The sequence below is a fragment of the Myiozetetes cayanensis genome, unplaced genomic scaffold (assembly GCF_022539395.1).
Source record: "Myiozetetes cayanensis isolate MyiCay16 unplaced genomic scaffold, myiCay2020 scf6-25, whole genome shotgun sequence".
Lineage (NCBI taxonomy): Eukaryota > Metazoa > Chordata > Aves > Passeriformes > Tyrannidae > Myiozetetes > Myiozetetes cayanensis.
In genome coordinates, this window is record NW_026087853.1 from 9,687,440 (window position 1) to 9,911,875 (window position 224,436).

At 38.5% G+C, this 224,436-nt stretch overlaps 1 protein-coding gene across 8 annotated transcripts; it reads left to right on the forward strand.

Moving 5' to 3' along the window:
* Positions 1-57,022: 57,022 nt before the first annotated feature.
* Positions 57,023-215,928, forward strand: BEGAIN (brain enriched guanylate kinase associated). Of its 8 annotated transcripts, XM_050335616.1 has the most exons (10): positions 57,023-57,399; positions 60,321-60,450; positions 102,382-102,410; positions 142,144-142,233; positions 155,691-155,852; positions 157,436-157,492; positions 162,110-162,176; positions 206,748-206,855; positions 210,511-210,594; positions 213,820-215,928. In XM_050335616.1, exons 2-10 carry the CDS (start codon positions 60,400-60,402, stop codon positions 215,191-215,193), a joined length of 2,022 nt encoding a protein of 673 aa, XP_050191573.1. In that variant the 5' UTR covers positions 57,023-57,399; positions 60,321-60,399; the 3' UTR covers positions 215,194-215,928. The 8 variants fall into 8 exon arrangements, with proteins under 8 accessions (XP_050191573.1, XP_050191578.1, XP_050191576.1 ...); XM_050335621.1 differs by lacking the exon at positions 142,144-142,233 and having other exon boundaries at positions 57,025-57,399; XM_050335619.1 differs by lacking the exon at positions 60,321-60,450 and having other exon boundaries at positions 57,025-57,399.
* Positions 215,929-224,436: the final 8,508 nt, after the last annotated feature.

Here is a 224,436-nt window from a genome sequence, read left to right on the forward strand (position 1 = left end):
ATGGCAACTCCACATTACAAATCTTACTGAATGGTAGCATCTAAAAATACTTATTTAAGAAAAAAATTTCTTTATTACTTTGAATAGAGAATTCTGGTGAAAGTTTTGCTATATTTGAACTTTTTAAAAAAATATCCGCAGGTTTAGCTATTGAATTACCATTTACACATGCTCTAAATTTTTATGAAACCTGTTATAGATTTGGGGGTTTTAAACACATCAAATACATCATATCAGCTAAACAACAGATACACATCCATTGTTATCTTCCACGAAACCTTGTTTTCTCTTGTGGATCTAGAAGAAGAATGTCTTTGACTGAAATACCCATCTTCCCCTTCCACATGAGACAATACCATGTGGTCTGTGTTGTAACAGGTAGATGTGTTTAATAGAATAGGCAAGGGTCTTTTCTGGAGAGCAGAGGCTGCGCTCCAGCTGCCAGAAATGCTAGAGCTCAGGGAGGAATTTGAGGGAGATGTGACCTGGTATTGGTGCTTTCTTCTCTCCTGGTGGCATAGCACATCATCTGCAGCCTTGTAATCACCTTTACAGCAACCTGACACTAGAGAAAGATGGCTTAGTTTAGATGAGGAATAAGCAATGTGAACAAAACACTTCCGAGCAATAAAACTGGTACGTTGCAGGTGTCTCTAATGATGAAGAATAAGTACAGCATAGTTCTTAATAGAATGGCTTTATAGGCTTTTCCATTAGATGTTGGAAGGTCTCTAATATGCACTGTTGAACATCATATTGAAATAATTTGTACACATTAGAAACACTGCTGCTGTAGCAGCTGTGTTGAGTGATCATCTTCTATAGAATAGTTTAGAGTATGAGTAACCCTATCTTTTCCTGCGGAGGCTGTCTCAATTGCTACAATTTCAATTGCTACAATTTCAATTGTGATTGTGCATCAGGAGGTACTGTGACTCAGAGGCATTTCTTACTGCCCAGTTCCCATTTTCCTTTCTTGCACCTCATGTGTTAGCACTAAGTCAGAACTACTTGGCTGCTAGGTGCATTATACTACTGACTTGGAAGGAGGAAAAGGGAATGGATATAAGAGCTAACTTGCTGCTGTTACAGGTCTGAAATCCATCAGTGCTTTGTTTGCTTCTCCAGGAAGTAAAAGGAGATGTGTAGGTTCTGCTGAAGACACAAGGATGGGGGAAGACTGAAGGAGAAGACTTCTTTTCTATTGATACTTTGCATTAGTATACATTTCATGCTATGGCCAAGCCTTTAGTCAGGGTTATGTCTTCTGAGTAGTGAATGTGAGCAGAACCTCAGTAATTACAGTCAGTCAGTGCAGCCCCCCCCTCCCCTCAAGTTGAAAAAACTCCTTTTCCTTGCTCTTACTCTGCACTTCAGGGAGATTCTGCAATTTCACTGCCTGGAGCCAAAGTCCTGCTGCACAGCTGAGAAGCTTTTAGCACCTTGTTACCCATTCCAGGCAAACAGGTTGGATTTGCAGATGGTTTCATCATGTCATGGTAAATATTTCACTAGCACTCTTTCTGTCTCTTTCTGCTTGATCACTTTCTGATCTCATTTGACTAGACCAGAGTGGCAACTTTTGCTGTGACTGCTGCAACATAACCTCATTGCTACATAGGTTGTAATGAAATGCATCTCTTTTTGCCCAACTTAGCTTAATATCCCCATAGAAACCATATTAGACCCCTGTCTTCTGTGAGCTTCTACAGTGATAACCTTCTCTCTCCCTCACTAACTGGATTTCCTTTAGATGTCTCCAGGTACCTAAAATTCAATTAAATGGCTAGGAAAATGCAAGGACTTGGTGAAGAGCACTGGAAGCTGTGGTTTCCAAACAGAATTGGAAGACAGTCTTTACCAGAGCATAACTATATATTTTTTTACTGCAAGTTCACACTTCAGTTATCTCCACAGTTAAACCACAAGAAGTCATTACATACATCACAAGACTCATGGCTGAGTACACACAAGTCCAATGCTTGTTACTAGGGAATTAAGCAGGTGTACAAATGAGTCCTATTCAGCATGTGGAAGATGAAAGTATCATCTGGCATTTTCTCTCAGTAAGATCTGAGCAACTCATGCACCAGTTATTTATATAATCCCTGCTCTTTCTAACTTCATCTCTATACTTAGACCCTACTACCCCAAATTATGGCTTCACTGCAGTAATGCATTTCATGATGACAGAAGGAATTTCAGCATTGATGCTAAAAAGCAGGGGCTCTCTTTGATCAAACCTGCACACAGAGCAGAGAATCTCTGCAAATAGCATTTTCCACATCCTGAGAGGTTTGTCATCAATCCAAAATCACAGAGCTGGGATATACACTTTAGCAGGGACACAAATGGTCTTCAGACACATTGCATTGCTTCTGCCATGTACAATATATTGATGGCATCTCATTCATCACTGGAGAACAGCATGGGAGAATAGAGTACCTTACACACAGGTAAACTTCCTTCCTTTCTGATTTGACCATAAAGGTTGAAATTCAAATGAGAACAAGAGAGCAGCTCCCAAAGAACTGTTTCAACACAAAGACGTGGAGAAGTTACATGCACTTCTCATGTTCATGCCTGGGGACAGACACCAGGCTGGAAAGTAGAAACTGTGAATCTTCCCCAAACACAGATTTTCCAGCGATCTTTCAAAAGTAACATGCTGTTTTTCAGAAATGTTCTTTGTCATGGTTTGACCCAGCAGGTAGCTAAACACTTCCACCTCCCCCATTTTTATATCAGCATTTTGTTCGCTTCAGTACTTCCAGACTGAACTCACTATGGTGTCCAAGCTGAGGAAAGGTGTAGAAGAACAGAGAGTGCTCTTTTAAATATCCTCCAAACTAGCCTGTAAGGAAGGTCCATGTGCTTTATTGAGTGCTTAGTTGTTTTTTTTTTTTTCTAAAAGCATGCCCATACTAGTAATAGCAAGATATATTCCCCTGTATAGTTTCCTATCAACAGTTTGATTCTGTCAGAAATCAGCTGGCTTGCAAAAGTCCACAATAACAGCTTCAACAAAAGCTGGCAGTTCTGACAGCCAGTCTGTCTCCCTCAGTTCTCCCACACACCTGTATACATCTATATAGACACACAGAGCAGAAGGAAGAGAAAATAAAATATCTCCTAGAATTTCTTGCCCACATCTCTTTGACAGTGGACAAATAGCTTTTTCTCTCACAGTATTTTACGTATTACCTCCTTCTCGACAAGCTTATAGAGCAATTCTGGAGAAAAATGAAATATTGAAGGGCTAATCCTTTATTTAAAAAGCCACCAGATATGAATGGTTGGCTCTGACAATTTATTATCAGTTCTGGGAAGATTGTGAAAATAAATGTTTCATATCTCTTTGCAAGTGACAGATGAAAGGAAGAAGATACTCATCAGCTCTGGAGAGCTGCAACTTTTCACTTCACGAAAGAAAATTTTTAAAATATCAGAAATACAGGTATTTTCTTCCTTAAAGCTCATTGCTGATATCTTTCCAGGAGAACTTTTATCTATTCTTTCTGTTTTCCATCCATAGTGGAGCATTAGGATGTAGATTAGCTATTAAATTAAAAGGTCAGCATAATTACAGGTTTGGAGTCTCAGGTCAAGAGACAGTCTTCTGAAGGAATATAACATCTCTTTTTTTTTTTTCTGCTTGCTTGGAAATTTTTTTAGATCTTGAACTATTCCTTAACCTGATTTCCAGAACAGCAAGTGAAGTGGTAGCACATTCTCTCTCTTTACATTTCTATTACTTTATCAGATATTATTCCTCATTATATCCACTATTTTCCTCTCTCCCTTTCCTTTTTTCAAACAAAACTGTTATTCACACTCAGACAAACAAATCATAAAACATTGTACTTTGCATTTGTAGGACAGTGTTCTAGCTGAACCCATGAAAAGGCCTAAAAGACCCCAAATGAGTAAATGACACTCCTGAAAGATGATACAATCAACTGGCACTTCTGTATCCAAGACCAGACCTGTAACCATACTTTTCACACTGAAACTAGCCTAAGAGAAATAATTAGCTTGTAGGGGGTATTTGGAGAAATTGTTTCTGAGCGCCTGCCCTGTGAAGCTGTTCCACACTTCCTCGCTGCAGATGGGCCTCTGAGGAATGGTTGAGAAAAGCCATTGTTTCAGTGTCAATCGATTGGCCTGCTTTCATGGCTCTGAGTGGCTCAGCTTTCAACAGGCAAGGCAGAAGGTCCCCTCAAAACAGCTACAGAGCAGGTCTGAACACAGATAATATATTGCTTCATATATGAACTCCTTCATTATTATCCCTAAGGAATACCTGACTGTATTTTGGCAGAGACAAGTAACTTCCTGTGACACCACAAATGGTGCAAACATTATTTGGATATCAGTGAAGTTTGCATTGTCATTTCCCTTTTCTATGCCTACCTACCAAAATGAATATGTAAAAGACAATGGTTTCTTAAAATCTATTATTCCTCTAGCAATGGGTTTTAATTTTAAGATGACTTGGCTTTTGTGCTGTCATTGGTATGCATCAGTTTGAAGGCAATCCACTGTCATGATCCTGCCTTGTGGCTTATGGTGCCTCTTTACAGCAAAGAGAAATAAAATCCTTGTTCTATTTTTATATCTCTTCCTTGTTTTGAGCCTCCTCTGGTGTTCAAATGCACATTCAAACCTGCTCAGGTCTCTTCTTTGGCAGTCATACTGATTTTCACAGAAAAGGCAAGCAGGTGTGTATGGGTCCATAGATACCACTTTTCTGCATCTGCTGTCCTTGTGTTATCCCAGAAATAAAGTGATCTGGATTTAAAACATGAAAAACTCTCAGTTCTGTTAAGGAGAGTCTATACACTCTCATGCATCCTTCAGAAGAGAAACCCTGAGCAGACTGGCATAATGATACCAGTGAAGTCCCACAGAAGATTTTTTAACCTCTTCCTCAAACCCCAGGGGCTTTACAAGGAATGGGGTAGGTTTTTGGACTTTTATATGAGTGCTAAGCTAGTTTCAAGGCTAGGAAGCTTAGTCAGCCTTCACAGGTAGACTATTCTCAGCAACGCTCTTTTCACCATCTTCTTAGCAGCCTGAAAACCTCATTGGTAGGTTATATTTTAGGTAGAAATCAGTAGGTGTTTGTGAAAGTAAATTAACAATAAACTATGCTGGTCCTCAATAAAGATGTTGCAAACCAAAACTAGACCTCCTGTTGAAAGTTATGACCCCTTTCCCTCTCTGAAGCCAGAGAAGGCTTTTTCCTCAGTAACTCTGCTTAGAGACACATTTATGAAGCTTGAAGACAGAAGCCATTGTCCCTCACACAGAGGTGGTGACATTAGGCAGACAGACCAGTACCAGGCGAGTTACACCTCAGATAGTTCCCAGATGTCCTGATAAGCAAAGCTGTTATCGAATTAAGTTCCATCCCTGCATCCAGGACCACACTCAGTTGTCACAATGGCCCTTGCAGGGATGCTGCAGTATGGGAACTCCACAGCTGCTTTGGTTTCTTACTTTTCTCTTGCAGTTCTAAAGCCTGTGAGAGTCTGACACAGAGCCTTGCAGAAGACACCAACTTAATTAAAAGGAAATTGGTCCTGTAGAGCAATGATAGATTATTATCCTTCTTGTATGGCTGAAAGTAGGCACCATAGCCAAGAGACAGTATAGGACATTGATCTCTTTTCAGCTGAAGTTTCTAGATCATGACTATTTGTGCATTCAATATAGAATACAGTAAAAAGACATGGTTCTAGTGAATTACACCAAAATTAAATTCTCACTGTAACTGAACTAAGGTGAAGTGTGTTGGACTGATACTCCTGAAGTAAGAAGATGAAAACAAACAGTATTTGTATATGCATGTGCGTTATGATTCCAGGGCAAATTTAATGCTGTTGTGATCAAGGCCAAAAAATTAGTTTTACTAATAAGATTTTCAGTGTTTCTATGCTCTGAATCCATCATGAATTGTTAGGTGCTTCTTTCCATTCTCAGCATCAGGATTTGGACTTAGTCTATTTACCACTGAACAATGGTAGCTGGTTTTTAATTCCTAAAATAATTTTCAGTCCACACTTGCTGGGATTTTTGTGTGTCTCACCAACAGTCAAACTAAGGGGCTCAAACTGTGATAGAAAAATGAATACAGAAAGTATCATGAAAACTGCCAAATGAAAATTCAATCTTCAGTGACTACTGGCAGAAATACAGCGTTTGTCATTATAAAGAGGTACTGTGAAAGCTGGTTTTGCCATAAAAGTTTTCTAATTTAACAAAAATAAAACCCACAGCAAAGGCCCTTTAACTCCTCCAGACGATGATATATGACATGCTACAGAGATACCAAACAGAGGAAAAAACCAGAAGAAATTTCCAAATACATCTAAAAGTCCCTATTGAAAACTAAGAGAAGAGTCAGATAATCCAAACAAAAAAGTTGGAAGGTATTCACAGTCTCTGGAGATAAGACAAGGTATAATTAATTAATTTTTACAAATATTAATGTTATAGAGCCCTTTTTGTTTCACTACTGGTAAAATAATGAGAAATAAGTTTATTAGAAAGCACGTACTAAAAATATGAAAAGGATGCAAAGAGACCTTTGTTTTTCTGCACAAACCTGGGTGTAATATCCATAGTTTGTGCCATCAACCTGCTCAGAATAGATAGCAGATGTTAAATTTCTGAAAGACACTGACAGACTCCCCTCACTGGCATTTTCAGAGTCAGTAAAACAATTGAAAGACACTGGAAAGGGAATTCAAGCATGCAGGAGGCCTCATAGACCTGGGATATTAGTTATATTTCCTTCTTCAACACCACATGTCAGATTGATCCAAATGTTTATCTTGCAGAAATTGACTTTGGTTTGCATTGCTTCCTCTTTAGCTCTGTTCGCAGATATCACAGAATCACAAAATATACCAAACTGGAAGGGACTCACAATGATCGTTGGGTGCAACCCTTAGTCCCACACAGGACCATCTCCAAGAGTCACACCATGTGTATTGTCCAAGCACTCTTTGAACTCTGTCAGGCTTGGCACTGTGACCAGTTTCCTGGGGAGCCTGTTCTTGTGCCCAGTCACCCTCTGGGGGAAGAACCTTTTTTAATATCCAACTTAAACCTCACCTGACACAACTTCAGGCCATTCCCTCAGGTCACTGGTCACCACAGGGAAGAGATCAGTGCCTGCCCCTCCTCTTTCCCTCACAAGGAAATTGTAGACTGCAATGAGGTTTCACCTCAGTCTCTTCTTCTTCAGACTGAACAGACCAAGTGCCCTCAGCCACTCCCCATACGGCTTCCCCTCACGGCCCTTCAGCATCTTTGTTGCCCTCCTTTGCACACTCTCTAATAGTTTAATATCTTTCTTATATTGTGGTGCCCAAAACTGCACACAATATTCAAGGTGGGGTCGCAGCAGTGCAGAGCAGAGAGGGACAATCACCCACTAGTGACAGGTCACCAGTCTGATGTTACCTGATTCACTATTACCTTCTCTCCAAGGTCCATGAGCCAATTTCTCACCCACCACATGATGTATTTACCCAGCTGTGGGCTGGGCATTTTGTCCAAAGGATCCTGTGAGAGATAGTATTGAAAGCTTTACTGAAATCCAAAAGGTTACATCAACTGGCTTCTCCTGATCAGCTAGGTAGGTTACCTTGTTATAAAAGGAAATCAGGTTTGATAAGCAGGACTTACCTCTCATGAAGCTGTGCTGGCTGTGACCGATGACAGTGTTACCTTTCAGATGTTTTTCAATGCTTTCTAGAATAATCTTCTCTGCAACTTTACCAGACACTGAAGTGAGACTGACAGGCCTGTAGTGTCCTGTGGCTCTTCTGTTTCGAGTGGGGAGTGCCAAAACATAAATTTTGAGTTTATCCCCTTGAGCAATTTGTAGGTAAACTCAGCTTTCTGTTTCTACCTTTTGGCTTTAGTATCTTGAGAATTAGAGTGTAAAAAAACTTCTGTGCCAGCACACCAGGGATAAAATCTCAATATGAGCTGGCAAGAGTATCAGGAAACTATTATAAATATCTAAGCACTTTTCTGTTCAATTCTGTGCATTTATAGCTAAGCTGAGTAGAACAAATACAAAATGAACATAGATAAGGAAAGGACCATACCTGTATTCTGTATTAAAAGTCCCCCGAATTGTTTTGAGTTACTCATAAACCTGTTCTATAGAAACTTGAGTATATGTAAATCATTACTGAATCAAACCTCATATGAAGGTAAGCCAGTCCTTAAATCCATGTTTATATATCAGGAAAGAAATGAAATTGTATTAGCAAAGTCTTTAGTTATTGACGCAGTCACAGGAAGCACTGCACCAAACAGTAAAATATTATTCAACTCTGTAGGAAAGTCTATCATTTCTTTACTCAGGCATAATTTCAGTTCACAAGGTAACTCCTGATGACTTAATCACTGGATCAATGTTGAAGGATATGTTGGAAGCAATGTTAATAATTCACTGTTGTTGATTGAGGTAGGTAGAACAATCTCACAATAGTTTGCTGCACACACACAGTTCATCAAGACTCAAGAAAGTTAATGAAAGTTAGTTGGAGGAATATTAAAAGAAATTTGGATTTCTTAATGAACAAATTTTATTAGGGACAGTTAAATAGCTACAGCTCAGTGAATGAATGAAGGCAGCAATTACCATTGATGGAAAATGACAGAAAGGAAATCAGGAGAAAGAGATATCAGTGTAAATTACAATTTCTAAAATATAGAGAACTGATGAGAAAATCTAAAGGCAGAAGGGAAAAAATCAATGTCTGACAAGAAAAACAATGTTATGAAATTTATGGAAATATAGCTTCCAAATTTTTATATACATATATAAGATACATTATTTGGTAGCAATAGAACACACACATTACTTGATAGACATGATAAAATTTTAAGTGATACTGAAAAGGCAAAACTACTTGAAAATATTTATAAGCAAATGGTAAGCATAGTCAGACAACAATTTTTAGTTCACTAGCAGATAAAGGGGCTGTTAAGTACCCTATATCAGTGCCTAATTTTTTTTTTGAAAGCAGGCAGTTCTGGAACATTTGCATCCAAAAACACTGCAAATTCTCCATGGTAAGTCCTAGGCACTAACATTCCCATCTTAGAAAAAAAAAAACCAACTGTAGAATAAGTAGGAAATAGACAAGAAGGATCTTAATACTGATGAGCACTTCACAAGAATAAACAAGATGACCAAAGCAATTATAGGCTAGTGAGTCTAATGTCAGTCAGATCAAAATAATGGAAAATTCATGTAGCTAATAACAGACAGTAATACAATTAGTGCCAATCAACATCTTTTAATAGAAAATAGTATTTGTTAATTTTTTAGGAGAAATTTTTGATGTACATAATACGACAAATACGTGTACTACAAAGTAGGCCTGACTTAAGATGCTTTTCTACATTACTGCATTCTTGACAGAAAAAAAAGCTTTCCACTATATTGCTAAAGTGAACAAAGGCCGTGGAAGTGGCGAACTGCAGAAGTGGCAAACTGCAAAAAGTAGCTCTCAAAGAAGAATGAAATGGAAATACCTTTAATGAGGTCCATCACTATACATTTCCTCCCATTAGTTTTTGAGCCTAGCAAACCTACACAAAAGAAATGTTTGCAAAACATAAATGATAGCAATTAGAGAGCACTATGGGTGACTTTACCTACATCTAAGTTCTACCCATTAAAGCAAATCAAAACAAATACTGCCTCCAAATGGAAAATTTTTTTGCCAAAGAAGGGAAAGGTAGAGTGAAATATATTTACTTGTGTTATAAAGAAAACCAATGCAATATGGTCTAATGATGTCTTGGGTCCCTAAACTTGAGGAAAATCAGTCTGGTTTCCATTCTTCTCAATTACAATCCATTCTTGCAAGGTAAGGCTTCCTCTCACAGTTGCTCTTCTCGGTGATTTTTTTTCCAAAATCTTGAAGATTTTCCCAAGAAATATGTCCTTTGTTTTCAGTGACAAATGGTTTATGCTGTGAATTCCACTTCAAATTCAAACGTAGTAGTGAGTAGAAGTGATTAAGCTGTTTTACCTTCTCCTCAGTACACTGACGAGCAACAGGCACCTTACAAACTAGAAGAAAGCCATGGAAATGGATAAAACTGAGGTTACCCACAGGAGGATGGATGTGGGGCAAGGGGTTGAGGCACAATAAAGGCCCTCTCACCAAAATGCCATGCATTTGAATTTTTGCTTTTATTGGATCCAGAACAGGAACTCCCCTTCTCTAGCTGAACTGGTGGTCTATGACACCCAATGCTGAGCATTAATTCTTTCTTCCACATTTTTTCTGTTGTTTTTTGCAAATTAGAGTCTGAAACAACTAGGCTGCATATCTGAAACGCATGTTGCACATTGTCCAGGGCCATTTTCAGAAATGGCAATTTATAAGTACAAATCCTCCATTGCAAATTAACAGGACGGGCAGGTATGCCTGAGGTGCTGAATATACAGCCAGTAATATGAGCAAACATCTGAGAGGCACATTAATTTCTGAAGCTTGAATTCAATTATGTACTACTATTTTGACACTAAGACGTCAGTGCAAAATATCAATGCTATTATTTGCCCTGTGCCATTGTTACATAAATATTTCTGCCAAACAAATCCTCCTTTATTCAAGTCTTATCTCTCTCACTCCTAGGTAGGGGTACAGTGCAGATCTAACTCTATTTACATGATTGTTTACCCCTATAACTAGGCAAAGCACCCCATTATTCATGGTATCAAACTACCATGAGTCATCTGCTTGAAATAAGAGAGGCTTGATAGGTCATAGAATCATAGAATCATAGAATTAACTGGGTTGGGAGAGGCCTTCGACGTCATCAAGTCCAACCCTTGATCCAACCCCACTGTGATTATTAGATCATGGCACTCAGTGCCACATCCAGCCTCAGCTTAAAAACCTCCAGGGATGGTGAATCCACCACCTCTCTGGGCAGGCCATTCCAAGGGCTGATCACTCTCTCTGTAAAGAACTTCTTTTTAATATCCAACCTAAACCTCCCCTGGCAGAGCTTAAGCCTGTGCCCTCTTGTCCTGTTGCTGGTTGCCTGGGAGAAGAGACCAATCCACAGTTGGCTACAACCTCCTTTCAGGTAGTTGTAGAGAGAGATGAGGTCACCCCTGAGCCTCCTCCAGACTAAACAACCCCAGCTCCCTTGGCCTTTCCTCACAGGACTTGGGCTCAAGTCCCTTCTCTGGACCCGCTCCAACACCTCAACGTCTTTCCTGAACTGAGGGGCCCAGAACTGAACACAATACTCAAGGTGTGGCCTCACCAGCGCTGAGTACAGGGGAAGGATCACTTCCCTGCTCCTGCTGGCCACACTGTTCTTGATGCAGGCCAGGATGCCATTGGCCTTCTTGGCCACCTGGGCACACTGCTGGCTCATGTTCAGCTTCCTGTCAATCCAAACTCCCAGGTCCCTTTCCACCTGGTTGCTCTCCAGCCACTCTGTGCCCAGCCTGTAGCGCTGCAGGGGGTTGTTGTGGCCAAAGTGCAGGACCCTGCACTTGGTATTTTTGAACTTCATCCCAGGTGTGAGCATTCCACAGAATGCTGTAATCACAAATTTCCTTTGCAAGTGTTCTCAGGAGCACACGAGTTACCCTTTACATTAGAGATGGGAAAATATGCTTGGATAAAATCAGGGTGGAGATGCATGCTCTCACTTGAGCCACAGACCAAACTCAACATAAACCTTTATACTAATTATAAAAAAATTCAGTGCATTATTCCTCCTAAGCAAGAATATTTAAGTATCTGCAGCTCTTGTCTGGGAATAAACAGTATTTAGAAACTTGCCCCAAATCAGACAGCCCTGGCAAGCTCCTAAGCTAAGCTCAGATAATTTACAAGCATCTCAAATCCAGTGAGACTTTAGATGTCTAAACAAATGGAAACAAATCTCTATATGCTTTGCTGTGAATATTTCATCTGAAAGGATCCCACATGTTTGCCAAGTAAAGCTGTCTTCCTTGTTCCCTTTAACATTAATTCTTAGATAAATAAGGACATGCTGCCATGTTGAAGAAAAAACGCAGAACCTGTACACATTTACTACACATGTAAATGTCTATTAAGAGCTCATGAGAACACACATTATTAATGAAGTTAACAACAAGTGAAATAAGGAGTATGAGATCAAGCATCTTATCTATATGCAGAATGTCCAAAAGAACTCCACCAATATGAAGCCAAGCTATACTCCCTTGAGGCTAAATACTACATGCCTAAAATATGCCCTCTGAGCTGGCAAATCTGAATGGCTATCTTGCTGATTACAAACAGGAACAGCCCTGTACCCATAGCACTGTCTTGCTGGGGAGACTATTTTACAACAGAGACCTAGTCATGCACAGTCCTGAAAATTCCACAGGCAAATACCATTGTTCCTGCAGCAAAGGTGATTGAAATGTGGCAGATCACTGTTAGGCACCTATGGTAAGCAATTGCAAGGCACAGGCAAGCTTTCTGTAGAGTTATTGGATGAACTAAAAAATTAACTGCTCATTAACTTTTTTTTTTCACAGCTCTAATAAGCATAGTTACATCAGGCCCTCCCTTTCTCACTTTATATTACAATAGTATCAGTCTTTTCTGTTTGACTTCACAACCTTTTCCACACTTTTAAAAAATAATGCTTATGCTTACTCTTTCATAATGGATAGAGACAGCTTTCACGGCACCACTATGCTCTTTCATGTAAAAGTCACATCCTGGAAGCATCAAGTCAATATCGGCCTTTTCAAGAGCACCCAAATCCACTGCTGTCAAACATGTGGGATGTTATCACCCACTTGTTCAAGTCCAGTGACCTTTCCAGCACAGGAAAAGCTGCCAACATACTGCAGACATGGTAAAAGTATGCAAATGCCCAGTGCTGATAAATGTGCTCACTGTCTCTTGAAATACAAGTTATTGCTTTCTCTCCATCACAAGAAATTTCTTAGATCCTTGTGCAAATAAAGACAACTTGAGGTTATATTGATTTACTTTCCTTAAATTCAAATAAGCCTCAGGAATATGTTTAAAGGCAGTATGACTTCTTTAGAAGCTTGCAGAAGATATTTGAAGTGAGTACATGCTTTGTAGATCAGATGGATACTGTAGTCATTTCAAATATTAAGGCAAGGGCTTCCTAAGGGAGCTAGCTGTCCTACTCACTGCAGCTTCTGATGACAGCTGGACACCGACTCCCCTTGAGGTCTCAGAAAATCATAAAGTCCTAATAAAGACGCAATCAAAGTCTTTTAATGAGAATTTATAGCCTATTGCCTTCTTACCCATTCAGCTGACATGAAAGAATTTTAGAAAGAGAACCATGTCAACCTTTCATGCAGATGAAACTTGATCTGTTGTATCAAAGTGCTGGATAGCCTTTTAACAAGAGGAGAGGTGGAATTAAACAAGTGATTAATGCCCACTGGCTTCACAGACAGCTCTGGCATAACATATTTTGCTAGCAGGTCAGTCAAGAAGTAAGATTAGTTTTAGCTCAGAGCTCTCTGTCTCCCTCTTTATGATAAGATTTATGAATTAATTAGGGTAACAGAAAAAGTTGAGAAACAGACATTTCTAGTGTACATTTTTAATAAAGGTCTACTAATATTGCCAACTGATTCTGATGTCAGAGTTTCCTCCTTGGTCACATACTACCAAAATCTGAAGTTTTCAGTTCAATGACAAGCCACCAAGAACAAACATAATGCTGAATTAGAAAAATAAATAAATACAAACCACTTCCTCCTACAGAAAAGTGTAAGACTATTGTGACAAGCTGACTCTTGAACTAAAATATAATTGCATAAAATCCAACTTTAGAGCATTTAAACAGTATATCCCTGTCACTGGAAGATAGCAACAAAGATGAATCAAATCTTTGCTAAACTGCAATACCACAGTAAGCATAGAAATTGTACTTTCACTTACACTTCAGGCTGACTGATTTACAACTACCACATTTGGCCTAATAAATACATAGTCACAACTCAGTACTGAGACCTAGGCAGACTACAGTTTTTACAATAACTTAACTCCAACAGATCTCCAACTAGATACATCCTGAGTGAAGAGAACTGTGTGAATGATCACTGATATGAGATCTTTCATTCCTTATTTGTTTCCCTATCTCCTTTGCTTTAGATGGCATTAATGGACTCTATAGGTGTGAGAGACTGAAATGTTAAGGGTTAATGGCTCAAAAAATTGGCCATTTGCAAAAGCAGCAGGTGCTTTGCTGAGTCCAGGTTTGCACCCCACAGCCAAAGTGGAGGAGGAGAGCGTTTTGTGTGTGGTGTGAAACCTCTGATTTGCACAACACAGAGGGGGTGCACACCCACCACCAGAGGTTGACCATGGCAAACCAATCTTTGTTTAGGAACAAACATGGTTATGAGTCAGATAAGGGAGAAGGCTGATAAGAAGCAGACCCTTTGGAGGTGGGATCCTGCTTTTTTATCATGCCAATTTCCTCCCATATACAACTGGCTCAGGTGTAAAACTCCTCCCACCCCTCCAGGGGAGATACTGAGACATTCACATGTAGTCTGAAGGTATGCATCCCTTCTGACGGGGCATAACTGGCTCAACTATCCTGATGGAGGTAGCTGTCATATCTTAGAAGGTGTCATAAACCATCAAAGTCCCTGACCTGACCTCAAACTCATTTCTGGTGCCTTCCACCAGAGGACTTCACATGATCCAGAGTTGCAACAGGTTCCCAGTGTTGCCTCAGACAGTCCAAAATGCCACCTCCCCCTTCCTTCCTTCCTCCCTTCCTCTCTCCCTTCCTTCCTTCTTTCCTTCCTTCCTTCCCCTCGTATATTTTCTTAAGTGATATCTTTATACTTTCATATTGTGATATTACTGTAGATAATAGCCAAAATTGCTACATCCCTCCTTTTCATTGAAACCAAATTGTTCTAAAATAAACTATATGTATATATATATTTTTATATATATATATATATATATAACCACTGATCACTCAGTGTCGTTTCACTCTAGTGCGCTCCAAGAGATCTATTAACAAGAACTTCAGTTACCCTTTTCTTCAGGACCAGGTAGTAACAGAAAGGGGAATGTGACCTTTTCTTGAGGGAGTCAAAATCTCCACAAGGACACAAACAGAATGAAATAATAAACCAAATCCACGTTTTCAGCGTTTTTCAATTAGAATTTCCATTGATATTCATTATGGTTGGACTCGATGATCTCAAGGGTCTTTTCCAATCTAAACATTTCAATAATTCTATGATTATTCAAGCTGAATGCCATTCCCCTATGGACTACTAAGCTTAATTTAGGATCCCAGCATTCACCAAAAAAACCACCAAACCAAACAACAAAAAAACAAAAACCAAAACAAAACCCCAAAAAACCAAAACCAAAACCAAAACAAAACCCAAAAAAACCCCCAAAAATCAAACCAAAACAAAAATACCCACCAACATAAAATTACAACTTTGTATTCCTGCTAGCCAGGAGGCAGTTGGGTACCTAAACACACAGGTACATCTTTAGTAGGATTTTCAAAAGTCATGTGAATTCAATGAGAAGTAGTACTGAAAATCTGACTGAGAAACCATTGAGAAGTAACACACTGTTTGAGGTTATTGAGGTCTGGTTTATGTGTTCTGAGAAGGGCAAGTTTCTTTTCTATGACAGAGAAAAAAACAAAAGAGAGAACAAAGCCTGAATACTCTAGTAAAACTATCTCTGGAATTACTTCTGCATCAATTAGAAATCAAGCTTTAGCTATTCCCTTTTAACCAGTGCTGCATATTTAATTTTTGTTTAACTTTTGTAAAGGGTTGTGCAGAACCAGAAATATCTTCGCATTTTACCTTTTCTGCCACATCAAGTAATTTGTTTCCTAAACAATCTTTTCTTCTTTGAGTTTCACAAGGTAACACAGCTGTGCATGCAGATCTACAAAGAACCACCACAACAAAAACAGCAACAACGATGACAACAACAGCAACAATAGCTGCTTTAGCAGCCTTTTTTTCTGTTCATTGCATTTCATTAATAATGGGAATCATAATTGCTCACATTTTTCCTGATTATAAAAATAAAAGAATACTTTTATTATGATGGAATATTTTAATGTAATTGTCATTTTTTGATTTTTCCCAATAATAAAAGGCAAGGAAACAATGTTGTGCCGACACCAACATCTTTATTCAGTTAAGCCTTATTGTATCAAATTGAGATAAACACTATAATAAAATAACCTATGGTGTGTTGGGTTTTGTAGTTGAATAACAGAAATACCTGCCTGTAATTTTTCAAAATGCATTTCCTCACATAAGCTTTACATATAATCAAATTATTGAACTATATCAAACTGTTGTCTTTTAAAAGGATTGTAATTGTAAATCCTAATCACAACATTCACAGGAAATACAGAAGGCAATTAATATTAGAGTGATACCAGTCCCTTGAAAAAACCCAGAGGACAAAAGGGAGCACAAGGGAGTTTTAATTTTATGCTGACACACACTGTGGTTTTTTCTTATTAAAATTTAAATTTGTTCTTCTTTTTATAGTAAGCAAGACTGTTTAAACATTGTACTTAGAAAAAAAATGTTCAAAATGCTCCTGCCAAGAGAATATTTAGCAATGAAAATGCAAATCTGAAATCTGAAAATAAGTTGCTGACCCTCTCACATTGCTTCATGAACAACAGAAAGAAAAATCAAGGGTCTTCAATATAAGTGGAGCTCATCTTGAACCCAAAAAATTTTCTCATGTTAAGGATTTTTCTGACCTTTTCTATGACTCATACTTTTTCTATTTCTCATACTGCTACTATCTGCCATAATCTGACTTCTAGCAGAAGGATTAACACTGAGAAGAGCCTTTTCTTTGTCTCCTGAATTCTATTCAAATTTGGCAGACATATAAAATTAAAAATTGTTACTTCTTAAAGAGGAAAAGGTGTAAGGGCATCATGCAAACAATTTGCAGATAAATTCGTTCCCGGAAAATTTTACTGGACAGTACAATACATTTGAAATTATGTGGCCAGATTCATGGCTGGGTATGCAACACATAATACATATATACATTTTCATTCACATTTTAAAGTGAATTATCTTTGGCAGTATTCAAATTCCTTCTGGATTTACTTTTCTAAATATTTTCATTGATGGGAATATTTTTTAAAACAGTGAATGTTGTGGAATTTTTTAATAGATAAAATCTTCTTTGAAGTATTATGTTGGAAAGTTGAATTTGAAAGTAATTGTCCTCTCTTTGGAGATGAAAAAAATTAACTTGTTCACTAAAATCATCAATGAAGACTTACAATAATTCTCCACTCTTCTTTCCATCCCAGTGTTAAATTTATGAACAAGAAGCCAGTAACCATTGTCTAATTACAAAACTGGGCAGCAGTGACCTCTAGAATAAGGTCACAAATTAGTATCTCGACTGGGAATAAATCAGACCAAATGGTCAAGTGTTCTCTCATACCTCTGCTCATGATATCACAATGGCTTGCTAATTAGTAGTATAGAAACTAAGAGCAGCATCTATATCAATTCATAAGCTGAAAACTGATCCCAGTATTGCACTTCAAGCACCGTCACAAAGAAAGTGCCATACTGATTGGCTAAATACTCTTTGAAGTTGTCCAAACATTTCTGTTTCCTATCCCAATTCTTGTCACTGTTCAGCTCAATAAGGAATACGAAAAATCAGCCCACTTGGGAATTCTAAACCGGGCATTAAATAGTGAATTAGCAAAATGCTGTTTAGTATTGTTGTGTCTTATGCTGTGATTGAATCCATTAAGAAAGTCTGCAAGTATCCTTTATGTTCACAGACTGCTCTGGATACAATGAATGTTCCTGTTAATTTATCTTTTTGGTCTAAAAAGACTTGGTCTGCAGAACAGCCAGATTTTAATCAGAGGGCTAAAGGAGAAATTGCATACCCATATGTTTAAGTGATGTTTCCATGGATACAACTGACTTGATTTGCAGTTTGCATATATACCTTCAGTAAGTGGCAAAACACATTCCACCTTCCCAAAGATTTGAGTGTCAGGATGTAGACATCACCTGTCCATGCAATAAATGTGAAGCCAAGGACTGGAGTGCAGAATCAGGGAGAAGTGCACTTACCTAGCATTGCTAATCTGACGTACTGCTGCAGTGTGCTTGGGAATCTTAATCAGGCTGTGTCATATTTCTTTTTTTTTTTTTTTTTTGTATAAGTGACCTTTAGGCTGAAATAATCAACAGCACAAATAAAGTACAGAAAACAATTGTTTGCAAAGAAGTTCTGGAGAAAAATGTATTACAGGGATATTGTGAGCCATCAACCAAACATGAGTCAACACCACCATGCTGTTTCAATGAAAAGAGAATGTTGCATTAGGCTCTAGTAACAGGAATAGCTCGCCAGACATGTGATGCAATCCTCCCATCCAAACCCTGGCTGAAACACTGACTTTTATTCAGACACCCACTCAGAGGCGTCTTGAGCCATTTCAGATGCCCATGATGGGAAAAACAAGAAGCAATGGGCATGTATTGCTGCAAGGAATATTCAAGTATGCTATTAGGAGAACTTTTAAGCAGTAAGTATAGTGCAGACATGTAATATTCTGTCAGGGGAAATTCTGAAATCTCCACAACTATGAGTCATCAAGAGTAAGAGGGACAAGTCTATCAGGAATGACAGAAGCATCAACCATGAGACTGGGATAAGCTTTTGATTCTGTGCTGCTTTGAAGTAAATGGCACTGAAACACTAGGAATCACTAAACACTACAACCAACAGGAATTTTCATCATACTAACAGACTATCTCACCACATCATGTCCCAGAGTATATTAAAATTAACAGTCTAAGCAAAGAGATATTCTAAAGGTGACCAGTTTTTTAGTCTTTTTTTATTTATACTATAATGACTTCAGTCTTTTTGACAGTTGTTATTTTGGCAAAGCCCTCAGAAATACAGGAAATTATTTAGGAGGCTAGTTTTTGACATGAAGGATATGCAGAGATCTGTGTTGAATGCTTCATTTTGCCCTAGCTTCATTCCTTTTTCTACACAATCTATCCAATGTCATCTAGGAAGTTAGGTTGGGTATACATTGGCAGGGATGAGAAGGGAAGCCCAAGGAAGCCCTAATGATGAATACTTAAACAACAGAAACAGATTTTCCTGTAAAGTTCCTATAACCAGTCAGAGATTAAAAATAAAAAAAAAATCACCCAATATTCCACATTTCCATTCATTACTCAGTTTTTGTGTAGGGTAAGTAGGGATACGATGAATTACATCACAAGCTACAAAGGGAAAAAGAACATATAATCTATTGCTATAATTAGGAGTACCTCAAGCAGAGCATCAATTGCCTGAAATTGTATCCCCACTATAGGGGGCAAAGTGTGGACTTCACTAAATTAAGCCTTATTACAAAACAGGGCATGTCACCTGATGGGGCTGGGCAACAGTGTGGGGCAGGAACAAGGGAGAAGCTTAGGATCCTGCACAGTGCTACAGGCTGTCTGTCTTCTCCACTCTGTGCATCAAATATGAGGAGCTCAAAATAAAATTGCAGCAGGCAGAGGAAGCTTACAAACTCCTAGGGTCATGGCAGAGGAGCAGAAGTCAGAAACTGGTGGTAGAGTTTATATTCTTTTCCATTCTTCCCCAGTAAATCTGCCTGTGAATGGGTTTCATCTGATGTTCACTATGAATCTGGTAAACTTCCTTGCATTCATTAAGATCTTGGCTGTTCCACCAAAAATAATTTAAAATCAAAGTAGCTGGTCTGCTGATAACAACAGCAAGTTTCTGACAGAGTTATAAAGAGATAATTTGCTGAGACAATGTTTTATTCGTTGGTGTGGTAGATGGTACTTAGCAGGTCACTTGAATAAAGCAATGATCTCTATGCTGGCAGGAGCTATTGTACACGTTGGACTGAATAATTTATTTCTGAAGATTTAGAGTTATTTTCTTTAATGTAATTGTCATACTACACCGACAATCTGAATGCCATTATCACAGTAATGACTGAAATTTAAAAGTGGAATAGTGTCATTTGAAGACGAATATAAAGAGTGTAGAAAGACTTGTGCTATTCTTCCCTCTACCTGTTATTCTGTGCGGTCATAGTCTTTTAGTTGAATTTATTCCAATATGAGCAGTATTTCTGCATTTTAACATCTCCTAATGGATTTCGTATCTCTGGGCCAAACTTGTTTCTGATATAGCATTCAAGCAATTAATGAACTCTGTTATAACAGATCTGTCTCAGAGAGTAAACCTGAATTATTCAAAGGAAAAATTATCAACCTAGGATGTAAAGGCATCCTGAACTGAACCAACAACGGGAAGTGGCAACTGTTAGGAAATGGGCTTTAAAACCACACAAGTGCTCCAAAGCAAAATGCTACTATGGATTCTGAAATTTTAAAAAACTATTATATTTCTGTCTACTCAGGGAGGATGCTCAGACTATTAGGAATTGGTATGTGAATTAGCAGACTACTGTCCCTCAATTGGAACCTCTTAAAAGCAGTTCAGGTCACCTAAATATTTAAACATTTGAATATTTAAAGGTGTTTAATAGGAGTTGAGAGCACTATTTTTTTAATTCCACTTTAGTGCTGAGAGTAGACCAAGATAATTCAGACACTTGAATGTGCTGCTTGTGACTTAGCAAAGCCAACCTAGTGCCTGGCTGCTGTGTACAGGGATGGTCTGCAGCTCCAGGCCTGAACCTACCTTAAAAAAAAAAAAAAAAAAAAAAAAAAAAAAAAAAAAAAAAAAAAAAAAGAAAAAAAAAGGCAAAAAGTGATTACCTTTCTTCTGATTCAGCTTACTTAAAATATTTCTTCAGGGATCAGATGCCTATGCCAGCAGAAATTACAGTGTTGATAATCCTATCAGAAAGAGGTGGGCAATGGCAAGATCACACCTCTTGGAGCAGCTAGCTGTAAGATGGTTTTAGTTGTATTGTAAGGCCATGCACAAAAGAAGGTGAAATGATGTAATTACTTGCCCCAGTGTGCAAAAATGGAAGGGCAGGGTAGCTCAGAAGCAGTTAAAAGTGTTATTACCAGAGAAAAATGATTATGGAAACTCTGGACAGCTTTCTCCCAATGAAATGCTACTGTCCCAGTAAAAGGTTTTTACTAATATGGATGGGAAGCAGGAGAAAGGAAAGAGTGGAAGTAAATTCTGCAGGGTTGATGTCTGCATCTCTGGCCTGCTGTGTGTGTCAGAAGCAATGGGTACAAGATGGTTACAAATGCACTCAAGATCAGAAATGACAAGGGGAAATAAAAAATTAATTTACAAATACATTTCACAGTTCATGCACAGTTAGGTGCAACTTATTTTTTAAAATTCCCTACTCTATTTGGGATTCACTTTACTTGATGTAATATGTGCTCTTTTATACTTATGGGAGTTGACTTATGAATAATACAATTAGTGAGTTTGGGCTTTCAGAAAAGGTTTACACTTACCGGAATTTATTCAATTTAAGCAAGACGTACTTTGCACTTTGTGTACTCTGCAGGGTAACTATGAAGTAGGCATAACTTCGTTGAAATAATTTTTTCCCTCTCCTTACACTATGACTAAATTAGACTCACCTCATTTAAATTCATGTTAGCATCTGAGTATAACAGAGTCATAGCGTAAGAACTCCAGCCTAGGATTCCTGGGGCTCAAGTAAATACAAGATGTAGGCTGGCATGACAAGCTGTTTGTTTCACACCACGGTAAGTACAGACATGGGAAGAACACCAGGTAACCTCACCCTCTGTGTGCTGCTCCTTGAAGACCATCAGTGTTGTCCTATACAGGTAGGCTGAAATCCATGAATCCAGAGAAGGCAATTCAAAAAGTTGTTCTGAGAGACTCAAAAGTTAGTATTATGTGTGACTGACAAAATGATAATTTTTTAAACTCACATCAGATGCTTTGCTAATGTATTTCAGCACATCTCTCAGAATATTTGCATAGTTTGAGTTGTAAGGGACTTCCAAAGATCATCTAGTCTGACACCCCTGCCATGGGGGAGGTACAGACACACTAAGGTGGGTGGGAGTGTTGATCTGCTGGAAGGTGGGAAGGATCTGTAGAGGGGTCTGGACAAGCTGGATCAATGGGTTTTCTTATAAACCCTCTTTAAGCATCAAAAGGCCATAATGAGGTCTCTCTAGAGACTTCTCTAGGCTGAACAAACCAAACCCTCTCAGCATTTCCTCATAGGAGAGCTGCTCCAGCCCTCTGGTCATTTTTGTGGCCCTCCTCTGAACGTGCTCCAACAGGTCCATGGCTTTCCTATGCTGAGAACTCCAGAGATGGATGCAGTACTCCAGGAGGTCTCCCCAAAGTAGAGTAGATAAATCAAAGGATGAACACAAAAATGTGCTTTGCAGATGATATCACAAACTTATTGTGAGTCTATTGGAAGACTGAAGTTATTAAGGTGATCTTCCTTAATGTTATTTAGCCTTTATACCATCAGTGGAAATGTTCACTTTCTTCTAACACTCACTGTTCTCCTCACTGTAGTTTCCTTGGAGCAATACCAGTGCCCACCAGTTACTGATTTGCTATCCTTGATTACAGACTAAAACCCACTGCTAGCTCCAACCCATAATATTAGAACTGACCACACATTTTTTGATTTAAGTGAAAAAAATTAAATTTTCAATTTATCTGCAGTGAGCTCACTGTCTGATTTATATTATCACAGAAGTTTCCTTTGGATGTGATCAGGAGGCTAACAGACTGGGAGTTGTTTAAAAAACCCCACGAAACAAACAGAAGCAAAAGTGGAAAAAACAGTGAAAATAAAGCACAAGTGAATATCTATCTTTTCTGAGTCAGATTAGAAGTGGCAAGAGGCCAGAACTCCTGGTCAATTCTAGATTTTTTTATTAATTGGTCTTGGCAGAAATCTTGGCAGAAATCTTTTTTTCCCGCTCTAATTCCAGCCCATTAGGAGCTATAGATTCCTAATAGATAAAAACTTATTTTTATCTATATTATGCCTAATACAGTTATTCTGTCATGGCAAAACACAAGAGAAAGATTGTGCAGGTAAGTGAAGGACAGAGTTCTGCAGTGTCAGTCAGGTGCCTGAGTTCATATTACTGCAGAGCTAAAGGACTCCTGAGTCATTATAACAAATCAGCACCAACACAAGCCACCAATGCAGAAGTCTGAATCTGTCCTTGCAAAGAGAAGGCCACAGCAAACATAACCAATTTTCTAATACATCAGCTTCTATGCTACCAGCTGCAACAGTCCCAAAGAGAAGGTAGCTTCAATTAAAGGCTAAGAACATCACCCATGTGAGTGTGGGTAATTTGATTTTGAGGTTTTGAATCTGAATGACATATTCAGAAATGCTGAAGATCTCCTTATAAAAAGTCAGTTATGTTAGAACCATCAATCTCAAGGTGGTCATCAAGGCTAGAAGTCTTCAACAATGTTAGTCATTTTGGGCAGTTTAGGAAAGAGAACATAAGTTCTTGTTTAAAGCATTTTGTTTGAGGATCTTTGGGTTTTTTCCCCCAAATTTTACCATAGGTATCCAATTATATTAGCTATTATTTCTGAAAATCTACTATTCTTTTGAATTAGTGACAGAATAGGACAAGAAAGCTTTTAAGAGGGGCAACTTGTGGCTTCAGGAACAGAATCACAGTCTAAACATCATATAAAGAAAGAGTTAAAAATAGATGTTCTCCATTCTTTGACCTGATCCTGCACTTTGTGCACACATGAGCAGATGTGCTCGTTTGTCAAGTGTTGTTGACAATGCTGTTGTACTGGTGCAGAGGGATAACATGCCCTAGAAAAGATGTCAGGTTAAAGTAGAGTTCATTGGTTAGCCTGTGTGAATAGTTAAAAAACCCCACATATGTCAACAGACATTATATGCCTCTGGTCTGAGGGTGAGCTGATCCCCACACCAGCTCAGCTGAGCCCCCTGCCCTTGGCAATGCTCCCAGTTCTACTCTCAGGGCTTCCTGTGCAGGAAGATACAGACTGAACTTTAGCCACAAACAAAAAGCACAAGCTCTCGGGTCCCATCAAACTCTTCCCCACAATTTTCCCTGATAAAAGAGAGGAAAAAATTGCATAACATTGCAGAAAGCCACAACAAAAAGGGAGGGTTGAAAGTCAATACCTGTCAGATCTGCTGCTTGAGCACATATATCGAACCTAAACATCCTTTTAGTTTTAATAGAGCAACAGAAGGAGATCTTGTACTAGAGGAAAGAGTGTAGTGCTATCTAGGCCATACATGCCTTTAAACTTTCTAACTTAAAAATGTTACAAAACTGAACTAGTTAATCACGTTATTCACATGTCAGTAAAAACCCTTGATCATGCAAAATCTCACGTACCTATCTGAATTCAGAAGGTTTCAAGAACTCACTGAAAACCCCAAAATAAAACAAAATAACCTGCCACTTTTTCCCCATCTTTTTCCTTTTATTTTCTTTTCCCCTATTGGCTTCCTAAAGTATTTACATTGCCATTTTGCAGCACTTCCAGCAAATCACTTGCCTGGTATCTCTCTGTTGCATGTATGACCTCTCTTAGCACAGTCGTGCTCTTTCTTGGCTTTGCACTATATTTACTGTAGTACTGGCAGGTCATAGTAAAACCTGGGCACATTATGCACTTGTGCATCTCTCATTTCTATGAGTCTAGTACAAATAATTCTAGGCAATTATTTTGCTGTCATAAAGCTATTAGGGACAGAGCAGGTCAGCGTTGTGATTCCATGGGTCCATGGGACTCAGACATCGCAAATTTAAAAAAATTTAAATTAACCATATGGTAAACCTTTGTCATATTTGAAACGCCACCCAATAAGTAATTTAATTAGAAGGCACTCTAGATGAAAAGTCATTCCTTCAGCTTTAGTGCCAGAATACAGATTTTCAGACAATTCTACAACAAAATTGATAATTAAATGCACTGTGCATACTCTGGGCTAATAATTTTTTCTCTCCTTCTCTCCATGAAGATTTTAAGGGCTGTATAAGGCAGAAGGCTCAAAATATGAATTTCAATTTTCAATTAAAACAAAAGAGAGAGAGAGAGAAAGATTGGGAAGCTTTCCAGTTGCTTTATGGGAAACTCATGAGCATCCTGATACAGAGAACTGTCTGAAGCCAATGCTGTTTATCTCATGCCCGAAGGGCAGACAGCAGAGAATTCACAGCAGGCACAGAGAATGTAAATCTTTGGCCCAATGCACCTTATAGGTCCCTTGATGCATCATTAAGATGATATGCCAAATCTAACCACACTGACAGATTGCATATCCCTCATGACAAAAACAAAAAAAAAAACCACAAAACCCCCCCAAAAAAAACCCCAAACAAACAAAAACAAAACAAAACAAACAAACAACAAAAAAAACAACAACAAAAAAACACCAAACCCAAAAAAAACCAAAATAGCCTTTGCAAAAATCCAAAATTCATATTTTTGGTTTGAAACGACCCATTTCTCTTCATAAAAAAATTTTAACTTCATAATCACTTGATAATCTCTAAATTTGGAGAGAAAAACAGGAAAAGTGTTATCTCTGACTAATTTTGCTGGTTGTAGAATCAGTATGGATGTGGTTTAAGCTGCTGGGTAAAATGATTTTTAAAAACTCGAATGATCTTTCTGTGTCCCAAGTAAATATTCTCTTTTCATGATCAAAAAGTAGGCCAACGTCTTGCTCCTCCGTTACTGTTAAGTCCCTTTTTTGTCTCTTTTCTCTCCAACATTTTTATACCAGTGAACTAAGAACTGTCTGGAGAAAGGCACATGGAAGTGGCAAACATCAATTCAATATTGTGGATCTTAATCAATATTCCTGCAAAACCTTAAAGGATCAGGTCTCTAAATCTATTTCTTAGCTACAATCTCATCTTTTTGGTTTTTTGTTTGTTTGGTTGGTTTTTTGTGGGTTTTTTTGTGGGGTTTTTTTGTTGGTTTGGTTTTGTTTTTGTTTTTGTTGTTGTTTGTTTGTTTTTATGATTAGGATATAATTAAATAAATATTGGATCTACCAAGCTTTCTTCGTGGATCTGTGCCCCAGTTTTGCTCTAGAGCTTTGGTCTTTTCTTTTTGAAAACTTGGATATCTCATCTTCCATTTTAAAAAAAAAAAAAGGCAGATTTATTTCTTATGGTTTCAAGGAGAAAATCTTGAAGCAAAACTTGAAGTGAACAGAAGCAACGATGTGTCTTACCACCCATGGAAGAAAAACCCAGACAGAGGATCTGCTTTTTCAACTGGCCACTGCATCACAAATGTAGCCATGGATTGCCACTGGTCAATCTTTCTGTTCTTCCTCTCGTATTCTTGTAATTTACCTGAAATTTTGAAAACCGGTTTCTCTAATAGTGCAGCTACAAGTCGGCACCTCTGAATGATGACAGGTTCAATGCAACCAGCTTACAGCACAGTCTCCATATCTGTAAATGCTCAGATATATTTTACTGTACCGAGGCCAATCTTTGCCCTCTGGTCAAGAGAGAGAGAAAAAAAGTATGCTGGATTCAGCCCTCTTTAGGCTTGTAGATGAAGCTCCTGCTTTGAATTACTCCCTTGAAGAACACCCCTCTCCAGTGCCTACAGGACTAACCTAGGAAGCTCTCTGAATAACAATAAAACAGAAAACTGATTTCTTATTTACATAAAAAACTCAAACAAAACCCCCAAACCAATCAAATACCCCCCCTCCCATAAAACCCCAATCAAAAGAAACAAACTTCAAACTTAGAAACAAGAAAAAAAAAAAACAACCCCCAAACCCTTTCAGCAAAATAAGGACAAATCAAAAACTAAGGGAACAATCTGCCCCATCCCCCAGATCTTTACCTGTGTTTGCAACATTTATTATGAGGGAATAAATAAAATAAAGACTGAGGAAATGAACAAAACTTCTGTTCTCCCTTCTAAGCACCTGTTCTCTGTGCTACTTCTTTTCACAAATAAGGTAGAATTTCCCCAGGACCAGTTAGGGCTTTTATTGGCAGAACTACAGAGCAGCACCCTTGGTAAAGTTTTCCATTTAAAATGTCTGATCTGCATGTTATCTGATTCTGAGTAACCTTCTTCTAAAGAGAATTTATGCACTCATTCTCCCTTTGAATGTCCCTTGGGACCAGAGACTATGTATAGCACTAATTCACTTAAATTTCTCATTTATTAGGAAAAAAAAACCTCACAAGTTCTTCCAAGTTGATTTCTTTGTAATGATTTTAATTGACTGTTTCACAGCAGCACAGCAATACAGTGATCAGGGGCGGAAAGAATAGCATGCTCAGACTTGACATATTAGAAAAAAATATTAGATATTTGTTTGTTTGAATAAGCAATAAAATGACCAGAGTGGAAAAGAGTCCCCAAGAAATCGCAGTGGTATGATGTTTAAAATGGCAATTAATCAAACCATCAATCAACTGGAAAACACAGAATCATCCTCCTCACTTCCCCTGCACAACAGAAACTTCTTGACATGTTTTTGGGATTTTTTTTTTTTTATTCAATTTAGATAACCAGAATTGTCTGCTTGGGTCATTTTCAGATCATCTGGCTGGTAAACATATTTCTTTTAGATATCTTTTTAAAAAAACCTGGATTTTAAGGATATAGTTATTACTTTAATAAAAGAAAGGAATGAGCAAAAAAAAGCTCTGAGAAAAACCTTAAAGAGATGTGGCCAGGATTGCTGCAGCTGGAAGCCAGGGGGTGCTTAGTTTTGTTACATTGGCCCCAGCTTTGAGTGTTGAGCACTGGAAATCTGAACCTGTGCCATTTTAGAGCTCTGGCTTTACTGGATTGGAGCCTGGAACCTTGCTTGGGAATAGTCTACATTGGATGACCTTCATAGTTCATCTTTCCCTCTCTCTCATCCACATCTGAAGCATCTGGCAGAAAGAGGAAAGATAGGAAAATCTGTTTGAATGAGTAGGTAGGAAATTTGTGACCGGTCAGCTTTGACAGATGTTTACAGATTTTATCCTGTAAAGAGAACCTAAAACTATTGAAAAACCTTTTATATGCTGTGCATCCTGCAATTTCTTTGGCTTTCTGTCACCTTTTCAAAAAACCAAGGTGCAATACATAATTTGTTCTGACCATTGAAATGAACTTTCTGCACATGGTGCCCCCATTTCAGAGTTTTCAGCACTAAACACTGTGCAAAAGATAACTGAATGTTTGATCAGATCCCTGGTGCTAAAAAAAAAAAAAAAGAAAAAAAAAAGGAGGAACTCCACTCTACTTTTGAGGAACAAATTTGACATGCAGAGATGTATTTCCATAAGGTGCTAAAAGTTGTCAAACCCCTGAATTTCTCAAATTCCCTTCTAGAACAGTTCTCATACAAAGTGTTTACTTAGAAAAAAGCACTTTAGGGATTAAAAATAAGATTTCTTTAAATTTAGTAAGAGCCACCATGAAGACAGTCTTAGGAAAAGTATTTATCAGCTGCAGCTTCAATCTTGCAGACTTAGTTTAGTTCTGATTATGGCTTGCACTCAAATTTCATGTACGGCTGAATTCTGCACATGCACCTTACACTGGAGTTAGAAATCACACAGTTTTCCAGTGCTAAAATGCCATTACCCAGACTGAGCCAGCACTACTTGATCACTTTATCAATTTCTTTCAGAATAAGCCTCAAACTGAGAAGTTTTGCATGCCTGTAGAAATGATTCTTTACTCCAGAAAACACATGTGTACAAAAACCTGAAGATTGTGACTGAAAAACTGAAAATTCTTTAAAACACATTTATAAAGGTTTGTCTGTGTTTAGTCTAGCAAGGCATACATCTGTCATGATGATGCTAGAGCATGTGTTTCCAAACACAATGTGGTCAGATTGTTTTGGCACTGCTCAGGCATCCAGCGTGGCCATTTCCACCTCATTAGGATCAAGCCTGAAGTAATTTCCTTAATAAGCTGTCCTGTGGGATAAGGAATCACCTTTCCACAGGTGAGAAAGAATTAAAGGAAAGATCATGACAGAAAAGAGATCCTGACCGGTCATGACCACATTTGGGTTAGTGATACCTTAAGCAACTGCAACATCCAGTAGGATCTCCAAGCACCACAGGAGATTCTTTGTCCCTTGGAATAATCATAGAATTAACTGGGTTGGAAGAGACCTTTGAGTCATCAAGTCCAACTCTTGATCCAACCCAACTGTGATTACTAGATCATGGCACTCATTGCCACATCCAGCCTCATTTAAAAACCTCCAGGGACGGTGAATCCACCACCTCTCTGGCCAGGCCATTCCAATGCCTGATCACTCTCTCTGTAAAGAACTTCTTTCTAATTTCCAACCTAAACCTCCCCTGGTAGAGTTTGAAACCATGCCCTCTTGTCCTACTGCTGATTGCCTGGGAGAAGAGACTGACCCCCACCTGGCTACAACCTGCTCTCAGGTAGTTGTAGAGAGTGATGAGGTCACCCCTGAGCCTCCTCTTCTCCAGACTAAACAACCCCAGCTCCCTCAGCCTCTCCTCATGTTTGTCTTTGTTGGTGATTTGACTCCATCATACTGGCTGTAATAGTCCTAAACTAGGACTAAAGTAACAAGGCCTACAGCTGACCACTGTCACTTCATAGTCATGCCACCTCATTCCCTCCTTTCACATTGCATCAGTACTTGCCAGTACTGCTGGGAAACTGCAGAGTGGCTGTCCATATGTCTTTACAAGGGGGCTACAAAGGATGCTTATCTAACACATTCACGTAACTGTTTTTGGCCTCACGCCACATGAACTGTCCTTTCATGAATTTTAATTCCACAGACCCACAGACCCTTGATTATTTTCAAGGGGAAAAATAATTTAAATGCCATTCTTCTGTTCACAGCCAAATGCTTTTCATATAATCTAAAAAGCATCTTGCAGCTCCTTCACAGCCCTGCCCCGTCCTCCTCCCCTCTTACATCTGCTGCTATAAAAACCAACCTGTTCCATATTTCTAAAAATTGAAAGCTAGATTTCTGAATCACTTCACCTTTGGTTGCCACTCCGATTATTAATCTTTATATCATAAAGAGAGGTTCAGCTGGCTCTAAGCAACTGCTATTTTAGTGTCTGACAGGCACAGGCTTCCTTCTCAGTCTGAGGACTTATTTACATTCCTTATTTACATTCCTGTATCCTGGACCACTATTGAAGATTTCCCTAGCTTTCATTCAGACAAAATTCCCACTGAGATTTTAAAGGTCCCCCTCAAACAAATCCTTAGTATCCACACATCTCTATGATGTGTGGAACTCAGGATAATGAAACCTGAATCCAAGCTGTTTGTGCTTGTCCCTCGTTTATGTCATTCTGCTACAGCTCCAATCAAGTGAAAATTTACCCTGATTGCTCTAAGAAGAAAAGGATGCTGCAAAAGTGTTCTCATAACGTTGTCTTTTTTCTCAGTGTTCTGCATTTCCTCAGTCCAAAGTAACCCAGATTTGCTTCCTGGTATTCTTCAAACCAGAGGCTTTCCAGGTATCACTGCAATAAGAACTCAATCTGACAGGAGGGGTTAGACTCTCCTGCCCCTAATGAATATCCTTCTTTGTATAACAAGATGGAGATGACAGCCATGGCCAGCAAATGAGACACAGAAGGTACCCAGCTTCTTATCGCCCAAGGGCTGCACCTCTACAATGGCACCAAGACAAGTGGCAGAACTGACCTCACAGCCCCACAATCTTTGGCCCCACTACCCCACACTTCTCACCTTGGTGAAGCTGCTCTGGCACACAGCATGTCCACAGACAAAGCCTGGCAGCTATAAGAGGTCCTCTGAGAGCAGTTGGTCTTCTAATCAAGTAGAAGTACTACTCTGACACCAGAGTAGTGCAAATCAGCGACGAAAGGTGCAATATGGGGACAGATTGCCCGTATCAAGCAGTAATTGAGGAAAAGGCACCATCACATAAAGACACCATGTTCTCCTTCTGAAGCAGTGCTCCCTGCACTTCTGTGGCACTGGGTAACAGAGCCATCCTGATGGACCTGTCTCTCTGAGAGAAGCAAGCCATCCTGTCCCACTAGCAAGGCACTTGTTCTGGCAACCCCTTGCCAGGATGATTTGATTTCCATGCATAGAGTCTATAAGTCTAATAAGAAGTGTTTACATGTGTTGTAAATGAGTGTTTTACATCACTCAAAGGATCACTGGCAAAGGTATACACAAAAGCACCTTTAATATTAAAGTGAAACCATGACAAAATTTGGTGGAAAGGTTCACTACTGCTTACCAAATAGTTAAGGCACACAGAGGAAAACCAGATTAAAATCTAAAACCAGTGAATCTAAAACTAAAATCAGCCTAAAATTATCTATGTGGAAGCTAAGCATGGAAAAAGAGTAAGGATAGGAAGGGGTAATGATAAAAAGGAATAAGGGAGACCCTACTGTTGAGTTACAAGGTTCAGAGTGCCAAACTTAGCCCAAGGCACAACCAATAGTTTAGGTCCAAAGGTTTTAACAGCACTTAACAACACTTAATCAATAAACAATTTAACAAAGGATTCTATAGAATTTACAATAAACACAACAGTAAATCACAGCCCTAACTTACTTAAGAATCTAACTTAAGAATCTAAGAGAACATTCATAGCATAGTTGTTATAGCTTATTCACACTTGCATGCACACAGGACTAAAAAAGAAAGTACAAGGTATATAGCTGAGATGATATGCAGCCCAAGAAGTAGGATATGGGGAGGGATGCACCACCACAACATGCATCTCCAGGGAAGAGAGAAGTGGAGATATCTTCTATTTCTTCAGAACCAAAACTAAGTCAGAGTTCCTCACATCTTGCCTTGGAGTACTAGCTTGAAAGTCCTTAACTATCCCACAGATATAACATTTGAATGTCATTTAGTGCTAGGCAGTAGGGTTAATTTTACTGTTCAGTGGTTCTCTCATTTTGTAAAATGTGCACAATATGCAACATCACTTATTACAAAAAACAGAGAGTGCAAGAAGATTAAAATTTTGACAGAGACGTATTAGGTTTGCTTGGCAAAAGAAAAAACTTCATATGTTTGTGAATCATTTCTGAGATAATCATATTCCCTTTAAATACCGTAAAGAAAACAACTTTCATGTTTTTTCTGGAAAGCATAATGAATATTAATACAAGACAAAGGCAATATGTCCATTTTGGGGATTAATGAGGTTTACTCCTTCAAAAGATTTTGTAAAAACAGCATATAGATTTTCAAAAGCCAAAATCACTACTAATCTGAGACAGATTTGTGTGTGAACATTTGTACCATAAATCTGGAAGATATCACACTCGGTTTTAAAAATAAAGCCCAACTGGTAGCTATTTGAGTCAGTTTGTATTCACCCCTCTTATGTGAAAAAGGTGTACTGTTTTGGAGCTTATAGCAGCACACTGCTAATGAATGCTTCGAGGAACTTAAAAGGTTTAGAAAATTCTTTTGAGGGAAGGAAGAAGGAAGAGTAGAAGGAACATCTCAATTTGTATTTAAAGTGTCTTTTTTTAACATTAGGTAAGAGTCTGAGTCACGTGTATGTAATGAATACTGTTTGAATAAAGACAGAGTCTTTCAGTTTATGACATACTCCATCAGCTACCTACAGCACAGCTCAAGCATAATGTAAAACTCCAATGTCTTATACCACTAGAGAATGTGTCATTTAATTTGTGTTACAGTTTTCTGACATCAACAGACAGTATAATGATATATTTTTCAGCTTTACAAAGGTATACAAAGAGAAAAAATATTTTTTAAGGATGGACAGAGAGTGTTTCTCTGTATGTACAGCTATCTTTAATAATAGTTGCTGAAGAGAGCTATATAACAGGACAAAACATGCAAAGGTAATTTGGAGATCCGGAATTATTCCTATCACTCACCAGAAAACTGCAGGGAAAGCTTGCAGGCAAATGGTCCAACAGTGGTAGTAAAGGCCCTAATCAGGATGCAAGAGCATCACAGTTACATATGACAAAAACAGATTGATGCTTAAGACATGGTTTATATACTTAATGACTTTAAAAATGTCAAACTTGATCTGCGAAGAGTTGAAAATAAAGTTATGGATGCTTCCCTAATAACACCAGAATATAAGTTTCTTCCCATGTCAGTCAGGTTTAATACAAAAATACATTCTGTATCTTGCTGGTGGGAATCACTGTTCCTGTTGTTAATGTAGAGAAAGTAAAATAAAACTCACAGGTACTAGTTTATTGAGATAGCAAAAACCCCCACCCAAATTAAAACAAGAAACTCTTATTTCCTTCTTATTTCCTCTTATGTAGGGGAAAAATTTCATTCTGGTTATGGAAAGATTTCTAAACCATTCAACTTCAGGAACTACACAGAAAAGGAGAAAGCAGGGAACATGGCTGATTTTCTGGCCACTGCAATCAAATACCACAACAAAATAAACTCTGATATAACAAAATCCAAATCACAGACTAGAATTAATTATAGAACTCAAAATGCAAAGGAAGAGATCAAAATAAAAAATTCTCTTTCTGTTTTTGAAAATAATATAATCTAACATTTTGCCAAAAACACACTGAGCAAGTCTGAACAGTTTCGAACTTGTTCAGCATAAGGTATGTTGATCAACAGGGCCCAGAATAGAGAAACAAAACCCAGATAAAACCAAATTAATTTCATCAATTGAAATGGCCTAGGAACCAGCAAAAAAGCCTGCAGATGATTCAGACCATAGTACAGTCTTTTGAAAGTCACATAATTTTTTTTTTTGGAGAGGGGGAAGTGTAGGGCAGAAGAACTGACATATAACAAGCCATTTTTTCTGCTACCATAATTGTAATGTTTAACTTGTTCATTGGGATTTTACAAATCCAAATGATTATGCTGGAGAAAATACTGGGCATAGAATCAGGATTTCCTTTAATTATAGGAGTTTCAAAATGATAAGAGAAAGTTTGGGAAAAAGGTGCAGGCTAAAATAATCAGTTTAACATGACCCAGAAGTGTCAATGAGAAATCTGAGATACTGAGAAAGAAACAACTAATGTTCCCAAGGATAAATGTGGTTAAAGCCTTCAGTGATTATTAGCTTTTGGAACTATGATTCTGTCCTCTTCTCAGGGAAGAATAAAAATCTTATCTGTAAGAGTCTAGATAAAAAAAAGTTATTGCAAACCAAGTGGTTTAAGTGCCCTTTGGAAATGTTAAAGATTGGAGTGAGAGACATGGAGAACTGCTACACAGGAGTAATAAGCTGATGTCATTATCTCAGATCAAATAATGAAAATCTATTCAAGGAGTTATGCTGCTAGAACAGGAGGCTGTGACAATATAATCCATTTAGCTTCACAGAACCCCAGCTTTGTTTTGATTTAAGCTCAAGAACTGGAATAAGCCTGTTTCAAAAATAGAAGCACTAACATCAAGGCTTGATTAAAAAAAGTCTCTTATCTTCTCCTCTGTGCCATGAGAGCTGTCAGGTATGCCTCACTTTTGCTCAGACAGAGTGAAAATGAGGCCCTTCTTTTTGGGGAGCTGAGCTCTGTCATCCTGTGACTCCTGCTCATGCCAGGAGGAAATTCTGTGTTTAAAGGAAGAGCCTTTCCCCTTCTGTGGATATTGCTGTGGTGGAGAAGCAGGCTTCTCCAAGAGGCACCTTGTGACAGGAGACTCAGAATTTACTTCTTTGGCTATGTATTGTGGATATAGTTCTTTTGTACAAATTTAGGAGGGAGCACAGTGGTACTTATGCAGTAGTGGAGATCATACAGTGGCCACAAAAATAGGGGAGGTTAATTCCAGCACAGCTCAGGAGCAGTCATCATGATAGATAATTTATATTCAAGTGCAGCTATACTACAAGGTAGATTAAGTTACCCACACTGGTTGTTAAAAGGTTTTGAGGCAAAGAATAAACATATTTGTACATGCCTACATGAACACCAAAACCACAAAGTCCATAAGAAAGTATTGGCAGAACTGTTTCCTGGTATAAATAAATATATATGATCACGTCATTAAAACTTGTGTCATAGCACAATCCTATGAAACATAGAACCTCTACATGCCTCATTTTCTGTGTATCCACATGGACATCATAGAGTTGGATTTACAGGTGTATTTGAATGTTGCAGATGTGGTTGAAATCAATGAAACCTAAGCCTAGAGAGCTATACAATTATAACCACGCTAAAGTTCTGTTATCTCATAGGAGACATGATAGGAGAAATAGGCACATTTCACTTTAGTATACCCCTATCTTTTATTTCAGTTTACAAAAATATTCAAAATCCTTTCTTCATGATTCTCTTCCCTACGTCAGCCTTCTTTCGCCAGCAGTTATAACATGCCCCACCAGCTCCATGTGTAAACTACACTTTCTTAGCTATCCTTAGTTTGTCTGTGTCCTTAAGTGTTTATCTCCAGTGAATCACTCCCTATCTGCTTCTTTATTTTCAGTTAATACTTTCAACTTCAATTAATTCCCATTTCGCTTCCTTCAACATCCAACTTTCAATAGAATCTTTGTCCCCATCTTTCCCAGTTTTTGCATCAGGAATTCTTCCTCCTTCCCTTTCACCATATGTGGGCTCAGATGTTATAGAAGATGAGAAAAAGATAGACAGTTTCCCTGTTTTAATGTCCATGTTTATCCTGGTTCAGAACAGGTATTGCAGATCAAGTTTACATTATTTCTGTAGCATGAGCCTGACTGAGTTCAATCATGATGGAATACTTCGACATAGCCAGTAACACTGAAGTCTCTCTTGAGCATGTACAAACTTCAATTACTTTAAGATTGCGCTTGGCTAAATTTCTGCAGTATTTCAGGTACTGAAAAAAACATATTCTGACCAAAAAGGCACTGCTACTAAATTAAAAACCACTGTTCAAAAGCTTAGAGGCACTATCAATATTTTGCAAGTTTACCAGAATTCTTTTTTAATTTAAGTTTGTTATTAGGAGTGTTTTGTTTCCTGAAATTGACTCTAATACCTAGAATTTAACATTCAGCCAAAGTCTAATCTTATCTTCTAATTACAAACAGTTGAAAGCTTGATTAACTTTCAGAAGAACCTGTGAACCAGTTCTACCCATAAAGATTTCCAGGCAAAGAATTCTAGTTTTTAAGCAGATATTGTTTAGGCTACAGTACATTAGATTAAAAACTATATTGTTCCACCACCATTTTTTCTACCTTAAAATGGCATATAAATAACCAGAATTTTTCTTCAAAATAAATACCTATATAAAACTTCTGGTTTTCATAAATTTTCTGTCACAGCACTGCAATTACAGTCAAGTTAATTCAGCTCAAAGATTCCAGACTATTAGGGCTGAGGAAAGTACATAGTGCAATTTGTTCTCTAATGATACTGTGTTAAGGCAAACCTATCACTTGCTGCTAGTGTTGAAATACATGGCCTTAAATGAATAAGGAAGCCTAAGTTAATTAAACACTAGAGTGTCAAGGTTTTAATGACCCATCTAGTGGGAAGCAGTGAATAACTGAAACCTTTAAACAACTGATTAGAATAACACTCATATACCAGTGATATTGTTTTAATTTAGTAGTTGAAGAGATACTATGTTGGAAATGTAAGAATTCAGAGCAATGGCTCTTTCACTTTGCTAGGCAGAAAAGAATATGTTGCACATATAGGGTTTATAAACAGTTGTGTGTAAACTCATATTTGCAGAAAATTCCACAGATACAGTCATGTTACAGCACCAACTACCTCCCCTCAGTTCTGAGCCAAGGGAAAGCAGCAGTGGATGAGACTATCCTGGAGCACACCAGCTGCAAACAGTAAAATCCAGACTCTTCACCCAGTCTGTAAGAAGGGTTAATTGCTCTCTTCTCAGCCAGCTGAAATGGTTGCATATCCAGGAATGCCTGGCTGGAACAGTTAGCTCATCATGAATGCCTGCAGGACAGCTTCTTCTTACAGCCTGATCCATATGTCCGTTCTGTCATACCTCTTACCTCTTTACTGAGGAGGGGATAAAGAGCAGGCATTCTTCTCCTTCCAGCATCCAACTCATGGTACAGCTCTCCTGTTGCCTAGCTGAACAAATTAGTACTCTTCCTGTCAAACATGCACTCTTGAGGACAAGTTGATAGCACTAAGATTAGCACTGTTTTCAGTCTGAGGCACTTAATGTGTTTGTTTAGGGAAAACAGAAGACTCAACTAACAATGCAGTTACCCTGGAAATATTCCAATTCAGTTTAAATTAAAAACATCAGTTCTGCTAAGAGAGCCAGCATCCCTAGAGAAAGGAAGAACAACTGTGCCCTGCAAACTTCCTTTGCAGCTCTGGTAGGGTGTGGGACACACAGTACCCTTTGGTGATATAGGGAGATGAACCCACATCTCCTGACTAATCTCCTGCCTGCCATATTTCTCTAAGTAAAATGAAGATCAGCAGTTATTTAGGGGTATGTCTGCAATCCTTCTTTCTGGTCTTTTTCCACTTCTAAAAAACATTTACTTGCTTTTGTAATCAGAAACAGAAACCAAAATCTTTTGTTCCCATAGTGAAAGCTCAAATCACTAGGCTAGAGACTCATTTTCACTTTCTTAAGAAAACCTCCGCACTACACTCGGCAACTGTAGAGCTGTCAATCCACCTCAGAACTGTGATATAGTTAACCATCAGGCTACCTACCTCAAAAGGTGGGACTGATCCTCAACCTAGAGGACATGAGAAGAATAGGAAAGATCAAAAGCAACCACATTCTGAAAAATGCTAGTGTGGTTGTTAGGCAACCTCTCTGAGAGAAGCCTGGACAGCTCAGGTAAGATGAAAGACTTGCCTCGAGTTCCCTCAAATTTTAAAACCTAGGGCAGGTAATAGGGAAAAGGTTTGATAGAGTACTTCCTCTTTTAGCATTCCTGTAAATCTGTTCCTCCACTTCCACTTCAGTGTACCTGTAAAAAATTAATTTCAACAAAACACTTGTATTAAATAAAAAACCACTATATAACTCTTAATTTTGTAAATTTTTTCAACCAACCTAAGAGGCCTTAGTGTTTTAAATTGGTACCTACACCAACCTACCAGCAAACTGCATAATCACTAGTGTCTCACTGGGGCAAACACAGGGGAAGTCTCAAGTAGCATCAATAAAGGCCAAGTTCAGATTTAAAGGTCTGCAATAAAACTTTGTCCCAAGCCCCTCAGTCAGTGAAAGGAAGTTAAACCTGGTGTTTAATGAGTCGATTTTTGTCATTTGCAAACATGAATCAATTGCCTTCACAATATCTTATTAAAGAGATAAGACAAGACAGTCCCACAAGGTGGATTAGTAGGGGAACGCTGTTCTGCAGTGTAACCAATGCTAATTACAGCCTTTACCTCTGTAAAGGCCAGCTGCTTGTGTTTAATGTTGGGTAAAGTCTACTTCATGGCTGAGGGCTGTCAGGTCTTGCCTGTCAACAAAGCTTAACTGAGGCTGTCACCGACCTTGTGGTGATCTGCCTTCATGCTGCTGGCTGCCAGGTCCCTTCTTGAGTGCTTCTGTTTCCTGCACTACCTGCTCCCAGGAGATGATCCTCCTCGCTTCAGAAAATAACAGGCACTCACTGCTTCAGCTCTGAGCCACGCACAGCAAACATATCACTAATGCAGTCCCCTAGCACAGAGCTCTGAATAGATGTCTCTTTGCAAGGCTCCTGTGGTGTGTAAATGTCTCCTACCCTTCTTATTCCCTATTGCAGGACTAAACGTTTGCATTTCAATAGCTTCTGATCTTTTGCTTAACTTGCAGTTGACCATTCAGCCCAGGCACAATAAGGCACCAATTAGTTACTCTAGAATTAGAATTTCAAGTTTTGGCCACTTGAAATGCTCTCTTTTCTCTTTAAAAAGGAAGGCCTCTCAAACCTTGCCAAAAAAACCCTCAAAACTGGAATTCAGGCCTATACAATGATCCTTTTCATTTATATCCCCTTTTGCCTCTGTAATTTTAGAAGGAAGAAGTTTGGAGGGGGTAAGGGAAAGAAAGAGTCTGGTTTTGCTGTAGGCTATAGCCACTGGCTTTATCCATGGAAGGTCCTTCTCATGAAAGTTAAAACTTGAAGTTTATACAGCTATATCACTGCATAAAATATTTCCAGACAGTATTTTTTGAATTTTATTAGTAAGAATGGGGGATTAAAATGTACCCCTACAATGTGATTTGAGCAGCTTCAATGATTGCATATCAAAGAACTGTAGGCCAATATCACAAATCAACACTACCTTTGTCAAGTACAACTAAGGCACAGTTAAGTTAAAGAAATACCTTTAAGGAGAGCATTAAATATAAGTCATTCACAGTAGTGACAAAAGCTCAACAGAGAAGGATTCTGTCTCTTCAGCACATTGTTGTTGTTTATGTAAGGATGTTTTTCCATTGTCTGAATAGGTTCTAATAGAAAAATTCCTTCCTAAGCCTCTTCGTTTCTAGTGGTCTCTGTAGCAAAGAGAGACCACAAATACCATTCTGTGTCAATCCATGCAAAGTAGAAATGGTTCTCCTTAGTGTGTACAAACTCAGTTTGTATGCTCAGAACAAAACATAACTTCCATTTTATCTCTTGGTCAACATTTTGCCCACAAGACAGCACTGCAAGTATCTTATTTCAACATTGACTTTGATACCTGAGCAGCTAGATCCACTTTTATTCTGTGTAAAGTACTACTTGTACCTTCTGATTTTAGGAGTTATGTCAAAGCTCACATTCCCATGCACTTATTTAATTTGCAAAAGTAAAGTGTGACAATTTCGAGATGCAAATGAAGAGCATGAAGGGCTGCTTTTAGCAAAAGCTTGCAATGAACTGAACAAAACCAGTGCCTGGCTAAATAATCTATCACCAGTTCCTCCTATGTTATCATTTAATATATACAATCCAAACATAACAGTTTATGTTACTGTGATGTTTAAAATTAATACCTTAGCAAACAAGACCCTAGTCTCAAATTCTTTCCATACTATCAAGCAAGAAAATCCCATGAGCTGTAGGGACAGAAGATGCAGAAAATTATCTTTTCCTTCCATTTCCATAGTTGCTTCCTCTACTATTGCTAGTCATATTAAGAAGGAAGATGTAGTAAAAATACAAGCAGTCTTGACGTGCACGTATATACGGTTTACTCAGAACTATTTTCTCTCAAACTATTTTTTGATTGGTAAAGATCCAATCTAGTCAAGTCAGATTTTTAAATGCTGTACTAATTCCAATGAATTCCAGTTCAGAAGTCAAATTCATTATACTGCAGCTTCTTATCTCCTTCAGTTGCTGCATAGACATCAGTCCCATGTCAGATTCCCTATCAGCATTTGTACGAGCAGTTCAGTGGGTATAAGAATTATCCATGTCTGAAGCTAAGTGTCAGTAATCTGTTTTTCAGAATATAGCCACTTTTGCTCATCAGCTTCGATCATATTGCCAAACACACTGAAAATTTCTTCTCAATAAATAGTGGAAGAAAGACAAGTTGTGTATTTGAAAGTGATTTTAAACACAGCAGATTCCTTTCTTTTCTTCCAAAGTCACAAAACAAAGGAGTTTTACTATACAGCTGGTACTTGGTTGTCATACAAGAAGCCATATGTAGGCCTTTTATTCTGCACCTTTATTCTGCCTGGTGTTTCAGAATAAAAAGACAGGATTGTGAAAGTCTAAGGATACTCAAATCATCTTACAGCAGCTTGCTGGCAGATCTGACATCGATAATCCTGTTTATTGCTGAATAGTATTTTGGAGCAACAAATTACAAGGCAGTGTATAAACAAGATCCAGGGATCTTGTGCCAACTGTAAAACAAAATTACTAATGATCACATGAACAGAGAGCTGACAGGTAAGGCCTTTTGTCTTAGTTTAATAGAAATGAACAATCAAAATATTCCACATCTTGGAAGGAAAAAATCTTTGAGTTCCGAGTAGTAAACTTCAGTCAAAACCTATGTCCTAGATTATGAATAACAGCATTCAATAAAATATATGTGTCTATAACAAAGAATTAGTGACTGAGTGTACATCTCCAGTGACTATACTATTCATTATATTCAGTCAACATGCTTGAGAGTCACTGGATGACACCAGCTGACTGACAGAGGTGATTTGGGGTATGAAGCCTTAGCACGTTTTAGCAATTATGTAGTGAAGTTTTGTCTGATGCAGTTTGCTCTGAGAATGCATTTGCACTCTTCTACAGAATATATTATTGTCAGGTACCATACTACCCAGGTACAAGGCTGAATAAATGACCAACTGTTCAAAACAGTATATTTTCTATGAATTGGAAGGAATGTTTCTTTCTAATCTGACTTCTTTAAAAAAAGAAATTAAAAACCAAAAAGCTCAGAAAATTGGCAGTTTCAGATGATGGTACAGCATTTTTAGCCCCCGCTATTCCTGTTTTCTAATTTTAAAATAGAATCTGTTTGGGTGCATCATACCAATCATCTGTGCAGTGTACAGGTCTATACACTGCAGCAGAACACACACCTGTGTTTGGATTTCATTCTTCTCATACTGAACAACATCTCTCAACATCCTCCTGGCTGTCTACTCTCAATGTCATAACTCTTCCAACTCATGCCTCATGGTGTCTTACAATTCCTCTGTAGTTCCTGGGCTTTCTACTATCCATGGCATGGTTTTTTCCTTGTAAGATACTTGGAAACAGATAGCAAGGTATCAAAGATAGATTAGCTTTCCCAGGCTCACACACTAGTGGAAAGTGCATATCAATTCAATAGGCCACCTTACCCACCAAGCCATCTTTAATTTACACAGTTACATCCTTTATTTCCATCTCACCCTCTCTTCCTTCTGTCTTCTAAGCCTTGAAAGGGCTTCTCATTTAATCACATGGGAAACAGTTTTTCACTCTTTCAAATCTCTTCATGGCTTATGTCATTGTCAAAAGCATCTCCACAACTGTGAGCTTGTATATAGGCCAATAATGAGCCTTAATTTTTCCCAGAATCACAAAAGATTTTCTGTAAGAACACTGAAAATAAAGTAAGTAACCACAGAGACATGCTATCTTGAGACCTGTCTTTGGTGGCAACAACATAATGTGAGCTTTCGATCATCTGCAGGGCTCTTATTCACAGATCAGTCTGACTTCTTGTCAGCAATAATGGAAGTGATGTTATTTTCTATTTTCCAATAATACTTTTATGGCATTATGTTGTTTTTTATTTTCAGATAGTACTTGCAATAATAAGACATAAATCAAGCCAAAGCCAGGAGAGGACTTGATTGAAAGACAATTTCCCTTGCAGTGAGTGAGTGACCTTTCTTGAAAGTTCAGAAGCTGTGCTGGAAAACCATTCATTCGTTTATCAAGTAACAAATAAGTACATCCAACTTTGACTTGTTGCCAGCACCTCTGTTCCTATTGCTCAATTTCAGTATAATGCATGAACTACCTATATTAACTGATTAAAACAGTTCTCTAAAAGTGATCCAAAATCAAACCCCATATTTTGATATCAGGATCAGATTATGAAAAAATTCTATATCTGAATCTTGTCAACTTCCCTCTGCACCTTGGTTTATTGATCATTAGCAGTAAAAGAGATTGAAACAAACGGGAGTTTCCACACTAGGTGAAACTGCTCTTCCACATGTAGCAGACGCTTGCAAACTCTACAGTTTCCCCTTCTCTTTCAACTTCTTGAAACCCTTACAGGATTTGGATCTTTTAGGAAGCAAGGTAAAACAGGAAATACCAATGTATCTGAGCTAAATAAAGGCAGCCTTCAAAGCACAATAGGTAGAATTCCATTGTTCCCTTCCCTTTGCTTTATCCTTTCTGCTTATTTTATCATGCACAAGTACCTTAGTCATCTCTTTCTTTAATAAAAGATAAGTCACTAGTTGTATATCTCAAGGATACATACCATGAATAATGTTTGACACATTCATTAATGACCTGGATGATTTTACTGAGTGCACCCTCAGGAAGTCCGCAGACCATACAAAACTGAGAGGGGTATTTGATACACCAGGTGGTTGTGCTGCCATTTAGGGAGACCTTGACAGGCTGAAGAAATGAACAGAGAGGAATGAAGCTCAGCACAAGGAAATGCAAAGAAATTCTTGAACCTATGGAGGAGTAACCCATGCTCTGGTAGAGGCTGGATGCCAACAAGCTGGAAAGCAGGTTTTCAGGGAAAGACCTGAGGTTCCTGGTAGAGAAGCAGCTGAACATGAGACAGCAATGTGCTTTGGTGACAAGGAAAGTCAGTAGCATCCTCAGCTGCTTTAGGATGACTATTGCCAGCAGATCAACAGAGGTGATTAGTCCCTTCTACTCAGCCCTGGTGAGACACACGTGGGTACTGAGTTCAGTGATGGATGTGGAAAGCATCAATTAAATGATCAAAGTTTTGGAGTACCTGCCAAGTGAAGACAGTCTGGGTCAGCTGGGGTTATTTACCCCAGAGAACAGGCTCAGGGTGGGGACCTTATTCATGTGCATAAAAAACAGATGGAGAGCAGTAAAGAAGATAGAGCCAGAGTCTTCTCAGTGGTATAGTGACAGAATGAGAGGCTGTGGGCACAGACTGAAAAAAAAAAAGGAAATTTTTTTTCAAATGTAAAGAAAAATCTTACTGTGAGAGTGGCTGAACGCTGGAAAAACTTGTCCCTGACGAGGTGTCAGGACATAGACTGAGCTCTACAGAGGCTTTGTACCATTTTAAGCACTTCAGGATTTTAAAATAAATATGAGGCTTCCCCTTAGAATAACTAATTCATTGATGTCAATGTTTCATCCTGCTGTGTCTAATACACCCAGCTAAATTAGAATATTTTCTGCTGTATTTTTTCTTATGCCCCTTGGTGCAATGATTTATTTATTGATTGATTGATTATTTTGTAAGCCTTAAACAGGTTATGTCTTTTCTTACAATGTTATCCAAGAATCATAAAAATTTGCTTTCTTTTTACAAATTAAAGTTTGTTTTCCACTTTAAAAAGTCTGTAAAAATAAACTGCTGAATAGAGAAAACTTGGAGTAATAACTACTGCATTCTTAAAAAAAGAAATCCAATTATTTTCAGGTTACTTATGAAAAATTACTTTAGGCATGGTGATATCGGTGGTTTTCAAGACCTGATTGGACAGGGTGCTAGATAATTTCATCTAGGCTTCCCTTGACATGAAAGATTGGACCAGATTCCCTTCCAGTCTGGGCTGTTTGATTTTGTGATACCACTTTCTCCTTCACCTTTCAAAGGCAGAAGCTGCTCCTGTAAACATTCTTTCCATTTCAATCCCCAAAACAATATTTTTGAAGTGAAAGTGAGCATCTGAGAAGAACTCAAAATACAATGTTCACTGGTGCCAAAAGCTTGTAACAAAGGAGGATTTCCAGCTGAAACTAGTTTTAATTAGCATAGTTGATGCCATGTTTTTGAAATGGCCAAAATCTCAAATTATCAATGGCTATAAATACACACTGAACACCAAATTTTTTGGTCCCTAATCTTCATAAGTTGTTATGCAAGAAAAGGTATTCTGTATGGGCTATTCACTTTGATATGTAAGGGCTTGCAAAGGTTACAGTCACAGGGTAGCTCACAGCAAACATTCTAAAGTGCTTAACTCTTAAACTACATTGTATATAAACTGATACATTTTCCCATTCAATAAGTCAAGAAAGCATTCCTGAAATTTCCAAGTAAAAATACTTGATAAACTTGATTTTTTTTTTTAATTAAGTACTCAGACTAAGTTTTGAGGGTTTTACCTACCACCAGTAATGATAAACTTGCGAATCCTAGTGCAAGCCTGTTCCCAGGCATGGTTTATATTTATATGTGGTGACACAATATTCCAGCTTAGATATCTAAAGTTAGAAATCCAAATCTATGCACTAAGGAATAAAAGAACAGCATACTGATTTTAGATTGTACTTGTTCTAAGCAATGAGCAGAACAGATGAGTGTAAAAATACAGGTGGGGAGGTGGGGAAAAGAGCAATAGAAATTGCAAAGAAATGAACTTAGTTCTATTTCTGGGAAATCAGCCTCACAGAATAGATGAATCCTGGTTAGGTAAAAGAAGCAGCTACCCAGGAAGAGTTTCTACATCGAACTCATGAAAAAAATTAGTTGAACCATTATGTTGCATTGAAGTTAAGTAACACTGGATAGGTAAAAATAAAAGAGAAACAGCCCCAAGCCACAATCTGATTGTGATTTTTGAAGAGGATGAAAAGCTCACTGGGTTATTCATGATGAAGATATAATGGCAACAGGTGCAACAGCAAAGTTCAGTGAACTAAAAGAGTGGTAATACCAGGGCTACCATCTTAGCTGAGTTTAAACAGCTGAAAATCAAAGAAACAGAAATGTAACAGAAATGAGCTCCTGCAGCTTTTTGATAAACGGTTACAAAAAGTATAACTACCCTGGTAGACCAGACCCAGGGTAGTGAATAGTATGAAAAAACATTCCTAGGCAATGAAACACAGTCATCTACATCATAGTAATGACGTTATAGCCTGACATAGCTTTGGCTCAAGATAACTAGCCCTTTCCTAAATACTGGGCACAGTCTAAGAATCAATATGGACAAGGAACATTCCAAGTTATAACCTGCAAATAACTTTTCTATTTTGAAGACTTAGATGAACAGTAGGGACAAAGTTGTTTTGTGCCAGTCAGCTTCAGTGCTAGAGATGTTAATTTACTCACATAAAGACATAACCTGTCCAACTTGCAAAAGTAGAGTATGCAGACATGATCCCAGGAGTAGTTTTGCTCATCACTTCAGTAGCACTGGGATCCAAAAACTGTTGAGCTGCAGTGGTCCAAGAAAAATTTCAAAACAAAAATTTTCTTTAGTTATATGAGAGGGATGTAAGTTATTTTATGATAACACTAATGTATAATGCACCTTTACTATGTGCTGGGAAAATGAATCTGTGATTAGTTCAGTGAATTAGGTATTTCAAAATAGAACTATTAATGGTAAAACTGCAGTTATTAAACCATATTTAACATGGAAGAGAAAAAGCTTGGCCCCAAAAGTGCTCCCTGAGGAATAGAACACTTTGCCTGATAAAGAGGATTGGTGAGCACAGAAGTGGAGTCTACATTGCACTGTACTGCCAGCCAAATGTTTTATCTGAGAAGCTGGTGGGTGAGCCATCTTAGGCAGAGCAGTAGAACAGGCATAAGTGGCAAAAGGTATGATGTGTGGCCAGTTGCTAACCCATATAAGCCCTCCACAGACAAAGTTACACCTCTTCTTTCTTTGAAACAAGGTGCATATTTAAATCAGGCTGAGCACTGTGATGACATTCAAGTAATTAATGGGAATCCATGCCATTTTATAAACTGCGATACACCTCTTCTTTTACACAGAGATAATTTCATCCATCACTGACAGTAGGCACCTCAGGAAAGTCTGTGGCAACTGCTACACTGCACAGCACTACATAAGAAATTCTAGCTAAGCAGCAGACAAAAGTGATCTCTTAACCTGGAATTAAAGAGAAAGCCTTATGAACATAAAATTAAATTTCCACAGTTGCAGTTTATCAGTAGGTCTAGTCTTAACAATTTCTGGTCAGAGAAAAACAGGAACCTCTTTTCCTGACATCATCTATTACATGTATGAAATATAGTACTTTGGTCTGATAAATAGTACTTTAGCTTTTATAGCTAGTGTATTTCTCTCTGTATTTTCACCTACAAAAAATTCATTAACTAGATATCCTGTATTCTTGTCAAATTCTGATTTGGCTGGTTCTGCATTTATTTATCCTGCATTTGACAGGTAACTGTAAATACATTATTACCACAATCCAATCCTAGCAAATATTATGGAGCATTTGGGAAAATATTTCATCTCCTTGTTTGCAGCAATTGACTTGATAAAGTACCTCATATGCAGCCCTTGTATTTTATTATTAAGTTATTAGCATGATTGGTTACTAGGATATAGGATCTGAATATCTTCAGCTGGAGAAAATATGAGACAGGAAGGAAAGTACTTTGCCTTCCTCCAGAGCAGCCTAATTTGATGTGGTACAAGATTCTATGTGAGATATATATTCCTTTCATGTGGGATATATAATTTTCAAAAAAGTTTCCTGTGGGGGCTATGTCTTTGAATAGCTCTTCACAGACCTGCTAGAGCTGAGTTTGTGCCACTCAGAGGCTTGTGGAGCATAACTCAGATCTGCAGACTTCAGGTACTCAGCAAATTTTTGCTTGTTTCTTCTCTCTGAACACATCAAATCGGAGTATTGTTGACATCTGGGAAATATGGTAATGGATTTTAGCAGAAAACTACTGACCAAATCAGATATGCAAGCAAAGGAGTGAGATAAAGGAATTTGGTGTGGACCCTGTGGCCCAAGAGTTCTCTGATAAGCAAACTGCTCCTTGAAGTCTGAGAAGGCCAAGCCCAAAGACATTGTTAAAACAAGGAGAGCTACTGCCCCCTGCGAAAACCATTGATTCCTCAGGTCAGCAAACACAATCATGAGTCAACAACCACCTTGTTCTGTGTATTAGTGGGTCTCAAAAAGTTATATTGCTGGATGCTTGAGTACTACCACATTTATTGCTCAGATATTTGATCGAATTTTCAGTGGTAGTAAGACTGAGCACTTCTGAAAATTATCACCCTCTAATGTCACAAAACTGCCTGAAATACTTAAATTTGCATCCAGATCAGCAAAACAACTTCATCCAAATTGCCCTGAAAACATCAGTATTTCTATATGGTAAGCATGCTGACTGGATGAGAATTTATCCTTTTTCTAATTCATTAGCTTCATGAATTCACCCTTCCTGCTTCCTTCTTCTTTAATACAAAATTACATCCCACATGTGATGATCACTCTAAGCAATTCCTTCTACCTACCAGATTGTCCCTCTTAGCCTGTAGTCTACTATATTACTAAGGCAATTTTTACAATGCCGAAGGTAGTTCATTTATAACAGCCATTTCTTTTCATTCTAGGATGTGATACAATGCTAATATACTTAGCTACCATATATATGTATATTATATCTCATATAACATGCTTAGAAATTCCTGGGAGCTCTGAAAATGGCTGCTCTGAACTTTGTAGACATGCTTCTATTCCTCAGCTTTCTCCTTCTCTCTCTTTAAAACTCAAGAATCACAAAATATTCTGCAGGAATAAAAGGCCCCAAAAGTGCATATCCCACAAATTCCATGTAATATATAATTTTATCCAACTTTGAAACAATAACAATAGAAGATTTGTTTTACTTTTCCTAGTAGGAATGTGGACAGAGGGTATTAGCTCTCAAAATCCTGAGGCAATATACTGTATCAAGGTACAGATCCAACTTCTCCCATAAACAAACTTTCTCCTCCAAGAAACACTTTGATTCACAATATTATTGAGCAAAATAAACATGAATACTCAAATACAATCCTTATGATTCACAAGAGGGAAGGTAAGAGAAAGCATTACATACAGCAAAAGATACAGATAATGCAATAATGACAGTTGCTGTTTTGTTGGTCCACTATCTATTCCAGAAATCTTTCATCACTATCTGAATATTTTTGCCAGACTGATTGTGATTTTCTATTCTTTGTCTTTTAATGCAGCCTACCTCATTATAATCCCCTTGACAGCACAGAAGTAAGAGATGATTTGGCAGAGTAAGCTGCCAGAAATAAAAGATATTTTAACAGAAGAAAGCCTCTTTTAACAATATATTTCTTCAGGGAAATTCATCTAGGACAGGAGCAGTAACAGAGTAATTCTTCAGCAGTTAAGACATGAAATACAGACTGTTGTGCAAAGTACAACTTTGCCAAAATCCATGTTGTGTTGAAACACAACATTATCTGGTGGATTTCTGATACAGCATCAGGGCTATCCAGCAGTGTTCTTATGTAACAATCCTAAATGGAATATCTGTCAGCTAAATGGGAATCTGTCAGTTTAATGACAAATTCACCATAATGTCTGAAGCTCCTTGAATTTTTGGGATGATCAATAATGGAAAATTAATCCAAACATTACCTTTTGGATGATGAAATTTTGAGCCTACTCATTTCCAGAAACCTGTTGCAAACTTATTAAAAGTAACTCTTGTATCTATGCACCTAGAGGGCATCACCTAGAATTTACATTTTTTAGTTCAATCATTATTCCAGCACATACTATTATTTTTCCTCAGTAGAATCAAATCAATTCAAGAGTGATTTGCTTTAGTCTGGATCTGCAGTTCCCAACACTTTTAGTCTGTTTGGAGCTGGATCATGTTTTTGAGGGGTCATGCTGGCTTACATCATATCCTGAAACACCTTTAAACTGCAAATTGCAATGTGGACAAACCATCATTACCAGCTAATGAAAACTCATTTTATGAATGAGGAATGATACAGATTAATTACACTCTAAAATAAATGTTGGGTCTTTGTTTTTGGGATTTCTTACTTCTGTGTCTTTGCAGTTGAAACATTAGCAGGTATTTTTGGTATTGCACAGCTTCCTCTTCGTATAAATAAAATCCAGGAATCACTTGATTCCATTATCTGTAATCTAAATAAATTGTTGAGTATTTAAACTATAGTACATTTTATAAGACTGAGAAATTAATAAAATGGGCTGATTTACATGATAGATGGCATAAACAGCTGAAAATGTATTTTCTCTGTAAGAATTACCTTAAGAATGCTGATCCTGTGCTGTTGCCATTCGGCCAGTGAGGAATTATGGTGTTCTTTGTTGGCAGAAACTATCCATCAGTCCCTGAAAGAGAGACACTACATTTCAGCAAAGAAAACAGCCCACATTATTACCACCCTGCAACTGCCATACTACAAGGTAGAATGGGATGTCATATCCCATTAGCAGTATGTTAATGACACCTGCCTTGAAACATAATTTTCAATTTTCAGAGTTGAAGGATATGCTTGGGTTCTGGACGAGGTTAGGGTTACATGGGGATCTTAGCAAGTTAGAAATATCTATTTGCTCTTAATATTCCCAAACAAAGCAAGTTGTTCAAAGTGAGGCTCTAAAAAAACGACCATATTATGTCATAGGATGAAACATGTACCCTAAAGCAATCAATATATCCTCAGTCATTCGAGCAAGAAAAAATGATTTTGGAACTAGTCAATCAACCCCTTCATACAAAGAAGTGACAAAATTATATCTAAATCATGAGTAATCTTTCTTACCTGTAATGCCTTATAATCCTCTATACTATTTAATTTCTATTCCTACTTTTGCTAAAGATTAAGAAAGACCAGTTAGAAAAAATGTACAATGGCAGTTCTAAGAAGTAGCTCACATTCTCTTCTCTAGAAACAAGTCAGATGTTTATTGTTTGGAAAGCCTGTTTTCTTACATTAGCTAGCATGGTATAGGGCTATAGCTGCCCCTTTGCTACCTTGAAGGGTTGGAAAAAGAGATTAATTTTCAAGTGAGTCAAATTTAACAATGTACAGCAAATATACTTAGCAAAACGCTTTCTAAATAGAGCTTAACAGACATATGGGTTTTCGCAAATCATTTTGGCATCTGGGGTCTGATTTTTCTATTTTGCCTTCCCTGCATCTTCTTGAAGCAGTTGTAGGAGAAATAACTAGAGAAGCAACACTGGTAACACATTGGAAAAATGATGATTACAGATGGTATAAAGAATACTATCCTGTTGAAAATCTATAAAAACTTAGAGCAATAGACAAAAAGAATGAGATACAAAAATACCTCATGAATTCCAAAAGCATTTTAGCTTAGCAGCTTTATTTCCAGAGTTTAAAAAAAATGCACTTGAATTTTAAAGGTAGAGACTGTAACAGGTCATGTTCTTAGCAGTGCTGACCTAAGGTTAAGTATTTTCTGCTCCAAGCTATATCGAAGTCAATACTTTCAACAGGGTGGTATTATATTTTCTACTTTTAATAATGTTCTTAGCTTGATGCCATCAACTTTTTTTTTTTGACAAAAATAAATTATATTTCTCAAAAGTCATTATATGAGACTTTTTTTTTTTTTTTTTTAAATAATAGAACAGGGGAGGGAGGTTTACTGGAATAAAAAGTATGTCTTACAAGTGTCCAGAATTTCAATCTCCCAGAAAAAGAGTGGACTCTTCGCAAACACTCTCATTAATTTTCTGTGTGTGGCATGGCTTCCATAGAGGTGTTTAGATACTGACACAAATCTGAAATGAATGAAGACTGTGGGAATCTGTGCGTAGGTGTGCAATAGCCAGGCTGCTGAAAGTTGAGCGTGACTGATGTGCAGATAGCAGGCTATGTGTGGAGAATGATAAACATGGTGGGAGAAAAGATTAGTGCACACATGAAAGGAAACTTTCTTTATATTGCCTGAATTTGCAGCAAACTCCTCTTGCAAGGTTATCCCCTCTCTTCTCTCCCCATATTTGATTACACTTGACAGTGATAAGTACTGCAGCCAGATGAGACTCATTTATTTTTCTGAACAATCCCAGAGGACTTAGAAAGACTGAATAACCTCCCAGCCAAGCTACAGCTTAGGTCTTCAGGATACAAGCTGGGCATTTTATTTTTCTTTAGAAATAAAGGTTCAGAGTGGTTGAGGTTATTTGCAGACCGAGGTAAAACTCAGCAAATATCCAGATCTTCAATTTTAAGGGATGACTTTACATTTGTCCAGAAGTCCTGCTGCATCAGTATAAGGCATTTGCTTTATAGGAGGACCAATCCTTCCTAAGTCTTCTGTTATTAACGAACCACTCCAGTCACCAACAGGGTATGACTTTCCCCAGGGGTGGCCATAGACAGACACTACAGGACAAACACAGGGCTCTAGCAGTCAAGGATCACCATCCCTGGAAGTTTTTAAAAAGAGATTGGACATGGCCCTTAGTGCCATGATATAGTAATTAGAGTTGGATCAGGGGTTGGACTTGATGATCTTGGAGGTCTTTTCCAACCCAATCTATTCTGTGATTCTATGATTCTATGATCCTGCCTCACCAGCACCTGTGGAAGCTCCTGTGGCTCTTTGCCTCTGGGAGCTCCCAGCTCTGCCTGCACCCTGACAATGTTCCTCTGTAGATTTTGAGTCAGCAAAGGAATATCAATGCCTCCTTTCTCTCTCTCTCCCTGTTAAGGTCTGGAGACTATGAAATTTTGCACAACTGTCATTTGACTGTCAGGGAAGGATTCTGGTGCCCATTCCCCAGCCCCTTTTTTTATTTTGCATCATAGCATTAGAAAATACTCCCCACAGGCAAGTACTGAGTAAGCTTTTTTCTCCAAATTCCCTGTTTACATCATTCCATGAAGGGAGTATAAGCAAGAAAAATTGAAGACCTTGAATTAGCCATAATGGTTGGTCACTTGAATGGAAACCCCTATATTCAAAGAGAAATGGCCATTCTGTTTTACTTTGTTCATGACATTTCTTCCCATGGCATAGCAGTGAGAAATTTTTAAAAGACATTTCCAAGCTCTGAACATGGGAAGCAAATATAGTGCCTGGACAGCACAAAGCAGGTTCCTTTTAAAAATATAAGATACCATTCAGACACAGTATCCATACTCTTATTGCAGCCTTGCTCTTAGCAGTAACTTGGTTGGAAGAAAGTAAATGAAAAAGGGGAGTTTTTAATTTTTTCCCATTAAAACATAAATTACTTTTCTATTCAAAATACATGTATATGCATCTGCATTTATATATGTGTGTTTATACACTTATGGCAGAGGGTAGGTTTGAATTAGATATTGGGAGGAAATTCTTTACCCAGAGAGGCTGTGGATGCACCATCCCTGGAAGTGTCCTTCGCCAGGTTGGATGGGGCTCTGAGAAACTTGTTCTAGTAGAAAGTGTCCCTGCCCATGGCAGAGGCAGTTGGAAATAGTTGATTTTTAAGGTCCTTTCCAACCCATTGCATCCTGGGATTCTGTGAAATTTAGTAAAAATTCCACATTTTCAAGAATTTATCACATTCCACAGCAATATTTTTCAGCAAAAAACACTGTCTTTGTTTAAGAGTTATGTTTTGTTTTGTATTAGGCAGTTTTCCAGCTTCTGAGTTTGGGTTTTCTATGTCTAGATTTGAGGTGATGATAGTATTTATAACAAGAATTTAATACATGATGCTGAAAGAAGGTGGCACTGAGAGAAGATAACAACAGTAGACACTAAACTTTCCAAAGCTTCCATTATTGTTAAAGTGTTTTGAATGTTTTCACATGTTTTACCTGAGATCAATATAGATGCACCCTTCACAGACACTTAGAAAATACTTGAAGTTACCCAACAGTATTTCTTTTGTTCATTCAGGTTGAGCTGGAATGCATTGGAAGACTTAATCCTTTTTCTGTTTGGTGTAATAAAAATATTGTCCATATAAAATTATCAACAAGCTAAAAAAGTTATGTTATACCATCAATTACCAACTGAACAATGGTATCAGTCTTGCCCTAGACTTTTGCTTTTACCTATCAGAACACCACTTTTACAAATATCTGATTCACTGCATTCTTTCTTTCTCCGTTCTGAGACCTGTGCCCCTCACACTGAATGAGTTTTAAAATATTCAGCTCAAATCCTATAAAAGGGCAAGACCAAAGACTCCAGTCACATTACTGCTGAAATGCAAAGTTGAGCCTTGACTGTGCTTTCTTTTCCTACTGGTGCTAGGGTTATTGTTAGCAATAATTTTACTGAGAAAAGAGGAAGGTGGAATTAAAAAGAAAAAAAAATTAAAAAGGGAAAGAATGTGTGGTTAAACAGCAGTGTTCTGCAAGATATACTTAGAATCAATCAATCATGTTACTGTTTTCTCAGCCAGCCTAGTGATCATAAATTGTGTTTCTTTCTCCAAGCTCAGTGGCTGTGCCAGTCTTTCATTCTGAGAAGCTTCACGTGTCCTATACAGGACTTCACAATAGGATTATGGATTCAGGAGAAAGCTCTGCTCAAAGAGGGAAGGGAATTGAAAGAAGACTTGTTTGGTACAGCGCTGAAGAGAATGCAAAAGGAAAAACAAGCGAAGAAGATAAAAAAATGGAAAAGGAAGCAGGAAATAAAGAGTTATTTGTTGTTCATGACAGAAGCTTGTTCAACAAAGAATTCCTCTGCCTTACCCTACTTTCATTTGGAAACTTGAACTGGAATTCCATGGGGCTAAATTGGAGCTGACCATTAACAGTTGGAAAAAACATTTTTAAACCTGCAAGATCCAAAAGGAAAAAAGTTATGCACAAAGGGGTGACCAATATTTTGGCTCTTTAAACTCCCAGCTGTAGGTATGCCAGTAGCTAAGGCAAATAAAGTCATTTCCTTTCCTCTCATGTCAACTCACTGGGAAAAAAAAGCCATTTCTCTGAAGAAATACCATGGTCTTTCTCCTTTCCTCATACATGGAGGTCTTGGTATATAATGACTGCTCGTTTGCATTTGGCTTGAACACACCAGTCTGCTTCTCAGATTATCAACCTGAACCTCAGGAAGTCTTCCACCATCTCCATATCACCATTGGTGAAACAGAGCTTAAATCAGTTCAGCAATTTAATTACCTGGGAAGCATCATCTCCTCGGACAGTAAGATTGATGCAGAAATAAACAACAGGTTAGCAAAGGCATACAGAGCTTTTGGTAAACTCCATAAAAGAGTGTTTGGTAAACTCCATAAAAGGCGAAACAAACACCTGAAGAGAAGTACAAAGATCAGCGTTTACAGAGCCATTGTACCGTTTACTCTTTTATATGGGTCTGAATCATGAGTAATTTACCGGCACCACTTGCGTCTCTTAGAACGCTTCCATCAGCGCTGCCTCCATACAATCCTAAACACCTACTGGATGGATTATGTGACCAACACGTCTGTCCTTGAACAGGCAGCAGTCACGAGCACTGAGGCCATGCTGCTGAGAACACAGCTGCGCTGGGCAGGGCACGTCTCCAGGATGCAGGACTACCGCCTCCCTAAGATCGTGCTCTATGGGGAACTTGCCACTGGCTGCTGCAAGAGAGGAGCCCCAAAGAGGAGATACAAGGACTGCCTGAAACAATCCCTCAGCCTTGGCCATATTGATCACCACCATTGGTCTACCCTGGCCTCCAATCGGGAGGCCTGGAGACACACCATCTATAACGCTGCTGCTGCTTTTGAGAACACAGGCAGGATCACTCTCGAGGAGAAAAGACAACGCAGAAAGAATCGCGTCTTGTCAATATCTCCCGGGGAGTCTTTCCTCTGTGCCTTCTGCAACCGGACTTGTCTATCTCACGTTGGCCTTTTTAGCCATCAGCACGCTTGTAGCAAGCGTGGGTAGAGCCCTTCTCAAATCTTCGTTCACGAAGCCTAGCCATGATGCTTCTCAGATATAACAGAGCTTGAGGAGAAGAATTTGCTAGTCAAGAGATCTTATAGTGGAAAAACTAGTTACAGAGCCATGCAGCGGTCTTGCTGCTTTGAAAGAAAAAAACTAAACCAGAAAAGAAACCAACCAAACTACTGCCACCCACCACCACCTTCTTCTCCCCCCCAAAAAAAATCACAAAGCCAAACAAAATAAAGAGCAGCCAAATATTTTCCATATCACTGTCAGTTAAAGCAAATGGGAACACAAGTAGGGATGCAGTTACAAGATGCTATGGTTACAGGAGTTCAACTCATGAAGACACCAGGAGTCATGAGTTGCTCTATGTCCCTACCTTGCAGCTGTTAGAAGCAATGAGTTATGGGTTCCAGGACTTTCTACTGAGTTTTGAATTCAGTGTCAGTCCAGAGGCATTAATCATTGTCTTTCAAGAAGCAAGATCTGGTTTTTCTAGTGAAAGAAAGGTGCTGCTGTTAAATTTGCCCCTGGGATGCTGTGAAGATCTACCTCCTTGAACAGCCAAGTTCTTGCACATTGTTCAATGATCAAAACTTAGTGGGAATAAACCCAAATCTTCTGACAGCTGACAAGAAGCAACTGTAAGGGGAAGTTCCTCAGCAAGCCCACTCAGACTGGGATGCATATGAGAACTCAACAGCAGCAGTGCAGTAATTTACTGTAACCAGTTCTCCTTCCCTGTCCCCTGATACCTCTTTTTTTTCCAAGTCAAGGTGTTGGGGTGTGGCTACCCCTGGCCATTCCCCACCTCAGGCTGGCAAGGTAATGATGCAGAGCATGAGTGATAGCACAGTTCACCTCTGTCTCCACATTAGAGATGAAAGATCCAGTCTTTTGGGCAAACCAAATCAGGATAAGCCAAAACCTGACTACTCAGAGTAATTTCTAATTGACAAACAGATCAGAAATCTCTTTCTACCTGAAAGCATCCTTGGGCAAAAGACAAAATAGAATGTTCCAAAATGCAGGGCTAAATTTACATATGCAGTGCAATATTGTAGATATCATTCACTATTGGGCCATGATGAACATATTTGTGTTGGGCTTTCCGTAGGCACACAAAACCATTTAAATACTTAAAATGGTAACATCATTTAAACCCCAAAACTATGTATGGTTCTATATGTTAAATATACAGATACATGTGGATCATTTTATAACCATAATTACATGTCTTTATAATTGCAGTGTTTCAGCATCACTAAAACCCCAAAACTGTGTGGTTTTATACAGTAAATATATAGATACATTTGGATGATTTTATAACCATAATTACATGTCTTTATATTTGCAATGGTTTGTGTACACACAAAAAATGTGATGTCCAATACTTTTTCTCACAAAATATGAAAGGCAAAACAAAATACATCATTTTTCACATCTGTGTGATCCCTTGGGTGCAGTTCCTACACTCTTCTCTCCGTGTTGGAGCTCTAGACATAACATACAAACACCAGAGCATAGGAGAGTAGCAGGTACTACAGATTGACTGTAATCAGAGCCTTGTCTCCTCTTAAGAGAATTCAGTGGGTGTTCCAAATTGAAAGATTTTGGCTTTACCCAGTTTTCTGTTTATATTCACAAACAATACTGACTCAATCACTTTCAATCTCAAGTGAGCATGACTAACCAGTAATCTCCTGCATTTGTGACATACCATGATCTTCCCTGATGCCGTTAAAGTTTGTGTCTACATGGAAAAGCAGTGCCAAGTTGATAGTGAATGACCCTTGATAAGTTATTCTGAAATTGCTTGACTTTACTCTGCAAGTTTAGTCTCTCATAGCAACATGGACAGCATATCATTCTATGCTGGTTTCATTAAAAGAAAACGATTCCATCTTTCAGTTAAAAAAAAAGAAAAGCTGTAACTGTTGAAGCAGCATGCACCTAATAAGCTACTTCTAAATCTGGCTCCATCATTTCAGTCTGTGGACTAGCAGAACAGAGCCTGCAGAATCCTTCTCAAGTAAGTATTGCTTTCTCTTAACAGCATGTTCGTTTTTTTCATTTAAAATGCATACTAGGTAGTAAAGAAGTCTTCAGCATTGAATTAGTGGTGCTGCAATATGACAACTGTATGCCTGCTTTAAACATGAATTAAAATGCTCTGTTGTTTCATTTGGCAGACATTACTGCCTTTGAAAGGAGTTAATACATTAAGGTACAAGACAGTAAATTATATGGATGAAGCTTCCCAAAGCTGCAGTGCTGAAAAGCTAACGAAATGATTTATAATTGACTGTCATTATAGGGTTTTTTTAAATGAGTTATGCATCTTTTATTTGCATAATGCTCATCATGGAACATGTCTATTTGATCTCATCAGAACTGGAATATATATTCTGAATATGCTACTGGTCATTAAGTATGAAATTAGCAGAATCATTTATATCTTCAAGAAAGGAAAAATTCAGATAGTGGCATTAATATTAATAAAGCTAATATGCACACTTTAAGCCTACCTCATGTTTGCATTAAATGATAGGGAAAGTATATATAGTGGATGACTTCGCCTAATTATACAAAGTATTAGTCAAACATTGCTAAACATAACATAGATGAAATAATTGTTTGTAAAAAAACAACATGAATGCATGACATTTTCCAAAACAAACATCACAGACTGTAGCATGCTTCTGCAAGAGCATTTAAACAGCTCTGATGGACATGTCTCTTTAATATAATGAAATGATGTGGGACTATGGGTGTGGAAGTAAAATAAATAACAATATTTTTCTTCATGCTGAAATTGCAATTGTAATAGAAAGGAGTTAGGAACTGGCAATGCACAGGGCTACCTTTACATTTGCAAACACACATATCCAAATGCAAACAAACATTTTTTTTTCTCTCTCATTTAGTCGTAGCTGCTTAGCATCAATTCCCGTGACATGCAACTCATTGCAAACATGCAGGTTTGCAGGACTCAGCAGAACTGTATTGTAGCTGTGTCTGAGACATTACAGCTCCAGTACTAATATCCTGGAAACATCTAGCACAAACGTATCCTATACCTCCAAAAATATTATTTATCTTATTTTTATGTGGGAGAAAATATGCTGAAAAAAAATCAGACTGTTTAGTTAACTTCCACAGAAAACTACATAAATACATCTCTCCTGCTCAAGTTATCCACCTCCCAGAAACCCATGACAACAGCAGTCAAGAAATTACCATGTATTTCTCTCAGTTATTTTCAAATTACCCATAACAATAAATTTTAAAACATACTGCCAACCCAACTCATTTATACACAGGCAAGCTTTTTTTAAGCAAACTTTTCCAGGACATATTGAAGCATGGAACTGGAACAACCATTTCCTTATTTACTGTGTAATAGAAATAGAAAGTTTTTGGCAGACTATGCATGTGGAGAGATAAACAATGGAAACAGAGATAATAAAATTAACATGTTACAGTTATTGTGAACAATAATAAATCCTTTTGCAAGCAACATTAGCTTCCCAAGGGCCAGCTCTGAAGAGCCTAATAAATTAGAAGCCAGTAAAGGAGAGGTTTAGGCTGACATCCCACAGCCCTTCCCAAAATCTCAGGAAAACTTATGGTACCATCCCTACCAGACTAAAGGAGACATCAGTGAGTAGTAATCACACTAACAAGCTTAGATCATTTCCACAGCTATTACTATTTATCAGCTAGAGGAAGCAATCATTGGTAACTATTTCTGAGACAGACTGCAAGGGTGAGAAAGAGGAAGAGAACTGCATTTGAGAGGCCTTCAAGAGGAAATGGTGACTTCCTGATTAAGGAGATAGCATTGCCTAGGTGAAAAGCTCATTCCTTCCTTACACTTTGTGATTTCCTAATCTTGCAAAAGAATGATCCTAATGAAATCCCATGAACCTACTACAGGTCAATTGTTTTTATGAAAGTCAAAGCACCTAGGGATTTGACCTGCTACAAAGAACTGTGAATTTTTGTATTATGCTCTTGAACATCTTAGTCTAAGACATAATTCACTAATTTGAATAAACTCACTGGACAGGGAGAAAAAAAAAAAAGAGATTATCGTAGCAACATCTTATTCCTTTGTGGTTTATACATTTAACAAAGACTTACTTTCCAGACTTACACTTTCCTCTATGTTTAACATTTAATTAGCAGAATTACATATTCCTGCAGATATAAAAAAAGATGACAAGAAAAACACTGCTGTACTGAAAGATCTCTTCAATACTCCTGGAAGCATCAATGGGAAGGTCTTTGAGTAGCCTTAATTCACCAGTGAGGTGATATCACATCAGAAAGGGACATTATATGGCTCCAGAGACAGCAAGACATTGCAGACTGTGGCATCCAGCATCAATTTAGCAATGGATTAAAGTAAAATAAACTGGTATATCAAATATCATTCATTTTAAAGTATAGCGTAATTAATGGGTGGGAAATATTTTCATTCTCCCTGAAGAAAAAGGAAGTGTATTTTTATTCCAAATTTGATTTTGCATGAGAAACTAATTCCATTCTTCCACTCACTTTTCCTCTCTACTGTCTTTAAATTGCTTATACTTTTTCATCCTATTTTAATAATAATAATAATAATAATAATAATAATAAGGCTGGTTAAGTAAGAAGATAAAAGAGAGAGGAAAATGAGGAAAATGGTACAACAAATTTAGAAAGACACATAACACATCCTACTTCAAAGAAGGACAGGTTTAAAGACTAGACTCAAAGGATTTGACACTTCCCTAAAAATACACATTTTCAAGGAGCAGTGGAAGAAACTAAGACTCTTCATCTGTGTATTCTCAGAAGGATCAATTATTTTACTGTCTTTTCACCAAACAACTACAAAGTGAACTGGAGACACAGAATCAAATGCTAGTGTAATGCAGATGACCTACAGCTCTACCCATCCTACAGCACGGCTACAAAAACGGTACAGCGTGTGAAGAAGAGCTCATGGAGCAGCTGGCTAAAGCAGAAACTGAGCAAGAAAAAGATGATGTTGGCAGAGGATAGGAAGCATTTTGAGGACTCATTCACAGTCCAGGTACGCAGCCGCGGTTGGTCACTAAACACAAATCTGATAAAGAAACTGTTATTCACAGATGCTATTACTTGTTAGCTAGGAAGCTCTATCTCTCTTGAATGGGGACAAAAATTTCTCAGGTAGGTGATATCACAAGCTTTAAGTGCTAAGAATTTCCAACTTGAAGAAAAAGCTTTAGTGTATATGGTTTGAATCTTGGTCTAACTCTACAGCTTCATTTCTCTGGCTTTTTTCAACAATAGTAAAATTTCTCTTCATGGGAAAATGAAGGGGAAAAAGTCCTTTGGTAATTAAGGGTAACCAAATATCATTATATAAAGCTAAAAGTATCTTTTATATTTCTTTGAAATACTTAAAAAATATAGGCAGCAACGTGTGTCCAGAGTGCAATTTTCTACTGGTAGGGAGCACAACAGCCAACAGATTACAACCAGTACTAATTTGACTTAGTAACTCATTTACACAGTAATGGAAGTCCATTACACAGTAATGGAAGGTCCTCTGACAATATGATACTGAATGCAGTAAGGACGTGTGTCAAATGGACTGGGGTACTGTTTTTAAAAAAAGTTTAAAATTGGTATATAAAACCACTTTGTGCTTACATTTTTCTCTTCTTTAATTTTTAATTTATTTTTAAATCTATAAGTATAGCTTACATTTTAATTGGGTGGCTGTCTTTAATTTTACTGCAGCTGTAGCATTTGTCAGAAAGCAGTAGCTTTGTTTTCAGGGTGCTGCAGGATTTATATTAGAAAACGTCTCTAATGCTCAACACTTCTTACAGGCCTATCACAGCTCTGTGTAGTATACAGCTGTAAATTAAACGAATCAGACTTATGTCTGTTGACAAGAAAGATGGCACAGCAATTTGTTGCATTGTGTTTGGTCATTGTAATTGTAAAATGAATAAATGTTTTCCTCATCATCGTGGAAAAGTAGATGAATGTGAATTTAGAGGAATTTAAGTGCAAGATTGGATGCAGACACTGTCCACCATGCAGATTCCTGCATAGAAGCATGAGTTTCTTAAATGTCTTTGATCTGTAAGACACCACAGTACCTTTTCAACTCCTTTTCATGCTAATAAAACCCACCATCTTTTTAGAATCCAGACTGATTTAATGGTGGCAGGACAGGTCCAATGTTTGCTTTGTCATTACATGATACAGAACTACCAACAACTGAGAGAGGAAGAACTGATTTTAAGATTTTAACTTGTTCCCATTAGCAGTAACACATTAAAATAAAAGAACTGATCTTTCTTTATACTGGTCGTGAAGAGAGCTGCATTTGCTACTAAGTTAGAGGAAATGTCTACTGACATTTTCCTTAGGACTGAAACCTTTCAAGTGGAATCTGATGAGGCAAAATGAATACAGACAACACTGACTGCATCTCTGCTCCATTAGAAAATGTTTGTTCTGAAAGGAAACAAAAAGGGTGAAAGTAATATTTAGCATCCTAGAAATAGACATTATTCCTATTAATTTGGAAATGTGATAGAGACTAGCTAAATAGAACAACTCTGAAAAGAATTTAAGCCAACACTGTCTTGCTGATAACACTGGACTAGACAACCTTGTATGAAAAATAAATTTGTATTTGGCAACCATTACAGAAAAAAAAGTGTAACCATCTGCTAAAAGAAACACAGAGGGGAACACTTGTATTATTTAAAGAGATAAACTGAAGTGCAAAACTGAAAGGTCCCATAAAACATTTCAAAATTAACTGTATTAAGTGTAAAGAGGAGTGGATGAGATAAAATTTTCATTAAAGACAAGAGGAAAGAGTATATCTGAACAAGCATGGGCATTGGGAGAGTTGGGATATAGCTATTTTAAGAGTGGAGTATCTGCTGATGGACATACACATCTATAGGGCAAACTGAGAACTTTGAAATGAATCACTATTCCTACAAATTCTAGAATCCAAAATCTTGGATTCTGCTCACTGGCTATAAAAGGCTCTGGAAACCAGTCTTAACTGCAATTAAAATATCCCTCAATATTGTTTAAAAATCAGATTTACTTTTTTGCATTAATAACTTAAAGCTTTCTTACTAATCACAAAATGTGGGAAACCTTTATACTTGTTTGATTTTTCTAGTGTAGATAATCTGCTGAAGATATTATTGTTAATGTATCAAAAGGCATAATTTTAGATATACAGAAACTTTGCACGTGTCTTTAGTATTAAAACTGTTGAAAAATGTTGTCTGCTTTGTCCCAAAAGTGATCATCTCTTCCAGATCTCTACACAAAGAAACTTCCAGTTGTCATAACAACATCCTTCCACAAATACAAGATAGCTTGTACTTGCTTTTAATACAATCAGCAAAAGTTAAAAACTCCTGAAGATTAAAACTCAAGGATTTTATTTAAAAGGGAGGGTGGAATTAATACATAGACTTTAAAAAAAAATTCCCACGAAATTCAACTTTTAATTTAAAATCTTCAGACTGTAGAAAAATTCCATTGCATCAAGTCATATATGCAGGTAACCCCGTTATGCTCCATTTTTATACAAAGGTTTCTAATAATGTCTTTGTAAAATGACACTCAGAATATAAATAAACCTAAATGAACCTTCAGGAAAATCTTTGTGTGTTTTCCTATGTAACAAGTTTACTGGACAAATCCCCTAATGCTTCAATCTTGTTAAAGGAAATACTGAACCATTATGAAAGTCTCATTTAAGCTGTGATCTTATCAATCATTCTGTTATAAATGTCCCAGATTCAACACTCAGTTTATCAGGAATGAATCAGTATTGCTCTGTTTATATTCTCATATTAACACTAAAACAGAATAGAGCATCTTAGCTCTTACTCCACACAAAATTGCAAACAGTATCCACTTGAGTCCCTAGAAATGGTTCACTTATGAGCAAGTCTTGACAGTATCTAAAAATGTCAGCTCGATCAGGGTTTCATTATTCAAGATTGTGTATTAATGCATAGAAAAAGTCAGTCCTTTCCTAATTTCTTCAGTTAACGGTAGCTACAGATGAAAGTTCAGGTGTTGATCAAAGGTCAATGAACTAGGTAATGGCAGAGCTGCTGACTTATTTACAGTAAAGTCTGTCACTTGGATCAGACAGTTTTCAGTTGATTTGCACAGACATATTATTCCAACAACTGTGCCCACAATTTCTAAAGTAGGGCAAAATTAATCTAGAAGTTTTTCTCTTAAGGTTATTTTAATGTTAATATGACTGGTTTAGAAGAAGTTAGAAATCTGGCAAGCATCCACCTAGCAGGATGGCATATTGTAGCAATAAATAACAGAAGAATTTGAGCTCTCTGAAGGTATTTATTCCAAGAGTGCCTTCCAGATTGTTGCAGCAAAGTATTGCCATTCACAGACGTACCTGTTTGCACTGGAACAAGAAATACCCTATATCAGCAATGTCTCCAAAGATATTTAAATATAGAAGGTAAAGTAATTTGAACTCTTCAAAAATCAAGTTGCTTAACATATGGAAAACAAATCATGAACATCAAATCATTATAAAAAGGTTTAAAATATCAAACATTCAGATTTTTAAACATATTTTAATATTCAGCTTCTCCGTTCATGCCTGTGACTAGTGGTAATAATTTCTCTGATTCAGGTAGTCTCTAGAGAATATTTTGGTGTATTTATTTTAGAGAGAACACTGAATAGTTACTATTACTATAAACTTTGATAACATCTATTCCAACCAAGAGTCACAATAAGTGGGGGGAAAAGATTTATATCATTTAAGTAAGAATTATTTTTCATTTTACAGCTGTTGATAAGTTTTTTCTTAATAACTTAATATGTATGTGTCGTATGTCTCGAGTCATCAAGCAGAAACCATCTGAAGAAACAAAAACTGCAGTATAAGCAGTATATGACACCCACAAGTATTATGTACCTTACCTGTGTTACCTAAAACCCACAACCTGGTATTTTTTCTATTTATACATTTTTATATAATATATAAGAATATATTTATATATTTATACACATATATATATTACTACTATACAAGTGAAATATTTCAGAACAAGTGGGTTCATTCCTGACAATAGAAAAGAATTATGTGATCCATTTTTTTTGGCTGTACCACAGTCTTCTGATTCATACCTTAAAATTTGCACATATGCAATGGAGAGCTGAATTTATGTTGGTAGTTTACATAGCTTCGTTCATGTACAAATGAGCCCCATCTCTCATGAATAAAAAAGCTGTTCTCCAAATATGTACAAGTCTTTACAGGTTCTGGCTCAACAATGAGGCTTGCTCTGTTTCTGAAACAGGCATTATTAATAAAGTCCATTAAAACTGCAGAACTCACACTTTGCCAAGCTCTAATGGATCTAGAAAGCAGAAGAGCTAAGATACATTAGAACAGACCCGATGTGTTTCTGAATCCTGTTTGCTTCAATGAGTAACCTTAAGTTTGTAAAAGTCTGTATCAGGTGAAAATTCCCTAAATTCTGGCTTTGCAAGAGTGGAGTAGTGCTGTATTGTTCCCTGACTGCATTGAAAAGGTCATGAAAATCTTTATGTTGACAATTGAAGGCATTTTGCAGCCCTTTAAGCTGTCAACATTCACATTGAAGTGAGAGAGGAATAAATTCATCTAAAACAAGACAATGTGAATAGGATTTATGCTTTTTAATCCACATTATCTCTGTGATCAGGATAATGTTTGCAGTGTACAATAGAATGGCACAGTCCCATAGAAAATATGGAAGCATTTCAGAAAGTAATTCCAGTAAAAGCAATTGATTTCTGATGTGTTGAAAGGATCTTCATGTCCCCCTGTTATTTGCAAAATTAATGTACTTACTATGTTAATTTGAGAGATTTGCAACACTCCAGCAGCTTTTATGAACTATGATTTAAATAAGTGTTGGAATTACCAACATGGAGACAATAAATTCTATTATGCAGTGGGTAAAGTACCTTGTAATGAGGGACCTAAATGTCTGCTTTAAAAGTTCATGGAACTATATTTCAGCTCAAGCTGCTGTTGACCTGTGATCTATACATGATACTTTTAAATGTGCTCTTTACTGACATTTTACCCTCTTCTTTGCCACTGTTTTCTAATCCTCAGTCCCTTCTAGAGATTCTCCCCATGTCCACCTGTCCCAGTGTTTAAGGGAGCTCACTCAATTTTCTACTCGTGATTCTCTTCTCTTTTCTTTCTGCATTTGCTGCCTTTCATCAGTCAGAAAGCCATGGTGATGGCAATGACAAGTGATGTAAGCAGAGTCTGAATCCCACCAGACAAAAAGAGTTACATCACTTGCTTTCACCCTTGTGCTCAAGTAAGGAGATTCAAAAACAGCCAGAAAAATCCTTTTGAATTTATCAGTCAGTTCATTCTCTGGTCAGTTCCAGTGGCAGCACATCACTGGGACACTACAAATATGCACACTGATTATACAGTCAGATTATAGACTTAGCCTCACCTAAACAAGCCCTTAGATTCCTGCATATACAAACCAAAAAGAGAAATTCTGCACTCTACAGTTCAAACTTGCCTGTCTATGAAGATAGTCAATAATGAGAAGAACTTCACATACAAGGTACTGAAAGAACCTATCATTACTATTCCAAACTCATTTACAATGCTGAAATATTTCAGCCTGCTTTGGATTCTAACCTTTAAAAATTACTTTAGAATAAAAATTATGGCAAGAAAAAGCAGGCAGAAATGAGAATCATGTTTTCTTTGCTTTTCTGGGTCTAGCAGATTTGTCACTATTCTAAGAGAAGAGCAAACACTAGTAGCATTAGGACAGTATAGCATGACCTTCTCTACTATTGGATTTTAAAAAGCCCTGAAACAGAACCACCCCAGACTTTACTTAGTGAGAATTGATCCACATCATGGTAGTTCGGTTTCCAGTTCAACAGACAGGAATATATCATATGTTGCTTTGGATCAATGAAAGCCCATGCTCATCCACTAAGCACTCAATACACTGGAAAATTTGCATGTCCTATAGATTCTGTTCATTAGTATGTCTAATTAAAATGATGAGAGTGTGCTATTGATCTAATTATGAAACATATACATAATTTGGGATTCATATGGGAGAAAATGTGGTAGCTGCACTGTTATGCCTTCCAAAGGCATACCTGTTGTCTTACAAGATAGAGAAGGATTTATAGGAATCCCTTGCACTGACACCAGCTGACACATAGACACAAAAATAAATGGGGTCACTGTCAAAGGGCTCCATTTCCCCAACTAAGCCAGAGGGTGCTGTGCCTGGAAGACCAGCCAAGCAAGAGAGGGTTGGCAGGGTGAATGAAGAAAGAGCATGCAATGCATCCACCGCCGCATGTGCACCAGAAGTAGGAACTGATGCAGAGAGGAAACTCTCTGGAGATTTGACGATGAACAGTTACTCAAAACGCTGCAGCTCCAGTGAGGACAGCTTTGAGTTACAGGGTAGCACAAGGTCAGAAGCTAAAAGCTTTGTTAAAAGCAAAAATAAGGATGAAGGCTATCGACCCCATCGATCAAAGCACTGCCAGAAAGGGGGTGAAAAAACTCACGGACTGCAACACTCTTCTCTATATCCAGCAGAAGTGGGAAACACAAACCAAAAGCTCCAGAGGCAGAAGAAGACTCACAAGAAAAGCAGTTCCTCTGCATCTGACTTGAGCTTAGTGAGCCAAGGATCATCAAGTTCATTGTCTGTTGTGGAAGAAAAAATAGAAGCTAAACTCAAATTCTCTCAATTTATTAATGAAGTTACTTTCAGAGTGCTTGATCCCATGAGCCTGAAGGCATACCGAGCTGCTAAACAGAAAAATACCTTTCCATCTGGTGTGAGAAGTCTAGATGATTTTCATATTAGGAGAAAGTCTCCTGAAAGCTGGAAAGAGAACATTCTAGATGGAAAAAACCATGAAGAAGTAGACTTTGAGACTCTGAGAAGTGACGACATCGTGGCTGGAGCACGAACACACAGATTAGAGAAATCATTGTCCCTCGATACAACTCCTTCTCTTAGGTCATTTGATAATGGTGTCTCATGCAGAACAAGATCTGGCTTGCCTGTCGAAATTATGATTTCTAAAAGCAAAGAAATGCCAGCCACAAAATCTGCATCTCTTCCTAGAAGTACAAGCATGGTGAGCTCTCTCTCAAATAATTTCTTTGGGTGGTATGTGACAAGTACTTTTGCATTAATGTGACTATTTGAAAAATGTTTCTGTCTTTCTGGGTGGGCTTTTACCATGTACACAAAGTTTTCTCTGGGGTGGGAACAAACATGGGAGTGTTTATTTGTAGTGCCTTAAGAAACCAACTCTAGAAGGTATGGGAGGAAGGGAAGACAGGATACAATTCCCCAGTCCTTTTAGTTTGGTGACTTAGGAGATGACTTTACAAAATCAAACAAGAAAAATATTACTGCACTGCAATGAACCATATATATAACCAGGTCAGCTTGATACGAACAGTCAAGGAATTCTCAGAAAAGGGTGAAGAGAGCACTGTGAGAGACTACTCAGGTATTCAAGCTCACTAGTTTAGAACTTGCCCTGGTATCTTTATGCTAAAGAAGAATGCTCTGCTAGTGTGTTTAAGTACTAGTGAGATCTTTGACATCCTGAAAACGTTGCTAATGTTTGTGTATCTGGAATTAGTACGTACTAATTGATAACTTTTTCACTGATGTGCTGGGAAAAAAAAACAAAAAACAAACAATCAACCAAACAAAGTAAAAAAACCCCAAACCAAAGAACTTTAGAACTGAAAAAGAAAGATGAAACAGACTGAAGCTTTTTACCAGACTGGTCTGGTAAAAAATATTTATGTTTTTAATTTTTTCTTATGAGATTCTTCTTATGGTTGAGGAAGAGGTATTTATGCCTATGAAGGAGGGCAAAGGGAAATTGTCGTTCTTTGGGAGCACAGTATGGTCTGAAACCCTGAACTGGCAAACCTTGAACCGATACATTATGTCAGTGTGTCTCCAGAGCAGTAGTTGCTGTTGTGCTAAAACAATAAAGGTCAGGCAACTATTACTTAAAACTATACACATATACACAGATGCTGCTAAAATGGGAGCTGTAGCAACTGCATTATTTTAAAAGTTTATTCAAATTTTAAAACAAAGAAGGAAAAAGTTGTCTCATTTCACTGAGGACTGTAGCAAGCAGGAGAACACCCCAGTGTTAATTTCATTCAAACTTCAGCAACCTGAGCTTAGGATTTTATAGGATGTCCTTGCATGTTTTAATTGTCACCTATCACAGATGTCTGGAGGGAGAAGAGGTGCAAGGTAATTGAACACAGAGAGAATTTGCACACTGTGTCGTGTCACAGCTCCACAAGGAGAGCTGTCCTGCAGAGGGGTCAGGAGGCTCCAGTCTGAGCCCATGGCAGGATAGGCTTTTTTTGCATTTCAATTAGGCATCTGTCAGAGCATCTTTTCCAGTGGACTTGCTTATGAAGCAAGATTGAATTGCACAGATTGAAACTTCCAACCGATCGAGTACTAACTGAGTAAACACTGCCGAGTGCTCTGTACTTCTGCTCTTCTAATGGAGACATCAGTCTACTCCAGTTTAAGCATCAACCTATTCTGAAACTAGTCATTTAAATTAAACACAGGAGTTACCAAAAATTCTACCTCAACAAACAATGCCTCAGATTGCAGAGCTCAACATGAGAAAAGAAAGGAGTAGCAGGGCAAAACACAAGAGCAAAACACAGGTTCATGTCTCCTACATGCAAAAATTTTTACTTCAATGCAATTTATTTAGTGCCTGTCCTCACTTGAAGCATGTTAGCAAGAACCAAAAGGATAACTGTACATTCTTGGGTGACATTATTGTAAAGATATTTAAAAAGTACTTGGTTATATAATATTCATTTGAATACGCATACAGAACATTGCTTAAAACTGCTTCATGTTTTAGTTGCAAAGTTGTTGTTATTAATGTACAGGAGATAATCCTCAAGAGAAACAAATAGATTTGGTTACATTGACTTAAATATTGAAACCAGATAGCAATGGAAAGTTTCTCAGAACTGGAAAGATATGCTTGTCAGAGTCTGTCAAAGAACAGATCAATACAGGGAGAAATGTGGGTGGGTCCAAAAAATATATATTTTTCTCAGATGCTGGGTATGTTTCAGAGAAAGACAAATATGAAAAGAGATTGGTCTGTGCATTTAAATACATATTTTATCTTAAGTTCATATGTTCCAGGTAACCAATGCCTCCAGGAGAGTTTTGGATACCACTACTACTTATCCAGGAAGAAAACATATGTAAAAATTTAATTCTTAGATAAATAACAGGAGTCTGACTTCAAACCTGAGTAAGTCTGCAGCACATTGAGGTTTGAATCAACCTGAATATTATATTTCAGTTAATTTTAGTCATACATGAATGAGGATAAATTTTCCAGCTGGATCTCATCTTTACTTACTTGCTTTTAGCTGCTCAAGGAACCATATAACACAGCATTAGGCATTGACTTTCCTTGATCACAAGTAATCAATTCCTGTCTTAGAAGAGCTGTATCTTTCCACCTTACAAAGTAACTATTAGTAGTACACATTCTGTATACAAGAGGTCTTAGAAACAATTATTGACCTTATCATTGCAACTATATGCATACATATCATAAGGAATTGTGCACTTGTCACCTAAGGCCATGACATTATCAGACAAAATAAATATGGTCAAGCCTGATCAATAAATATGGTCAAGACTGATCAACATACTAAGCTGTAATATCCCCTGTGAGCTGCTAGAAATACAGTGTTCCGATTTGGTGCAGAGTCTGTCTTAAAAAACAAACTTGGGTTGGTATAATGTCACTTCTACATTTTGGAAGTTAAACTTCAGATACTATAAATTAAGCCTGAATCAGGCAGATGGTGAGAGGGCAGAAACTTGGCCTTGCTCCATAGGAAGTAGCCATGCTTATGGAGCCACAGAATCATGGAATGTTAAGGGTTGGGAAGGACTCTAAAGATCATCAAGTCCCAGTCCCACCTGCCATGGGCAGGGACATCTCCCACTAGGTCACGTTGCTCAAGGCCTTACCCAACCCAGCCTTGAATATTGACAGGGTTGAGGCACCCACAGCCTTCCTGGGCTCAGTACCTCACCATGCTCATAGTGAAGAATTTCTTTCTAATAGCTAGCCTAAATTTCCTCTCTTTCAGTTTGTACCCATTATTCCTTGCCCTATCACTACATTTCTGAAAAGGAGTCTCTCTCCAACTTCCCTCTAGGCCCCCTTCAGATACTGGGAAGTTGCTATGAAGTCTCCACACAACTTTCCTTCTCAGCACTGAACAGCCCCAACTTTCTCAGCCTGTCTTAATAGACAAAGTGCTCCAGTCCTCTGATTATCTTTGTGGCCCCCTCTGGACTTGCTCCAACAGTTCCATGTTCTTCTCATGTTGGGGACACCAGAACTGTATGCAGTATTCCAGGTAAGGCCCCACAAGACCCACAGAGTAGAGAGGGAGAATCATCTCCTTTGACCTGCTGGCCACTCTCCTTTTGATGCAGCTCAGGATTTCATTGGTTTTCTGGACTCCAAGCACACACTGATGGCTCATTTTGAGTTTTTCATCAACCATCACCCCAAGTCTTTCTCTGTAGGGCTACTCTCAATCGCTTCTCCACCCAACCTGTAGGTGTGCCTGGGACTGCTGTGCCCAGGTGCAGGGCCTTGCACTTTGCTTTGTTGAACTCCGTGTCTGAGAATAATTTAGCCAAACCTGCCACCAGCTCTGGGGTTCCTTCTGTATTCTAGCTGCTGAAATTACCGCATTAGCCATATCCCTGCTTGTCTCACATCTCCATCTGTCCTCAATATCTCCAAAGAATTGCACTAGTCTCATCACCTAGCTCAGGCTGATGCTTCAGTTCCCTGTAAGGACAAGGTGCCTGGAGATCCACCATGCAGTCATGCTCCATCCTCAAGGGAGGCTCCTCAAGGGCCAAAACCTTGTAAGCAATTCAATTCCCTCCTGTAGCCTTTAGCAAAACTATTTGTAAATGAAGTATTCATTCTTGCTCTGATTTTAGTCAGTGCTCTTAAAAGATTTAATTTCTATAGCCCTTGAAACAGAAGGAGATAAATGCCTGCTACAAAGCCTTGTGTCCTTATAAAACGTAGCTGAGTGAAGCACAAGCTGGAATAACACCTCTTTTCATTCCCTTCACAAGAAATTATTACTACAATAACTATTGTAAAGAAATATGACCAAAGTAGACATTTATATAGGATGTTGAGAAGATTCAAAGATTCCTGTATATCTCTAGTCCAGGTAGGCTGTTTAATTCCAGGTAGGCTTAGGCTGTTTATTTCTTTGGGAAACCTATAGGTAGCCTACTGAAGTACAGTGTCACAGACATCAACACAAACAAGGAAAGTGATACCAGTTTCTGCTCTTTCTCCTGCTTCTTATCTATGAGGATTCCTGCTGTTCACTACAAGTTCTCTTGCAAAACAAATGCCTTAGCACGGGGATGGCTCTCTGAAGGTGCAGAAGAATCTTGAGAAATTACAGCCTCACACAACTGAACTTCACAGGCATGAAGGGGTTTGATCCCATATGATCCACTCACTTAAGAGTGATCCACTCAATCCTTGTGGGTCCCTTCTGATGCAGAATATTCTGTGAAATCTGTGTGAGTTCAGTACAACTGTCATACAAAGGCTGTGGTAGAATGCCACAGTAGAAAGTGTAACCAGTCTTCCATTTCTAAATGGAAGTTTCTAGGGCAGTTTCTAGGTTCTCAGTTTCTAGGGCACCTGGATACCAGTGGAATCTCACTGAAAGAGCAGACAATTTTTGTTGCTCTAGGTCAAAGCTCTTTTATACAAGAAAGTTTTCAATCCTCCTTCAGCCCTTCCAGCCTGCCACCATGATGTGAAAATAGGCATTTGTTTTCTTCTTGGATGAATACTAAATCTTTAATTTCTATTTACAGTACAGTGATGTTTACAAGTAAGATTTGGGTTCAAATACATTATAATTGAAGGTATATATTATTTCACTGACTCATGCAATGTGCTAAAAGAGAAATAGTAAGACATGGCAGCAGAAATGAAGGATAATGAAGTGATTTGCCCAGGTTAGTGATCAAGCCAGCAGCCAAATACAGGTCTGAAAAGGCTTCTAGTGTCCTATTTTCTGGTCTGTTTCTGCTCTTTCAGACAGGCAGGGCAATGTAGAACTACCCTTAATAGCCTAAATAATGAAGATCTGATCCACAGCTATGGCACCTCAAGGTAACCAGAAGAATGTAAAATAAGAGAACTACATCAGATGCTTCAGTTCTTTAGCACTTGACATCCACATGACAGATGATATCATTAGGGCCTTATATGAGTCTCATATGGCAATGAAAAATGCCACATGGCCACCTTTCCTGACATTCTGGCCTCTGTCTTGCCATGCTATTCCACATGACACTGCTTAGAAGTTTTTTCCCCTCTGCTTTGCAAATTGGAGGTGACCATTAAAATAGATGATTTGGCTGCTGTCCAATAAACTTGATTAACAGAAGATAATGTTTTCATTCTTTTTACCATTCAAAGGTATCAGGAAAATACAGCAATTTTAAGACTTATTAGCTTTAAACTTGTTATCATGTGAAGTGAGCATAGCCACTGAACTAAAAGCAACATAAACTATAACAAATTCACACTATTATTTTTCCTTCATCTGCAGATTGCTAAAAACAGTCTCTGTGGTAACACTGTATAAGAATCCCAGGTCATAACAATTGAATTTGGGTGTGGAAAGCATTTACTTGGTACTTCAAGGATTTCTATTGAGCCATTATAACGTCTCTCCTTCAGATACCAACAATGACTATTTTTGTATACACCACTATTATGAAATTATCACTCTGGGTGTAGTAATAATGAGTAGTACTGCAAATGTATGCCAATGTGTATGCTTGGAGCTTCCAGGATAGGTGAATTAGATTTATAACACCTCATAGGTGTTAGGCAACCAAATACTCTAAGCAATAAAATCTGATGGCCAAATGAAATGGCAGTACTTTCTGAGCTCATTCCATTTGAAATCAAAGATAAATCTCATATTCTACCAATCAAGCTATCTCAAAAATCCTCCCAATCTCTGAGAGACTTAGCCATGTTAGGTTTGAAACAGGTACCAGCAGCAGCCAATCTGGGGCAAGATGTGGCTCAGCAAAGACTAACAGTCCAAGTATTTACCCAGCTTCACCAGTTACCTTTAATGCTGAATCCTCTCCTTCATTTTCCTTTCATTTTTTTGGTGACATTTATGGTACAGTCACAAGATACAGGAAGCCAAGCAGGCCACATCCAATTTCATCTGTAGTTAACACCTCTTGTCCCAGTACTGTGGCACTGACTCCTTTTTCCACTGCTAAGAGGAGAGCAGCAGCCGTGTACTTGAGGAGAGACCAGCATAATGTTTTTAGAGCAGCAGATGTGACATCGTTTTACAAGCAACAGTACGAGCAGATGGTGTTTAGAGAGTGCTCCTTGCCTGCCCTAAAACACCTCCATTGGGTCACTAATGGATCCTTCATCTAGTCCAACACTGCATAAAGCTACAGTGTTCCCAAGATGACACATATGGTCATTTACAGCTTCCCAGCTCATTAAATACAAATTAGATCAAAATCTTCTTCACAGAGCATGGACATCTATAAGACAGTACTCAAAAGAGTAAGCTATTTGTTTGACATAGGCTAAGATAGATAGCCTGAGCTTCTTCCCAATAAAAAGAATGTGTTTTCAATGAAATTCATTTTACTGTAAAGCCTGCATTTTTAAAGTTAGGGTTTGCAATTGAGTTGTCCTCCCTTTCTGCCCTTCACCCCTTTTTTCAGAGAAGGGGAGCAGCAAGTGAGTCAGGAGGGAGATGTTTGGATAGAGGACAAAATATTATTAAAATGGTGAATTTCTGTACAGGATTCAGGGTTCCAACCAGAACATAAAACGATTTTACAGTCAAATTTACTATTCACATTCACAGGGGCAGCTACTCAGCCAGAGAAAAATCTTGAGCACATGCAGTTCACACTGATTTCAGTATCTCTTGGCACTTGCCACAGGAAAGCAAAATTGGCAATCAGAAATGTTTAGTATTCCTTTCCCAGTGATTTCTGTTAACATGACTTTTCTCCTTCCTTTGAGTTTGAAAATCACTTCTCAATTGCACTCTTTATCTTTGGGTGCCTTTAGAAAGAAATGGTACTTTCAGAGTAATGGAAGCTACAACAGGCTTAGAACAATTACCATCAGCAGAAATGCCTGAAAACTGCAGAGCCAGGGAAGAGAAGGTGAAAGAGCAAGAGGTAGAAAAGACTAATAGATCTCTCTTCAATGGTCAAGGTTTGGTTTAAAAGTGTTATTTATGACAAAGATTTTAAAGGTTCTTCAACTAATTTTTCATTTCTTTCTTCAGCCAGCAGCCTGCATTTGTCATGTTTGCAAAATGTGAGGGTTTTGCCCTGCCATAGCATGGCTGTGGTATATCAGAAAAGCAAAGACCTCAGTATGCAGTGGCTCTCTCACAGGCACATGCAATACTTAAGTATTTTGCCTGGTCAACATAGTGAAAATTTCTGAATTCTTCCAAGAGAAGACACAAGTGCAAGTTACTGCCCAGAGTCAGAAGTTGCTCTGATTTATTTTTCAGTTTTGAGCGACTGATATTTTTTCCCCACTCGTTCTAAGGTTTTCAGCTCTATTAAAATTCTGCTCAGTGATCTACTGCATGCAATTAACAGAAAGATAGATATAACTTTGCTCCCCCCTCCCACTGTGTTTTAACATCTAACTTGAGTAAAACAAAAGTTCACTTATTAATATGAACCCACCACAGCAAGAATTTTGGGGACAGATAAGAGGGAATAAGTATTACATTACTCTGTCAAAGCTGCATTTCTATTACTCTGTTTTCTCTGTAAGTTTGGTGATCCATGGGTTTTAGTCTCACATCAGAAACTGTAGCATTAAAACTTTGATATCATCAAATTTAAAGAGCAGAAACTTTTATGAATTATGGGATGGTTTAGAGGGTTTTATACTAAATGTGGGCATCAGAAATGAAGCCTACATGCCCAAACAGCATGACTCATGGCTCAGAATGTCAGGAACTGTTGGTTTTGACCTCAGGTATGATAAGGAGAAACAGGACCCCATTTGTGAATCTGGTTTATATTTATGAAATACATAATTTTAATTTTTTTTTAGCTCAAAAACAAGATGGTATTTTCACAGACTACTTCAGACATTTGTTTCAACAACTTCCTCTTTGCAAAGGGGCTTACGCTTGACCTTCTCAGATGAAACTCTTCAGTGCCAGTAGTTTTAGATGACAGAAAAAGACATCTTGTGGACAAAGAAGCAGCATCAGATGCCATAAATCTTGGCTTTAAAAGAGTTTCCCATGATATTCTCATAAACAAGCCAGGAAAATAGCGGGGGGGGGGGTGTGGAATATTAAATGTTTGAGGCAAAACTGAATGGGTAATCCTATCGAGAGGATAGTTCATAATACTTAGTTGTGACCAGGGTCTAGGGGATCAAAACTATTTGCTAGTAGCAAAGAAGATGCATTTGTTTTGAGACACCACTGCTTTCTATCTACAGAAAGTAAATAAAACATGCAATTCTGTAGCTGAAAACTACAGTAGTGCATTTATATCCCTGTGTAATACCCTTGAGAGGATGCTTTTGAAATTTCCCTAATGCTGATTTCCCCAAAATAAGCAGGCACTTACTAAATTTAAAGGAACCTTTCTCATATTGAAAATCAGTCTCAGTTGAAAACCCTTCAAGTCTTTTTATTCTATGTTTTACTTACTCAGTACCTAGAATGGTTGTTTAAAGATGCCCCTGTTGTCTCCATGCCTCAATTCAGCACTGTATCTGCATCTTTCCTTTTTCACTTCCTTAAGGATATTCCAAAACTTGTTTGGAACTTAATGTTGGAACAATCCAAGGGAGCTGGATACAACAGCCTTGGAGTACCTATTGCTGAACAGCGATCTCCTGTACTGTAGTTTGCAAAGCCCTCTGTTGTGACACTGTTGGCCAATAGCTCTCAATTTCTGACTGTAAATTCAATACCTACAAAGATAAACTAAAATTATTCAAATGGACATCTGTATCTGTCGAGCTTATGAGCTGTTTGAATTAATATTTGGTGCTAGTTTGGCAACAATGATCAGTGATATGGTAAACTCTTCCTTCTACTCCCTGCTTGAATGGTGAGAGCATTTTAAACCAAAGAGAAAGAGGGATAAATATCAGGCCTGTTCATACAGCTACACTAGTTCTCTTAAAAAGGAAGAGGCATTTCCCCCAAAGAACAGCTATTCGCTGGATAACAGTAGTAACAAAAACCTGCTGCGTGAACAGGGCTAAAATGAGCAGCTATTGAGGATTCAAAAATTGGTTCACAACCACTTATTTTTCCATCAGCCAGCCAGACCTTTGCTCCACTTGCGATGTTGCACGGTGCTGCGAGCTCACAGAAAGCACCAGACGTGTCCTATTTCTGGATACCCAGAGCTGAATCATAGTCTTGCAACAGGAAAACTGGGAGTGCTGGTAAGCCAGCAGGATTCAATGGAGCAACAACAGTGAGCATCAGGGATCAGAGAGCACCAGCAGGCCATAATGATCTGGGGAGGGGCACAGGGCACGGGGCTGGGTCTTCCCCCAGAGCTCTCTGACTGCCCTGACAGACCCCAGCAGAGTCCCCAGCCCCGCAGTGGGGAATGCAAACACAGCAGTGATGGAGGCAGTGAGGTGCCAGGCACTCACTTCTCACCACTCCAGCTTAGCTGATCCCCAAATAGCAGCAGAAGATAAAATATTTCCCAGCTATCATAAGGAGAAAACAGAGCCACCATATTGCAAACCATGCAAAGCTGGAGTTACTCATTCATCATAAGGAATTTACACGGAGTAACAAATTGCTGACAAAAACATGCTAAAATTGTTTTCATAAGTGCCCATATTCACCATTAAAGTTCAGGAAAGGTCTTTCATTTGCCCTGGATACACCTGTCTTCTTTCAGTATTTTGAGGCTTCCTCTTGCTTCCTTTTTTTCAGGTTTCTAGTAGAGCAAAATGGAAGCTAAACCAGTCAGGAGTTACAGGACTGAAGTGTACAGTCCATTGCAATCAATCCTGTTAATTAAAAATACAATTAGAACAGAATCAGTAATGGGACTTGGAACACAATAAATAATTAAAACAAAATTAGTTTGGCTCTTTTGTTGAGCCAGTCACTCCCCACTTAAAAGTAAATGGCTTTTTACTTCACTGATAGCTACAAGAGCAGCCCTAAGTTCTTTTTTCAGTGTTAGGGTGTAACTACATAAGCTCCTCCTTTCCCACCTTTTCCCTTCTCTACCCACCTTCCACAACCAATCTGCCATTCAACTCCCAGTGCCGCAAAACTGGAGCTGGTCTGAGAAGTTGCAAATGCAGAGCAGGGAAGCAGCATATGGTGGCAGAAAATAACAAAAAGCCTGTTAATTATTCCAACAAAACATGAAACATTTCCCTACAGCAGGAGGGAGGCTGTTGGCAAATTACTATTTATCTGTTTATTTTTGTTGGAAATAGGCAAGGGCAGAAAGAAGTAAGACTGTTCCGCTCACAAGCTACTGGCAGCTTTTTTGTACCTTGCTCATAACCATTTTGGAGTACAGAAACTAACATTGCAGGAAGCAACCTGGGAAGGAAAGAGGCTTTGTTCTTCAACCACCAGGCCTTCAGAACTAATGCTGGGCACTAACATAGCTAATGGCTTCATTTCTGAGCTCAGGTCTGCAGGAATCCTTTTTTACAGTTTATTGTGTCTCTGACTGATATTACCACAGCAGTGTTACAGCTCTATAAATTGTGTGTTGACAGCTGTGCTCAGTTTCCTCCTTTTCGTATATTCATCCACATCCTAGGTGTTCCTTTCTTCCTTGAGGGAAATACATCTCACCCCCACGTTGGGAAATGTGAGTGACAAAGAAAGGGGTGCTGAGAAGAAAGTTTCAGCTTTCACTTTCTCATTGCACAACCTTTCCAGTTCCAGTTGAGAGGCAAGAAACAAATGAACCCTTCTAACTGAGTCACTATTTAATAACGCAATAATTAGCTAAACATCATGACAACCAGGGATTAAGTATTTTTCTTTCTCATTGGACTTCTATCATCAGCAGGAAAACAACAGGTAACTCTTCTAGTAACTCAGTTATTTTAATACCTCAGATCAATAGCTTGATTTCTGCATTTCTCAAAACTATGAAGCCTTATAGCTATAATAAATATTAGCATGTGTCCTCTAAGCTGTAATGGAATTTTATGAAGGTACATGTGCACTGATGTAATTTGTCAGGAAGAACTGGCTTACAAATGTCTTTTAAATCATTAATTTCTGCGAAATGACAATTGTTACCACCACAGTGCTGATTGTTATTTCTTGTACAGACAACTATTTTCCAGATAAGTATTGCTGCAAAATGCAGGTAAAGTTAGATATAGAGGTATAGGAAATAATACAGGCTTTTCATACAGTTGCCTCCACTGGTTTATTATGTAACTTTGGGTAAGGGTTGAACTTGGCAATTCCTCAGTTTCTCCAGCTGTAAAATAAGAATAATTATTAAGAAAATCTCTTAAGTTTTGTTTAGTGTTTCAAGATCCTCTCATAAAATGAATGTGTTACAAAAACCTACCTTAGAAAGATGAAGAAATTCATTCGTAGAATAATCCATTATTCCTTTATTTATATAGTTTAAGGAATCCTTATGCTAATCCATACTGGAAATTTCTCCTATCCCTTGCAGTGCTTACCAAATCTCTGCTACTTAGGAGCATTACTGTCCTTGCTATTCTGAAGTGTTTATGCCTTGCTTTGGTTTTTGTTAAAAGCTTTTAAGACGTAGCCAGCTACTGAAAACACAGTGTCTTTTCCTGAAATAAATAATTAAATATATATTTAAATTATCATGAGTGTTAGAATATAATATAATCTTTATATCTGAGAAAAAATAAGTTTTAGAACTGAAAGAGGCTCCCCAGGAAAGTGTCAGGAAGCCTCTGTCAGAGCTCAAGGAGCGTTCAGACAATGCCATCAGGCACATGGTGTGATCCTTGGAGTTGTTCTGTGCTGGGCCAGGAGCTGGACTCAATGACCCTTGTGAATACCCTCCAACTCAGCATGTTCTGAGACCATTGTGTGCAGTCTGGTAAGCAAAGTAAAGGTATAGCACTGCTTGAGTCCCTCACGAGGCACCAAGGAGAAACTGAGTCCTGTGCCTACAATACCTCAAGACATGAACATCTGTCTATTTCACTCCTCAGTTTCCTAAAATTATTTAAAGTGAGCAGTCATTTTTCAATGGGCATGTGTCATTCCCAGGTCCTTCTTTAAGCAACTAAATTAGACACATATTCACCCAAAGAATCACCTGTTTTCACAAACATCTGTACACCTTTCTATTTTTAACGGAGCAGACAGGTTGACACTAATACCTTTTATTATTTCACACTTAATATAGCTTATGAACCTCCTAGTCATAACAGAATTTTGCAAAATAAGAGATATATCCCTCTAGGATAACGGAGAAAAAAGTGGGGGGTTACGAGCTTCTTGATTGCTTCAATTTGTTGAAAGGAAAATTTCTGTATGGCAGTGAATGGTTTTTGGCTCCAGACCAGTAAGACTGGTTCTTTCCAAAGTTACTTATACCCCATTATCACATTAACTCTTTATTTTTCTTCCAGAACAGAGCATCATCTCTGTAAGGCTTAGTAATGGCTTGAATGTTGTATTTTCTGGGGAGATTTCTTGGGTGTCGAATATAACAGCATTTTCCAGCAAAAGTATTGGATGTGCAAAAACATATCTGCGATGCTGTCTTCATTGGCCTATATAAGGGCATTTAAATCTATGAACATGTTAACCCCCATATATGTCATCTAAATTCCTCTCCCTGAAGAAATTATTTTTTGTACTTTTGTGATTCCAGTTGGGCTGTATATAACAAAAAAAAAAAACCCAGAACAACCAAAACCAAATAAAACAAACAAACAAATCTCAAAAAATCCCAAAACCAAACAAACCCAGAATCACAGAATTATCAAGGTTGGAAGAGACCTTTAGGATCATCCAGTCCAATTGTCAACCCAACACCACCGCTGTAACCCCTAAACCTCTAATCCATATCACCCAGCACCAGATTCAGACTCCTCCTAAACACCTCCAGGGATGTCGACTCCACCACTTCCCCAGGCAACTTATTCTTATAAATAAATTAAATTAAGTCTGTCTATAATATCAGTGCACTGTCAACCCCAGAATACTCTGATCCACATAGACTGACTGGATGTCGTGGTAGATTTAACTGTCTTGTCTCAGGTTTGTCCTGAGTCTTCTAGCAGTCAGTGCATTTTTTGCCAGACACAGCCCAGGACTTGCAGCCTGCAAAGCTGTTGCGTTCAGACTTAGTTCAGTCACAGACTTTCTATATTTGCACTTTCCTTTTATAGCTCAAAGTTAAAAATATCTTAAGTTTCTATGTCAAGTACAGCACTCAAACCCCTGTAATGCAGTTTTGCAATTAAATTACCGTGTCTGGACTAACTGCAAAGTATTATCATCAGTAAAAGTGCAGGAGAACTTGTTACTGTGAGAAATGTATCTACCCTTTCATTATCTTACTTTCCATTGTCATACATTACTTTCACAGATTGTGGGTGCACCATTAAATTTTTTTCCAGTTGTGGTTGGTATTTCCAAAATACCTGATCTAGCAGACCTTTGCACAGCTCTGCTTCTTTTTATTCATTCTGCATTTTTTATTTGCCACTGGTGCAATGGGGTGTTTTGTGTTCAGCTTGAGCCTACAGTACTTCAAATAAATTCTCTTTATTCAGTGATGTATCCCTACCTCTCTCCACTTAACAGAACACATTAAAAGTTAACTGACATCCATGCTACTTTTTTATCCTTTTTTATTCTTTACCTCTCAAAATATTAAAGCAGAAAACAAAAAAGAGAACTGGGCGGGGAAAGCATTCAAAGCACTATAGCTTTTTGTGCACTTCTGACATAAAGCCTGAAATTATCTATCACTGGGTTTTATTTATTTGTGGAAAAATATGATTTAAGAATTATGACAAATGCAGTAAGTAGGAAGTCTAATGATACATGTGCTGTTATTATCAATGTATAATACATTATGTCTACTGGGGAACTACTCATTACAGAGAAGTGAAGTCAAAGGTAAAGCAGTAGGGCTTGAGAACCTAATCTTGCCAGCACTCATGGTGAGGGAGTATGCTTCCTGATGTGTTAAGCAATGAGATAAAAATAGGTAGAAAAATACTTGCATGTGCTTGGAGTCACCATTCATCCTCATTCTTTGGATTGTATACCAAAACTGGATATGCATGTGACAGGTACTGCATGGAGGTAAGAGAGAGTATCTTTGGGATTGATTCCCAGGACATCGATGGTGATGGTTTCCCTGGGATCTCATCACGTGTCAGCTGGTGAGTCTGGCAGCCAAGTAAGCTTGTAGCATCCCTCACAAACTTGTCTCTCCCTTGGAGGCAGATTCAGATCACCTGCCGGACACCCTCCTCCTCATCTCATCATCATGAGCACTGCACCTGAGCTTCTCAGTCCTGGAATGCCTTGACTGTCAACACCCAGCTGTAACTTGTCTGGTTACAGCTCCTGTTGGGACATGGAGAAAGTTTATACAGGAATCAGGGAGCAGTGCACATGCTGTGGAGGCCACATTTATCTGAGCCTTTAATTTCCTAATGGAAAAGGATGATGTAACTTTTCCATTCTGGAGCCAAGGGAGAAAATGTGGCACTGCTAACAACTTTGAAGGCAACATGATTTGCATGATTTCACCAAGAATTAGATGCTTTAATTTTTGATGATAATGTTGAGTTCCCTTTTGTTAAATATAGCTTTCTCCTATGACTTTGGTTCTTAATAGTTTACTCAGTATTGATTTGCAATATATTGATAAATGTTCAGAACTTTACAGCCTTATATTTGATCATTTATTTAGCTGTTTAATATAGAGGTAAGAATGTCTTCAAGCAACAGCTTGTTTAAAACTCTACCTGCAAAAGTTATTATTTAGAAGAGACTTGTAATCTTTTGCCACAGTCAGTTTAAAAAAGCCCTTAAAAAAAAAAGAAAAAAAACCAAACTTGTTGCTTCTACTATATTTTCCCTTTAATTACAACAATAATAATAATGTAATTTATTTTTGCATTTCCTTCCTCAACCTCCTTTTCCTTCTGAATGAGTGACATTTTTAAGTAGAAAATGTTATGTCTGGTGTTAATTTCAGGCAACTTTCCATTCTTCTATACTCACAAGTCCCCTGAATCTTTGAATTTCACTCTCTCTCCTACCATTGTCCTGTCATGATTTTTATGGGAAGGGAAACTCAGCTGTCCATTGCAGAAGGAAATACATTCTGCTTCAGTCAGGTCCCCAATCTTAACTAGGATTCATGATCAGAGAACACCCCCAAAAAGAGGGATTGGATAGTCCTCTTAGAACCTGTCTCAGTTTATGATGCTAAATTATTATAAAAACTGATTTCTCAGTTTGAGTTTTGCATAATCACAGCAGGTTGGAAGGAAATAATTAGACTGCAGTCTTTTTTAAAGTTCTCTAAAATGTCATCAATCTAATAAGAAGCACTGTGAAGTTTCTAACCCTATAGACAATGTCAGCTTCACACTCTGGCCAACATTGCCTGAAGGACTAATGAATTTAAAAGAGCAGCTGTAATAGTCTGTTAGGGATATTTTATTTAATATGACATGATGCTTTCCTTTTAAAAAAATGTATGGAGCTATACAATAGCAATAAAACACTTTTGCAGTGAATACAGAACAGCTAACAACTCTCTAAAGAGTTGTTTCAAAGGAAATCACCTTGCAAGGATCTCAGAAATCAGGTCCAAGAATTATAAGCCTTTTCATTGGTGATTGCAAGGAAAACTTTCTATGATTAATTCGTGGGCAATGAAAACATTCATAGTGTGACAAATAAGAATAAGACCAGGACAGAGTGATCTCACTTCTAATTTACTGAAAGAACATTTAAACAGTCAATGATAAAATTATACATCCAGGACTAGGAAGGTAGGGTCGTACATTTAGACTAGGAGACTGTAAGACAGAGTCTGCTGTGGGTCAAGGAGTTCTGCCTGTTTAGCTGAAAAGTACCTAATCCAACCTGGACTGAAAACTAAAGAGATGTCAATGTTAAAGAAGTATATTCACCTCTTTGCACAGAGTAAAGCAAGATTAGTGTTAGAAAGACTGAGAAAAATTTGAGGCTGCCACTAAAGAGAGACACAAGAATTATCCTGTGACAGAAAAAGTTCATGTATGTGGAAATGGATTCAAAGAGTAAAATTTTGTTGTCATTCAAAACAAACTAAGAAATAGAAATTGTAAACTGAATATTCCAAAAGGCTAATAAAAGTTAAAGGCTAAAGTTAGGTTAACACAGAGACTACTGAGTCATACTTCAGCAATAACTGAAGGGAAAAACCCTTAAAGATGCACAAACTTATTCAGAAAAATCAGTAGATAATAGATTTTAAGAAGAACACAGCTGCATGAAGATATAGCACATGGGAAAGTAAAGTTTAGTGCTGACAAAGACAAGAACAAAACAAAAAAAACTCATGGAAAACCCAGTAGGAAGATTTTCTAAACACTGCTGCAGTCAAAAAAAAATTAGGTAGGAGAGAATGTAATTTTCTGACCATATAACCCCAATCTAGAATACAGAAAAGAATCTTCATCTTGACAACACCAATCAGAAAAAGAAAGTTTTTTAAAAAGAGGAACTAAAAGTAGTTAAAAAACTTCTTTTGGAAGAGTCAGCAAAAAGAGTGCATTATGTTTAGGAGAAACATATACAAAACTATGGGTAGAAAAATGATTGTCAGGTGCTCCAGTTTCTACTTTCATAATGCAAGAATGAAAGACTTAAATGACACAGAAAGGCAATAAGATCAAAACTGATCAAAAGTGATTTTTAAATAGAGTAAGTTGCATATGGAGCTCATTGTCACAAAACAATCTGAAGATCTAAAAGATCAGTAGGAATCAGAGTGAAGTTAGACATTTATCTGAAGGTATATAAATCCCCAGGCAGCAAGGTATAATCCAATTTCTACCTGGCAGGAATTAGAAAGCTAGTTCCTACTTATGAGTTATTCCACAGTCACTCACTTTGTCACTTTATACGTTTTCTTGTGGAACATTAAGGATAATATTTTTAGTTTAGATGCTACAACACAAGGAGCATTGAATTTCAAAATGCACCTCTGGTGACCATTGATGTGGAAAAATAGTAAGGAGGAGAGTGTGTAGGTCATCACCAAGCTCAGGACAACTGGATAGAGTGGTAGTCAAAAAGGTAAGGATACACAACATCCTTGCCATACATTTTTGCAGGGCTATTCTAGTTTTGAAAATATAAGGATATAAACAGGCAATGTTTGCAGGAAAAGAGAAAATCTGTTGGGCTAGTGATATAGCAGGGGAAAGAAAACAAAAACAAAAAAGACTCTTTGCGTTTAAACCTTTGTTTCTTCCCAATAAAGTTTCAAGGATGTCAAGGCTTTTCTGTTTGCTTTTCAGAAATGTACCAACTGGTGTAATAAAATGTATGAGTTCTCCCTGTAAAACTCCACTAGCTCATTTAATATGTGTCAGTTACTGGCCTAAAGAGAAAAAAGCAGTTTTTCTTTTTGAAAGAATGACCTGGCAGCATGAAATATTTCTTTCTGAGGGTTCATTTGGCTCTGTAGTCAAAGCCAGGCTGCTAGACTGGCTCACTGGAGCCTTAAAGAGAAGTAATCCCAACAGCCCTTTCCTAGTGATGTCTGAACAGTACAGGCTTACAGGCTTACAGGCAAACCCTAGCTATTCCCTTTGGTTTAAGAGAGAGAAGAGTGATGTCATCCTCTCACTGATAAATACTAATACCAAACTGGAAGTTAAAGTAAATTCTCTACCCCAGAGGATGTTGGATGAAATTCTGAAAACAATTGAATCACATAGCAAAAACCCCACAGAGATCAATAGAGACAGAATTTCAGTCTATAAATTTAGATCCTTCCCCAGCTGTAAAAGGACATCATAGAATGAGCTTTCTCTGACTGGCTCTGATATTTTCCTACAGTGTTTGTGAAAAAAGGCTCTCGGTATGTTGACTGCAATAATATCATTATATTTATATTGTAAACACAAATTTCTATCTTGTCTGCTTAGCCTTATATTTTTCTTTTACTCCTAGATATGGCCTTTTTAACCCTTCCCCGTTTTAGTTATCTCGCTCCCTTTTATTTTATGCTTCATACAATTTTTTTGCTTAAATGGATTCTCTGCTCTGCCACACTGGTGATAATTCTCCTTTCTTTGGTTCTCTTCCCTCAGTTCCTCATGTTTACATTGTTCAAAGAAGAAATGTAAGACTGTATGAGATGGCAATACTCTACCTTGAAGTTCTCACTGCGATTCTTCTTATTTCGGCCATCCAGAAAGCTGTTTATCCCTACATACCTTGTAGTTGCTTATATGCTTTACCGTTTTTCGGTGTGCCTGTCCCCAGTTTATCAGTCTGATTAATGTCTCAAGAAGATTTTCAGCACTAAAATACCTTCTACTTTGCTACAAAGCATTTGGCAGATGCATAGGCTCCCTTTGTTTATTTCTGCACAAGAGCTGTTATTTTACTGCTCGATATTCACAACTGTATTGTCATGCCAAAGACCACTATCCAATACAAATTTACCTTCACTTTAATTCATACTTAATTCAGTGCTCCATTTCCTTGCTTTAGTCAGGCATAAGTGTTTTACAAATATGACACTGCCTGTGGGTTTTTTACGGAGTCCAGCTCCTTTTGCCTCTGAAGATTTCACAGTCATTGGTTCTTCTCTCTGCATATTTTGATATTGTGGAGTTCTGTTTACAACCTTTATCTTACAGGTATCAATACAAAGACACTAAGACACAAATCCATCTCCTGACTAGTCATTGTCACTCAAAAAATGAGTTGAAAAGCAAGATTTGTGAAGCTAGATGAAATGAAGTCTTGAACCACAACAACTCTTCCCTCTTTGAAACAAAAATTCAATTTTATTGGAAAACAAAACCTATGGCATATACCAAATATGTTTCACTTTATAAAGCTTATCAAGTTAAATCTTTATTAGCAGTATTTTTCTTGTCTTTTTTCATGAAAACAGTGCAGTAATCATACAGCTTTCCTAACTGAAATAGAATTATGATTGCAATTGTCATTGCATGATTGTGACATAAATATACAAGTAGAAATAGTGACTTTTGTAGTGCAAGTACACTGTATGTTGAAAGATAGATGGGGGTTTAGACCTTTAACCTCCACATGTGAATGCAGTTAATTATCCTTGCAATAATAGGGTTCAAGGGGCTTACTGAAAAGGAAATATTAAGTAGTTGAAGGAATTGAACCAAGATTTCTAACATCCCCTTTACTGTTTGAGACACTAACTCCCTTTTTAATCAACTTCTTAAAAAAAGTCACTATGTCTTAATGGGACCTTGACTGGAAACTATTTATAAAGCATTGTTCATTAATTTATTAGGGTCTCAGATAGTCTTTGTTTCTTCAAGCCTGTGCAATATCCTTGAGTCTCTGCAAGTGACTGTCCTTGTTCATTTCCATGCAATTGTCTTTCTGATGCCCAAAGCTACCATTCTCCTAAAGCAGTGATGGGCATAACGCAGTTCAGAAAGTGCTCACCCCGTTTGAAATATTAACAACTAAAGAGAACCCACCCTCAAAACATTACTTCTGGTGGCAGTGGAGCAAATTCCTTGACTCCTGCTTTCTTTCTACTTGTATGTATCCAGATAGATAGTTCTTTTGCAGTAATTAATAAGGACACTCTGGCTGAAGTCACTCTGATGTGGCCTGTGCAGTCTCTTTCATTGCCACTCGGCAAGGGAGAACTTTCCATGGCCCACATTAAAAGCATTTCTTCTACAAGCACTCAGAATTCATTGACTTTCTGTTGACCTCTTGTGAAAGAGAGCAGTTCTGTAATGTCTCTGCAGTTTGGGAAAAGACAGAACCTCTCTGTTCCACAACTCTGTCAGGTATTCATCAGAAAACCATTAGCCTAGCAAAGCACCGGAAGACACATTTTTAAGGCAACAATACTGATCTTACAAATTTATTTGTACAACATGACATGTTTGCAGGTATAGGCTGTCATTATTTGATACCTCCCCATTCTTCTTCTCTTTATAGCCTTTTCATAGGCTCTTCTTATGTTTCAATCCCTTTTTCTTGTCTGAACAGCAGCCACCTGGGATGTGAATAGAAGACTGACCGACCTTGGTCAATAGCACTGCTTCACATATGGTCTGTGACTCAGAAATCATATGGGGTCACAAAAGAGGACAGTCTGTATAACATGTCTGCCATATTGCAAGAAATCAAACTTCCCTGATGTGGGGGCAAATTGTGCTGTTGTGCTAAATAATGATGCAGACATTAAGAAAGAAGATCTTGTTGAATAGAGAAAAAAGATATTCCTTTACAGTCACGAAATTCTACCATCATTTTTTGCTAGTTGAGGGGTAGGATGAAAATAGAGAAATATTTTAGGCCTGTTTATGATCTTGGTTGTTCACTTATAATCTCACTTATAAATAAATAAAGTTTGTAAAAAGCTTTCCTTTTAGAACACTGCAATAATCGTCTGCGTGGCTGTATCTACAGACAGCACACATCAGAGAATTAACAGAATGAAATTTCCTTGCCTTTGCAGTAACTTTTAAAAAGATTCTAAATGTCAGAGCTCCATACGAGACCACAATCAGATGTCTGCAATATTTCTTAGCAGTTACAGAAGTCTAGAAGATCTAGAAGTACCTGTTTATAATTACTCAAAAGAAAGCAATAGTCCTCAGTTACAGAGGACTTCGTTACCTGGAGAATCCCTCTCCATTTTACTGCAGCTTTGCTTACTGATTACATGAATAGAAATTAGTGGCAGCTCTTTTCAATATACTACAAATAGAAATGCTTTAAATAGAAGGAAAGTTCCCTTCTTCTGCCACTCAAGAGCTCAGGCTCTGCTTCTCTGGAGGAGATAGACATGACACTGCCTCTCATGTGCTTCACTTCTGTTCTATCAACTCTTTTTTCACTCTCAAATAAGCCAATCAGATATTCTGACCACAAATGGCCAGTTGTCTTTTGCCTATAAAAGGAATATGGGGAAGCCTTTTTCGTCTAAGTGAAGCCTCTTTAACAAATGTAATAAAGACTAAACTAATGAGATTCTATAGCACTTAGACAATAATCAGTAGAAATGGATGAGAAATGCTACTCTTTTTCTATCTCAACTGCCCTTCAGAGGCTTAGCATGCATGTGTTCATTATAGCACAGCTCCATATGGGAAGATCCATTTTTGCTAATTCCAAGATTCCTGACAACCTATTTAATACAATTTTATCTTCTTTCAATTCTCTGTCTCTTCAGAAAGATGTAGTTGAGGGGGGACAATCCCTTTCAAAAAACATTAGTGAACTCTCCTCCCTATTTTTTAGAAATCTGGAATTTCACTCCTTTCCAAAAAGTTCTGCCTGGCACTACAGTCCTTCGTGCTTCATTCATTAAAAATAGCAATGCAGCAGCATGAATAAATCCTTTGGGATTCCACATTAAATGCAGAGTCTTGCATCCTGGGCTGGCTTACATCTGTGTAGCCCTTTTGATGTCTCTTGGCACACCACTGCAGCTGTCCCTTGTAGTAGGCATTTGAATTGATTAACATGCCTGCTCCTATTTTATTTCCCTCCTGCTCTCAGGGTTTCACCCTTAACAATTTACTGCACTTTGGAGGGGTGACGCACTCTGTAGATGCTCTGAGGACAACATAATTGTTGAATCAAAACCTCCCATGAGAATGTGAGCTTTGAACTTTGCTTTCAAGATTTAAATTCTCTATTTCACAGCATATGTATAACAGATTGTCAGAGAATAATCTCCTAATAAGATGCCTGTAGATAACCAGGGGAAGAGAGAGGAGCAGTCCTTTAAAATATTGCCCACTGAAATTCAGACCGTAAATCTTCAGTTCAGCAAATAATTAAACACATAAATAGTCACATGAAGTTCACTGGGCCTACTCGTATACCCATTTATGTGTATAAGCATTTGCACTATTGGGATTTAGTAATAAGAATCTAATTAAACAAAAACAAAACAAAAATGGTTAGCAGCCCAAACTGGATTGAGTCACTGTCAGAACTGTGCTACGGTTGTCGACTACTGCATTGTTATTCTGGACTGAAGATATAAATCAGAATTCCTCTTTTCATTAGCTGTGGATTCCAGTGTTTTATTTTGCAATATCTAGTGACATTAACATATTTTAAGAACTATCAAAGAGAAGATTCTTAGAGGATCTATGGTTGCTAGGAGACTGATACTTCGTCCTGCAAATCTTCCACACTGCAAAGAGCAAACTGGCAATAATCAGGTTTTCCTGCCAGACAGCACTCAAACAACTGAAGTTTATGGCTTATTTTTTTAAAATTGTGATTTGAGCTTCAGTTTGTAGAACAGGAAAATTTAAGAGTTGCTGGATTTCTCCAAGTAGGTTTTTTATCTTGTATCTATAATATACCACCCTTAAATCCTTTTTAAATCAATAATACCTTGGGTGTTTGATATATAAAAACTTGTTTTCATTGTGCTGACAAGTTTCTGCCAGCACAGAAAGAGCTCGTTAAAGACAGTTCCAAGGGAGAGTTTTGCCATACTCACCCTTGCCATTTCTATTCCCTTAGACAATCTGCACCCAGAGCAACCTCAAACTAGCACCTTTACCACCTGCATCTTTGGGACGTCCCATCTTACAGCTGTGGCAACAGCAAGTGCATTGATCTCCCCAGCACCTAAACATCTCAGAATACATGCACTCAATGAGAGAAGTGCCACAGCGGAGTTTTTGCCACACTGATTGCATCTCCTAATTTTAACTTAATTAAAGGAAATATCCCATATCTGCTAAATCAGAGCGACTTTATTACAGTGACTGAGAGGGTATAGTAAGAATCTTGGAAATCACTGAGGTTTATAATTTGGTGATCTTTGAAATTCTGTATTCTTTATGACCCAGGAGCTCTGCTAAGCACAAGAGCACACTGTTTTCAATGAAATAACACTTGTGATGAGAACTGTATATGGGTTTTATGTTCTACTGCATCATTGCCTTTAGTACTGTTTAAATAGGTATACATTACAAAGGTATTCACCTATGAAGAATAATGTCTATTTTCTCATTCATGGCTTTTCAGTTATTCCATGTAACATCAGAATATTAAACCCCAATTTGTAGCCCACTGGAGCCAGGGTTTTCATGGATTTCAGTCCTGGTTCTGTTTAACTGCAAATGCCTTCATTTCTTAACATATACCAGGTCAGAACAGAGTTCTGGTTTGATCCTTCACTGTCCTCATCTAACACTACAGCCAAACTCTTTTCTCCTTCCTTTAACTTTAAGGGTATCTTAAAAAAACTTCCTGTGGGGACAAAATGGTCAGGAGAGAGGAAAAAAGGGCAAAATTCTAGCTGAAATCACAGTGTAAGTGACTGTCACTCTTCAGAAAAACTGCAGTTTCCCCCACCTTCTACTTATTCTGTAATGATTCAAACCCAGTCTGTAATTATATTTAAGCACTTTATAATTTCAATCTAAAACCTGACAGTTCCATGCAATTAAATGTCCTGAATGTGGTATTTGTCCCTCACTATGGTAAGACTATATAGTAATAGTAGCAATGAACATGGCTGAATCATTGACAAATTCAGCCTTAACTATCTTCTCTTGCTTGCCTTGACAACTAGACTATTGAATTCCAACAGTATGAAAATCTAAAAATAGCACTGCGTGAAGAAAGACTGCAAGCAAAGCCCCTAGATAATACAGGCTCAATGCTCCCGTGAAATGTGACACGTGCAAAAGCCAGATGTAATTTTAACAATACAGCTTCCTTTTCGACAAAGGAATCTCCAGAGTCTGATTTAATGTCTCCACAGTAAAGCCTAACAATTCCACGTTTTGTGTAGGAGTAAGAACAGACTTCTTTAAACTCACAGAAAAGAACCCATGAGAAGAATATTAATGCACAGTGCAGTGAAAATAAAAAGACCTCTTACGACCCTGTAGCAATTAAGACACCATCCAAGTACAGCATAGAAGTCACCTTACACTTAAAATTATTATAATTACATCAGTGGACTCAGCAGTGCTGACACACACCAGTAATATCATGGCTTTGCAGAAACAAAAATCACTACACCTTAGGAAATACCTTACCTTACTTACTAGACAATACCAGAGTGTCTGGCTGGTTCTTAGGCAGGAGTGCAGAGAGGAGCTGGCAAAAGGAGCTTTTCTTACTTTCATACCTGCCTAAAAAGTAGTGAAGAAAGAGACAGATTAAGTAGTTAGCAAATTAGCTGAAGACTTGGGAGAGTAAAGTTCCAGTCTGTTCTACCTCTTGACATCACTCTCTGGCCTTAGGACTGCCTTAAGGAGCTCAAGCTTTCTGTAAAATAGATACTTGTATCTCATCTAGCAGATTATTTTATGGCAATAAATATTCACCATCTTAAAGTTCTTCATGAGTTATCCATATAAATACATCTACATATTATGTATATGTATAATTATGAATATATAATGATACCTCATCATCTCTTCACCTCTAGGTAGATAGCAGAATGCACTATAATTTAACAGAAGGACTGAGACACGCTTGTTTTACAAGATGCATAATTTGCCTGTACCCTAAGACAACTGAGGGCAAAAATGTACCAAGCAGGTTTTTCACTGGTGTAAAAAGAAAACCAGCATCAACCAACAGCACTTCTAGGAACAGGAGCTCCCATATTTATACTTTCCTGGCACATAAGCCAAAGTGGTGATTAGTTCATTTGATTCAAGCAACATCCTAATTCCCTTCTAGTCTGCCGTGGGTTTGGGGAGATTTTTTTGTCTCATACATAATATTATTAGGAAGATCCTATTTCTTTGGTAAAGAGAGAGACTGGTTTGAAGGAGTAAGATCAAAGATCTCCTTAATATTATTCTCTGGCCTCATTCTTTTATTGCTTAAGTAAAGTTCTCTTAAACAATTACAGGCAAAAATCCAAGTGATTTATCATAGGCCATGGCTTTTTTATTCACTGGAATAACTGTTGTTCCAGAAATAGATGTAGCACCACTGGTATGACTTTGAAGCCACACACACGTTGGTTGGAAGCAGGATGAAAAATAAGGGGAATCAATAAACAGATACTGTTTTCCACCAGTGCTGTGACAGGAGAAGTGAAAGCTTTGAAGTTCGCCTTTCTTTTGAAGGAAATATCTGTGATATTGTCTGGGTTTATAGCTGCACCTTGTTTATTTTACTCTTCCCTGTCCACGGACAAGTTCATAAGTGACAAAAGTCATGAACACAAATGTCCTACTTTTAGAAGAATTACTCAACTCCCCAGCGTATGGGTACCAGGAATCAATGGTGCCTTAGGAACTGACTCATGTTGAAGGCAGTAAAGCGTAGGGAAAATTCTGTTTGTGGAAGAAATATTTACACTGATTTATGTTGTCCTTTCTTCGTGGACTCAGAAGACTCAGAAGGGACACATGAAAGGTGTCTAGGCTGTCCTCCTGCCACAAGAAAGGGAAGTTGCATGTAGATTCTTCCAATCTTTATGGGACATCTCACAGCTATTATGGGAAAAACTATCTCTGTGATTAAAATTATCCCCCAACATTTTCTCCATGTTTTTGTCTTCACTTTGAATCCATTATTTCCTTTCTAATCCACTTTGAACAAGAAAAATGGTTAATTTCCTTTCTCCTTACAGCCATTCTTGCCCTGTTTGAAAAAAAAAATCTTTACTCATTGCATTCTGAGTTTTGCTAGGAAGTTTTTTAGCTGTCTTAGCATTCCTTGCCTTCCTCTGAACCTTTCCTTTAGGGATGGTGCTGAACACAGGGCACCATGATAAGAAGAATAAAAAGGGAAGTTTTATTTAACAGGACTCCATATGATTTATCACCTAGATAGATATAGATGTAGTTAGAACATAAAATACATGTTTTGTAACAAACAGAGTTCTACAAGTGTAGGATGTATGAATTTTGCAGCTTTGCTCCCCCCCCCATCTCTCTCTCCCACCTTCCGTCGTCAACATTCATGAACAAAACATCTTCATTATGTAGGGACATATGTAGAGGTATAAAGATGCAATCACAGAAATTCATAGGAGCAGCTATGTTGGAATTCATATGCCATCCTGGGTCATAACAACCCAAGCTTTGATCCCACTCAGTAGGAAGCCATCCTTAACCAGTCAGGAGTCAGTGCACCAGGATATTGCAGTTACTCCTGACTGTCTCAGATATCACTTTATACTGTCTATTGGAAAACAGGAGCTTTTTTAATGACAAGTCCTGTAGCTAAATGCTTTAATATCATGTCTGTAATTGCAGTTACCAACTTCTGTATTATAGTCGCCCATATATGTATACTGACAATGTCCAGTCAGTAGTCTTATATATTAGTTTAAGAGACATACAACCTGTTTAGTCAACAAGATTGCATTTTCCTCTGGCTCCTCAGTCTCCACTCACAGTATTTACAATTGTACTGTAGCTGGTGGGGTCACACTAGAGTCATGCTAGCTGGAACTGAAGTGTGCAGAGGGTCAGCTAGACAAGCAGTGTGGCTTCACCTCACTATTTTGCCCTTTTGTAATGTGGTGGCATCATATGATGCTGAACAACTGTAAAGAAAACAGTTCACCAATCCATTCTCACGAGCGCTGCTGTGTCTCTGCATTATAAGGGAAACAAAAATACTGTACAAATCTGTCTCTATTTTAGTTTATCAGACTGCCTGGGAACAGCTTTCCTCTTCATATGAGAAGTTCGCACAGCTCCTAGCACTGTGGATCCTCATCTTTGCTGATGACAACAAGGGTTATTTTAATAAAAACCAAGCTTTTAACCATGTTAGTTACATGCATAGGTTCAAATAATCTGATTGAGAAGAAATATACTAAACAATCCAAGTGAAGTCTGAACTGTCATTTTAAGGCAGGAAGCCTCCTGTTTTCAATAGTCTTTTTCAGGTTTCACTGGATGGTGTGCCAAGTGACATGGAGAAGAGGTGTAGATTCTTTTGGGACCATTTTTTGAGAGGGACTATGGCACTGCATGCTACTTGAGGATACTGGGTATGACAGAAATCAGCTTGACTCATGGAAACAGCCCCTTAAAAGCAGAACATCTAGTGGTATAAATCAGCAAGACTTGATTTCACTGGAGTTCTGCTAATTCACTCCTGTTGTGATTCTGGCTCTGAGACTTTACAGAGTGAAAATGAAGCTAAGAAACCAAAAAAAGGTTCTAAAATATTGGGAAATAAAACAGTTTGAGAATACTATGTTTTCTCAGCCACGCAAAAGGGAAGCAGGTTACAGTTTCAATTTGATTTGTGGTTATTTGACACATGTTCACACATGCAGTATGTGTCACGGAGGATTTAAATGTCTATTCTGAGAAAAATTTGCCATATTTCTTTTTATCTCATTTCTGTTGTGATTATTCCCCAGTCTCTTTCAGCCAAAATTTCAATGAAGTTGGAAATTACAAATGATTTTTAATACATTAGTTCTGAAAAGGTCTTCAACCATTAAGACAGAAAAATAAAAAAATGGGAGACAGTGTATGGTGAAGGTCAGACAGAAGTTCAGAATAACCTAGATGTTGTCCAGTTATTAAAGCGATTCTGCCTCATCCTTCAGTAAGAATGATAGTGAACAGGGAATAATTGGAGGATATCTGAGTAAGGATGAGGAGGGTTTAACAGAAATCTTCTGTTAACAGAAACCATAATTAAGGCAGATTCAAACTAAGACTGTTCACTCTGGTGATATCAAGAATCCTGTGGTAATCCCCAGCCAAAAATCCTGATCAATTGACACAAGGAACAGCAATCTCAGAAGCAAAGCTTTTCACTGTGTGAGATGGTACAAATATATTCTAAGTGGTTAGGAGAAAATGTAACATGAAGTGGAGTGAAGGTTTCATGGTCAAGCTGAACAATCGAGGATGAAGAGAAATGGCATAAAACACAAAAGATTTACCACAAGTAATAACTTTTTATTAAGAGAAGCAATTTCACACTCAACAGATGAGTTCTGATCCATCTAGATTTGCATGAAGCAGTTCATAAAATGCTCAGTTGAGAATTACTGTCTAAAATTTATAAAATGAAGAGTAATTCAAGATTATTAACCTGAATGAAAACTGTATGTAAAACAAAAAAATAATATGTTAAAAAGGAAGTCTGTCAGGTTGGGAAAGGGTTATTGGAACTTAGCAAGAAGGTTTTAGACACAGGCTGTTGCAGATTCTTGCTAATGACTTTGAGCCAATAAAGAGGTTTGCATAAATAATAAAGGTATTCCATGGTATTGTCAACAACTTGGAAGCTCATGTAAGAACTGCTGTATTTATAAGCAGAATAATGGAAACTGATTTTTAATTTAAAACAAAGCCATCCACATAAAGATTTCATGTTGTGAAGATCATCACTTGGCAGCAGCAGAGAAACAGAGATCTAGTTGTACTATTAGACTGTAAAACAGTTATGAGCCTGCAGTGTGAGAGAACCACAAGGAATCTGAGACAAGACTAAGAGGTACTGCAGATTATTCTCTTTAGAGTCGCTGAAGCATTCACATTATTATACAAGGTACTGCCAAGGTGCTTTGTACATGATATAGACTCTGATCACCCACTTTCAAATCAGATTTAAGGTAATTTGGAACAGATCCAGAGAAAGGATACTGAAATGACTGGGGAAAAGGAGTATGATCTTCTGAGAGCAGTTGAAGAATCACATTTGTTTTCCTTCTCAAATAAAACATCTCTTCATAAATACATATGGGAATGTAAAATAAGGTGGGAGTGATAAGCTTTAAACATAAAATTGGTACAACATCAAACAGACAACTGGTCATGCAAAATTTAACATGGTTAAAATCACTCTCTGATTTCAATCAGTTTAGTAGTGTTCAGAAAAACATAGGGGAAAAACAAATCCAGCTGTTTCAAGATGGATCCCAGCAGCCTTATGGACACTGCATGACAAAGTTGGGATGCTCTGGTACAGTGGTAAAATTTTGGGTGTTGAACTTAGGACTCTACTCTAAGAATTAAAAAGACAATTTATATATTTCTTTACCGAGGTAGGCCCATTTATGCCGTATCTTTGCTGTATGCAATTGGTCCCAAACATCTGAGTTTTTATTTATAATTTAATTTTGTTGTGGAGAATTTATTCTTTCACCCTAAGAAACATCAGAAGCTGGTCCCAGATAGGGAGGGAATGCTGGGAAGGTGCAATGCTCCTCTTGGTGGTGTTGAGAGATTTGGGATGACCTACGTGTCATTACTTATGCCTAAACTGGTTGACTAATGCTTTTCCTCATGTCAGACATACAAAACCCACACAGCTGAATGGAACCTTCCCATTCTTTCCGATATGTGTGATGTTCCTCTTCCCACAAGAAAATGTCCAGTGGTCCCAACCAGCTGCAGGGGTATAGGCTGTTAGCCTGAGAATCTTCTGCCTTCTTCTCTCAGTGTTAAACCTCTTCATCTTTAATATATTGACTGTCTTAAGACAGTCTGAGAATAGTGGATGTGTTTTATGGCCTATGGTGTGGAGATATGCTTGGAGGACATGCTTTCTGAAAAAAATATCTACTACAATAAATATCTATGAGAGTTGGGCTCAATTTTCTGTGTGTCTCCATGACAATATCAGGCAAGAGTTTTACAGAAAGATTTGTCTTTTTTCGTAAACATCTATCAGATACACTCAATACACGAAGCCAAATCAAATGCAGAAGGATATTTCCTCCAGCTCTATTAAAGGTTTCTATGGATAAAGTTTTAGTCCTTCTTCACTCAGTGCTTGTGGTACATTAAAGCCTATAAAAGAAATCTCTGAAAATTGATTAAGAGTCTAATTAAAGATTGATCCTATCAAATTATGTAGTCTGTAATTTTTGTTAAATCTTTAACTCTTGCACTCTATAGGAAATAAAAGGAAAAGGGCCACAGCAGTTCCTATCAATAAAAGTTTCATACAACTGTGAGCATAAAAAAAATGTTGAAGTAATACAGTTGGATTGGAAACATGTGGCAGTTTATAAATATGCCAGAAGTCCAGATGACTTTAGTTGTGAGTGAACTCTAATTTACAGCTTTCCCTACCACAGAAATAAAAGTAACTTCCACAATAATAAACAAGTCTGAGTAAAAACAGTCAGACTAAATGAGTAACTTCCTGCTACTCTTTCTTTTCTTGTACATTTGGTAGCAACAAGCCAATATCCCAATCACACTGACCACCATGGGAAGAACTGGTGAGCACTTAGCCAGGCTCTGGGTCCTGCCCTCTTCTCTACTTTCCGAAAAGTAATAATAAAAAAATCACCTCCAGAGTACCCCTCTTTTTTAACACATACATTAGGAAGATGCAGAGGGATGAAAATTAACCTCAAGATCTTAGGGGAAGGAAATTTCATTAGACATCTGGAAGATCTGAAATCTCATGATTGCTTGTCCCTCAGAAAATGATCATACAGGAGAGGAAGTAAAACATAAACACAATTTCAGCTGAATAGAATGATACATAGACCATCAACATGACTTTTTATTTTATTTAAAAGGTTTTTTTCAATACCAAATACTATAGACATTGATCATAGAACGAAAATATCAAAGAATTGGATTGCTATATAAAATTTTATGTCAGTGACTAAGAACATTCTGCCATCATCTTGAGGTTGCTTGGCTCATTAATAAAACATGGAAAGAAAAAATTAGGAGATCATAATATTCTTCATCCACTCTGTTGACTTGAAAACAACTCAGAGGTTGTCATGCTGTTTGAAAAGCAATAACCATATTCTAAAGGGGGAAAAACACAGATTTCCAGGGGTTTCCATTAACAGCATCCATGCTTTCATCCAAGCCAGCAAATGACTTTGTTCTCAAAGAATATAAAAAAATATCAACTGAGTAAGTTGAAATCTAGAATAAGTGAGGGATGGGGGATTGTATTTAAAAAAAAAAAAAAAAAAAAAAAGTAGCTGATTTGGTTTTTTTAAAATCTGCTCAAAAGTGGACTTTTAAATGTTCAGCAGCACCAGAAAAGCAGAGACTTGACAGTTCAGTTGTTTTACACTTCCCTCCTTCAAATACTTGGAAAAAAATCAGGTCTCTACCAGTACTTTTAAGTATTGCCCGAAAGCCCTTCGAGGCAAAGTTGCCCCACCAAGTATTTCTGTAAAAAGTAAAATGTTCAAACCAGTCTCAGTATTTTAGGAGACTGTATATGAAAATGTAGGTTATTGAAATACTGAGGCCAAACTTTTTGTTAAAAGCAAAAATTGTTATTTTTAGACTGATTAAATGAATTCTTTAGTCACACTGCATTGATATTGTTTAAAAAAAAAAAAAAAGCAGGCAAATAAGTCACACCTGATATTTTTGTAATTAAGGGTAATTACTGATTTAATTTTAAATATTTCATTAAAAAAAGCACACAGCTTCAATCACTGCTCAGTTTAGGCATCAAGAATTACTTGAAATGAATTAACACACTATCAAGCAGCAATTTATGAATGACATAACACTAAGGACATTCTTACACTAACCTTTACTTCACTCTTTCTGGTTGAAATATGTCTCACAAGACTTTCAGGAAAAGATTGGTCCTAAAAGTGGCATTTCAGAGCTGTTTAGAATATATTTTAAAATCAATTTAGTAGGATATTTCAGACTTCATAGAGAGCAGTGGGAGGATGATGTAACCTCTAAACTTCCACAGGCTAAATCAATGGCAGGGATCTGGCTAGGAAAAGCAATTTTGCCTTAGTAAAAATGTCACCTTGTGGCAACAGAGCTGTTTTAGAAAACCACAGACTTTTAAAATAGTTGTGAGTTGCTAAGGCTTTTTTTTGGGGGGGGTGGGGAAGAAATAAAATAAAAATGAAAAAGGGAGAAGAGGAAGAAAAGGAAGAAGAAGAAGAAGAAGAAGGAAAGATGAAAAAAAAGGGATGAAAAAAAGGACCTTGCTAAGGAACACAACTGTCTGAGAAAATAAACTGCTTGGGATTAAAGCTATATTTCTACAGATGCTGCTATCTTTGTTTCACAGTTTCTAGTTTCTCTATGCTCTCTATGTGGCTCTCTAGCCTGAGAGCTAGGGCATTCCCCTGAAGAACACACAGACTCTAGTCCTCATGTGCTTTTATTTATTTACTAGAAGTGGATCCCCATCAAAAGATGTAATAGAGCATTGCAGTGCTGTAGCACAGAAAGGCCTCTGACCTAAGTCAGAGCATTCTCCTTGAGGAGGATTGATATGAACCCATTGCTCCCACATCAGAGAGAAGCCATCTCTTTACTGCGCAGACCGTCAGGGAAAGGCTGAGGAGAACATCCTTGCTGGTCCAAAGGAAAATTGACCTTGTTACATGAAACAAGCAGCTTTTACTGTGAGGAGGCAAAAAAACAACCCTACCAGGAAAAGAAAAACAGCTCTACCAGGAAAAAAAAAAATTAATTGCAGCTTGGTTTAGGTTTCTTGTTTGTTTTGGTGTTAGACATTTGCTGTGCTTTTTCTCCCCCACTAATTTCCTGTCAGGATTGGCAGCCAATGACTCACCTGCATTCACAGATGAGTATCACCAGAACATCAGTCTGCAGCTCCTCTTCTCCATCTTTTGCTTTAATCACACAAAGCAACCCCCCCACTGACTCCATGAGTGCAGCAATATTCAAAGCACTAGACAAAAACAAGGCCCAAGTCTGGGTAGCTTCCCCTCATGTCTGCAGATATTGCCATAATAGAAGTTCTGAAATCAGATGCTCTAAGTATCCCATCTTCTTGGGTGACTCCCAGAGTTCAAGGCAAAGCAATAGTAAGTAGCCCTGAAGAAAATTATGTCCAATCTCTCCAAAATGTCAGCAACATGATGATTAGGACAGTTTATGAAAGTCCATCTCTGGAGAGCCAAACTGGCAAGTTCACTGGGTCTGCCAATAGCTTCTCACACCTGGGGAGAAAGCCCCAGTGGTTCATTTTCTGATAAGTAACGTTGAAACTATTTCCTGCATACCACAGAATATGCATGGATTCAATGGGTAGATATAAATTAGAGAAGGAAAGTATGGGTGCCTAGGTTAGATTTTTAATCTCAAAATCTGAGAGTTATCACAGGCAACCTTGTGATTCCAACAGACATTGCAAGGACCATGTAAACATGTATTACATGTGTTACTAGAAACTGAGGATGGGTTTTCCTGCAGCTGGCTTCCTATGTATCAAGTTATGGTGAATGCCTAAAATCCTTAATGTTTGTCATCAGAAATTACCAGGCAAACACCAGTCTGACTGACAACTTATCTGGTGAGCAAATCAAAAGTAAATGAGGAAAAGGGAAGACAAGTGACCCAATGAAGTACCAACAATTTGTCACTTGGGATCTTTTATTAGGCAGTTTGACAAATTTCCTGCTGGTTAACTGATTAAATTTACATTTCTCTATTTTTAATCTTCAATTTATTTCATACTCAGATATGATTGTTAGCCATTAATCAATAAGGTTTAAAGTGTTCATGATTAATGGCTAATGCTTTCAGTATAAATAAGAGATTCTGTGATGCTGGGATTTATCTGGCTCTAGAGACTGCAGGATTGCTCCGAGTGCTCATTCCTTAGTTACAATGAAGCGGGACCGGGAGGATTGATGAGATTCTGTGCCAGTGCTGTGCTAAAATGAAATGGGAGCAGCTATTAAGGATCTGTGCAAGATAATGATGAAAAAGAAGCCAAAGGGTTAACAAGACTATGCTTCTGATATAAGTAATGTCAGAGAGATTAATGTGTCTCCGTGCCATAGATAAGTAGGGATTTACAGCATCTATACGGTAAAAAGAAACCAGGCGGATTAATGAAATGACCACCCACGGCTGTGCCGGGTCTGTGAAGGTGCAAGGAGAGCCTCTGTCTCTATGGGAGAGCCGAGCCGTGGGCAAAGGGTTAACGGGAGCCTGGAGCGGCGGGGCAGGGACCGGAGGAGGTACCGGGGCTGGGATCTCCAGCCCGGGTCAGCAGCAGCGAAAGGGTTAACGAAACGCTTCCATGCATTGAGATTCTAATTGTCAAGATAGTGCATTACTTGGAGAAAGTAATTTGATTACTCGAAACTCCCACTAAGGAGGCAAGCTTGCGTCCTTCCATCTGTCGGGCTCCGTGAGAGATGATGAATTGAGCTCCAAATTCACGTGTGATGAAGTCACTGTCATTCCCCGCCAGCCCAGCCCGCTGCCATGCCCACCGCGCAGAGGGTAGCACCGCATTTCAACTTTCCCTCGGAAACCCAGGAGGCACAGTAACCTGTTACTTGCTGCCGCTTGCTTTTTTTTTTTTTTTTTTTTTTCTTTCCCTCCCCATTTTCTGCCTCAGCGCTACAACTGAGTCATTCTGGTGCCCATGGCTCGTGGGTACACAGGGCTCCCACCGCGCGCAGCTTTATTCCCCACTTCAGCTGTCAGTGTTATTTTCGGCTAATGCAGATGTGGGGTTCGCTTGCCGGTGCTTTGTAGCCACTTGTCGGGAACCATTCGGAAAGCCTTAACTATGCATAAATCTGCAGAGTGAATGTTTGCTTTCATTCACTTGCTCCTATTATTTGATTTCTTGTAGGCCTCTGCAGCAGAAATGGAGAAAATAAGGTAAGTGAGACAGTTTATTTACATCTCATTATAGCGAAGAAATGTTCTGTTGCACAACGCATGATACAGGCTCTTGGAAAATATTTTGCTTAATATGATCAGAGTAAAATACTGGATTGCATGATGATGCAAGGCAAGCTGTGCTTTAGAGACAAAAGAAAAGGAATGTGGTTGTTCTAGTAAATCTGTTTCGCAGGGATGTCAATTCAGAAAGAATGTTTTACTCACAAACATGTTTTATTGCCAGATGCAGAGCATATTGGATTATATAAATGTTGTAGCCACTTGTCCATTTACTGCAAGAGCTTGCCATTCTATTTAAGGAGAAAAGTGGATCAATAATTCATGAAAAAGCTGAAGAAAATATAGGCTTGACTTCAAAGCATCTAATTACTGTGGTTTGTTTCAATATAGCACTGTAACACTGGTGTTCGATTTTTGTTTTATACTGTATACCAGCCAGATAAATCTTGTCTCCTCTGTGTTTAAAATGTTGTCATACTGTACCAGTTTCTCTGCACATCTCTCTGCTTTAAGCAAAAGGAGATGGGTTTTATAACATAAGTTTTCCATCTCATGTCCTAGTGCAAGTCTGCTTTGGGGGATATTGTTTTTGTGTATGTTTTTGAGAAAGAAAAAGAAAGAAGAAAGCATTCTAGCCCTTTTTAATAAATAAATTAAAAATTAGTAAAATCTTATCTATTAACACATTATCAAACTGCTAGGTAAGAGCTGAACTTTTTACTACCCTTTCAATACTTTATGGAACTTGTTTTCTTAACCTAAACCAGTGGCTATAATCTTATTTGATTTTATTGAGCAAACACAAATTCCTTCTCTGAACCTGGTAACTCTCTGGTTAGTGTCAACTGTTGTCCAAGAACAACTTTTTAGACTCCTTCAGTTTGGAATGTCTATCCTGAGCTATTAGAAATGCAGAAAAGTTCTAGAATTCTAGAAATACCTGGGGAAGAAATGGCAACTGCAAAAGGACAGAAGTTTGACCAAGTGTTCAATGAATTCTGGGCTGGAAACAGAATCCTGTCTTTATTTTGAGGAAAAGGTGGTTAAGTCTCTTACAGTGGACTTGAAGACATCCAAAAGTTTCTAATAGAATATATATTTTAAAGCACTTCAGCTGAACATTTTTTGTAGTGTCTCATGGCAATGAAAGTACTATAACTTTTGGGCTGAAGGAAAAACACTGTCCAATGTATTATGGATTTGCATGTATATAAGCACTACAATGTTAAAGCTGTGAGTTTTTCCTGAGTAACACCTGAAAAAGTGCCTCAGTGCATGGACCTCTGTTTAGTAAAAATTCCAAACAAAATCACCTGTGGTATATGCTCACTCATATCATGAATAACTCTCTTAGAAGATGCAAACAAATACATATTTACAGGTTTACCTGATAAGTACATGTGGACAAATGCAATGCAATACTTGTAATACTTTCCTGAGCATACCTTGGCCTCTGCTTTGAATAGACAGGCTCTTGCCACATTTGCAATAATGGGCTGCAAAGCCCAGGAGAACAAGTGGAATGTACTGAAAAAAAAAATAATAAACATCCATGAAATTCCATTTTCCTAGCATTGTAATTTTGCAGCTGTCAGGCACACAGCAGTCCTTACCTCAGTACTCCTTGAGTCCTGCATAGATGGAAAAGCCTGTACTGCCCCACTGAAGGAAGCAGGAGCTTAGCTTGTAACTCCAAAAAGAGAGGGGTCAGGCTCTCTCAGGAGTTTGTTAAAGAAATTTTCTGTTAACAGTTCTTGTGTGCAGAAGTTGATTCTGACAGATGTTTGTCCCCGCCACCAAAGCAGGTGGAAGACCAGTGCAAGGGTTCCCTGTGCTCCTGGGTAGAACAGCAAGCTGAGCTGGAAGAGACCTGGCAGGACCCAGGGCAGAAGCTGCACTGCTCCATCCCAAACTTTTCCAGGCTCTCTGTCTGTAGTCATTCTCCTGGATGCAAACTGAAAGAATCCTCAGCAGTTTAAGGAAACTATCTGGAGTAATTATTTTAAATAGCTGGCTAACTCACAGCTGTGAGAGAATTAGATTTTTTTCTAAATTTACTGAAGTCTGGCACCCAGGTAAAAACAAAATTACCCTGTGTTTTAAGCACGGGTCATGAAGAGAGGTAATCTAAAGCTAGGAAAAGAATGAAAGAAAAAAGGGGAAAATGGCAGGCTGGGAGGAAAGAGGTATATTTTTGCTACATGTAGAAAGCAGTGTAACATCACTGGAAAAGCCATTCCTACACTATACTTGAATTTGTTCTGCCCTATCTCCTGTGCCCAGCTCTTTCCCCACTCTGTTTTTGCTAACAGCTGAGGATATGCCATCCCATATCACCTGGGATGGTGTTGGCCCAAGGACTAGAGGGTGAGCCCACGTCAGCTGTGGACCTGGGGGTGCTCAGAGGGTACAAGGCTCATGTGAAAGAGGGAGGAGAAAGGAGTTCTGGAATGAGCAAAAAGGAAACAAACCAAAGCCTTGTTACAGAAACAGGAGAAGAGGAGCAAGGTGGATAACCACAGGACAATGCAGCCAAGTTGACAAACCTCAGGGTTAGAGAAATATAGGTTTGCATTCCGCAGTGCAGTTCAAGAGAAGAAAGTCTTTTAAATATGAAGAATAGGTACATAGAATCACACTTTTCAGAGATGCTGCTGACTGTCCATGGGAGGCCACAGAGCCAAATATTTTAAGAAGGCAGCTCTGGAAGACTTTGGGTCCTTTACAACCCAGGAGAATGGGGATGCATCTGAGACATCCCCAAGGGTTGGTGGCCAGGCCCATTCAGAGAGAGGGGCAAATGCAGGAGCCTGAAAAATTGATCCACTAGTGACCCATGCTTTATTCAGCCATAAAATTCACTGAGTCAGGGCAGCACAAGCAATAGTGCAGCAAACTAATACACCCTTTAGTGTGACATTCCTTCACTGAGAATCCAGCCAGAAAGATGCAATTCGTCTCACATAACGCAGTAATAATTCCCCTTGCAGACCAAGGAGCTGCTGTGACCTGCAATGTCACATGCTGTCCTTTTCAGCAGGGGTTTGCTGTGGCACTGTTGTGTGTGGAAGGACCAGTAGGAAACAGAGGTGGGAGGTTATCAATACTTAGCCCGACAGAGGAACAACTTCCTCTAGGAGTGGAAACATGCTATTTTGTGCTAAACTTTTGACTAGAAGAATCAGTTACTGCAATGAAGTCTTCTCAGTGTGGATGACTCTTAGCAGTACATAGTGTTTATTACATCTCAAGGTACCAATACATTAGGCACAAGTAAGGCTAACCACTAATCACAAACCTCTTGAGGATCTGCACTTATGTAGGTTGGCTGTATATGGTTATACAGTCACTTTAAACATTAATTACTTCTGACTCCAACCTTTTAAATACAGGGTTTTTTGGATCTGGTTCTTTTTTCATGCCTATAAATAAGGACTGAAAATCTTGGTTAATTAAAGTGAATTTCAAATATACCTATACTATCTTATTTTGACTCAGTAATGTGTTATCTTTGGTGCATATATGCAAGAGAAGCACATACCTTCCGAGTCTGAGGCTTTGTAGATCTGTGTAGCTGGCATACAAAATTGTGGGTCCTCTGCAAACTGCTCCTTTAAATCAGATTGAATCCATGGCATGGCTACATGTGCAAATGAAAGACCAGTTCCACTGCTACTCCAGTACAAACTCCTGGCAGCTTTTTCTTTGCTTCCATTTAATCCTGCTTGAAATACAGGTTATAATATCCAACCTTTCAAGTGAAGATGATGTAAGGTTTGGCAGAAGAGACCTCTACATATATTTTGTACACAAATATTGACCAGATTTTAAGGGTTCCTTACACTGGAGAGTATTTCACTCCACAGGAAATACTACTTAAGGAGACACATATGGTTCAATAAAGCTTTTTCTTTTTTTAAAGACACTCCTAAAATTTCAGTGACAATTCAGAAACTCTATAAATCAATATTCTTAGTTCTAAGCTTTCAAAATCCACAATAGGCTGAACTGTACTCAAAACAGGACACATCATCACCATCAATTGCCAGGCTCATAGAGCCTGTAAGAACACCGGCTTTCTACTTTGCAATGTAATCATGGTATTTTCCAACTGAGGATTGCTTTATTTTGGTAGCATCAGTAGGGGCACTTTACTAATCATCCAGGGATCTCTGATAAAAGTGACCTATGTCTCAAGGAACCTGCAAGGCAACATCTTCATTTCACTGTAGTCCTTATCCCAGAACATATGAAAGCAAAGCGCTTTGTTTCGCACACACAGCTGGTAGTAAGTCAGTAGCTTGATCCAAGTCTCTTGAATTCTCAGACTTGGACTTTTCTCAAGAGTGTTTGAGTTCATCTGTGGTAAGAAAAGAATATAGATTTCTTCAAAAGGAACATCAGAGGCACATGCAGTTCTAGCCATAGTTTACTGATAATTTGAATACCTTCCTAAATGCCCACCTGATCATGCTGCCTTCCTTGTACTTGGTATAAATATAGCCCTCTTCATATGCTAATGAACACACTGCAATTTCCTGCCATCCCCACCTTGTCCTTATTCCTGTCTCAGCCTGTATCTACATTAATTTTACCATATACTTGAACACAAGGGGAGGATTTTTTTCCCCAGAAAGTTAACCAACAAACGTGGTTTACTTTACCCTAGGTCTGGTCTTCACATCCACAGCTGATACGCTGGGAGCCACTGCCTTGTACAGAAGCAAAATGCCACAGGACAGCAGCAGGGCTGCTCAAGAAGTAGCTCCACCATCTGCTCAGCAGTGTCTTCAGGCTCTAGTTGATGCTGGGATGTGAAATCCCAGCTGAGGACACAAGCAAGGAGGTGGAACAGGGCAAGCTCAGAAGCAATGGAGCATAGGGAAAGGCTAGTGTAAAAGGGCAATGAGCTTGGGGTCATTGGAGGTTGCAGTGAAACGCCACCGAGCTGGGAGAACTTGGGGTCCATTTTGAAAGAGGGAGAAGAAAAGGAAAAATATAAGAGAGCTGTCTAACGTATATTCAAACAGGTAAAACAGGTTTTCATTTTTGCTCTGTTTTGCAAGCTGTTTTCATCTGCCAGGCGGTCCCAGCAGCAGTGACAGCCCTGCAGTGCTGTTTTCAGCACATCTGGTTTGTTCATGCTGCCATCCAAAGTGTGACTGCAGCTAAATCACACATCTCTCTCTCCCCCGGAGTCTACAGTCAGCTTTAAGTTTGGTGATTGTCGAACGTAGCAGTGGGAGCAATGGATACATATGGATATATTCACAGCCCCCAGGGGATCTATATCCCCAGAACCAGGATCAGTTGAGGCACAGAGCCATGCCTGATGTACCTACACTAGCACCTCTGGGAATTTTTTTAAGGCTGTCAGGGGCACGGTATGCTTCTGCAGCCCACCAGACTTGATTTCCACTATTATTACTGTTGTGCTGGTCAGTCCATCCAGCACTACTGCCGCTGAGGCTGAGGGTTACTGCTGTATTGGCCTACAATGCTGTGTCCTGAGCTGCTGTCTGCTGCTTGGAAGAATGGTCTAAAAGGTAGTGATGTCAGCATGGAAGGAACCATTTCCAGTCACCTGATGTAACAAGTGTTGTGTTACCTTTTAGTTCTGGATAGATATTGAAAGGAGCAAAAGCATCCAGCAAACAAGAGGCATGACAGGAACAGAGGGCAGAACAGATTCAAGTTGAATGAAACCAGGTATAGCTGTGTAAAGTGGCCTGCAGGGACAAGTGGGAGATGAGCAAACAGCTGAAGACACCAAGGAAGCAGGTAGGAGGAGATGAGCCATGCCATCAACCAGGAGCTGCAGTGAGTCATGGGGAAGAGGCTGGACCTAAGCAATACCAAGCTTACAAATAATGTTCTGCCTACCCCTTTCTTGCAAGGCAAAAAGCATCACTGAGCAATACCATGAGCTTCTCATGAAAAAAAACAGTGAGGGAAAAAGAAAAAAAGAGAAAGAGAAAAAAGAGGCATTTTGGACAAATAATTAGGAAAAAAAAGTCAGAAAGTCCATTTCTTATAGTGTTTGGATTAGCTCAAAACTTTGTACATAGGGAGTAGAGCTTACAGAACAGTTTCTTTTTTTATTCTTTGGTTCTCCCCCTCCCACCCCCAAAGACACAGTGATCCATGATGCTAAGAAAATTCAAAGGTGGGAAAATTGGATGCATCCCCTTTATTGCTAGCAGTGAGTAGGCTTCAGTTTATGTAAGCACTTTGACCAGAGCTATTGGGGAATTTGTGCCAAACACTGAAAGCAGCAACTTACAAAGCAGTGGCAGCAACTGCAGCAGTAACAAAAAACCATATAAACTGAAGAGCATAAGAAGTGCCACACTACAAACCCCAGACGGTTCAAGGGCAGTACAGTTTGTGAACCACACTTGGGTGTGTTCTGTGGTGAAATAAAATAGAATTTGAATGCTTGCTCCTGCTACAGCTCACAGGCTGATGAAAGAAGGAGATACCTTGTCTGCAACATTTTATTACAGGCTTTTGCAATTTCCAGCTCTACTGCTGCTGCTGGCATGGCTTAGGCAATTTAATTTACCAATCAATTCTTGATTTACACACAAGTGACTTTAGAATGCATTCAAATAAAAACTCTTTTATCGCCACATTTGATTCAGTGTTCTTTAAAAATCAAAAGCATCCAAAGTATTTCAAAACTATTAAGCTTTTCACACTAAAAATATTGAAAAGGCTGAATTGTCTTAATGTTTTAGTGATGACCTAAAGCCATATTAGCATGAAGTACAATGTGCTGAAAAATAAGCAGTAGACAGTGAACTATAAACATGCTTTTTGGAATTCATGAGTATGAGGGTTGTATAATTTACAGAGCCCTCCGGCAGGAGAGCAGGATTATAAGTGCCTATATCACAAAATATTCTAAGTTGGAAGGGACATACAAGGATCTGCAAGTCCACCTCCTAAGTGAATGGCCCCTCCAGGGACTGAACCCACATCCTTGGCATTATTAGCACTAGGCTGTAACCAGCTGTGCTATGTGCTGGGACCTCTGTAGTGCCTTGATATATTTCTGTCATATGTGTGACCATCCTACTGCTCATGTGAACTGCACAACTCTTGTTATTCAACTCTTCCTGGAGCAGCAAGATCTATCTCACTAGACAGTACATAGTCACTGCTCGTTTCTTGGTGCATAGCAATGTTTGTACTGGGATAAAAGGAAGAGCCTGCATGTCACATGCAGTTATATTCCCTCTTAAAGCATGACTTTCTTTACATACACATTTGCTAATCTCTGAAAATCACTGACAAATCTAGTTGTCATCCTAGACTTGCCCAACTGTCACCGTGTCAGCAAAACCATAACTGAGAACTTGTATGCAAGTTGGCATACACACACCTCACACAGCAGACTTGCATCTAGGTGGGCAAACAGTGTTTGAGAAGAATGTTGTTGGCAAAGCAGCATTTAACTGACTCACATGACATACTAGAACTGTACTCACATGACCACACAAATGCTATTGCAGCTGCTCAGAGCAAAACACAAATTTCCACCACCTCACCTTGATTTTTCCCATCTTTAAAAAAAAGGAGGAGAAAGAGGAGGCTGTCCTAGAAGAAAAGAGGAGCTTCGAACTTTTTCTGAAAACCACTGAGCTCTGTAGAGAGTCCCTGTTCTACAAAGATCCTCATGTTCACAAGGAACTCTCATGTCTCAACACCTCCAAATTGCTGCTCTCTGTTCAACAAGACCAGTTTCATATCCCTATCAGAGCAAAGGGCCTTAACTTTGAAGTTTCCACACAAATGAGGTCAAGAAAATGAGCTCATTTTATGTGTCTGTTAGCTGTAGGTACCATTTAGACAAAAGGGTTGGTTTAAGGAACTACTCTATTTTTAAGGCATTCCAAGAGCTATACTGGACTTCCCAGCAATGAATGGCAACTTAATCTTTTCTCTTGACATCCCACAAGAACCCATTCTTGCAACAGACAATTTGAAGAGATAAGCAATCAACACTCCTCTTTTCTGTGCTTTTCTGTTTAAAAAGTGTTAAATCTTTCTGTTGTTATTTAACTCAGGGATGCTGGCTTAACAAAGATATTGCACAAATTAACACAGTATTCAATACTTCGCCTGTACAGAGTAGTCTACAGATAAAAAAAGAAATTGTCTTTATATCTGTGTAATTGATCTTACTGCTAAGAAGTCCTACAGATGTAGGTGCTTGAAATTACATTTAAGCAGCATTAAATGATACTTAAAATCATGGCACATGACTTTAGCCAAGTTTGTAACTGCTGGGTCACTTGCCATTTGAGATATTATTTCCTCATGTTATGAATCCTATCTCTGTCCTGTAACAAGGAAATAGCATTTCCAGGGAGTTAATCAGAAATAGTCCAGATCAAAGTGTACCCAGTACATTCCAAGATTTAAAGCAGATCCACGAGTAGCTGAAAAATAAATGTTTTGCAGCTCTGCCCAATACTCTTAACAATTCAGTGGGGAATTCATAACAAGGTACATTCACAGAGTTACATCCTTAATGATGAGACAAGTGCTGCTTTCTATAGGGAAATAGAGATTTTGTAGACTGCATGCAAACTATCTACAGCACTGGAGCAGTTCTGTTTGAATTCAAAATAAATGGTATACTTATTTTTGACTCTCAGCTTGTGAATAGAAATGATGCTTTTATTTGTATTTGCATTCTGAATTAGGTTGATAAGAGACCAACAAATAAAGAGGGAAAGATTGAGTCAAATACTCTGAAGACTGGATAAAAATGAGAAACACAGTAAACTAGCCCAAAGCAATGCAAGTAGAGTGATGAAAGAGAGAACAGCAATAATATTTAAGCAATTACTTGGAAAGCAATAGCATAGCTCAACACACAGAAAATTTTGATTGTCCAAGTCACAAAAACACAGCAAGAAGTTTTTATACAAGCCCGAACGGGCCTTCAGTCCTACTCCTTTCAGTGCTGAATTCATAGACAGGCTTTTGCTAAAAGTGGTGCATGACTAGCCTGGCTTATTTTTGTCCAAATTTGCACAGCAGCTGGTCCTAGTACCCCCATTTTGCCATTTTCTTGCAGCCTTGCAAACACAGTGTCGGGCAGAGCCACGTGGGGAAGGAAACACCTGGTTTCTGAACACACATCAGCAGCATGATCCTGCCAAGTCTGAGCCTCAGCAGTTCCACTTCATTTCTGAGCCTTCACAAGCCTTTAGCAAAAGCAAAAATTTCCTGGCTTATCCCTGTCCTTATGGCACCAATGTCACCAAGCACGATGGGCATGAGAGGCAGGCTTCTAAGTAGATTTCCAGCCCACACTTCAAAATGTAGTGTAAAATACCCCAGTTATCTTTTCTTTGGAGCCCCCAGATAACTGATAAGTTTTCAGAGGTGCCCAAGTAAAGTGGGCTGGTGGAAATAATGTGAATGATGAAATTTTCTATTTTCTAACTTGTGGAAGGCAAAGCAGCACCCTTGTTCTGCAGCTGGAACTGCTGAGATAGTGCTGGAGACCCCTTGCTAAAATGACATTCCCAGTTGTAGAGTCTTCTAAAGCATTTTTTCTTGTTTCTTTCATCCTGTTTCATGTCTTCACAAGATGATGACAATGCCTTTACATCAAGTGTTCTTTATCAAACTCTTTCACTACTGAAGGAACCAAGAGCAGGAAGCCTTTAGGAGATACACAGTCATCCCCAACTCCATGTGAAGGAAGGACCAAATTCAAGAGTTGGCTTTTCCACAAAGAAGGTTAATTAGCCCTTTGTATAACAAAAGGGGTAGCTCTGGCAACAGACCATATGGGCAGGAGAGGGAAGAAATGAGTCATAGATAGAGACTGACGTGAGTTTCTTTGGGCCGAATTTAGCTGACCTATACTGTTTGGTAACAAAACAACCTCCCTCCCTCCCTGCCCCACTTCCCTCCTTCTCAATCTACAAGGAAATCACAGCCTAAAAGTAATGTGTTTTTTTTTTTTCTGAGAAATTAAAAATACATTAAATTATAGCACTAAACATGTACTTTGCTAACAAATGTCAATTTAGAGAAGTAAAGCTGTCTTGTCTATTGCATATGATGAAAAAAGTTCTAGATAATGGGTAACTTCTGACAAGAACACTTTTTTCCTCCACCTTGGGAAAGCTGCTGATGCAGATTTTTACAGTAACTCTAGAATTCAACTTCCTTTCCTTTAACTGTGTTATGCTTTCTAAACTGACAAAACCTCAGCAGATTCAGTTACTAGAACTGATGGGTTTCACTTGCTGTGAGCTTCTGTAGGGTTTTCTTTACAAGCCAGGACTGAATAACATCTAAATGTAAAAGAAAAACCTTCCAAGAGAAATGTCCTGTTAATTCCAGCACACAGTGCACTTGGTACCATTTATGAAAAACAGGTAATCTAGAAAATGCTAATCTAGCCAATTTTACTTAATATACTTTGCTTTTAAGAATATTAATTTTCATCTAAAAGCATTCTTTTTCAATGCAGTGATAACTCTCCCATGGTCCACTGTGGAAAACAACTTTTATTATAACCTAAGAATGTGTAGCAAATAAGCCTCAGCAGCTACATTTTACTTGGACTCAAGAAATGTGGAAGGTTTGAGTTACACTTCCAATGGTAAAATTTTAATGAATGCTTTTCAGCAGCACAGTGTGGACTGGACTTCTCAATTGTGGCTTTGCTGTCGCTTTGCATTCTCATCTCCATCCCTCGAAGAGAACTCCAAATCCTATTGCACAGTAAAACCAAAGTTTACTAGGATTTTCATCTCAAGGTTCCTATAGCACTGAACTACTAATTATCATGGCAGGCAGAGCAGACAGTTCTGATTAAATTGCCAGCCTGGATTTGTAGACCATCCCATCTCCTTATTCATCATCTCTATATGCACAATATTGGGAAACATCTTAAGATATAAATAGGCATAGATATGGTTGCATGCTGAATTCTAAGTAACTGAATGAATCCATTACTGCATCCTTGGAGGACTCCAATTTTTTCCCAGAACTACAGCTCCTTTTTGAGTGTTATCTACCTCATTATGCATAGATTAGTTACATTACATATTGGTTTGCACAGACCACACAGAAGCTGAAAACAGTTTGCAGAGAGATTAATGTAATTGGAGGCTCAAGAAAACAACATATTCTTTTATCTAAAAGGCAATGTTATTTATACTTTTTTACATTCATCTGAAGAACAAAGCACTCAGATAATACTCCTGTCACTCATATCTAAAATGTTGCCTCCTACAAGTCTGCATTCATTGGACTCATAGCTGGCGTACACTATGGATTCATGGCACAAATTATTTCCTTATACCTTTGTTATGAGCCACTGAACTGGAGACTACTTAACTGCAACTTTCACAATGGCATAAGGCATTGTCATTAACAGCAGAATCAATAAAATTAACAGAAACTGTTATCCCTTTACTAGTGGTAGCTCTTTTCTAGAAAACCATTAGTTGCATTTTCTGTTCTTACCCTGACTATTTTCTTCTGCACTAGAAATTAGGGCATTGGCTTGCAGAGTCATTGCCAAATTTAAGGGCAATTATGCAATGGAAAGAGGAAGAATGAAAGGTCAGAGATTGTACCTCTACTTGAAATGCAAGTGATGAAGGTGCTGCCATGACTGAGTTGAAAATATGGACCGCAGTCCAAAGCTTTGAAGCCTCTGATGGTTCTTGCTCTGCAGACACATGTTGCAGACACAGTTATTAGGATGCTCTCTGAAGCACTGTCAAAGTTCAAAGGATTTCCTTTCTTTTTTTTTTTTTTTTTGAGCACTAAGTCACAAATTTCTGTCTCCTCAGGGAACACTCATCACCCTTTCTAGAGTAATGAAGAGTTTCAGTTAGAAGCTGGCAATCTTTCATGGGCAATGTGTCAGACTGTATTTTTTGTTCCTAATTTAGTTTAAAGATGTTAGCAGACAACATTAAGAGCCTGGGAGTCACTAACTCTCACAGATGCTTCTATTAAGATGCTGTGGATCCCGAATCCTAGCCCTGTGCTGACCCTGTCAGATTAGCAGAAATCCCATGATGTCTGCAGACCACTGGGAGCCCTTCAGAAGGAGAATTTTATAAATGTGCAGAATATTGTTTCTATTTCTTTTTTTCCCCTGACTCACTCATCCTGCATCACTTGACATTTTAACATATTGCCATATTAACCACCAAAAGTCTGATCTATGAGCATGACTTCAAATGTGTATTTACGAGAGTAGAGATGCAGCGGCATATGGACCTCCAGCTGGTGAGAAGTAGAAATGATACTTTGTGGAGTTTGAGTCACTAAGTAAAATTTAAAAAAAAAAAAAAAAAAGACCATCTCTACAGTTAAAAAGTTAAAGAGAAAAGCTTGGCTTCTTAGAGCTAGAGTAGTTTGAAAGGACAACTGCAACAAGGCCAGTACTGAGAAAGCACAAAATCTGAAGGCATTAAATAAACTAAAGCTATGTTGTTTATTATAAGAGGTATATGCAAACAAGATGTTTCCTGCTAAGGCTGTAAGAAATAGTACCACAGGGGGAGTGATGTGAGACAGAGGAGTGAAGACAGTCTGTTCCTCTTGAACAGGAGGACTAAAAATCACTTTGAGAGTGAGGGTGACACTGGAGGAAGTGTCTTTTTTATTGAGGTCATAACCACCTACAATCAAATGCAAAAGCCTCCAGCCTTTCTCCCCACCTCTTTCTAGCCTTGTGTGTTTTTCTCAGGTGTTTGCCACCCATTTGCCTTCTGGAGAGATTCTCCTCATCAACAGTTTCACCCCTTCCCTCTCCAAACGGTGACTTGGGTCTGCAGAATATCAGCTCCCAATATTCCCACCCCAGCAGATTTTGAAAGATTAATCTCTTATTTAAGCCACCAAAGCTTGAGTACTCCTGGGAAGTAGTTCGTTCCTTAGCATCCTGATTTCTACCCTCAGATTGTTATTTTCCCCCGCTGTTACTCTGGGAACAGTTGAAAACTCTTTGCCTAAGGATATGTAAGAAAGATCAATTTTCATCTAACTTCAGAGAATGAGGTTCACTCTTATGCTCTAATACCAGTCTAGTTCATCAGCCTTTTCACTTCACCTATTTCCCTTAGAAGTCCAGGTGAGAAGAAACCCCAGTTTCATAGGACAGTTCTGCAGTCTTTGTCCTCAGTGCTGCTGATTGCTGCTCTCTCCTTACCTGCTACTCCCTCTCCAGCCCCGCTCATCCGGGAGTGGTTCCTGTGGCTTTCTCAGAGAGAGACAATAAAAGGAAGTCTCCTGCAGCTCCATCAGTGCAGCTGCTAAGCAGAAGCTGTCTTTCAGCTTTCAATAACTGGGACCTTTCTGGAGAATATAGTAAACAGAAAGAAAAAAAAAAAAAGGTGATTTGGCAAGGAGAAAGATTAATAGATAAACATTTTTTGTAATGGGGGAGGAGGATATAGAAGGAAAGGCATGTTCCTTCAAAAAAATAGAATATTGTCTGGGGACTGTTAAATAACAATATAACTAATTACCAAGATAATTATCTTCATGCTGGAGCACCAAACAGCTGAAATACAGAAGCTGCTGAAAGCACTTACTATAGTAAATGACTTAAATGGCTCTCATGGTTTATTCTGCTGAATTAGGGTACTAAAAGAAGTGTGTTACATTATTTCTCTATTGACTCTTCCACACATGATTATTTATTATTAGATTCATAAGTACAAATCAGACAGGAAGGTCAAATTACTAATGGTTCTCGTCAGCTTTACCACGTTATTGGCACTGAAAAGGTAGATACATTGTTTACCTGCATAATAAGAGTGATGTGAGTGATCATTAGAGTACTTGAATATCAGTCAGATAAAAAACCCCTCTAGATCAGCGTGCAAAGCACTCACATTGTAAATGTCGTATTGGAGTTGTGATGTAAAGGAAATAAAAAGGCATGCCTTTTTTGCCTACCCTTCCCTGAACAAAGATCAGAAACTCAGGAGAGAGAAAGAGAAATGAGAAATCATTGCTTGCACTGTGTAGGTTTGTTTGACCAAGGAAGGAACATTTGCACTTCTAGATGTCAGCCATGCCTCAGAAACCCTCTGTGGCTCCTGCAAGTATTGCTGCGCTCTTAAAGGCAAGGCTGAGAATGGCTAAGTGACTTCTCCAAGTTCTTTGAGGGGTTTCTGCCAAAGCCAAGAGATCACATGCACAGTTTTTTACAATAAGACAAAGAGGGCAGAGAACACAGAGCAAGAGAATAATCCGCCAAGGTGCAGGGACAAGTTGCAAAGCAGAACATCCCTCAGTCAAGTTAAAATGCTCATGGGTACTGCTTACTTCTTTCCTGTCACACAGATTATTTCAAAATTAATTTGTGACTGGTTTTCTCCTGATTTCCTCTCTATAGCGTAGCAAGGGGAAGGATCCAGATACAAAGACTTGTTCTTGACTTGTTCCTAAACAAATAATCCCCACAAAATCAGTGCTACTCATTGCACAGATATAGGCTCTTAACATCACTTAGGGATACTGGATAAGCATTGCTGCATATATTCTTGCAAGGAAAGCACTACTAGCAGTATATTTAAGACCTAAATTCACCGCCAGTGGGAGCAGACTCAACTGCATTCAAATCAAAATAGTTTCTGCAGTTTCTACAAGTAATGTCTTTCATTTATTCTAATGTTTTCCCGTACATTAAAAAAGGTCAACCAATGAGGAATAAAACACGGTGTGAGATGAAGGCAATTAACACGACTTCAGTTTCAATAGTGGGTTTCCTCCCCCCACTTCCTGACATCTCTCAGCTTCAGAGAGAGAAGCCCAATTGTAGCTACCATTTCTCTGCCCTTTTCAGGTTATGGTAATTGCCATTGTGTAGCATCACAGTATTGGGGCCTCTGCTCTGTCCTTCTCCTCGTTTTGTGCAGGCAGCAGCAGGAAAATTTTCTTTTGATTTATTCTTCTAATAGCTTCAGCGATGTCAGAATATTAGAACTGCCTATTATCTAAAGGTTGCTTTGCAAATTCGCTTTAAATGAAAATGTAACTTTTCAGTCATTAATGCCCTGAAAGAAGTTGTGGTTAAAGGAGGAGATGGATGGTTTGGAAGCTTATCCATTACATTCAAAAGCAAATTATCAGTGACAGAATCCAGGTGAAACAGGCAGTAGGAGAAATGAAAAGATAGATTGAGGTATCAGTCAAAGAGACTTTCAGATCCTTTTCTTCTTGCAAGGACCACTAAAGTTGGCATTTAGAGGGATGTAACAGAGCAGAGAAAGTCTTCTGCCATGTGGGAAAACCTGAGGCATTTTTGCTGTTCAGGCACTGGGTGCAATGCATCCTGTGCCCCAGGCAGGTGGGGCAGGAAAGCAGCAGCAGAGAGTAGCAGAAACTTTTAGCTGCCATAGGGTACAACACACAGACTCCTTAGAGGTCCAAAAGGCAGTGGTTAAAGAAACCAAGAGGGTTGTTTGGTAGGAGGGAACTTTGTATTCAAGCTGGAAGCATCTTTGCAGGAAAATTCTTGAAACAGACAAGTTTAGGAAATTTACTTTATTTCTCAAAACAAACAAACAACAAAAAAATGCAAATAGATACTGCAAATATCTCAGAGGTGATTTAAGATTCCAAAGACTGTATGGATCTGACCTTTAATGTTTTCAGGCCTCAGTTTTCCTCTGTAAAGTGGGGATGGTAGATAGCTCTTTTCCAGCCTAAAAGGACAAAATGAATCAAGAATATAGAAAGCTATGAGGCATCTTTGTGAAGTGGTTATCTAATTCAAATAAGGCAGTTGCAGGTAGGACAAGAAAGTTTATTGATTAGGACAACACTGGAGGAAGATTCAAATCTGCAGATGAGTAATAGCATAATGAGTTAATATTTGCTATTTGATTCTACGTCATTAAAAGCTCATGAGTTACTTCAGTCTTCATTAGATAAATAAGGTATTGCAGTAGTTTCTGTGTAGTTCTTCACATTTGACTTGGAAAGAAAGAATGTCTTTGCTTTTTTTGACCCTTGTATCTTTTAGTTCCATTCTCAAAAGTACTGTTTGGACTCTAAGTTCAGCATTATAAACTACATTCTTGATATGGATCTCCCATATTTAGGTGCTCTGATTGTTCAAAGGACTCTCCAGCTGGGTAGCAAGACTATTTGAGTGCTAATATAGTGATTGTAAAGAATGGGACATCAATTCCCATTTTAGAACATAAATCTTGGCAAGTTTGAATGGAATGTATTCAAATGGGAACAAATGGACATTTTAAGCATGTAATTTAAAACAAAACATTCAGCACTTCCATGAACAAGCTCAGCAACTGCAGCTCCCCTAGCCCAGCATCTAAGAGCCTGTGGATGACAGTTCCAAGCCCACAGCCAACAAGCAGCACATGAGAGCACCTGGCCACAGTTTTCAGCAACAGGAACCCTCCCTCCAGGCCCCTTTTCTGTAATTGCAGCTTTCAGCTAGGGCACTCACCTTCCTTCCTTATCTGTGGCTCCCAGAGAGACAGCCCCACCCAGCTCCTTACAGTTTCCAAAAGGGAAAAAGTCCCAGCTCTGGGGACGTATCATCTGATCATCCAGAAAGTTAAGTCAAACATCCTAGGAAAAAAGCATAGAGGCAAATGTATTAGGCTTGGCTACATCGTACATGTGTCCATGTGCTTATAGACACATCCATTTCTAACTGCCATGGAGTCTCTCTAAAATGCACTTTGAAAAGTTCTTCCTAAAAATCATGCTAAGGCGGAGAGCTGCTTACGCTCTGCAATACTAGCAGTAAGCCTTATCTTTGCAACTGAGAGAATAAAAAAAAGGTCGAAAAAAGAAAAAATCTATGTGGGGTTGAAAAAAGTGACTTGCAGATCAGGCTGCTTTTCCTCAGAAGCGAGCACCTTGTCTGCTTGTGGCATTTTGCTCTAGCAGAGAAGGTGTCGTGCATCAAATTAAAAAGATATCGAAGGAGACAAGACTGGAATGAGAATGAATAAATGCTGCAGCTGTGCTGGGAAGAGCTATAAAGCACAGAACTGGGAGAATTACTGTCTTCTGACCATTCCTGCACCACATCAGTGATGATACTAAAGCACAAGAACAAAACTGGGTTGTCTACTGCTTGCTAGAGATATGCCTCCTCCTTAATCCTGTGTAGTTATTTTGAGTTCAGTGAATAAATTTTATTTTAACCGAAAAAGTATGCCCAACCTTTCACTATGCAGCAACTATTAAAAGCACTGAAAAGACAAGCACACAGTGATTTTTTTTTTCTGATTCCCATTCCAGCAGTGCTACCATCAATGTCTGGATAGTCACATCCCAGCAACCACCTGTTACACACTGGAAGGACTAGATGACCTTTAAAGGTCCCTTCACGCCCAAACTTTTCTAAGATTCTAGATCTACACATAAGGTGAAGCAAAAATTAGTCAGCTAAAGCTTTCCACTTCAAATTGCAAGGCAGCCCTGAAAGTCTGAAATTCTCTAACACATTCAGTGCTTTGCTACCAAATCCTCTCTTCCCTTCACTAGTTTTCATTCATGATTTTCCTAACAGTTGAAAATTTTTTGGGACCAATGGTTTTGGTTTTCTTTAAATAGAATATTTTTTCTTGATCTGCATTTTGGTCAGGTTTAATTCTACTTTTGGCAATGGCCTGAGACCAGACCATACAGGAGAGGAAGGGTAATAGACAATGGTTAGAGAGGTTATGAAATTTCCATCCTCAAAAATATTTGGAATTTGACTGGACAAGGCCCCAGGCATCCTGATCTGACTGAATATGCTTTGAACAAGAGGTTTGACCACATGACCTTCAGAAGCACATTCCTGCCTAATTTCTTCTATGATTTTCTATCTACTCCCAGTCTGGGTCCTTTATACACTGGAATTCCCATTGGAGGGAATCGGAGTTTAGAGGGCAACATCTTTATCAACTGTAGATGCATTTAATTTCAGTATTTTTTTTTACTTTTACATGGTTCAATTTAAGGACAGAAGTATTTACTTTTTCACCCCTCTGACAGATACCATCCAGCAGTGTAATTTCTAATAAACATTGAGCTCAAGCAGTTATAATTATATGGCTTTGCAACTCTGTTTCATTTAAAGAAAAGCATTTACCAGAAAGAGACAAAGTGTTTCTATGCAGAAATGACTGTGGCAAGTTCCTAATTTTCCTTTAGGAATTTTGAAGTTGTGGGCAGAGGTAGGCAAACGTGAATGTACACACACACACACACACACACACACACACTCACTTCTTATGTGTAGTTATACACACCATATTTGTGCTTGTAGCCATAGTCAGTTAGGAGACTGATTCTATGTCTGCATATACCAGTATTAGATTTCTGTGTATCCTTATGGTCATGCATGAAACATGGTGTGCTGTTTTACTTGATGAAGTTTCTCTTCATCAGTGTAGAGATGTAGAGCCACAAATCTGACACTGGTAATGTAATTAGAGCCCTATTGATATTAATGCATTGTAAGAATATGGCTGACAGTCAGAGTACAAACCTGGTAAATAAATAGCAAAACACTTGTGGAAAAGTTTTAATTACTCAAACATCAGAACATTGTTGCTTAACAAAAGGAATTATATAAAGTAGTAACACAATTGAAGGTAGTCTGTTTGGATGTATTCTGGAAGGACTCAATACTTGGATTGCACTCTACACTGAGTATCACAGTAACTGAAGAGATTTGCAGGGAGAGCAGACCACTTTTTGGCCAATGGTTTGTTGGCCAAAACCACTGCCCAGCTGTTGTTCAGAGGAGAGTCAAAGCAAAAAGTAGTGGGAAGGTCAGACAAATACTGAGGATGTGGCAGCATTCTCCCATAGCAGAGGGTCTCGGCAAACAAAGAACTTGTCTGGCTCCAAGAAAGTGTTCATAACTGGGATGAACTGAATGAAGGAAATGAATGGCCTCAGAGAGCACATAAAAATCTCTTCCAGGATTGTAGGAAACCAAAGGGAGGTAGGTGAACGCACGCAGAAGTTCTTTTCATAGAATTATTTAGGTTGGAAAAGACCCGTAAGGTTGAGGTCAATCATAAACCCAATACTGCCAAGTCTACCACTAAACCATGTCCCTAAGCACCACCATCTAACCTCTTCTAATAATCTCCAGAGGATGGTGACTCAACCAATTCTCTGGGCAGCCTGTTCCAGTGCTTGGCACACCTTTCATCCATCTTACACTAAATAATTAAAGGGTAATATATTTAGAAATATTTAGAAAAATATTTATGAATATTCTCTGGATCCAATACCTGATCCTTGAGGAAAGATGTGAAGAGACTTCCCCTACAACTGTAGCTGTGGGAAAGAAGGTGCTTGAGATAACTAGAAGGAATATGGGGGGCCACATTTGTCCAGGATAATGGCATATATTATCTGACCCAATTTGAGGGCTCCTTTCTTATCCGGAGACTAGATCTGATGGGATTTGCAGAAAACAGCAAGGAACAGAGCAGAGAACATATGACAGGAACAAACTCAGAGCCTCAGAGGGAAAGCAGTCAGACAATTTGGAGAGCAACCTACTCCCTGTCCCTCTATGCCAACCAAGGATAGGAAATGGTCACAATGGTAAATGTCCAAGAAGCTTCTGAAAGTTAGAAGTTCCCCTAGCTCCTGCTTACCACAGTGCCTCACAGGAACCCTCCTTTGCCATCACAAACACTACCATCTCTCCCAGTCCACTTCCATAATGCTTCCCAGTCCTTAAGCAAACCTCCTCACAATGCACTTACATGGGAAAAGAAAAAAACACCTCCTTTGAGAGCCACCGCCCAAGGGAAAGCAATTTTCCAGCTGCAAGGAAAGCATAACTGCTGTTCCCAAATAGGCAGGTAAACCAGGCCCCACATTTCCTGTGAACATACAGAAGACCTTTCTCAGAGACTAAATGGGACAGAGTTGTGGAAGTCACTTGTATAAAACACATCAGGATGTGCAGCTCAGCCCATTACATACCACTACAGGCTCACTGAAATGACAGCTTGTACTGACTTGTGTGGAACAATTTTTCTTGAACACAATTACTCAACAGGAAGCACAGAGTATAATTAATGTTCGCCTGGAACTCCATCTTATCTTAGGTGATCTAGTACTTTCGAATAACGTGGTTACTGTTTGATTAATTTTTGCTCTTTCATTTATGAGAGTGGATAGTCTGGATTTTCTCCAATTAGTTAAATAAACATCAAACACTTCTAAATAGCAAACCTGAAAATGTCTAAATGGTGCAGTAATAGGTGTGCTGCAAATACATAGATTAGCTACAGCACAGAGCAAGGGAGAAAATTAACTGATGTGTGACATGCCATTGTATAAAATTGTTTTTTGCTTGAAACTGAACAGTGGCATTTATCATATTAACACAGACACCTTTTCCAATCATCTCTGCTAGCGCTGCTGAGGCACTGCCATTACTACTGGTAAATAGATGACAGTCATGTTTTATGAAAAGATGTGAAAGGTGTGGTTTCAGGCACAGTTTTTAAGTTTCTGACACTGAAAAATAAAATAACTATTGAAAACAAATAAACAAAACCACTACCAAGCTGTACACACCCAGCCAGTACAGAACAGAATATTACTTGTAGTACATGGTGTTTCTTTGAGTTCAAGCATCCCTCAGAACCCATTGCTTGTATTCCAACACCCTGGTGTACAGGTAAGAACTGTACCAACTCAGGGCAATAAAGCAGCCTGTGCAGAGTGAAAAATGATTAAACATTATGAACCGGATGCACTGCCTTATCAATAGGTCTTCCAAAATAGTGTAATCAGCTTGTCCCTCACTGTGCCTTCTTACCCTCTCCTCACTGTAAGTTTTTCATGTGAATTTCAGTTCTTCAGAAGCAACTATATTGAAAACCAGAGGGTAAACTCTCTTCCTAGAAAGATCTGTATTGATTCAGTATTGTGAGGAAATCTTAAAAATCCCAGCTCAAGATCCCATAAGCCCAGATAGCATATTTCAGGCTGATTTGGAGGAGACAAAGCTTTAGTCTGAATTTTGTTTAATGAAGATTCTTTTTCACATTTTGACCTCACAAAAATACTTTTTCCCCAACATGCAAAGCTGAACATTATCAGTCTGTGAACACCTCAGTACTGGGCTCAGCCTACAGGAGGAAAAAAGGTTACTTGGCTGTAACACTATAAAAACACCTGCCAGAGGACAAGTGGGCTGTCAAAAACAAACCTTAATGGAGATCAGAGAGCAGACTGAAAAAGAAAAGCAACCCACTGGCACCAATGGGAAGGAGAGTAGTGTAACTGGGCCTGTTTGGAGCAGTCAAGTACAGCTATCCACTGTCAGAAGTTCGAATCTACCCTTGAGGACTTCACTTGACCAGCAAAGGCAAAGAACTTAACACTAGCAAAGAAGGTCACAACACCAAAAGTCTATTTGAGATTATTTTGTGCAGCTCATGAGAATACATGAGAAGATCAAAGCTTTTCCTTAGAACTGGAAGGGATTAAGTCACACAGAAATTATCTGCAAGGTAGAAAAAAAAAGATAACTAAATCTCAGAGACTCCTTATCAGCTTCCCAGCCAAGATGTATTACTTGAATGAAAAATGCTACAAATTGCCATCAAAATACAAATCTTGCAGTGATTTGGCATTTACAACACCTGTGTTTCTGCCACAGAGCAGGCTTCTTCCACGGAACCACCTTAGCTTAAGTCAAGGGATGGAATCTTCTCTTCTGGGGGAGCATGCAGACTTTTTATGCAGGAAACGTTATTGTTTCAGAGACACAATTTCTCCTGAAACCCTTTTAATTTCACATCTACCTTCCTAGGCCTTGCCTGCAAAGCATGACAAAACCATGGACATCTGGGACAAGGGACACTCCATCATTGCATGGAGTTCAGGGACAAGAATATCTTAGCTCTGACAGTAGGCTTTGAGCCTGGCTCTCTTTGGCTCAGTACTCTCATCTTTACTGTGAGAAATGATGGATTTAAAAACCTCATTGCATTGTTGCTGTGGTGATAAAGGTGCTCCAGCAAATGAACACACTGTTCTTTTGGAGAACTCAGGGAGCAGGGTGCCAACAGCAGCAATCAGCAAGTCGTGTTTAAAAACAAACCAAAATAACTGTCCAATCTTTACTGAAATTATGAAAGTACTTTAATGACAAGATCGAAAGCATCAGGAGTTAAAAGAGAAGAGACTGGTCTACCAGATAGAAACAAAGCAAAAGTGGTCTCTCTTCACCTCAAGTAGGTATTGGTCAGGCCCTTCCACCAGTGCCCTGTCCTGAATTCAAGTCCCCTCTAATCTCACCCCTGAGGTGTTAGGGTGCTCTTGCATGTTTTCCTTACATTTTCCTCAGTTGGATTTCTACAGTTCCTTTTTCTTGGAGCCAAATCTCACAAATCAGTATACATAACTGACTTAAGCCAACGCTAGCAGGAGGACAAAGGAGAAGAAAACGCAAAACTCCAAATTCACCAAACATCTCAACCAGCAGGAGATTCCTTCTTAAACTCCACTTATTCCCAAGTAATTTTTCTGACTACCTCCTCTTCCCCCCCAACCCCTAGTCCTGTTCTTCATTAGTAGGTAAAAGGTATGAGTGAGCAGAGAGGTAGATAAATGCTTTAAGCTATAGGGCAGCACAGGTATAAAAACAAATGAGCACAAACTGTGGAATACATTTAGTCTTGCAGTTGAAAGACTATTTGTAATCATAAAAATGGAGCTAAAGACTAAAACTAAATTAATTTAAAGAAAAATCCTGATCAGTTGATTAAATGGATTATAGAACACAATAGGGAGCACATTTCTGTGGCCCAGAGTACTTATTTCAGTCTTGCATTACCATAAAATTTGTGATACCTTCTTTAACTGTTTCTTTGGGCCTTGTTTGCTGTTTAGATTTTCTGTGAGATTTGATTAGGTGAGAAGCTGAAGGAAGAGAAACAGGGATATAAAATGCAGTGACCCAAAAGCATTGGCAGGCAGATAATCTAGCCCAGAGGGAGATAAAACGTATAGCCCACAGTCTATTCACACTACACTATAAAAGACAGATCTGATATACCTTCAAGCACGATGATTCTTTACTCATGAACAATAATGGAGAGGGAGATTAAGGCAATAAGCCATTTGCCTTTAGCACTGACAGCAGTACCCAAGCAATTCACTATGGAGTCTCATTTCTATAAAACAACAGATCAGAAAGTGCTCATAATTTAGGGTCCAAACATTTGCCTTCCTTGCACTAGTGAGACTGGAAAACTTAAGCACCCCTCTTGCATTCTGCACCTCCTACCTATGACAGTGTACAGCATTGGTGAAGTCCAAGAATGAGGCATTCTGCTACGCTATTATACAGAAATGGCTATAATCTGCCCCTGAGTGAATATAAAATTCTCCTATGGTTGAAAAATGGGTAAACACACTGTACTGCATTTGTCTTTAATTGCAGCAGTGTATTCATTCACTAGCCAACACGGCAGTGCTAATTTGGCCCAGAGACCATGTTTGCAGCCTGTTCGCTATAGTGCATATTTGAAAGTGTTTCATGTGGCTCATTTGGCATTTGCATACACCCAAAGTGCTTCAGGGCCACAGGAGAGAATCAGCAACACTGCATCAATCTTGTTAAATACAGAGGTTTTCTCGCCAACTGCATGACACAAACATAGCTTCCAAGAAGAGTAAAAAAAGCACATAAATTGGAAAAATAAAAGGTCCAAAGTACATTACTTAATTAAAACCTTCATGTCTGACATTTACAAGAGAAGTATTTTCAGTCTGCCACCAACACTTCAGTATCAAATGCATAGATTTCACCAAGGTCCTGCACATCACCCTAACCTTAAGCACCCAAATTCTAACACAGCTTTACATCTAAATTAACATTCTGGAGTATATCAAACTGATGATGCTTCACTGTAGAGTTATTGTTCCAAGACTGCAGATACTTAAAATACCTCTCTATCTCAGATTTTTCTCAGTGCTTGCAGTCACACTAAACAAATGGAATGAGGGAGAAAACCTGAAGTCATAACATAATCCTTAAAGACAGCATGAAATTCCATTCGCCAAGAGTTTACCTGGAACAAGTTACTGAGTGTTCAATAATGTCAGTCCTGTGAGTTGAGGGTTCATCCTGAAGTTTCTCTGCAGCTGACCTTGGGTTTAGGTTTTACTGACTGTGTCAGGCTCATTGAAGGTAGAGGTCTCTGTTTTAAGAGGGATGGAGTGACTGACAGAGCTCACTGACTGCTCCTTTCCCAGGCTGTAAATGGCAGATGAGGATACAACTGCCCCAGGCAAGAAACACCTCAGCTGTAATGTCCAAGGAGGCACAAATACCTAGCAGGTTGTTGGAGACAGGAGCGTGTACTTTGTTTCTGTCTCTGTAACCTACCTTCCATCCTTTAACCTTTCTGCTTCCAACCAGGCTCTCCAAATTAGAATTCCTCAGACCTTTCCCCATGCCAATTCATCTGGAGCAGCACAGATGTAGGCTGCCAATAGCTTGGTCAGGAGCTCTGTGTCAGGCACCTCTTTCTGCAGCCTTTCCAAATCCTAGGGGTACCTCCCAGGAACTTTTCAGACAGTCCTCAGCAAATGCCAGAGGGAGCCAATGCTGGGAGTGAGCCTCCTTTCCTTGGGGTCAGTCCCCATAGCCCACCTGTACCAGATAACCTGAAAGTCAAAGCTTCCAAGAAAAGCACTGCTATGGCCCATTGTCACCACCACAGTCTGATGATTTGATTGCTTGGGGAGCAACAAAACACCCCAAGAAGGACACTTGGACTGTGTTCAACCTCCCCAGAACTTGGGGTGCTGATTTACTAGCTCCTTTTTGTCTTTAGTGGGGCTACCCATGTGTTTCCATCTTCTAAATTAACGGAACTGTCCCTTTTAATTAAAGGCTGCTATATTTTATATTGATAGTTAAATTCAATTTACATAAAAGTGAACAAATTGTTCTCTATTTATTACTCTGTGCTGCTGTAGAGTACATAATTTCCATTGGCACATAAGGTTTATTGCTTTATTCATTTAAGAATAAGACAAGTTTGTTTCTTTATTCCTTTATGTTGTGTTTGACGTGCACTACCAGGCCTGAACATAATGAATTACTATACGAATAAGAAAAAATAATTTCAACACCATCAAGTGGGCTCAATAAATCCAGACAACTGCATTTGCTTTGCATCCACCTTTCCTTTTTCACTTTTATTACTCGTTTACCTTGTCAGGTCCAAATGAACAGTAAAGTATTGGGATACATACAAAAAATTGCTGCCTACCATAAAAGAATGAATCTTGCATTTATAGAAATCTAGAGAGACCTCAGCTTATTTTAAAACCTTTTTCTGACTTGTACTGCCATCATTCAGCTTCATTTGAAAGTGGGAAATGGAAATGGAATGTATTGTTAATTGTAATCAGATTGACATCAACTTGCTAAGAATGCTTTCAGCAAATTATTGTCCTCTAAAAAAGCACAGAGTTGGAAAGAACCTGTGATTGAACATCAGTGAGGTAAAGATAGAAAAATCTATTCATACTTTTGCCCTACCCATGGGATTTAATCAGAAAGCAAGACTTCTCTGAAATAAAAGGCCTTTTCACACCAGGGTGTGAAACCCTTACAAGAGGAAATTATTTATTTTCCATAACACTTAATGAAGCATTTAGCAAAGGTTGAAATGGACTCACAACATTCCACAAGGTGCATAAACCCCACATTTGTTTTAGTGCACTATTCCCACATTTACTACTGATACTCAATGTACTAACGCTTTATAACCCATGCTATAAATCAGAAATGTGCGCATCTAACTGAACACATTACTAGCTAACCTTAAATTTTTCCTTTTTCTTCCACATTTTCCCAGTTTTGTAGCCTTATCTCGGTCCGATTGTCCAAGAAAAATGGTTTGGTTGCAGTGTTTCTGAAATATGTTGAGAAAGAAAAACAATAAAAAGGGGCTAAGTATCAGAACTTTCTAATATGTGGGAGGTTTTGCCAACTCAGGTCTCAGATTATTTTAAGTGGTAGAGCTGATCATCTTCCTGGGCTGTTCTTCAGGATTCAGAAGGTAGCAGCTCATGGCTCTTCTTCAGGTTATAAATACATAATCTATCACTAAGCTGTCACCTAAGAGCATAAAGATCCTGTCATATCATGAGATGCAGGCACCAAATGTTAAATTTGACCACACCCTGATCTGGTGAGAGAATTCACGTGAAACCAAAGCAAAAACTCAACCCCAAATTTCCTCCGGGTTCTCAACATTAAATTCACCAGAGCAAAAATTAATTCTGAAGTATCAAAATGTGCCTTTGAAATAAATCCTATGAAAGAGAAATTGTGGAGTTTTATTGCTAGACCCCTATGGATTTCTCCTAGATGTTAGCCAGTGTCCACACAGGACACTACTGGGCCCATACTCTTCCACCCTCTTGCTATTCGAACAGTTTAGCTTGTCTGTATTCCCCAGAGTGCAGGAACTGCCATTCCTGTGTCACTTTAACACAGTAAGGAAGAAAGAGAATAAGATTTTGAATTCCCCTTCCATGCTCTTTCAAGGGCCCGTAGGGAGCAGAACAAGTCTGTCTTATCAGAAAAAGGCCAAGGAATACAGCTAGTGAGTATGCTTTGGCCCTCCTGCCAAGATGTCTGGAGCTGTTAAAAGTAGATTACATGTAAACAAGACAGGAACAAGATACTGGGTATTAGACCATGAAAGTATGTCACTTCTCAGCAAAGAGGTAGTTGCCAGTAGGAAGTTCAGAGATGATGCTGAAATACACTTTGGAAAGGAGGAAGAAAGTGAGGAAAGAAAGATTCTATTAGAACAAGCTATAACTGGATACTCCTTTAAATATTCAAGATTGGTCATCTAAACATGTAAAGCAGATACCAGGGTCAAGAATAAGCCTTCCAATAGCAATGGAAGAGTGCAGCTTCTTTCTAAAAGACAGTTAATGGATTAATGCTGAAAGCAACCAGCAGCTGTTGAATTAAGTAATAAGACACACTGTTTAACTATGCAGAGAACTAGAAAAAAATATATTGTAAAAAATTTCTGAATTTTAATACCAAGAGCTCAGATGCTGACTAGTTGTAGTAGTGGAGTGGCTAGCAGTGAGTCAGAGCTGGCTCTGCTGATAGCCAAGGTTGTCAGCCTTCTGGCAGAATAGTTACTGCTCAGGCAGTACAGATATTCCAGTGCTTTCTGTGATCTTGTGCTGCACATATGCAATACAAGGACCTGAGAAAGTTAAGCCTCTTAATTTTATACTCTCAGTTCTCATTATGCAGGGAACGTCACAGGAGTGTTAGGAATGAGCAATGTACTAGCAAGACCAATGAAGTTGAGGGGAGGTAGCCCTTCAGCTCCTAAGGCTCTCTTTCTGTAAAGCAAGGAGAACATGTCAGGGTAAAAAAACCCACAGACTGTTCTGAAAAAACTACCTTGATAATTGAGGATTTACTTTTTTCTCACCTGAGCTACCTTAAACATTGCCGTAGCATCATTCACTTATTTAGTGCTTCTTTCTCCCACAAACACTTCCTCTCTTATCACACATTTCCAGAGGTCCCTTACAGACTGTAACATTATTAAGTAGTCACCACCTTCTGCAAATACCACCCAGCTGATGGGGTTTGGGGAGCACTGCTCACCTGCTCATCAAGTGCTACCAGTTTCTGGCATTTGCATTAGCTGAGCTGTGGTGTCTGTTTATCAGGCTTAATGCTTTCCCCAGTTCAGAAATCAAGCAAGAGACAGTCCTTTTATCTACCTTGCTCTAATCCACTAACTTCTTCACTTGTAGGAGCCAAGAGGCTTCAGCTCTGGTCTGGAGCTGGCAGGATCCTGAAGCTGTTATTTTGCAAAAAGACAAAACCCATTACTCAGCTACTAAGCAGTAGCACATTTCTGGCAAAGGAGACGATGATACCTTTTAGTAGGGACCAGGGGAAAGTTAGAGGATCCAAAATTACATGAGAGTGAAATGAGTACAATCTGCTATTAACACACTCACTTAACATCTGCAGCCCTGAAGGATTTGGCTTTATGGGTCACATGATATTCTTCCAATTCCTTCAGGACTGGCCCAGAGTTTCAGTATACACTGGGGAGGTATTAGAATGTTATCCTTTGACTGAGTTGGTAATTTGATTCTAGTTGCTTATGACCAGTAAGGCTTGCACAAGTAGGAAACAGATTTCCATGTGTCTTGGCCCCACTATCAGACTGGAAATTCTGCCTGCCTTGGCTTCCTGTGCACATTTTTGTTTTGTTTGAGGGGATCAGCTACGAGATCAGACCCTCTGGTTTCCATGTGTGTACCATAACAAGTTAACACTGTTACAAACCTCAGGCCCAATTAGCCATCAGTTGCACTTGGTAGGCAAATCCAAAGGAATGTGTTAATATTTAAATTATTTGCACAGCATAGTTAGCATTAGTGTACTGCACCTAAAGTCACACATGCACTTTCTGATGTCTGAGCCAAATCATATTCTGGGCACAAAATACAGGCACAGCACTGCTTCAAGGGCTGATCCCTGCAATTCAGGGGGGACTTCCAGACCTTCTGAAAAAGGAACCCCAAATCCTTAAACAGCTGAAGAGAGAAATACTGTATAGTTAGGGAAATAGGAGATATAGAATCTGGTTATCCAGTGTCAAGTCTCAGCATGGAAATCCATGCTGATAAACACCTAGCAAGGGTATATCCCAAGAAAAAGTCTGAGGTCTCTCAAATTGAAATAAAACAGTGCTCTCTGCTCAAATCACTGGAAGTGTGGGTTATTTATATGCTTCCACTGGGTTTTTAAAAAAAGAGATCACAGCTGCTGGGCTCTGTGCTAAATCTGTACTGCTCATCCCTACAGGTTAGGGGGATTTCAGGTACTGTGAATGGGTTCAGTTCTGCCAAGGAACTGTACCTCCTGCCTTTCAGAGGAATCCCAGTAATGCTGTCAATCCTGGCTACCCAGCATCAGGAAGATCAGTGTCTGTCCAACCTCCCAGGGCATTCCAGAATCCCAAATATAGGTGTCTGTGAGTCTCATTAGATAGAATAATTTTTCTGTAGTCATGCCTTGAAAACAGGAACTGCGCTTCATTGAAGTATTGCTTCAGAACCTGTCTCACCTTTAATTCTCAATGCCCTCCCTTTGAGAGGTGTATTTCATGTCACTGGATTCTCACCATTATACATTCTGCACCTATGTTTCTCTGGTTTTAAAAGTATCCATTAGTTTGCTGTTATCATAGATAGACATTGTCTGTACTGAATAAAGCAGTCTCATGCCCATGACTCACTGATGTACATCTGGATGAAAACTAAGTCTGTTTTCTGCCACACAGGCAGTTCTGGCAAAATAAAGTATGAAGATGCACATGACAGGAGTTAACCAAGCAGTAATAAGACTCACCTGAACGTATACATCTCTTAATTTTTAAGTGAAACATGTTCCAAAACAGCTAATATTTTTTTAAGGAGATAATTCATTCCATTCATAGTAGATTTAATTGTGCTCTGATTGCTCACACCTGGCACTTTTGTTTTGCAGCACTTTTTTTTCCCCAAAGCCCTTTCAAAGCATAGAATGGGCCTTGTGCCAAGTATAGTATATGTTTGAAGCCCTGAAATAAACGGAATGGGATTTGCAGAGCCAGCTCTAGACATAGATAAAGTATGCAGTTGCTGGGGTAGCTGCCTGCTTTGCCTCTGCCAGAGACCTGCCTCTGCTACTACCAAAGGAAAGGATGCTCTGAGTAGACTAAAAACTCTTGTCCATCCCTCTTGCAAGAAGCAGTGGTCACAGCCCCTTGTTCTGGCACAAGCAGGAGCACCATGCCTGCTACTTCATCACAGTGCTGCCGTCTGCCCTGACAGCACTCACTCAGGGGGAGTAGAATTCTACATCTGCTTTACCTCTGAGCCAGCTCTGTTTCCTGCATTACTCTGGATTCAGTCTTTTCATTGATATTTGTCTGGTTAAAATTGGTATGCAGGATAATGAAATAATTTTGAAGTCTTTCCATTAGCCATTTGGAAATATAACCCCAAAAAATCTAAGACTATTGGGATTTTTTAATACATCATAAGGCTTCCATCCATCAGATATTGTTCTTTCTAGTCTTTGTCTTGATTTTTCAAAAGACCCTCCACTCAAGTGACCCCATCAGAATCTCCCTCTCAGTTTCTCTTTACCTTTGAGGTCCCATCCTGAGACCAAGATTCATTATGCTGCCTTCTGTTCTCCCATAATCCTAAGAGATTTCCTCTTCTTCAATGAACTTATACTTTCAATGGACAAGAAGGGAAAAGGGTATGAGAGCAAGTCAAGCGACAGAAAAGTGAGTTCATTTTCTCTGCATTGGGAGCCATATTATTTGTTTGACACACCCAAGAGTCCAATGTAACAGTGCCTGGCAAAGAGAAGAGCCTGCAAAATGAATGTAATGTACCCTAAGACAACAGAAAATCTGTCCTTTATAATGGAAGGCACATAAAACTAGAAAGAATCAATTCAAATAGCCCCACAGAGTGCAAGATGGACTGAAAGAACCTTCATGGATATACAAGGGATAAACTTCATGCCAGCCAGCCCAGGCAATTACACTGAATTATTTCATCAGAGGTATAGTCATTGCTGAATAAATTCTTCACTAAAATCATAATTTAGAAAAAATAATCGAAATCTGTGGTGGCAGGCAGGAGAGGAGGCCTTTACTGGGTTTTTGAACAGGCAGAAAAAGAAAAACAATTTCTGAACTGAAGTCTAGTCTCTTGTTTTAATTAATTCCTTCTTCTAACCTACCAAACTGTAACACGAAAATAGCTCTGATTATACTCTAGGGCAGTTGTTTACATGCATATTTACCAATTCTCCAGTGAGCAGATTTCTGAAGCAGATCACTCACTGCTTAATTTTCTCAGCAAAAGGAATGTAGAAATCTATCCACAGTGAAAGCACCCATGCTCTTCAGGGGTAAAAGATAAGGGTTGTATAGTCAAACCAGAAGCAAAATCTGAAGAGATGTAAAATACTCATCATGTCTATTGATTTTAAGCTGCCTGGAAGCATCTCCTGGGAATGTTTCTCTAGATATTATCTCTGTAATCATAGTATTCTCAATTGTAAATTCAACTGCTCTGTAGCAGTGCATTTGTATTTCAAACACATGAAAGCGTTGGACTGATAAATGCATTTCTAGCAGAGATCAAATGACAAATTCATTAGCTGCGTCAGGTTCATCAAGGCAGCACTGATCTTCTCAATGACATTTCTTCCATTTCTGACTCCAGTCATTGGCAGTACTGAGCTGGTGCCTGGTTCTCTTCTCCCACAAGTAACAAATACTAAAGCAAGTAAGAATTTGAAGGACTGAGATCCATTGTTTGAAAATATCTATTGACAACAGCCTTTTTGTGAAAAAGCAATTTGGGAAAACAAGACATTTAGGAACCTGGACATTTTGGGACAGTGATCTGCACTTACAGGCAACCAGATACTCCACCTTTGATTGAAAGGCTATTCCAGAATCATGTTGTTTTGTTATTAGATATCTTCCAATTTCCAGCAGAAAATGTAATCATGATCAGTTCTGTTCACTTTCTTCTTAAACCATTTTCTTGAGAGGAAATAATTTTTGTCCCTCCCTGTCATGCTTAAAATGTCAGCCACATCCCCACTCAGTTTTTCTTTTTTTGGACTGACCTAGACAAACCATACTTCTGAATTTGTTTTCTAAGATGCCTCAAGTCTTAGGAAAAAAAATGGTTCTGTTCATTTCTTCAAAACTGAATCCATTTCCTGAAAAGGGGTGACTGAGATTCTGCATACCATTCCCAGAGACATCACTGCCCTTTCCCTAGCACACCAGCGTTTCCCCCTCTTGCAGAAACACCTCATACTGTAGTTTACTGGAGTTGCTTAGAAAACAGATCTTTAGCCTATGTATTCAGTGAATAAATGAAAGTTACTGAGCCACTAGACATAATTTAGGATATCTCTTTAGGGTTAAAGGAGTGTATTTCAGTTTTAAGTGTTAACATTATTCTACTTACCATGTAAAACATGTGCCATTTTAAAGAGATGTCTTGTAATTATTAGATTCTCTGGAGGCACCAGGCATGGATTGCTGAAACTGTGCGAGCCCAGACCAGTCTTTGCACAAAAGAGCTGCTATTCTCAGTAAAGTTAATCCTACTCTGTATTCAGTATGATTTTATTCACACATTCACATCCCCCTACTTAAAATCATCACAGCAGATTTTGGAAAAGGTATGAAATATGAATACAAGCACAGTTGATGTATGCAGTAAATACATCCATATATTTAGAAAAGACCTCTTACGTAGTCCATTCCTAGATGACAAAATGAGTCAGTGATTATCTAAAGCTCTCAAACTTAGAGGCTCCAAGGAAGACTGTTGAAAAATGGGGAAAACAGAGAATTACATTGGCATTAAAGGACTTAGAAGGTAGCTTTCAATGTATTACTAATTTATGCAGCTGATACTTTAAGCATCCTAATATTCCAAATTAGGAAACCTAAACATAGTTCCAAATTTGTCTCCATAAGACTGATAAAAATTCACTTCTAGACACAGAAGTCTTCTCAGCCAGATACTTACTGCCAGCTACCCCATAATGTTCTCCACATTGAAACAAAGCTGTAACTGTACTCAAAGAGGACAGTTGAAGTGGTATAAAGATTGCCTGAAGTAAAACCATTAAAAAAAGGGTGAAAAAGTGGATCTGCTGCTGGGACACTGGAACAAAGCATTTATGATAGAGAAAAAGTAGGGGTAAATGATTCATGATGGCCTAATTACATTTGAAACAACACTTCTTCAACTAGTTGAAGAAAAGAACCAAGTGGAAATAGAGGAAAGGACAGCACTTAGGTTGGTCTGGTATTTGTTTTCCTGCATGTGGAAAACTGTTTCTTGTGAAAACAGTTTTTTGCCATTATGCAAAAACTCATCATAAAAATAAGTGCCTCAGAGAAGCTGTTGTGTGTTATCATTGACAGCACTGGAGACCCACTGCTAATACTGACTCTACAGGAGACATAGAAGCAACTACAGGTCCAAGGGGAAATGTCCACAGACATCAGGTGTATTTTGGCACCTACACAATGCATTTATGGCTATTGCTTCCCACAAGAAACAACAAAATGCATTTAAGCAGTATACAAACTATCAGCTGTCACTAAATTATATTGCAAAGTTGATCTCTAACCCTTAAAAGAGAGACTGTTTTTATTCTATAGCAATAGTTTATAAATTGTAAGATGGTAAAGCTAACTTTACTGGTTTTCACAATATGCAGATGATCAGCTTCCTAAGTAGGAGACTCAAAATGAAATACTATTAACAATTTATGATTATTGCCATGCAGATACTGAATGACTAATTCCTATCATATTTTTCCCCAGTTGCAGGAGGGAGTGTTTCTGCACCTGCCTCTCTTCCTGCAAATCTAATCATCAGTAAAATTGTACTCAGCCAGCTATTAAATTCCAGATCAGTTAATATATTTCATGCATTTAAATACAGACAAAATATGAAGTCATATAGCCCCAATAAAATGCCACAGTGATACCAAGAGAAGTGATCACAAGCTTGCAAAGCTTCACAGTTTTGGATTTTTTGCAATAACCCACTGGATCAAAACCAATGCTGGATATTCATACGCAAACTAGAGTACCCCATTACTGGAATAAAGCAAAAGTTTGGGAAAATGGGATCTGTTTCTACAGATATCTTTGAGAGCTCAGACTTGTTGTTAATTATTAGAAATGTATGCAAAACTGATTAGCTTATGTCATCATACAGAGTAAGGCATCGTAACATTTTGAGAACAGAAAGTTCATCAATTCATTAGTCATAAATCCTTACATTTTGTTGATACACCTGTATTGAACTGACTGTCTTGTGTCAGAATGAGACATCATTTGTGTTTTGGCAATACAAGTATTTAAAGGCATCAACAAACAAAACCAAACATTGCAAGTAGCTCCAATTCTACAAAAGCTGCTCTGTCAAACTGCCTAATACGGTGATAATTATTCATTCATGTATTTATAGGCAGAGCATGACAATTTAACTCTGGAGCATTTATGTACTGTTTTCCTCATATATTTTCTGAAAATAGTGGATTGAAGGTATATACCTACATATACATATGTGTATGCATATTCATACACATTTACTTCACAAAAGGCCACCCACATGGTTTGATAAATATAGATGGATAAATAGGTAGGTACAGTATATTTTCCACTGACAGATTGCTTAATGCTTTGTAAATTTTAACTATATCAATTGGAGTATTGTATGCCATATTTTTATGTTAAAATGCCTTCGATGTTCCTGAAAATATAACAAAGGAAAAAAATGTGGGTTTACTCAAAGCAAAAAAATAACAAATTATATTTTTCCTTAAGAAGATCTCAACCTATCTGTTTTGGAACTGGGACCTAAAATATTCCAAGGAGCCTTCCAGAATGTCAATTTGTGCTGTAACTAGCATTGGCTTGCCAAGTTGTTTAAAAAGGCTTTAAACTAAAGCTGTGAAGGAAAGAAAACCTCAGTCCATCCCAGTCCTACCAGTTTTATGTTAGTGCCATTAGTAGATTTCCAGAACCTGAAGAGGTCCTTTCCAACCAAAACCATTCTATGACTCTGTGATTTTTATAAACTTTCATAATTGTACACTGCAAAAGCATTAATTTGGCAGCTAAGTCTCACATAGGTTCAATCTCAGTCAAGTGTTCCTGATTCTAGAGTGTTAAGACTGAATAAGACTTCCTCCCTAACTCTTTCTGGCATGTGAAACTTGTTGTAGTGTCTGGCTTCCCAAGAGGGGACATGGAAATGGTCTTTCACCTTCAGCGTTGCAGCAGGTCATGCACTAAGAGGAGCCAGTGATACAAGGAATATTAGTTGGGGACTGAACTGACAGGCAAATCTGGAGAAGAAGAGCAGCCATGGCAGGAGCTTGTTAGAAGAATGGGGCAAAAAAAAAGGACAAGAAATGGAATGAGGAAAAAAAGTTGGGGTTTGTACCTGGTCAGAAAGACACTGAGAGGTAGGAAAGCCAGCAGGCCTTTTGCTGACACCCTCTATCCTAAAATGTGTTAAATTAAGCTGGTAAAGCAACATCTTTGTATTTCTATAGTGTTCTAAAACAGGCATTAACTTCACTGATTTTACATGTCCTTATCTTGCTTCATGGACATTCCCAGATTCATTACATTCTCATGTACTCTGTTAGCATCTGTGTCTGCACTGCAGAGCTACTGGTCCAGTCCTGGCAGATTACCCCAACTGGAGGGATGCATTGTTCCACAGGACCCTGGTTTTTGATTAGGGAATTATATTTCACATATTCATTAAGGTATATTGTTCCAATCCCTGAAACAGTTTTACGTTATTTAATACTGTGGTCATGGATAGTTCTGGTAACTCCAGGAATAGAACTGCCACCCCCTCACAGAAAATGGATTATTTGACATTTTTTATTACTCCAGCCTTTGTTCTGTGGAGATGACAGCCAGTTACCCATTGGCATGACTGGTAGGAAAGTAGGTAGCAAGTGCAGCTGACAGCATCTTGCAAGTCTGGGATGCTAAATCAGCACCACTGCCATGTGCCTTCTCAGTGAGGACGGGATGTAGAGGTAGAGTCGTGACAGTGTGTTCCAAGGTGTCCCCATGGTTATTCCAGCTTGCTCTGCCAATGTTTCCTCTCAGGTTATTAGTATTTATAAAAGCAGGTCCTTAAAATAGCTTTATGCTGTTAATAGAAGCAAAAATAGCAATTCTTAACTCATTCATACTGGGGTAAAATAGGGCTAAATTGGGCAAGTACAGAAATCATAATAGCACAACCTAGTTTAAGGGTGACTTTCAAATCCCTTTCAGGTTTTAAGAAGCACAGATTTTAAGCTAAAATCAGACCAGGACACATTCCTTCCTGATTTACAGAAAATCCTTCTCCCTTTAACAGATGTAAGATTTGGGGTGACTTTTGCTTAAAGGCTAAAATCTATTCACTGAGTCTTCCACTCACAAGTGGAGCAACCACATAGTTCTCCAACTTCTGAAAAACACATTATTTGGGAAAAACCATTCAGATTTGCAACTGACATTTGTGAAATGGACATGTGTATGCTACTGCTGTGGGTTAACTCTGACTGGACACCAGGTGCCCACCAAAGCCATCCTGTCACTTCCCTTCTCAGCTGGACAGGAAGGGGAGATAAAATATAATGAAAGGCTCATGGGTGGAGATAAGAGCAGGGAGAGATCACTCACCAATTACCATACATGGGGTCCTCCATGGGCTGAAGGCCACAGCTGCCTAACCATGGTCTGCACCACAGACTGTAGGGGATTCTCTGCTCCCACTCCTGGAACACTTCCTCCCTTCCTTCTGCACCGACCTGGGTGTCTGTAGAGTGGTTTCTCTCACAGATTCCCACTCTTCAGCTGTAAAAAAAAATTTATTCACCTATAAAATATGGAGAGGAGAGCATAAGGGGCTTTGCATTTACTTTTTTTACCAAAGTAAGAATTTATTTCTTAAATAGGCATAGCAGTCTGCATGAGTCTACTCTAGGCTCAGTGGGTCAATGACCATCTGTCACCAAAACTGATGAATGCCACCAAAAATATGAATTATATTAGCTGTTCTTCCTAGACAGTGGAATAAAGTGTTGATAATGTTTCACTGAGAAATACTGAGAAATCTTTTTTTTTTTTTCCAAATTGGCTATAGGTCTGTAAGTATCCTCTGTGATTATTTTCAGAAGAGCCACAGACAACATTTGAAGTAACATACTGCATATTCTAGGACAAGACAAGGAAACACAGACTGTTACAACAGTATGTCCAAATTTGAACCTCACTTGACACAGGAGTCAGTCTCAATCACATCAGTGAAGTGTAAGGGAAGCTCTGGAGAAAGAAAAGGAAAATGAGTTACTTTATCATGCTATGGCTTAAATAAGAAGTTTTAAAATTTGATAATCTGAAATACTTTATCATCAGGGGTTTGGGACTGATGTTTTTGCTGTAGTAAACTACTAATTTTCGGAAGTGACTATATGATATTCTTTTTAAATAGGCTGATTTCTTATTTTCACTACTTATAAATTTCTTACAACTGTTTTCCTTTCAAGAAAGGAAACAACACAGTAACGGAACTGGGAGCTTTTCTCATCTTGTTTTCTTTTAAATTTGCAGTTGCTTTAGACAAACATTTTTGTCTGTTTTGTTGATTTCTGATTTGCCAATGCTAAAACAACATCCCATGTAAACTGCAGAGGCTGGTAAATTAATTTTTGTGTTTTAATATCAGGCAAATAAATCTTACCTTTACTAATTATTTTTCAACCTTGCATATGAGAATAGGATTAGACTGACTACAACTGACACTGATTATCTGAGACAGGATGTTATTAAATCCCTTTGGGGAGCTTTTGAAAGATCCACAACATTTAGAGCAGAGAGCTTTTCTCTGTATTAGCTCATTTATGGAGCAATTACATGGGACTTACTACCAATAAGATGTCAGAAAGAACACTGAAAAAACAGCTAAAGTGGAATTTACACTCCTCCCATCTCTGTCAGAATATCTCACAGCCTCACAGCCTTAAAGTATTTTGTCAAGATTATCTATAGCAAATCTATTTGTTATATATCAGTTAAAGTTATGAGATAGATTAGATTAAGACTACATGGAGAAGACCTGGTAATGGATCTGAAGGCAGCAGATATTTATCCCTGTTCAAATGGCTTCTTTGTACCAAGAACCCAAATTTAATTAATTTTACAGGCTTGAAAAGTCTAATGTTTTCATTTAAGCCACCTCAGAATTTGCAAGTTTAGTTGTTTCACCATAAGACTGCCATGGAGGGTTTCTCAGTGAAGTGCAGAGAAATATGCAAAATGCACTGGTTTGAAAAATCTCCACCCATTCTGGAAAGACCTGTCGCTGAATTCCTGGATTTATTTTTTTTTTTAATTAAGATTTCACAGATGACTTTTAGGAGCAGTTTACAATTTTTTACCTAAAAGTATGCAGATACAAAATGAAGAGCCAGGCAAAGACCATTTCAAAACCACTGTTCCTACAATGGACTGTTTTCCTCACACCCTAGCTGAGAATGAAAATACATAGTTAAGTACTGCAGAACTGTGTGTAATAAATATGTACACACCTATTGATTATGAGATTTGCAGTTTGAGAACATCAGAAAAGCTGTGAGAGATGCATAATCTAAAGTAATACTGACTGTCCAGTGAAGAACTGACAACACTGAGGTGTTAGAATCCAGAGATTTATTCTCACCTCCCACTTTGGTTTTAAAGCTGATATTCATGTAAATTCATGTGATGGCAACACTTAAAACTTGGGGCCTCGCATTTTTTGTCTTCGCTGGGTGTCTTCACATATTAATCCAAGTCCAGTATGAAAGAAGTTAAAAGATACTTAAGTGATCCTTACGTAAGAACAACTCAGTGGTACAACTAAAGTAGCATGCAGGGTTATCCTTTCCAATAAACACTGCTCTGCTGCTCTCTGTAGCACAGTTATTGTTCCTGAAATGTGTCCTATATGTAAAGATCTGTTCATGGACCAGAAGGTCCCTACTTTGCAGTACCCACTGGTAATTGCTGGTGAACACTAGAAGGTAGAATCTTCTGCCTGTGTAGTGATCACTGACCACAGGAAAAGTTGATGCAAAAATTCTGGTTCATAAATATGGATGTGCCTGAGTGAGGAAAAGATGATTTTTTTTTTCAATTGAGTTTGTCCTTCCAGGCAGGTTATGTTGCATTTCTGATATTGCAAAGGAGACAGCAATACTGTATGAGGCATTCTGTATGTCCAAATATTGTAGTCCTTACTCAGATTTTACTCAGGAAAAACCACCTTTGACTTCAGTGAGAATTTGCTTCACTAAGGATTGAACAGACTGTTTTGAATCTTACCAGTATTGCTTGACGCTAATGTTGGACAACAGTTCTCATTGCTAATTTGCCTGCCTCACTGGCCTTCTCCTGGGCTCAGAATCTGCTTTTGCTGTGTGTTATTCATAGCTTCTTTTCCTAGTTCAGATTGTTTCTCTTTGTGCTTTTCATTCCCAGCAAACATTTTGCAGCTATTGTTCTGCTGATGGTAGATGAGCATGGAACCTGGTATGCAGAACTTGAACCTCAGCCCAGATTCAATTAACACTGTTAAACATATTCTCACTATGGTGCTCAGAAGGAATTTTGATGACCCTCTTTCAAGGAAGCATAAATTTGTTTAAGCTGATGTTTTTACAGTGTAAAAATATAAGAGCTTGATTCACAAATCTGAAGGCCAAATGCTTCTCCAGTAAAATAGATGGAGTAGCATTCATTTACAGCCATCATAAGGTCAATTGTAAATGCTTATTCTGACCTACAGTAGTCATACAAGAAAGTTACTAAATGTGGGTGCTGTAGCATCACTTTGTTTTGTAGTTTTAATACTGCTTTAAAGTAAGATATCCTGAATAATAATTAGTTCCAAATTATGCCATAGCCTACTAATATGCAGCAAATCTAGCTAGGTTATCACTCGTATGTCTTGTGAGCCATACCTAGCCATGGTTTATCCTCTATTCATGCTACAGGGTACGAAATTCCTGGGTGCCAACCTGCCTATGGCAACCTAGAATTCTCCAGGGCAGGCTCGCAAAATCTTCACCTACTCTTTGGGACAGGTAACTAAAAAATGATGTTTTGTGAAGTTATGCTTTCTTTCTAACTTTCTGATGTCGATAACAATGTTTCATTTCTTCATGTCAGTCTGTAGTCTCTCATTGTTCAGTTCCACTATGTTTTCTGAACTAGGGGATTAACAGCAGATATGTTTACTATAGTATTCTAGATGCTTGCCTCATCCAAGCCTGTAATAATTGTAATAACTTGCATAATTGTAATAACGTGCATAAAAACTGAAAGTTGTTTAAGAAGCTGCAAAATCCACAGCTGCCTTCTACCAGTTAATGTTTTTTTTCTGATGGAGTAGTTCTGACAATACTGATGCATTACATTTCACTGTTGATACCACAGTTATCTGGGCAGCTCACCGACCTTTCTTAATTGCTGGTACGTATTTATTCTCTCTCCTTTATCAGGTTTTCATTAATCTTAGGTGTCCTGAAGTAAGGATTTTCTCAGTGCCATGGGTACAGAATATTGAAAGGATGGGGGAGTTATTACTGATTCTAGTTTACACTTCTATGCAGCATGTAGTATAAGTAATGACTCATTTTTCCATGTTTTGTTAGATTCTCTTCTACTTTTCTCCTGAATATACTCTCTGTTCTTTTTTCCTTGACTTTATTTCAAGTGGCAGGTATGTAGAAGAAATGTCATTCATTGATCCTAAGGCTTTCAGTAACATATGAAATATTGTAATATATTTCAAAGTAAGAAAGTAATTAGGTGAAAAAATAAAGACAGACTAAGCTTTAGATTGGTTCTTGCAGTCTATTGATTTTCTCTGAATAATGTGCGTGAATTTTCATCTTAAGAGTGCTGCTAGTGTAGGAAAGACATAAACGAGATTCTTTTAGTGTTTTTTTCACACAGTCTGTGAATGAAAAAAGTAGCAACATTGGAAAAATGGTTTGAATTCCTCTTTTGAGTCCCTCAGGGTTCTGCACATGCTCTCTACTCTTACCTAGGTTTAGATGAGCCTGATGCAAAAATAGCTTTGCTCTGCTGTTTGTCCTGGCTAAAATCAAGAGATGACCAGTGAAGCGAATATAATCCAGGTATATAAAACTCTTTTACAAAATATTTGACCCTGATTCCAACTTGATTGAATATTTGGAAGTCTTTTAAAATCAGAACAAATTCACACAGCCACAGTGTAATCACTGAGTTTGATCTTACGTGTTGTTTTTAAATGGATGCCCACAGCAAAGTTCAGAGTCTTGGAATGATGTTTAGTCATCTTTTTGTAGGGCTTGCCAAAAAAATACCCTCATTTCCTACACCTGTAGTTCTTACTTCCAAAATAAAAAAAAGCTTACTCTTGTGGAGCACAATACCACAGTTTATCTCCAAGGATACTAAAGCTCAAAATGCACAAATCCAGGATTTTAGCTCAGGCTATTTAGCCATTTTATAAAAAAACAAAAATAAACAGCCATTGAAAGATAGTTTTCATTTCCCTCCTTACTTTCTAAAAAGAACAAAAGGATCCAAATTTTTAGAGAAATTTTAGTATTTCCTGAAAGCTTGCTTCTTTCTTTCCTGTTGATTAACTCAGACCTTAATCACACTGTTTCAACATATCTAGACTTCAAAAATTATCCAGAAACTTGCTTTCCAATTATATGGAAAAATACCACCTTGCTGAAGGAATTAAAAGATCCTCCAAACATTTGTTTATAAAAATGAAAGATAGTGAGCATGACAACTGTTAGCATTTAAAAAATGAGGATAGGTTCTATTTTATGCTACCTGGTGCACCTTAACCTTTAAAAAACTAATGATAAAGTAGTAACAGTATCAGCAAGGGAGTTAAAATAAAAACCCAAGTTTTGATTAACCCAGAACACTCAAGTAGTTCAGTTTTAATGGGGGGAAAAAAAAAAAAAAAAGGTGGCTTGTGTTTAGGTAATCCACATCTCAAGGCACAAGAGTAATTTTTGGGAAAGTCTGGGGTAATGAAGCTGATTCCTCGCTCTGTGTGGTTCTTTGGGGTGTGATGCCCACAGGGTAGGTGGAACCAGAGAGCTCCTGGGTCCCCTCTGAAGAAACACGTTGTGTATTGCTTCTCACAAGAGCAGAGCGAACAGCTTTTCTGATGAATACCCTGCTGCCTGATAGGGTCCCTCCACATTTGCAGAGAGCATCTTTATTTGCTGGCTGACTCAAAAAACTACAGAAGATCCAGCATCGAGGTGTTGGACCGCTAACAAGAGTTTGGAGGAATGCAGTCCTGTTCCCTGTCCTTTCCCACTGACCCACAAAAAAAAGGTCACAAAATAGAGTCTTACACAGGAAAGCCAGTGCAGCCAGGAGAGCAGGATAAAATCCTCAATTAATTAATTATGTCATTTGGTTGGGAGAAAGGTTGTACGAAGTGACTGCACAAGTGGGCTGAGCGGTGGGGAACTTGCTAAAGGTGAACTCATTTATACTCTTGCAGAGTAGAAGACTTTTCAGTTAACAAGTCCCAAAATAGTGTGCTGCAGTGTACAAAATAAGGTAGGGCTTGAAATAATTAGCCAGAGATGACAGATGGTAACTCTTTTCTCTTTTTTTCCTTCTCTTCTGTTGCTGTAAGATCAAGGTGATCAAAGAGCTGAGGATCATTTGTTATTGTAGGAAAGCTAAAAATATCTTGAAATATTCAGGCAAAATAAGTTCATTCAGGTACCAGCAGTATATCTCATTGTTCCTGTTCAACACCTTACACGTGAGTCTGTGTGTAGTAAGTTTCCCTCAGAATCAGAATCACATGTGCACAGATGAGAATCTGGGTGCGCTCAGGCTTAGCAGTATTATTGAGTCAATTTATTAAATAAAACTATTAATTTATTTAATTTAATGGTTTGCTTGTGCTAACAAACCAGTGATTTATTCTATGCCATAAAACCTTCAGAAAAGTCCCCAGAGTTCACCTCTCTGCCATGTTCCTTGAGTAATGTCATACAACTGTGTGTGAGGGGAACCAAATGATAAAGAACAGAGACTGCAGTAAAACTGACTGCACCAATAACTGCTGAAGGTGTCTGAAGGGTCAGTGCTGCATCTCACTCTGGGAAAGAACATTATTATTTCCTATGCTTTTTAGGAATAATATCTGGCAAGCATGGGCATTTTTAAAGGCAAGCACTTATGGACTCAAAGATACAACAGGAGCTTCTGTCTTGTAGGACTTCTGTCACAAAAGAGGATTAGAACACAACTGTGACCAGATGTAATTAAAATGAAAATTCAGTAATTTACTCAAATAACATAATATACAATGCTTATAAAGGAATTATAAAGGAAAAATACCAGTAGCATCTACAGTTCCTCTCCCAGTCCAAGTCCCAGTAGTAACTCTGTCTAACTAGTTCTAGAGCCAAAAGAGTATATTTAATTTTTTCAACTGTTAGTGTAGCCTTTCTGATGGAAGTGTTAAATGAACCCATCAAAGATGAATTTCAAATCAGAGAAAAAAGAAAAGGGTTGGAAAAGGAAGGAAATAGTTAAGGTGAGAGCAGAGATTATAACCTCTGTCCATCAACCTGTGTCTGGATGCTTTATACCAAATGAAACAGTAACAAAACTCTTTTCCTTCTGCCAAAGCACATTTCTCTAGTATTCCCCTACTGCACTTCCAACCTCAGCCCTTTAATAGAAAGAGTAAGATCAATTTCAGCTTGCTTCTGAGCAGTGGGCTTCACCCATATTCATTACATTCCTATTACAAATAAACAGCACAATTCGGGAGGAATGACATTTCTGTTCCAGCACAGCTTGATCCAGATGAATCAGGGAGGTAAACAGACAAAAACAAAAGTGAGAAAGGTTTAATAACACAATTAAAATATAACTTTATAAGCTTGTGAGCTGATGTGGTAGGCTGCTTTCTGTAATTTCCAGAGGGAGTGCTTATCCGTGACTACAAACCAAAGCAATCTAGAAACTGGCCACTCAAAGCTGTAAGGAGCGATACTGCAACCAAAAGCAGCTTGCTCAATCACCTGGAGAGCTCTCTTTGGCTTCCTAATCATAAATTGAAGTCTACCTCTAATTTTGTTCCCTCAATTTCTCAGTACTTCACTCTTTATTTTTTTCTCCTTTCTTATCACTTCTTGATAGTTTGGAATCCCTGGTGAGATGCAGTGCACACTGGTAGGATCTGTCAGACATTAAAAAGCAGTCAACAACTGTTCAGCAACTTCAAATCACTTTCTGTCTAGGGCAGCTCCCCCCCAATAGCCTGTGAATGCAAGAACATATTTGTTGCAGTCTTTTCTGTTGCTTTTCTTATCCTTTCATACCCTGCAACTTTACATTGTAACTTGCCATTTCTGCCAGCCAAATATTTTATGTAAGAGTATCAGCCTCTGGAAAGCCGAAAAATAAAGGCTGTTACGGAGACGAACCTTCTTCAAGAGTTATGTGAAGGGCAGAGTCTGGTCAGCAAGCAGAGTGAAGATCCCTTAATCCCTAGGAAGGGTAAGGGTCATTATGCCTCTGCTCTCTTGGAAGAATGCTGTCTGAAGTTTGCCATGCCAGAAGTTACCTCCCTTCTCTCCCAACTTTACCAGCTGACGTATTTCAGATGTGCTCCAGAGCAGTAGGGAGCATTTGGACAATGCAGACAATTTGGAGTAGGACATGAACATGAACAAAGTCCTTTATTGTTGTAAGAAAATAAACACGCTCTTCCTATCTCTAAAAAATGAGTCAGAAAACTCAATCCTCCAGGAATTGCATGCCCATTTTCTTCTCTAGCATACATATTTTCCTCCTGCCCATCCCTTCATTTTCTAGCAACACAGAGAAACAAATTGAACTGGAGCAGTTTCCACAGACTTTAGGGAGAGCCTAACAGAGGCACTAGGAGATAGCTTGGAAGAAGGAAGAGATTGTACTAACTACTTCTGCTGCTTCCAGTGTTTCCCTCTGCTTTAGTCACCTTTCTGAATTTGGGCACAGACTGTTTCTCTGTGCTTTGCTCTAATTTCTCACATACTCAGGTGTTTAACCTCAGAAGCGCCTTGTAAGCAAAAATGGTTATCTCATTAATAGGAAACAGAAATGTATTTTGAAGATTCCAAATCAAGTTCAGCAGAAGTATTAAATCAGTCCTCAGAGACCTGGCTCAGCCTTTCAGTCTCTGTGCAGCCCTGCACCAAGAACCGTGCTGGGGTAGCCAGAGCAACTGCTCCTGGTGAACAGGGCACATCCTGGCTTGTAAGTCCACATTCTTCCTCCTCCAAGAGCTTCTCTATGTCCTTGCTTACTTAGTGCTCTGCACATAATCTGCTCCCTGGCTGCAGGTCTGGACACTCACAGTGCATTTTCATTTGCCCTTTGCATTTTTCAGTTCACTGGGGGAATCACAATTGCCTGCTGAACAAACTTCATTTAAAATAATCAAAACACCTTTAGTATCTATTTCTGAAAGCTATAATTTAATTCATGATGTTTCTATTTAATCCATTCAGAGCCTTAGGTTATGGATAGCACCTTTAAATAAAGGAAAACTTGTACGTCTTTATTATGAGCAGACCTTAAAAATCTTGTCACGTTCCACCAACAATAATGGCATTCACTTAAGACAACTCAGTGCTGACAGATGGTCCTCTAAGGGATTTTTGCATGTCAACATGTAACTGAATTTTTATATCTTAATCACCTCATATTACAGATAATACTGAATACTCTTGTTGCACAGATGTGTCTGTGGACTTCCACTATTTGTTGTAGAAGTAACCCCTTCTGCAATGAAAGGCTGACAGGTCAATATACCCAAAATATAATTAAGTTTTATTTTTAAGAGAGATCTCTCTGCCTCTTATTCACAAGCCCAGCATAGTTTAGACACATCTTTCATATAATATCTCTTGCTGGGGCTGAATTTTTAATTGTGCAAATTATGAAAGAGTGAGGTACTCATGTTCAAAGCGAAGGAAATCTACCTTCAAAAATCCAGTGATATACCTGTTCTAAAGCAGCTGTATCAACTCTACAGGTGCTCCAAATAGACTTTCATGCTAAGGATTTATCCCACAGCACGTCAGACTTCAACTGCTAAACATCTCTTTTTTTTCCCCTCCTCCCTTCCAAATGACTCTCTTTAATATTTCTGATAAAGGATCGCTCTTCTCTTGTTTAAATTCTGCCAGGATGTCTGGAAACTAAGAAAAAGGACTCTGTTGCTTGTTTTATGTGTCCATCAGTCGTCCAGAAACTATCTTAGCTCCAGATTTGGATCACCCACACATTTGTTCTGAAGCATATGTACAGGCCTTCCTTCTCACAATCCAAACCCAGCTTCAGGTTGTTTATTTTGAAAATGAGTATTGAAAAGAAAATTCAAATGGTTCAATACTTGCAAAAAAAAAACTCCTCCAAAAGCTAGCTATCTATATATGTGTGTATATATATCCACAGGAAGGAGAGATCTGCATGCAATTTGACAGGCAAACTGTTCATATTCCAAAGTTTCAAATGTTTAACAAACTTCTTTAAAAGTAATGGAGAAATTCTGTGGATGTTCTGTAATGAAAATTAACCAAACAGAGCTTGGTGAAAATTTGAAAAAAAATAGGTAGGCTGAATAAAGTCTGCATGAGCCTGAATTTATAGGAAAATGCATATTGTAGAACTTGGATAGGCATTTGCCAAAGCATTTCTTTAATTGCAAATGAACCTGCTAAATAAAGAGCACAAGAGCACTGGGATTTGTGGAGTGGACCCTGGGTCTGAGCTGCAGCATGTAATCTCTGCTCCCTGCAAAACTAATTTCAAGTCTCTAGTTGGAGTCTCAGACCCTGGATCTCAACTTTGTAATTTGATCCCATCCCCCTCCTAATCAGATGGAACAAGAGCAAGGTGAGACACAAAAACCGCAGACAGGCAAGATAGTTTTGGCATTACCCTTTTGAAACAGTGACCCTGAGCATGTAACACATAATCAAAACTTGATTAACATAGAAATCCAATTACCTCTTCATTAAAAATCTTTCATTAATATAAAAAACACTTGTAAAATGTTTGGGCTTCATTTCCCAACAACTACAACTTTAAAAAACATTGTTGAGGGGTCAGATTCAATGACACAACTGTCATCTCAAAGCTATTCCTCCCGAGTCGAGTTTTGGGTGCCTTTCTTTCAGCGTGTCCATCTTGGGCACCATGCAGATCTGGCATGACACATTGTATTTCAACAAAGCTGTGTTGGAATAAAAGGTCCTGGGTAATCCAGACCTCCAGACATAGATCAGCAGGAGCTGCTGAAGCCAAAATTCTTTGGTAGTCCCAAAATCAAGCTGAAAATGCAGTCCAGCTCTATTGAGTAGCAGCAGAGTAGCACTGAGGACCTGTTGGCATCTCTGTTAGCTGTGAACATCCCCAGAGACCTCTGTCCCCAGCCTGCTGCTCCCTGCAGTGTGAGCTACATTTCAGAGAGGTGTCCCTTGCCTCCTGCCCTCACCTCTGTGATGATCACCTGCATTAAAATATCAGAAACAAAACCAGGGATGTGGCTGGCTGCACTCCTTGAGCCAAACAGCCCATCTCTTTGCAGAGACCCACAGCAGACTCACACTGTTGGGAAAGTGAATCCAGAAAAGCAAGTGCATGAAGCTGCCCCAGCCCCTCTGGCTGCCTGCCATGTGTGACATCGGTGGTCCAAGTTAACCTGGCATGAGCTGGCCATTCCCAGAGAACCCTCTCCTGATCTTTATACTCCTTCATATAAAACATCTGTACAGGGCTGACTGTTTTGGACTTTTCCCTACATAAAAGGACAGAAGAAGAAAATAGTATTTTTTAAATTCTGTTCCAGAATACATTTTTAAAATTTTCCTCAGTGCACCCAAATTCCTGATCCTACGAAGTCCATTTTTAGAATGTGACACATTGCAGACACAAAACAGATCTGAAAAACACTTTAAAAGCATTGTGTAGTTTGCTTTTGTGGGCCTCCGTGCAATCTAAGCAAACAAGAAAGGCAATGCTATTACCTCATCTCACACACACAGAACTGAGTCAGGAAGAGGGGGAGTTATCTGATGAGATGTGATTGTCTACGTCTGAGACGCTTGACTAGATTCCCTTTGTAATTATCAGAAATGGGTACTTCCAGATTTGCGTCAACTCATCTATAAGTAGGCTTCTAAAATAGGTCAGATTAATTTCATCCTGATAGTGCCTGCACTTGACTAAGAACAGGAGCCAGAGCTGACCAGCAGTAGGCAAGGTCAGTCTTGCCTTAACTCTCTTGACTGGTGTAACACCAGGCACGCTGGCAAAGCCAGATTCAAGACTCAGATCCCCAATCCCCAGTTCCTATTAGTTCTTACTTTCTTTCTTCCAAGACAGGCTGTTTACCCACAAAATACAATTACTTTTTGTTAAGATTTCACAGCTGCATTAAAATGTCTGTTTCACTACCCAGAAATGAGAACATTTGTTGGGTTTTTTTCAGTATATTTGACATGGTCATCTATCTTGCCCTTATTTTGCATTCCTTTCACTGCTAATTTCTCTCCTAACACCTTTAATCATATTTTTTTCACTCACTTCAAGAGCTGGGTGAAGGAATGTAATCAGTCCATTCAGGGAGAATTCTGCTAGTTCAAAAAAATTGGTTTGCTCAGGTTTTAAGCAACACTGCAGAACCATCCACAAAACAGAGCCCTGGAGTGGGAGGCAGATGTGAAGGGGCTGCTGAAGCCGTTTGACCAGCAGGGTGGAGATGTGGGGTTTCTGGAATGCTCCACTGATGGGGCAGACCCATAGGCGGCAACTTTTATGGAGTAACAGTCCAGAGAGCACCCTCTTTGCGTAACAAAAATCTCAGGGTAACAGAAATCCTCCAGCCTCCAGGCAACTGAACAGCCCCAACTTTGCATGCCAGCACTCCTTTGTCATCAGACCATCTGTCAGGCAGATGAGCTGGCAGAAGATCAGACAGGTACAATGAAAACTTGCTTGTTTTCCAGCACACCTTCCTCAGAATAGGCTGTCACCACATGGCATCTCAGCTTTGCCTGAAATCCAGTGGAAACATGTTCACCTGGAGTTTCTCCAGCCAGCACTACAGATTAATCCTGACCAACGGCTGCAGGCTGAGATAATATTTGTGAGCACAAATTTCTGCAAATATATGTTTTCATGTCTATTTTATATATGAGAATAAACAGAGTTAATTGGTGAAAATAATTCTTTGGAAAGTTTAAAGACCTGTTTTTAATAACCTTTAAAGTCACTTCCCTTGAGAGGTTTTCTTTCACCAGTTTAAATATTTAATATTATATTTACTGTGCTGGTTTTTAAAGAAATATTTTAATGAAGCAAAGTGGGTAATGACTTGAAAACCACTGATTGTCACAGGAGCAGGACTTTAGAGAACATTGAAAGAAATAGAGAACCATTCATGCTAAAGATGGAATACTCTACAGCATTTTTGAACCTGTCCTGTAATTCCATACTCTTCCCAGCTGTCCAAATTTCATTAAGATAATGAAATGTAGGATTTGTGTTTTCTAAGACAAACACTATGAGATTTCTAGATAGTATTTTTTATTTGCTATTAAGACCTCTCCTTTCACCTGGCTGTACTTCTTTCATTCAACTATTTTCTTAGTTTTGCCATGAGGATCAACTGTGCATAGAATATAAATTATTAATTAAAATATAGTGATTTACCAGCATTAAAAAATTGCTCAATTAACTTTTCTAATTAAGTGGTATGTGACAAGCAGAAACAAAATGCAGGTAATTTGTGGAGTTAGTTGTTTTGGAGAAAAGGGGAAATGTTAAATGGTTGACTTTTTTACTCCATATTTTTACTTCCCCCCCCCTTTTCAATTCTGATTAAATTACCACTACCAAATTTACAAGGGGTACAGAGCAAAATTAAGCCCTCCTCATGAAAACCTCAGACTTCTAGAATAACAAAAAAAAAGCAAGGCATACCAAGGAATGATAATCCAAGCGTGTCATTATGTGATAGAACTGGAAGCTAATGGTAAGGAGAAGGTTTTCAGAGGAACAACATCTGTTTCATGAGAAATGCAAAAAACCACCATGAAAACAAACAATCAAATATCTTGTGAAATACCTTAGATTTGTACAAAACAAAAATTGAAGCTCTGATCCTGCTATTAGAGATACAGAATCTGATTCATTGCAAGGTCTTCTTCTTTCTACTGTTTCTCTCACTTGCTTTGCCTTTTCTTCTTAGGTGCTTGTTCATATAGAACCAAAATCAAGGGAAAACAACAGGGTTTGCCTCAAACCAGTAATGTATCTAGATAAGGCTCAATTCATGCAGAAATCAAAACCATCCTGGGAATCCTGGGAAATCTACTCTCAGTGTTACAGCTATTAGTACCCATTCAATGGTTACAGTCTAAAATTTGGGAAAATTTCCCTATTGTGCCATTCATGAGCATAAATTTCATTGTGTTATTGCTTAAAGTTAGCTATCTTTTCAGAACTCACTTGACTCAAGAAGGATATTAATTCAGATGATTTAACACTTTCCCAGTTGGGGTCTTTTCTTTCTATCTTCTTTTTTTTTTTTTTTCTTCCATAAAAGTGACAATAAGTTTTTAGCCATTCAGCATATTATTGTCAGAACATGATTTCTTTCTTTCTAAAATTTTTACCTTTCAGTCCAATAACTCATATTTTAATAATGACTTACTGTTAGGTATCTCCTATTGCATCTTAAATAATCTCATCATAAATTAGATGATATTCTTCCTATCTAAAAATTATATATCCTCTTAAAAGCAATCAGACATTTTAATGTGGATCAGATGACTCAAAGTACTCACTGAACAAGGGTTCTCCTAGGTTTGTGAGGGTTTAAGGATGCAACCCTCTTGTTCAAACTTGGGTGGAAATGAGTAGACCTTTTTCCAAATTATGGTTGGCTGGATGAGAATAACTCTGATCTTTGACGCTGCCTGAGTTATGCCTTAATCAGTGGGTTTTTTTCTTATTTTTTTATTTTGAACAAAGTTACATTATGTGGAAAAGCCCATGTGTGTAGACTGTTTCAGTAAAGCTCATTAGAATAGGCTTGATTTTAATGGAAAGAATTATTCTGAAAGCAAAGAATTCAAGAATACAAACACTTCAAAGTGAACTTCAAGAGAGACAAGACTGAGCTCGAAGTTAAGTTTATCCTTCTAGCACAAGCTTCAAGCTGCCAAAGCCTACCAAACTGTCCAGACCTCAATCCCAAAGCATACTTTGGCATCTCAGACCAGCACTGCCTAAGGATCAAGATTTACACAGAAATCACATATTTAACCCCAAAATTAAACATCCCTGGCATTCCCATCGTATTGGTATTACGATAACCCCTCTTCCTTCCAAAGGTCAAACTCCCTGTGTCCAAAACTTCCCAGTGCTGCAGGATGCTCTACCCTTCCCTGATCTGGCTTAACTAGTATTAACTGCATTTGCCCAGCATAGAGCAGCAGCCTCAGCCTGGGCATTTTTATCCAAAATCGTAGCTGGAGAACCTACAGTCTACTTTTTGTACAAATCCTAGTGATTAGATTTTTAGATCAGCAGAAGACTTGAGATCATACCTCTTTTCACTCTAAACAGTTTTGGCACTGTAACTCCCACTTCACAGAAGAAAATCCAAGTTGCCAGGCTACAGGAAGGAAAACTGACCAAGATGAGTAACAGGAGCAACAGGCCAGAAGCAGAGCAAGTGAAAAGTGGTATGATGTGGTAACATCATGAATAAGGACATGTAGAAATGAGCAGCATGGGTTCTCATTTCCCTAGATAATATTGGAGTTTAATTCACCAAGAGAAATATAAAAATCAAATTATTGCATTAACTGGAGCTGCATTAAATGTTTGAATTAGAATATATTATTTTAAGGGAATATGACTACAAGTGGTAATCTAAGTATAACTGTAACCACGCAATATGTGCAATTGAAATAGAGCACTGTGTTGGCAAAACATTAGGCTGTTTCCCAGCTCTGAGCTGCATGGATCAAGCAAGCAACAATTGTAAAGCTTTTACATTAACTCACTGAGCTCCTATCACAGCTTGTAGAGAAGAAGCCAGTCACGCTGTAGACAGCTCAGATAAGTGTTTCTTGAAGATTGGCATGTTGTTCCCAAGTCTCTTGTCTAATTAAAGACCCAAAACATTATTCTACTGAAGCTGATGGCAGTACTCACTTGACATCAAAGGGAATCAACATTCACCATTCTTTTATGAAGAATTATTTTTACCATGTGATTAAAAAAAGCAAGACAATTCATAATGCATCACATGGTAGCCCTTTGTCTCTAGGTGATGGCAGACTCCAGTTCCATAGTGCCTCAGAGGTTCCACCTGAAGCAAAGAGATCAGCTCAATACTAAGGCTGCAGTTCCTGGACCAAGTTACAGTCATCTCCAGAGATCCCAGCTCTGACAGGAGTCCCATCCTGCTGTTCAACTGGCAAACATGCTAGAAGACTGAGGAGCTTACAAACTAAATAGACAAGGACAAAAAAATCTCCACTGTGCAGATAAGAGTTGAGGCACACGCAAAACTGGCTCCCCTGAACTGGAACAGCTGAGCTCCAGTAAAGCAAGGGAAAGATCCTCAGGTTTATTGTTGCAAATCCAGGGGAACTATTTGGATGCAGATGGCACATGGGCCTTCATGACAAAAATTTTGCATAGCTCTCCTGGCTTTATGCTGTCTTATGTCATCTCTAAAATAGAGAAAACAATGAAGTGAAAAACCTCCTTTCCCCAAATTCTGTGTCTAGTGCTTTGGTTTGTCAAAGAATATAACTAAAGCTACCTTAAAATTATGGCATGAATTCTGTAGTGAAAGAACAGTGAAAAATTGGGGATTACACCTGAGTGTAGGAAGTCTTGGCTCCCAAATAAGTGGGGAAAAAGGGAAATAGTCATAACCTTAAAATTCTAATTATATTAATTACCATTTGCCAGATGAGATGCTGAACAATAATATCTCTAGCATCTCTATGGCCAGGGATTGGGGTGGAAATGGAATCAAATAGGGCAAAATTTTCCTCCTCCACAAACTTATAATTTGGATTTTAGACGAGGCTATATTTTTGCACGGTTTATTTAGAGTTGCTGCTCTATAGATATCTGCTATTTCAGTCATAGTACGGTAAGATAACTCTAAATGAAAGGTTCCTGTGTGAAACCAAACTCTAGGCCATGTTTTGTATTTTAATGAAGATTCTTTCACAAAGTATTCCATTATAGATAATGAGATAGTAGCAAAAAATGCACTAGACAGGACAGATGGGAAGATAGTCAACTGTCTGCACCAGAAGATTTTCAAAGTGCAGTAAACAAATTATTAAGCACACTTCTATGGCTTGATGCCAACCTATACTCTAGGGAACTGGTCAAAGGGTGGATCATGAAAAGCCTTTTTGGGAGCACCTAAATTTTACAGCTGTGGTCTTTGTTTTTCTAGTACCTTGCAAGAACAGAAGGGGGAATTACGAAAGCGTCTATCGTACACTACCCATAAGCTGGAAATGCTTGAAACGGAATTTGATTCTACACGTCAGTACCTTGAAATAGAATTGAGACGTGCTCAGGAGGAACTTGAAAAAGTAACTGAAAAGCTGAGAAGGTTGGTAACTAACTTTTTGAAATAAACAGAGTTATTAGGAATTTACAAGAGACTGTGTTAAAGACATTTGTAAGTAAAAACAAGCATAGTTGCAGACAAGCATAATTTATAATTTATTGATTGCATATCATGTTTTCAAATTGTACATACATATTTCACTTATCTGAATATATTTTACTTGCTGCATGTAGTTATTTACATGTGATATGTAAGATGTGTCTGTACTAAAAGCAAATATGCAAATAAAAATACACCTATATAGGTACATATATGGCATTGTTTATGTGTAAACCTATGTGTAGATTAGTGCCACATTGTGTTGCAAATACAAAGGTTATAAATACACTACATATATATGTATTTATACTGCATATATACAGATAAACCTTTTTTCAATGACTTTGCACATTTTCTGTTGCTCTTTGTTACTCTTCATTGCACAGAGCAGAATTTGGCTCTTCATCATTCAAAGCTGAGACTATGTTCAATTCAAATAATATTAAGATATTTCACATTATGCTACAGCAAATAATTTCCTTTTTAGTCTCAAGTAGAATTAAATGATACTAAAAAGCTATTATTTGAAACTGTTGTAACTGTGGTACAGTGCTGTTGCAAATTGGGCACCCAGTCAATAGTAATAATAAATTATGTTAAGCATGCACTCCTGACATTCCTGACAGTGATTAAAATTGTCTGTAGTCTAGCTTTTAATTTTTTAGTGATTTTTCATATCCATTTTTCATTTGTTTGCAAAACTTCTGATACTAGAACTATCCATTTTTTCAGGAATGTTTTTGCATGTCTTGTGAGACTTTCCTATACTGATGTTATAATGGAACTGTTTGATTTAGTTCATTGGATAAGTCAAAATTAATTTCAGATCAAATCATTCCAGGGCTATACCCAAAGAAATATTTTTCATTTCTTGCAGAAGGCAAAAGCCAAACCAAAACAAAGCCAGAAAACCCCAATAAACTGAGTCAACCAAACCATTTAATGCAAATTTTAAACAGAATGAATCTGTAAGATCCAAATTTAGGAAACATCCTAGTGTGGTCTTATAACTGAAATTCTTCCCTAACTGAGGATGCTTCTTAAAAAGAGACTAAAATATGCAGGTGACACAGTGATTTTGAAATCTACACACGTCTCTCAAGAGCAGTTTGGAGATTCTCCATAACAGTTTTCTTGTTAACAATACTTTTCCTATCATTTCACTTAGAGCAGAGCTGTTTAAAGTAACTTCATTCTTGATCTAATTTTGCTCTGATACATTTCAGGACAGGGAACACTGGTACTCTTGGTTTTCGAAGCATTAATTCAGACATCTGTCATAAAGCAGCAGAGGGGCTGACCATCCCACTTCTGTTAAAACAAAGGGCTTCCTAGTCAGTAGGAATCTCTTATCAACTTCATTGGGCTCTGATGAGTTAAGCACCTTTTGAAACTCAGGCCAAGTACTCACATCAAAGTGTAGCAGTCATACCCAAACATCACATTAGCAGAACTGACTTTCCAATATTCTAATGGAACATTGTACCATATTATGAAGAAAACTTATATTAAAAATTATGTTTCAGGCAGGTGATTACTCCCCTGAAGACATATCATAATGGAAGCCAAAAATATGTTACGAGGTGAGCTTTAAAAACGTTTCTATTGAGAATAGCAAGGCATACTGCAAGTTGAACAACTAGATTTCTCAACCCGGAGAAGGATAATGTCTGAAAAAAACCCTGTCATCCAAAAGCGTGTCAGCAACATGTCACAGAGGAAAACCAATATGAGAAAAACAAAGAACTAGAATTAGTTTTAATAATGTGTCTCTTCCTTCATTCACTGCACAGGGAGAGAAATTCAACCCCCTCTTGATAAATAAGCCCTGTGTAACAAGATCCCACTTGCATACTAGAGAACATTTGTGTTATTAAATTTCCATTACTGTAAAGTGCAAAATATTTCAAAGAGGCTCAATGGCCATCCTTTTCTAACCCTTTCTGGAAGTCTTTGTCTTAATTTATCCAGAATTACCTGTGTTGCTGCTAGACTTCCTCTCTCATACCCAAGTGAGAAGGTGACCCATGTGGCTCAATGGTCAAGTTTTCAACCCCACTACAAACATTTAGAAATGACCTCTTTCTTTTTTTCCCTGGGTGAGCAAAAGCAGGACAGTGCTGAGTAGATTTGAAAATATTAATTGTAAAGCATAAGTTCAGGTTTGAAAAGTAACTGAAAAGAGATTGGGGTTTTCATATACCTCACAGTGGTCCCTTATCTGTCAGGATCATCATGACTTTTATGAATTAAAATTTTTTAAAAAATCAGAAACCAATCTTGGAACTAAATCTTGGCTCCAAAGGTCACACTGTGTTTCCTTCTTGAGACCCTACTCTGGGTAACAACTTGTTGAGGTTTCCACCCTATCTTTTACCAGAAAATGGGGTTATTTTAAAGCATGAGAGGTAAACCCATACAAGCATTGAGCACTGAGATTAACCCCCACACATAACTGTTTCACCAAAAGCAAGACATTTCACAGACTGAAGGGGTCACAGAAATCCTGGGGGGGAAACTCTCTTTTTCTCATATGGAAGTTGGTGTAGCTTGTGACAACAGAGAGACAAAAGTTTTCTTGAACAAGAAGCTGCTACTTTAACAGTCACTCTTCAAAAGTAACCACACTCTGGGAGAAATTTGCTTCTGTAAAGAAAGTCAACCCAAGCCTGAGTTTTACTTTAGATATATGTCATGGCCTTAAGAGAGCTTGAGACTCAGGAGAAGCAAAGAAACAGAGGCTTTCACAGACTTCCTCTTCAGTGGTGATCTGCAGTCTTAGGGAGGAGTGTGTTTGCTGGCTTAGAGCACAGACACTTAATGTTCAACACAGTCAGAATATTTTTCATTAGGCCCTAATTTGATCAAGAGTCTAAACATTCATTTAATGGATACAGATACATGCACCTCGAGTCACATGGGTATCATCTAATAATACAAACAACATAAAAATCCATCAAAAAATGATAAAGGTTATTGACTCACATGAGTTTATCCTTATAGCAGTTTCACAGGGTAGTGAAGCTGACCTACTCTTCACTTTATTTACAAAGCCAGATTTACAACACTGAAATATTTCACACCTCACAATGTTCAGGTTACCTGGGTGTCTGTTTTCTGCAAACAGGGTGAAGTTACCGTTTGCTTATCTGTTCATTTTCAAATTTTAATAATTTTCCCTACTCTTTATTTCTCCTTTGCTTTATTTTAGAGTTTAGCCCAAAGACTGATCTGCCTCTGTACCTCTTTGAACACTTTCTTCCCTATATTTCTGGGTCCATTTCTCTCCTTGCCACCTACATTTACTGATGCTTCTTTTGGCTCAGTGAATTTCCAATTTGGGTTTGCTTATATATGCATGTGTACGTGCTTGTGTATATGTGTATGTGTTTGTGCTTATTTTGACTGCCTTTGCATACTGTTCTCAATAGAAACACTTTTTGAAGCTTTAATTCCTACATACTGTGGATATTTTTTTTAGATTCGATTTGACTTTACTGGGAGGCAGTCAATTTTTTCAGTGCAAAATAACTGTGTTAGAGAAATAATGTTTGTGAGCTACTTTCTCCTAAACACACAACATATTTGATAGGCAAAGGCAAAAGAACAAACTTGTCTGTTACAAACAGAGAAGTAGATCATGATAATCTCTTCCAAAAACCCTCTACCACCATGGTAGGCATGGAAGTTGTCATTGAGAAACAATTATATTAATGGTAATCAACCTTTTGGTCATCCATATCAAGAGAAAAAGTGACAACAGAAGCTGAGAAGTAAACTCACTGACACATTGTCACCATCACAACTCCGATATTCAAGTAGCAATTACTATTGTTTTTATTCACCGTCTCAAAGTTGCAGAAAGGGAACCTTCAGGGTTTCCCTTGAGCTGTCCACATAGGTCAACACTGCAGAGCAGAATGGGTTAGAGAGATGCCTAAGTTAGAAAAACTCTGAACCAACTTTTTTCCTGTCTTTTCTTTTAGGAATTTACGCAGATACTTTTGAACCCATGCAATCTCTTGCAGGTGCTAACTGTTTAAATCAGTTTTTACACCAACTCTACTTAAGCCACGATCTGTCTGGGTGCAATGCAAGTTTAACCTGTTCTATTTTGGTTTACTAGACAAAAAAATGTAGCCCATGACAGAGAAGATACTGGGACACTTCCAGTCTCAGCCAGCAGGCACTGTTTTATTTTTCTAAGTCCTTGCTTCCTGCACCACAGCACTCAGCCCTACCAGCAAAACAAAATATTTGTGCTAAGTAGCTGCAGGCAAATCCATTGAAACCCTCCTTGTTTCCACTGTTTTGTCAAGATGATCTCTGCCTTCTCCTGTGCCACAAAAAGCTGGCTACAGAGCACCCTGAGATTTGTCTCTATTGTGTTGACAGCTAAATAGCTGTGAAAATCCCAAGTACACCTAGAGCTAAAAATAAATGTCTGTGGAGAGCCTTAGTGGTAAATGCTGTGAGGAGCACGGATAACATAGAGAACTGTAAACTTCAGTCAATCCTTTAAGTCACCTGGACATGAACACAGTGGCACTATGAGAATTGGTGAGCAATGACCTAGTCTCACAATACAAGTCTCATAGATTTTCAGCCCGTTTATGTCAACACCTTAGCAAACACCCTTTACCACAGATCCTCCTCACAGGGAGGAAGTCTCTGCTCAGCAGCTCTGTAAAATGCAGGCAAAATTGAAACTCCCCCCAGGTTTGCAATGAATGTTGGAAATGGCTGCCCAGAGTCTAATCTGACCCTCAGTACCCCGAGGATTTTCACCCATGGGGATGTCATTATTTATATCCAGAGAGCAGATGTCCTTGTCACAGACATCCCCTCTCAGGTCCGTGCAGCAGCTGTTATTGTATTGCTGGGAGCCCCAGCCAGAGCTCTCCATGCCTCAAGAGGGGCACTGCAAGCCACTGGGCTGCCCTGAATGGAGAATTCTGATCACTTAACTGGAAAGAAAATCTCCATGGCAACTGAAGCTGGGAGAGACCTGAAGCATCATGTACCAGGAATGGGTGGGCTGGACCCCTTGATTCACAACCATGGCATGATTCAAATACAGATCTTCGTTTCAGTTTCAACAGGCACTCTGACTAACCAAATGATAAATCCAAGAGACTTCTTTAATCCCAGTCCCTTCCTGATCACCAAGGAAACTATGCTCAGATCCAGGCTTCTCAGAGGAAGTGCCTTTCTGCTGTATATACGTCTATTACGTCTGAGTTCACTCTTACAGTGAACATACTTGCACATTACCTAAAATCAGCTCACTGTTGAAAATACTTTGAGCTATTGATCAGTATAAACATACAGATTTATTCAGACAAACTTTTCACAGCTGAGTTCCTAACATTTGCTTTACATTTGTAATATATCCTGCTGAGGTGATGGGTACTATCAAGACCAAGGAGCTATCCTCCTTACCTTCTGTGAAGAGAAAGGCACACCTACTACCAAAATAGCAATGTTTTTCCCACAGGCTGTTCAGTTTATACATTACAACACCAAGATTACCATCTAGGTAGCCTGCAGCTGCACAGGCTGAAACTTTTCTTTGGTGTATCGCCCTGGAATAAGCAGGGAAGCCTCATTTTGCGAGTCCATTCAATCACTAAGTGCTGCTAAAGAGAAATACCCATCTAAACTATCCAAATACACTTCTTGAAGAAAGATGTGTTTAGGTCTGGAGAATAGGCAATTCCTTGAACTTTGGTTGAAAGAAGGGATATTCTCTTGTAAGTCATAATGTTAATGCCTGTGTATTGCTACAGTCATTAGGATTCTGCCGCAATTGTTTTTATTAAGAGAGCTCCACAATTTTTTTTTCTGCTACCTAAGCCTACAGCTCAAGCTTCCTCTCTAACATATTATTCCTGAGCCTGATGTAAAGCTACAATTTCCTTGTGCAAGTTCCTAGGCTGCACACAAGTGCAGAATGGCCAACAAATTTTCACTTCCTGATGGAATTTGCTGCTAAATATAGCAAGCAAACATGAGACAGAAGTTTGCTTAGGAAGCAGGTGGTAATTGCATTTCAAAGGCAACCACTGACTGGCAACAGGAGTGATAAATAAATAGATTTCAAATAATACAAGCCAAAGTTTTGTACTGATGTGAAAATACAGGTAAAAAACAACGTGAAAAACAATGCATTCAATTACATGATATCATCTTTGTTTTAGGATACAAAACAATTACCTAGCCTTACAAAGAATTAATCAGGATCTGGAGGATAAACTTTACAGAATGGTAAGTTATCATAACTGGCTTTTTTTAATATATTATGGTTTTACAGTTCTTAAGTCATAGGAAAAACATATATGTAGCTGTCACAAAAAAAAAAAAACCCTCATGGTCTAAATGCAATTATGCTTAAAAAAGATTTATGACTTTATCAGTATCATGATGTAGAGCTCAAGCTGTGTATGATGACATAGCTCCATCAATTTAAATGGAGATTGCCTTGACTGATGATCTGGCTGAGTAAATTGTACCTTTAAAATAATTCTGGTTAATTTAGCTAATAACTTCATGGGTTTTAAATATTTATATTTTCATTAAGCATCACATTTAAATGAGGTAATCCAAGGTTTTCTCATGCTTCTTAGATACTTTCACTCAGCTTTTATTAAGTGATTTAATAGAGCTTGGATGGTCTGACTTTTAAATGCTGTCATAACTATCAATCTCAGTATATTAATTTCCAATCTGCATGTGTCTGTAACCACAATGTCAGTGTCACTGTCACAGGCCAATTAAAGCCGAGCGAGGAAAACACTGCACCATTTATGGGCTCCCCGTAGCCAGACCCAGCACCACTGACTCAAAATAGCTTGAAGATGTCAAAAAGAAACGGCAAGGCCCCTGGTGCCCTGGCTCATTGCTAATGCTGCTGGGACACCGCCAGTAGGAGTAAAATTGCAGAGGAATGTAAGGATAATGTTTAAAGAGGAAATAATGACAGTTTTGAACTTTCAAAGATCCTCAGGCCATGAGCACATCCTGGCCTGCTGCCTCCTCTCCTGGCTCAGTAGAATCAGTCACTCCCAGCTCCCCTTCTGTGCAGCCCCAGACCCAACGTGGCCCAGGCAAGCCCAGTGCAAACGTAACAACTGGTTTATAGGGTGTGTTCACAGATCTGTGCACAGAGATAGGGGTGCTGGGATAAGCTCACCTTTTAGATAAATCTCATGTAGCATTTGCATGGATGGGCAGCTTGGAATGGAGGGAACAGATTATTGTGGTCTTTGAGTAAATAGGGACTACAGCAACATAGAGGACAGACACTAGCCTTTAATAAGAAAGGGGAAACAAATATTTGAAAATGTCACTGTTCTTATCTCAGAAGCCCGTTTGAATAGGTAATAATGAATAGGGGACTGATGCTTTTGCAAGTGGGTAACAACTGGGCAAAGTTACACTGGATTGTAGCTGGCATTTGTCCATAAATACATATATAAACCTTGTAAAAGCATAAATAACACTTGATCTCAGGTTATTGCTTTTTTCCTCCACTCTTCTTTTGTTACATTTTTCTTTTGCACAAATCACTTCAGGATTTTATCGTCATCTGTAGCCTAACATTTATTACCTATGCTCTACAAGACATTAATACAGTAGAGTCATTCAGGCTGGTAAATGAAATAAAAATAATAGAGACACAGAAAGAAGAACTTCAGAAAATCCATGTGTTTTTATCAGGTATTTCCGATCAAAGCAAAGAATTTTTAAACTGCTCTTTCAGCATCCTCATAAATCCTTGAGAAATTATTTGAGAGCACAGCACAGAAAGAAAAAAAACTAGTCCCATGGAGCATTGTACCTTTCTTTATCCCACTAATAAGACAGTCATTGAAGATAGCTTTAGAGGCTTGAAGAAGATCAACCAGGCTCTGTACACCACTTAACTCCAGACTGCTTTGCTTTCTGAAACATTGAAACTGAAGACACAAAACAAAACCAAACAAATGCCAAATGGAAACTCTAACAAAAGGAAAGAAATAAGGAAAAAAGTACTGTATCTGCTTTAGATAAGCCAAACATTTTGATTTTTAGAGCATTCCGAAAACCTTCAATACTTCAGAGAAAGTGGAATTAAATAATGGCTGATCTGGTTAATCAACAGCTTATAGTGGACTAGACTCTTGGAAATTTCTCTCTCCTTTTCCTCATTAGAGGAACAGCTGTGTGTATATGTTTTCTCTTTCTTTTGTCTAATTTGCCAATCTAAAATCAAACACCCTTGGTTTCTCTACTTTTACACAAATCCAAATATATAAACCATGTGTTTACTTTCTCCCTCTCTCCCCTCTCCCCTTCCTTTTGTATACAGACATGTATATGTACACACACACACACACTCTTACACAAGTTTTGACTATTTCATGTGTTCAAATGCAACAAGTAGTGAAAGGAAGACCCCCAGGCAGTGGTCCCTTGCTCCTTCTGCCTGCAGATAACCTGGGATGCTCCCAGGAGACAGTTACTCCCCGTCTTAAAAAGTGATCCACAACTCCCCCTCTCCCAGTGACAGCCCCAGCTCATCACAACTTATCAAGGACTCCATCCTGACCTTCTTCTTCTAATATTTTTGGGTATCCTGAATGTTGAAGCCTTTCATGCCTGCTATTAGTATAAGGGATGTAAAAGAATAATCATTAATCTATCAGCAGTTACAAGAAAAGGAGCTGATGTAGCAGCTATTTTTCTTCAAGACTCTACTTCCTTTTGGGTGCTAATCTGTAAAATATTTAAAATTATTTGAAAGCACACTTGTGATCACAGCAAATGGTATCCAACTGAAACCTCTGTCACACCAGAACTTGAAGTATAACCATAAAATATAAACCACAGTGTCTGATTTGACCAAGGGCTAAAAAAATACAATCCTGAAATTGGGAAAGAGCTTGTTGCATTAAACTGGGCAAGACTAAACACATGGAACAGTAGAGGCGAATGTGGCACAGAACTAAAATTCTTTTGTCACTCCTCATAGAACTCCTGCTCTTACCACAGTCAGAGTCTTCAGCTGGAGAAGATTTCTGTGGTCTTGTAAGCACTGGTTAAGCAGTGGAATATACAGGCTGTCTTCATAAATATTTAATCTTTATAACTCTTTTCTCCATTATTATGTGGGACAAGGCTAAGCAGAGTCCTCTCACTGTGATTCCATTACAGGACTGTTCAAATTAAGAACTTTTTGTAATATTTAGTTCCAGTTGTGGTCAGTAATCTTCACTTTCCTTTACACTTGTTTGCTTTTTTGGAGCATGCTCTGCCATGGTCTTGCTGCTCACAAACAGCATTTGCAAGTAAATTATTCAAGTCATCCCAACCAAATGTTAAGAAATCCTTTATATGGACTCAATCCAGTTTGGTGTATGATCTTCAGTGGAATTAAGCAATGTATTTTAAAAAGGTTCTGAACTTTCAAGGCAGTTGGTTCTGTAATTTTACTCTTTAATGCCATAAGCCAGACTTTTAATGGTATCTACATTTGGGAAGAACTGTTACCTAATAATAGCTGCTTAATAAACCCAACTGCTAATGAAAATTGCACCCATGTCTCCTCCCCCACCAGCATTTTGAATGTTCTTGAAAACAGGATCTCAGAATCCAGCTGCAAAAAGCTCAGAAGACCTTATTCTCCAGAAACACCTAAAATATGTCTTTTGTAACTGGAAAATTTGAGAGACAAACTGCTGTTTCGGTATTAAGTTTTTTAGTATTAAGCTTTGTTCACCACCTCTGCAAAGCCAACACCAGCCCTCTGCATACAGTGAATTTCAAGATGAAAACTCTTACATTTTTACAATAAAAATTTACAAAATTTACAGCAAAATTTTATCATAGAACTCTTAGAATATTACATGTTAACGTTTGATTTTTCATATACATTAAGGCAGACTGGGTTTGTGACTCTGCTATAAAGTTCGAAAAAATTATTATATAAACCAGTAGTAAAGAGGGATTTGTGTTAAGGATGATCATGTCTGAAATGTTGCACTATCTGAGCACAGCACTGATTTTTATCCTGTTTCTGCCTCCTCCTATGAGCTGGAAGAGGACTAAGATGTACAGCAAGTACTTTATGCTCCATGTTAAGAGCTATTTATCCAGCTCTTGAATATCTGGGGTTTTCCGGTTTGCTGGTCATAATATATACTTAAGCATCTCCAACTGGGAAAATCCAAACATGAATTAAATATGAGCTGGGCAGTTTTGAGTGGTGCTCTGAGACTTTGTGTCAGGGGAATGTTATTTTAAAAGAACCAGATTGCTGGGTATCCAGGACAGAAAGGTAAAGAATACGGAAAGTGGTGAGGAATTTGATGAACAGGTTCAGTCAGGCATTAAAAACATCTAACTACCAGTAGCACGGCAATGGAATTTGAACCAGTCACTAAATTGCACCTGAGTTTCCTCTGACAGCTACCAATCACATTCCCAGTATGGTTTAAAATGCAAGTGAAAGATTAAAACACTGGAGAGGAATCCTGTTTCTCACACAAAGATAAGGAAAACAGAAGCCCATCATCTCCAGGTTCTTGCACGGAGCATGATGACTTTGACGGTGACTTTGAACAGTGATTTAAAGCACATCTTTTTTCATTTTCTTTCCTTTATGAAGCAGAAGTTTCTCCCCCTCCCCCATGTCCCATGAAAATCAAATAGAGATGACCTAAATATACTTAAAAGGATTTGCATCCCAAAGACAAGAAAAGTTTAGTCAGCTCAACCTGACAGGCTCATTTACTCACATTCAGTGAAGGCAGCTGTGAATTTCAAGAGAAATTTATACTGGTTGGTTAGTTAAGGCAGAAGCCAGAGAAGGTCTGTGCTTTGTGGACCAAACAACTGTGAAACAACATTTCTAAGGAAGGAAATGACCATTAAATGCCACAGAAAGAAGTAATTTATATAAATAGCAGTTGAAAAAATGTATTTCTAGGAGGAATTCAGGTTACATGTTTTTATGCTTACAGGCATTTTGTGCTAAAGATCTCCATCTCTCACTAACTCTTTTCCCACTCATTATCCAGGTCTAAAAATATTGCCAAATATGCAATAGGACCTACACACAGTAACACCTGTAGCAACTACACAGGCTCAGACTGAGTAGTTTCATTAGTTTTGCAGTCAAATAAATGAAGTCTCCTGGATAACTGGGGACATGAGCATGACCACACAGACTTTCAGACATTCTCAGTCCTTTCACTCTCTCTGAACAGAGATGCATGTCCCCCTGTTACTCCACTGTTACGTAGTTGGTAGGCGAATCCTCTTCCCAAGAGACACATAAGACAGACCAGCCACTTCCTAATTGCTCTGTATGAATGTGACATCATGAGAGACTGTTCTGGAAACTACTTTCCACTTTTTTCTGAAGGCATGGGACAGTTCTTCTGTTCTGTCTCTTCCTCTTAGTAGGACCTCTTCCACAAGTATGAGCAACCCAAGGAAGCTGTAAAGCGACAAGGGACACTTTTCACTTCCAAAATTGTTTCTGTTGCATGGTGACAGAACTCTTTCTTTCTTAACATCTGTCTTACCTCTTGGCCACTGAAACACATTTGTTATACCTCCCATTTTCCATCATTTTCTTCATCCATGGTTTGGTCTCTCAGGACAACCCCTGGGGATACCATCTTGACCAGAGGGGAATAGAAAATAGAAATAGAAAAAGCTGTTGTTTTCAAAATAGTTGAAAAAAACCCCAGAAATCTGTGTTGGATATGGGTATCTTTGACCTATGCCTTCCTTGTAAGTACTTTGTGATTATGTGCCAATTCACCACAATGAAAGGAAAAGCAAGAACAAGAATAAGCCTGAAAAGGTTCTCTGTAGCAGGCATTTCACATCTCAAACTCCTTCATTACAGCTGGTGTCATCTGTGAATGTGGAAAAAAAGGCATAAAATAGCACCTTGTCTTGGCCAAGGAGCAAATTTCAGAATAAATTCTAGGTCTTCTCTATCCAAATCCATGGTTTACAACAAATATTAATTCTACTTGAGACAACAAATATCAAAGGACTTCTTAGAGAGAGAGAAAGAGTGAGGGAAAGAGAGAGAAAGAGAGAAAGAAAGAAAGAGAGAAAGAGAGAAAGAAAGAAAGAAAGAAAGAAAGAAAGAGAGAGAGAGAAAGAAAGAGAAAGAGAGAAAGAAAGAAAGAGAGAAAGAGAGAAAGAAAGAAAGAGAGAGGGAGAAAGAAAGAAAGAAAGAAAGAAAGAAAAGAAAGCAAGAAAGAATTATTGAGGTAAAACAATCACTTTTGTGAAGTGAAAACCCAGAGAAGGCTGGAGAAAGATGAATTAGTATATTGACATGTTCTAATTACATACCTTGTGTTCACTAAAGGTATGAAGAATATTTCACATCATAAATTTTTTTTTATTATCACAAGTGGCATGTACCTTGAGCAGAATCTTCTTTGCTCACTATAGATGTAATATGTAATCATGGACTCTTTTTCTATTTCTTTTTTCCTCCAGAAACAAACATTTCTTCTTTCAACCTGCTGTCACTAACACAGCCTCAGGAGATACTATTACATTGACTTCAGGGAGTTAGTATCAGTCAACACAATCTCTATTCCCTCCAGCTATAATTTATTTAGCATTTTATTATGAGGCAGGACTCTACCCTGGCAAGGCATGGCATTGTTGTGAAATGTGGGAGATGATAGGTACATGGAAATAATATAAGCACATTTTGTCAACTTCATCTGTACTGCTAGTAGAAGGAGCACAGGCTGTGAAGCTGACTATCCAGCTTAGAAAGTCTTTTAATAAGCTTAGAGGGAAGATACCTTTTTCAAGCATAATTGCAATGCTGTAGGAGTCAAGGCAGTTGATGGCAAGTAGAACAACCCTCTGTCTTCCAACAAGTTGGTCCTGCTGTCAGTGGGATTAGGTAATGAACTGATTAAGTTCATTTATAAACAGCATATCCTCAGTGCTGCAGGTTTCCTAAATAACTTGTCCTAAATCAGCAAAATAAAACAGTTGTAAACTGGAAACAAAGTTTTTGCTACAGAGCATATCCAATGCCAGGAGCAAAGTCCTGAGCACTTGAAAAAGATGAGCAGCCAGCTAAATTCCTGCTTAGAGGAGCAATCAGCCTGTCCAGTGATACTCTATTCATCCATATTTTATATCAAAGAGTACATCTAAGCAGAACCCAGGCTGGGAATGGCAGGACCCTTCCCCAGCCTACGGCCAGGTTGGTTTGCGTTCACTGAATTTAGATAAAGTATCCCTGTTTATAACTTTAATTGGCTGCTTATATTTCCATTCCAAAAAAGTTGGGTAAGAGGTGACAGGTGCCTTTACCCTGAGTTCATGTTACACATAGGGTATGCATAGAACTGAAAATTTCAGTATTTCCAGATGGAATATTTCCAGATGACACTGTGACAAGACCTTTAGCAGAAGGTGCAAGTGTGAGCAGTTTTTATTGTAATGTCCCTTTACACAATGTATGTCATGTAGGTTGGCATTATTTCAAATTAGGAGCAAACCCCTATAGTTGTCAGTGCTAAGTTGTATGAATTGACATACCCTGCTCAGTCAATGTATGTTTGCCCCCATGAAGAAACATTAAAGCTGACACTAGTACTCATTTGTACCAGGAAGAAAAGTAATCATCCTGAATATCTTTTACAAATCACTTGCAAAGAAGGCATGCATTTACTTCACAAGCAGCACCTTGACAGCACTTCGCTAAACAGATTTCTTTCTGTGATATGTTATTAATTATACACCACTGTCAATGTTTTTTTTTTTCCTTTTACTGCTGTGGAATTACATTTCAAGCCTGTGACATGGGGTAGTCAAGGAAACAAATCTTTATAAGACCTTTGCTAGTATAAGGTTGAGAATGATATTAAGAGCAAATCATTCTTCAAGTGAAATGCCATAGAGCATAATATCAAAATCCTCAGACAAAACGCTATAGCCCCACAATGTTATCTTTAATAAAATTATACTGTTTGCAAATCAAGAAGAGAAGTCAGATTCTGCTGTAGGCCATTTTTTAGTCAGAAACAAGTTGTGTTTACTAAAAAGGATAAATTCTATAGTTTAACACTGATGGACAAATTAGATTGGGTCAGTAATTCTGACTTGAGGCAGTACATCATTTATCACATAAAAAGATGCTGCTTATTTCCATATCTCTGCTTTGCAGAATAGATCTTTTAAAGTGTTATGGGCACAGAAGATGCATTGGTAGCATATCCATTTATCCAATTCCTCTGAACTATCATAAAAAGAAGACAATGCCAAGCTTGAACATCACACTATGAATTATATTCCAGTAGTTTTATTTTATCAAAAGGTCCACAGCAAGCAGTAAAATGCATTCAATAAGTACACCTTTGTATGCTAAACTCTATCCTCCTCCTGTTACGACTCTGTTAGTAAAGGGGCAAAGTGGACTATAAAAATTCCAACTGACAGATAAATCTCTTTCCTGGAAAAATACCTTTATTGCTTTTTCTTTCCCTTGGTATGTGTTCTTGAAATCTATCCCCAACTTTAACTGATTTTTTCCCCCTCATTCAAGACAGGTTTTTTTATCCAATATATCTTGGAATACCCTTCCTTGTTTTTGGACTTGCATCTTGGAAACAGTTGACAAGGTATACACAAGGTATACACAGGCACATTGTGTCCAGTAAAATATCTTCTTATTCCTCTCCTCTTTGTTATCTCTGCCTTCCCTCTGATATCTTCATTCTCCATGAATGCATTTGAGAGCAATTTGCTGAAGTGACTTGCTGGTCATGTGTTATGAGGATTTCACTATCTGCTCTATAAATTTGATGGATTGTCTTAAAATTGTTTCCTTCCTGGCCATATTTTAAGTCTTGCTGCCTCTATATAATTCTTAATTACTGCAGAACAAATGTATGGAAAAATACTTTTTTTTTTTTGCGAAAATTGTTAATATCCTAAACTTTCACATGACTGCAGATTTTTTCAATGGTCTTATATTAACTAAATTCTCACTTTTGACTATTCTTCCCCAATGTACCATAGAATAATCTGGCATAAGAAGGATTAGAAAAGACTTGATTTAATTATGTGCTCTGTCTGAGCAAATACAATTCAATTAAGGAAGATGTGATTATTAAATCTAAAATGCATTAGTATGCATCAATCAGTTACATGAGCTTTAAATTAATAAATAGCTCTTTCACAGTTCCCCAACTACTAGACAGAGAATCAGAATTAAAACCTCTAATAAAATTAGCCCAAGTCTCTCAATGCATTTTTTAAAGCATAATTTACTGAATGGATCTTTATACACCAGCTGTAGTAATTTCAATGAAGTTTGTTCCAATATTGGGTGATGTAACATGGTAACAGATCCTGTTTTGTCACAAAATCCAGTTTTCTGTGTTTTGGGACTAATTGAAGAGAACACAGTACAGCAGTGGCATGTTCCTGTCTCAAATTACCTGATACTTTATGGCTTCTATCAAAACTTCTGGTTCTTTCCTGTTTAAATATTTTAGCTATTTTTCTTTCAAATTTCTAGTATGGATAAAGAGAGATGTCAAAGAATTCAGTGAATGCCTAGACAAAGGATGACTAATAAAGTAAAACTTTAATTTCTATAAAAGATACCAGAAAAGCAGATTAAAGGCTATCAGAAATGTTCAAGTTACCAATTATTAAATCTATCTCATTAAAATAGATTTAATTTCTTCTCATAGGGTGCAGCCATTCAATACCCAACTCAGGATGCTAACGAGGGGTGTCTCAGTGAGGAATTTAGTTTTGTTAGATCTCCAAAAACAGCCTAGTAAAAAAATGTGAAGAATTCTAAATATGGTCATGTCAGCCTGCTGTGGTAAGATTTGCCACGTATAAAGCTCAAGCAATCTAACTTTATGAGGTTGACATGAGGAGAAAGCTAAGCAAGCAACACTCTCCCCTGGAGATTCCCCAGGGACGGTGATTTCCCTCTGTCCTTGTCTGGAGTTCCGAGACAAGTCCACCCTGCAACCAGGAGAGACTCATGTCAGCATGTTGGAGAAAGCACAACTTTTACTCCTCAGGCTGCATTTCTCTGCTTGCTCAATCCTTTTTTTTTTTTTTTTCCCCAGTTATATATTCTTCCTAAAGTGCACTGGGGAGGGAAGTTGGACTGTAGGCAGGAGAGATGCCGACAGTCCCACGCAACACTCTGCACCAGGGAAAACAGCTATTCCTTCTTCCCTTCCCAGGGTAACTGGAGAATTATCTCCCCATTAGATGATTTCCCAGTATCTGTTCTGCTCCTCTGTGAAATTTCATACTGTTATATCAATGTATCTTCATCTCAGTGCTCCCAGTTACAGTGACGCAACAGCTCAGTAAATATAACATCAAGGGAAGAAATTTCATTTAAGCAAGGCTTATTTTACTCCTTAGTGACACATGTAATTGGCTTTATCTGCTGCAATGAGATTTTTCATAAACCCTTGCTACATGGTCTTGCTCAGCTTTCCACTGCTCAACTTCCAGGAATTTTTCTTTTGGCTAAATAGCCAGAGATGAAGAATAAAGATTCAGAATATATTCCATGAGGAAGAAGAAATACAGGCCAGAAGTCCTTTTGGAAGAGAGTGCTAGAGAAGCATGAATCTGCCTACTTTTTCCAACATTTAATCTACTTATACTCTTTCTTAAGCTGACTTAACAAAATTCTAAAGGCTCAAAAATTAAAATGAGGAATTTGAATGGTAATTCTCCCACAGGTGCTAATGCCAGCTACCTTTATTGTCTCTAAAAGTCTTCCCAGTAGATAGATGAAAGACAGGAGCCATTCATACAATTCCTGGTCAGAGAGCCTTCCTATACTACAAGAAAAACAGAATAGAAAGCAAGAAGAGAGCTGATAACTAGACGTGGCTTTAGGTGACAAATTTGGGCTCTGTGGAATCCTCATCCATTTGATCTGGGGAAAAGAAGCTGCTTGGTTTAGCTGTAGTCATCCAAAGCAAAGAGGAAAGTCCTGTTTGTGGAACTAGTGAGCCATATCAGCCAGGCACCAACCTAGGTAACAAAAAGGTGATTCAAAGGCAGAAATAAAGTATTCTTATTTGCCATATAATCAAGATGTCAAGGATTAAACCCATCCAGTCACCAAGATGTATGAAAAGAGACTCTCTAGCTGCCTGTATGCCAGCACTAAGAATCTACTAATAAACTGGTAGAACTGGAAGCAGTCTGTATGCCCTGGTGCCAGATAATGACTTCAGCTCATGGAAAAGACTTTTGCAACTAGGATGGTTAACTGAGCTTGTTTGGGATAGATCGAGCAGATTGCAGAGCTTGAGAACAGCACTGTATTTTGCCTGGCAACTCTAAAATAGTAGCCTTGAATATTCCTCAATTATTAATAGGCAGTAGAGGCAGATCACAAGCCAGTCTGTGCCTGCAACAGGCCACGTAACACTGCAATGAGTTGTGCAGTATCTCTATAAACAGCTATTTTTAGCACACGGGATGAAAAATTCTGTCATCTCTAGCATTAGCAAGCTATGCTGATGGTCACTTACAGCCAGTATAGAGCTCTTTAGAAGTGGTTAAAAAAATTGTAGTAACAATTTCCTGATTATAAAAATGTTGCATTAAACATGAAGGAAACCTCTCCTCACCTTCATTATGATAAATGCAGGGACTCATTTTTGAACGGAGTTGTACTTTAGGGAAAGAGATCATGGATTTATTACATTTGATATTGGTACACAGAATAAATTCTCAACCAATGATATATGCTTTCAATGTAAAAAAACTGAATCTTGCAAAACTGATAATTATTTTGAGCCAAACCATCTGGGAGAAAAGATTTTAAACACTTAACAATCACTGTTCACATTGCTTTGCCGAAAAATATCTCACATTTAGGACTAAAAGACTATAAAAATATTATTAAAAAACTTTAGGAGAAAAAGTGAAAATTGTTACATAAAATACAAGCTATACAAGTAGCAAGTAAAGAAGAACTGATAGCAGTCAATACCAGTTATAAGGTCTGTAATATAAAGAACTGTTAAAGGAAGGAAAAAGATACAGGAAAATAATTCAGAGGAATTAGGTATAATAATGCAGCTGAAGTTCATATAACTAGAAGAAATTTAAACAATGACTTTGATATTTTACCTATTAGGTTCAGGAAAATAAGACAGTTCTATATCATCAGATAACAAAACATTTTGTAAAATATTTTGACAATAACTGAGGATGGTAAGAAACACAGACAACTAAAAATGCATGGTTTTTACTTAGAAACTCCTTTGGAAAACAGTTTCAGGTTTTGAAATGACCCTATCAAACATGTAGTTGAGGTTTTAATATGTATTACTAAGAAATCTGAGAACGATAGTGAATTTCCAGAAGATCAAAAGAAAACTAGCATGCGCTTGTATAAAAAACGTAAATGCAATGAGCAGTGAACTACAAGTCTTATCTTTTTTTCCCTAAATTCTTCCTTCTTAGCCACCTAAAGTTAATAAAACAAAGCAGCAGTCAGAACTTAAGACAAAATTTGTTCTTCATGTCTCCTACTTCTAGCTTATTAATTAAGTATAAGGACTCAGTTAGTCCCCAGGCTCCTCTCTATTCCAATAACAGATAGAAATACTTCCATAGTGTGACTGTCATCTTAAAACAGGTGTCTAAGCACATGAGCATAAACATCATTTGGACACATCTCTTCCACTGACTAGGGAGTAGACAAGCAGTGTCATACTTGTAGATGGTGAGATGAGTTTAAGTTATGAGAGATGAATACCAGGCTCCTGTTACTGCAGGGATATTCTACCCTGGATGTCTGTGTTTCTTCTTTTTGTCCTACAAGAGAAATACACTTAAAATTAATCTTCTTAAGAAAAAAAAATAAAAGAGATTTCAAAAATTTAAGTAGAGCAAATAGTCCAATCCATTAAAAAGTTGTGCCATGAAATTTTATTTTCTTGAAAATAATGTATTAAACTGGGAAGAATAGCAAGACAATTTCTAAAACCAAGGCAAGAGCCATTACTTCAGTATGCAGAGCTTTTCTCAAGGGTATGAAGATACTGCTTTCATATTTACTGTGCTCTATTTACTCTGCAGAATAAGTGTATAGCTACAAAGTGCTAGGGCATTTATGATGAGAGTTTCAGAGGGTTTTCTTTCTACACACGTTATCTAAACACTGTAGTCATGTTCCAGGTATGATTCTCTAAGTTTAATGTCAATAAGTGCTTGGTAACATGCTGGGGTGAGAGGACATTGTGTTATATAGATGACAGTACAAGTAGCATCCCTAAACATACTCTGTTTAACAGTGTACAAAGTCTCATATTTTGCTCTTTCCTGACCTAGCTGTTCCTGTCGTTGCAACACTGCTTTTTAAAACAAAAAAATTCCTCTACCAAGACCTGATGGTTATAAGAGCTTTGATTATGAAGTGGAAATCAGATTTAAGCTGAAGCAAACAAAGGCTTTGCACAACCTGAAGGGTGTCTCCATATCTTAAAGGCTGTGGTTTCTAAAACAAAATCTAATGAGCTCTAAGGGCTTAGATCATCCTCTCCTCACCTGTTGGAGAAAATATCAGAGGAAGGAAGGTCACTTTTACAAAGATCCTCTTAAAAATTTTCTGAGCCTCTGCACTTGCTCTCATCTTGGCTTGCAATCCTCCTTCTACCAAAAAAAGTAAAGACAGCTTTGCAGCAGCATATTGGGTTTTGAAGAGAGTTGCTGTGTTCTTATGCTGTGTGATGAGTTTGCAGTGTGTCCAAACATCTTTTGCCATCCTACTCAGACTGTGTTCCCTCCTCCTGCATCAACAACAGATGCCCTAAGTAATTCTGCAGAGACTTCCAGTACTGCAGGATGGCAAGCTCTTGCTCATGGTGTCAAAATTTGCTCACACAACTAAGAGAGACCAAGATTCCTGACACTGTCTTCTACATGATTGACTTCTTAGGACTTTCTACTGTGCCATTACACTGTCAATTGAGTTTCAAGCAACTATTCTCCTGAAGAAGACAAGTGACAAGATCAGGTTTAATAGTGTCAATGTAGGCTTCGAAGTATAAATTCAATAGCTATTTTTAAACATAGCCTTGCATCTATAGAATTCAATAGAAAAATTCTGAGGGGGCAGATGTAGGAACATAAATCAACTTTTAGATGCAACTTTTTGATGTTGAAAATCACTCATTTATTGGATTAATATTTCCTTTAATTAGACCCATGTCTTTCTATGCAAATCACAAAGCTCCCCCCACGTCTCCTTCTGGAGTACGAAATGTTTTTGTTGGCACATAGCTGTTGAAGGAAATAATAGTTGAGGGTTTTGTGGGAGGGGGTTGCTGATTTTTCTTTTTTTCCTCTTCCTTTTTTTTTTTTGGGGGGGGGGGGACACACGTACACTTTGTTTGTACAACCTGGAAAAACCTGAAAATCCTTGTAAAGTTACACCACTTCTTATGGAGAGGAAACACTGTTTTTTCACATTCTCCCCAGATTAGAAGTGTATGCTGTATATTTGTCCTAGTAAAGCACAGAGTTATCTGTGGGGAAGAGCGCTGAAGGTAGAGCATGACGTGCACAAGAAAAATAGCCTCAGTAGGTGCCCAGTTACAAACAGGACCAGTTCTTGTCCTGCAGAGGATGGCGTGGGTACAAAAGTAAAGAAATCATGCTCACAGTGGACTGAGAGAGCAGGATATCACTGGCAGAGAAGAATGCTTTGAGTCAAGACAGAGGGTTTGAATCCAAGGATTCTTCAGATGACTAACAGCCTTAATGGAAGCAGGCTGGTGGATGAAAAATGATGGCTAGAAAAAGAAGAGGAATGGTTTCTCCATGATCACAGTTTGTCAGTGGGAGATCTGGGCTCACACTGGAAGAGTGCAATGGGTTGTGAAGTGAAGTAACAGGACTTGACAGTAGAAATGAAGAAGGAGCAGAATGGTGGTATAGACTACAGTCTTTACAGTAAAACAGGACCTTGGAGAGTAACCTGTTTTCATGGATTTTCTACTAGAACTCCTGAAATACAGTCAAACACCTAGAAAAAATGAAAGGTGCCAGGAGGAAGGGAAAAGGCTCTTTTTTGGTATCTTCTACTTTAGTGTGTTTAATAACTATGTAGCTGAGTACTGCACAGCTTGGGTCTGGCAGCCAGGGTTCTTTAATACTATAATAGACAAGATAACTGACAATTTTGTAGAAAGCATTAACATTGCAAATGTAGAGATTAGCAAGTTGGCAACTTTGATAGAGGCTGTATCAATCATTCATATTATTGTTGCACTCAAACTTTTCTGCCCTGAATCCCTGGGTACAGTACAAAGAATTAAAATTCCGCAGTACAAATATTTAAGCACAAGCCAAGTTAAACAGAAGGAGATTTTAAATCAAAACCTTCTCAGCAGGACACTGTCATACCAGAAGAGATTTTTTCACTGCAAAGTAAAATCTCTAAACCTAAGTGAATTTATACTAGCAATCAAGGATAACCAGTGGGCAACATCAGTAGATATTAAGGTATAGTTTATTACATCATGCACTGCATATGAAATCCTGGATTATATTAAATTGGCATGCCAAGAATTTTGAAGGAACACAGATTTTTTTCTCAGGGAAAAACATCAAAAGTCAGTACAAGCAAGGATGGAAGATGTATCTTAAAGAAATTTTAAAGGCAAAATTTTATACATGATCTAGCTGTGGTTTTGATAATTCTATAAAGTTAAGCATATAATGAGTCCCTGAAATGATTAGAGTAGGAAAATTTTTCTAGCACTCAGTGGATGCAGACAGAGTAGAAAGTCTAGGAACATAGCTGTTAAAATATCACAAGCATCTGTCAATCCTGTCTTGTCTGCTGTGTCCATTGACAGAAGAATCGCTTTTCTTCTCCCTGCTAAGGTAAGTTATAGCTATCTCTAATTATATTTACTGTAGGAAGACAGATGGTCTGACTTTTCAAAAATATATATTTCCCTTATTATATCACAGTTGGGGGATCTGCTGGTGGAAGGAAGAATTTGTATGCAAAGCAGTGTGAATGGGATCCATTCCTAAATAAAATCCCTTATGACAACAGTAACTAAAAGCAGGCCTTACCCTTCTGAGCTAGGAAAAACCTTGAACACACTTTGAAACTTGCCAGAGCTCTCCCCATTAAGATCAACATATGCTAACTCTCTCTCAGTTAATCAGTAGATACTGCCATCCATTCTGATTAGACTAAATCAGTTCCCTGAGAGATATCCCAATAAATTGTTGATCCCAATTAAACTCCTTCCAATTAATTTGCACTTCATAAGGGTTTTAATGTTACCTCACCTAAATCCAGTCTAAGACTTCTGCTATCCTGTGCGACTTCACCAGCAATAAATAGGAGCCAAAGGATGCATTCCATAGAAGGGATCTATCTAATGGAAATGCTAGTTTTCAAAGCATTTCCTGATATTTCAGTGCGAGTGTTGAACAGCAAAGTGCTTAACTAGATCTGCAGAACTACAGCCTCACTCACTAGTTCCCAAGAGTGGTTGTCCTGTTGCGTCCATCGACTCCAGACTTATTTCTCCCAAGCATCTTCCACCTTTCCCCATCTCCATCCAATTTCTTTTCCAGAGCAGATGTCTCCAGCTGCTGTGTGCTCACAGAGAAAAATTGCAATTTACTCAGTACTTTTCACCTAGACAGGACTGTACTTAAGGCTCTGTTAAATGTGTTACATACAAAACCATCACCCTTTTACTGAGTGATTACTCATGAGTAACTGGCTGTAAACTGTCAGCAATGATCTAGTTTTAGAGCTGAAACTCACACACCTGTTTTGCCATAATGAAGACTGAAAAATGTCCAAGATGGAAAAGGATATTTGCCAACCCCCACCTCTTAAATTTGTTTTTCAGCTGCATCTCCCCTGAAAAAAAATTTTTATTATTTTTTAATAAGCAAGTGTAGAAGCCAAGTAATTCAAAAGAGTAAGCAATCATGTGTCTACAAGGTTAATTTCTTCATCATAATTGAAAACATACCTTACATTTGCACTATCAAAAATAATTTAAAAAAAAAAAAAAAAAGAGGAGAATTTGAACATATTTTTACAAAAGCCAAGTAAATCTTATATTTCCCTTGTCAAGTTAACATGAACTTGTAAGCGGGAAAATACACTGAGTACAGAACAACAAAGGCTACCAAGAAGGCTTATGACTCAGGCCAGTAGTTACTATCCTTCATTTCCTGTAGCAGATGTCTTCTGTCTCTCTTCAAGCAAGTGTATAACGATTCAGACATTAGTCATGGACTGAATGTAAAACCAGCTACCACTGAGGTGCTTTTACCAATGTTCCTTATACCTGGATTCTGTTGCATTCAGCTACACACCAGAAATGTATCTGAGATTCACGTATCTTTCAGGCACACAATATATCACTTTCCCATGAAAAAGGATGGAATGCGCCAGTGGAGTGATAGATTTGGAACAATATAGATCATAGAATCATAGAATTAAGTGTGTTGGAACAGACCTCCGAGATCATCAAGTCCAATCCTTGATCCAACCCCCTGTGATTACTAGATTTGTCCATGTTTGGAATTGTATAGACTTGGAAGGGTAGATACAAAAGTAACTGGGGGAAAAAAGTTACTGATTGACGTACAAACAATCATCAAAATTACCATTTTCACAGCTTTCAGTCATCATTCCTGGGAAATGGCAACACTGAAAGCAAAATTAGCAAAACCTGAAGTCTTGCTGTCTAGAAAAGTTTTCAAGTTTTGCTGGCTCAGGAGGGGGGCACAAACACAGGAAACAGAAGATGATGTGGAGGGCAAGCATTAATGGTGCAGCCTAGGAGGACATGGGACAGTAGTCAATACATTTCTCAAGAAACCTTTTGTCCTGCTGCTACTTGTAGTACCAGGATCAGAAAGTCTTACACACCAATGCCCTCCATGGGTTCCTTTCTCCTCCCCTCACTGCCCTTCATTTCTTCTCCCTCTCAGGAGGACCTCCTCCATCTTCCTTATGCTGTCCCAGGAGTTTGGAAAGGCTGGAGGGAGATCAAGGGGGTTCCTGTGGGAAATGATAAGGATTGCCAGCTACGCAGTAGTAAGGAGAGATGAAGTCCTGTACTCCAGAGGAATTGGAGAAAGAGGGTAGAAGCCTGGGACTCTTGTGTAGATCCCCCCTGAGCACCTCCTGGTCTGTTTCTACCCCCTCATTTACAATTTTTCCGAAATCCCAGTATGACCCACCTCAGTGAGATGCTTGGTCCAGTTTTGACTCAGATATGAGGCTGGCCTTAAATTCTCAAAGGGAAAGGGGAGTGAAAAGACTGGCTTGATGATGGCTTTTCTCTCTTATTTCTCCAGCTCCCTTTTCAACAGTGTTTATCTCTGTCCTCCCTGTAAATACTCTGGCTGGGAGAAAAAAATGTGTTATCCCACAACCAGGGAGGAGAAGACACCAATAGAAAAACAGACACACAGAGACTTTCACAGGTGAATAAAACTGATGAGACATGTGGTAGCAGATGGGGGCGAAGTTAGATGAATGACCAGGGATGATGATAAACACCAAAAACTTTCAGCTACCTTAAGTTCTATGTCTGAGACACATCATATGTCAGGGAAAAAGAAAAAAGAGCAGAGAAATACACACAAGGACATAAACTTGCATAAGTTACAGATGTTATTCAGCCAACATATCTTTTGGTCTTAGTGTAAGACTGGAATTCAATGAACTAATTTATAGATGAGATTACATTAGCTGATTAAACATTATCTTTAAACACTAAAATCTATGACTCAATCAATTTTACATATCCTTCATCCAAACATAAAAAACACATTGTTCATATTGTTTAAATATTTGCTCATAACTAAAGCTTTTCTTAATAAATGGGCTAAAATTGCCCTTTTGTTGTTGTTGTAGTTTATCAGAGAATAGAAGCATCCATTCAACAGCCTTCTGATTTTTCAGTCCTTACAGGAAGAGCTTTGCTGCAGAAAATATTATAGAATTTTTTTCCTGAAATTATCCCCTCAGGCCACCACTAATGTAAACCTAATAGATAAATTGTTCACTTTTAGGATACACCACATGAGAAAGAAATAAGTAGTTACTATGAATTTCAGTAACATGAATAAAGCTTTCTGGGGAAATCCTTGCAATACCATTTTAGCTGCTCAATTTTAAAGTACCAGTAGGGCAAGCAAACAAAAGGAAATTCCATTACCAGGGGAAAAATATTTAAGAAATATTAAATTACAGAAAAGACAATCCCAGTGGTATATTGATTTCCACAGGGATTTACACTTCATTAGATGTGCAGATAATTACCAAGGTATTATGGATGGTTTTCATAAGCCTTTGATACCCATCATTTTACATTTGCCACATTATCTCTTGTTTGTAGAATTACACAGATCAGAATTATTTTTTTTTCAACCCTACTAAGTAGTACAATAAACTTTTGAATAACCTTGGAGACTCTACAGCTCGTCCACTCATTACTAAAGTGGCTCATTCCATCAAGGACTGGGAAGATGTTCAGAGCTATTTTGGTACCAGATATGTCTCAAGGGCTGAGGATTTCTATAGAGAAATAGAAGCACTCAAATACTCTGTGGGAGAAATACACCACACAAAAACCTCGTGTACAACTTAATCTCCACGATGATGATTAAAGGGGTTTGAAGGCAAGAGTAAATAGGGCTTTATGCAGGCTCTTTGCACCTGCATGAACATTACTGTAATTGCTTAGGCTTATTTACTTTTCCTCTCACAGACAGAACCTAGAGATAAGCTTCTGGTGCAAATCAGCTGGAGTAAAACAGTCTGCACCAACAGCAGAAGGAAGTGAGCCCGTGAATATGTTCATTTTACTTTATAGGCATGAACAGCCCATTATTACACTCAATTATTCCTACTTCTTCTTCAACCAAAGACTAAGAAAACATGAAAATTAAAGCCTTCAAGTTGGCAGAGCACATACTTAACCAGAACAGGGTATCAGGCAGACAACTGCTGGATCCAAGAGCAATGTCATTGCCTTGGTTTTCCAGGTTGTCTTCAACAGCTAAAGACAAAACTTCTCCAAAATAAAAAAGGAAGGGGAGAGACACAGTATGACACGGGCATGACACATGGACAGACATGACACAATTATACATCTTGGCAAACTGGCTAACTCCAGATTTGTCTCTTCATACTCATTATTTCTAAATTGTCTGCACCAGAAATGTGTGATTTCCCTTGTAGTGCTTATGGCAACCAGAACAAAGGCATTGAAGTTGTTATTGTTATAAACCTGGTGCACCTTAAACAAAAGTTCCATGTAGAAAAGGTACAGCAGACATGAGTGGTTAAATTTAAATTATTGTATAATTGATAATGCTGGTTATAAATCATTCTTTTTCTCTTGTTAAGAGACATTGAAAGGGTGGAAATAAAATATAAGTATAAGCAGTCCAAAATTGTCAGTGAAGAAAAATGATATTTGATGTCAGACCTGTGAGCATCTAGAGATGAACTGTAAAAATTAGTAGATCAGTACAAATGAGAGCATTCCCTGACAGCAGTGAGATACTCGGGGCCATAGGGTTACAAGGTGATGGCAACAATCCACAGAAGCATTTCCAAGTAGTGACTGACAGCATGTTAGAAACCCAACACTAATCTCACACATGCCCTGAGAGATTCATAATTAGATATTACCACTCATGGTTTTGAGTTATAGCAGATACTTCTATTAAAAAAGCAGCTTAAAACTACTCTGCATATTATCACTGAATCCCAGAATAGTTTGGACTGGAAGGGACCTTTAAAGGTCATCTAGTCCAACCACCCTGCAATGAGCAGGGACATCTTCAACTAGATCAGGTTGCTCAGAGCTCCATTTAACCTGTCCTTGAGTGTTTCTAGGATGAGGCATCCACCACCTCTCTGGGCAACCTGTGCCAGCATTTTACCATCTTCACAGTAAAAAACTTCCTTATATCTAATCTGAATCTGCTCTTTTTTAGCTTAAAACCAGGCCCTGTTTTAAAACATCTGTCCTCCATATTTCTTATGAAGCCTCCTTTAAGTACTGAAAGGTTGCAATAAAGTCTGCCCAGGCATTCTCTTATCCAGGCAGCTTAACACCAACTCTCAGCCTTTCCTTACAGGAGAGGTGTTCCAGCCTTCTTGATGACCTCAGAGCTGGATGAAGCCCTCCAGGTGAGGTCTCACAAGTGCAGAGTAGAAGGGTAGAATCACTCCTCCCCAACCTGCTATCCAAGCTGTTCTGGTGCAGCCCAGGATTTGGTTGCCTTTCTGGGCTGCAAGCACATGTTGCCAGGTCATCTCCAGCTTTTCATCTACCAGTGTTCCAAAGAAGAACAGAAAAGAAACACCGCTATGCCATAGTAAAAGTCAGTGGTGCATCCATAAGATGATGATTGTACACAACTTAGGTTCCTCCATCTCAAAAAAGATATAGAATAGGAAAAAATACAGTGAAGAGCAACAGGATGAGAGAACACTGCAGAGCGTGTTCCATGAAAAGTGCAAATACACAAGCAGGACTCTTCAGCTTGTTGAAGAAGTGGCAGAGAGAGGAGGATCTCAGGAAATACATATGAAATTGATTAGAAAAGTAAGGAACAAGAAAACAGAAGTTATTTCTCATCACAACCAGTAAAAGAACCAAAGACCATCATATGGCAGGGGCAAGTGACAGACTCAAAACAAAACAAGCCTTTTCCAAGACTAGTAGAAAGTTTTTGGTTAAATTCCTTTTCTGTGGAAAATTACCCAGTCTGATGCTCGATCTCCAAAATGATGACATTGGATTTTTTTCTTAAAAAGTGTCAGATTTTTAAGGGCAAACTTCAGCTTTTCATGTAGAAGGTGATCGAAAGGTGTTTGGTTTGTAACTGCAGACTCAACTGAACACTCCCTGTCAGAAACAGCACAAAAGTGTCTCAGGGATTTGCCATTTGGGTTCTTATCTGGCTGACTTCTCTGCACCATCTGCCCTGAATGAACAACAGTTCCCATGAGATACAGCAGTGATTCAGAGCAAAAGATAGTCTACAGAATACATCAGCAGCCCTGGGATCCCATTTCACAAAGCAGAAACTGCAGGACTTGTCTACACTGCAGTTTTCTGGAGGAAACACTTCTGAAATGGCATTTTTTAGGGTAAAAATAGGAAGTTCATCTCTCTCGCTCATCCTTCCTTTTTGCAACAGAAGTCCTGAATCTGTGGAAGCCTAAATGATTTGTCAGTGCTGGCAGGCTATTCTTTAAATCCTTGGATGCAGAGATTGGTGAAAGTCAGTGACAGGTTTAGGAAGAGTTAGGACTGTATCTAATAAGATTTCTCCACAGTGATTAAGAGTCATATCACCTAAGTTTTTTAGAGCAGAAGTCATGTTCTAGTGAAGCTTTAATCCTATTACATCTTGTTTTAATGCAACATGAACTCATAAAAGTCAACAGTTTTTAATCTGGAAACATCTAACTCAATATGCTCGGCCAAAAGGTTTTGTTTAAGGCATTATTCTTCTCCCTACTATCATGTCTTACAAGTATTACAATTGCTGTTTCCAAACCCTGCCCTTCCACATTATTAGTTAGCATCTAGGTATTAAGTAGTAAATGGAATTAAGTCCACTGGGGTTTGTCATACTCTGCAGTTTAGAGTAGAAGTAGCTGAAGCATTGTTTTTCGATAGTAGTGTAAGTCCTTGTATGAGCAATAAAAGCTGCCATTCTATGAGGCAAGCTAAACGCTATTAAAATGATGAATGAACTAGTTCCATTTTATTTGTTCAACCTTTCCCAGTGCCATTCCCACAACCCAATTTAAATCACCAAATTGTGTTCTACATAAGTTCCTATGTGCTTGAAATGAACAGATGCCTTTAAAATCTCTTAAGAATGGCAGTAAAGGTTTATTTTCTTTTCCAGTGAACAAGCAGTTAAAAAATTGAACTGAAATACACAATCAAGAATAATCCCCATGTTCAGAGACAACTCTTAAGAGAATTTTCCAAGTAGTTTACAAGACCATCCTGCTCTGCAGTGAACTGCTGCTGGTTATCCATGAGAAGCTGAATCTCAGGCTGATCAGTCCCTCTGGACTCAAATACAGAACAATAATACCCAGATCAAAAGCATCTTGATTAAATAACCTAATTAAAAGGTACACACAGCTAGTGATGCAGAAGATTTTTTCCTCCTGTGAGGATGAAAAAATCTCCAAATTTACCTTATTTTCAAAATTAAGGGTAAACATTTGCTTCCAGTGACATGTTTATGACCTACTAATTAGTTCCTACAAGGAGAGCTGAAATCCCAACCCTGCTTTAACACGGTTCAAGGAGATAAAATTACCTTCAGCCAAACATCCCAAGACATAAACTGCGAAAGAAATCAAGAAAGAAATCACTTCTCACTGGAGTTTGACTGGGTGATCAAATACAGATCTCCAAGGTGCCAGCTTTAATGTCAGTGGAGAGGAGGAGGGGAGGGAGGGAGAAGAGGAGAGAGAAAGAGCATACAAGCAAACACACCAGAGCAATTAAACTGTCAACCAAATAAACTGTCAACCAAGGTCCATAGCCCATGGTTTGTTTTAAATGAGCACATACATCTGCTGTATGTCACCAGAAAGCATAAGTCTGCTCCAGGCCTTACCTGCACAGGAGGATTTTTAGCTCAAGTCTTGAGTTTTAAAGATCCTCTGTTCAGTCTCTGGTGTATTAGGACCGACACATATGCCTGAGGAATGGGCCTAATTGGGTAAGAAATTGCAAGAAAAAATAGCACTGGGATAGTCACTTGCTGTGGATAGCACTGTTGACCTAAAAAGTGAATCCTTAAGTTTTCTAAGTTCTTTTGTTGTTGCACACCTCATCATCTCAGTACAATTAATCTAGTTGAAAGTCACACATTTGAGTAACAGAACACAAGTCCATTTCTTTTCTTCCTTACTTGCTACTGATTTTTATCAGAATATCTATTGAAGATGCTTTCCACAGAAAGCACAGAGTGCAATTAAAGAAGGTTGCTAAGTCACTACAGTGGCACAGAGAAGGTCCACGCAAGTGTAAGTGGGATTTGGTCCACATTAAGGAAAGGTAGTTTGAGAATCTCAACTAGTATTAACTTGAGGAAACACTCAAATGGTTGTCATTAAGGAATTAATGTATAGAAAAACACTCTTCTCTCTTTTGAGAGATACCTTAGGGACAGAGTAATGTCAGATTTGTATGGGCACATCTGACTTCGGATTTTACAGTGGAGTTCAGAGAAATTAAGAAGATATTTATCTTGACTGACAGAATTTAGAGGAGAATTCAGAGGAGAACTCAGAATTAGGAGGACTGTTTAACTGGACTAAAGAATTCAAGAATCTGGAATGTGGAAAAGGCCTGAAAGCTCTTGAAATCAAAGATAAAGGATTATGCACTGTAAATCAGAAGGAAAAATTGTATAGAGCAGTTCTGAGATTCACTGAATGAGTGAATATTACTCACAGGTAATATTTTGAATAAACAGAGTATCTGAGAGGCTTGGAAGGAGACTCTTGTATCTCATAAAGCATAGAAATAAATTTAAAATTGCCAAAACTCAAGGTAAGCTAGACTACACAAGGGAAAGCAAAACACGTAGCAAAAGGAATTTTGTCTGTGTAAATAGTAGGACAAGAATAAAAGAAGTTTTTCTAAGGAGAGTGAAGAAATAGATGTTCAGGATAGCCCAAAAAGAAGTGAAGAAGACACTCAATTGGAACAAAGCAAAAAGAATAACTGATACAAATACGAAGATACGAAGATACAAACCAGAAAATTACTACATGGAAGTAGGATATAATCATGCTAAGAGAAAAGGCAGTTGAACCATTGTCGTTCTAGAAACCAAAGATGCAGTTTTATGATCAGAGAAAGCAAGTATATGGCCTCCCTACAAGCAGTGATCACTTGTCCTACATTAATTCCAACAACTGTGCTGCTGTGGCAGGAAATGGGAAGCATAGGAGAGAATGGACGTCCTTGGCTCATAGGACAAACATGAAATTTTGCAGTGCACACTACAAGGTATGTACTGCACATCTTTGGCCACGCTCAACCCTCTGAACCAAGTGACCAAATTTAGGAATGTGAAATTCCCATGTTCCTTCTATATTTAACAGGAAAGCATTGGCAGTACCAGCATCAGATAGAACAGAATCAATCTTTTGGAGCAACTGATTGTGTTACTCTGCTGACTACATGAGCAGCAAAGGCACTATGCTTGTGCTTCCACAGTTTGCTCAGATATGTTCCCACCCATAGGCAGGACGAAGCTATGCCCTCGAACTAAGGAAAAAAAATATGTTATAAATAGGGGATCACCCACTGGAGGTGCCAGAAAGCAATAAAATACTGGCTTTATTAGTCAATCATAGCTGGAAAAGTCATTTGGTTTCAGATGTCCCTTGTGAGGCATTTTTAGGGAACAAGACCATGATGAGGCCATCTGGAATGCAATATGCAGTCCTGGGCATCCAGATGCAAAGAAGATTAATTCGGTCTGTAACAGAACTACAATAATCAGGGAAATGAAGAATTTATCTTCTGGAATGAGATTAAAAGATACTGGCTTGTTTAGCCTAAGAGAATAAAGGTTGTTGGGATTCTGACTGCTTTCTATAAACTCATCAGTCTAAGTTTCTATAAACTTAGCAGAGGCTAAAAGCTATTTGAACTAAAAGACACTGCTGCTACAATAACAAATGGATAGGCATTAGCCTTTAATAAATTTAACCGGAATATTAGACAAAGGTTGCAAATTCCCAGAGGACTAGAACAACTTTTATTAGGGGGAGCTCCACTGCTTAGTTGCTGAAGTGTGATCAGTTTATGGTCAGGATTTACAGCCCAGCTGCCTGCAAAGCAAGGAGTGGGACTCATTAACTCATGGGTTCCTCTCTAGGCCAATGCACCTTTGGCCTTAAGCATTTCTTTTTGTGAACTGAGCAGTTTTCTCAGCATTGTTCTGTACTCAATGCATTTACATGTGTAGTGCCTGACTTTCAAAGGCCTTTGTTGCCTCACAGAGACAAAGGCCAGATTTTTGGTTCTGCAGACATAGGGCTTCTCTCCTTGGATACACAGGCTTGGGTGTGTTGACTTGGCATCAGGTGATGACTTTTCTTTCATATCACATATTCCTGCAGGGACCATGTTCTGTGCCAGAAGTGAAAAAAAAAAACCTTCTGAGGAGTTACAAAAAAATAATCTAAACTAGAGGAAAGAAGTCTTGTTTTCCTTGATATTTCACAGAAGTCAGGGAGTCAGCTGAAAGCTAGCAGGCTGCAGGCAGAGTCTGGCTAAGGCAAAAGTGACAGGGGCTGGTTGTTTGCGAAGAGGAGGTAGCTGGGGGAGAGAAAGCAAAGCATAGTAAATACAAAGGCTAAGAGGAGATACTGAGAGTTACCAACACATTCAGTTTTGATATAGGATTATTATATCCAGACAAAGATATAGAAACAGTGTCTGAAATAGAACACAAAAACTATTTTCTCTTCTTCTGAGTACCACTACGTAACCACACTTTTAGGTAAGTATCAGCATCTCTGAGACAGCACCTCCTGTGCAAGGCAGCAGTCCCTACCCATCACTCTTGAGCATTGTTCACACAAAATGTGTATACATTAGCTGACATATTAGAGACCTGCCAGATTTTCCAGAAGCTGAAGAGGTCTGAGGATTCTCTGTCTTCAGCAAGAGTCATCTTTTAAGGAAGAATTTGAAAGAATGATGCAGATGTAGCAGCATGAATCCTAAAGTATTCTGCTAGCAAACAAAACCAAGCTGCTTTCTACTAGAATACAGGGTCTGGCTCAGGTATGCTTAGGTGGTTGAAGCCTGTGTTGATTCCCACTGATACTGGGATCTCTTCATTTTTCTTTTCTGCAGGAAATTTGGCTCTTTACCAGGGTCCCAATCCATGAATAAATCTCAGTCACTACTGCAATACTAGGGAATGCAATAACGTCACAGCAGTAAATTTCTATTCATTTTAATGAGTGATCATCCTTGCAGTGCCTGTATATGCCATAACACCATATGGCACCTGCTTTTTTTCTTCCAGTATTACTGTCATAGTTGATATTGTTTTTAATTTTTTCTTAAAGGGCAAAATACATTTTTCTTGTCCTGATCTCAATGTAGGAGCATTAATTAGCTCCTCTGTACTCTCAGGCCATTCATTTTCCAAATTTAATCACTAATGTTCCTTTGAGCTCAACCTGAGGGAGCAGGAGCACATTCAGTACTTGTTAACCCTTGGTTTTTCCATTGTTAGAAATAACGGAGCAACACGGCTTTCAGGATCCTGCCACAAGTTAATACACAGAGTTACTCAGAGTAACTTTGAGAATGGGGCCTGTTAGTAAACATCATCAACAAGTAGTGTTGCATAGAGTTGGGGGGTGGAAAATGAACACGTTTTGCTCTGATTCTCTTTACAGTTCTGACTCTTATCCAGCAATTCTTTCCAGTAGTCAAGAGGTGGCATCCTCTGCAGTCACTATAGAAATAGCCAATCATATTTTTTCCCCACTTCTAGGAGAATTTTAGAGAATCTCTTTTAAAGGACAATTGCCTTTAAAAATGTGATTTGGAATAGAAGAGAAATTAACATTAGTGTTATGAAAAGGTTCGGGCTGGAGGGATTTTACTCACACACACGCACACTTGACTCTTTAATTTGGAAATTCCTGTTCATCCTCAAAACAAGAGGTATGATAATAAAATGGTTCTCTCATCAAATCTGTTCTGACACCATAATATATGCCTGTGAGATTACCGATTTTTAATCCTCTTTTGAAAGAAATGTGGTGCCTCTCATTCATGTTATGATCACAGAGTAATGCTTTTCAGTTTTAAGCCTGGAAAGGAAATTCTATTTTAAAACTCTGATTTGTCCATTGCATTTTAAAATACAGATGAAAGCTTTTATGGGGATAATTTGAAGAAAACCTTTTAGCAACACATTAATAATGGAAAATGAAGCTTAGGGATAATCCCTTAATATTTTAAAATGTTCAGGCCACTTTATTTAAGCAGCACTACAACAACAACAAAAGAAATATGGATCTATACTAGTTGATCTTTAAGGTCCCTTCAAATCCAGTATTTCTATGATATTCCAGAGATGTAGAAATTGTTAAAGCAGTATGAGATGTGTAGTTTCTGGTCAGTTATTTATTACTTGAAGCTTGAAGATAAGCCATAACTTACGCATCTGCATCACGTAATCACTAAAGCACTAATCTGAGACATAACATAGTGCTCTGTCTTGGCATACAGTTTAAACACTTGCAAGGTGTTACTTCCACCTCTTTCTTCCTATTCACAGAGTACTTGAGCATCTTAACCTGCTGCTCTGATGCTGCTCCACGTCTTCCAGACAATCCTCTAGCACAGAGTTTAGATGTTCTTGAAAGGTCTTTTCTTAGACTAGAAGCGCAAATAAGATTCCAGCTTTCATTCTCCAAAATTAGAAAGAAGTCACCATAAGTTCTACTGTATATTTAAAATACTGCTAGAGACAGCTGCAAAGGTGGATGAAGATGAATGCATACTGCAGAAGTCTCTTAGTAAGACTGTTTCCAACGATCGCAATTAGAATTAGGAATTTGTAAAAACATGTCAGTGAAAGAGTGGTATAGATTGCAGTCACATAGCAGCAGACTGATATCAGAGGACACTTTAAATAATGCACATAGAAGTTGAGTCACCCATAGTAGGAACATTTTAGGCTGTGCATAATTCAGGAGCTTTTATTCCTATAAAAAATACATTAGGGTTTTCAGTTCTAAACTTCTAACATATCCATGGGCACTTGACATTGACAAACAGTGACAATTAACACCTTGTACAGTTTAAAGATCTCACTGTTTGACTTTCATTTTTCATTTTCATTTCTTCTGTATTTCTCACACTCCCATTCACCCTCATGACAATGACCTGACTGTAGGTCCCATTTGATGGCAGCCTTTCGTCTCTCCGAGGCTGACACGGGCTGAACCCTGTGAAGGATTTCCCAGGGAATACTGGACACACCTATATGGCCATTCAGAGTAGACCACCACAGCTCAAAGATTTCACGAGATACCAAACCCAAGGACAAGCTGCTCTCATAATCGCCTTCAGCCCCATGGAGCAGTGAGATGCCTCTAGGATGGTTCTTACTGTGCCAGGACACACAGAGGATATGTACAGACTCAGCCTTCTTCAGCTAGGCAATAATCACCTCAAGAAGTGCCAGCCAGCTTTCTGCAGGTTCTTCAGGCAGTTACTGAAAATAGAAAAAAATATGTATTCTTCAAACACAGGAATTGCTGACTGAAATGTTTATGGAATGAGCTAGATGGATCCGATGAGTGATCACAGTGGTCTTACTGGCACAGAAAACCTACTAAAAAAACAAGTTGTTTTGACTGGGTTGGCAAATTATTTATGAATGCCTGGATTTTCACACAAGACAAATCCAGAGAACCTAGAATCTGCCATGGCACCTCATGCCAGCTCTTAAGTTCCATTCTTGTTAGCTATCAAATAGCAATTAGGACATTGCTTAGAATCAACCTTCTGTATCTAATCTACTGGAAAACATGGAATTTGGAATCATGCCAGAGTGGTAGGAAGTGTTTCTGTAACTTCCAATAGTGCCTAGTTTTATCACCAAAAGCAACTAGCACAGGCTGTGATGAGGTTTAAATAGTATAGATCTTCCATTGCCTGCAATGAAAGGGATATTTTTAATTCCTATGTGTACTAAATTATAATTTAACATATTTTAAAATATCTATAATATGTTCTTTTTCCTACAGCTGTAAAAGATAAATTGAGAGAGAACCAAAGTGTAGTTTTGTTGATGACTTTAAGCATTCACTGGAGCTAGATTCTGGAGCACAGCAAGACTTTTCCCTACCACAGCAGGTTACTGAAGGGGATTTTGAAAAGTTTTGATTGAGAATGTACTCATTCTCCTTACTTCTAAAAACAACTCCTAACACTTCCAATGGAACTTGAGAGTAGTGGAGAGGCATCCAACAATTCCTTTCCAGCTGTCAGGTTGCCTGAAGGTTGGTATCTACCTTGTCTCAAATATACTCATGGATGGGGATAATATTCATTCTCTTATTTTGGAGTGACAGAACAGAAAGAATGTTTGTTAAGATTCAAAGTTAGAGCTAAAGATTAGAATAAGTGAACCCTTTTAACAATCAGAAATTTTGTCTAAAGCCTTGATAAAAGTTTCTTATTACTAATGAGAATCAACACAACTCTTCAGCACCCATCCACATTAGCACATTTCTCACTGTCTAAACAGACCTCAGTAGCTGAAAAACAAATTATATCGCTACTCTTCAAGCATAAGATGTTATGACAGTAAACATTAGAAAAGTACAAGTAAATTAGATGTCAGTTCTGAAGACAACTAGTACATGCAATGTACTACACCGTGTGGAGAATAAATTCAAACAGAACAATGTGGAAATACAAGGAAAACAAAAGCAAATAAACCAGTTCATAAACAAAAGTTGTAAACCAAATGCTGAGGACAAAGTCAGACTAATTAGATTAAAAGTTTCACTGAATTTGAAATGTTGAAATGTTCATAGAAATATTTTTGAACAACAGTGAGATGGAAAGAATCAGAAGGCAATTTACAGAACAAGAAGGATATGGACTTTTCTAGAGTGGTGCCCTTTGGTCTGGCCTCCAACCTTCAATTTTGTGGGGTCTATTCTCTGTCAAGTATTTCCCATTCCATCCCAAACTATGATTCAAAAGAGTCCACCTGAGAGTTCCTTCCTAAGATCAAAGCCCTAAGGATTAACCAACATATTCTCAAGCATGAACGCATTGTTTTTCCTTCCTTTTCTGACAGGTTTGGGGACCTAACATCCTGCCCATGTTTTCCATAAACCAGTAAAGTTGTAGTCTTCACAGTGAGACAGGACTTAGTTATGGCATCTAAACCTCATTTTCTTAATGGCAGAGAGCAGTTTACCTACCACATTCCCTCTTGGCAGGAGAGAATTAGCTGTCAAATTATTTCGGTGTCTATGACTGAAGAACCATCCCTTAAAGTAGAGGAGAAAAAAACCAACAAATTACCAAAGGAGTGAATTAAAAATAATTCATTTTAATATTGTGTAGGAAGTTTTGTGGTTGGGTTTGTTTTGGGGGGTTGGGTTTTGGTTTTTTCTGTTTCCAAGAGAGCTGTGTTTGAAAGTAAATTAATTACTTACAACTTTCAGAGCAATGTCACTCGACAGATAGTGCAGTTGAGAAGTCAAGGGTACCAAGGTTAGAATAAAAAGTTCATGAGAGACAGACAGTTTCCATCTCTGATGCTTTGCAGAAGAATTTTTCAAAATTCCTCTATGCAGTACACAAAGATACACTAAATGCTTCTGCTGCTGAGTTACCTCAAATTTCAGGGACAATCATGCTGGGCAAAGGTCCCTCATCTTGACCCTGTGGCTCTGTGTTGTCCAAATGTGCAGCAGCTCCCTCCTGACAAGCTTCTTGCACCAGCTTTGCAAATCCACTATCGTAGGCTGCCCGTGCTGGGAAATGTCTCCCTCTGACCCAACTTAGCCCTTTCATGGCACTGCAAGTACTTGTCTTGACACATGGGCCAGAAAACAAATGAGGCAGAGCTCTTGTGCCACACTTTGCTTTAAGCCAGAACATTTTTTTTTTTTACTACTGATTGCAATCCAACTTCCAAATTCAATGGAAACATTGTTGAGCAATATGTATTAGGGATATAGCAAAAATACCTTTTATAAAAAACAGCATCCTACATAAATTTCCACCTAACATTCCTAAAGGAACCAGCTGAACAGATTCCCAGCTTCCTACTCCAAGCTTAATTAAAAATACATCCTAATATGTTAAACTGATGTTAGTTTTAAATAAGGCTCTGAGTGTAGGGGTAATTCTGAAAGGTTGAAAAAAATGCTCATCAGTACCAAAATCCAAGAGGTCAAGTATAGAATGGGGCAAATAAAGTTGCACAAAATGCAAAGTCATTGTTTATGTTGTTCAGCTACTGAAAAAGGAAATTACAGGACCATAAATAATGGAAGCCAACACGTTTTTATGAAAAAATATTAAATAAATTTCTTTTGCCAAAGCAATTGAGTGGATATATTTGGACAGTAAGACTTGACAAGTACCACTTCATAGGACTGTTATTACAAAACAAACATGATACAATATCAAAAGCAGTTAGTAGATGAGTTGTGAAGTTATTAAAAGTCACCTCAAAAAGTAGCAGGAACTGGAGTATTTACATTATAAAACAGTCTATTCAGAGGGTTGGATCAGGAGATCTCAGTGATTGGTACAGGTCTCAGCATTAACCAATGTTTTCAACAGTGTCCTAAAAGTAAACACAAAATTATTGCTGATAAAACAAGATAAAAAAGATTAACAATGTTGTTAAATATTGATAAGTAGATCAATCAGAATGACCAGTGAGTTTCATAAGCTGTTCCCACTCAGTCAAAATATGTTTTCCCCCAGACATCTAAAAGCATGAAGTCTATTAAGGTGCTTTGCAGATGATATTGCAAAAAGTGAAAGGGAAAGTAGAGACACTGGATTGTACTCTGGAAAGCAGAAACTCAGGAAAGGTCACTAACTCTGAAAATCAGACAGGTTGAACAACTCCATACGAGCTCCCAGCAGCAAGCTATGACAAAGGTGGCAAAAGTAGTATTTGTATAACCATGGCAAAAGCAAATAGAGTAGAATGATTATTTTGCCACAGTTTCAGATAAGAGAAAATCCAGTTTGAAGACAGTGGCAGAAGTTCTGATATTTACAGTTTTTTAGAGGGTGTGGAAAATCATTCAAACAGTCTGAAAACTGAAAAGACTGAGAAGTAGAGAAGTTGCCTCATCAAGAAACTCAAGTAACTCATGTGTTTAGTGCAGTGAAGAAAGACAACTGTCTCATATAAATGTCTTCACAGGGAGAAAATGCTAAATATCAGAAAATATTTTGCCTTTTTAATCAGGCAAAACAAGAACTACACTCAGGATCCAGACCTGTTCAAATGTGGAAAGATGTTTGCAAATGCAGAGGTACAGAGCTCCTGTTACCCAGGGAAATACTGTATTCTCCATTTCTTGAGGTTTTCCCATCAAAACTGTCAACAGATCATTTCCAATCAACTTAGTGAAAACCTGTCTCAGCTAGATTCACATTAGTTGCAAAGTCTCTTCATGCTGCTCTTCCCTGGGGACAGCTAGAGACCCAAAAAAGTGAGCTTCTCATGAATTACAAGATCTATATCTTGGGAGATATGGATTCAGTGCTTGCCTCTGCCAAACATTATTTTTGTGTCATTGACATAGTTACTTAAAGTAAGCTCCATTTTACCTGCTTTTAGGTATCTAAAGACTATATGTCTGAAGCATTTTTATCCTCAGCAGCTCTATCAGTCAGTGGAGAGACGCAGGCACCATTGGAGAGTTGTTCCTCCAACAGTTCTCAAAAAAAGAAAAAATCACCATGCAATGAGAAATGCCATGCTCTGAAGAAATCTCTATGCTGATTAAAGGAAGGCAGGAAGGTGACAGGCTTAGGCTTGGACAGTGACACCCTAGACATATAAATAAGGGAAGGCTTGCCTTAGCCTCTGCTCAAGAGGATATTAATATTTCTAAGCTGCTGTGAAAATGATACCCTAGAGACTTAATATTATTAGGAAATACATAAATGGTTATAATAAATGGAATCAAGAAATCACCGTGTTCAAATTTTTGCAAGGCTCCAGGGTGAAAGAAAACTGAATCTTGAGATGGCGTTGGAAAATATTTGGACTGTGAGCCAGATCTCTGAATGCCATGGAGAAATACTGAGGGTGCTGGATCCACACAGTTTCCTTAATGGCAAAAATAGCTTGAAATATCTCTTTCCCAAACAAAGGAACCCATTTTAAAGGGTTATTTTTCTGCAGCCTGGCTTTCAGGATAGCAAGAAAGTTGTGCCAGCACAGCTGATGGGGCCATGAACTTCTGTGTGGCAACAAAGGCCTTTTCAACCAGATTCACAGCTGAAAGAAAAAAAGGATTGTGGAATTATGATATAACACAGAATAGTTGAGGTAAATGACCTTCCAGCATAGCTCTGAAATGGCATAGAGGACAAAAGTGCTGATTCAAGATAGTTGATGTTATGACATGGAAGAAAGGTTGTTACATTTCTCTTCACCAAAACATAGAGTCTCTCCCATCTACACAAACTCTGGAGGGCAACAGCTAGAGCGACCATCCTGAATACCAACAAAAGGAACATACAGCTGTGAGTGTCCTATCTGCTTGTTCATAAAAACATGTCTGTCTTCTATCTTCTTTGGCTTTGATCCCAGCAATCAGATGGGAAGGAAGTGTTGCACTTCCCTTACAGTAAAACTTAATCAGTACATCAAGTGATCCATTGGACCAGGACAGTTTAACCCTCAAACACTCATAGCAGGAACAGTGGCTCTATTATGAGGATCAAACGTGGCTCTATCTAGCAACGCTTTATGTGACTACAACAGTGCAGCAAATGTCATTCCAGCTCTCTAGCACACTCCTGCCTGTCCCTCCCCCCAGGGTTTCTCAGCAATTCCAAAGAGCCACAACTAAATACAAAAAAGAACTAAAACAACACCACCCCAAACTGCATTATGAGACAGAGAAGACTTAAATAACATACTAGCAAGGTTGGAAGCAAAATCCTCTCTTTGTTCAACCCATTTGCATAATGACTCTTCACTTTTTGACACTTTTTTTTGCACTAGTTATTTAATGTAGTCATTATACTTGGTTATGGCAGTTTAAATTGGGATGCTGCCAAAAAGACACCATTTAGCAGGGTCTGTGGGGCTGGATATTTGAACAGAGCATTTTGCTTTAATGAATTTCCCCTGCTTTGCCTCGAAAAGAGCTTATATGGATTTTCTCAAAATGTTCTCAAGGATCTGGGGTTGGCTGGGGTGTGGGAAACCACCAAACTTTAATACCTTTACCAACATGAGATTTTACAAAGTAAATAGCAGAGATATATTTTAATAAAAAAGAAGAGACTAATTCACAGAGAAAAGACACTAGTACATTATGTTTATTCCCTGTACTATACTTACAATTTTTCAGGCAGCTTACCAAATCTTTCCAATCAATATCCCAATTGATGTTTCAATGTATATTAAACAGATATAAGAGGTTAGAGGAAGAAAGTATAAAGGCATACACACATTGGACATGGACATGTTTAGAAAGATCAAATTCAACAAGAGGAAGACCCCAAGATTGAACCAGAAGCCCACAGCAGAACAATAATGCAGCAATAATCCTTTGCCATCGTGGCAAGCTCTGTGGCAAAAGCAGACCTGCTGGGGGTGGCTCTGGACTGATCAGGCACCACCAAGCAGGGTGCTTGGTGCAAAATCAGTCTCTTCACTGCAAGAACAGATTTTGTGCTCTCAAGTGCAAGGATAAACCCAGCAAGGAAAATTCAGCCTTGCCACAGGAATGTGATACCACAGAGAAAACTTTTTTGAGGCAAAAGTATCTTAGCTCCCAAGAGAGCATTCAGTTGAACAGTTATTTTAGTTGAAGGGGGAAAGGGAGGGGAATTTAAGTTTTCTTCTATTAATTAACTAATAATTAATTAATAATTAAAAGAAAATGTCAAAAGGTGACAGGAAACGTGAATTTCAAAATTCCTAGAGCAACGCAAAATATTGAAGAGTAAAGTACTGTAAATAATCTAGCCTTTACTTTTTTTTTTAGTTGGTTGGGAAATTGTTCTTTCTTAGGTAGTTGACTCTAATTAGAATTCACTTTCATATTTCAAAGTTCAGAATTCCAAATTTTCCTTCCTGGACCATTTTACTTTTTCACTCAGAGAAATTAATACCTTAATACACTTTCTCTTTCCAGTCCATCTAAGTACTCCATTTAAGTAACATCCTGTCTCCAGTAATCTCTCCATTTTCACAGAAGAACCTTTGGGCCAAGAAAGTTTGAGGTTCAGGCAAGCACTCATTAGAGTGGCAGCTTCAAGTTGCAAGGCTGATGAGCCTACCTCGTGTGGCCTGCAGCAGTGGTACTTCCTTTCTACCCGTTCAGATAACCTTTTTCTTTTTGCAAAACATTTTGCTTCTTACCAGTAGCTCAGCTGAAGTCTCTGTTCCTCCCATTTCACTCTAACCACATAATTTTTCTAAATTATGTTTATGAGCTCCTAGGAAGAATTGTAAAATAAAATAATAATAAAAAAAAAAGCTATGTGCAAGGACAGACAATATAGTCTCTTCCTGAGCCAACCCAAGGGTCATACATCTGTCACTTCCTTTCATTCCATGTGTTCATCATAAGAAAGGCCTGTCACATTGGAATAATTATTCTTGCCACTTTCTTCTTTGTGTGGAAGAACTCCAATGTGACATAGATTTTTGCAGTACATTAGGCCTAAGGCAAAAGACACATGAACAACATATTTTCTCTGACCTGCCCAGAAGAGTGAGCATTTTCAAATCCTTAGTGCCATACATTTGTCTCTGAAGAATGCAGCCTTGCCTGCAACCTTGGCAGCTCAGCAACAGAAAATCACTTTAAATAAATATCTGATATACTGTAGAATAAATATAATGAATTAGTCATTGCTCCTTACCAATGTAGCAGCATTCCTGAAAGCCAGGCTCTATTAGCATTTTGAAGAGATATTGAGACAAGGATGGGTGTCCTGGGGATCACTGCAGTAGGAAGCAAAGATGAGACAGTGGTACATTATGAAGTGCAATCAGGATGCTGCCACAGCCTCTGCATACACCCCTACACATTCCTGCAGTTTTGTTTGTAACTTGACAAAGAATTACCTAATAAATTAGCTAAACATTTGGCTCTTTTCCTCTGTTTGCTTGTAAAGATGCACATTCATAAATAAACTTGTGGGTTCAGTGAGTCTGTAAGTGAATAGCTCCTTTGGATACTCATTTTACACTTAAACCAAAATAAAACAGCTATGCAAAGAAGCAAAACTAAAAATGTAATACATGTTCAGTGGTGCTCTCAAGCAATGATCAGTATCAAATCCTGCACTTCAAGGATTATGTCATGAACTGGTCTTTACAGTTTTATTATTAATTGAAAAGTCTTTCACTATTCTTACTTGTTCTTTTCATCTTATCAGTTCCCTGTTTTTATGAGCTTCTGCCCATGGGCGTAAGTGAGTATGAGTAGGGGATATTCATAGCTTGGCTCTTAACTGGCAGATAAACTCACACAGCTCCAAAGCTCCATAAACAGGCACAAATACAAACGTGTCATCTGTCATAATACCATGAAGATCTGCAGAGTGAAAACCAACACACAGTGATGCTTAAAATTGGGAAGCACTGCATAGAATACCCAGCAATACCTACAAATCTAAACCATATTTTGCTATTTTATGAGCCAACTGATAATTTATGCATATGGTCTACAGAGAAGTACTGTAAATAGAGTAGCTGTTAACTCTGAGAGTTACAGTAGAAAAAAAGGTTTGATTTCCACCACAACATTTCTTATTCTTGTTTTCTTGACATTGTTGGATATGGCCCTGGCCTAGCCATACCTACCACCACATACATTTCTATTTAAGACTTTGCATGCAAGTTCAGAGGTCTTTCAGTTCAAATACTGTACCTTACTCAGATGAGACCATGATACACCTAGGAGTGTCATGAATAACACACCTAAGTGAACTTATACCATATTCAAGGCATACTGGTTTTCTATTTTATTATAACCCGGAGATCTAATAATTATATATAAAATCATCTTTGCATAACAGTAGAAGCATTTACTTATATGGCAAATGCCAGCATTTGCTAACACAGAAATTTAAACTACCATATATCATAACAACCCCAGTTATCACAGCAGTCAAGTGAGATATGGTAGCCATACATTTTTACAGAACTCACAGAAGTACAGAGTGATTGAGGTTTGAAGGGACATCTGGATATCATCTGGTTCAAACCCCCTGCTCAAACACCTACAGCAGGTGGTCCAGGAGTCTGTCCAGATAGTTTTTTAGTATCTCCAAGGATGGAAGCTCTACGTCATCTCTGGGCAACCTTTGTCAGTGCTCAGTTACCCTCACAGTAAAAGAGTTTCCTGCTGTTCAGATGACACCACTTGTCATTTCCTGTCTTTTCCTGTCACTGGGTACCACTGAAAAGAGCCTGGCTCTGTCTTCTTTGCACCCTCCCATAAGATATTTATCCACATTTGATGAGATCCCACCCAAGCCTTGTCTTCTCTAGACTAAACAGTCCCAGCTCTCTCAATCATTCCTCAAAACAGAGATGCTCCAAACCCTTAATCATCTTCTTGGCCATTTCTTAGACTCTCTCTCCAGTATGTCCATAACTTGTACTGAGGAGCCTGAACTGGACACCGTACTCCAGGTGTGACTACAGCAGTGCAGAGAGGAAGGATCACCTCCCTTTACTTGCTGGCAATACTTCTCCTAAAGCAGCCCAGGGTTACCTTTGGCCTTCGTTGCAGCAAGGAGACACACTGATGGCTCATGTTCAACTTGGTTTCCACCAGGACCTCCCAGTCCTTTTCTGAAAAGTTGCAGTGTGTGCTGGGTGGCCCCCAGTATTCATGGGTGCATGCAGTTGTTCCTCCTGTGGTGCAGGATTTGACACTTCTCCTTGTTGAACTTCATGAAGTTCCTATCAGCCCATTTCTCCAGCCTGTCAAGGTCCCTGTGGAGTGCAGCTCAACCCTCTGCTCTACCAACCACTCCTCCCATTTTATGTCGTCTGCAACTGCTCTGTTTTGTCCTTCATAAGATGATTTCAATGCAGTTATAAAATATCACCATAAAATACACAGACTTTGTTTTGAAAGTATATCCCCGCAGCACTTGTTTGCTGACTATGATCCACAGAACAACAGTAAAATCCACTGCAGTTGCTTAGCAGATACCTTAAAGCATGTTCAGTGTTATGACTGCTGGTCTGTGGGAAAAGTACTGAGTTAACAGTGTTACACTGGTCCAAAGAAGTGGGGAATTTCTCCTGTGGAAGAGTCATGCTCCTCCTAGACAAGCAGAGTAGTGAAGAAAAAAAGGGAGCAAAAGTTCTACCTGCATTCCTCATCCAAAAACATTACTCTAAACCTTTCTCCAGGCATTCAGGATGGGATATCAGTGTCTCTTTGGTGGTATTTGTAACAGAAAAAGTCCCTCTCTCTTTCTGTCTGTCATTTGGGCATTAATTAGTAAGAGGTATTTCCAAAGGAATACAGCTGGCCACTGATGCCTTGATAGTCAGTGCTACCATTACATTATTGTCACTGTAGCACTGAAATTCTGTCCATTGATATGTTCCTAACAGGAACATCAAGAACAGATTTACTTTGCCCTGCTTGAAAAGGCTGACATTTCCACAGACCAGCACTTCTCATTTGCAGATTTGAGACTGATTTCAAAAGATCTGTACACATCTCAGAGCTCCCACAGCACAGCAGAGGTGACAGTAACCAGCTAAGTCTTGACTAATAGGCTGACACTGCTTTATAGTAGGACACCACAGTGGGTTTCTGTGGCTGGGTTTTGGTAACGGGGGCCTACAGGGGTGGCTTCTGATAGAAGCTGCCAGAAGCTTCCCCTGTCCCATGGAGCCAATGCCAGCTGGCTCCAGGATGGGCTTCCTGCCACTGGCCAAGGCTGAGCCAATCAGGAGTGATAGTAACACCTCCGTGACAATATATTTAGGAATAGAAGGTTGTGGCACGGAAAGAATTCTAGCCAGGGAAGAGCTGAGTGGGAACATGGGACTAACAGGGTAGACACCAAGGTCAGTGCAGAAGGAGGGGCAGGAGGTGCTCCAGACACCGGAGCTGTGCCCCTGCAGCCCATGGGGGACCATCGGTGTGCAGAGACCCCCCTGCAGCCCATGGAGGAGCCCGTGCTGGAGCAGGTGGGTGCATGAAGGAGGCTGTGATCCTGTGGGAGGCCCAAGATGGAGCAGGGTCCCACCCGAGTCCTGCAGCCCATGGAGAGGGAAGCCCATGCTGGATCAGGTTTTTCCTGGGTAGGACTCGTGGCCCTGTGGGGGACCCACACTGGTACAACTCATTGGTGAAGGACTGCACCCCATGGAGGAGTGACCCACGGGACAGCAGTCTGGGAAGAACTGCTACCCAAGGGATGGACTCACACTGGAGAGGTCCAAGGACTGTCTGCCGTGGCAGGGACCCCACAGGAGCAGGGGAAGGACTCCTCTCCCCGAGCAGTGGCAGAAACAACTGACCACAACCTCTGTTCCCTGTCCCCCTGCACCACTCTGGGGAGGAGGGAGAACATGGAAGGAAGGAGGGGTGGGGGGAAGGAGTTTTTAAGATTATTTTATTTCTCACTCTTTGTTTCTTATCCTGTTAGTAATAAATTTAGGTACTATTCCCACTTTGAGTCTGTTTTGCCCATGAAGGTAATCAGTAATTGACCTCTCTCAGCTGTTATCTCTACTCGTGAATCCTTAGCTGTTTGGTTTTTTTCTCTCCTCTCTCCAGTTGCAGAGGGAGAGGGAGAGAGTGGCTTTAGTGGGTACCTGGCATCCGGCTAGGGTCAACCCAATACAAATACCCTCCAGGTACTAGAAAGCAACGAAGGGAGATTGCAACATTACCAGAGAGACAGATAACTTTTAGGCTGCTCCATTTCTGCAGTAGGAATCTTTGTGGATCCACTAATTTGCAAGAAAAGTAGATCTTTTCATCTTGCTTTTGTTACTTTTCAAAATACACTTATCTATTCATTATTTCATGCTGTATCAACCTACTAAAATTATTTTCACCCCACTTAGATTACAAATTACAGATGTAGGGACTAGATGGCACCAAACACTTTTGAAAGTGACACCTTATATTTTTATGGATCTGTAAATATATTAGGGATGCTGTCACTGTGATAGATACAAATTATTTAAAAACCCTAAACAAACAACAAGGTTCCAGACAGATTATTATCATGTGGTGGCTTTGTGAAGAGCAGATATTCAATTCCTTCCTCAGATCTGAGAAAGAAGCACTGAGGCTCATCCTAAATCCAGGCTAGGAGCAAGGGCTCTGAGCACTTGGCACCCCCAGCATCAGTATCAGTGCTGTGACTGCTGTAGTCACCCAGCAGTACAAATTTGATCTGACTCAGACGTGGGCACATGATTGCAGTTCTCTTGTGTTAGTCAGACACTACAGAGCTGTATTCTTGTTTGCTGGCTGTGTCAAGGGAGGAGGCAGGGGCAAGATGCACTGAGCTGACTCAACAAAGATTTATGAACAAGGACTCACCAGCAGCTCAGCCTGTGCCATCTATAGCAATGGCATTCTGGAGTGGACTTCAGAAACCCTCGGCCCAGCTGCAAGCTGTTGGCGTATCAATAACACCATTGACTTAATTCACTACTGAGTTTTGAGAGATAGGTTGTTAGCACCTGCAGAGCAGAAAGCAGTGCCAAAAGGAGAGAGGATGGGTCATCGGCCTTATGGAAGAGCAGGAGGACCAAGCATCTATAAGCTACCACAAATAGAGGGATCTGCCAAGAGTGGTTACAAGTAAAATAAGCATTTTTATTTGTAACTCAGAATCATAGCATTGATATTATGATTCCCATGCTCCTTTCATGCCTCTCTGAGAGCTACATTTGGCACTGAAAATATGATTGTTCAACTGCAACTGGAGAGCTCAAAGTTGCAGTCCTCATAACCAGAAATCCTTTTATGCAATGATTTAGCACTGCCATACCATCTCTTCCAGATGCACTATTTTCTCCTAAGTGTGTCAGGATTAAGCCTCTGTCCTCTTGTTGCCACCACTGGACCACAATGACATTCAGCTGAAGCCCTGAGCTTTCAAAGATGGACACAGAGTGTGTGGTCAATATGATAAAGGCTTTCAGTGTTCTGTCCACCCTTAAGCTACCTCCTTTTGTCACAGTGAAACAGACTCTTTGCTCATGTCAAAAACACCAATTTCAAGAGAAAGATGTGAACATATACTGGTGGAGAAAACTGGGACTGGCCTCTCTTTCTCATTCCTCCTCCATCACAGCACTGCTGAGATGTTTATTACTTTAGTGTTCACCTGCTGACCTATAATAGTATACATTTGGACTAAGCTAAATTTTACAGTTCAACAAATATAGAATATTTTTTAAAGTCACACTTGGCCAGATGCAATGTCTGGAAAACATCAGTCCAAAATTTATCATAACTGAAATAAAATGAAAGCCTAATTTAGCCAGATTCAGCATTACTCAATGCAGGGGAAAGTACTGCTACCAAATCCTCAATCTACTGGCCTTTTATGAATTTCCTTCTGCTGAAGACTATAGATTCTTGATCAGATGTTCTTTCCTGAGCTGTAAAATAGATTGAGTCAAGTTCAATCTGGCTAAGCAAAAGCAACAGTTACTGAAATCAGAGAGATTTAGAGCAACAGGGTTCCACAAATCAGCTGTCCTAGCACTCACAACTTGTCACATAAGAGCTGATAAAATCTTCAATACAAACGGTTATTTGGAAGATTAAATCTGTACCCTGTGGACATGGATCCTTCAAAAGCATGAAATTACTTGGAAAATTGAGGGGACACATTTTTCGTAGGTACTTAGGTAGTCACTTGTCTACCTCATTACACAGCTAAATACCTCTGAAAATGTAATCTTCAGTCAATCTCTCAAAGGAGATGGATTTTTAGAGTTGCAGAGATGGCCAGGAAGTTTACAAAGTGCCTAGTTGTTTAGTTCACAGTAAAGTAGATGAGAGTTAAGGGTCTCATATAAAACCATGTCAATCTGCCTAACTAAGAAATACAGCCCCTAAGATCATGTGTCTTGTCAAAATCAGTAAGGTTGGACCTCTTGCAAGCTCTCAAAGCTACGCTTTGGCTTTCTGTGAGGTAGTCCCCAGGCAGCCAGCAGGAGTGCCTGATCACTGGGAACAAGGAGGGGAGAGGTGCCAAGCCTGAACCAGCCTCCAGACACAGCTGGACTGTCAGAACAGAGGTCTGGCAACAGCAGGGAACAGACAGTCCATGAAAAACCTGACATTAAAATAGGCCAGTCCAGACCTTCACAGAGACACTTCAGTCTTATCTGCACTGTTTAAAGAAAGCTGTGGGTTTGCTTAGACCATTTGAGAAGGTGTTTTTCTTTAAATAGCAACTTCGGATGAGAGCTGCCGCTTCCAATTTAATCACCCTTCTTTAATACAGCCTCGTGCTTTGCAGCTGGATAATTAACCTTGATATTCATTCGGACTTCAAAACACACAATTCCCATTGCTGTCAATTAGCTGACAATGTCGAGTATATGTTGATAGAAGATTTTTGTGTGACCCTGGCAATATGGCTTTTGGGAAATTTCAGTCCTGCACAACTAACTCTAACAATTTTAGAATGGGGAGTGACATTCACAGAATCTCAGAATGGTTGAGGTTGGAAGGGACCACTGGAGATCAACTAGTCCAGCCTCCCCACTCAGGGAGGGTCTCCTGGAGCACTTTACTCAGGATTGTATCCGGGCAGATTTTTATTATCTCCAGGGAAGGTGACTCCTCAACCTCTCTGGGCACCCTATTCCAGTACCCAGGCACTCTCACAGCAAAGAATTTCTTCCTCATATTCACGTGAACTTCCTGTGTTCCAGTTTCTGCCCTTTGCCTCTTGTCTGATTGCTCAGCACCACTGAGATCATGAATTTTCAATAGGATTGAGCTCACTAGACAAAAGAGATGTACATTAGGGTTTATCCTACTTCCTGCTCTTATGGCAGTGAAACTTTCTAAAAGATCCTTCAGAAAATTTTGAAACTGTTTTGTTATCCTGGTCTTGTACAGCTCTGAGCACATGGAAGATGCCTCAGAGCATTCAGAAACTACCATACTTTTTAACACTAAGCTACAGCTGGAGGCAGGGTTATAAATGATTTTTACACAACAATCTTTGATACACAAGGCTGTACAATAAACACTGCAGTATGAAAATGGGACAAAGTATGAGAAGGGCCAGTGGCACTTTATTTTTCCCACTGATTTCTTTGCATTTACAATAAAGACTTACAGCCTACTCGTAACAAGATTAAATAAGTGGGCAGAAAGAAGTTTGAATCAGACTGTTTTCCTGATATCCCACAGTGGGTCACATTCTACTAATGAATGTTAACCCTGCAATCAGGCAAACATTCACCTTGAGAAACGAACAACCTTAATCAGGGCTCTTAAAGCAGCCAGAACAGTCAACAGCTGAAATGAAATTGGCTCAAACACAACTGTTTTTCTTTTTAAATATTGTTCTTCCTCTCCTATGAGAATGGGAGGTAATAGCATAAGTGAAACATTCTTGTACCAAATGCCAAGAGCACCTTCAGTCCCTTCCAGGTTAGAAACCCTGTCCTGTGACTAAGAAGGAATAGCTGATGCTCAATTGAATGCTTTTGCACAGGCTAACTACAGCCTTTTGTGAAGATTCCTAATGTGAACCCAATTTGATCTTCATAATTTCAAAGGAGTTTACCCCATCTGCTAAGTAAAAACAACCAAAAAAAATTGAGGAGAAAAAAAAGAAAAGGGAAAAAAAAAAAAGAAATATCAGTCTGTTGTGCTTTCCCCTGGATTGGAGAATGACATCAACCTTTGGGCCTTTATCTGAAATATTCTGACAGTATCAAAAAACACTTACTACTCCATTTTCTACACAGGGTCAACATTATGAAGAGGAAAAACGGGCTTTGAGCCACGAAATAATTGCACTCAATAATCACTTAATAGAGGCCAAGGTGACGATAGATAAGTTGTCAGAAGACAATGTAAGTATTTAATTATGGATATATCTTGATACTATATTTAGAAATAAATTAGGTCTTGCACTTCCCATGAAATTATAGAATAATTTGTTATTGTTTATGTAAAATGTAACTTGTCACATTAACAGTTAAAATTTGTTTGTGTGTTTGTTCCCATCATTTTGTAAATTCAGCTCTCCTTATGCTATGAAGTTGTGGTGAGATAAAAAACTTATATTTTTTTCCTTATGTTTAACCTGAAACTGGTGGAAAAATATTCTAAGAAATGGTAATATTCCCACACTGATTTTGCCATCAGTACAGCAAACTGGTGCAAGTACATGCTCAGAGCTATTGCAGGGACACATGTATGGAGTGAGGACTCCTCGTAAGGATTTTAGGCACAGTGTGAAGCCATGCATTTCCTGCAGTTCCTCTGATCTTTTGGTCTTTACTCACCAAAATGGGATGCCCAGCACAAGTGAGCTCTACTAGCAGAAGGTAGGATTGACCCAACCTAGTGTAATAAATAAAATAAAGATCAAAAACTCAGATCATTGCACAGAGGAGGAGACAGGTTTTCCCCAGCAGTCATTAATGTGGAACAATTTACCTATCTTTATGTGGAACAAAACAGGGAACAACTCTGGCAATTTTCACTCTGCATCTCATTAAACACTGCTGAAAACTGGCATGCGTACTGCAGCTGGCAACAAAGCTCATTAATCCTTCCCGGAACAAACCTCCAAAGACAGCAAAGAAAGGAAGATTGTAGGCATTTAGTTCATTATTGTGCCATTCCTTCGACATTTAATAAAAAATTCATCTTCAGAAGACATGTTTCTTTTAGCACTTATTTTCTCAGTATCTTACATTCAATCTTTCCAATATTTCATATGAACTCTGAATCACAGCAGGGAGCATTTGATCCCATTAAAATGCCTGTTGATATGAATTGTGCCTGTGCAATTAAAAAATCTCCAACAGAAACAGAGAGTTCATAATCTGACCCTTTACTTTTACAAAAGGTGAGTTGAAAGAACAGTTATTACATAGCTCTGACAGCTGTAACTAACAGAACATGGTAAATGTAATTGGCCACATTTAGGTTTTAGAAGCACAGGTATACATCCAGACTAATTCAGCTGCAATCAGTGGAGTTATTTCAAAGTTAAAATAGAGATGGAAAAATATTATAAAACTCTCCCTGTAAGTATGCATGCATTTACACTACTTCATGGAGTCATGTCTGAACCCACATTTGAAGTGTTTTCAATTATCATAGTTTCACTCTGAACATTACAGTGTGGTCCAAAGGCCTCAAATAATAGTATCACTTCTTCAGACTTGAGGTTAGTTTGCAGACAAAATTCTGCCGTTGCAGGACTCAAGGAAATGGCATGAATCTGAGTCAGGGGAGGTTTAGTTTGGATGTCAGGAAAAGGTTTTTCACCCAGAGGGCGGTTGGGCACTGGAACAGGCTCCCCAGGGCAGTGGTCACAGCACCAAGCCCGACAGAGTTCAAGAAGCATTTGGACAACGCTCTAAGGCATACTGTGTGACTCTTGGGGATAGTCCTGCACAAGGTAATAATAAAACTAATAAAAGTAAAGGTTAAATTCCAAATTAAAAAAAAACTAACAACTATGAAACAAACCGCTAGTATTATACCTAATAAGTAGAGACAGGGATAAACTGAAGAATCCAGCATGGAGACAATATGTTTTTGTCTTGGCAGTCTTTCTTCCTTCAATTATATTTCCTCTCATTCTTCTGACAGAAATGTAAAATGATGCTTTTGATGCAAAAACATGTTTTAAATTATGGGAAACACTTCTGGCATTAATAGCTGAATATTGTTCTACTGCCACAGGCGTGGCTAGTTTCCATTCAGGCAAACATTAAAGGAGAGAAAGTCACTCCTGTCACATGGCATGGCCCAGCACGTTGAGAACAAAGTACACGTGGCACATGTAACTCACATGTAATTTTTCTGTAGTAATTTTTAAAGCTGCTAAAAATAAAGTGTCAGAAATGCTTTTTGTACTCTCCATGACAACCACTTCACAGAAACAGGCACACAGCTTTTGAAGAAAGGACTAGATTTTGGAGTGATACCATTTTTGTGTGCCTAGTAATGCCACATAGGACTTGGAGTGCCTGTCTGTGCTACACATTGTGCAGCAGTATATTTTTGGTTTCATGTGCATTTAACATGTCAAAATCACACTCACATGCAACAGATTTTGCTTCCAAATTGAATTATTGAGTTCTTATAGGAATGAAAATAGTGTGTACTAATATAAAATTTAAGACCCCCATAATTTAATATGTCTCCCCAGTTTGTTTCAGGTAGAAGTGGTATGTATAAAAGCTCACACAGACACAGAAAAAATCCACAAACCAAGAGCATCTAAAGGCCCTTGAATATGAAAATATAATGAACTAATGATCGTAGGAAAACTATCCCCATTCCTCATGGGCTCACAGGAACATTTTGTTGCATCTGTTATTACAGAATACCTTAAAACAATATTTCTAAACAGAGGGAATTTTCTTTTCATAGAATATGTCTTTCTCAGTTTCTTAAAAACCAAATGGAGCAGTAAAAATTGGCAGGCAATAAAACTATAACATTAAGACCAGAGAAAATCCAAGTTATTTCAGTGTTCAACACCTTTTTTCTATAAGCATGTTCTAATTTTTACAGTTTAACACAGCCTAGTGCCCATAGTACCTTTATGCTTTGTATATCTCATCTCTGCCCACCTATAAGTTCAGCTTCTCATTAAAAGCTCTGTTTTTAATGCAACTACATGAGGAAAAACAACATACAACTCTTACCTTAGGGACCCAAAGATACTGGTTGAAGGATACAGTTACACATCCATGTGTGCTAAATTAAATTAGGTAAAGGGCAAATCTGTGTACTGAATTTTCCCATTAAATAGGCTGTGGGAGCCATTCAATACAAAGACTGTATAAGCAGCTTGCTTAAATTCTCTCCTTCCCTGTGTGGAATTCTCATGGTAATTTCTTGCCCAATGAAAATATTCTGTTCTGGACCATCAAATATTTGCAGTGAGATTTAATGTATTTCTATAGCTGCATTCTGCAAGATATTAAAGGAGCCAGGAACCAGAAAGAAAGTATCATAAGGAGAGAGAGGTTCTCTTCTTAAAAAAAAAAAAAAAACCAACATAATGTATATTTCTGTAATTAATTCTCCTACAGTCTCATAAAATATTTTATCACCTTCTGCGGTAGTATTTAAGTGCTGATCTTGATAATACTCAGTGGAAATTGCCTGTTCTGGAATTTTCTTTTTTGTTTAAAAGATCACGTTTCTTTTAGCCTTCACAGTACCATGCATGTTAACAGCATAAAGTCCAATTCCTAATGGTAAGTATCCATGTTCTGAAATGCAGATTGCTGTTCTGGTGTAACAGTTCTCAACAAATTTTATTCTTAGCAATTTCATCAGCCCTCACAGAACAAAGGGGCAAATATCTCTGGATCATGGAAGAAACACAGCATCTTGATGATTTAAATGTTAGAATATGCTCCAAATATGCCCAAAGTCAATTTTTAAAAGATTTTTCAGACACGGGAGAAAGGCTGAAAGCCACAAGCTCTTTTCAAGTTTTAAATAAGAGGCTATTTTTTGGTTTTTTTCTAGGAGCTCTATAGGAAGGACTGCAACTTAGCTGCTCAGTTGCTCCAGTGCAGCAAGAATTACGACAGGGCACATAAACTCTCAGAGGTAATGTGACCAAACTTCTTCAATATTCAAAGAAATAAATATTGTATGGAAAACAGGTTATTTTGCATGTATCAATTCCAGAACTTGTTTGCCCTTAAGGTTTTTATCTCCCCACACCCTGCCTTTAAACCACAGGAGAGCTGGAGCACCTGCTATCATTCTGTGCAGCCTAGGGAGGTGCTTACAAAATCAGAGTCAGTGATGGTACTTGAACATACTCTCTTCCCCAAAACCTCTCCTATCCAGTAGAATGAGCCTGCACTGATTGCCTGAAGAACAAAGGTTTTAGCAAAACCAAAAAGCTGCGAACTCTAGAATGCAAAAGGCTGGGGAGAAGCAGTGGGGTGAGAGCAGGGAAATGACAAGCTACAGGCGTCAGAGATTCTGATATAATCAATTTTCCTCCTGGAGCTATTTTCCAGTCCAGCTAGTTTCCAAACCTGAATTTTAAAATGGACTGACAGAACAAATACCTTTTTCTAAAGAAACCAGAGCACCGAAGATTGATTTCCAAGGTGTAAACTTTAATTAATAATCCTTGCTTCCAAGGAAACTAGGCTTGAGGAACAGGCTTCTTAAAGGGGAGGTAAATATTATCTTAGTGAACCAGACTGTCTTAAGGGATGCAGGCCCTGCACAAAGCAATAGCACCTTCCTCACGTATATTGCTTCAGTGAAGGTCATAGGGAATAGCCTTTCCTTCATGAGTCCCGTCAGGTCAACATTCCCCCAGATGGTCTCCCTTTTGCAATTCTGCAATGTAATAATACAAAATTAAACGTGCAAAATTAAACGTATAAACCATTTCTAAGTCAGTAGATGGCTTCAGTGCACTAAACAACCCTGCTAAATAAAGATGGAGAAAGACTCCTCTGTCAAATGGGTAATGATTTTCCGGAACGGAGACAGATATTCCATGTTAAGCATCATCTTGGTTATTTTTTCCTATTATCTGACTTCCCTTAGCAAATCATATCCAGGAATTATCATGACATTGCTAACATCTGAAAGCACCCTACTTGTTAGCAGTAATTAGGACCTTGAAAGTACTAGGTGGTTCACTTGCAGAGAACTATCACAAATGTGGGGTCTCCCCACAATTTCCCAGACTGTCAAACACTCAATTAAATAGGCAGTCTCCACTCATAAGTCCAAGTATTTATTAATTTAGCAAGTGTGAATGCACTGTCACAGCCCATAAATTCCTTACAAATGCAAATATTGCCTGATAAAGTATTGTATGCTATCCAGAAACCTAAACTGGAGTACAATATAGTAATGTGACTGCAGTATCATGTTAGTAATTTCAGTTTCCAATGCAATACCCAGAAAATAATGTTCTTCCTCTTAACACATTTCATAATGCTGTATATAAAATAGGTCAAACAGTCATGCTACAGGATACTGTAGCTGCCCCATACAGCACTTTCACATTAAATTAACTGTATTTCTTTTCCTTGTTTCTGTGGCAATTTACAACAGGCCTATTTTACAACCTGTTTATTCAATCTCTGTTGCATCTGTACTTACTGTGAATAATACTGCTGTCTGCCAGCAGACTGGCAATATCATATTCTTTATTTCCAATGGAAGACATATGAGCTAATTAGCAACATAATGATTAATCCAAAATATCCTGGAAGGTTCTGTTGGTTGAAATAACACTCACCCTATTTCACATAACGAGAATACCATTTCACTACATACCATGTTTTGAACACACTGAGTTTGGGGGATTAAACCAGCTTTAAAAACTTTCCAGTGAAGCTAAAAGAGGAGCTCCATATCTTATACAATGTGAGACCGGGACAAGGAGCAGGCATTGTAAATTTCCTTTGCCAAAAATAAAGTGAAAGGGGATAACTTCAGTTATTTGTAGGGTTCTTTCCTCTAGAGAAACAAAGGTAAGGAGGCAATGAGGTCATAAGGCTAACCGCTGTTTATTTTGTAAAGAGGAACTTGATTTCTAGTTATAAAAAGACTGCAGAGTAAATCAGAGTTCAGCCAAGTATTCATGGGATAAATTCCTAGGTATATATATATATCTCAAAGGAGATATCATAATCACAAACTCAAAACTTATTCCAAACTTGAGTTCTTCTGATTTCCAGCAAGAAATCTGAGGGACAACCATCACGCAGCTCTCTGTCTCATATTGTTGTCAGATCATTGATAGAGATCTGAAATGAGCAAGGCAGATAGAATTTGATGGGAAAGCATGTGTAGTGATACTTCAGTAGGCATTACCTACCAGATTTTTGGATTGCGTCAAGGACTGTGGTCTCTCTATCTCTTCTGGTCCTCATGACAGAATGGCAGGTGGGACCACCCACAGAGCTGATCCTGACTTTCTAAAAAAAAAAAAAAAAAAAAAAATGTGATGTCTTATGCATAACAGACACTGATTAATTCTGTCATGGGAATCATAATGTAAATTCATGTAAGAACATGTTGAGGCTTGTGTGGACGGTTGATCTGACAAGCAGTGTCCGACTGATGGGGCAAGGAAGCTGGTTTGATTTGCTTCTTCCCAGCACAGGAACACTCCTGTCACAGTAGCCAGTACCACTTTAAGTGTCAGTGAAGCCAGCTCCTCCATCTCTTCAAACAGCATTGTTTATCAAATGTGAAGCCGCAGAGCAGAAGCCAATTTGGCACTGGGTTAGAGGCAAGATGAGCCTGAAGAAAGGCAAAAGAAGAACAGAAAAGATCTGATCTCTTCCTCCTCTTTTTTCACACCCCCTCCAGAGACCTCTGCACACCCGTAATCCAACTGCAAATTTCACTCAGGCAGGGCAGTCTGGAAGTATTGCTCTATGCTTTAATTCCCTACCTGCCTTTTTAAGATTCTTGTTTACTACATACTTCACATCAGTAAAGTAAACCTGACAGTGCTGGGTTAATGGTTGTACTTGATGAATTGAGAGGCCTTTTCTATGATTCTATGATTATTCCTATCCAACCTGAATTAACTTGGAAGGACGCTTTTCAGTTTCACAGTGTTGTCCATGAGGGAAAGCAAATTAATACTTCTAAAAGTTAAGTAGGTAAATGAAGGTCATTTGATTATGCATGATTCCAAAAATGCACAAAGATTGTGGCCCTCTCATTAGCAGAAGAACCATGTATAGTGAGTTATGCAATGTCATAAACAGCACTCATCTCACACCAGTATTGACATGTACCCTTTTCTCCTTTCTCTTTTGCCATCTCTTTATATTATAGTTGCCATCTGACTTTCAGGAAAGAGTCAGCATCCATCTGGAAAAACACGGGTGCAGCCTTTCTGTCCCCTTGTGCCACACTTCTTACGCTGACACCATACCCACTTGCGTCATTGCCAAAGTACTGGAAAAACCAGACCCAAACAGCTTGTCTTCACACTTGTCGAGCCCATCTACAAGGGATCTCAATTTTCAGGACTCTGCCGGAAAAGTCGGACAAAGGCCGCAGTACAAGTCCGACATCTACTGCAGTGACACAGCCCTTTACTGCCCCGAGGAGAGGAGGAGGGAGAGGAGGCCAAGTGTGGACACGCAGGTGAAAGACGTGGGGTTCCTGCGGTCCCAGAACTCCACGGACAGCACTGTCGAGGAGGACGGTTTCCATTCCAGCTTCTCTCACGAAGCCTTCCCAGAGTACATTACCTCTCTGCCAACCTCCAGCTCCTATTCCAGCTTCAGCGTCACCTCCGAGGAGAAGGAGAACGCCCAAGCCAACACTCTGACAGCCTCTCAGCAGGCAATCTACATGAGCAACCGAGACGAACTGTTTGAAAGGAAGTCCCCTGCAGGTTATGAGCACCAGGGAAGCCCCAGGTTTGCCAAGCCCAAACCTGCGCAGCACATGGAGCTTGCCGACGACAACGAGAACTCACCCACTTTTACCAGAACTCTGCCTCCGTATGCAAACGAGCCTTTTCATTTCTCAGCCATAACACCACAGCAGGCGTTAGCAAATCAGAAAATGAGGAACGAGTGCAGGAGCACCCACCTTTCAGAAGAAGACTTGCCTGGGCGATGGAGGCAGTTGAGCGTGGAGGACATTGGTGCATACTCTTACAGGAACGCTGGCAGGCTGTCACCCTGCAGTTTTTCAGAGCAGTACTACAGCAGCCCTATTAAGAAGGGGGACAGCCGAACAAGCCCCATCTATGCTAGTTACAAAGCAGATAGCTGCTCCGAGGGAGATGATATCTGCCAAAGCAGACTTGTGGATTCTTGCTTCCTGAGAACAGACAGTGGCCTGAATATTGACATCAGCACTAGTTGTAAACAGGACAAATTGCCCACTTACAAAACGAAAGAATCAAGAGACCAAAAAAATGAAAGGATCACTGTCCAGTTATGCAGTAGCAAAAACATCGAAAACAGCCCAGTATTGAAAAGAGAATATGTGGATGTGAGCCCCAACAGCTCAGCAGAGTCACTCAATCAGAGTTCAGTGGAGGCTTCAGAAATCCACCAGTCTTCCATGGATCAAGGAAGCCATTCGGGTATTCACAGCAAACAGCAGCAGTTTCAACGGACTGGGAGCACTGGTTTGAGTCGGAAGGACAGCCTTACAAAAGCACAATTATACGGAACCCTTCTGAACTAGGCATCTCCCAAAACGGCAATAAGACAGCTAACAAAAGGAAGAAAAGAGCATTTGATACTTCTAGTGAACAATAAGGTTCTAAGAAACAGGATTATTATAAAATATATATTCATAATGGTACTATATGTTTAAAACAAAATCTCTACAAAAACATTATACAGCACTTTTCACTTAACATCCTTTCCACGTGGGAGATCGTCCCCTCCCCTCTTTTATAAACCTGAAATATTTTTATAATCAAAATGGTATTTATTAGACTATCTTAAGCTATTTGAGCAGAATTCTTTTCCCTTCAAGCAGGTTTCTTATTTATTTTTGTGCATGAGGCCATCTGTGCCTAAATTCTTGGAGGAAAAGGGTAAAATCATGATGGCGGTGATAAAAAAATAAATCCACCTGATAAAATACCATAAAATGTCATGTGAAATCAAAACAAACAAGAATGGTGAATTTGAAGAAGTATATTTTTTAACAAGAATGGAATTGTATCTTAAATTATTTCATAAAAATGTATTTATGAGTGACTAATGTATGCACAAAGTGATACTAATATTTTGTTCTTTTAATCCACTGTGTTTCTGCTTTCCTATTTTTCCTTGTATACTACCTCAAAAGTAATTGAGGGTTTCTTTGTCACATTTTCTGTAGGCTTGCATTTATATTGTCTAAAATGCATGCAGTGTCATAATTAATACTGTATTTTGCATAACTTAATAAAAGACACCAGTGGATCTATTTTGGGGTTGTTTTTTCCCTTCATTAAAATAGACCCTGGACAACAAAACCATGAATTTCTTTGAGTGGCACCAGTCCAGCAGAAGTTAATGACTAAAGCTCCTGAATTAGATCACTTTCTAAAGAAATTTCTCTGCAAGCTCCAGAAATCTGTTTCACAGTCTGCGTGTGGAAGGATGACTTTTCATGAGCCTGTTGAAAGTAAGCATGGAAAAACAATTGTTTATCCACAGGCTTGAATTCACTAGACAGGGTTCTGCACACTGAAAGAAAACTGAAAACTACTCGAAAACCAGTGATGTGAACTCCTCCTCCAGTACTCACATACTTGACACAATCTTTTAGGTCTTTAGAACTGCTACATCCCACAGTTGCCCTTTCCTCATATGTAGCTTGGTATTTCTAACAATGATTGTTCTAAAGCCTAAGGAAAGTCTGGCCTTCTGTGGCCTATGGGAATTTTACCCCTGAGTCTAAGAAGCTGTGGTTTTACCTGTACTTTGTGCATTTCCTCCATCAATTTTTCTGTTTCTCACCATTTCATCAGTATGGAGAAGGAAAGAGCAAAAGGAGAAGAGGAGAAAAACAAAAAGGAGAGAAAGGGAAATGCTGTGGATTTTCTTCCTGCCTTCAATATTGTTGTTTGGTAAGAAGCAGAATATAGCAATAAATATTTAGTAATTTTTTAAGTCATGTTCAGGAAACACATATCTCATACTTAATATAATGACTCATGACAGCTTATGTATGGGGAAAGTCCTTGCTTAGTGAAGTATGTGGTAGTAATCAGTGAGATCACTGTGGAAATCTAAAATAATTCCTTATAAAGCTAAAATAATGATTTGCCATTCAATAGCTATTAAGAAAGTATACATTTTCTGCTGATTCTCTGCAAGCAGTTACCTGGCAACTAACTATGGACCAGGACTACAGAACTGCTTATTTCCTACATAAGTATCTTCAGTCATGGGGCCACAGATTCAATGCATCTGGCATGAGCAACTCCCATTGCTCTCCATATTCTTCACGTATAATATAAAAATTTGACCATTATTGATGTGTGCAAGTACTTGCTGTGCTGCTTGGAAGATCACTCATCAAATCCCTTCAGTTCCTCTGAGATCTGTAGCAGCGCCGTGGAGAACAATGGTGGCTAATAATATCACACAGGTAAGGCACAACATAACTCTAAAGTGATGCTCCTTTCAGTACAAAAGCTGTAACACACCTTGTGCTTTTATGTCTCCATACTTGCTCACAGTGAGTGTGAGTGGTAGGGCATGCCACAAATAACTCCATGAAGTCGATAAAAAACACATAGAATAAAGTTTCCAAAGGCCAACTGCTTCTTAAGGCAGGATGTGACCTGCAGTAAATAGACTTGGAGATCCAGAAGAACTGGTATTTCCTCTTCAAAACACTAAGCCAGAATACAGGTATGAAAAAACTTCACTGTTGACTCATTCAGATAAATAAAATTTAGACAATCCCTAAGGCAAGACATTAATTTCTCTAGTCAATGAATACAAGGATTTGTATGCAAGAGGTAAAAATTAACTGTTATCTCACCTAAGAAAATACGTAATCTATGGAACAGTAAATTGTGTCATTTATGAACTGGAACATCTCAGTGACTTAGTGTCAGACTAATCCTTTTATAATATAGTTCATTAGTTGACCTAAAGTGCTATTTTGGTAATTACACAAAATTACATTTCTGATAGATAATATTATATATCTGACTATTTAATATCCTGTTCTGTTATATTCTTTCATACTACTGCAGTTTCAAAGTCTGCTTCTGTGCTTCACTTGACTCTTCTTCTTAGTTTATGTGCACTAATATGTAGATTAAATACAGCCTTTTCAGCCAATTAGTAATGGGAGGTTTACGTAAAATAGCTTATAACTTTGTAACATTTTTCTGTAATGAATTCGTTGACAGAACAATATCTAACCCTGAAATTAATTACAACTGAATCAAAACAGCTATAAAAATTCTTCAGCTTTAATTTACTGATTTTAATTTGTCCTTAATTAGAAAAACTGACAGTAAGTTTGCTAATTTTCTATGAACATGAGAAAAAAGTTTTAATAATTCACCTAAATTTTCTCAGATTTACAGATCTAACTCCAGTTTGGTTTAATTTTTTAAAACAAAATAACTTTAAAAGATTATAATAAAGGAATTATTCCTCCAGTTTTGGGGTTAATTTTGTCACATTCAATTTAGATTTATTGAGACAACCACAGAGACAGACTTGAGGCTTTGTATCTACTCTTACATTCAATGACAAGTGACTCCAGAAATGCAGAACAACAGATCTTCAGCCAATGTGCCACAGACTCCTCTACTCCAGTAGTTGAGGATTTGCCACCTTTTCCCAAGGACATGAGTGTCCAGTTTAATCTTAAGCATTATAAGAACGCCAAGGTGTCTCCATGTTGCCAAAAAAACTCATTTTTCCAAGTGACATCAAATTCTGCATGCAGGCTTTGTAGGTAACTATGGCAGGAATTTTGCTTTGATTAATTATTTCATTTGCCACGAATAAGAAGAGAAAGGGTGAGTAAAAGCAGTGGCAAGTCTCCAACACTGCAGTGAAGCAGAAGATGAAAAATGTCATTTTAATGAATGAAAACAGAAAGCAGAATGTATATGATACAGAACACTGATCAGAGGAAAAACAAAGGGGGGCTGAAAGAGATCAGAGGGATGCATATCAACTCACATATTAAAACAGACAAGAATAAAAAATGCTACCAGGGATATGGAATACAATACACCAGAAATAACAGTGTGAAAGTACTATGAAATCATGAAAAGGAAACGCATTTTTTTAGATGTTTTCTCACTCCAAACTAAGCTTAAAAAAAGGTACAAAATCTCAATAAATACAAATAATGCGTGTTACTTTCTTTTAAACTTTTTAGAAGCCTAGAAATAGCTAAAATTTCTAGGTTTAAACCATGGCAAGCCATAATATACTTAATTTTCAATTCAACAGTTTCTAACTTCTTCACCCAAACTAGAAAATTAATCAAATTAATTCTTTCCCCTTCCAGCACTTTTAATTAAAAAGAATTTTCACTCCATAATCTATCACAGAACATGATTATACAGCTACTTAGATTAATTTCCCCTTGTTTAATTTTAAAGTACTAATTGACATCCTTTGGACATTAATATAAAACTTTTCTCCCCCACTCATGTTTACGACCTTGTAATCCTTACAGACTATTATTATATATCTCCTTGAATATTGTTTTAACTGTGCAGATGTAGTCCTCTCAGTTTTTTCTTGGAAGACACTCCCTTCAGGACACTGTTTTCAATTTCTCTCCAAGGAACACCCTCCTCACCTTTCTCCTGCTGAACACCATATTTTTTTATTATCAACACTGAGTTTTTTACAACAATGTACAAAAATGGAGTGCAAGGAAAGGAGGGGACTATGCAGATTAGACCAACTGCATATATGAGGCTCCCAGCATTGAAATTCTCAAGTCATGGGAACTGCACCTAAAGTGTTGCATGCAGGTCTTTGTTCTAACAACAGTCCTTGGCGTAAGCAGCAGCTCCTAATGACCATCAGTCAGCCATGCTGATCTGCATGCATTAAATCATGGCATGTTGTCTACATCGTCTTATATCAACATTATCAGAAGTTTTTCATTGTTTTCCCAATCTTTCCTCCATGTCTGTTTTAAAAACTTCATTGTTATAAAACAATTCTAGCAGTTAAGTAATTTTGTAACAGCTAGTCCTTCAGTCCAGCTCCTCTCACATTATTTTCTCTTTGGTATTTTCTTTTTATTGTATTAGCAAAGATATTTTAGTAATTGAGAGGTTTTGTTAAGTTGCAGTTAAAAAGAATAGTTGGAATATTCATAATAATTTGAATATTCGTTCAATGAAAGGTTTTGCTGCTAGTGCAGTGGATGCATTTCCACTGATGTTCAGTCTTGCTCTTTTCACTCTCTGCTTTTACACTTCTATTCTCCAGAAAGATACACCTCTTTTTTACCCTCCTCACTTGAAAAACCTTCAATTGCAATTCTCCACTTTCCGTGCAGGATCTTTTATAACACTTGGATCCAAGGGCTATATCTGTAAAGATACTATTATCACTTCTTGATCTATCTAAATTCCTCCATATATGCTTTCTAAATTAATTAATACAGGCTTAAGGAGAAACTTGATCTCAGGACTATGTGTTTAAGTGCTCTGCTTGAACAGATTTCTATAGGATGGGACTAGGGAGTATGTACCATTATCTGTAGATCCACTATGTGCCATGAGAATTTGCCTAAGTAAAAGCAATATACTCTAATCCTTTACAATATTACTTAAGTATATATATATATTCTGTTTCTAGTGAGCATCTACTGACCATTTCCATGCCAAGCTATTCGGATGTTGAGCTTTAACTACAAAGGCCCGTGTCGTGGTTTAACCAGAGCCAACAACTAAGCACCATGCAGCTTCTTGCTTACCCTCCCCACAGTGGGATGGGAAGGGGAATCATGGGGGAAAAAAATGGTAAAACCTGTGGGTTGAGATAACAATGGTTTAAGAATTGAAATAAAATAAAATATAATAATAACATTAAAAAATAATAATAAATCTAATGAAAAGGAAAACAACAAAAAGAGAGAAATAAGACCTGAGAGAGACAAGTGATGCACAACACAGTTGCTCACCACCTGCTGACTGATGCTCAGTCCATCCCACAGTAGTGACAATACCCTCTCAGACAACTCCCACCCCAGTTCATGTACTGAGGATGAGTCCTATGGCATAAAAAACCCTTTGGCCAGTTCTGGTCACCTGTCCTGGTCATGCTCCTCCCAGTTCTCGTGCAGCTCCTCATAGACACAGCACGGGGACTGAAAAGTCCCAGATTTAGAGCAATCCATCTATTACCTAGACGCAACCAAAACATCAGTGTGTTATCAGCATCATTCTCATACTAAATCCAAACCACAGCACTACCAGGAAAAAAACTTTTACTCCATACAAAACCAAGACAACACGTAACCTCTTAAATGTCTCAAAAGAGTTAAAATTACATTTCCCCACAGTAAAGCAATTTTAACAAACAGGTCTTCAATTTAGGTTTCAAAGTGCAAAGAAATTTCTTAAGGTTTTCACTTACAATCTCCTTCTTACTAAAGTAACTTCTACAAAACATCTTGAAGTACCCACAAAGCCAAATCCCTGCAAACCTCTGATTAGCAGAATAGAGCAGACAAGAATTTCAGAATCACCACGGAAACAGGATCTTAAAGCCATCTTTACTGCCATTTAACACTAGGTCAAATTTCCCTAAAGCCTTGAAAAGTGTGAGTTCAATTGCAGCTAGCCGTAGAGGTGAGAGCCCCAGGGAGATCGGGGAGAGTCCAGCTGCAACAGAGGAACACAGAAGGCTCAGTTGGTGGCCATCCATCAGTGGTCTCCAGACAGCTTTCTTACCCCACAAGATTTCCTTAGACACCAGCTTGGTGTCTAAAGCACCACTTTGAAAAGCCTGGCTCTGTCTTCCTGATAACCTCTTCACAGGTTTTCTTCACAGGAAGGCTGCTGTTCTGAGCCCCCTTAGCTTTCTCTTCTCCACCCATGCTGCAGAGAAGTGTGCTCTGCTTTCTGCCAGATGGCAGCTCCTCAAGGATCTTGTTGGCCTCACATCCCACATCTGTAGGAAGTGGCAAGGTCCCTCCTGCTCTTCCTTGCTGAGGCAAGGGAAATCCCTACAGACAGTTACTACATCCCAGAGCAGAGAGAACGTCTTCATCTGCAAGGGTCAAGGCAAGATGCATTGAAACAAAATGCAACCACTGGAAAATATCCCTGATAAGAGTTAAATGCCATCTCAACAACACACCTATCACCAGTAAGTATACATAAATACTCCGTGATTATTCAGAAAAATTCTTATTTTTGAAGTCAGCTCTAATGAATTAGTATTTAAATTTATCTACCCATCTAGATTTTTACTTTGTGATTTATGAGTCAGAGCAGGCTTACAAAGGATCTGCAGAGCCACAGCTAGCAATGTCAGTACACCTAGCTGGGCAGTGACACCTCTATGATTCAGAAGAGAACCATCAGCAAGTCCCAGATAAATTAAATTTGTAATGTCAGTGTCAGCCAGCGTCCTTTCCCATTCCAGGTCTTCACAGGTGAAGTTGTGAAACAGACAGCAAGGAATAAAAGGCAGCCTCAGCACACAAGGGTTATAAATCTGGGCTCCCACTCAAACCCCCATTAAGCTTTTTTGTTTTGTTACAGTAGAAATCCTCTTAGTCTGGACACCAGTTGTGTAGGGTGGCATACAGAGGAAGACCTACACTGACAGTCCAGGCAACATGGAACCTTTCACCTCAAGAAAGGTACTGTGCCACTGACCTGACGAGGTGGGGACAACATTAACAGCATTTCTAAATTATAAACTATGAGTGTTGATTCTGGTGGGATTATTTTTGGCAGGGAGGTAAATCCGGGTTTATGGTTTACTTGACTTTAATTTGACAATTTATTTCAATGGACCTTCGGCACTTCACAGTCTTTATCCTCCACAAATGAGGGAAATGCTCTTATCCCCAAAGCCCTGAGAGTTACACTAAGATGACATGCCTAATCCCAGAGAGATAGAAAGGAGTTAGCTATTTTAGTTTCAGCAGATTTTAAGGCTCTTGGCCTTGTGCTTATAACTTGAGAAATGGATAAAGAATGAAAGCTCAAGTTCTCAAGCTCAGTTTTAGCACAGGAACTGAATCATCATTTTCTGATTCATCCCCACTTACCTGTGCTTTCCACAATAGCCTGAAGGTGAGGAAGGCAAGACCTGACACTGGAAGAAAGAAAATTCAAAAATTAACCTATACATCCAAACTACTAAAATGCCAAATCATTTCTAGACAGTAGTGCTCATGTACAATAGAACTGTCTTTTTCCATATTTTGCTCAGAGAATACAAACAATGAAGCTGCCCAAGGAAAATATGTAACTGAGCTGAGAACTTGCATCTTGCTGTTTTGGACCAGCTCAGATTTTCCTGACAAGCTGCAGGATAGATAAGGGAATGGAGGGAGAGCAAGAATGATGGCTCTGTAAGCACAAAATGTAGCAAAACATTCCAGTCACAACATTTTCTGTGTTCCCCTGATCTTTAGGGTACATTATCAAAAAGTCCCAGGAAAAGGCTTTTAGCAACACAGATTATTTTCTTTCATTCTTATTTTGGCTTTTTTCCCCACCTCTTTTTAAAGAGAAAAAAAAATCATGTTTTGCAAGCTGTAGTGATATGGGCTTTTTTGCTAGAGCTGTCAGTCCTGCCTACAACGACCTGACTTATGTCAGTAGGGAAAAACAATCCTGAAACTAAATCAGTTTAACAGAAGAACATTTGCTACTCAAGGTCTAATTGAAAAGAATGTCAGTAAACAGCTCATTACTGAGATTTCAGAGCCCAGAAAGCCAAGGTGTGGGAACACAACAAATACAGTGAAGTCACACTTTTGCAAATACCCCAAACAAGTATTTTATTTAAAATAGGTTTGGACTGCCTTTTACTTTTCTTTCATTCTCTATTGATGATGAAGATGAAATGCACTTTTTGGCACTCTAGATGACACCAATTAAACTTGATTTCTTGCTTGAGCTCCTCATAACTCCACTTGTCTCTGACTTCTAAGACTATTTTGTTTTGAGCTTTAAATTTCTGCTTTGCTTAGAGAGAAAGTGTTGCTCCCACTCAAACAACCTAACTTTGAACTCATGAAAATAGACAGACAATTTCCAAGCCCTACCAAATAGGTAATTTGTCCAACACTTGTATTTTATCCTTATAAAAAGTTAGGATAATTCTTCTAACTTTTTATCATTTAAGCTTATGAAGGATGGATTGTCTCTTATTACTTGATTATACAGTCCTTGACATAATAGTCTCTTGATTGTAATTGCATAGGCCATGCATATTGCATTACCAAATATCCTATTTTCTTATCCTTAGCCTTTTTTCCCTTCGGATGTTCATACCTCATATATTGGATAAAGATAAATGAAGAGGACTATTTGAACTACCAGTATTTGCAGAAAGTCCATTACTCCGGGCTCTCTCTTTTCCCTTGTTAGGCCCTTCTCCTTACACAGCTTCTTAATCTGAAACACCAAAAGTCTCAGCATACAGTACTGAGGAATTACTACAGAACAGCTGAGCTCCACCTTTTTTTTCTACAGGAACCAACACTGCATGTATCACATTTCTTAACACTCTGCAGTTTATATTTATACTTGCCTGCAAGCCAAAGCTATTTATCAATTCGCACAAAAAGATCTGTTCAAAAAAGGCGCCACCCTGGCCACAAACTACCTTGGCATATCTGCACCTTCTTCCATTAGTGACAACCATACTAGCTAGACACTGATACTTTGGAATTGCTTTGGATATTTTTGTATTCTCCTTCTGAGTGGATAAAACTTCACACAACTGTTGAAAGAAACGA

Coding starts and splice junctions, on each gene's coding strand:
- BEGAIN (XM_050335616.1), top strand. CDS start 60,400: ATGATGTTGGCAGAGGATAGGAAGCATTTTGAGGACTCATTCACAGTC. Junction 60,451..102,381: donor AGGACTCATTCACAGTCCAG/GTACGCAGCCGC, acceptor GATTTCTTGTAG/GCCTCTGCAGCAGAAATGGA. Junction 162,177..206,747: donor AGGATAAACTTTACAGAATG/GTAAGTTATCAT, acceptor TTTTCTACACAG/GGTCAACATTATGAAGAGGA.